Genomic DNA, 245134 nt, shown 5'->3' with positions numbered 1-245134 from the left:
CCCATTTTAGTGCTTTTTACCTGTTGTAACAAACCCAGGTTCAAGAAAGAGCTGCTAATTTACTGATTGCTTGGATCAGATGTGTTAGAGCAGATAAAACACCAAAATATGCAGGACAGGAAAGGTCCAATTTTGGGAACGACTGGCATAGGAAAGTTTGTGCTATTCTTCTGTTTTCATTCGACTTCTGGTCTAAAATAAAATGCTAAGTCTTGAAAACAAGACATGTGAGAAACAGCAAATCAGTCAAGGTGCTGAACTAAAGTACAAATACTAAAAATGATTACTTAAGTACATATAATTGATAACTTTATCAGATATCCTGACATTTCACCATACACAAGACATATTTCAGAACTGCACCAAGGGCTATTGTATGTAGTAATAATAATAATAATAATAATAACAAAAATGTTAAACTTGCAATGATGTATTCCTAGAGGAAATTAGCTATCTTAAATAGCTATAAAGGCCAGAAGAGGAGCAGAAAAGGGAAGAGAAGCTTCTGGAGAAGATCGTGATTATGAGAGGAGAAAATAAAGACTCAGAGCAAACCTTTGGAATAAAAGAACCAGAATGTATGAGTTTCAGAAACATCAATAAACACTCAAGTTTTCTCTTGAACTTTCTATAACATCAGTAGTGCCTTGGACCCCTTCCCCAAGTGGATAAATCTGATGATTGCATGCGCATTGAAACAGTATTGAAAGAGAACTCTTAATCCTTAACGAAGGATGTGTCTTCTGAGCATGTAGGTGAATTGTCTAATATTGCCATCATATATCTTCATCAGTATAATGCTGATTTTGCTTTCGAGCCCTAAACATCGAACCAGACCTTCTTTTTCAGCCTGTGCGCGTGTTAATATGTAAAGATGTATAACTTTGTCCATGAAATTCCCATGAAATCTGATATAACCTCTTACGTATTGTTTCAGTGTTTACAGGGTGCACGCATGTACACTATATAATATTTTTTTCCCTCCTAACTTTCTAGTAATGCTACTCCTTTCAATTAAAAATCGTACATAGTACAGCTTTAAAGTGAAAATAAATATTTATGTCTGAAATGTTGATTTTTGACTTTTTATTTTAATGTGAGTTGAATGTGACTGAGAACAATTGGATGTAATATAGGAGCAGTGGTGCTGAGCCTTTGACTGTACACAAGTAAATTTGACCATTATTATAACAGTCTTAGAAACTGTTACCTACACACTTAAAAATGTTTTTTTAGCCATCGTTTTTAAAAGTGTCTGGAGAGGCTCAGTCCAGGGAATCCCTAGTGAAGAGAACCAGAAAGGATGTGATCTTTGGAAGAACTGCCACTTGGTAATGTCTTCCAGGTTGATTGGCCACAAGAGGGCACTCATTAGAGAGTCCAAAACGAATGGGAAGCCTATGGAATGCCACACAGCAATTTGAAAATTGTTAAAGTGTGTTTGGTGCTATTATTTTTAGGTGTAGTCTTAGTCTAAAATAAAATGGTAACTCTTCAGAGATAGTCAGAGGTGTGACCAATTGCAAGGAAGTAGACATGAACTAAAACAGGAATTGGAAAGGAATTAGTAACTAAATGTAACTGAGTAAAAGGTAGATTACTTTTCTCAAAAACATACTTGATTAGAAATAAAGGTATTATTGATTTAAAATCCTTAGGAGAGTGCATATCCATGAAAATATTACTTAAGGATCTTATACACATTTATGAAATCAGTGATGGTGAACTGCTGTACTGCTGCCAATGAGCCGATCAGCTCGACAACCAATCAGTATCCAGTAGCTGTAGCGCAAAATTTTGGGACCAACATGGTGGGGCTGGACAAAAACCACTGAAATGTCATTTCAAACCGATACTAAGTTGTACTGACGTTAATATCCAGACACCAATTTTGATACTTTTAAAAGTCTTCTTATGCACACAAAAGATGGGAAATGAACCTTTTTTTTAGCCAACTGTGTCTGAACACATCAGAATTAGACCTCTGCATTTAACCCATCCATGCAGTGAAATACCACATACACACTAGTGAACACACACACACTAGGGGGCAGTGCGCACACTTGCCCGGAGCGGTGGGCAGCCCTATCCATGGCGCCCAGGGAGCAGTTGGGGGTTAGGTGCCTTGCTCAAGGGCACTTCGGTCATGTACTGTCAGCTGAGGGGATCAAACTGGCAACCTTCCGGTCACAAGGCTGGTTCCCTAACCTCCAGCCAACGACTGCCCCTACTTTTTGTGTACAAATGTGTAAATGTTAACTGGTGTGACCGGTCAGTCATTCACAGTCCTTCACGCAAAGCAAAACCATTTGAAAAACGGAAGGTACTGATGCAAGATATACTTGTTCACCAGAGTTGGTAATGAAATGTAATGAAATTTTAATTTTAATTTAATGTTTATAAACATTTTAAATGTTTTAAACATTTAAAAAAAAAAAGTTGAGCACCCGATTGAGCACTGAAGAGGAGCCTTTGTTTACAGTGCCAGGAAGGTGTCTCCTACCTCGGCTGCAGCCTTCACTATTCTGTGTGTGTGAAGTAGAGGGAGAGGGCAGAGGCAAAAGTAGTTCCTATTCTGTACCTTTATTTGCTATGATCTTTTTTCAGTTTGTGAGCATAACGAAGTCTAGATATTGAGTTTACTGCTTGATGAAAACACTTAGTGTCGAAAACACTTAGTATCATAAACACTTATCATCTGCCCACCTCTAAAATGTGGGCAAAGCTCAAAATGGTATTGGTGCCAAGGCTTTGCACTGATATAAATTCATAGCTGCTAGATAAAATTAGAACAGATAATTTAGAAATGGATAGCTAGGGTTCTACATTCTGCTGAACCACATTTGAAGCTGTTGTAAAGAACTCCATAGGCCTAACAACGTAGAGCCAAACCACTTTCACTGAAGCCATACTTTGACCACATTGAAGCTGGTATGTGTCAGCGAGCATCTGTATCTCAGGGCATTTGGCTGCCTTTGAAGCATTGATCTGTTCCTGCATCTAAATGGCACAACGTTAATGCAGTCCTGAATGATTTAGCAGCCATTTTTCTTTATTACAGGAAATTAGTCCAGTAATGTGATTCATGTGCTGTAGCTACACAATTACCTTTTATCATGCTGAGTGCTTACAGTCACTTTCTGAGCTCTAGCGTGTTCTGCATAATTCAGGGTTATTTAGGAAGGAAAACGTAATTTAATATACTGAGATTAACTGATGAATTATAGGTGGAAGTAAACATGTGAGAACACGTTTTGTGTGAAAATACTGCTACAGCTTGATGATTTTTTTTTTACATTCATGGATCCATTTTGTGCTGCATTTATAAGGGCTACAGTTTATCAGATGAGAAAACAGACTTAACATATTTGTAAACACATATTTTTTCTTGTACATGAGCAGAAAGATGCTACCAGGGTTTAAGCTCTAGGCATTAAGCCCATCCCTTAAGGATGCCATGTATCGAAAGATTTCAGTAGAGTCAGTGTGCTTATCAAAGCCTGCTCTGTGTGTGTGTCTGCTTCGTAGGCTGTGCAAACTGCTGTGGTGTCAGCATGTGATCTTTCTAACTGCTCCACTTTGTCACTGCCAAAAGAGGGAGGGGAAGGGATCCTTTGAGAAAGTGTTCCCTCTTCTTGCTGTGTTCTTCATTTATACTCTGCCTGAGGTGCATGTCAGCCTCCAGGGACTGCTGTTATATTTAAGCACCATCTAGGTCACCGTCTCATGGGCCGGTCATGCAGTGGTGGCCTTTTTAAAGAAACTCTGTATTAACTTTATTCATTTTCTGCAAGAAAGATGTCCTTAGTTGGCTCTATTACAAATCAGCAAGTATATCAGAAAAAGGAGAGCAGAGGCTTAGGGGATTTAAGTATCAGGTTCCTCATTGTGGGAAATCATTACTAAATTGATTCTTTTGTGCAAAAGGGGATGCTTCCACAATATCACTTAGTTGGGACCAAAAACAATTGACCTTCCAGGCTCCGCCCACAAATGTATCTATTGATAAGCTTTAAAAAGCATTTGGCAGTAATCTCATTCAATTTATGAGAATTGTAGCACACATAATGTTGAGTTTCCAGTTCAAAAACTACACTAAGTTAGTGTGTCTGATCTCCGAACAGCGTGACCTCTCACATGCTTGCAAAATAAACATTGTTTTAAATTAACACTCATTTTGTTCATTTTACAAAAACTGGGCCAATTCCTCATTTTGTGAACATTCTGAATAGCTTGTCCAACGTAGCAACAGTTGCTACAAAAGATACTTCATTATGTTACTTGAAGGAATTCACAGCTAACAGCATCGAGTTCACTTGAAACATTTCTTTATTTAAGTTTGGTCAGTGGACAGTATTGTCAACAACAAATACAGTGTAATAAAGAAGCTGTTATTGCACAGTAAAGGGAACTACTGTTTTTGAACTGGCACTAATGGTTAATATGAAGGTTAAACTACCAGTGAGAGAGAGATTAGATTGAGATACTTTAGCCAGCAGCACACTTGTTTGGGCTGTAGAGCAGTTGGTGTATATGGGGGTGGATTTTGCTACTTCTGAAAGGTTTCTTCACTTTTGGACCTGGGCCTCTGACTCCTCATCATCATCCTCATACATTTCTCCCTCTTCCTCAGCTGTGGCATCCTGGTACTGCTGGTACTCAGACACCAGGTCGTTCATGTTGCTCTCAGCCTCTGTGAACTCCATCTCGTCCATGCCTTCGCCAGTGTACCAGTGCAGGAAAGCCTTACGCCTGAACATGGCAGTGAACTGCTCGGAGATGCGCTTGAACAGTTCCTGTATGGCAGTGCTGTTGCCAATGAAGGTGGAGGACATCTTGAGCCCCCTTGGAGGAATGTCGCACACGGCCACCTTTACATTGTTGGGGATCCATTCGACAAAGTAGCTGCTGTTCTTGCTCTGGATGGCCAGCATCTGCTCATCCACTTCCTTCATGGACATGCGGCCTCGGAACACTGTCGCCACAGTGAGGTAGCGGCCATGGCGTGGGTCGCAGGCAGCCATCATGTTTTTGGCATCGAACATCTGCTGGGTGAGCTCGGGCACTGTGAGGGCGCGGTACTGCTGACTGCCTCGTGCTGTTAGAGGAGCAAAACCAGGCATGAAGAAGTGCAGGCGAGGAAAGGGGACCATATTGACAGCTAGCTTACGGAGGTCAGCGTTCAGCTGCCCTGGGAAACGCAGGGAGGTTGTGACCCCGCTCATGGTGGCCGAAACCAGGTGGTTGAGGTCGCCATAGGTGGGTGTGGCCAGTTTGAGGGTGCGGAAGCAGATATCGTAGAGAGCTTCATTGTCGATGCAGTAGGTTTCATCAGTGTTCTCCACAAGCTGATGGATGGACAGGGTGGCGTTGTAGGGCTCCACCACTGTGTCAGATACTTTAGGGGAAGGCACTACACTGAAGGTGTTCATGATGCGGTCTGGGTACTCCTCCCTCACTTTGCTGATGAGCAGGGTGCCCATGCCGGACCCTGTGCCTCCTCCGAGGGAGTGGGTGAGCTGGAAGCCCTGAAGGCAATCACAGTTCTCACACTCTTTCCTCACCACATCCAACACTGAGTCCACTAGCTCTGCTCCCTCTGTATAATGGCCTTTAGCCCAGTTGTTACCTGCTCCACTCTGACCTGAAGACAAACCAGCAGAAAAACACCTGTTTTAACCTGTCTAATAGTTTCTTGTCAGATTCTGCTACTACAAATATATCAAATTAGTTTATTTATAATAAATAATAGTTTACTATTATTTAACTATTATTTCACATTAACCTCTTAAACCTTTTTATTACATCCTAAGGATTTTTATTCAGTAATTACATGGAGTTATTCTTTATAGGAGTGTGCTAAAAGTTTAACTTTCATTTAGTAGACCAAATGAGGCCGTTTATGTCTGTATCTTAACCACTAGAGGGCACTAAATCTCAGATAAGCCTTCTAGATGTGTTCACTTGAGTAGGCTGGAATGGAGGTCTACATTCTGTACTGACCAAAAATGAAGTTATCAGGTCTGAAGAGATGACCAAACGCCCCAGATCGAACACTATCCATGGTGCCTGGCTCCAGATCCACTAGGATGGCTCTGGGAACATACTTAGAAGCTGGAAAGTATCAAATACATAGCAATTAGCAAAATACAAATTTGGTCCTTTAACAAGCCAGCAGTGCAGCATTGTCTAATGTAATGTTACTCTCTATGACTCTAAAAGACCAACATATTTACAGATCCATCCTTTAGCTTTGTTCCAAAGAATCACCACATTTACTGCAGAGAAATCACACAGTGGTCCTGTGTGATTTGTCTGAACAGTTAATTCACATATTCCCCAGGTCATTAACAAGAAAAAATCATCTGTTCTAATTAAGTGGATCTTTGCATGTTTTCACTGTGTAATCAAGGGCTCATTCTGACTCACAGGAAGCCTCATTGTAATAGACACTGATCCTCTCCAGCTGCAGGTCTGAGTCACCCACGTAGTTTCCAGTTGGGTCGATGCCATGCTCATCACTGATCACCTCCCAGAACTGCACAAGAACACAGTACACAACACATCAGTAGAGCTTATACAACCTTTTATGCATATGATGAATGCTGATGATGTTGATGAAACAGCTCTCTGAAGCACAGATAATAAAAGAAAAGGCTCCCATCACAGCTAGGCATATTTTATATATTAGTATATTAGTAACAGCGTTGTAAGTATATAAGCTACAGTATTGTCTCCACTACTCTGGGCTAATTAAATATTCCTGCTGCAGCAGTTTGAGCTAGAAACTGATTGATCTTCAGGCAACAGATGAGAGAGGAGAGGCTGTCAGACTGCTGCTGAGAGAGACACAGCAGTCCTCAGGGGACAACAGAGGGGGGTATGGCACCAGGCCAGCAGAGAGAGAAGAGAAAGAAATGCAATAGTAGAGAGGGAGAGAGACAAAAAAGCAGCAGAAGGGAAAAAGAGGCTTCAGTCAAAATGAAAGAGTGAGAAATGAAGCAAGGCAGCTCATCAAAGAAGTAATACGGCAACAAGATGGACAGATTTGACGTCTCTGCCCAGTGTGCCGCTGATTTTATACAGTGTCACAACTTAGGTACTTTACTAAAAGAGGCGAATAGAATAATGTATGTATATATTATATATATTGTTGCTTTTAGACATTTCATGAGAAATGGAGCAAAAAAGGACCAAAATGAACAAAATAATGGAAAAATGTTGTTAGATAGATGTGTATATATTTAGAATTTCTGTTTAAGCCTGTTTTAACCCCCCTATGAGTGGGCAAAGTGCTGTCAGCCTCTTTTAGAAAAGCATATAATTACAAGGGCATGACTTGGCAGCTGATAGAAGATATAGACAATGTACTTCCTCATTACAGCTTTGTGGGATCATGTGACTAGACTCAAGATTTAATACTGACCGCTGCACAGAAGCAGACTTCTGGTTTACACCAGTGGGTAAACTAATGAATGGTGCAGTAAATGACCTGTTTCCCAGACTGGGGCTTGGATTTGGGCTCTGACCTGGATATTGGGATATGCTATTTGGGTTATGGTAATTTGTCTTAAACCCGATAGTCAATCTGATGTAACTGTGCCTATTGGGTGAGAGCTACAGACCATGACTGGAAAACAGCACAATGATCCCGATCAACAGGCTCGTCTCACTGCGGGAATCCTCTGATAGAAGGCCTTCCAGCTGGGGTTTAGTTAAAAAAAAAAACACACACATTTGTTCAGAACATGAGCTGCCAGCCAAAGCGTGCCAAGGACAATGAGGACACACTATGGTAATGCTGTCCCCCTTTACTCACTCTCTCTTTGTGCGTGTGTTTGTATGTGACAGAGAGAGAGATTGGAAGAGAGTGAGAAAAAAAGCACAGATCACTTGTCAGGCTGCAAAGGAAAAAAGAAATCTCACTTCAAGAACAGGCAAAATCCCCTCATTACACAGTTATTGAAACTAATTTGCACTCTTTTAATCAGTTAGCCTACCATTGTTAAAGAAAGATGCTTATTTGTGCTATTAATAAAAATGCTAATTTTCTGCTTTCAGGAAGACAACCACAGTCAAGCATTTTATAATATGGCAATACTTCAAACAATAAAGGCCTTTTTGAGGTATTTAAAATTTTACAAAAACGTTCTATGGTTGCTGTAAGACTTTTTGCGTGCTGCACATAGGCATCATGAGATTCTGTCCTCTGCAGAACTGTGGCCAGCATAGAGGTCTAACATCTCTGCTCCACCCACTGCTCCAGACACTTCCTCTCTTATCCCTAGCCTCTTTCTCTCATTATCTGTTCAACAAAGATGTCACCTGCCATCTAAATGGGTAATTAGGGAACCCAAAATCACTGGGCTTGGTTTCTTAAAAGCGGCATGTACTAATTTGTTACAGAGAGAGAGAGAGAGAGAGAGAGAGAGAGCAGTTGCCATTAATAACATAGGTAAAGAAAAAAGTAATTCCATTGCTGTGATGTGAAAACCTTTTTTTTGGTAGGGGGATTAATTTGAAAACAATAGTTTGTTTTGTAGAACACTTCATGATGGACACCAAAATGGTCCAAAATTAGTTGGAATAGAATAAAATCTCATTATTTTAACATGCATCAAAGTTAAGAATGTTTTTTCTTTTTGCCATTTCTGAAATTTTCTGAAAATTCTGAAATATCTGTTGCAAAACAGGACAATAGGGATGCAATTATGTCAACAGCAAAAACAGCCAGGATTCTTACTGCGTTGTCCGTCTAAAAACACTAACAAAAGCCAGCTTGTGGCGACCACTTAAATACTCAAATACAAATCAGAGCATGTATGTGGGTGTGGGAAAAGTACTGTGGTTCTAATAATGGTAAATTAATGAAGGGGCAGATGTGCGTATAGTTAAGTGATCTTCCTCCGCCCTCCTACAGACAGCATGAGATCACTGCATTATGTCAGCCCCCCTCCTCACAAACCCCAGCCCACCGCCCCATCCACCCCCCACCCCATCCACCCCCCCACCCCCACCCCGGTCTCTCCGGCAGAAGGTGCTCACATATGCCTATGATACAGGATATTCCCCTCTGTCTCTGTTTTGAATTACATGACGGAGCACTGTGGCGATGGTGATGTAATGGAAGTTGTGGTGATTTAGGGTGCAGAAAACTGATGATCTGCAGCATCATTACGTTCTGCACTCAGAATGAGCTGCTGGATAATAATTCTGGATAATGTGCACAGTAATAAAAAGCCACTAAATCTACTCAGTATGTTCCTCTTTAATCTGGGGCCCAGAAGCTTAAAGACATCTCAAATCGTACGGTATCGGCAAACAGTTACCTGCAGAGGAGAATGACTTTGCAGTTTACAGTGCAGTGCAGATAAAATGGGAATTCGGAAAAGAGTAAGGTCATGTATCAGCAACCAACTAATGTATCGAATTATTTCTGCATAATATGACTCAACAGGAAGACAATGACAGAGCATGTGGCCAGCACAGCATCTGCTACAGTATTTCAGAGCTATGACAAAGCAGCTGGGACCGCATACAGGCCTCTAACCAGAGCTCATTATTCATTGCTGATCTAGAATAAGCTGATACACAAATATGAACCCTAGGGGGATAAACTCTACACACTGTAACAAATCAGAGGTAAATCAATACCCTCTCAGCTTGTTTACCGTGATTGAAAGGAAGGCCTAAAAAGACCCTAGTTTTACATGAAAATGCTCTCCATTAACCCAACCAAACGACTCCAACTTCTCACACAGCCCATTGTTCTGGTTCATTTCATTGCAATATTCGTTGTAAGTGATTCGTTTAGGCTAAAATGGAGACCTGCTTGATAAATGACTGAAGAGAGGAGGTGTAAGATTAGCAATCTTCGACGACATCTGGTTGCGCAGCACGGAATGAAACTGTGTCTTTGTTTCAGCCACTTCAGCAGCCTCCTCACAGGACTTTTTCCCACCCGTTTTCCGGAAAGCCACACCTCCCTGCGCTCGGATTGGCTAGTACATCAGACTCCGATAGGTGGACTGTTTGTGAGTGAGAACTATTGTCCAATCCAAGCGCAGACAGGAGACGCAACACCGCCTAGATTGCCGGAGTACGGGTGGAGGAGAAAAGACGACAGAGCGGAGTGACTCCGCAGCTTCACGTTCAGCTCAACTTTGCTCTCTCGGGAATAATTCATTTTTCATTAGCGCTTCCGCCAGCTGTTGCTCCTGGACAAACTTTGCTGATTTCAGTCATCGAGAAGAAAATGCTAATTCTTGCATTCAGTATGAGTGGAAGGGAATGGGCGTTGCCACGTCTTTCACGTCTGCTGCTGCCACTTCAGCACATTGGTGAGACTAAATCAAAGAGCAAGAACAGTCTTCCTATGTTGGGTCCATAACGGTCAAAAGAAGGGGCTTTTTAAGGAATTCCAATTAGCCTTCATTATAAACTAATATCGAGATCTTATCGACGCATTTTGGGTGCAGTTCCCCTGCAGAGTTTTCCACGAGTCATTTCAGCAGAACTATGCGGCAATTTTAAAGTAAATCAAGTGTGAGGGCAACATTACCTTGGCTCCAATCTGATTGCCACACTGGCCAGCTTGAATGTGAACAATCTCGCGCATCCTGTCCTGCTTCGTCCAGCGAGTGTCCGTGAAAGGGCAAGTGTGTGTGTCCTCCTCCGAATCGCCGGCAGAAGGCTCGGCCGGTCCAGACGAGGCTTTTTATACCGCGCACCAAGAGACTTTACCGCACCGTCTGCCAGAGAGAGAGAGAGGGATGCGGTGACGTCACCCGATACCTGCCAATCCGAGAGAGCGGAGAAAACGGCCGTCTGGGTCCTGTGGTACCAGACAGAGCAGCAACATCAGCACCACTGCGTTATGAGCAATCTATCAGCAGCATACAGATATGTGGTGTTTAGGATTAGAATCAGACTCCAAGTGGCTCATATTTGAAGATAAACGTGCATTTCGTTCACCTAAATGGCTCTTGTCCCTGGAAATAAAGCAAGTTAGTTTTTCATTGTTCTATCAGAAAGGGTTGCCTGTCACTATGGTGATCAAAGCTCTGTCATCAGGTACTATTTTCAATTCATTTCTACCTGCAATATGTAATAAAGCATGTCTGTCTTTGCTGGTGAGCAGCATGTAGAAAATACAGAGGCTACATTTTGCAGCAGTGTTTAATGAAGTGGCAAAACAACGGATATATTAGTCCTTTATAAAGACTTGGCTCTTAGCAACTTCTTTACAATATACTGTTTTACATTATTCAGTGCCATCTCCATTAGGCTGTGCTAGTTGTTCTTGTAAATCCCCATTTTCTCTGCCTCAACATCCTCCTCTCTCTACATACTGCTGAGTGAACAAGCCCTTATTTCAGCATTTCTTACTCTTCCAGTCGCAGCCCTCTTAGTCACATTGTTGTCTGATCTCACAGCAGCTCTCTGAATGGAGGTAAGTGTGACTCAGGACAGTAGGTACAAGTTCTGTAATACACACTGCAGAGGCAGCATGGCGGTGGTGGGACAACAAAAGAGAAAAATCCCTGACTCACTGTGACCCCACCCACAGCAAAGAGCTTACTGGGGTTTGAGTGGGATCTGATATCAGATTCTTTAAATGCTAGAAGAAAGATAGGGATAGAGAAAGAGGAGAAAAACAGACAAATAAATGGTATCTTTTCAGGACATAACTATTTCAGTACAGAATCAAAAAACAGAAAAAAATCAACATTCAAAACAGTGTGTTGAATTTTAAAACTCTATCACTGATCAAAACTAGGCTTCTGGAGCATCTTTTCTATTTTTGTACTGTTTATAGATTTTTTTTTGTACAAAGACATGCTACTTTACAATCTTTTTGTTCTGAAATAAACCAAAATAATTATGATTAACCACTGTTTGTTGTCATTCAAGCTCTGCACAATCACAATTTTGACATATCAAAAATTGAATCAAATCTTGACTTCAAAATCATCAGGAAATAATATAAAATCTGAAAATTTGTGCATCGTTACATTCCTATCTGTTGAACTTTTCCTTAAAGAAACCACTGGTTTTGCACACTCATAAGCACACTCCTGCCCTGAGCATGATGTATTGATCTCTGGCCTGGAGGACAGATGCAGTTGAGTGCTTAATTGTGCAGACCTTTCAAAGGCTCAACAGACACAGATGGTGCCGCCCAAGGACACCAGTCACCAGCAACATCAGGGTGAGGACCCAGCCATTTAGAGAGTAATTGAATGTACTCTGTGTACATTAAGAAGCTATGTTCACAAAGCAAGATCTAATTTTCCTTTAGAAATCATTCTCTTGCATTACACATGCAAAGACTAAGGACTGCAACCTTTAGATCAAGCCCCCTCTAATGCGCTTGTTCATCTTAATTGCATCTAAATAATAGAGTAGAGCTCTTATGAGTTTGATGATCGTATTGCTGTTGTATCTGTTGTCCTTGTCTTTTTAGGTGGGAAGCTCCTCATGAAACTGGCTTGTAACTCACTCATGTTTAGTAGATCAAAAATTCCCCACAATGTGGTGCCATTAGCAGTCAAATAGCTCTGATTCTTCATAAGAGCAGTGCTTTATATCAGTGAGACTGTCCTTGTCATGTTGTTGTTGTTTACTGTCATGAATTAGTATGTTATTAAATACTGAATCCTGACTTCATAAATGTGTTTAAAACCAGTTCTGCTTAAACTTTCATTTATGCACAAAAGGCATACTATTACTTTGTGAAGTAGCACCACTGTATTCCTTCATAACACTTAAAATAAGAAGAGATAGTACAAACAAGCAAGAGATATTACAGTAATTACTGCCATGATTGTACTGAATTGCAGTCAAGCACGAAAACGTAATGATTAATGATTCTGAAACCTGCAGAGAGGTGGCCAGGCCTGCGGCACAGCTAGAGCCAAATGCAAATGACCACCACTGACAGAGATGGAAGTGTAAGAGTCATGAAAAAAGGCCCTTAGAATGGAATGGAAAAGACCTCCTCCTTCACCATTACATTGCCACATTGCTGCTAAACAGAACTTTTGGCATGTACTGGTGTGCGCAGGCCCACCGGTCATTTTTGGAAGAAAGGAACTGCACACCAGTCTCACAAGCAGTACATATCAATGCACTGTATGCATTTGGGTGTTTTAACGAAATGAGTTTGACATGACATGAAATTATATCACGATTGCTGTACAGTTACAGAGTTCTGCACTCAGTTCACTATCATGAATCTACTGGACTGGAATATTTGTTGTTTTTTTATTACTGTGCAGCCTTTGCACTCTGTATGTGTGATCCTGGTGTAATGTAGGAAAATTGATAATAGTGAACAGTTTTGCTAATGCAAAGTCACCATGCATGTTAAAATAGTGGTTAGGAAGGCAGAATATGGCGTAAGCACCACAGCGCCCCCTGCTGAGATAGTGGTCTAATACAGCAATCTTTGGTGCATTTTTTAATAACGTGAACTACAGTACCCTCTAGTGGCCAAATCGCACTAGAATCCCCCAAACCCGGGGGTTTTCAACGTGGAATCTAAAAAAACACGCTTTTAACCATTCAACAATGTGTTAATCCATCTGAAAAACAATATCTTATTTTTAAAAGGTTTACAGTCTAACAATAGCTTAAATGAGTAAAAAGGTTGAAGGTAAGAGAGTTGAGTTTTTTGCATTGAATTAGAAAATACACAAAATGAGGTTAACTAGCATCCATGCAAGATTATTAAGGACATCCCACTGTACTTTTTTAAATGAATAATTTTCATTCGATCTGTAATCTGAGTACCAAGGTTGTACTTACAAAGTGATCTTATCAGTCAGTATCTTATAATAGTTGAAACAGGAAAGGAAAAAGAATGAGAGAACATAATTTTCTTCCTCCCAAATTTTTCAGGAAATTAGATGATGTTGCTTCCTATTGATCATGTGAGGTGAATGTGTTCAGGTTGGGTGAATGTTGAGGCACACAACTAAAATGTACATTTTTTATAACCTGTAATGAATAATTCATGGAAAAAAAGATGTTCAAGCATGTCAAATAGATTTACACATTAATGCAAAAATAATAGAAATTTTGAAGTACTTTAATCATTATATTTCAAGGTAAAGTGTGGTTACAGTCTGCTGGGACTAACCTAGGTGTTATTAATGTTTTAAGTTATTTATGTGCACACAGATTATTTACTAATGTTTAAAATGTCTTTTACCTTTACATACATATTAGTACAACACCATTTTCAAAAAAGTTGGTGCAACATGTAAATAAAAACAATGCAATGATGTGCACATTATTTAAACCCTATATTTAAATGACAATACTACAAAGACAACATATCAAATATTTAAACTGAGAAATGTTAATGTTTTTGAAAAATATATGCCCATTTTTAATTGGATGCTAACATGTTTCAAAAAAGTTGGGACGGGGGCATGTTTACCACTGTGTTGCATCACCTCTTCTTTTAAAAACACTCTGTAAGCGTTTGGGAACTGAGGAGACCGACTGCTGTAGTTTTGAAAGTGAAATGTTTTCCTATTCTTTTTTGATTTAGCTACTCAACAGTTCAGGGTCTCCTGTGTCATATTTTTTCTTTCATTATGCGCCAAATGTTTTCAGTTGGTGACAGATCTGGTCTGCAGGCAGGTCAGTTTAGCACTGAGACTCTGTAACTAAGTAGTCATGCTGTTGTACAGTCAGCCAATATTGATTTTCAGCCTTGTCCCTTACATAGAGATTTCTCCGGATTCTCTGAATCTTTTAATGATATTATGCACCATAGATGATGAAATCTCCAGGTTTTTTGCTATTCTACATTGATATATGTTGTTCCTGAATTCTTGTACTATTTGCCTGCACATTTCTTTCACAGAGTGAACCCCTCATCATCTTCTGAAAAACTTCTGAAAGACTTAGCCTCTCTGTGATGCTCTTTTTATACCCTGTCATCTCACAGACCTGTTGCCAATTAACCTAATTAGTTGTGAGATGTTCCACAGTCTTTTGTTACTCCTCCCAACTTTTTTTACATTTATTGCTGGCATCAAATTCAAAATGGGCATATATTTTTCAAAAAACATTTAAATAAAATTTCTGTTTCAACATTCAAAATGTTGTCTTTGTACTTTTGTCAAGGTTTAAGTGATTTGCGCTCATTGCATTCTGTTTTTATTTACATTTTGCACAGTGTCCCAACAATGTTTTTGGAAACAGGGGTGAACACGTAGGAGACCAGTAGCGCCCCAAACGTGGAATCACCCATATATTTATTGCTTTTCTTTGAAACATTTCTATAACTTAAAAGATTTTAAAGACGGGTGTATGCACTACTTGAAGCGCTGATTTTGTAGGTTTTGGTAATGCCATTAGGACATATGGCCTACATCACCACAGTTACAGTATGCTATTGTCTCAAGTGACAAGTTAATGCAATAGAAAAACAAATGTCAGCCTTCCAAAGGAAACAGGAGAAGACAATAGGTGTTGAAAAGCTTAAAGTGGAGCTTATTAAATTGTCCACTCAACCCAGGATCACCATAAGCAGTCTGATTATATTAAATTAGGTTTTTGTACAGGACTAACAACTGAAGTTTATTGGAGTTACTGAAAGATAAACTGCATAAATGCCAGAAGTAGCTTTGTGTTAAACTGAGTTGAGTCTGAGTTCATTAACTGCCAAGAGACATTTTGAAGACACTAAAAAAAACACATTGCAAGAACCAAAATGTTTGTTTTATTATTTGCCCAATAATAGTCCAGAAAGCCGCAAAGCACGAGAGCGCAAGTACAAGATTAGGGTCTGGATTATAAAGTACATTTTGTTCTCAATCTGCAAATCGCTATATGTATATGGCCTACATATAATATCAATATATTTAAGGGAAGTTCAGAAATTGAGATTATACTCTCTGTACAGTAAGTTTTGGGGTGACCCTAAAAATGCTTCTACAACCCATGCAGCAAAGCAAATCCACCTAGATCTAATTTTAGCCACCCTCTGAATGCAGTGCACACATAGTAATGGATTTAATGTGCATCCTGGAGGTAATTAAAGCTACAATAATCACAGCATTCCACTGGCAGTGGGGTCATATGACTGTCTGGCCACTCTGCTTACAGTAGGGTTCAATGAACAAAGCCATATGGTAACTAAGTAGGACATGGAGGACAGATATTTTGTTCTGTAACTTTGTCCTTACAAGTTCTACGTAACCGCGTTACCCTGATAACATAGATCTCAAAGAGATCACATGAAATTCAAATAATGTGGTTGGAGCATTTTCCTGGCTCTGAGCTACAGTAATTTGCAAGAAGCTTCTGTGTGACGCTTATGAATAATCAAAACAAAACCTTAGTTGTTAAAATTAAAGCGCTTATTTATCGAGTGACATTCCAGCTAACAAATCTTCCCAAAATACCCGGCAGCCCAGAGGACTTTCTCCACTCTGCTCAGCCAGAGGGTGTGCTAAAGAAAGGCCTGAATGACAACATTTACCCCACAAGTGAATTCACTGTGTAATGCTTAAAATAAATATATTTCTAAATCATTTTACAACAATATTTTATACTGTTTACTGTTATAAAGAGATCTAAATATTTTCCTGTACAATACAAAGTGCATTTAAAGGCTATTAAGCCATCCAAAAGCTATTTGTTATTAACACCCCCTCAAACTATGGGGAAACGTCTGATGTCCTGTCATGCGTCAGTCCAAAACTATCAGCTTATACGCTGTATCCATGGAGTGTCGCAATGAGCCACTAGCTAATGGATGAAAGAGACTGTAAAGGAATGAAATGAACTTTGAGCACACCACTGCTTTGAAAATCATGTTTCATAAGACCTTTTGATTTGAAGAATAAGCCTTTCTTTGTTTGACTAAATCCTTTGCCCTGCCTCCATCTATGATGGTGTTACACTGCCTTGGGCATCCCACATTTGAACTGAATTATTACAAGCTATGACAGACAGTCATAACTCTTAATAGACATATGCATATGTATATAGCTAATATCAAAACCAGGCTGGAAACATCAGTACATCAATCCAGTGCTTATCACAAAAACAACTTGGGTTAAAATTCCACTTACCAACCATTACAGAAGGGATGTTTTATTGGATTTTACATAATGGCGGGTCATTCAGATCCCCTTGCTAAGTGGGATAAATTTAATCCATTCCGAGCAGTATTTCAAATGTGTTGATAAGGCCTGGTCTAAAGTATTTTTGATAAACGCTGTTTTTATGAGAAACTAATAAAAACATCCATTCCAAAGGCCACAAGTGTGATCATTACAACCCCATGACAAATGAAATATAACCATGTGTCATGCAAGATATTACTGCATAATTCTAAATAATTCAATCGTTGAGTTTCATTCAGAGAGATTTGATGTGAAATGGTTCTCTGTAGACTTACCGATTCTGATTTCTTTACAGTGGTGGTGATAGAAATCAGTGGTTGTGATGTCTACAACACAAATATAGCTATTATATTCACTATCCAAAATGATCAGTGAACCTACATGTCTTCTGACTTTTTAATGTAATGTTAATGATGGTAAATTAGTGCTAAATCTGAAAAAATGTTTTTTCTTGTTTTTTTTTAATGCTATTTTGCCTTACAATGCCCTGAACATAACTATGCATCATGAAAGTATTTAAAATTTATGTTTTAGGCCAGTATTTGTTTTAGGTCACGTATTTGTAAGCAGCAACTTCTTGTGATGTAGCTTTTATACGTACTAAACTCTTTAAGCGTCTGGTTCTGATCCCCACCACTGTGAACAATTGTAACTCTTAAGGTTTCTCTAGAATGGAGCATTTTACATCAAACCACTACCTACATCGTGATTTCAATATGCTGATTATTTTATTTATTTATTTTTGATCCATTTGCTTCTTCTCACAAAAAAAAAATCTTAAGATGACTTCTTAAAATCACCATAAACTACAGGCAGAAGTAGCCACTGCCTTTTCAAAAATTATGTAAATGGTCAACTTTCACACATCAGCTGTTCTTATTATATTAGGCCTACTTCTAGTGTGCTTTAAAACACTTACTCAGGTGGTCCTTTTTTTCTAAAGCAGATGTATGCATATGTCCTTCACACAGCATAGGATGGATATTCATTTATTCAGTTAATAATGTAGCCCACAGCATCATCTTGTGATGGGGTACAATCTGCCTAACAGAGGACAATTCATATTTAGGACAGTATCAAATGGATTAGCACACGCCTTAATTAAAGGCAGAACATAAAATGTACATTCAAAGGCAAATGCCAAAGTAACACAGCTAATTTGATACCAAATATAGATTTCAAGTTTCCAGGGCAAAACTGTTTCCTCACCACATGACTGCATGCCTCAGCTATCTAAACCAGCCATGGATATAAGGAGAACTATTATTTACTGAGAGTGAAGTCTTCGCCAGTTTTATAGTTGCGAAATGACAGCAGCTATGATGATTTTGAAACATTAGCTCTGAAGGAAAGTAAACACGTATTTCCTTCAGAAACATCTTAAAGGGATGATTAACTGACTCTTCTTTAGCTTTATACTGCAGCTGCAACTCTAATGTAGCTAATAAGTAATACAAGTCTTTTTGGGTGACACAGACTTCTTTTACTAGTTTACCTTATTAATACATTATTACATTAGCAGAGAAAGCAATCTAGGGACTCCAAAAATGTCTTAATTCAATGTCTTCGTTTCAGTGAAGCATTCTTTAAGACCTGTGTTTGCTTTACCTCACAAAGATCTGCAGAACATTCACCAACATGTTTATCTCTCAGCAAAATGACAAGTTGTAACATCCTCTTAGATTTACAAAATATCTTTTTGTTTCCTGGTACAAAAACATGATTTTACACTGAAAAATGTGCATTGAATTTACTTGATTTAAATGTGCACATCACTTCCATATGGATAAAATATATTGCATCACAATTATTGCCAAAAGTAAGTAATTTCAATGCTTCACTTTTTTAGTGTGTGAACGATCAGCTCAAAGTTATCAAAAAGTAATATGACAAGTACCATGGCAGATATTAGACTGACTGAGCATTTACATATAGCATTTACAGTTAATGTTTAGTTGTAGGCACAAATTCAGAAATAAATAATTTGCCAAAATCACTCAAATCGTTGAGATGACAGGAAGATGATGATAGAAATGACGATGATGATTCTCAAACATATGAAGTTCTTATGACTCTGTGGTCCTAAAACTCATCACAGTTTGTCAGGTCTCTGCATAATCGTCACTGCTTGTTTTGTAACAGAATAGAAAATACATAGGAAGGCCAAAAGCTGTATGAATGTGAATACTCCATTCAGCATTGTGTAGTATCCATTTGAAGATCCAAGGTCCACAGCAGTCTAACAGGCCTCTGTGCTGCATTACAGGCACTTTTCTCCGGTCCTTGAGGGGGAGTTCCGGCTGGTGTTGTGTAAGAAAGGCTGTGACTAAATTTAGACGTCAAAATATATTTAAAGACGTGGACAGAGTTAGCATTTGTAGGCTTTAATAAACCATCATGCGCAAAGTGAATGCGCAAAATGAATGCGTAAAGTGAGTGCGCAACGTGCGCAAACAGCCCAGTGCTTTCTAATGTCTTTAAGTCTTTTTTAGTCTTGATTGTATCTTACTTTAAAGTTAGTTCACATAACGAAGCACCAGGAGCAGAGCACGAGCTCCTTGAGCGTTTTCCTCAGCTCCTGACTCCGGTAGGCGTAAATGAGGGGGTCTATGAGCGAGTTGCAGATGATGAGGATGAGGAAGAGGTTGAAGTGGCTGAAGTAGCACTTGCAGTACGGGTTGGTGGGGCACGTGAGGATGAGGATGAGGTGGAGGAAAAAGGGCCCCCAGCACACGACGAACACCCCGAGCAGGATGGTCAGCGTGACGGCGCCCTTCATGCTCGTCGCCGCCGCGCGCCGGCTCTTGTGGAGCGCGCGGATGCGGCGCGAGTGTACGCGCGCCAGCACGAACATGTGCAGGTAGAGCGCGGCGGTGAAGACGAGCGCGAGGCCGAAGAAGGTGACGAGGCACGCGACCACGGCGTCGTCCGTGTGGTAGACGATGAAGAGTGAGCTCGACGTGATGCTCGCGAGCCACACGAGCGCGATGACGGCCACCGCGCGCCGCGTGGTCATGATGCTGTGGTAGCGCAGCGCGTAGAAGATGGTGATGTAGCGGTCGGCGGCGATCGTGCACAGGAAGGAGAGCGAGGACACCACGGAGCTGCAGATCATCACGTCGATGACGTTGTCCAGGTGACGCAGCATGCCCGCGGTGACCGCGAGCACGCCGTGCTCGGTCAGCAGCATGAACATGGTCTCCACCACGTTGCTCACGCTCACCAGCATGTCGGACACGGCCAGGCAGCAGATGAAGTAGTACATGGGCGAGTGCAGGTTTCTGTTCTTCACGATGGCCGCCACCACCAGGATGTTCTCCACCAGGCTGATGAGGCCCAGCATGAGGAAGAGCTCCTGCGGGATCATGATCTGCGCGATGCCCGTGGCGTTCCCGTCACCCAGAGACCCGTTCAGCGTGCCGTTGTCGAGGGTCAAGGGGCCCTGCTCCGGGAGCCTGGGGGTGAAGTGGTGGTGCAGCGTCTCGTTCATGGTCCTGATGGGGAGCCTGACCGGGTCTCTTTGGTGCCAAAGGAGGGGCCTGGGGTCTCTCTAGCAATGAAACATATAAGAAATGTTTTTTTGGTTTCACATGAAATATAAAGGCCTGTACTCTTAAAAACAAAGGTGTCAAAAGAATTCGTTGTGCAATGCCACAGAAGAACCATTTTGATTCCATAAAGAACCTTTCGATGGAAAGTTTTTAGAGAACCATTTTTGAAAACGTGTGAAGAATACTTTCAAAGTTTGCTAACACTAACCTCCACATATTGTAAAGGTTCTGGGAATGTTAGGTTTTCGTTAAAAAGGTCTTCACACTCTCTCTTCATAAATCTCTTTCTCAAACTTTCTCAAAAATTGTTGTTCTCCAGCAGGGGTGCCTAATCCTGGTCCTGGAGATCTACGACCCTGGAAACTTCAGACCCAGCATACTTGGCTCCGATAGGGTGGTAGATCACCACTACCAGGACTGGGCACACCTGTTTTATAGCATCGCTCAAAAAAGCCTGTGTGTGTGTGTGTGTGTGTGTGTGTGTGTGTACATACATCATTTAATTTTACATTAACACATTTATGATTATGAATGAATACATATATATGCGCTTAAATAACATGATATAATAAATAATATAGCATCATATTTACTTAACCACAGTTTCAACTAATTTTAATTCTACAAATTTCTACAGAAATTGAGAATCCACTTTAGCACATCCCACAGTGTCATGTCTGTATGTTTCTTTTCCACATATATATACATATTTGTGGAAGTGTATATTTATATATATATATATATATATATATATATATATATATATATATACATACATACACATACATATATGTGGAAGTGTGTGTATATATATATATATATATATATATATATACATACACACACAGCCAATTAAAAAAATCAGTTTAAAATAGCACGTAACAACATTCTCAAATAATATTCTATTAGTTTTGGTAAATTAGGAGATAGCTAGTCATTTACACATACAAACAGGACCTAAGTGGACCAAACCAGCATCACTCATCATCAAACGCTTTATGTATATTAATAGACACTGTGTATTTCAAAAAGAAAAACGACAGAAAAGTAAAGAAAAGCACAGTGCATGTTTTTCTTACCTCTATATTGAAGTTAATAACAGCAGCGAGTCACGGGTTATTGGGCACTAACAGCGAGTGTGTCTTCCCAAACGCAGTCCACTGCAGTCCAGCACTCTCCCCTAGAACACTCCTGCTTCTGTCTAATATAATTTGTTGGTTTGGTAACCACATAAATGACTTTATTGCATAATCTAACCCACATCTACAATGATAAATAACCCTATTCTAAAGCGAGTGTCTTTCCAAAGGCTCCATATGAAAATACGACCATATTAAATGATCCTGCAAGAGTTCAGTCCCTAAAAGCGCTTTTTTCCAAAAATCATATAAATTGCTAAGAGGCTGCCTCGCCGGAGGAAGTAAACGCCAGCCAAGTCGCCTTCTAGCCTGAGTGTTGTTCTTCTTAAGAGCAAGATAACCAAACTCCTCCTTTCTCACAAACCATCCGCATGACTGTGAAGGAGAATCCGTCGTCCTCATGTCAGCATTGAAACTAGGCTCTCCTCATCCTGCACCTCTCTCAAAACACGTTAATGAAACCTTCATTCAACCGCGTTCCTAAATTAGCATGACTGGCACGAGGACGCCGTGCAGAAATGAAATTCATTGCGCGGGGTGTTTTACGGCTGAATTTGTTTAACGCAGAAAAATGGAATTTAGTTAATATGGGTCGCTATTCACGTTATATTTTTTCCCACCCGTATTCCAACAAGCCCCGCCCCCGCGCTAGGATTGGCTAACAGAATCGCACCTCCTGCTCTGTGATTGGCTGGAAGTTTATATTCACATCAGGAGGAAAATAGTGGGAAAACAGCTTCTTTCCATTACTTTTAGAGCCAACGTCTCTTAAACAGCACTGCAACCTGACCCGAACATACTTTAATGCATTACTTTCGAGACGTTTGTTCACGATTTACTATGTCATTCCAGTATATTAGAGCTGAAATGGGGGGCGCTAGTTAATCATCTGTCACGGGTGGTCGTCCACCAAAATAGGATTTAGGATTACAATTAGCGAGCAACAGTAAATGTAGACAAACAGGTAGGTAGCTAGGTAACAGGTAGATAGCTAATAACAAGTAAGTAAACAGATAATTAAATTATATATATATATATATATATATATATATATATATATATATATATATATATATACACACACACACACACACACACACACACGGACAAAATTATTGGTACCCTTCCGTTAAAGAAAGAAAAACCCACAATGGTCACTGAAATAACTTGAAACTGACAAAAGTAAAATAATAATTAAAAAAAAAATAATGCAACAATGATGGTACCCCTAGAAAAGAGTGAAAATAATTTGACCATATGGACATGCTAAACTAAGGTGTGTCCTGTAATTAACATCACAGGTGTCTTCAAACTTGTAATCATTCAGTCTGCCTATTTGAAGGGTGAAAAGTAGTCACTGCGCTGTTTGGTATCATGGTGTGTACCACACTGAACATGGACCACAGAAAGCTAAGGAGAGAGTTGTCTCAGGAGATTAGAAAGAAAATTATAGACAAACATGTTAAAGGTAAAGGCTATAAGAGCATCTTCAAGCAGCTTGATGTTCCTGTTACTACAGTGGCTAATATTATTCAGAAGTTTAAGGTCAAGGTCAGGACTGTAGCCAACCTCCCTGGATGTGGCCGCAAGAGGAAAATTGATGACAAATTGAAGAGACGGAAAATACGAATGGTAACCAAAGAGCCCAGGACAACTTCCAAAGATGTCCGAGATTAGAGGTGAACTCCAAGGTCAAGGTGCATCAGTCTCAGTTCGCACCATCCGTCGCTGTTTTAGCCAAAGTGGACTTGATGGAAGACGACCGAGGAGGAAACCACTGTTGAAAGCAAATCATAAAAAAGCGAGACTGGAATTTGCCAAAATGCATATTGACAAGCCATAAAGCTTCTGGGAGAATGTTCTTTGGACAGATGAGACAAAACTGGAGCTTTTTGGCAAGTCACATCAGCTCTATGTTCACAGACGCAAAAATGAAGCATACAAAGAAAAGAACATACCTACTGTGAAACATAGAGGAGGCTCTGTTATGTTTTGGGGCTGCTTTGCTGCATCTGGCATAGGGTGTTCTGAATCTGTGCAGGGTACAATGAAATCTCAAGAATATCAATTCATTCTGGAGCAAAATGTGATGCCCAGTGTCAGAAAGCTTGGTCTCAGTCACAGGTCATGGGTCCTACAACAGGATAATGACCCAAAACACACAGCTGAAAACATCCAAGAATGGCTAAGAGCAAAGCACTAGACTATTCTGAAGTGTCCTTCTATGAGCCCTAATCTAAATCCTATTGAACATCCGTGAAAGGAGCTGAAACATGCAGTCTGTAGAAGGCACCCTTCAAACCTGAGACAGCTGGAGCAGTTTGCTCATGAAGAGTGGGCCAATATACCTGTGGACAGGTGCAGAAGTCTCATTGAGAGTTACAGAAATCACTTGATTGCAGTGACTGCCTCAAAAGATTGTGCAACAAAATATTAAGTCAAGGGTACCATAATTTTTGTCCAGGCCAGTTTCATTAGTTTGTTTTTTTAAAATTATTCTGTTAAACCACAATTCAAAAGAAATGTCTGATTTTCATTAGTTGATTTTCAGTAAATTTTTATTTATTGTTACTTTTATCAGTTTCAAGTTATTTCAGTGACCACTGTGGGTTTTTCCTTTCTTTAACGGAAGGGTACCAACAATTTTGTCCATGTGTGTATATATATTCAACTCCATTTCCAAAAAGGCTGTGACGCTGTGCAAAATGTAAATAAAAACAAAACTCAATGATGTGCAAATCATTTAAACCCTATATTTCATTAAAAATAGTACAAAGACAACAAATCAAAAGTTGAAACTGAGAAATTTTATTGCTTTTTAAAAAATATATGCCCATTTTGAATTTGATGCCAACAGCACGTTCCAAAAAAGTTGGGACGGAGGCATGTTTACCACTGTGTTTCATCACCTTTTATCAACACTGTAAGCGTTTGGGAACTGATGAGACCAACTGCTGTAATTTTGAAAGTGAAAGGTTTTCCCATTTTTCCTTAACATAGGATTTCAGCTGCACAACAGTTCAGGGTCTCCTTTGTCGTATTTTTCATTTTATAATGTGCCAAATGTTATTAGTGGTGACAGGTCTGGACTGCAGGCAGGCCAGTTTAGTGCCCGGACTCTTTTAATACGGAGCCATGCTGTTGTAATACATGCAGAATGTGGTTTGACATTGTCTTGCTGAAATAATCAAGGCCTTCTCTGAAAAAGATGCCATCTGGATGGCAGCATATGTTGCCAAAATGTATATATCATTTAGCATTAATGCTACCTTCATAGATGTGCCAGTCACCCATACCCTGTGTACTAATGCCCCCCTATACCATCATGATTATTGGCTTTTGAACTGTGCACTGATAACAAGCTGAGTAGTCTTTGGCCCGGAGGACAGTGTCCATGGTTTCCAAAAAAAATTTAAATGTTGATTCGTCGGACCAAAGAACACTTTTCCACTTCCATTTTAAATGAGCTCAGGGCCAGAGAAGGTGGCAGCGTTCCTGGATCCTGTTTTTATATGGTTTCTTCTTTACGTTTAAGAGTTTTAATTAGCATTTGTGGTTGCAGCGCCAAACTGTTTCACGTAGACTTTTTTCAGAAGTTTTTCTGAGCCCATGCAGTGATTTCCACAACAGAATCATGTCTGTTTTTAATGCAGTGCTGTCTGAGGGCCCAAAATCATGACCAGCAAATACTGAGCAGTGAACTCCTCCTCATCTTTACTTCTGAAAGATTCACCCTCTGCTGGGATGCTCATTTTATACCCCATCATGTTACTGGGTTGCCAATTAACCACCAGGTGTTTTTTTAAGCTTTACTTTAACAGCCTTTTGTTGCCCCCGTCCCAACTTTTTTGGAAATTACATATATATAATTATATTAATTTCTATTATATACTTATTTATATTTTTATATTCTTGCTATAAACTGCAATCCACAGTAATCTATTCAGGCCATTCTGTTATTTGACTAAATAATTAATTAATTCAGTTTAGTTAAATACAGAGAATGGAAGTAGTAGTTGTGACCAACTGTGGGGCACTTTGTGTTAGTAAAGTCGACTCTAAGCTACAGGCCACATGACTTTCACATTAGTTATACTGCACTAGTCAGGCCCAGTCATACAGCACATGTATTTCCCTAATGACCAAGGCCGAACGACCTCTGAGACAGGTCTTATAATTCCAAACCATGTGTAGGACACGATGTGTTAAACTGATTTAGTTAAAATATTAATACCAAAAATGCTAATGTGGTTAACAATAAATGATAGCTAGCAGGGGTTGTTTGGCAAAAGGCAGATAATTCATTGTAAGCCACATTACCTGTCTTGAGTGTACACTTAGTTCTGCTTGAGCTGCGTATCTGAAAGCTACCTCTAAAATCTTTACTACCTGAACATTTAAAAGAACACAATATGGTCCATGTCTTTGACATTTCCCACAATTATGGAATTTGTAATAGCATCTGGATTCAAAATGTCCATGCAGAACTGAGTCTACTGAATGAAGAATGGGGCAGCTGTTCCACTTTCTCTAACAAGTTGTGATCTGATCGCGGCTGCAGCAAACATTCCTTGATGTGTTTCAATTTTAACTGAAACTGCCTTTCTCCAATTTAAACCTTCAGTTAGTCTTGGCTTCTTGGATAACCTCTGATTTGCATTTAGCAGTGAAGCAGATTTTTAAAGACAAGGGTCATCACACTCTCGGATTATATTTAAATCATGACATTTGAATATAGAATTTTTTTAAAGAAATTACTGATGTCAGAAACATCACCATTTTTCCTAGAGAGAAAGAAAAACTTGTTTTCTACAATGACCATGATATTAAAGAAACCTCATTTAGCCTTACCCTCGCCATAACTGTTTATTTATTCATTAGAAAACTGATAACTCAAAAGTCAGCTTTCAGCTTTTTAAAAAATAGAGAAAGGAGCTTCTTCTTTACATAAGCAAAGACTACTGTTCATTAATCTAGTTTTAAAACTGTAATTTAGTCAAGGACTATGCTTGAAATGTCTGGAAAATTACCTCTACTGGACTCAAAAATTATGCCTAAAATTTGAATAGGAAAAGCATAAAAAGCAAAGAAAACACATTACAACTCCACGATTCCATTGATGGTTTAAGTCAACTCTACATTAAGCCACTTGAAATGAGGAATTTGATTTACTGTTTGAATCACATGTCTGTCTGCACCACATTAGATCAGCATATGAAACACTTGAGCACGTCCACCTCCTTATAAAGAGCATCTCTCTTAAACTATAAGCTAGGACTAGATGTAAATAAGGGAATTTGAGGCCTTACGAGCATGCAGAGAAGCCTGAAGGTGCACTTGTTCTGAGCCCCAGAGTGGCAACACCTCACATGAATACTCCTCATGACACAGCCTTTAGCTCCAGGTGAACTGGCAAACAAAGCCGGCAGTTCACAGCTATTTTCCCTCCAAACGTCTGCAACGCCCTTAAAAAATCATGTGGTTTCTTAAACATGAGGGAAAAAAAATGCAATGGACTATGAGATCGCATGCTGCCTATTTTCACGGCTCTATTTACTGGGATCCCCCAGTGCAGAGTTAGCAGTATTGATATCATGAAAGTATGATTAAAAATAATAACCCATATCTTTTTGTCTTAATGGCTTATTTATGCCAATTAATTTGTTTCATGTTGTAAGTATTCCTTGTTTGTCAATTTTAGCATCAAAATGATAAAGAAATTTTCTGATTATGAAAAAGATGAAAGTCAGTCTTCAGCCTTTAAACTAGCAAAATTAACTGTTCCAAATAATGATGCCTCCTATCTGACATCAAGAGCCCTTGCTGTTCCTTTAACTTTATACATGCAGCAGCACTTTCTGTTTATAAGAGACTGTTAGTAGAGACACTACAGTTTATCCAGAAAACTTGTGAAATGGTTAATCTCTTAGTACTCTACTAGCAAGTGTTGCTTCTCAGACCACTAAAATCCCTAATGTAACACAAGTAATCAGTTTAACTCTGGTTAGCAAGCAATATTAAACTACATACACTGTAAGCTAGCAAGTTACGTTACATTTAGCAACAATCAGTTGGTAAAACAGTAGGCTAAACATCATAGTTATGCAAGGCTGTAAAAATTGTAAAAACTATTTTCGTGGAACAGGCCTACCTCATGAATAAATGTGTCATTTAGCCACCTAGGTGGTGATAACTGCAGCTGGCTATGCAAACTCGGCTAAACATCTGACAATGTTTTAGAATTACTTTGGATTTAACAGCATGAAAAACAGAAAATAATTTAGCATACTTCTTGCAGTATTATGAATTTAAACAGACCTATTAAGTAATTTAAACAAATGAAACATCAGTACGTCTAAGAACTTATAATGTGAAAATCAGCAGAACGATACGAAGAGGACGTCTCAAACTTGCAGCAGCAAAAAAAAGAAAAAAAGAAACTTAAGGGTGGGGATGACAGAATGTGTAACTATGTAGACGTTACTTCTCAGTGCAGTTTATCACACTGAATACTCAAATGGACTTCACAGGCTGTATTGGAAATACTTAATAAATAGTTTGCTGTTCACATGAACCAAAGGTCATGTTAGTCACGGTTTAAACTGGCCAAACTCCTGGCTGTAACATCAGAAATGTTCATTCAGTGCTGATTTAATATACTTTACAAATCACCAACAGCTGCCTTTACAAACCAAACAAGCACTGATCTAGCTAATAAAAATATCATTTTATAAAGTCAACAAATAATTTTGATTTCAGAGAAAACCAACATTATACTCATTTTTACTCGTGATGCAACAGGATTACAAATTACTGGGTGCTTTATTTACAAATTTTATATATATATTCAATGTACTGGATGGTAATGTGCATTTTTTGTCTTAAAACTGTATTGTTTCCTCATACATACAGTACTAGACTGTACTCTAATGTGAATAAGTTTACACAATTAGGTCACAGGCAATGTATAAATGCATGAATGTGTCTGTAATCATAAAAGCAATGTGGGAAAGAAGAGCTGGGTAAAGTATTTTAGACATGATCTGTTCACAATAAATTAGACTCGTTTCTCTATCCACATGCTCTCACCACACAACTGCAGACCTTCTGACTACAATTCAACCACAAAAGTCATTTTCCCTTTGAAGATGGAACTTTCGTTCACGTCTGAAACAGGACTGAAGATGAAAGGTCTGCTGTTATATTTGCAATCAGTAAGCAGCACCATCGCATGCTATTATGTCACGATCTTATCTGTCTCTGATCAGTCAGCAGAAGTAAGAAATCTCTATTCAGTTTGAACACTGACCTTCTGATGCATTCTCTGAGGTTGCAAAGACAAAAATGTCATTGGAACACCAAGCCAAAATAATGCTTCTATTCAAAGTGCTTGTGAAATGAGTAAGATTTTATGGCTTGATGAATGCCTTCCTTTAGATTCAGATGACCAGAGGGTCAGACAAAGAGCATGATATAAACATGGGGAGTTCTCTTAAGGTCTTAAGTACTCAGGGCATAGGCAATTTTGGATTGTTACGAGAACATAAGGTTTAATCTTTGCAGGGGACAAAAGATGGAAATATACAGCCTGCAAAAGTACAGTTCCTCCATTAACTTAATTCCTCTTTATCTCTATCCACCTCCAATCTAAGACCTCTCTCTAACAAACTAATATATACCTCAACCTCTCGCCATAGCATTTTTCCCTCTTCTACTCTTAGGGCCTTTCTCAATCCCACTCCTCTTCATCCCTATCTGGGTTGTCCTCCCTCTGTGGCTCCTGGAACTGGATATTAGCCAGCATGTCCCTCATGGCCACCATCAGTCGATTCACTTCTTGGTTCAGCTCTCGTCCAGCCCGCGCCACTTCCAGGTCATCCTCAGGCCTCTGTCCACCCTAAGACATAAACAATTTTACAGTCTAACTTCAGTGAGGTGAAAAACACAAACATTAAAATGCTCTGTCATCCTTGTTGTGTTAAATATTATTATATTTCACATTTCTTATTGCTTGTGGACCATTTAGATAGTCTAGTGACAGAAGTGATAAAGAGGCATTTCAAGTCTCAATTGGATTTTCTGAGATAACCGTGCAACATAACACTCTGCAAATACACACACACCATTCTTCAGCAGTAGACATGTGAAAAACACTCCCATTTTCATTTCTAAGGATGGAACTTCATTACAGACTTGAAGGGCCCAAGGTGTATAATGGCTCCATTATTCTGACCTTCTGGTCTGTTTTTGGGTGTCAAATCTCATGGATTTAATTTTAAGCTCCGATGTCTTTAGTAATCTACACTGATTTTATTTTCCACACTTAAAATGTGTTTTCTCGCATAGGCTTCTTGAACAATGGTGAGTGTCCTCATTGAGAGAATAATTACGTTTTTAGATGTGGTGCTGTCCAAGGAAACGAAATGGCATTCAGTTGTGGTTTTTGGCCTTTTCTTTCTGATTCCTCTGCATTTTCTGATACTTTTAATGTTATTATGCACTGTACAGGATCAAAACTAAAACTGTTGCAATCTCTGGCTGAGGAACATTACTTTTAAACTTTTTGATTTTTGTCTGATACATTTTTGGCAAAGTGATGAGGTTACAGATGTATAAATCACAGCTTTCTGTTTTTTATCTGCATTTTTCCTACTATCCCAACATTTCTGGAATTGGGTTTGTATAAGAAGGATACTTACTATGGCATGGTAACATTAAATCAGTTGTGATTTCCATTTATTTCAAGGAACATTATACAGAAACCTATGTATTGTTCCTTAGATTTTTATAGACTGCTGCAGAATCAGCATGCTTTTGTCAGCCTGTTCTGAATAAAATATGAGTCAAATCTGTGGCAAAGAGCAGCAAAAGGATGAAAAAGATCAAGACACAGACACAGCCATAATCATATTTTGACTAAAAAAGTCCCAAGGTACTATTTTAATATTAAGACAGTGAAGTAAAATGTGTTAATTTGTTGCATAGTTATGAAATTTGTAATTCAAAACAAAAGATGCATATAAGCCCTTAAGTACTGAAAGTGATCTTTTATTTCTGGATATTGTTTCACAAAGGTAATATCTGCATTTATTTAAGTCTTGATACTCTAAAATGCACTGCCAACTTAACTGCATCCTTTTTCAGTTGATGCTTGTTTGAGAGGGTCAGGGTAGGGGGGTGTTCTGACTTCAATTTCCTCTTCAACAATGTTCCACTTTTTCTGTCTGATGAACTATCAGTAATATGTATTATGTAGAATGATTTTTTTTAATTACTGTGTTGCTGTATTATGAACGTCAGGAAGATTTGGAGGCATTTTTGTGGACATGGAAGATGGTTTTGTAACCTTCAGAATTCATTCTGCTGCTACCATTCATCAATAAAGATGGGTGAGCCAGTACCAGAGGAAGCCATGTGCGCATGTCAAGACACAGCCTCGTGGGCTTACGGTCATTTACAGTCCCTCTCTTTTGCCATACTCTGACTTTTCCATCACACTGGTAAAGGTTAATCTGTATCTTATCAGCAAATTTTATTCTACAACACTACTGTTATTTTGGAGCTTTTTGTCATAGCTCTGCCATGAGCTGCTGTGGCTGTCCTTGAAAGACTTCATCACTGCAAATAAACAGGAGCTTCTTTCTTTTCAATGTATTTCATTTTGTTAATATTGAAAATTGTACAAATCTCAACTGCAATGGTTCTAACTAAGATTTGCCAACCTATTAACCTGTAAGGTTATGATTCAACTATTATGATAGTTTTCATCTAAAGAAAAGCCATTAGAAACCCCTCTGAAATACAGTGCCAATATTTATGCTAAGGCAAACTGGAGGCGGGGGACTAAACACATAAAACAACATTGTTCCAACCTGATCTAACCACTACGAAAACCTTATCCATAAATAAAAGCTGATATTTTGTACTTGGGTGATATTCATCTTTTGATCTGAAATACGAAGTAAAAAAAAAAAAGTAACTTCACAGGAGAAGAAAAAATGTTTTAAACTTACAGATTAAAGCAGCAAGATATTATACTGTTCATTAAGAAATTCTGACACAGTACAAAGAGTAGCTTTTAAATTGTGTTAAAAAAGGCAAAAATGGAGATACAAGGTTTTGTTCAGACAGCACCGATAACCAATTTTAGTTCACAGGAGTATATTTTTATCTTTATTGTCGCTGTCAGGACAAAACCTTTTTGTATCATTTGGAAATACAAGCTGCTTTTTATACTTTTTATACTTTCATGAGTTGTTATTAAGCATGTGTCTGCATCTCTGCTCCTCTCTTCTTCAAAGGCAAATCAGGGGTCATAAGACATTCACCAATGCAAGCCCCTTCAAGTCCACTCACCTGCAAGTTGAAGTTTGGCAGCAGAGAGCGGAACAACAGAGACAAGGTGCTCTCATTTGAGGCTCGTGCATTCTGCCTAGAAGGATATACAGAAAATAAAATTACCCTAATGTGACATTATGTTCATGTGTAGGTGTGCGGGAAAAACTCGATTCTTAGATGCATCGCGATGCGGACATGAACGATTCTGAATCGATTCATAAATGTCAAAAATCAATTTTCTAAATATTTATAACATAATGTTGACGGAACGCAAAAAGCAGATTTACTTCGCTCTGCTTTAAGCTTTAGCTATAGCCGCTTTTCTTCCATCTCCGCCAGAAAACATTTTCTTCAAAACTAGAAGAGTTTCTTGTAAAATGTCTCAGCATCTGGCTGTTTTACAAGGCTGAAGTCGCTTCTCATTCGCCAGCTTCTCATTCTAATTTTCCCGTTCCATCTTAAATTCTGCCTTAGGCGCCGAATGTAACTGCTGCAAGATTTAAGGTGGAACGGGAAAATTCGAAAGAGAAGCGACTTCATTTTCGCAACTTTTTAGAGAAAGACAGTCTCTCATTGCAGATTTAACCAACTGCGCTGCTTATAAATGCGAATAAGTCCTCCAAATGTTCGTCTTAATCTCTGTTTTTTCGTTCGCTACTGGCGAGGCCAGACCTCGGTGCTATGTGACCTGCTGTCTGCTGTCTGTTCTCAGTCATTGAGAACCAGGGCTTTCGCGCTATGCTGCACACTTTGGAGCCGAGATTAAGCGTCCAGTCTCGAAAATCGAATCGAATCGTGAGGTGCCTAAAAATTCCCACCCCTATTCATGTGTATTCGACTTTTGTTCTGTACCGCATGTTTCAATTATCAAACATCAACAAAGCTTTACACCAACTGGATACAGAAAAAATAAATAAAACAAATGTAAAATAAATGGGTCAGACAATCATGAAACCCACTTAAAGTAAATTATGCTACGTCTCTTCAGTCAAGTTAGTCTCATTTGCGGCCACTGTCATGTACCTACGGAATAGCCATCTAACTCTCAAATCTCTTATTTAGCTCATTAACAAACATCACAAGACCTGTTCTCTCTCTTTCTCTCTCTCTCTCTGTCAAACACTGACACACACGAAAATAGAGAAAAAGAGAGCGAGAGCTCCAAACTAGCCTAATAATCATGGCATGACTGCTGTTTAACACAAGCAAAGAGATCAACAGAACATGGAAAAGTAGTGACTGCGTGTGTGAGTGTTTGTAATCCTAACAGTAAGGTCTAGTGTATTTCAGTGTGTCCTTATACAGTGACAATAACAATAATAATAATAATAATAATAATAGTAATAATACTTCATTATACAAGAGGAAAAACAAGTAATCAGATTCTTTTGTTTTTGTTATTTGATAGATAGATAGATAGATAGATAGATAGATAGAACTTGCAGTCCTTCAGTACCAAGACATATAATTGCACATAAACTGACATATGCTATGCAGAAAAGTAGAAAATAGAAATAAATCTAGACAGAAGTTGAAGTACAAGAGAAATAAAAGTAAAAATAAAAATAAGCAAAAATAAAATAGGTCTATTTACATATTCACATGGCATATGAGACAGATTTGTTGCAATTACAAGACAGCAGGCACTGAGTGGTATGAGGTAAACTAAAAGCACATATTATAGACAACTACTTCTGAGATGCATCAATATTACAGTGTAAAGTGCATAGTGAAAGTGTCATTACAGTAATAGTTGTGATATATTGCACAGTGTGTATTAATCAGAGAGGAGATACAGTGATGTGGTTCAGCTCAGTTCAGACAGCAAGAGATCGGTACTGTCTCTGCAGTAAGGAGACTCGTTGTAGAGCCTTATAGCAGTATGTAAGAAAGATCTCACATGGCGCTGTATATTCACTTCAGATTTACAGATTTACACAAATATGTCTTTGAACACCCCAGCTTAAATTACTTGTTTTATTGATTTTGTAAGTGAAAACAAACTACCACATCCTCTGAAAAGAATAAACTTAAAAATGGCCTTTTCCTGCAAATTCTAGTGCACAGGTTTTATTTATTTATATATATATATATATATATATATATATATATATATATATATAAAATGTGACACTGTTTTTCCCATAATATGTTAAATACAGCAAATGAACAGTAATTGTGCAGTAAAATTTGCAGAAGTGTGTTCTCCGTAGAGGATGTTTTGTTTCCTTTGGATTTTCCACTTGGAAAATCAACAAAATGTATAATTTGCCCAGAGGGCACCCAAAAAATTGCATAGAGTTGTATGAACGAATAGTATTCATAAGCATAAACAATAATATGTTTGAAAAATGAAACTGAAATAGGTATTCGGACACCACAAATTAATAACATTAGCACTTTGTGGCAAAGCCGTTTTTGCCAATTACAGCTTTGAGATTTCTATGGTAAAAGTAATTAGCTTTCTACAGCACTGTGGTTCAATTTTCACCCATTCTTCTTGGAAAACTGTCTTCAGTTCCCGAAGGTGGATTCTGATGGGCTTGCAATTTCAAAATCCATAAACTTTCAATGGGATTGAAAGAGACTGGCTAAGCCATGTAAGCACATTTTTTTCTTTTTTAAAAAGCAGCCTAGAGTTATTTTGGTTTTATGTCTGGGGTTCTTGTCTTGTTGAAACTTCCTTCTTCTCCCCAGTTAGAGTTTCTTGACCAATGAGAGATAATTCTCATCTAATATATCCTGGTAAATTGCTCCATTTATGTTTTCTTCAATGATGTGCAATGCCCCAGCACTGTTTGCAGAGAAGCAACAGTGCTCACATTGGTCTAAATGACCCCAAAAAGTTCTATTTCTGTTTCATCTAACACAAGTACATTGCCCTAAAAATTGCTCTGATTTGTCTACACGCTTGTGTGCAAATTTCAGATGTGCATGCTTCTTTTCTAGCATTGGATTTTTGTATAGGGGAACAGAGTACTGTGATGCAGTTCATTGCTTATTGTTCTCTGTGTAATTGTTGTTCCTGCTGCTTTCAGGTCATCCTGCAACTCTTTTCAAGTGACTGCTGGCTTCTCTCTTACCCTTCTTATCATTAGTCTGAGAGCACATTGTATAATGTTGCATGTCGCATCTGTCCAGGGACAATTACTTGTGGTTCCATGAACATTCTACTTCTACATTATCGAACAAGCTGCACTGACAGGGATGTTTAAGCTCCTTCCTATGGCTCTGTAGCTCTTTCGATTGGAGTGTTGTTTAATAATGTTGTCCCTGAGAACTTTAGAACGCTCCTTCACATTGATTATGACTGCTACTAGTTGTGTGAAATCTTCTACACTAATGGCAGCATCTTTTATAATGACAAGTTTGTACCAGAACTGCACCATTAATATCTAGAACTTAAATGCATATAAAGATATATGGTCTCTGAATTGTTTTTTGGTCACATTTATTAGTATTAGACATCATGTGTGCAAATTCTGTAGTGTATATATGCACTGGAGGTATACTGAAAAACAAATACAAAAGTGACTACTTGTCTCCCCCCACTGTAAACTATGAAACCAAAAAGAACACAACAGCATTGTCCAGAAAGACGAGAGTTAGTTGGAGAGTACAGTACCTTTCTGGTCTTGTGTAGGACACTACAGAATCCAGAGGGGGGAGAGGGTCATAACTCATCACTGGCTGTGTGGTCACTTCCTGAAAAGAAAATAAACTACATGGTACTTTCAAAGCACTGGGTACAACAATATTCACACAAACTATGTATTTCCAAAGCAGTGTATTTATACTAACCATCAACATGCTAAGTATGCCAAGAATTTATTTTAACAAACACATCATTGCTAACCAACAAATCAAAGCATATGCTTACTTCTTTAACAACAATGGTCAAACTTCTGTAGGAACAAGGCATGCCAATTGGTTACATGAATTTTAAATGAAAATGATGCTTCTTCATGAAGTTCATGGGTCAGCTAGGTTCAACTGTGAGTGGAGTTTGAGTGAATTCGAGTTCAAAAAGACTACAGTGCCGTCTCCCTTACCAGAGGCAGTGTAGATGTGGCCTCTTTAATCTCAGACAGAAGCACATGCCTGTGGATGTTCCTGGGAGCACTCTGGTACCGCTGCTTCCTCCTGACCATGAGGGGGGAAAAAAACACACACACACTAATATGCATCTATATATACACACAGCATTAAGAATCAGGGCACTTCTAAAAAACCTTTTTCCGAAGAACTCTGTCACTAGCCTTAAGCACCATATGGCCTCGATGCCCGCTGTATGAACGTCACGCATTAAAAAATTGGTTTGCACTGATTCCAAGAACTTATGTGAAAGTTTATGTGAATGTCTGAGCTGTCTAAAATTATTAGTCTGCCCCCACTGTAGTGTTAAAGTGAGAAATATAAATCAGTTCTAGAAGCACAAGCATAACTACTTATAACATCAGAGATGTTAACTAACATGACTAGTGACTAACATGTTCCCTTAAAGACGAGTGAATATCAACCCTCTTACTGTGCAAAAGTCTTAGGCAGCTGAGAAAATGAGACATAAAGAGACTGATGTGGGTAAGCATGCACAATCCTTTTTTACTTGATTTTGTCTTCTTTGCAGTGTGCAAGCAACATTTCTTAGGTTAATCTTCAACAAAAATGTGTGTGAATGTGTCTTCTTAACCATTTCCAGAGCACTCCTTGAAGCTGCTCAGAATTTAGTTACTATTCAATACCTACCTCAGCTAATCAATCCCTCAATAAATTAAATCAGGTGTGCTGCTGATAAAAATCTAACAAATCCATGCAATAACTGGGATGCACTGAGAGATCCTGACTGTATTCTTCTAATCAAGACAATAAGACATTAAATTATAAGATGTATTATAACATTTTTAAAAACAAAACTTTTGTTTTATTGTATTTATTTATTTGTATGTATTCTAATGTTATAAAGTGTTTTACTGGCATCAACATGCTTACTGCCAAGATAAATAGTTTTAAATCATTTTCTTTTGTACGTCTGTAGAACTCTCTTATCAGCAGCCCCTTAAACACTGCAGTGATCATGTCAGCTGGTATGAATGGCTCTCGCCCGGCTTCCACCCGTCTCTTTCTTTTGATTGATAACCATTTTCAGCAGCTCTTTGTCACAACCTGTATCCTCATAGTAAAACCTTTATTGTAAGAAAAGAACACTATATCTGCTGGTAATAAACACATGGACATCATTAACAACCAACATTGTGTTAATATGTTTAGGAGCAACTGCTGTTAGGGGTGGGTAATATGACTATGTTTAATCACACACACACGCACGCACACACACACACATTTTCTAAACCGCTTATCCTTCTGGGTCACGGGGGGTGCTGGAGTCTATCCCAGCTATCATTGGGCGGAAGGCAGGATACACCCTGGACAGGTCGCCAGTCCATCGCAAGGCAGACAGACAGGCATATACATCACTATGTTTAATCATAGAGTGACAAATTACATCACAATAAAGGTTTCTAAGTATATTGTGGATATCACCAGTACTTACTGAACATCTGCATGTTTCACTACAAAAAGAGCATAATTAGGCCTGTTGAACTGGATTGACTGCAGTACAGGCTCATAAACAGTACCACTTAGTGTTGTAGCATTTAACATGTAAAAATCACCTGTCATTGGCTGCACTCAAGTCTGAGCTCCAAATTATCTCTGGAAGCAAAACCAGCACCATGCCAAATTCTGAGTGGAGCTGCTGTGGACTCTGGAGCAGTAGAAACAAGTTCTCTGGAGTGATGAATCATGCTTCATTAGCTGGCAGTGTGATGTACGACTGGATGTAAGGAGAACACTACCTGTCTGAATGCATAGTGGCAACTGAAAGTTCACTCAAGGAAGATTTATGGTCTAGGGCTTTTTTACATGGTTTGGGGAGGTCCCTTTACTCAGGGGAAAGGAATTGTAATGCTACATTTTAGAGAAATGTGCACTTCCAACTTTTGTCCTTTCCTGTTTCAGCATGAGAATGCCCTATGTACAAAGCAAGGTCCTTAAGGTTTTTATGGAAGTTTCGTGTGGAAGAACTTTGTTACCCGACCTTATAATGCTCTTGTGGCTGAATTCCATCCCAAATACTAGTGGAAAGCCTTCCGAGAATTTTAGAGATTTACATAGCAGCAAATAGGGCACCAATCCCATACTAATGCCCTTGGTTTCAGAATAGCCATATAGAGTAATTAATACCCAATGCCCTATAAGTTTTACATTAACCATTTAAATGTGCATGGTTTTATAATGACACACATTGGATCCGAATACTCTTGATGTGTCTAAAAGTAAGCTGGGTCCATGAAAAGTATACATAAAAAGCAGAGCAAAAAGCTGGATAGGCACAGCAGAGTGTCCTCTCGCCTGTCAGATGACTCTCGTTTAGCTACGATGAAAACTGGAGACACACTTATCAGTGCCTGCCTTGTAGAAATGTTTCAGTCTGACGCAATGTGAGTCAATGATAGACAAAACTAAACAGACTGATGAAGGTGCATAGAAGCTTGTCCCAAATGCTGAAACTTGTCCAAAATGCTGCAATCAGAGCACTCTAAAGTTACCCCACATGACATCTATTTTAGGATCACTATATTGGCTAGTCAGCTAGTTTGTTTTGTCTTCTTCTTAATCAGCGTTGATCTGCTCCATTGCATGTGTTATTTATCATCATTTTTGGTCACATTTTTATTTCTTTAGTTGCAATTTACTTTGCTCACATGATACTGAGCTCTGCCTTTGTGTTTATTGCTGTTTTCTTCCTTGTATCGTTCAATAGTTTACTGTTAACTTTTGAATAAAAAGAGCTTTTTAACTCAGGTACTATTATTACTATTATTTAGCCCCATTGCAATGAATCAAGTAATCAAGTATCGAGTAATTTGGTTAACTCATAAGGCCAAATATGTATTATCATTATTCAAACAGCTATTAATAATTGCCAATTCACAGAAATTGTCAATTGTAGTATTTACATTTCAATTAAGTGACCATGTTCTATTATCATTGTAGTAGCCGTTGTAGTAAGTGTGTAGTGTGGTAACAGAAGTCCTCAAGGAGAGTCCTATACATAAATGTGTTCTTACTTGTTCTGGCAGTCATCCACCAAGGGATCCTTTGAATCAACCCTTTTCAGCACCTCTTGAACATTGCCCTCCATCCAAAGCATCACCCCTGCCTCCTTCCAGAGGCTGTGACAGCGGCCCACATACAGCCCTTCCAGCTCCGTCAGTGCAGGGGGCTGCCTGAGAGAGAAGGAGGGGCCAATATGATTACATTTTTTTGTTTAAAACAGTAATAATCTTCATACCAATAGCTGAAAATTGTAATCCAGTTTAATTTAAATGCACCTGAGGCATTTCTCATAAAAAATGTGAAACATACAGACAGCAGACATCAATAGTTACCCCAAACGGCTTTTAGGTCCAAAGAATGCATGGGAAGAGACAGCTGCATCAGGCTGGACTGTGCACAGGTCCAACAAAGGCATCAACACTGTAACACACAGACACATTGTGACAGCCACAGTTTTGTAACCATCAAAGATCAGTGGAGTCCAAAATCACAATTAACACTTTTTATACAACAGTGAGTTCCGGCCACGCAAGCTGATTGGTTGAGAAGCATTCTAACCGTGCTGTTATTTCGCCATAACATCTCGGTTTTTTCACAAACACTGTATCGACTCTGACAGCTGTAGGAGACGCTCAAGCCATTTGAACGTTTTTACGTCTTACTTTGCACACAGAAAAAGTATACTTTTAAGATTACATTTGACCAACTGCCAATTTGTTCAGACTTTGAAGATGAGACTACACTAAATTCCCAAACTGTCAGTTGGTCTGTGTAAAGAGCTGGAGAACGAACTGCCGGCTGTGCAGCGAGTGAGCGGAGCTTGTTACTCTGACGTAGCAACAAGCTGCTTGTTAAGGAACTATAATTTGACAGAAGGAATTGTTAACATTAAAACATATTAAATGACATGTTCACAGCCCAATTTATTTATTTACTCACCTTCGGCTCGTCCCGGCGACCAAATCATAGCCGTGATGTTATTTCGTGATAACATACTTCTTCTCGTGTTCTATTGCTTAAATAACATAAAAACCCTAAATAACAACGTTAAAATGATGATTTCCCCATTGCCCATATGAATATCTATAAACCTATGACACACTGTTTTGTCAAACACTGAGACTAGGCCTGTTCTCAGTGTACAGTGTACAGTTAACAGAGTTACCATGGTAACAGTCCCCAGTGATGGTAAAAACTGGTTTACCACCAGTTTAAAATAAAAGTTAATTTACTGATTTACTTTATGCAAACTACAGCAAGACACTATTTCCATATGTAAACATGAAAATGAATTTTTCAATGTTGGGTGATGTGATATCCTACTTTATTATCACACTTATTGAACCTAATATAGATGAGACATTTCTAGAAATGCAGCTGTGCTGGATAAATGTGCTCAGTGCTGCAGACAGATATCATGCCTGTACAAAAAGCCGCATATGTTAAGGCATATGTTTCAGGACATCCTCAGACCACAATGTAAGGTTTCACACATCAAAAAGACTTGATGTCTTGGAAAAAAACATGGTAAAATGGGGTAGTTTCGGCTCTGCTCATCAAGTGAAACAAGCTTTCTTAAAAGGCCTCAGGAAAAATGGCTGCGGGCATCAGGGTCAGGAACCACAAACTTTCAGATGATAAAATTCCTTTGACCTTCACAACTCCTCTTTAGTTCTTTCTTACTAGGTTAAAACAGCACTATATTTTTTCTTAAAATTTAAAGAAGTAGTGTTACTGAGTCAGGAAAAATAAAAACATGCTAAAATATGTTATGTTCTGCTGCAAGTCGCCCAATAAAGCCCGAAATAATAATTTCAAAGTCAGAGGTATCGAGGCGGATTTCGTGAGAGTTTTTCGGACCACGTCATACATCTTGTACGTATTAATGTCACGCACAAGTCAAAAGGAAGGAAATCCACAAATCAACATTATACTGATGAAGATAAGATGACAATAGTAGATAATTCAACTACATCTTTGGAAGACATGTCATTTACCAAGTTTTGACGGAGTTCTTTTTCAATACTCTATCAGTGCTCTTGCAATACATCAGATTCATCCGCTCATGGGGTTAGAATTGTAATCGACATTACCAGAATGTTCTTCCGCATGTTGTGTACAATTACACATTTCCCCCAGAGAGGTCTCCAAATTTCCAAATCTTATATAGTATTGCTTTAATTACAGTTCTGTGGCCAAATCAGACATACTTCAACCACAACCTTTATTGATCCATCTGCTTCAGCATAAGGGGCCATCACAAAATTACTGGACGAAAAGGTAAAAAGAAGAAAGCCCCCTCCTTCCAACCCAGTTTAACTGTTTACCATGGTTACTTTCTGTCAGGCTTGGCTGAGACATTTATTTGTAGGGATTTTAATCTATGATTTTTAGATCTCTCATAAATGCAAATGTGACTAGTTTTACACACTTTTAAAAATAATTATACAGTTTTTAAAGACTTCTGTGCAACAGGACCAGCCTTAGACAACAGTAACTGGATATACATATTAATGCAAAAGTTGTGATTTATTCTTTGTGTGAAACCTCTTATGAAACATCTAAATAACTTTCTGTCAGAATCCATGCTTTGTAATTCCTCTGATCTTTTGACATAAACACAGCTAAGGCTAGTCCACATTTAGACACAATCAGACACAGTCAGACATAGTTAATGCAAATATCTCTTAAGCGGCTGAAAGATCTGCGCCAGCTTAAATCAAAACCTCGTTTCTTATTTGGCTTGGAATTGCCTATTAAAGAGACCATGAAAGATCCTGCACAGCACAAAAAAGGTCACAACCCTCTCTTTCTCTTTCTCATATAATGTGCACACGCACACACACACACACACACAAGAAAGGTATGTGAGTAAACATCTGTAATTTAGGAACAAAGTCTCTAAGAATGAGAACATTCAATCAAATGTGGTTCTATCTATGGAAACACAGTGCTAAACTCAGTCACAGCTAACAAGCTAATGAGAGACAACACAGCCAGGCATTTACACCTAGGATTTACTTTCCCGAATTAACATTTCACGGCATCGCTACTGAAAGCTGAAAACATATTTTTATGTTTTATTAATACATATTTTTATGTTTTATTAATACATTTTCAAAACCTGTTGTAGCCATGCACTGTTAAAATAATTCTGAATTTTCATTAAAGCGAGCCAAATCACTTCCCTCAACAACTGTTGGCCACTTTGAAGACTCGTCGCTAAAACACACACAGGTTGAGGTGCAAAGAAGGAAAGAGCATGCAGAGTTTTCCTGTGTCTCAAAGCAGCTTAATATTGTTTTTTCCACACTTAAAAAATATCCAACATTTACTATATTCACATAAAGTTGGACCAGAATGAGAGAACAGAGTGAGCAGGGTGTTAATCAGAAGTTTGAGGTGTCATATGTGTATATTGTTGTCTCTCACCAGATTATTGCATTTTATGACATCTTATGACACTAAGATGTTAATGATGTTATTTAAAAAAATCTAATAAAAAAGGCAAATCACTTTGCATGATGTCACTGTTCACTCTGCGTATATGCTGCTTAAAATTTCAGCACCCCCAACTTAAAACACCCTCCCTGGTGTAACTTTATTTCTCTGACAACGTAACATGTTGGCTAATGGTCCACTGAGGAGACCTTGTACAAGACGACCTCACAAAGTCCTCATCAGCGCCCAGCATTGTACAAGTCAGCCGTAGTTTAAACCAGAGTTTTAGCTCACTTTTTTTTCAATTGTATTCCTCTGCTTGCTGCTAATTCTTTTGTGCTACTAATTTTTTACTCTCTTAACACTAGTTCTATCACTTTTACGAGTAAGCCTCCAGCTCCAGCCCTACATTAATGTCAGCTGAAGGACCTTTTTTGGCTGTTCCACATTTATCTTCCACATGGATAACTGGACGTCAGTTCATCAACTTTTGCCATCATCAATATGAGTCAGACTACACAGCCTCATGTGTGCATGTGATTCTCACCTCCTGGGAACATGATAAGAGATTCCTGCAGCATTATGTCTGATTTAACCTTCATGCGCTGGCTCTCGTCGGGTGTAGTCTCCTCCTGCTGACTCAGGTGGTAGCAAGCCAGCGCTACTGAGAAGGCAAAGTTAGGCAGCTGGGAGAGGTTACGATGGACCTAAACCAACACAGCAGATCACAAGGCATTCACTAATCACACACTTAAATACATCTAATCACAAACTTAAATACATCTGGCTAAATTTTCAATAAACCATTCTTGTTTTCATAAGGCCGCCTAATATGGACAAAACACAGTTTTCTTGACCAAACTGTAATTTGATAAAATATGAAGAAATATAACGGCATGATGAAATGAAAGGCATAAAGTTATGTAACCTTAAGAAAAAAATAACCTGTTCATATGAAATTGATATAAATTTGAGTTATTGTGATTGTGTTTGGTCACTTGCATTACACTGGACCCAAAATGTTTTTGTATATGTGTCGTATTTAAGTTAACTGTATTCGGTAAGTAAACGTCACATTAAGTTGTATTTATTTTAAACAAACTATTCTAAGTGCTTTCAAAAGGTGACTGGTGTGTCAGATCATTGTCCTACTTAAAGATCCACTTCTATCAATTGAGCATTTTTTGTTTGCACCCAGAAGCTCTGATACACTTCATGATCCCATCAATAAACAAAAGCAACCAATTCCTTATAATTTAGCTTTAAGTCTTGAAATGTTAATAATTTTTTATCTCTCTGAAGAGCGCTAGCATACTAAAAGATGTAGGAGCAGTCAGTTCAAAAAAGATGGGGTCTGGACAAGGCTTCTCACCTCCCACTCCTCATAAAGTCGGATGAGGGAAGCATACTCCCGACAGCGCAGACACAGGAAATCAATCAGCAGCAGCATACACAGAGGATCATTATCTGGGTCCAAACTATGCACATACACAAATACATATAAAGACTTTGTGTTAAAAAGGTTAAATAGTTCACAGACTTTTTGCTCAGTCTACGTCATCTATTAAAATAACCATACAAAACATCTCTGGGGATTAGACACATAAAGAAAAGAAGTGCTTATTCTGCTTTGCACAGACAGACAGTACATGCGATTTGCAGGTGAGCAGTCAGAAGGTTGCAGTGCTGTCTACCTCAGAATAAGTTTGCAGTACTCCAGAGCTGTGCGGGGACAGCCTCTCTTCTCCAGGAACATCATATGCTTATAAACTGCCAGATAAAAGGCTCTGCACAGTACAAAGGGAGAGGAGGCAAAATAGTGAACACTGACACATTTACTTCTCCTCAAATATCTGGCATGTGAAATTCAGAATTTGGATTTATAAACGGATAATTAAACACAGGTATGGTGTTGCAAATCCATGTAAACATTTGACCATGATAGAAAGTTAATCATGTGTTACATTGAGCAAATGGCCAGTGTGATTTTGGATAAGTAGTTAAATGCACTTCTTCTGCAATAACAAAAGAACATCAGACATATAAATGCACAGAAAAAAAAACAGATTAATAAAACAGCACATTACAATTAACTTTATGAATATAATTAATTACAATTAAAGTTTACTCATTAATTTACAACTAACTTTAAGCTTATTAATGAATTTAATTGAAATTCATTAATAACTGAATTGTGGATATGGTGATTACTGCAATATTTATACACTGTGAAGGAGTAATTCTTTGGTTTAAAATAAATAATGTACATTTTAAAATAAACATTTTTAATGACACCTTATTTGAAATGATAAAGAATTTTCCTGGATGATCTCCATTGTTAACTCTATGGAAAATGATAGTTTAAAATAGTTATTCAGTGTAAACTCAATCTAGACTCAATATAAAATGGTTAACAGACCACTCTTCCTAGAGAACAGAATGAAGATAAGTGTACTGAGTTTTGAGGAAGGAAGAAGAGAAGCACTAACCTGTTCTCTGGTCTGCGGTAGTCCAACCTGCTGGTACCTGAGGTCAAGCTGAATACAGGGTGGAATGCACACTCAAAGCTGTACAAAGCCCTCTCTGAAAAGAGTAAACATGCACACAGACACATACACAAACATAAGTTAAGGGAAAGCATAAAAAAAGCACAACAGGTAAATAAAATAATAAATACACAAGATCAATTGCTTATCATTAAAAAATAGAAAATGATCAAAGGATCACTGCTAAATCACTTAGAGATTTGACAAGCAAGAAATACATTTGTCAGTCAACTCTGCACACATTCAGTAACTGATTTACACATAACACACAACAGATGCAACAGGCTAGTTTTTGTTTTGTTTGTTAATAGGGTATTTAATGACCGCAATGCTTGTGTATTAGAGGTATATGGAAAGAAAAACAAAATAACTACTGTTTCTTAGGACATAATCAGACTGTCAGCAAGAGCAGTCCGTTAACAGCTACATAGAAAGGAATATTATACTAGGGTTACAAGCATAAACCCTTTATTACAAGACGAATGCACACTTGAGAGTTCAATGATTTAAAAATCATCAGCACTGATCTAGAGACATGTGGAAAATCTGTGCTAAATTCATTGAAGCTATTCTGATGGCTCAGGTTGGTCCATAAGACACTTTATCTGGGTTTTAGTCAGGAGACAGGAGAGAAGAATGATGAACGTTCTGTATTTGAGAGCACGCTGTAACATCAGCCTGCAATGGCCCAGTCTGACTGAAGCTTCACAGTGCCTGTTTAAACAACACTGTTGATTAGTAGCACACTTGTTCACTTGGCATTTAATGGCGGGAGCTACGTGTAACATACAGCTATACCTTGAAAGGTCTGGAAACTGGTAGTCTATTACAGTCTTAAAAAAAAAAGTGCAGCATGCGCATGTTAGACTGGTGCGAGCTTAGAAACATAGATATGACAACATTCATTCTGTAACTTCAGTCATTTAAGCTTGAGCCAACTGACAATAGTATTGACAATTACCAATATTTTCCATCAATCGCGACTGTCACGCTATCCACAGCTTTACGACACACACAAAAAGTTTTCTCCTGAATCAGGCCTGATAGATTGTCTGCTTTAGAACATCACGTATATTTTTGTCCACACCCCTTGCTGTGTTTGTTAAACTGTTAAAGCCATGCAGGAACCTTCAATGCACCAAACTCCTTCCCTCACCAAACATGAACAGGGGCTTAAAAAATTATTTTTATGTTATGATTACACAAGATATTAAAAACAAGAAAGAAAATGCATGGCTACACTAACAGTAGCCTTTAGGCTACTTCACATGGTTGAGCTTAAACTGTTTTATTATTTTAACAAGAAGCAATCTATAGCCTGTTAACACGAGATATAGCAAAAACTACTAAATCATACCAAATATACCAAACCACAGCAAAAACAAAGTTAGCTGCTAACAAAATTTTCTGAGATGTAAGCATGTTTGTGTCAGCGGTTATGGCATGTATTTCTGTGGCCACAACCTGCCATGTTCGAACAGGTTAGTGGAGAAAGATGCTGCAATGTTATATAAATGTCACCACAAAGATCACAAGCAACTCCCAGTCTAGGTTCTGATAAAAATGAGCAGCACTTTCACTTTAAAAGAGACTCCTGTGGTCTCTTACAGTACACCAAGCTAAAATAGCAACACCTAATAAGAAATGTCCACAAGAATGTAAGTGTATATAAAGATGAATGAAACAAGAGTAACATTACACTCTATACAGAGAATTACACTCTGAATGTCTCCATCTAGTGGCTAAAACAAAAGCCATATATTACACTATCATCTCTTTCTTCAACAGATTCCTGTGAAGTGATGTCAGTTTAACCCAGTGTTCATAAAGAAAAACTCATATAATTTAAATTCATTTATGAACATTTAAGGTCTTAAAAAAATTAAAATCACATTATACAGGTGTTAATTCAATAACCTGACTGGAATCTCCATTCAATTATGAGAAGCTCTAACGCTAACGCAAAGAAGCCAAACAGGTTTTAAAGACACTCTAAAGCAATCTTCTCAAAATCACTGAGTTCACTGAATGATTCATTAAAAAAAGGTCATGGAAATATCCCTGGTAAGAGAGACATACACCCTCTCTTTCTCTCAACAAGGTTTCCCTGAAAAAGACAGCAGCAGTCATAAGCTTAATCTCATTTGATGCTACTTATCTCCAGCATCTGCAGCTGCACTGTTGATAAATCATAAATTATAGCTGAAGGAATTTCAGACACGGTTAAAAAAAGTGAGCAACTGATCTGAATCTGATATTTATTCTGTACAATGCTGCGCAATAACACTTAAAAATACTCTCCATGATGCATGCAAAAAAGAAGCAGTTAACTTCCTACATTAATTCTACTGCCTTTGCCCTTATCAGTTTGATCCAGGAAAGCTGATTTGATTAGATAATCATATCATCAGTGGGCCTACGAAACCACATGCAACAAATCCACATATTACAGAAGTGCATAGAGAGGATTGAGAGAGTCTATCACAACAAGCTGAACGATCCTTGATACAGGCTAAACCCTCAGACATCTACAGTTATTACTGTTGCTGTGCTATATTGTTTAAATGTAATTACATAGATACCTCATTAAAGTTAGTTAAATAACAACATTAGATTCTGTACTGACAGGTTTAAATCTGTAAGTTAGACTTTTCCTTTTGTTTTGATGTCAAATAATGACAAAAACACTGTAAAATGTATAGGATGCTTTTCTTTTCACAAAAGAAGACAGCACACTAACTTTTCAGCAAACTGAAATCATGATAAAACATCTCTTACACTTACAAACACTAATGAGGTACGGACTGAAGGTTTACAACCTACATTTCTAACAACATTTCTCCACTAATGTCTGTATATCCCTCTAGTCAAGACCTGGCATTGGGCAGGCTCACGTGTTGTTACTACAGAGTGTCCCATTCTATTGGCAATGCTTTCCTATGGAGATTACACAGGGCTATCTGGGAACCCATGGGATGATCTAGGCCTGAGAACGAATGTCTGTATACTTTTGGACATTTAGCATAAAATTACAACGTTTTTGTTGCTAACAACCACAACTGCAACTTCTAAAGTTTCTGGCACTTTATATCAAAGCAAACATGTTGGGAAGACGAAAAGGAACAATTAAAAGGGCACAGCTTTTTGAATGGACTTTCTCACCAATCAAATCCCTGGCAGTCTCTTGGTCCTCTTGGATGCGACAGACATCAGAAAGTTGCAGTAATGAGTCAACATGGTAGGGGTTGAGCTGCAGCAGAACCTGCTCAGAGACAGGGATTTATAACTGTCAATTTATTATGTGAACCTTGTATTGTCTAGATTAAAGAACAAACCTCAATAAAATGCAAAATGCACATAAATGAAAATGAAAACAATGCAGTGATTTGTAAATCCACTTTGACCTGCATTTAAACAAAAACAGAACAAAAACAAGGTATTTATTGTTTTAATATTAAATAAATGCTCATTCTGAAATTGATGTTGCATGGAGCATTATGAAGCATAAAATACGACAAGAATAGCCCAGCACAGCTGCACAGCTGAAGACTTACGTAAAAGAATGGCAAAAAAAATTGGATCAACTGGTGTCTTCAGTACCCAAAAGATTACACGTTATTAAAAGGAAAATGGTAAACATGCACATGTCCCAAGTTTTAGGGACGTGTTGCAAGCATCAAACTTGAAATTTCATATATCCATAAAAAAACATTTTTTATTTAAATTAAACAGCAAATATTGTGTTTTTGTGCTGTTTTCAGTTTAATACATGTGAAATCTACTTATCACCACTTTCTGTTTTATTAGTATTTCACCGACAGTCCCAGCTTTTTGGGAATTGAGTTTAGTAGTAAACATCAACTGTATAATCTGACATACACAAACACTCTGTATATTAACAAAGCTGTTATTTATTTACCACAATGTTATTAGGATCCATGGACTCCACAGCATCAAAGAACTTGAACTGGACCTGCTGGTAATCACGACTGTGTTCAAACGCAAAGAACTGGAGGCCATCTTTGGACTCCAGCAGACTCATAGAGATACCTCAGGGAGAAAATGACAGGAAACAAGACGGTAAGGAAATTTAGTTTTGTGCATTTGTTGTTAACATTATACCATTTCATCGTTTCTTTTTTTTAAATGACAATCATGTCACAAAATATTTATTTTTCAAATGACAAATTTCCATTTACAAATGAACTGACTGAGTATTCATTCATGCAGATAAGCTTTAAGGAAACCCACCTACAGTAATGAACAGGGTCTCAAAGGTAATGCTACTTAGTTTTATATTTTCTATAGACAATGGACTCTCTAGAGAAAATAAACAATATAAATCTTTGGTATGGTTCCATTCTTCCTAGGAACTATGAGGTCATAACCACAGGACCCACCTCAACGAAGTTAAACAAACACCTCACAGAGTCCTGCAGGCCCTGGGAAACTACTCAGTGGCTTAGCAGTGTGAAATGACCCTGAAAGGGTATCTTTCAAAAGCGCATAAGACTTATTTCAAAGTCAACACTGAACTAGGAGCTCTAAGAGGATAAGGGTATATTTGGTAAGGGTTTCTGTGAGCAGTCACGTTATCAGAAGTCAAAAGAAGGAGTAACTGTGTACCTTTCCCTAAAGGTTCCTTAGTATTAAAAACACTAATGAAAGTGTTGGTGCTTTAGGGCAAAAAAACAGAGAGGCCGCAGAACACAACACTATCAATATGTTATGCAATATCAAGGTGCCAGTGGATTTTACTCAGTAGCCAGACAGCTATTTTAGATCACTTGTATCTCTGTATCAGTGATACCACACAGGAACTCAAATGACCTCTACAAAGACTTGAGAATATTTGGTTCGGTGTCAGAGAGTGTATTGGGCATACCTGGTCGGCTAAAGCGAGGCCAAGTGTCTTTGGGTGTGGTCATCCATGTGCTGCGGTGAAACTGTCTCTGTCTTTGTCTTGGCCTTAATAAAATACAGTGAATGCATCAGGAACATACACATACAAATAAGTCACAATACAGTGACTAGCTGAAAATACATATACATTTTCATAGTAAATTAAAAAACCAAACCAACTTTTGGTCTCCCAGAACAGCCCGAGCTCCAAAATACCTCTTCAGTTCATTCTCTGGATTCAGATTCCTAAGACAAAAAGTGGAACATATAAAACAGATGAAAGTGGAGGATGATGTACTTTGTGCCTTTTACATACAGAACAACAATCAAATCTTTAACAGCAACATTTAAACTAAATAGGTAGAGTTTTAAGCAAAAACAACTTTTACCTGTGTTCCACATAAAGCACAGGTCTATGGCCTGGAGCTCCACTGTCCTCACTCTGATGTGACAGGCCATTAGTCTTCTTTATGGTTTCCAACAATGCATCTATGTCGTCCCCTGCACCCAATTCCTCCTGTGAAAACATGTTACATATTGAAGACACTACGAGAACAGAAACACACAGATAACCACTGGTTCAAAGCCCCGTGTTTAAATGTCCACGATGTGAAAAGAGTTCAAACGTGATAGGCTGGTCATACCTGCACATCCCCAGCTGAAGCCTTTTTTTTCTTCCGCTTCTTTTTTTTCTTATTATTCAGTTTCCCACCACCATCAGACTAAGAAAGATAAGCAAGGATTAAGATTAGGATGTTTTCTAATGAAACACTAGGATCTCTTCCCTGAAAAACAAGTTCCTCACTTTACATCATCATTCACTTTTTATTAGGGGTGCAAAATTATACCACATCGGCAGATAATTGTTTTAAAAACTTTTATCTGCACTGGACCAATGTTTAGATTTGACCGATAATTCAAACTGATATTTAATTATGCATTTAAGGTACTCTTGCAATGCTGTGTTACCACACAAATATTTAAACTTTTTATTAATTTTTCTGTATTTGTCCCCTTCTGTAAATAAGCTGTATTTCTCCTTAATGCCAATCCAGGTGAATCTAGTCACAGTTTCTACATTTTGTACTGGCATCTGTAGGTATGTATACAAATACATATGTTGGTATCGGCTGAGAATTCCCATATAAGTGCATTGCTAAATAGGGCGGGTCAATATGAAAATAATTATCACCTCACAAATGCATGTTTGATTACAAAGAAAGCATAATTAATCCTGTTAAATTGAATTTTGTGTAGCAAAGTGTATTATCAATTAATATTGAATAAAAATCACTTTACATATAGTTTTTGATAGTATTTTTTTTTGAAGTGGCACTACTTTGTTCCAACTTCTCAAATAACTTTACACACACATCGTCGCTGTCCAAAGAAAAACAAGTATCTCCAAAATAGCAACTTTACAGGAGAGGGCAAAAACTTTCTTTACTTTCAATGTAAGTTAATGTGAAACGATTTTACTCTAAGCAATTTTTTTCATAATAATAATATATTAATAATTTTTTCATACAATGTAAAGGACAGCTGCTGAGCTCAAATGATGCAGAAAAGTAAAAATCGCAAAAAATGGAGATACATGTTTTTCATTGGACAGCGACGATATATACATACATATACACGTACAAGTGACATATCATGTAACGCTAGCTATCACCAAAACTAGCACTGTGATTACATTTTTGCCTTGCCCCCCAGCTCTACAACTACATTTAATAAAGTCAACACATGCTGTAATGTTATTTTACGCTTTGGCTACTAAATATACACATTTACTTATTCTTTAACCAAACTCTAAAGGCCTTTCATTAAGTAATCTAACATACAGGCATACCATTGTTTGTGGGGTAAAACACTATTTAGTCACTCTTTATCATGTTAAATGTCAACCTTTGGAGTCTCTGTCTCTTGCTTCTGTAGTTCATGGCTGACACGACTCTCCGGGCTTCTCGCTGTCAAAACACTCTCCTCGTCGGTGGGACTTTTGTCCACGTCGTTGTCAGCTTCGCCGATCTGTAACAGGACAAAACAAACAAAACAGCTGGTGACTTATCAGCTCCATGAAAAGGCTGCCATAGTATGAACTAGCGGACTAGACCTCCGTATGACAGCTGATTAAGCTCCTGTCTGACCAGTTCGTAAATATTGCTGATGTTCTTCTGAGATTTGCTCTTCTTGGCTGTTCGGCTGCTGCTGGCTTTGGCCGGCTGTAACACCTCGTCCTGCTCTTCCTCCTCCTCCTCCTCCAACTCCGCTCCCTCTGCTTCTTCACTGTTCAGCTTTAGGTCTCCGATGTCGATGGCCTCCTGTCCCCTCTGCTTGCCTTTCAGTCTTCGCAGGGCACGGCTCGACATGTTTAGAGAAACAGCAGGTCCGCGGAAGAGCTGGGCCGAAGGAGAAGACCACCATAAACAGCTGAAACACACAGCGCAGCAACACGGCTCCTGATTGGACAATTAGACGGAACCGCTTTCACTTTTACTGGAAGTGACGCAGGCGAAGAGACCGATAAACAAACATTTTCAGAAGTTAAAAAAACCTTTAAAAATAGCTATATTCCACAAATCACTTCAGAATGCATACATTTCAGAGCTTATTTCATGCTCTTAAAACATTCCTTAATTGTTTTTTTTTGTTTTTTTTTATGTTCTATAATGATGTAACTCTTTCTCAGAATCCGTTGTATAGATCTCACATTAAACAGAAAATTCACCAAAAGTGTCCGACTTTTTACCCCTATCATTTATTCCAGCAGGAGAGTGAATGTTAATGTTTATTGAAGAGGCAAAGGAAAGGCATAGCTATTATAGGTAAACAAAACAAAAGTGTGGTAAAACTTTACGGAAAACTTTAAAATTTTATTTAGTTTAATAAAATATAGATATATTTATTTGATAAACTGCTGTTTGTTAAAGTGTTTAATTTTTATAGGCACAAGTGAGGACTCTTAATGTGAAAAAAATGTAAGTGTGCTAAGGGTGATTCACTGCCGCGCACTGAGGATTAGCCAGAGAAGATTCATTCAACTCTTTGAAGGTTTCCAGTTTTCTTCATCTAAGCGTCTCCTTCCCTTTCTGTGATGAAAGAGGTGCATTACAAAACTTCACTGAATATCTGTCCTTTTGATGTTCTTCTGCAATGAAAGCAGCTTTTCCTTTTCAGTGTGGGTAGCTACCAATATTGGATACATGTGCATAACTGAATATCGTATCAAAATGAGTAACGGATCTCTTTGTTTTTGTTAATATTATAATTTGGTGATGTATACGCATTTGTAAATGAAACAAAAATGCGAACCTGTTCATTTTTTTTGTTTATTTTTTTCATTGTTAAAAAGATGAAAAAGATTAACAGAAATAACTCTTCAGAAATAACTGTTCAGCTGAAAAGTGTTCATTTAAAAACTTCCCAGATCCTTTTTATTTTCATTTTGCATGCCTGGCAGGCTGCTATTAGTTAGTTCGGTCAGCCTTGCTTTTCATCGTTTCTTTTTAATCAACACTTCACCTGATCACCTGTTCTGTTTGTAGTTGGTTCGTGAGATATTGTTCCATTATTAGGCGAAATGTCAGATTTTGACCACTGGATGTCACTGTTTTACTGCCTGAGAAATCTGTCAGCCAAACGTGACATGAAAAATTGAACATGATATTACTTTTCATATTGAGGTTTAGGAGAATTACACCAAGTAAGACGAACCCTTCTACTAGCTCATGTATCATAGGAGCGAATGAAGTTTTGAGGCACTGAGTTAAAAGTGCTTTGTCAGAATGATGAAGTCCTGTGCAAACCTCTCACAAAAGGAAGTTAGCTATCAAAATATTGTTTGTCTCTGGGGAGTGGTTGCTCTCATTGAATGTTACTTTTAGTGTGTGACTAAAACTAGTATTGTAGGTTATTAATAAAGCAGTTAACGTGCTGTATGAAATACCTTTGTTGCTTTGGTTGTTGAGGCCTCTGTGTAATTTCCTGTTAAATAATTTCTGTATTTTTTCCTGACACTGAAAAATGAATAGCTTGTAATTAATGGCTGTTTTGCATGGAAATCAAATAAATGAAGGGTGGTCTCTGACTTCTGCACAGCACCGTATGTCCTCCAAAACTTTCCAGAAAACAAATTTCTAGACTGTATCTGAACTTTTTGACAGATCTAACTTGGAAGAGGTTGAGCACCTGAGTGAAATGAGGAAACCACGTTTATTTCCATCTTCAGTCAGAAAAGTCAACTGACTCATAAAACATAAAGCTGTAGTCTATCTGTACTTGAAACTCTTGAGATAAACCTCTGAATGTGAAAGGGCCTTCTGTGTGAACCTGTTAGAGGAAGTGTCCATTTTTCCTTCTTGTATGGAAGTAAAAGGTGTGTCCATGTTCTTGCCAAATTTACAGCACGTCACAGAATAACCTCCTCAGTGTTCCACTTACACAAGCAGCACATTCCTGATGTAAAAGTCATCCAGGTAACAAAAGAAAACAATCAGGGATTTTTTCTTACCTCAGGAAAGTAGCCACGAGAAGATGACCTTTCTTTTTTGAGATTCTGTTTGTGACACAGAAGGTCAGTGAAATACAACTTCCCTTTTGTTACATATTTGAAGATGAAACATGCATTTCACCATCATTGTCCATCACCTTCTATGTTTGTGTCATTTAATTTACTGCTGCAAGAATAGGAACGAAGAATTTCCCCACGTTTTGCAACTGAGCAGGCGAAAGAAGGAAAGCATAGAAAAAGCAGAACTTGAAATGTGCTACACTGCTCAAGGAGCAGTATTATCCTAACTGAAATTAGTATTTAAGTTGTTGACCTGATCTTTGTGAACTTGTGAAGAAGATATTGTAATTTTGCATTCAACAAACCATCATATATCATTTCCTGAGTTTATTAGTATAGTATAAAAGCATGAACATACACACCATGAGGTAAATAATCATTATCAAAGACAACAGTAACTGTTTACAATAAGTTTATCCACTGACACTGTTAGAACATTCACAAATTGAAGCTGTATTGCCAGATTTATGCTTAGTCTAAACATTTGTTGTCCTATATTCAGCATATATAGACAGTTTGTTCTCTGTAACTGGGTAGATACTACACACAATCAGAGTTAAGTGCAACTAAAATGCTTTTGTTTATACAAACTGACAGAGTAAATACACATACATAATACATATGGATAAGCAACTGGCAAATAATCGAAAATCTATGAAATTGGGTTTCTGCCTTCATTTCCTCAGTCTAAACCAGTTTTCCAGTGACTCACAGATTCATGGGTGGACAGTCATACTTGGTAAATAACATGCATGTCCTACCGAGTGCAAAGAAAGAAGAAGAATGCTCAGAAGAACCAGGCAATGCGTGACCAACTACTATTACAGAACATTTTACAAACATCATTACAATATATACAGAAACATAAAAATGTTACAATTCAGAGCAAACTTTTCCATCTCAATCCCAATCACTTTAAAGAAACTCAGCAGTGTTATTCAAACTCATCTCCATCTTCTACATGCATATCATATAGCTGGTTTTCATAGACGTGTTTCCTTGTACTTAGTAAAAGAACAGGAAAACTGCTCTTTTACTCAGTACAAGGAAACACTGATACACTAATGATAGAAGCCAAAGGGCAGGTGCTAAAGCAACGTTTTCTTCTCTAGGTACAGGAAAACATCTCAAAACCATTTTCTGTGGAAATCAACCATACAACACAGATGCAGCAGATACAGACAAGGCTAAAAAAACACTGAAGTATTCCTTTAACAGAGTAAACAGAGCAATCCTGCAAGTATCCTTATATGCTATGATCGCCTTTGTACAGTAGTTGTCAGGATTAGCAGATCAGCATTCGTTGGCAGTCACAGGTATGGGGTTAGTGTAGGCTGCAGACTCAAGGTCGTCTGTTCTCTTTCTGCGCAGTTCTGGGGGTGGACGTGGTGGGGGGTTCTGAGGAGGATGCTTGATGCTCTGTGTGGCGTGTTTTATGGGCTCCTTCTTGGGCAGAATCGGCTCCCAGTGCTCCCCATGAATGGCTGCCTGGGTAGAAAGAGTGAAAAAAGATTTTAGAGAAGTTGTAGTTCCCCACAGAAACCATCACTCCACACAGTTGAAGCCTGGACAAGCACAGATGTTGCAACCAAAAAAAAAAAGACTGTTGAATAGTTTAGTAACATTCAGCTATTGCAAGATATCACAACAAACTCAGCCAAGATACCCAGCAATCACTGTGGATGGTGCATTTTATTACAGGACATATAGCTTGCATTTAAGATGTGTCTTACTACCAACTAATTTCTAGAATCTTTTGCAGAGGGTTGATGACAATGTAGTATCTGTTGTTCTCATATTAATTATTTAATTGTCAAAAGAATACATGTCCAAGATGGTCAGGACAGGGGAGAAGGCAAAAAGGTTCTAAGCTTCTAATGTAAGTTAATGTAAACAGATTTTATTCCAAGTAATTTTGTAACATTAGTCTATTCATCATGAAATGTTCAGACAATGTAAAAGGACAGCTGATATGTTTGAATGATGTGGAAAAAAAAAAAAATAATAGAGATACATGTTTTTGTTTGTTTTGTTTGTTTTGTTTGTTTGACAGAGGCAGTATGGGTGAAGGCACTTACAAAATAAATAAACCATGAGTCAGGATGATGAGGAAAAGGACTTCTAGCAAAACTAATGCAGACAGCAGACAAGCTTAAATTACAGAGAGGTGTGTGTGTATGAACAGAAATTCCTGACAGACAACAAGAACTTCTTTATTTCAGTTTCCTTATTTCACAGTGAGCTGCATTCAGTTACCTTTCTTTAGCTATGATCACATGCTCCTTCAGTCCTGAAGCATAATGGAAAGAAATTCAAATACAATACTTACTGACAGGTAGATGAGGCTGGCCATTCCAAGACAAACACAGCCTAAAACTGTGGCGAGCATAAAACCCCCTGGGACACACAGCCTGTAGGTTAAACAAAAAGAAACAGCACAACTTACTGACTAACTTAAGACACTTTTTGAAGGCAAAATTCCCAGCTGCACAGAAACACTGCAATAACAGCTGTTATGTGACACTGTAATAACAGGCAATACAAAAAGTATAAAGTAACCTGTCTGTCTGCTTAGATACTGATCTTTTTAAGAGACAAAGGCAAAAAATGTAGTCTAAGGAGAAGGTACAGGCACGAGTGTGAATTTACTCACGCAGCATGCAGGAACGCTCGAACATAGTAATTCCTAGTCAGGGGCCCAAATGCCTTTACACATACAGTGAAGCAGTACTGACCGCTGAGAGGAAAAAAAAAAGCAGAAATCACAACTGAAATTAAGGTGCAACAGGACATGCACTGCAGTTACAATCAGAATAGCAGTCCATATCCTGAAACTAAGAAAAAAAACAGACACAATCTAAAAAAAAAGATCAGAGGCAGTCTTGCAGAAAGATTTGACTATAAAGGAGTACTTACGTTCTCTCAACACTTGTGCCTTTGGCTCTCTTGCTCCTTGGGTACTCAAGCAAACACACAAACACACCTGCAGCTCTGTGCAAGTCAAGGGCACCAAACTATGTGGAAAGACCTGCCACTTAAATAGCTGGGCAACATGTACTTTTCAATGGCACACTGGTGTTGAAATCATTTTAATGAAAATTACATAAACTAACTAATTTTTGTACTTTTACTTTAGAACAACAGACAATCCTTAGATTGTAGAACGATCTACAGCAGGAGAGCTCAAACTTTTTTACTGGGTGCTAAAGTGCAATGTTCGTGGTGGACTAAGGGCCAAAAAAGACAAAATAAAATACAAATATGAAAAATAGATAGGTTCAATTTTTTGAATGTTGCATACTACATTTTGTTACTAGTATATTGCAAAAACACAAATTTGAAGCAAAATAACAATTTATAGTTATACATAACTATAAAAATTATGTTCATACTTGACAGGGAGGGGTTAGGGTAACTTTGGAAGGACAAATCATATGTTCTTACAGCCCACACTTTGGGCAGCCCTGATATACAGTAGTACAGGAATTCTTATGGGGTGAATTCAGACAATTGCTATTGTTTACTGCAGGATAGTACACAAACATTATAGATTACTGTAAGACAGGAATATTACAAGGGGAGAAATTATTATGGAACTGTCATAGATCACTATAAAACAGTACCACATGAATATTGTAAGAGGTGAAATTATTATAGAAGTATCATAAATCCCTATAAAACAGTACCATAGGAATATTATAAGAGGTGAAATTATAATAGAAGTGTCATAGATCACTATAAAACAGTACCCTAGGAATATTATAAGAGGTCATAATATTATAGATTATTGTAGAAGTATTATACGCACTATAGATATCTTAGTGTCTTACAGAGAAGATGTGACTAGTGCTTCAAACAGTTCATATGATCCACAGGCTGGTTGTGGAGACAAATGCCTTTGCTCACAGATGATGGCTCAAAACTAAATCATTGCATATTAGCTCATTTGAAAGGATACATCCCAAAAGCGGCGAATTCCCAGCCTTTCAGCTGTCCAGCCACCCCTACAATGCCACCGGTCAGATAAACTGAAACAGGGAAGTGGAATAAAAATAGTTTACATGAATCACTGCTGTGTTTCATCATAAGATTAGAGAACCAGACCTAACTTTAACTTAAAACATAGTTCTCTGAAACTTTCACTCAGCATAATATCATACACATAGCTCACTTTCCTGCGTGTGTTGAAGTGTATGTTTGTTTGTTTGTTTGTTTTCTCTCTCTCTCTCTCTCTCTCTCTGTCTCTCTCTCGTGTCAGACTTTAGTGTACATACTTATCAGCCGCCAGATTTGTTCTAGCGTAAATAAATCGTAACGTATTTCGCCATATTATCTTTTTCGCTAGCTAGTCGATTTAGACGTTCAAACAAATGTTAGCGGAGTTGTGCTGAAGTAAATGTCGTTTTGACTACTTACTGAGTCCAGACGCCAGGGCTTGTTCATTTGCCCACATCGCCCATTCAATCTTCCCCATTGTCGCAGAGGTAGTTTAGGAGCACCGCAGATCAGTGAAGGTGAGCTGCTGCTGCTGCTTCTATTGAGCGCATTCAGTAATCACTCTCAACTTTATTTGAGGAACAAAGGTGGGAGGAACAAAACTTCACAAAACCCAACCCAGTTCAGCTCGTCACTTCCTTCAGTCAGGATTCCTGCAATGCCCCGGTGTCTTACTCGTCTTACTGAACAGAAAGCAGCGTGGACTGACCCACATATACCCTATCTATAACTGTGTAATTACCATCAATCAGCCATGTAGTGCACAGGGTGTTCAGATAAACAAAAGGGAATTAAAAAAAGCAGAATTAAAATAAATAAATAACTAAAATAATTAACATCAAAATAAACAAAGAAGGAAGGAAGCCGCTTGAATAGAAAGAGTCATAAAGAAAGACACATTCATGCCATCAATAAACATGTAAGCTATATTTTAATACAATTAATTTTCAAAAAGCTAGAAAAATATCATCAAAAAAATCTACACAAAATTAATATACATTCATATGTAAATAGACATTATGGTACAAAATCTGAAAAAAACTGTCCAGACCATTCACGTAGCCTATTGTTTATAACTTCAACATTTAAAGGAAATTCTCTCTCTTAAAATAAGCCTTTAATCAAAATCATCATTTCTTTGTCCATTTTCACTGCAGGGCAGGTTTTAGTGCTGTGTTAATTCTATTAATATTCAGGTGCTTTTCTTGGGAAGTCCATCTGGGTTTAACAAATGAAGGTTTGGGTCCTCCACCACACAAGGACCAGGGCCAACCTGAAAGCAAATGCAAATTACTCTCTTCTCCACTTTACACTTCCTCTTTATGAGAATCGTGAATTACAATTATCTGTAATCTTCTGTGAGTTAATGATTATACAGGATTTACCCCATTCCTTTGGAAGCTTGTTTACCATTATGGAAATAAACATAGTTTCCTTGCATTTACGGCAAGCCTGAGTCACGTACCTTAGTGCTGATGACGTAGCTGATGCCCCTTGGAACAGGCTCCAGCCCAATTGCTGTCTTCAGGTCTTCGGACAAGGAGGCGGGGCCCACAGGAAGGCCCTTCACAAAACTGAAGAGACAACAGGCTCAACACAAAATTCCATGACATGTTATGATAACTAACAAACCATAACTTTTTTTCTTTTGTTTTTTTTCTTCAACTTACAATTTCAAAATAGAAAAACAGGTGAATGTCTGGTCAAAATTGCATTAACAAGACAACTTGAATATACGTTCTGCTTCTGCATAATTTGAGAAGTTTTTAAGCCTTGCTGGCAAAGCAGAAATGAAAAACTTACTCTCCGCCATTGGTTTCTGGGGGGAAGAAATAACGAACCGTCTGTATGAATTCAGGCACGTGGTCTTCTAAGGTGTAGATCACAGCATTAGGACCTGCATCGAAAGTGTATGCTACCTGAAAAATGTGAAAACAAGATACATTTTAAATGTGTTTATCTTTATAGAGGATGTTCACTGATTTACCAGAGCAAAGAAAGCAGAAAACCACATCATGGGTCTTATGAAAATACGTTATCATCTCAATGGGGGCTAGAACACATTTATAGGCCAGGGTTGAGTAATGTCTGTTTATTTGAGCTCGAGATGTGTCTATTGTCAGTTTGGAGCTACTATGTGTTGACAGCTAGGAAGCAAGATAGCACTGCAGTGAGAACATTGACACATGTTTTAAGTGTGTATATATTGTAGCTTGTGAGACGCATTTCAGGTATTAATTTAAACTGATCCAATACCTACTAAAATATACATAGAAATATTAATATCCAATTTTAGTTTATTATACTTTAGTTGACAATAAAACTAAGAATTACATCTCAGCTTGTTTGCCAAGGACAACACAATAAAGTCCGAGACTTATTTCCATCGTGGTCCTTAATATACAGCTATATTCAAAAGTTTGAACACTTTTGGTGAAATTACATGTTTTGTTGATCTTCTATGTGAAAATAAGTTAATACATCCTCTACAGAGAACACACTTATATATAGTATTTTCTGCAAATTAAAGTACATAATTTCTATTGATGTGCTGAGTTTAACATATTGGAAAAAATAAAATATAAAATGTGCCATAACTTTCGAACAGGCCACATTTTATCCCTCCCATCAGATCCGCAGTATATCGTCTTGTAGTGTAAATGTGTCTTTCACTGACACGAAAAAATAGTTTTCTAAGTACTATTGTTTTTAATTCTATGCACTAGCTAGCTGACCTGCTCTATGTTCCACAGTTAAGTTCTTGAAATTGACTTTTACCTACATGATCCCAGGAATACAACCTCAGAAATCTATTTATTTTGTGATATTTGTCATTTCTGTAATTGACACAGACAAAATGCATAAAAATCCATACAAGTAGACCCTATTAATGAGATTATCATCAAATAGCTATTCGACTTGGTTCTACAATACGGGCTTATATGTGAGAGGCGTATTTTACACAATGTTCATTGATAACATTTGTTTTGAAAAATCATTTTCTTATTCAACTTACTAGCACTTTCTTCATTTATGTTATCCCACTCAGCAACAGAAAGCATTAGGACACCACAAATAAGAGGGTGGTAACTGGTAAAATATGTTTTGCTTCTTTAGAAGGGGCACAGTAATTATAACAGGCAATGACATTTTATTTTTAGGTCTGTAAAAGGTAACTGAGATCAAAAAAACTTGTCAGTTCTCAGTGCATAAGAGAAACAATTTTTACTCATGTTTGCTTTGCAATCAGGAACTTTATCAGTTCCTGATTGCAAAAACTTTTGCAGTTCCTAATTAACATGGAAATATGGAATAGAAAAAAATGTTCACTGAGGAATACCATTGCAGATGTGCACTAGAATGATGACCTTGAAAACAAAGGCCTTTTTGACAAATTACTAAAAATTTAATTAAGCAAGAAAGAAATTAAATGTCTTTTTACAGTGTAGTGAAAAGTCTCTGAGCGCTTCCTTGTTAAAAGCTAAAAAAAGAAAATAAATGTCTTTTTGGAGTGTAGTGAAAATGTATGACATCTCTTTAGGCTTGCTTGCTAACTGGTCAAAGGACACGGGTTGTAATAAGAAGAGCAGCCCCCACCCTCCAGTTAAAACCTGTTTTGACACCGAAAGGCCAGGGTCAAGCCTGAACATGAAGAGTCCCTGACTTGAAAAAGTTCAATTCAAGGAGGCCCTCTAGTGTTCAGCAGAGAAATTTAAGAAAACTAAACAAAACACAGGTGCTACATGTGCTACATGTTCTTTAACAATGTATTAAAAACAAAACACTGTCAAAAGTATATGCTGTTCTGCTGGCTAAGCAGAACAAAAATCTAGGACCAATTTGGGGATCCTGAGCCACTGTACATATGACCAGTACTACTATCCAATATAATCGTGGATGGAAAAGTGAAGTGTACACATCTAGCTTTTAGTCTTCCCAGAAGAGTAGATCACTGCAGCAAAAGGGGATTTAATTGTGAGGGGAGTAAATGCTAGATGATCAGTCATTTCAGAAATTAAGTAAATAGAAACAAACTTGTGTCAGTGTAAAATGATAAAGATTGCTGAACTCACTCTGGTGTCTTGGTAATGTTGGTTGTAGCGATGCACCAGGCTGATGACTTTTCGTGATATATCATTGAGGTAGAATATAGGTTGGTAAGTGTCCAGGCAGGTGGCATGGAACTGGTTACTGTCCTTCATAGTCAGCTCACCAAACACTGTAAAGTCCCGTCTCTGGATAGCACTGACCATCTCATCCATACGACCAGGGACTACACAGTCTGCACGGTGCTAAGGGGAAAATGTACAAAACATCTTACCAACTGTTCAGCAGGGAAAGTTTTTGTATGTGTGTTTTTGTATATATAGGCAAATAAATCATTAAAATAAATCTGTTCATAAAGCCTTTTTTTAAGTACATTTTGATAGTGAAAAACACAACGTGCTTAAATTGCAATAACAACTTGAATCCAAGCAAGAAAATAGTGCATGCAGTCAATGTACCTTCAACAGTTTGCTTGTCTTTACACTGGTCTGCATGCCAGAGGTACTTCCAACAGGCTTCCGCTCTGCACTGACCTGAAAGTACACAAGGACAGTCCATTTCATTATACATATATAAATCTCTTCATCAGGTTTCAATGCATGTTTTAATGAAAAGGTGAAATCATTATTAAAGAGCTTTTAGTTATGCAACATTTTTGTCTATTTTTATAGAATACAGTATGTCATACAGCATCAAACAAGCATTAGCAAGTCTATTGACAATTACATGACAACTCAGGTTACTGTGATGATTCAGACATGCAGTTTGCAGGATGCTATGTAGTGGGCTATATTCTTCCATTACTTGTTAGCTACATTATCTTTGTAGCTTCATTGCAAAACTGCAGAAATAAACTTAGCTTGTGTTGGGATTTGGAATTTTGTGTAAATCTGATTTTGTCTAAAACATTGCTTTAAATATAAAGCTACATGAAAAGTCACAATCATCAAGTGACACTCACCACCAGGACCAGCACTCTGAGCTCTGGCCAGTGACTCTCGGGTTCCACCTGTTCTGCTAGACTGTCTTTCCCATCTTGTCTCTCACCCATCTTCCACTGGACAAAACCCCCATACATACTCCTACAGGCACTCCCTGAACCCTGCCGCGCCACCACGGACAGCTCTCCGTCCACCCCAAACAAACGTGACAGGGAGTACACTGACAGACAGACATGGATAAACAACAAGTTATAACTGTTGAACAAGCAAGCAATAAGTAAGCAGCATAAATGGTGACAGGAAGATTTTCAAACTCACCAAGGCAGGCATAGCCAGCTGCAGAGGATGCCAGTCCAGCGGCAGTTGGGAAGTTGTTGACAGAGCAGATGTGAACTCGGTGAGACAAACTGATGTCATTACTGGGGTCTTCATCACTTCGCCTCTTCCGTGCCAACCTTCGGACTAGTCAAGAAAAAACAGAGGGGAATGCAACCCAATAAGACACTGGTTCAGTGAACTCATTTTCATAACAACATTTCCCGTTTCCCCACTACAGTCCTCTACCCAGCACTACACTCTTAATCATAAATTCATGAAATGTCTCAAAAGAACATTACAAAACATATCTATAGTAACAGTATAAGACTTCTAGAGTGCTGCATAGTACATGTTTATTAAGCTATAATGTCTGAGTACTATGCACGTAATGATTATCATGAGAAGCACCAACACTTCTAAGCAGGCACCTACTTTCTCTAAGGCAAGACTGAATTCTCGGCTGGTTTATATCTTCCTCTTTGCCATTCAGCCAGATGCGGTCCTCCTGGAAATGTCTGCTGCATGCAACTGTTGTAGTTGTTTTAAGCTGAGGAAGCAAGAGTGTGAAAGGCAGGATGACCACACTGCGAGTCAGACAGAATTCCTTTCATAATGATGAAGCTCAGACAAATTATAAGCATCCTAGAGCTCAAAGCGACCTCATTTTACCTGATCCTGGTGCAGGGTGACACTGAGGGAGGAGTTTATGGGCAGAATCAGCTCTTCGTCCCGTTTACCCCCTAAAGAAAGACAGATCGAGGAACTCGCTGCATTTAAGCAATTAACTAAAGCAAACCAAACTGACTTTGTGCTGATAATTTAAATACAAATCACAAAACTCAACCTCCACGAGTGTAAGAGTCACAAATCTAACTTTACCACAATACAGACTAGCTCCCACACAGCGCACACTTACAGTATTTGATGACCGCGATGTTTACTGGCGCCGTGCATGTGATCATCGTGACATTTTGGCTGCTGGTTTCCTGCATGTTGTCAGCTGCTGCTTTTGTGTAAAATGAATGTACAGCGCTGGAGAATCACAAAAACCTGCACAGTACGAGCTGCAAGCAAAAATACTACACGCCGCAATTTAGGAAGCCATGGTATGACAAAGATGAGTATGATTGGTTTGTGTAAGACCATGAGGCTCAGCTCTCCACCAATCCGAGAGCTGTTTGTCCGGCCCCTCACTAAATCAACCAATGGCTGAGGTCGGACCATTCTCACACCAAAGCGAGGATTAGCTGACCTGGCTCCGCCCTCTGTACGCTCAGAGCCCGCGCAGGCTCAGTTAACCGGACAGAAAGGTCATAATTGAGAGGTTGTCAGACGTAAAAAAGTAGCGAATTAAGTATCCAATTTCAGGTAAATTGATTTTTTTGGAAGTTCTCTTCCATACAGGGGAAAGCGAAGCCCGGTTAAACCCTAATTCGTTCCTAAATCAGATGTCTGAAGTAGTAAGATGTGGTGCTCACAACAGGCTAAGCTTTTACACTCCTTTTTGGCATGTACCAAATTCATCGATGTTACACTTCATGAGATTGACACGTAGCTATGTCACTGCTGTCATTTGTAAACCCAGGTTTCAAACTAAAATTGTATTAAAAGGAAATACCACCGATGTTTCGATAATGTAGCCGTTGAGACGGAAGTCATTCAGTGTAATTTCATGAGATGAGATTGAGAGAAACTTGCTCGGATTTCTTCACAGTGGTGGGGGGGGGGTCACACTGTTTACATCTCAAATATAGGCATTTGATTTACCATCCATAACCTACATGTAAAAAAAGTTTTCTTTGAAGACTGGTTTTCCTACCAAAGCACTGCACATAACTCTCCACCATGAATGTGTTTCAAATATATATATATATATATATATATATATATATATATATATATATATATATATAACAACGACTCAGGCATCAGGCAACATATTCCTAATTATTTCACGTGATAACATTCTGTGAAGAAGCTTTCAGAGGCTTTAACTGCTTTGGACATCTGGTTCCTATCACCAGCATTGTGGAAAAATTCTGACCACTGTGACTTTGTTTACATCTTAACCCTTTAATAACAAAGAAAATTTAAAAAATCAGTGGAATTCCCCTTTGCTTCAGTTAACTGCTGTGCAGGTAAGGCTTGTATTACTGGCAGGGTGTATGACTGCTTGATATGATCGTTATTACTGATCGCAGTGACTAAAGAGAAAACTGGTCAACCATTCTTAACATTTACACACTTGCAGACAACACAACACAGACAACAGATATACTCATCGTAATGAACCCTTCATATTAAAAATGTTATGTAATCGTGGTGTTTAAGGCTTTTTTTATTATGTAAACAGCTGCACATACATGTCAGAAAAAGGAGGGAATCTACAAGTAGAGATATGATAATGAGGCGTGTTTAATTTTAACACTAATTAAGAAATGACTAAAGTATTCCCAAAGCAGTCTCTAGCAAAATGCAACTGCAGCAATACTCCTTTACTGCAATTTGTTGGCTTGTGGCAAAAAACATCCAGTGAACCGTAGTGAAACTTGATATAACAGAGACAACATGAGTGAGAAGTTTGCGTTTCCCCAAAGGTCTAGAGTCTTTATCGCAGGAGGTTCTCCTTAGACAGGGCCTTTGGTTGGTCACAGTTACTCATCCTGGTTGTTTCTTTAAAACCAGAGTATCTCAAACATGCTTTTCCAGCAAACTGATTGTTGTCAGCCCTCATTTCAATCATCGTCCTCTTCATCAGAGTCCATCACTCGCCGTCTGTTAAACTGAAATAGCAAAAGTAGCCACAAAAACAATATTTGTGCTTTTGAAATATGAGCAGCTTCACATTTTGGAATCTGTTGCTACTGAAACTGACTGAAATATTGGAATTTATGATAAGAAGGTTTTACCTTGACAGTTGTCTTTTTCTCTGTTTGTTGGTTGACTTTCTCAAGGATCTCTATCAAACCGTTCTCTGTGATCTGAGAAGTGAGAGAGGATGAGCCTTAAATATTGTACATGCAAACACATACACCTACAGAGCATTGTTTTTGTATCTTCCTCACCTTTCCACCAAGCTGGCCAAATCGTGCCATTTGTATCAGGTAATTTTCAACTGCTTTTGCTTTGTCTGGCTTTACCAGTGCCAGGTTACTCACTGAAAGAAAAAAAAAAAGAAAGAATTTTGATGATTATTTTCAGAAGCACACCGCCACCTACTGGAGGATGGCTACATCAAGACTGTGAAGCAAAAGTTGACAATTCATGAATAATTTTAGATAGACACCAACCCTGATCCTGGAGTAGCTCTGCCCTGCATATGTAAATATTTTTCTGCTCCAACACACCCAGGAAGGGCTTGTGAAAGTCCTTATAAGAAAGTGTGTCCACTCTTGACAATGCCCCAGTCCAGTTATTTCAAGTCATACAAGACTGGGATCCTACCTCTTTAAATGGAGAGAGACTTACAAACCCAAAACTGGAACGTATATGAAATCCCTGGTAAAATCTGACAAAAATAGCATGAGCAGTTTGTAGTGTCTACCTATACTTACAAGGCTATCGGCTCTTTCCTTAATACAGCCGCTGCATTGAGCGTTAACAAGCCATCCCGTTCATTTTTCAATCAGTAAACTGTCTCCTAATGTTATATTGTTTCTGTTTTTAATTAATTAAATCTGATGTGTTAGACCAGAGAAACTTCAAAATACACAGGGGAACTCCATGACCAGACTTGGAATCAGTGGCATATAGATGTAGTGATGAAAATTAAATCAATTGGACTTACATCTGGCACGGGCCGACTGATCCAGGACTTGAGCCAATATAGAGTTCCTCATTTCTGTTTCTCTGTCAAAAGAAAATAACATTAATTCAATACAGAATAAAAATCATCTGTATAGCTGTGCTGATTGCCTATGACTGTTCTGACTGGCTGTACCTCTGCTTAGCTTCCTGTTGGCCTTGCTGATCACTGGAGTCCTAAAAAAGACAAATGCACTGCATTATAAAAAAAAATTAGTTACTTAAGAAACTCTAGTGAATTTCAGACAAACATTTCAATATTTTGATTCTAGTTAGCCCCTTTTCAGGTTTGTATTGTTCACAGTGTCATGCCTAAAAGCAAAGCTAATATGCTGTATATATTTTACATTTCGCAACACAATTGGCTTGCAACAAGAATAAGTGTTTGACCCAATAGGTCAAGGTGAGTGATAATAACTGAATGTCAGTATGTTCAAGCCTCTGGACAGCAATTTCCTGATGGAAAGTTACTCTTGAGTAACACATTGGCATATTTTTGAACATGGGTAATCTGTTACAATGATCTACAGTGAAACTGTTCATATCCAATAGAGAGTTGTACAGGTGTGCACACCTCATCCATATCCCATCTCTGACAATATGACAAACTTACATCAGCCTCATTCAGGGCAAAAATTCTCATTTGCACTGTGCTCCACAAGCCAGGGGGGTAACATGGAGGTCAGTATAACAGAGTGCAGAGTTCTGGTTCACATTGCCTAAAGCAGTGAAAACAATCACTGAGACTAGTGAGTAGTATAACTACACTATGCTGTTAGGGTAGTTGGTAAAGCTCTTGGCTAACATGCACCAGGTTTCAGTCCCTGCTTGGGATCAGACCTGCTATACATGCCAAAGCTGTAGCACCTTTACACTGCTGAAGCCACTGAAACCTTTTTAATCTTACAAATGTCTGCTGCATTAAACACAACAGAGCTTACCAGGTCCATTTGATTCCACATTAAACCCTGAGGGGAAAAGCTGACATTCATTCAGTGCACTTTTAATACTTTACGTGTGCCATAACTGCAGATTCTGTTTATTAATGAAAAAATATGTTTTGTCTTTTAATATTCTTTTATCACAAAAAACAGTGTGAATACAATGACAATGGGTATTTAACGTGTAACTGTATTTTTTATTGACTTGCTTACTACTCTGTGGTACATATGCTCTGAAGTACGCCAAACTGTATTTTAAAACGTGTGGACACTGAAACACATACATAGATTAGAGAAGACTGTGAGCTGCACATTGCCATGACATGTGGGGAACTGTCCATCCCTGAACAAGACTACTTGACTGGTACCATAACACACAAGAGGCTCAAAGCTTGGACATTTGGAGAGGGAGGCCTACTGGCTTGCCTTTCAGCCAAGGGAGTATTTAACAAAGCAGTTTCTCAGTGAATCTGGATAACTAAAAGGGGCATTCTGACCTATAACTAAGATTTTAATGTATTTGTCTTATTATCTAACACTCTGCAGTACAACAGAACCTCAGAAAGCCTCATTAGGTTGACAGAAATTGTTTTTTTTATCCTTTTTGTGTTTCCTCCACCAACGTTCTCCCACTACAATACCCAGCATGCATTATGCAAGCATGTCATACAACCATTGAGAATCCCCCCACAGAATTCTGACTGCTTGCATAAGCACTGAGCAGTGGTCACCAAGCCTGGACCTGGAGATCTACCTTCCTCTAGACTGTGTTTCGAACCACAATCTGCCACAGCTGTTCCAGCTAATGAACTTCTTCAGAAGTCCTTGATTGGCTGGATGTGATGTATTAGTGTAGGTATGTGGAGGGAGCAGCATGGTAGATGCAGGCTGGAGCTTAACACTTCAGGAAAGCAAATCTCCAGGAGGAGGATTGGTGACCACTGCTACAGAGACTGCTATGGCACCACTGGAGCGGTCGGGGAGCCCCAGTGTGAGGGCTGTCCAGAGACCTCTCCTCCTATAGAACACCTAAATAAGCGTCAGTCATGATTTTGATCCTTCACTGTTAGGTAGACGGTGAGCTAGCTAGTTACTTCAGTGCTGAAAGCTGGAGTCCTCCTGCGCTGCATATTTAGTGTCTCCCTGAACACACCCATTTTACACTCAAGAATGGCTTTGGCAATGTGCTGATGAGTTGGGCTAGGTTTTTGAGCAGAGTGTAAAACGCCTTACAATTGTAAAATACTGAAGTAACGTTACATGAAGCAATTTAGCTTATATCGTTTACGAGGCGCCTTTGTGCTGCGAACCACGCCAAATCATGGCATGTAAAGTTAGCCAACTTAGCTAGCTGGCTAGCTAGGTTAGCTAGCTACTTTACTCGCCTGACACAGGCGAACGAGGCTGAAGTTGGCCTCCTTTTCGCCAGCTTCTTACTCGAGTTTTCCCGTTCCACGTTAAATGGTGCAGCAGTTGCATTCTAGAGCCTGCACCTTTTAAGGTGGAACGGGAAAACTCGGATAAGAAGCTGACTCTAGCTTCGTCAGAGGCGAAGCCTACACTACATTACACAGCTAGCTAGCTGTGCGGATTTGTACAAGGAAAAATACGTGTTAGAATGAACAGAAAAAGATATCTGGGTAAAATGTACAGCTAGAAAGTTCTTTGTGCGTAACGTTACGCTCTGGCCTAAAATGTGCTTTTCCATATATGGTCGGAAACGTCAGCCAAGCTGGCTCGCATTTGAGCTGCTGTATCTCACTTACCCCATGTTTTGCCTGTAGTTCCGCCATACGTTGCCGTCTAATCGCTTCCAGTTCTTCATCAGCCATTTTCTAAGAAAGTGTAATCAGTTTTTGATGCCGAAATATAAGCAAAGCCACACGGCCCAAGATGCGCTCAAATAAATTTTACAGCAGCTAGCAAGTCTCTATTAATCAACGCAAGAGCAATCGAGCAGCCCCGTGTAGCTCTTGAGCACAGAGTGAACTTCAGAGAGGAACTCGGCGCCTCTGCTGCCTTCTGTTCACTCAGGCTTAAATCTCAGTGTTGCTGTGTTAAGTTTAATTTTCATGGATTTTAATTACAAGTTTTTTGTGACACTATCGCAGTGTCACTACCGACCCCATCCACCGTTACAAACTGATGGGATGCTGGCCGACTGTACTGTGGAGGACCTTAAAGGGCCCATATCATAGACTTTTTGTTAAATTGGTTAAAGTACATGTTCTGTTGATTTTTTCAGTGAAAAAAATAAGTACATTTATCCTCTACAAAGAACACACCTCTGCACATTTTAATGCACAATTTCCATTTAATTGCATTTTAGGGGAAAGGGGGTGTGTTAACTTATGCATGCCACTGTATATGCATACATGTACATGTTTTGGTTTTTGTGACTTCACTAAGACAATTAATTCAAAACACTGTTTTTGCACTTTATTTTCATATGAACTGTAAGTATTAGAGAGTGAATTGTACAATTTGAAATATACTCAGAAAGGCATATTGTGATGTTATACCCTATATTTAATTGGAAATAGTACAAAGACAAAATATCAAATGTTGAAACCGAGACATTTTATTGTTTTTGAAAAACATATGCACATTTTGAATTTGATGCCAACAACACAATTAAAATTTTTTTGACAACACTATTTTTTGAAAACACAAGTGTTTGGGAACTGAGGAGACCAGTTGCTGTAGTTTTGAAAGTGAAATGTTCTCCCATTCTTGTTTAATATAGGATTTCACCTGCTCAGCAGTTCAGTGCCCCTTTATCAGATTTTTTATTCCGTAATGCGGCAGATGTTTTCAATGGGTGACAGGCCTGGACTACAGGCAGGCCGATTTAGCACCCAGACTCTTTTTGTCTTGCGGAAATAAGCAAGGCCTTACCTGAAGAAGACAGGTGTTCCCAAACCTGTATATATCATTCAGCATTAATGGTGCCTTTACAGATGTGCAGTCACCCATACCATGTGCACTAATGCACCCCCATACCATCACAGATGCTGATAACTAGCCGGATCAGACCAGAGGACACTTTTCCACATTACCTCAGTGCATCTTAAATGAGGTTGGGCCCAGAAAAAGTGGCAGCGTTTCTGGATCCTGTTTATTTTTGGTTTCTTCTTTGTGTGGCATTGTTTAAACTTATATTTGTGGATGCAACAGAAACAAAAGTTTTCAGAAGTGTTCCTGAACCCTGCAGTGATTTCCACTACAGAATCAGGTCTGTTTTCAATGCAGTGCCCAAAGATCCTGACCAGCTAATATTGTTTTTTTGTTCTTGTCTTGAGATTTCTACAGATTCTCTGAATCTTTTAATAATATTATGTACCATAGGTGAAATCTGTAAGTTCTTTGCTATTTTATGTTTAGAAACTTTATTCTTGAATTATTACACTATATGCCCAGAGAGTCTTTCATGGAGTGGTGAACTCCTACCCATCTTTAATTCTGACTCAGCCTCTCTGAGCTGCTCTTTGTATACCCAGTCATGTTACTGACCTGTTGCCAACTAACCTAATTAGTTATGAGATGTTCCACCAGGTGTTTTTTTTTTTAATTACACAACTGTACCAGTCTTTTTTTGTCCTGTCCCAACTTTTTTGAAATGTGTTTAGTTACCACATTTGTTTTATTTAATTGTTCAAACACGTTTACATCTCCAGTAACAAAGTACAGTAGAGTATACAGAGATAGATGTTTGTGTAATCTTTTAGCACCGGAAAGTTCAGATTCATTCTGTCTTAAACAGCTCAGCTGAGGTGGTAGAGATGAATTGTTGCTGTTTTACTTTCCACCACCTCCCGGAATATTTACTTATATTTCCAAATGTCATTTTTAACAGTTCTGTCACAAGTTTGAGTACAAACCATTTTTCTGATAAGCCTGATCAGAATACATTTTTTTCACTTTGGTTACTTGTTCCATATTGGTAATAGAGAATACAAACATTCCTGAAAGAGTAGAAAATAATATAGAAAAATTTTGTGCTTAATAGACCAACAAGCTAGAATTGTCTGGTCAGAGAGATAGAAGATAGCATCAACATCAAAGCACAAGTATTGAGCTAGAGTGAAGATTTTGGCCATCTTTGTAGATCTGATTTGTCTATATGCACTAATCATCATATGTTTAAGAAAATGAAACATCATATTCCAAATGTTTCATTAGTAGGTGAGCAGATAGTGGATTATTTAACTTCCTCTGTAGGTACTGTAAGAGAACCGACTCAGGAGAAGTGGTACATGAAACTTCTGAGATGCATCAGTGATGGTGAAGACAATCTGTGGGGCAACAAATTAATGTCACATTTGCTTCTCAGCAAAGTTTTTTCAGCACTAATTCGTTTGGCTTATCAAACAGAAGTTCATAAAATATTTTTTATTAACCTACCTCAACATATGGGTAGAAACAAGTCTCTCCTAATGCTTCCCAGTACTGTCCAGTCTCAAAACGCATCTTATAAACACCAGGAATAAATGCTTCTTTACTGATGAGGCCTGGGCTGCGTCCATCATCATTGGTAGCTCTAGAAGGAACAGCTTTGCCAGTGTAAGAGATATGATCTGCTTGGTCCATGTGCTAAACTTACACAGTCCAAAAGTATTCAGCTACTCTAAGGTGCACCCATTGCTGACACAATCATTGCACGCACACAGTTTGCATAAACTTAATAGAAAAGCACTGCTTATAGAATGAGATGCTCTGGAGCAGCTGCACACGTCAGCTAAAGGGGTATAAAGCTCCTCAGCATTGGATTGTGGAGCAGTGGAAATGCGTTTTCTGGAGTGATGTAACTGCATCCAATACTTTTGGGATGAGCTGAAGGGGAATTTATGATCCGGAACTATTCACCCAACATCAGTAACTGACCTTACTAATGATCTTGTAGCTGAATGCACTCACAGCAATGTGTAATACATCTAGTGTAAAACCTTCTCAAAATAGTAGAGGTTCTTACTGCAGCAAAGACAAACTCACTTTCAGAAGAAATGTTAATGAGCCGGCATCTACAAACCTTTGGACATACAGTGCAGTTTTGTATTGCTTCTGTAGTGCATGGCTTTGTTGTAGTATTTTACCCTGTTCTTAGTAGGTTCCAAGATGATGAGGTGGCATCCAGAAGGTAAAGGCTGAGGTTCATGTTGGCTGCTGGTATACCTCGACCCGTGTTCAGCACGTGAGTGGTAAGGGGGCTCAGTAGTGGAGCGGTCATTTCTGCACACTATGACAAAGATATTCTAAATTTTGTATACTGTCAGCTTACAGTGTAAAGTTTGTACACTGACAATGTATTCAGTCAAGTTAAATGTTATCTTTCACAAAATATGCAACTTAATATCAAAATCATTTTAAAAGTCATTTTGGACAAAAGTAGGTAATAACTTGCTACAGTCGTATGCAAAAGTATCCCTGCTTTGTTGATTTTCAGGTTATATGAATAAGCTACAAGTTATAATAAGGTAACATCTTCTACAGAGAACACACTACTTCACATTTTAGTGCTCAATTACTGTTAATTTGCTGAAAATGGGGGGAAAACATAAAATGAGGCCTGTGCAAAAGTTCATACATTTTATACATATTTTTTCCAATATGTCAAAGTTTTCAAAAAAATATAAATTGTGATAAACATAAATTTAAGTATGTTCTCTGTAGAGGTTAACTTAATTTTCATTTAAAAAATCAATAAAACATAATTTGACAAGGGGTATTCAAACTTTTGCATATAGCTTTATATGAAGCATGCTGTTAATATTACTTGATTTGCTGCAAAAATATGGTGTTTGATGTGTTGCAGCCGGACACTCATTGGTAGTGCTTGTCTTTGCTAGCTCACAGCTGGTTTCAGGACCTACAAAAAATGATGAAATTGAGCTGCTGCATATAATATTAGAGGAGTAAGTAGATGTTTATATAATGTTTACATCAGAACGCTGCCAATAGACATAATACTGACAATGTGTGAGAAAACAGCCACTTACTGTCATGTTGGACAAAGCTGGACTGAGTGTATAATGATATGCAGATTACAGCTTGCAAATCAGTGCAGTTTCTGAGTATACTGTTTAGCAAGAAACTGTTATTGTTTATTGTTTTATTAACAGTGCTAATCTGATACTTAATATATTTGGTACTTACCATGAAGAGGTAGAATGTCTGAATCCACTAAAAAGCTGCTTCAGTAAAAGGCACTGACCTCAGGGTTTTTCACCTGCTATTGATACATCAGTACAAAGTGCAGATATGCATTCATACTGAAACTCACAAATACTGCAAATGTAAAATATTTGTTTTTATAATACACCGACAATGAAAGTCCGACTTCTGCTTTCTGTCCCAGCCAGGACACTAAATATATTTTGGAGGAGCAATATGTGATCTCTTATCCTTGGAGGATATTAAACATTCATCAGGCCCTCTGTATCTGCAATAAAAATGTGATGTATTAAATGTACTTGACTCAAATGTTTACATCATGTCCACATTCATAAAATATGTTACGTCCATTGTTTTTCAGTTAAGATTTGGATATGATGGACACATATGGAATAGGAATAGCCAGAGTGGTGATATACTTTAAGATTCTCCTTGATGTCAGCAAGGCTTTGTGAAGTGCCTTTTTTAATCAAGCATAAATATGAAGGCCAGATCATACAGACATTATCAGCAAGCAAGTGACCATGTGCCATGTTGGCTGGAAATATATTATGAAATTGTAGACTGTAGTAACACTGAGCAAACTGCAGATGGTGATACAAGACTTCTCACTTAATTCTAAATTTACAGGACAAATTTATATAGAACTGAGTTTTTAAAAAGCATGTTTGGCACACACAGCATATTTTGGTTCACTCTCAGCCGTACACGTCAGCAAAAGTGACTGAAATCTAGCATCTTGTGTTGTGTACAGATGTGACTGGTAGCTATTTGCATTTGGTCAGTTGCATGTACTTAAAGGGACATTCTGACCTAAAACAAGAGTTTAAGAAGTTATTTGTCATGTTATGTAGTGTTCTGTAGTACAGTATTGTATCACTTAGCCACATCGATTTGTCAGAATTCACAATTTTATACATTATTATTGTTTTCATATTTTTGTTCTGTCACTACAATACCCAGCATTCATTATGCAAATACATCATGCAACCAGTGGTGCTCAATCAATCCTGAGTGTTAGTCTAGCCATTGATTTCTAGGATAATAAATACAACCAAGATTGCATTAGTGTAACTCTTACACTGATATTAACAGTACAGTGCATTCTCTGTGCATTGTGGTTTTCCCTGTGACTGTACAGGATAAATGGTAACCCTTTGTCTTTGTCAAATCTCACACAGTGGAATTATCTCAGCTTGAGATGTGTCTGTTCTCTTCATTGTAATGATGATGAAGGCTGTCACTACAGTTATATGGCTGCAATAAGATATTGGCTTCCTTGCAGTAATGATAGATATCCAGCTTCCTTCTGCATTCGCCAGCTAGAGAACAACTCAAAACTTAACAAACAGCTCTTCCTCAAAAACCAACCCATAGCTGTTATAGTTTTCAAAAGTTCAGATGTAGCAGTGGCTAAACTGATGCATTTGTACCTTTCTGAGTATTTTCAAGTGATAATACTACTCAAGTTTATCTGTAAGGAAAGGAATCAACCTTTTACTCAGTCACATTTTAGACTTAATTCAAAACTTTATGATCAGTATTATCATTTATTTTAGACAATGAATACACCCAAAGAGTAGAACTGAAAACCCCAGTTCCTGTGCTGATAGATGCGGTATCTACTGAGAAGTTCCACTCTAGTTCTCAGTGCTTCTATTGTACTTCTACTCAATTTCTGTTCAGGAATTTTGACTTCTACTTGAGTCATTATTTTACAGACGTAACAATGCTTTTACTTGAGTATGAGTGTAAGCTGATCTACCTACCTCTGCTTGTGTAACACAGTGGTGAACACATGGTAACCCAATAAAAATACATTAAAACTATTTGAAAAGCATAAAAAAGAAATCGTCTTTTACATCATTATGTTACACCTCACTACCATCTCATACGAAATGAAGAACTTTGGATGTGATTCTCCTTTGTCAGCCTTCTTGCTTTGTTTGTTATAGCAGTGATTTTCTATCAAAACTCCTCTGGATCTGATTTTGAACCCCAACTGCTGTAATTAACTCTAAATGTAACTTGTAACTTTTGAGCGAGCTCCAAGTTGTTGACAATAGCTTCTTTGCCAGCTACAGAGAGGTTAAACATTTTGGCATCTGTGAGCAGAGCATGAGGCCATGGATCATCCATTCACCTCCCCACCCTGCAGGGTATTGTGCTGAAAAGAGCAAGCTGTGTCCGAGCTTTCTGTTCAATCACGGTCTGGGCCAAATCAGTCAGCTTCTGACTCACACTGCACTTAGGGCCTCAATGCTCACGGTTGGTCTTATTTGTCCCGAATGTGGCGATTATTCATGGTGCTGGTGCTGGAACGGTTTTGGTGCATCTACTGAGCTCTTTCCAATGCCTGTGCTCGGAGCTGAAATTGTGCACTGTATTGACTTAACATCATGGAGCGGCGGGCATGCCTGCAGCGCTAATGAGCTTTTTTGTGTTGGACGCAGAGGTATATCCGGTTCTGCTCAGTCACGGACAAAGACTAAACTACTTCAATTGTCCATTTTTTCCCCAGCCCTCTAAATAATAATAGGGTCAAAATAGTACACTGTCATATAAATGGCCTTGAACAAAAGGAAAACATAAAGACAGAACACCCAGAGGCATTTTTAATCAATATGAAAATACCTTTACTACTGTGACAATGTACGGTCTCCACTCAGCTTGATGTGAATGCAAAAGAAGAAAAAAAGAGAAAGCAGTTTTTTTTTGTCTAACAAATAGCACTAGAATTCTATTGAAACAGTCTCAGATATTTCTTTTATTTCTTCTCTTTTTCAAAAATAAAAACCAGTTAAACAAACTGCAAGATAAAATCAGACAGCAAGAAACACATAAAACAAAGTTTTACAATATTACACAATATTACACATTGACCCAGACCTTTTCTTTCAGGCTGAAGCGCCATATACACAGAAGAGGATCCATTATTATGCCTCATTCAGAGAGATATTTCTCTGGTAAAAGGATGAAAACAGTCTGCAGTCCTGCCTCTGCAAAGGTAAGCATGGAGCAATATATTCTTTGGGGGATAAAAACACAGGAAATCTATACCTTTCACAGTGAAGCATAATGGCCTTTTTGATATTATCTTAGTATTGAGGTGAGGTTAATGTTTATGGCTAAGGTACTTTCAAGATATTGCATGTTGAGATCAATTATGGCTAATGGCAAATGTGACATCTAGAATTGAGCAACCTGACAGACAAATAAAACTCATGAATAGCACTGGTTATTATAAGAGGACTTTAAAACATCTTTGACTGACAGGCTTAAATCACCATTTAAAATGACAAAGATCTGCACAAAAGCTGGGTTAGGGGAATGACATTATCTCCAAAGTTAGCACATATATCTAAGGACTAGAAAAGAAAAAAATCATTGTAGTTTAAATGTGGCCCTCATTCAGTGCTTTGTGACAGCAGATATACAGGTATTACGCTGCCTGTGGACACTATTTCCTGTCCAAATCTAGCGGCTCAATTTAATTACTGTTCCTCAACAGAATGATAAGGCCTTTAACCAACCTTTAAAATGTGATTTAGTCATACTCAAAAAAGCTCATTTGTCTTTATGATTACACTTATATATTATATATTATGTATGTATATATTTTTGCACTCTGAAATGTATACATGAATGCCATGATGTTGTTTAGACCTGCAACATGTGAATAACTGTTACGGGTATTACATAAAAGTTTAACACTTTAAATGATTAGACTAATATAAAGCTTATTTATTAAGATGTACTCTAATTGGTAGAACCTTTTTGATGGTTTGCCTATACATAGTACCATATACGTGTAAAAAAAGACCGAAAGCATTCAAATTTAAATGACATTACTGCATATAGGCATACTGTGATGACACCTGACCCAAAATGACCCAAAATAGGGGACTGTAACATACCCTTTGGACTACTAGGGGGCAAATAAACATAAACTCTCAAAACTTCCAACAAGTTGCTTAGTGGGAGGCACTGGCTTTTTAAACTATGTTGCAGGGGACATCCTGGGAATTCTTGGTCTGGATATAAATGTGCTCTTCTGTGTGCTCGTCTTCTGCGTTTGGCGCTCTTTCACCTTGCTACATCACTCAGCAATCCAGTCTGGAGAACAACATGAGCATTACAATCCTTACCGAGCACACACTTCACAGTCACTGCATATTGATATCTTTGCTGTCCCTGTAACTCCATTCTCACACCATTTGAAAAATGCCAGCTGTCTTTTCCATTGTGAGAACATTTCATGATGAATGGACCAATAAAAATGTCTAATCTAGTATTACTGTGAATGTAACATTAACAGATGTTAAGTACATTATTTCTCCCACAAAGTTCCCATTTTAAAGATACTAGTTTTCATACAAGAGCAACGATATGTGAAGATAAACAGACAGCAGCAGGTAGAGCCACATCTTAGCAGCCTTCTTTATAAGGTGGTCATTTTACTTCTGATCTTTTTATTTTATACCATTTATAAAATAAATATATACCATTTACCCTTTACACTGTGTGTTACATTTCAATATAAATATAATGAAACAGAATTATTTGGAATAAAACCGTGACAATAAATGTACACTAGTGTTCAAAAGTTTGAAATCACTTGTCATATTCATAATTGCTGTTATTTTATTAAATTTTAACTTGTACAGTGTAGATGAAATACTATAAGCTACACACTGAAAGGTATTTCAGGATGTTTTATTTAATATTTCTACATGCTGTGGGGGAAGACAACTCTGCAGTTTCCATTGATTTGCAGTGCACACTTTTCTTCATTGCTTGACAAATAACTCTTAGTGTTGGGTAAGTTGAAAAGTTAATTACTTCTCTATCTGAGAATTTGTTGTTAAAAATTGTATACCAGATGCATTTGTTTAGCTAGACAGTTAAGCTATTTAGATTCTAGCTACATTAGCTTGCTGTGGGTTGGCTCGCTAGCTAGATAATAACGAAGGTAATGGTAATAGAAGCATGGATAAAATGTAATAGTACAGCTATACTTGAGCATTTTGCTCTTAGATGACAATAGCAAGATGACAAGTTCATTTTGATCACAACGTTAGCTAATGTTAGTTAAACAGATGACAATATTGACTAGTTTAGCCTACCTGGTGATTCGTCAGGTAATGTTGCAAATCAAAATAAGTGATGGCTAGCTACTCTGTGGGGTCATTTTTCCACACTGATTTTGAGATAGAAAAGAGACACTGGGGGAGTTGAATCAGATTTAATTTCTCTATATATCTGGCCCTTTCGTCGTGAAGTTGGCTGCTGTTGACATTTTATGTTAAAGCTCAAAAATTAAATTCAAGATGCACAGTCCTGTAATTTTTCATTAACTCCCTTTTAAACTTCACGAAATGTTTCCCCCACGAGGGGTGTGGTTTTCCCTCCGATGACGTGATGCACTCTGTCTCTATAGAATACATTTGTGGAGTATAGAGGTGCAATTATTGTTCTACCTTCCCAGTTGTTTTGCTTGACCAATGGGATGACAATATTTTTAAAAATGGGTCTCTGGGAATTCTTTTTCAGTATCTAGAGGGATTCATCTACACACCTTCAGCTTTGCTACCTTAAAAGGTTACTGCTTTCTAAAGTGTTAATAATGTGTGTTGGTCCCAGTGATCGTTTAATGTTGGCCTAGCTATAACACAGACAGGGAGAAAGAGTAATGCTAGTGTAAATGTGTGGGTTGTGATGTGAATGTGGGGGCTGACGGGACTTTGAACGATTCCTTTAAAGAATAATCAGTGTTCATCATTCTGGGCGCTTCTAAAATTTCTTCTGCTTTTTACAGCTTCCTAGTAATTATTTGAAATCTGTGAAGTTGTAGAGTAGTAGCATCACAACAGCATTATTATCTGCAACATTTGTTTTTTATTTTATTTAAAACACTGATCTCAAACTTTTCAATTGTAATTATTAACTACTGAATGCTAATGTGCATCAGAGTTAAGAATGCTTTTTCTTAAAGTGACCATTTTGTGAATATGAGGTTTTGTTTGCTCCAGTGACGATATGTGTATGTGTCTGTGTTTGTGTGTTCAGTACCTGAGCAGTGCCTCTTTACATTTCATCCTCCAAGTCAGAGTTGTGATGATTCATCTAAAGCAGACAGAAACACAGATCCTCATTAGAATGGTTTCCAGTGCTCCAACATGTAGCTACAATATGTTCATAGCCATTACAGAGAAAGCACTGTGGGCAACCTGGAGCTTCTAGCTTGGAATTAATGACATATGAGTCAGTATGCTGGAGCTCATTTCAGTGGGTTGGGCTGCAGAGATGAGCTGCTGATTTCCCAGCAGCACTGGCTAATGGGTGGGAATGGAGGCACACTGAGATGACAGAGAGAGACCAGTCGGCTCTCGCTGAGACACTCTCCTCTAACATATGGGCTCTCACTAAGAGCGAGGGAACTCTCATCAGTTATGGAACAACGCAACCACACGGGAAAACAACAGCTTGTGGAAAGCACTGTTAGGTAGAGAAAGTGAGAAATGTAGCCTTAATAGCAAACTGGTCTATCAAACTGCTGAACCAAGCCAATGTTCTTTTCCAGAGGTGGTGACATGCCCCATTTCTTTATCTTAAAGTACATAACAAGCTAACAAACAATGTGGTGGAACCAAACCCACTGGACAAACAAAATAGATTGTTCTCCATTATTTTTATGTCAGAAACCAGGCGAAGAGCAGACCGTGCAGAGAAAGCTAGTGTTTTTCCTTCCCTGACTTTTTGGAAATTGTGTGTAAATGTTGCTACTATAGCTGTAGTTAGCCACATTGAATGCTAGTTCGTGAATGCGCATGAATGGGTTCTTCATTTGTTGTTTTCTTGCTGTGCTTCATTGTTGGATATTATTTTTACAATTGGCCTATCCATTCTCTGCCTACAAATGTGTTTTTTTATAGCTACTGCTGCTAGGCTGGACAAGCATTCAGAACAATATTGCATTTAACCTAATGAGAAATTATAGCAAACAACTGTTAAAGTATAGAAATGTACCTTATTATATTAATTTCAAGTGATATTTGTTTTGTACGCATGAGAAAGTTCACACTAGCTAGATTTCCATGTATACTGGCATTTTTTAAAACAGACTTGATGAAGGCATCAAATATTAAATAAAACTGCTTGCATGTACGTTTGTACGCTTGCTTGGGGTGAATATATTTTTTTGCTTTTAAAAAAGAAATTAAGATGTAAACTCATTAATAAATACTGAATAAATACCATAAATGCAAATAAAAAAGTACATCTGCTCATATGTTTCCATTTTTTGATCTGCCATAACAACAAAACATGACAGAAGACAGCAGGTTCTAGTGGACTACTGAAGAAATCAGGGCCGCCAGAACCTCAGAGGTGAGCAGGCATTTGACCCACCACTTTTCAAAGTACTAGGGCAATGATCCACTACTATTTGATTGCATCCAGCATGCTATAGACATGAAACAAAAAAATAATGAGCAGAAATCTCCATTTCAGCTGGAGATAAAGTAAAGTAAAGCCATTGTGAATTTGTGTTCAGTGAGAGGAGCTGCAGCTCTCTATTTCAGTAACTAACTAATACACTTTTTTGTTACTAACAAAAAAGTGTATTCGTTTTTTGTTACAGTTTATGTTACTACACTGTAAATTTACTGAAAAATCTGTTTACATATTTCTTAACAGAGGATGCTTTCACATCTACCTTGTTTGGTGCAGACAAACTGAACTTTAACTTTAGTTCAGTTCATTTTAATGTTTGAACACCTGGTCCACACCAATCAACTGAACCAGTCCAGCAAAGATCACGGGTTTCTGTCCACATCTAGTAAACCCTGCTTCAGTTCACTGCTGGTGGCAATGATTTTTTAAGATGGTCCTAATCAAGTCAGAGAATTCAACACCAGAACATGCTTTACTCAGGGCACTTCAGCACTGTACTGTCTGCGTAATCTGCCTGTTTAACATTTTACTCTTTACAGACGCTTGTGTTGTTCCTGCTGCAAAAGCTGCTGTTAATAACAGCAAATCAATAAAAATAAATAACAGCAAAGAAATGATTTGAATGTTTGATTTCTGCACATGGAACGCAGAGCGTATTTTTGACCAAGCAACAGTGACCTGCTGCCTTGATTGTGATAAACATAGACAGTGTCTCTGTGTTGTGCTTTTCTGTTTTCATGGTGGTAAATGTCAGAGAAACACGTCTGACGACCAATAAACGAACAACCTTGTGTGTAATTTGGTGCACTTCAACAAAAAAAGACAAACAACCAAACTCTGGTATGCACATTAGGTTTGAACCAAGTATGAAAACACCCGGATGTTCTTCAGAGGTTTTAGCTAGCAAAGGTTTTTTTTTTTTCTTTTTTTTTTTGGAAACCATAGGTTTTGCTCCACCACTTTTGGAGGTGTGGCGCCACACCTGAGAAATGTGATTTTAGTTCATTAAAGGAAAAAAACATTATGGTGATATTATTCAGCTGAATTAATTTTTGCCAGCATTCTGTAAAGTTCGTGCAACCTGGGACCCTCAGCTACTATAGAACTCATTTGTGGGTGGAATAAATGGGTGCAATCATTGTTCTACCTTCCCATTTGTTTTGCTTCATCAATGAGGCAATACATTAAGAAAGGGGTCTAATTCTTCTTCAGTATCTAGAGGATATTGCCTACACACCTCCAGCTTCTCTAGCTTGAAGTTATTGCTTTCCAAAGTGTTTATAATGTATTTTGGCCCAAATGAGCATTTCATGTTGGCCTAGCCATAACACACAGAGAGAAACAGCAAAGCTAGTGTAAACGTGTGAGTTGTGATGTGAATGTGGGGGCTGATGGTGCAGTTCTGCAGTGTTTTGTAGTCAAGGCAGTGCGGGGGGAAGCCCTTGGTGACATGAGCACTGCAGCAGAGTAATTGAGGCCTTGCTATTGTGTGCAGGAGACATAGAAAGGGGCTAAAAGTACTTAATGTGTCACTGTCACCAGGTGGGGGATACTCTCCACGGTAATTACACATAATTGTAATGTGCTTTCTGAGGGATAATAGTTGTCTATATATATAGGGCACAGAAAAGCTGACAGTGAAAGTGTTCTCTGTAGTGGCTCCATTGTCCTTCCACTGTCTCTTTGCTCGCTAAACTGTTTCTCCAATAGCTTTGTTTTCACTTATCGTCCTCTTTGCGTCCCAGTAAATGCCTTGACTTTATGTGTGTGTGTTTGCCAGAAGTTGCTTGCTTAAGGACTGCTGTAGGTGGATGCAGTGTAAGAACGAAAGTAGAAAAATGGCCTCGCTCAGTGTAATTTTATGCTGCAGTGAGCAAATCTGTCTCATAATAAAGCTGTGATGTGTCAAAGTAATGACAGCGTGATTAGATTTGTTTTTCTCTGTTTGTTTGCGCTCTTTAGCAGGCGTGAGTGAGATGGAGGTAGGGGAATGTGTTTAGTGAGGGTAAAAAACAAGGCTTTTTTTGTGTGTGCATATGTGTTGTTCTCTGCTTGTGGTTCCATGTTTTGGCTATTTTATGTGGAGAATGGGTAAAAGTCTGTGGGAGTAGTTGTTGCTTGTCTGCAGGAACCAGGCATAGTTTTATATTTGCAACATTTGAGAGGCACTTATCAGCTGACAGACTGATTTGCCATGCAGCAGTATTCTGTATTGTGCTTATCTCTTTTCTCCCACATTCACACACACTCTGCACAATGACACAATTTGAAAAGACGTGCAACATGCACACACACACAGTCTCCTTTTTAAATCCCTTGTGTGTACAGGGGGATGAAGGCTGTGCTGCTTACTGTTTGGTTATCTAAAGAGACACAGCTCAGGGCATGCATGCTACAGTGGCCTGCAGAGTGGACTTGACTTGCATTAGTTTTTTTATCAGCTTGATGAACATCAAAACACATCACATATATTTACCATGTGTGAATCATCGTCACTGGCCTCCCCCAGCTCAGGACTGTCTCTCTGGCCCCGGCGAGGACGGGGACTGGGGCTTCTAGGTGAGCCCTCTCGACTGCTGACTGATGGGTGGTATGGTGACCCTCCCAAACTTCCACCCTGAGAAAAGGGTGAACCTGTAGTACACCCAAAATATAGAAACTATAAGACTTTCACTAAATGTAAATACATTATGTCCAATTAGTCGCTGTGCATCATGCCTAACAAAACAATGGTAAAATTATAACACACAGGCATCTCATGGCTTATTGCCTTTATAATCAGTGACAAAATGCAAGAAACATAAGTCAAAGATTATTCCATGAACAGCACAACTTTTTAATACCATGGCATGTTTATACAGAATCCAATTTATATGTGCAAAAATCAGAGACCACCCTTCATTTGTTTAGTTTCCAGTAAAAAACAGAAATTAATTACAAATTATTTATATTTCAGGAGATATTTCTGAAGAGATTAGATATACAATTGTCCATTTGCATAAGGGGAAAGGCAAAGGAAAATAAGGGGAAAATATGAGTTTCTTAAACCGCAGTTCAAAAAATCATTAAAAGTTACAGAGAAAATAGGGCTCCTAATAGCCATGTAACCATCAGATAAACAGTACTTAAAGGTTTTATCTTTGAGAGACAGAAGGACATCAAGCTCCACTTTTGCTTTAGATCTGAGAAAGTTCACAGGTGCTTCTGTCCATCCTTCCACTGTGAGAACTCAACACTATGGGTCTGAAAGGATGTGCACCCTTTGAGAAGCCATTACTGAGAAAAGCGAGTAGACAAAGCAGGACAAACAAAGAGGCTGCTGGTGTTCTCAGACCAATGAACTGGCCATTCCACAGTTCAGATTTCATCATCACTAAACATGTTTGGGATTACTTGGATCAAGAGAAGCAGAAATTGCTATTTTTGAGACTGAACTCCCTGCAGAGTTCTTTTAAAAACTGTAAGCAAGCCTCTTGAAAAGAATAGAAACTGTAATAAAAGCAAAGGCTGGAAACACTAAATACTAAAACAAGCATACTATATTAAACTGTTGAGTTTTTTGTGTCAAGTTTAAGTGCTCTGCTTTTCCCTGATACTGAAAAATGAAAATAAATGAATAACAAATTAATGGCTGTTCTGCCCAGAAATTAAACAAAGAGTGGTCTCTGACTTTTGCACACTGTTTGTATGTCTATATAAACTATTCTGCAATGGATTCGAATGTGGTTCAGCCAATCTGATTTTAGTCTGTTTTAAAGTTTTGCCTAATAAGCAAGACAATTTAGTAATCTGGCATTTCAGCTGTCTTAAATTTACTCATGAGTTCATAAAAGCTAGACGGCACTCGCTGTAGTAAACATTCATAAAGCATTCTGTAAAAAAGCTGACACTCAGAGAAGATATTGCTTTTTCATTTACTAAGACAAGCCTAAAAAAAAAACAAAATGTTGTAGATGATTATATTTAAGCCATAGAGATTTGGAGTGCATTCGGTGAAATCTCAGGCAAATTGACTGAGAAAGCTCTCTGCTCTCGTCAACTTGCTAGTATTACTGACTCAGACACATTGATCGCTCATCATTGGCAGCACTGTAATTAAAGAAGGGCTGGATAAGAATTGAAAAAGATGCTGAAAAAGGGTGGAGTGCCTTGAAGAAAGACCATAGATTTCAGAGACTGGAAAAAGGAATTAATTTATGGTTATTCATATAAATGAACATAAACATTCATGTAATACCCAGTCCAGCTGATATAAAGACTAATTTGTATTTGAAATCAAGCACTTGTGTATATCCAGTTTAACATCTCTCTTGGCCTCATAGAAGTGATTATGGCAATGATTCACCATAGCAGTTTGCTTAAATGCAGTTTGACAAGCATAGCATGTCAATTTGAATGAAAGGCTAAAGGGACTGTCCATAATTCCAAGATTTGTTTACAAACTTTAACTCAGCCCGCAGAGTAAAGCTCAACAGTTCTTTATGAGGAGGAGAAGAGATTACCACTAGGTGGCAACATAAGCTCAAATGAGGCAATTCTCACCTCAGCCAGCCAAAGTTAAGCTCATGTGAGTCCTTATTTAAACCATAATGTGCAAAGTTTGAATCTTGTTAAAGGATCAGAGGAGGTCAAGATGTACAAACAGTGACTCATGCATCTTTAGAAGACTGACCTGTGTGCTCCTGCCTTTGTCTGTCCATCCTGTCCAGACTGTCCAACAGCCCATCGATCTGAACCTTTATCAGTGTCAACTCTCGCTTTATAGTCTGCAGCTCCTCCATTTTCACTGCAGAGAGACAAATAGGGGGAGAGGGAGGGAAGTGCCACAGTATACAAGAGGTTAAACTAAAAGTAAAAGAAGACAATAAAACAACTCTGAAAGCAGCTCTTCTTAAGAAATATTGTCTGGGTCGAGAAAAGCTATTATCTCTTCATCTGTACTCTTCAAATAACTGCGTACAAACCATTCTATAGTTCTGGCTAGCCTCTTTTGTTCCTCTTCTCGTTTTTACACATTCTTTGTCACCCGTTTAGGCACGGTGCCATCCCTAAGCCTGTCTCTATAGTGAACTCTGGAGGAGGCCATTTGTCCCCAAGCAGCACCTCAGCACCCTGCCTGGCCACCTCAGAGTACGGCAGCGCAGGGTTGGGGACAAAGTTCTCCACAGTGGAACACAGCAGAAAGAGAAGAAATGGAAGTACAGAGAGATGGATTAATAGTCCAGAGAGAAATACTGCAAATAATATGCAGAATTACCCAGATACAGACAAAATTACAGACAGAACAAGGAAGATAAATGAGGAGACACGATGATAGATGGAGACACAGAGGTTTAATTGAAAAAGACAACATTCTGACCCCCGAGTACCGGGGCTCTGAGATGACCTCGCGGTGAGAACTGGTAATAAGGTTCGAAGCTCTTTTTTATTCGTCGTGCTCTATTAATTTGGTGTAACTGCATGTTCTGATAGAGCTGTCTCTATTACAGAAGAAGATGCTACAGAGAAGAGGCTTTTAATGAAAAGCCATCTGGAGTCTCTGCCCTTCTGAGCCTAGCGAATTACTCAACCAAACTCAAATATGCTTAAATAAGATTTAGAAATACATTAAAATGGACATAAATATGGAAAAAATTCAGGATACTACAACATTGTTTAGCTATGCGGTGTACACTATATGTCAAAAACTTTGTAGACATCTGCTCATCCAATGTTTCTTCTTCTGAAATCAAGGGTATCAATACAGAGTTGGTCCCCCTTCTCTGTAGTAAATGCCTCTTTTTACCAAATCTAGAAAATGAAAACTAGTTTCAAGGTCTGGATTTACAGACCTCTGTTGATGTTTTAACATTGCTGTGAAGATTTGATTGCATTCAGCCACAAGAGCAATAGTGGGGTCAGGTACTGAGGTTAAATGATTTGTTCTTGATCACAAACGCCTCCCACAGGTGTTGGATGGAGCTCCATCATACCACAGTATGCAGTTCCACTGCCGCACAGTCCAGTGCTGGGGGGCTTTACATACCTCTAGCCAAGGCTGGGCATCGAGCATGGTGACCTTAGATTCATGTACGGTTTCTCCAGAGCATCCCATTCTATTGGCAATGCTTGTCTCTTGTGATTAAAAACGCTGTTTGTGCAGTTGAACGCCTGTGTCAACAATGGATGTGCCTTAAAGTAGCTGAATTCACAAATCAGAAGGGGTGTCTGGTTACTTTTGGATAAATAGTGTACTCTGGTCTTTCTAGAATATGTCATATAGTGTGATATAGTATATAGTATGATATAGTGTGATATCCTGTGATATAGTCATATAAGTACAGCCATATGAGCAATTCTATTTTAGATTATTTACCAAGCCAACATGGTTTAAGGCAAGTGTGTGATGATGTAGGCATCCACTCTGCGCAATGCTAATGGGTAGTGACGAGCTTCCATTAGTTGTCAGCTACATTAGTCTCATAGCTCAATAGTGCAAAAATGGAAATTTTACACACGAAACATGTCTTGGTTGATTGACTACATTTGCGGTTAGAAGTAAATTGTGAAAATTAGATTACTGAACCACATTTTTGAACCATACATATGTGTGTGGGTGAGTGTTTTTACTTACACTTGGCTCTGCTGGATGAGTGGGGTCTGGAGCTCTTGGAGGACGAGTGCTCTCGGCTACGTCTCTGCCTGGAGGAGGACGAGCGGGCTCTCTTGGCCAGGCTGGAGCTGTGAGCCAGCGGGGGTGCCGCCGATGGGACACGCTGATAGTCATACACCCTGAAGACACAGTACACACTACCATTACCGCAACACACAGTAGCAGTATCCACAAACACAGAACAACCTCCACAGATCTACACACTACACCAGTGAAGGAAATACAGACTAATGCAATGTAACATCTTGAAGACATTTTTGTTACTCATAAATATAACAGATATTTACTCATGTTTTCAAACCTTGAGTGGTAACATACTGTGGCAGTGTGGTCAGGTTTTTACCATAAAGATATGTTCTAATTACACAATGTGTGCCAGTGACTGTTTTTTATGGACTAACAAAATGTGTTAAAGCTCTGATAACACAAAATGCTTTTAATTAACATATCAGTTTTTAAGAGTGCAGGAAACTGAAACGACTCTTTTTGGCTCTTTAACCAGTGAAAAGAAGTTTCACATGTTTCAGGGAGTTTTCTTGCAAGTAACCGCCAGTGAGTGAGTTATGTTCAGTAATGCATTCAGTTTGCATAATATTCTGCATAATGTACTGTGTGTGCATGCTATCAGTGCATTTCAGCACTGCTCTGAGTGTTTGCATTTGAGCAGTGAGGAGCAGAGAGAGCCAGGTGGAGAAACATCTGACAGGCGTGGGAGCTGGGAGGGTTACCAGCATTCACCATACCTCACATAAACAGCCAGGGATTCGATTTCTCTACTGCAGCCATTGCTGTTCTGACATAGTTATTTAACACTAATAGTTACTGCAGTGTGATACATATCATACTCTTAAATATACAGGTAACACAAAGGGTTCTTTGGAACACTGCCATAGAAGAATCGCTTTTGATTCCTTGAAGAATCTTTTACTAATGATTCTTTCAAAAAAGTTTTAGGAACCTCCATATAACGACAAGTTTCTATGCATATTTTTTCCTGCAAATTTTCTCGAAGTGAAGAACCATTAGGAACGTTTATTTTTAGTGTTTAGAGTATATGGACCATTCTTCTTAATTAGTTCACACTGCTGTCCCACATTTTAAAAAGGCATTAACCGTGATAGTATTAAGCTAAATATTTACAAAAGCATAATTTATAGGGTACTTTCTACCTTAACCCCTAAATTTCATATTTTTTTCAATGATGTTTTTAAAAGATCTTTTTGATGATCATCAAAAAATGCTGTCCCATGTTTTCATGTCACTACTGAAAAACAATCCATAGGCGAAGTCTTATTTTATCCAAATCCCTGCATTTTAGGGCAGGAAGTGAACTGCATCCCTGTCCCTCATGGCCACATAGTGAGCATTTAGATCCCACTGTTTTGAAGTAAATGTGTCCCAAAGTCTGAAAATCAGTGTTTAACATTAAGAACTGAAACACATATTTTCTGCAATTAAGTAAACCTTTTTGTGTTTTAATGAAAAATATTATGATTTTTTGGGTGTACAACTGTTCGAACCTGTCATGCACTGGCTAGATTTTTAATGAAATTAGCTAAAATCAACACTACCGGAACAGTCAATACTGAAACATATGGTAAAGTTTTGGTAGTGACAAAATGGAATATTTATTTATTATAATAGAATAAACATAATTAAGGTATAGGGTCATTCAGAGCAAGGGGATTTTAGTCTGAAGTCCAAGTTAGTTGAAGGTCCAAAATGTGTTTTGAACTCATACATTAAGCCAATTCAATAGAATGATCCATATACTCAGAGCTCAATTTGAGGGAGGGTCCAAGAGGATGTCATTCACAGTGCTGTGGAAGCTTCTCTTTGGTGTAATTTTGTGTAAAACTGTGCAATCAGAACAAGCTCAGGACTGTAAGACATTCTTTTAGCACTTATAGCTTTTGAGTCCCAGTTCTTAGTAAGAGATGGTTCATTCACTTTATTAATGCAAACTTACATATCATCTGAACGTGTGACTCCGTGATATGTTCAGATTACCAAAGCCTCAGATAGTCTCCCCTCACTGTTTCTTTTTTACTTCATTATTCATTATTATATTTTCATTACTCATCCCCTTATTCACTCTTACATAACTCACATTGTTTTGTTGTGTTATTGTTTTGCTATCTGGTGTTGACCAGAGGATGGATTCCTATTTGAATCTTGCTTCCTTTCAAGGTTTCTTCCTCTTGTTTTCAGGGAGTTTTTTCTTTCCACTGTCACCCTCGGCTTTCTCACTAGGGGTCTGGACCCAGATTTCTGTATAGCTGCTTTGGGACAACAGCTGTTGTAAACGTGCTATGCAAATACATTTTAAAATTGAACAGAACTGAATGGAGACTTTTTAAATTGTGATATTGAATTCTAATACCTCTCAGCACTGCTAACACTACTCTGTTAATGATTTAAAACGGTCCATTTTCCCCACCAACCCACCCCTTAGATCTTTTTCCTTCTCTCTCTAGCCTCTCGAGGCATTCTCTCCTCCTTATGAACAGTGGTAAGCTGTTCTTATCTCCCACAAAAATCAAATTGGTACTGTCAGAGCCAATCAAAAGCTCTGTGGCAAAGCACTGCAGAAGCTGACAGAAGAGTTTAGGAGCATGTGTCACACAGGATACAGATACCAGCCATGATAAATCAGAGGAGAAAAGAGAGAGAGGAAAAATGAGAGAGAAGGCAGAGGGGTATCTGGGGAGGCACATTAAACATGGCTTGCTCTAACTTTGATCAGATCAGAAAATCATGTGCGTGTAAAATAAGAGACATGTGACAAAATAACATCAGTTGCTACTGGTTATGAATACATATCTGCAAATGTGCAAAAATACAGCTGTTTTGTACCCCTTTGGGTTCTGTAAAGTCTATGATGTGAATGTATTATATTTTCTCTACACAGCATGTTCTGTATTGCGCTTACCACACCATATGAACCCTACACTGTTAAAAATGAGGGCTCCTGAATTGTTCTTGGTTTGGACGTATGGTTCTAGGACACACCTTCAACTGATAGAGAACCTCTACACTATGTAGAGGTTCTTTAAACCTTTACAAGGTTCTTCACACTCTCGCATTTCATTTATATAAATGATTGTTTAAAGTGACGTTCCAGCCAAAGTGAAAAGTTATAAACATGCCTACTCACATCATACAGCAGTGATGCAATGAGTGAGATTTTCTGGTTTAATGAACAGAAAAAATAACCATTCTGATGATGTATCTTCAATGTGGAAGGAACACTGAAAAACTCCAAGCAATTTGGGGGCGGGATGTTTGACTGAAGCCAAAGATTTGTATGTACTTTGTGTATGTGCTTTTTGATTTCTTTTAAAGTGAATTTGAACAATTTAGATTTATCATAATTTATTTCTAAAATAAAAGTCGTCAAAAATGTTGTCCCATGTTTTCATGTCACTTCTGAAACACAGAGTTTTAGTCCATAGGTGGAGCCTTATTTTAGCCACACCCCTGAATTTTAGAGCAGGAAGTGAGACTGCATCCCTGTCCCTCATGGCCATATGGTGGATTTTAGATCCCATTGTTTTGAAGTAAATGTGTCCCAAAGCCTGAAAATCAGTGTGTAACATTAAGGAACTATCAGTACCGAAACACATTTCCAATTAAACTTCTTGTGTTTTAATAAAAAAATATGATTTTATGGGTGTACAACTGTTCAAAGCTGCCATGTACTGGATAGTTTTTATTAAATTAGCTAAAATTGTCACTACCGAAACAGTCAGTACTGAAACATCTGGTAAAGTTTTGGTAGTGTTACGTGCACGTAAAGTAAGAGACACAGATAAAATAACATCAGTTGCTACTAGTTATTAGTACATATCTAGAAATGTGTAAAAAAAATAGTTTTGAATACTGAAAAAACTACAGGCTTTTTACATCAGTGGCTATGCTCGCAGTTAGGATCTCTTTATTGCTGGGGAGGGATTCCCAATGATTTTACAACATATTTGTGTAAAGTGTGCTGGGTATTATAGTGAAGGTTCACTGATGAGCAAAACCACAACAAGATTCAAAATCATAAATTCTGTCAAAACGATGATTCTCATGTATGCAACGCTGCACTACAGAATACTGAATTTATGTGATACGCTTTTCTTAATGTTATTCACTCTAACATCCCAGCAGTGTTTCAGCGGTAAACTGGTGGTGAACTGGCAAACTTCAGGTCTTTGATTTGTCTTCTACAGTCTTCAGTGTGCAGGACACTCAAACATAAATTTGCAAGTACATCAGGTCCTTCTCTCGTACTTTTCTTCAAGAAATACTTTCTGATACAACTTCCTGCTACTACTGTTTTCAGCTATGCACTGTGCTTTTGTCAATGAAATGCCATAAATTGTTATAAATTGCTACTAAATAAGGAAGTCTATTTGATATTACTTGACAAATCGATACAATTTTAGACAAATGTGTGATGATTTAGGTGTGCAATTTGTGCAGCACTAACTGGTGATGTATTAGCTTCCTTAACTTGTTAGCTACATTAGCCTTATAGCTCTATGGTAAAAATAAAGAAGTATCATCAGGGAGGCCAAATTTAATATTACTATTAACCTGTGATTAATGCTGTTTTACAATGGTGATCCGCAGAGTTTGTAGAGAAACTTGTTTTACAGTTATCTTTAGGACTGTGCGCTAAATAGCCACAGTGACCAGGTCAGCCTTTGTCTTATTGTTGACTGACAGCTGAAATAGTGTGCTGATTACGAGTGTATCAAGAAGACAGGATTAAGATGAGAGAAAGCCTTAAAGCCCCTAATCCACAACTGAGCAGATAAGACAGAGTAAACAATTACACAGATACTCCTTTGGCAGCTGCTGTTCAGAGCGCTGAGAGTTCATTTGCAAATTGGATGGTGTTTATTTAGTTGTCCAGTGTCACCCTCTGAAGCCTTTACACTACTCCTTCTTAAAAAAAAATAGCTCTCGCTCTCAGTGCGAGCAGATTGCTTGAGGCTTTGGCTTTTTATTAAACAAGCTTTGAAGTGACTGCAGTTAATTGGTGTGGGGAGATGGCAGCCATGTTGTTTTGTCATTTTGGCGTAGGTGTAGTAATTGCAGCGGGTGCCACTCAAACCTTGGATAAAGCTGAGGAAAAGCCTCTTCTCTTAAATAAAATCTAAATCTCCAGCCCTCTTCTCCCTCACACAGAAGGCTCCCCAAATGAGCAGCTTATGGTAGAGAGAGAGAGAGAGAGAGAGAGAGAGAGAAGACTAGCACTGCACAGGGACATGAATACACAGTGAAATATATCTACAGGCCACCACCACAGCTGCGTGGTAATACCTCTCTCACTACGCTCTGTATAGCGAGGGGCTTTAGATTCTTACACTCTCTTTAGGTGGTAAAGTCCTTTAACTGAGTTGTATTATGTAAAGAACAGCAGGCACAAGCGCTTTGATGTGCAGCTGGAAAGAAAGCAATCTCTGACTGAGACAATGAGACAGCTCTCTCCTTCTCTCTCTCTCTCTCTCTTTCTTTCTTTCTCCTCAGGATGACGGAGGTGGAGACTGGTGGCAGCAGAGCAGAGCTTGGTGTGTATATGAGAAGAGAGATACAGCAAGAAAGAAAGAGGGAGAGAGAGTGGTGAGGGAAGGAAGGATACAAGAGAAAGTGAGTGAGAGAGAAGGAAAGAGAGGAGGGGGAGAAGAGGGGGACAGAGAAGAGGGGGACAGAGAGAGGGGGGGGAGAAGCAGTCAAGCGCTTATCGCCCATCAGTGTGGAGTAGCTGAATTAGCTTCTCATGCGGCGCAGGCCTCCAGAGTGACGGACTCGTTTTTCATACTGTCAGCCTCTCCACCCCTCCCTCCCTCTATCTTTCTCCCTCTCTCTCTCACTCTTCACACATTTCATTCTGCTACTTTTTAGCTACTTCCTTTCTTTCCTCCTTCCCTTTTCTGCCCTCCCCCTTCATTTCTATTTTATTTCTTTGCTTCCTTGGTTTATTTCCCTTTCATTCCTTTTTTCTTCTTTCTTTCCCTCCTTTCTTTAATTATGTTTTCTGTCGTTTGTTCCATTATTTGTCTCTCCTTCCTTCCCTTTTTTTGTTTTTTCCTTTCTCCTTTACATAGTTTTCTTTGCTTCTTGTGTCATTTTCTTTCATTCATACCAGTATTTAACCCCTTAAATGGCCGGCGGGCCCCAAGTTTTATTACACACTTCTGTAAGCTAAGAACAGCTCAATCAGTTTGCAATGAAGTCCCTGTAGTTACTGAATAATAAGCCTGGGATTTTAAGAGACATGAACACACACATACACACACACAAACTGCACTGTCTTCCACAACTATAGAAGTTATTAGCCATTAGCCTCATTACCATTGTGAGAAAAATATTATATAGTATTGACTACTGAATCTCTCTCTCTGTAGTGTGACTATATGCATTAGTGTGTGTGTGTGTGTGTGTGTGTGTGTGTGTGTGTGTGTGTCCAAATCCTCAATTCCAATCCAGTCTCACCCCCATAATCTATTCTGACTTAATGTTGGCCTCAACTTGAATGCTGGTGCCTCAGCATTCAAGCACTCAGATGCTATGCACACTTTCCTGTGACAGACGCTCCAGTGTTCGTATCTGTCACAGGAAGGTGCATATAGGTTTATTGCTATTCACACACCCAAACACCTCAGACACACACTCTCAGCCTGCTCCTCAGTGAGCTGGCAGTAAAGGGCATAGTCAGTCTGGCCACAGGACAGTCCCACTGATGGCTCTGACAGAGGACGCTCTAGACATACCCTTACTGCTGTTTATTTACAGCTGCTGAAAGCCTGTCCAAACTTCAGTGCTTCTCAAAAGCCAGGGTCAGTGGAAGCTCTGTTCTGGCCTGTTCTGAAAAAACAAGATGTTTTCCATGTACTTGATTTAAACATGTGCATCATTTACACATGTATAAAATACATTACAGCACAGTTATGTAATTAATTATAATGAATTATATTGATGTAATATATTATATTGTTATTGTTTTTATGTAAGATTATGTATGCAAGATTATTATATCAAATTAAAAATGTAAGATTTTATTCCAAGTAATTTGGAACCATGTCTATTGGTCCAGCTGGCATTTTCAAATGACAGTGACAAAATTTTATTAATATGGAAATGAGGAAATGATGCACACATTGAAGTTTAGTGTATCACTTTTTCTCATTTTATTTAACGAACTAGATTCCTGTCTTCTCCAATGAAACACAGTATCAGGGAGGGTCTCTGAGCTAGCTGAACATTTTTCACGTGATCATAGGTTGGAACACAATATTATAGGGATGCGCTGAACATTTGGCCACTGAAAATGGACTATTTTCAGCTAAAAATTGTGGGTGGCCTAAATTTTAAAAGATTAATGATTCAGATATTACAAATAATTGTGATGGCAATAAAAATGAGAAATAGTATTACAAACCACCATTTGCTTTCTTCACTCTCCTGCATTGTTCAGCACGGATACGTTCAAACAGTCTGAATAGCAGCAAATCAACAGTGAAAATGTCACCTGTGTGGAACTATTTCACAGTTTCTGTGAGCGACATTAGACAAGTAATTTGTAATCACTGTTCATGTCAAGCATCAGGGGGGGTGTATAACGCCTAAGGACTTGTCCATTCTCCAGTTTTTCAAATAACAATAACAATCAATTTAACTGACAGGTCCAAACTATAACTAAAGAATAACAGAATTCTTTGCCTTGGATGAGCATTCTCTGTTGTTAAGGACTCTGTAATCATTTTTGAAAGCTTTTTTATGTAAACTGTTTTTATTAATTGAACTTTACTGAACACAGGATGTCCTGAATTTTGGTTTTGGTCGAGAATTTTTGTTTTAGTGCATCACTAGTTATTTCCTGCCCTCTGCGCAGAGTGATCTAATCAGACGGACAAATGTCGTTACAATCTGATGGGCAATTATGGAAAACAACAATTTTGAATTTCTAATCATCTGATGCAGTGAATCAAGCTTAATATGACCATGGACATGAACTAACAAGATTAAAAAGTAAAATATGATTTTAGGTTGACACAGTATTTAATAATACCTACTGTGTTACTGTGTAAGAATGATGCTCTAATCAAGTACCTCAGTACTACTACTGCAAATACAATGAGTGACAGCTGATTTGTGTTTTCATGATTGTGCATGCATTGAGAAGCAGGCTGTTCTCTAGGTAATCATGTTTGTTTGTTTATTTGTTTGTTTGTTTGTTTGGGTGTGTGGGTCTGCAGTTCCCTGCAAGTCAAATTTAAATGTGCTGACTTTCCGGTTTATGAATGACCTGTGTGCCCTTCATGCTGCATGAGGGAGGCAGTTAACTCCCAGAGCAATTATGAGTACGAATGAACAAAACACACACACACACACACACACACACACATTCACACGTACACATACAAATACAGACCAAAAGCAAATATGCACTTGAATTGCACTTTTGCATATTTGCATAATTTGACATTCGCACAGACCCAAAACACAGTGCAAACCTAAGTCATTTATCACACTCTAAATAATGTCTGCACACACAGTTCAGGTCGCTCTCTTTTCCCTCATTCAGAGCATGCTTCGTCAGCAGCTCTCACACTGCTGCCCATCTTTATATGAGTGCTGAGCAAAACTGGATAAAATTGTGAATTTGGCCTCTGCCAAGACTTCTAAAGGTGGCCTAATAATGAGCCCTAACTGTGCCTGACTATTAAATGGGAGAACCCTATATAAATGGAGATTTAACAGGAAGCAGATATCTGACCAGTTCAGGGTTTTGTTATTTTTGTAAAAGAGGTTTTGATTTAAAGGAGCTACATTTAATACTAAACAATTAATGTGGAGAAATTATTTGATAATGAATAGGGAAGCAATGACATGGGAATTGAAGGCCAATGCTGATATGCTTCATGTAAATATCTGCTAATGCTGATAGATAAACATTTATAAAAGTGCAGTAATTTTACTACTTTTACATTGCAGAAAAATGTAACACTCTTTGTAGCCCACCGGCGCTGAAATATTCTGCTAATCCGTAGTACAGTAAATGCATCACCAAGTCTATACTTGATCTAAACATCTGGCCAATGTTGATCACTTTTTCAAAGCAAAATATATTCAGATAATATTATGCATCCCTAATAATTAATAATCCTATACAAGCTAAACTTACTGTTACTTTTTACAGCGTACTGCTAGTCGTCCTGCTACTTACTTTTCCTTACTAGACCTCTGTGCAAAAATTGAGTGCCCCAGTCCAATTACAGGTTTTGATGGGTTTTCTATGTGAAAATAATTTTACACATCCCCTACAGAGAACATACGTCTGTACATTGTAATGCACAAATATTTTTACTGAATTAAAAAAAACAAAAAACATAGAACGTGGCCTGTGGCACATTTATTTTTGTATTTTTTTTTCTGAACTCAAATAGAAATTGTGCACTAAAATGTGCAGTCAGAAAATCAACAAAACGTCATTTGTCCGTGGGTGTACAAACTTTTGCATACATATTTGTAGGTCCAAGGGTAAGCTCACTTTTTTCCATCTTGAAAGAAGTAGTGTGAGATGAAGTGACAAATTGAAAATGATCTTTTAATGCACTGTATTTACAGTAGGCTAGCAAATAACAGAGATATAAGGTCTTTTCAGAGATGTGGGGTACTTCAGGTTTAAAAAAGAATTTAGGAGAGCCTAAACATTTTTCCCCTTACCCCAATACCCAATCATCCAAGATATGTTTGGCATCTGAAGTTTGCTTCTCTAGTTTTTCATTGTAACAACAAGGCTAATGTAGCTAAAAAGTAATATAAGCTTAACCCTTTAAATGACCTGAAAAAAATCTCAACCAGTTTGCATTAAAGTCCCAATAGTTACTGAATAACAAGCTTTAGCATGTAATAAGCCCTATGCACAAAATTGAGACATGCTGTCAAGCTAAAAACACATTAGCAGTCATCTGCCTGTGCAATGCCTGTACTCTTGTCCTTTTATCTATGTATTTATACATAACAGTATGATATGATAGGGCAATTTAAATTTGATTTTTCACCAAACCATTCCTTTAAAGGCCTTGCTGAAGGCTGTGTCGGCAGTACTGAATGGAAGGGCATAAACATCACACCCTGCAGCCCTGCAACCATCTCATTTCTAATGTGGACCTCTTTCCCACCGCCTTATTTCATTTCATCATTCACTTCATTTCATCATTACATAAATTTTTAACACAAACTTCTTACACACAACTCCTTTAAAGTCAGATGAAAAGATAAATGTGAAGGACAACAGTCGTCCCAAACCGCCGTGTACTAGCACACACAAACAGGCAAGCTTAGGGGCCCACCAGGGGACCGTGTGTGAAAGGACAGTGACAGTGCAGCAGAATCAGGGGCAGAGCGGCTGGGTGGCTTTGAGTTTCGTGTCCTGTCTGACAGACACTACTCAGAGTGAAAGGCCGGCCGTGAGCAGAAGACAGCACTGACAGTACCTGTCATACAGATCCTCCTGATAGCAGTCGTAGTCCAGCTCATGCTCCGATCTGCGAAGAGAGGGGCAGAGAGGGAGAGAAAGAGAATGAGTGAAAAGGACAAAGCATCTGTCATCTCAGCTGACAGACACATAAGCTCACAACACTGTCCGTCCGCACCGTCCATCTTCACACCTGACAGAGACATCTCAGACCAAAGACTCTCTCTCTCTTCCTCTTTAACCCTCTCTGTCTCTCACTTGCTCTCACACACAGTGGAGGTAATAAGCCTTGAAATTTGCATTTAGACAATTTGCATATTTGGGTGTGTGTCTGTAAGCACAGGTAAAACTACATTAAAAACATCATTAACTAATCTGGTACACAAAAGTTTGCAGACTGGAGAAATCTGTGAAAGGCAGATTTCCTTGAATGAAATCCAGCTTATTAAAGTAAATAGTTTGTGTGGCAATGCTAGAACATAATGGGTAAAAATATTACATAATAATGTAAACAGATTAGTGATTATATGTTAGTTGAAGGCACGGCCACTGAAGCTGCCTCTAAGGATGGCACCGTTATTAGTTTTTATGATAAATCTAATGATATTTTAAATTTTAATAATTCCAATAGACATGTAAGATTATCATATTTTAAAATGTTACAGTGGAAGTGAATAGTGAAAAAAAACAAAGAAATCTGTAAATGAAACTGTAAAAAGCCCAGCAGCAAGGGTGCTGGACAAAACCTGTTAAATAACAGTAAAAGGATTTTTTTTCAATGATGGTAAAAATTTGTCAAATTACAGTCATTTAATTTCTTAGAAATCCTGGCATACAGTATTTTACCACAATAATAACAATAACAACCATTAAAATAAATGCAAATGTCCGTAAAATAAAGGTGCCATTTTTTGTGAGTTTACATTCTATTTCTGGAAATTAACAACAACAGTGTTAAAATACAGTATATGCCCCAATTATAACAATTGTAGCTGCAATTGTTCCAATTATAACAGTGTTATGAAGCATCACTTCCAAGTGCTTAGAAGGCAGAGACCTAGTTAAGACTATCACATATCAGTTCTACGGACGATTCTGACGCCCTCAAACTTAAAGTGATAATTTTCATAAAAATTATGTACAATATGTCTTTACACATTGCCAAATAAATTTGAGTGACATTAGAGATAGCAGAGTATCAAAATTAGAAGTACTTTGAGCTATTATAGATCATTATTGGAATACCTTCCAATCTCTAGCCACTTCAGTGTACAGTGTACCATAATGTAATTTGTAAGTCAAGTTTGACTTCCACTGAATGAAAATGACCAAGAATGGCAGGGACCCTCTGTCCATTATTGCTGTGCAAACTAGCAGCCAACCAGACATCTGTGTGGTCATGTGGCAGAGTGAAGAGCTTAAAGCAGGGTTGGACTTCTCAAGCTGGGGAATGACTGAACTCAAATAATAAGCACAAATGATTCAGAATTCACACTTTACTCTGACTGACACGATGAGTAAAGCAGCAGGTCTTTCTGCTCCCAAAAAATAGGTGACCACATGCTACGTTTATTAATAGCAGGTATACCACTTACAGTTCAAGTGTGGTAGTTGTAATAAGGACCCATGTCTCCTTTGATTTTCATGGTTTAATAGCAAGTAATAAGTTTACCACCATCCAGTTGACTAGACAGTAATGACAGTATAATACATGTTTTGTTCATACCACTTTAAATGAGGTGAATACATGATGCATATGATGCAAAGGAACTGCATTTTTATTACCAATCTCAAAATGAATCAAACAAAAAGAGGTCCATTAAACAAATCATGCTCTTGTCATTGTTCGTAGGAAATAGAAACTGAATCAAAGTGCAATATTTAGACAGTCTTCATAAATCAAGCCCTTACTCTTTGTGAAAGAGGAAAAGATTTCAGCATAGAAAATTATTGCACACTCAAAGCAAATGTTCCTTCTCCAAGGCTATTCCCAGAACTGCTCAAGATCGCACACACATGTAGAAACAGAGGTTCAGACATGAAAGCTTTAATTAGTGGAACATCTTCATTTCATCAGAATTCAATATTACATGTGAGCAGTGCTAAAAGAAATGGTGTGTGATGTGTGTGTGTGTGAGTGTTTCCAGCTCAAGAGGGAATTTGCTATTCATAGTCTCAGGCCAGCTGGAAAAAGACATCTGATTTTTTTTGTTACTGCTCTGATAGTGGAAAGTTCCCAATATTTGTGCCACACTTTGCACTGGTAAATGTCAGACCTGAATGTTTGGAGGGACGCTGCAGGCAGGTTTAGTCATGCTAATGAAAGTAAATGAGATAATAAACACCTGTCACTGGTGCATATGTGATATGCACAAACATAAGCACAGAGCTTCATAGACGTACATACAGAGGTGGCTAGTGAAATGTACTGAAGTCAAATTCTGATGGATTTGTGAGGAAAGATTTAAAACCCTGATGCTTGCCTACAAAGCCAAAAATCTCCTCCCTACCTGATGACAATGGTCAAAGCTCCATTCATCCCACATGCACTTCAAGCTTAAAGTATGGCTCAGCTTCACCCGCCATCCATTAAGACGCATGAAAGATAAGCATCAAGACTCTTCTCTGTCCTGGCACCCAGGTGGTGGAACACTGACTGAAGACCCATCTCTTTGTGAAACATTTAAATCTAGCACTTACTGAAGTGTCTTGCATGTATGCTATGCCTTAACTGTTTATTTTGTATCTAATCTTTTAGGTTTCTGGCAATGTTTTAGCTCTAGGGTAGTTTGAACTGTATCGTAGCTAGTAACCAGTATTTGTACTAGCTATGATACAATCAACAACAAAGCAGTTACTTAAGAGCATCTGCTAAATGTCGCAAATGTAAATAAAAGGAATTTACTCAGTTATATTTTAGTCATTAATATTTAGTCACCTTTTTTGTTTCATTTCATTATATAACACTGGTGACAGCATCTGGACTGTTTGCTGTTCTCTCCTCTCATTTTTATGCTTCAGGATTTTATTTTAGACCAAATGGATCCCAAAAAGAGAAGAATAGCATGTAATAAACTTCAGTTCCTATGGTGACAGACGCTGGATATACTGAGAAGATATGTAGTACATGATATGTATCAGTAAAAATCAAATTTACATAATTTTCTTTACATATTTTCCGCAAAAAATCCTCAACACTTTTCTCAAACTGTTTCCAGGTCTTCATTCAGGTTGCAATGACTGTTGTGGTTTAGAGCAGAATATGGCTTACTGTAGCCTATAAAAATGAACAAGACTTCACTGTGTTGCTGAACGCTGCAGGCAGCCATATAGCCCTAAATCTCCTGCTGCTCAGGTGTTTCTGACACCAGTAATCTGATATGTCTCCTCTTGAGCAAAGTTCTCATTAAAGTCACATATTGTGCCACGACAATAATTCTAATGTTTATCTGCAACTAAACTAAAGGCAGTAATCTCAATACGATACTCTGAATATACACCTGTTGCCTAAAATGGTTGCTTACAATGCTTATCTACGCAGTGAAATTGTGTGCCTTTTTAAAGCTAACAGTAAGTCAAATGGTGTTCTAAACCACAATGACAAGTCAAGTGTAACCCTAATGAAGACATGGCTGCAGTTTGAGTGGGTTGAGAAAAACGTGTAAGGTATTTACAAAAAAGATTTGGGTGACTATTGACTTCTAGTGGTAGCAATGTCAGCTTCATAGGTCCAGCGCCAAACTAGTCAAACTTCTTATACACAATTTTAATAAAACAATATTTCACAGAAGTAACAATACTTTTACTTGAGTATAGATTTGACTACCCATGTCAGGGTACATACATAAACAAACACATGTACACCTATGTGTACCTATGCTTTGATTGTTTTTTCAATATATCTGCTGAACGTACGCACTATGCAATGTGTACTTCACTGCATGGCCAAGAAGAAAAAAAGAAGCTGAACAACCTGAAATGCCTTTTTTAATATACCACACTGTGGTAAACAGCCATGCTATTAGAGGAAGATACCTAATGAGGACAAGCATTCACAGACAGACCACACACACACACACACACAAATGAAGAAACACTACCCCACTCTAGCTGTCTGCAAGCTCCTGGAGATTCTCCAAGTTCCTGTTGCTTTCAGCGAACTGATGTATCTGTAAACACTTCAAGCACTGTAATAGAAGACAGAACCTGCTGCTGGTACACACAAACACACACACACACAGACACACACACACACACACACACACACACAGCACACACACAGACTCCTGCTGTAGTCATTCTGCTCATTCCTCTTCCTCACTCCCTTCTGTTCTCATCTTTATTCTTCTGGTCAAAACTCTCCACTCTGCATGTCCCTGAAGGCAGCGGGCTACAAATAATCACTAATAAGTGTCAACATTTATGCCCCTTACAAGCCTGCCAAATGCAGTTTATGATGGTGCCTGAGCTGTAGGTGATTAATGAGACAGGCTCTGTTTTCCTGAATAGATCTGTAATCAGAGATGGCACACATCTACATTCTCCAGCAGTCAGTCTGGGGCAGGAGACAGCAGTCCATACCACTCTGAATCACCCCCACTAACACCGCTGTCAGACTTTTACTGTCACCTAAGACTAAAAGCTTTCTCTCCACCAATCACTGTCAGCACACTCAGCAACAAACGACAAACTCCGAACTTCAAACTGAGACAACTAAACAAAGACATTAAGACAAATAACAACACAAAATAAAATAATATTAGAGCGGAGATTTATATATATATTCCGATAAGGCCAATAGAGGTCTGGCAGAATGAAAGTCAGGCTGCACTACAACAGCATTTTGTTTTGTTGTCGGCACAATACCTCATATATTTGAAATGGTAACTTTATTTCAAATCATTTTGGGCCAAGGACCTCTTAACTCTTAACTCTTTCTGTAGTCGGTTAGATGCCCTAATTAAAACTCTGGGTCTCGATGGGAAAAATGAATTTACTCCTTGAATCTCACTGGATCCTCTGAATTACGAGGTTGTTAAAGAGTATATGAATATGAATACTACTTCATGCAAAGGAACCCTGCCGCACGTTGAACTGACATAGTAAGACTGGTAAGCTCACCAAAATCCCCTAAGTAAATCAGCAAGCTTTGTCAAATGTGGTTAAGTTGTTTTGGTGGTACTAGGCTACAGCTTGGGAAGCTACACACACACACACACACACACACACACACACACACTATCTAAGCCACTTATCCTTCTGGGTCACAGGGGGTGCTGGAGCCTATTCCAGAGGCCACTGGGCGTAAGGCAGGTAACACCCTTGGCAAGTCACCAGTCCATCACAGGCCAAGGACACTCACGCAGAAACAGGGAGAACATACACACAGAAAGGACCGTGGTTACCCGGCTGGAGAATTGAACCCAGGCCCTTCTTGCTGTGAAGTGACAGCACTGCCCATTTTCACATGATATAAAAAATAAAAAGATGGGAGAAAAATGGAGTCAGGAGTTATAACCTTCACTTTTACTTTTTTTCATTATTACTACGTATTTTCTATGTATTGCATTTTACTATGCTTCTACACTAAAAAGTGATACATTAACTGTACTGGAACTCAAATATATACACTTTTTCCACATTAATAAAATGTATTACCTTGACACAATTATATATATCTTCAAAGAAATGACTGCCATATACATCTCTCTCTCTCTCTCTCTCTCTTTCTTTCTGTACATTATAGTATCGTTCTGCTAGGCAATATAAAGCACTCAGTCACCACAAGAGATGAGAGATATGGGGTGGCAGCAATCTCAGCAGAGTACCTTCTGATAACGGCTTCCGATTTAATTAGAATGGGTAATTCTAATTTCACAGTTTTTCCCAGTCCCTATGTGATTAATGAGCAGAAAGAGCCCTGAATGTTAATTGTATTGCTACTTTGAATCTGATATAACCTAAAATATATTGTAAAGACTAGTTATTTTCAGCAAGAATGTAAAGATTTGAATGCTGGTAGTCTAGCAATGTAACTCAAAGACAGTCTGAAAGTGGTGCTATCTAAGCATCCTGGGGCCATTTCAGCTGAGGGAGGACAGCAGTGATTTTCTCCTGTTTTTGACCCATAAGTGCTATTAGAAATGATGGGGTTTTCAAGTTGCTGCAAATTGTAATAGTTCCACTCAGGAAAGAGCTGACAGGATCGCTGAACTTAACCTCCAGCAGCAGATCCTGCAGTCCCTCTGCATTCATTGAAAGTGCAGCAAAACAGTCACATTAGCGTGTGTATGCTAGTATCAGAACCTGAATAATATATTGGTTGGTGATTAAAATCAGTCAATATTGAGGTTACATACTCATTGGTTTCAAGGAAAAATCTATCAATAAAGCACAAATTTTACTTTGAAGTTGCTTGTTCTACATGATAATGACTACACAGGTCTAACCCCATAAAACATAAATTAGCCAGGCAATGAATTAAACATAAATTTCCTCTATATAATTAATAATAATTGTGTTTATTGTGATTGGCTATTTTTTCTATGTACTATATTAGTTCTCTCTTTTATAGTTGGTGCAGAAATGTTTGGGTTTTACAGTGTAATGTAAAGTACTATTTTCAAGAAGTATTGAGTAAAGTAACCCCATTACAGAAAGAAGGAATCAGTAATTTGTAATGAATTACTTTTTTGAGAAACTACCCTTTATCAGTATTTTAGTTCCATAATCGATGTTGGTATCGGTGGCAAAATGTTAATATCAGTCAGGCCCTAGTCAGCATACATGTGGTTTTTGTGCCAGTGTGTGTGTGTGTGTGTGTGTAAGAGAGGGAGAGAGAGAGTGTGTGAGTAATAGGCCGGTCAGATCTTTGGCATGACAGGAGCAGCCTATTTAAATTCTAATTACCTTCAGCGCAGGCGGCCCAGTGTCAGAGGCTAAAAGAGGCACACTCTTCATCCCGTCTCTTCTCCTCTCCCTCTTCCCAACTCCCTAACACCCTTCCAACACCACCCCCACAGAGCACTGTGTTTGAGGGGGGGATTGAATGTGGGGGGGCATGAGTGAGACAGAAACAGACAGCAGGGTCACTAAAGGCTAATTAATTTCTTTTCATAATTTCTCATGCAGCAGGGCAATCCATTAGATATGGCTGGTTATAAATCATTCTTGTTCCACAATCCAGGCGTGTGGCAGTCTGTGTGTGTGCTTTGGGGGGGACTGTAAAAGGATTAGAGAGTGTGTGAGTACATGTGTGTCTACAGCCCTGCACTTGTCTGGCATGTGCAGAAGTCTTTCCCCATGGTGCCTGACAGACTGACAGACAGACAGACAAAACATGTGCTACACACAAATGCAAACACCATAACATACTTATACACAGTTGTAAAAAAAGGTGCCAAAAGGTGTAGAAGTGCAGCTGTAGAACCAGTTTGATACGCTAAAGAGGGTTTCAATGGATGTTCAGAGACAGTTTTGTAAATGAGATGTGCAAATGTAAAGATCCTTTTTAAAGATTAAAGAACCTCCACATGAATCTAGGAGGGTAATGCGGTACAGCGTAATGCGTGACAGTAATTCGATTACTTTTTCCTGTGACAAAGTAGTGTAATGTATTACAGTTTATATTCCTGTAATCACATTACAGTTACTGACTTAATAAGAATTTTGTCACTTCTTTTACTCATATGTCTCCAACAGAGCAATACTAATCACATGCAATGCATTGCGATGCAAATGAAGATTATCAGTGTCTGTCCTTGTCCATAATTTACAGTACACATGCTACTTGAGTCAGCTGTCTGTGCAACTCTTTTTTTGCAGAAAGTAATGAGTAAAGTAGTCCCATTACAATTTGAGAAAAGTAATTTGCATTTTGTAATACGTTTCTTTTTTTTTTTTGAGTACTACCCCAACACTGCCCAGAAATGACCCTATAACTGACACAGAAAATTTAGCATTATCTAGAAGTTCTTTAAACTTTAAAAAGCTTTTACAAAAATGGCACTTTAAAGTACCAAAGTGGTTCTCCTTATATCTTGGGGATCAGTCAGTACTTTTGCTGAACAACTGCATGAATCACAAAAAAGGCAGACTCAAGAGAGCATAAACAACATAGTAAGCATTTTAAATGCAGTCAATGCCATAGTAAGCATTTGAAGAGCCCAACAAAAAAAATGACCAATCAGGAATTTCTTCCGTGGTTTCTAGTAGATACAGGCAAATAAGCTCTGCTATTGGGTACGACTTCAGAAGGTGAACTGGCCTCATGTGTCAGATTAACCACCAACATAATTAGGAAGTGACAATGAAATCCACCCATCACCATCATTGATTTCCCACAGGTGGGACCAATTTCGTGAGGGAAAAAAAACATCACTTTAAGCCTTCTGGAAGTCGCAGATGTGGCATTGACTGCAAAAAGGCACAGTAGCATCACTATATGTTTCAGTTAGTTTTCTGAAATGGAAACGGCAGCGGCAGCTCTATGACAGCTCTTTACTGAAAGAGTCCTTGTAAAACTGCTACAAGGTCAAACAAATGTTACTATGTCTGCTACCAGCTTCAAATGTTTTTGTTTCTGGAATGGCCAAAAAAAAGTCCATGTGAATTGCCATCAGCTTTTTGATATTCTTGTGATTTAATATTTATGGTCCAAACTGAAGAACTAGTGCAACCTCTGAATTTTTTTTTGTTTAGTTAACATATTTACATACATGGGCCAACATATTTTAAGTTGGGTGTTTTTACAGTGTGTGTAGCTTTTTTGCACATGCTGAAAAGAAATTATAGCTTTTTCAAGTGTAACGTTACTCTTTTGGTACATTTTATCCATTCCAACTTATTCACAAACATCAGAAAAAGTAAACATCATAACACATATACTATATTGTGAAAATGCCAAGTACTGTGATGTTATATTGTTGCCATGTTGCCCAAGCTTACTTGCACACATATTGTAACCTGGCCTCACAACTGAACAGGGGTTATCAGAGATACTGCGCTACTCCTGCATCTTGTAGATGAACTGCAGTAGCTGGTGCACACTTCAACTCAAAAGCCAGAACACTTATTCCAACCATTTTTGCTTTTTGTGTGGGTGTGTGTGTGTGTGTGTGTGTGTGTGTCTTGGAGTCATCAGCAGTAGTGGATAATGATGCCTCCTGTAGAGCCACTCCTTTCTTATCAGTGCACGCCCTTCACCCTTCACAAGTGTATTTTCATTTAATGCAAGCAGGCGCTCTAAATGTACTGTAATTACATACACACACACACACACACACACACACACACACACAGAGACACACACACACAGACACAGACACACACACACATATATCACATACACACACACCATCTGCTGCAGCATTTCCTGTGAAGGGACATCAGGCATAAAACAAGCTGAAAGCAGACAACAGCTATTCATCCCGGCTATTGTCTGAGAGCACTTTCAACTCTCCAAATCAGACATGAAGAGGGCTATTCCTCTTTTGCTTTCTCTCCTGCCTTTTCTCTCTCTCTCCTTCCTATCTCTGTCACTCTGCCCACCCCTCTTGCCTGCTCTACTGCTCTCCGTATCACTTTCTCTCCATCTCGTACTCTTTCATTTTTGCAGTGATGGTCCATTTCTCACCGTAGCAGAGCAGAGGTGCAGGAGGGCAGGCAGAGTAGTTGTTAGTAGAGCCATTACACTAAGCCCTCAGGCCCCACAGAGAGGAACAGAAAATGAGAGAGAGAGACAGAAAAAGGTGGGTAAGGAGGAGGTCATGGCAGTCACAGTGATTATCCTTATGATTGATATAGATATATATATATATATATATATATATATATTGCTGTTGTTGGAAGAAAACCTCGTAAGAAATGACCCAAAATTCCTTGGAAAAAAATCTGATTCCATTGACTTACAAATAAAAGCAAAGTAGGTTGTTTTCTTCTCCTGTAAAGTTACCACTTTGGAGATATAAGGTTTTCTTCCAACAACAGCAATATATGTCAAGGCTGTTAAGAGATTTAAAATGTAATTGTAAAATGGAAAAATTTTGGAACTTTACGTAGTTAATCGTGAGTAATCATAAATGCATATTATTTTTTTATCTGTGTGCTCAGTGTGCTTCATACAAGTTCATGAAACTGGAACAAATTTTTATCTTCAATTGTGAGGGAGTTTTATTCACTCAGCAGTAGGTGTGACCATTGCTGTTAGCTCCAACTCCTTAGCTAATTTTGCCCTCTCTGTTTAATGCAGCTCATGCATCCTAGTGACGTCTGTGGCTCTCAAGGGCAGCTCATAAGTTGAATAAAGTTGTGTAAATTGATGTGCATGCTATGGCTATCCAGTTAGCAATTGCTACCTTTTAATTTGCTGGAGGTTGACACGTCCATTGTTTTCCACCAACCACTGTTTGGTGTGGTCTGTCGAATATTACCAGGGCCAACGCTGTTAGTGTTAGATGTGTAATTGGCTTGCATGTGATATCGTAGGCTGGATGTACTCCAGTGATAACTAAACTCAGCCTGACAGTAACTACACACAGCCGTCTGGCAAAGTTTCAAGAGGCCTTATTTCATCATTCACCAAATCTAAGAGTATAGAGCGGCTTTCAACTCAAACTGATTCACCTGAAGCATAGAGTGGCGCACATTCAATTTGCAACTTGAACTACGAGTTCTTAGGGTCAAAAAAAAGACGTCAATACCATTTTTAACTGCGTTAAATTGAGATATATTGTGTTCAATGAATAAAATGCTGCTCTATGACTTCGCACAGTACTGTATGTAATTATATATATATATATATATATATGTATATATAGTACGGTACTATATATAGTACTGTGCAAAGTCAGAGAGATCAGCATTTCATTTGTTTTAATTTCTAGTCAAATCTGTGATTGAGAAGCCTAAACAATTAAACGTATAATATAATTAATAATATTTTTATAATATACTATATAATAATATAATAGAAATCAGTCCTTAGTCTATGCAACATTTGCATTTATTACAGCTTCCTTTATTTTTTTTCAGCTTTTGAAAGAAATCTGCAGGGATATTTTCCACACAGTCAGTCTTAGAAGTGGTTACGTTTTCTGCATCTCACAATCGGAGTCATCTGAGACACATTTAAAGATGTTGAAGTCTGGACTCTGGGGTGGACAGTCCATTGTTCTGAGAACACTAGCAGCTTCTTTGTATGGCAAATTTTCTTCTTTCTTGTCTATTTCATTTCCTTTCTTGTCAGCTACACATCCTTTCAGACTTCAATCCACCTGTGGATTTTCTCAGAGTGGAGCTTTATTTTCTCCTATTTCTCAAAGATCAACGATTTAAGTTCTGTTTATCTGATGATGACAGTTTTGGTGGTCTGCCAGGTCTTGCACAGTTGTCACGGGTCCCACTTTTCTATATATTTATAACTACAGTTTTGGAAACTCCTGTTTTTTCTTTATTTCCCTTTGCTTTTCCCCTTCCTTATCCAAGTAGATTATCTTATATCTAATCTCTTCAGAAAGGTCTCCTGGAAAATTAATAACTTGTACTGAATAGTTGTTTTGACTGGAAATTAAATAAATGAAAGCTTGGCTCTGAATTTTGCACAATACTGGATTCACACCAGCACACATGTATTTTTGCTCAGTAGGTAAATGTATACACACTGAATATCTGTACGGTGTGTATGTCCAGGTCATTTGAAACACACACACACACTCAGAGACCTTGACCGTTCAGGTCTTTTGTGTTCTGTAAGCTCTCTTTCTAGCAGTGTTTTCAGGGGCAGACTGATTTATTCTCAGATAATGTTCACACTCAGAAATGCCCCCACAGTAATAAATCAGCCACTGCTACAGCGTGCCTAATGGCCTGGAAACTTGATTTCCTGCCACTTCAGCTGTTCTACAGTCCAACCCGGCGAGATTAGTGCTGAATTACGAGAGTCACAGTGAACCACACACACACACATACACACACACACACATACACAATTGCATATTCAAAGAATACACAGGATTGACTGTGCATTCACAGGAAAGGCAGAAGACCTAAACATAAGTAAGGAACAGTTTGGTGAAAAATCAAAATTACACAATTTTCCACTTATACTAGATGTAGTTGATTAGCATGTCTGGTGTCCAGATTATGCTTCTTTAGTTCAGCATTGGAGCGACAGGGCCAGTGTTGCTAACAAGCACTAAAGTCAATAGTCACCCAAATCTTTTTCATAGATACATCCCCAAAACTTCTCTCAACCTGCTCAAACTACATCCAGCTCTTCATTAAGGTCATGCAGACTTATCAATCTGGTTAAGGGCACAGTTTAACTTACTCTGAACTATAAAAATGAACAAAAACACATAGTGTAGATGAACCTCCAATTAGACATTTTCGTCAACAGATTTTGTGACAAATTCCGATCCTCTTTCACATGCATGCATGTCATGCAGGCATATGGACGCTACAGATTATGTTTGTAATTTCTGTTGTTTCTTTTAACAAATGACGTTCAATCTTGGATTTGAGACTGAAAATAGAAACAACAGGGAATGCAATCTAGAGTCTATATCCCTGCATGATGCACATGCATGTTTATTGTGTGGGAGAACTGGAATTTGTCACTACACCTGTTGTCTAAAATGGCTATACCCAAAGTTCAGCTACATGGTGAATATACAGTAAACGCATTTTGCACATTATATACACACATATAAATATACAGTACACATATTACAGCACAGGTGAGCAGTGTGCAATATACTGGTTCATCAATTTCATCATAGTTGAAATACTTACTTCTAAAGGTATTAGTTCTGTCATTATCATTACACTGGTATGCCATAAATAAGCACAGACAATTTAACATACAGTGTAAAACACACTAATTCCCTCACTTCATGTTTAGCAAGTTGCAGTCTGTAAGGTAATCTAGTCTGTTGCCAAATGAGCAGACTTCAGAATATAATGAGTTAATAAGTTAAAGGGGTAAAAGAGGGAGGAAAGAAAAGCTGGTCTCTTGGGGTTAGCCATTAGCCTAGCAAAGAGACCAGTCGGCTTTCCACACGCACCATTTACGTCACCCTTATGTCAGCTGCTTGGGGCACTGCATTTGGCACCCTATGGTCAGCTGCTCAAGGCCTAGTCTTTGCTACAAGCAGAGACACTTTGCAGCTCCTCAGCTAATACTGATAGTGTGAATAGCTTGTAATATTTCCCAAATGCCAGCAGAGTCTGACCCTCATAGATGAAAGCTTGAGTGTAAGAGACACAAGTGAGACAAATGACTTAAGAAATTTGGACATAAAACACTTTTGCCGAACTCACAGAAGCCAAGGTGCACTGACCTTTATCTTGTTAGGGTTACAAAGCAATGCTGATATCTGTCTACGTATAGTTCATTTTTTATATTTTGCCCACTACAAATATTTTAGATTTACTAAATATGGTTCTTATTAAAAGTGAAAGGACATCCCAGAATAGACTTTGTTCAATTGTTAAAGGAACAAAACTGAAACATTTCCATGCAATTTATTTAGGTTTTGTTGAAATAGAATTTTCTCTGGATCAAAATATTTTCATTCATTTAATTTATTGAAATGTACTTTCTTTTTTTTCCATTTATTTTTGGCCCTTTTACGTAAACCAATTACATAAAAACAACCCAGTTAATGCATTTAAAATCAACACATTTTCAGCTTCTAAGTCAAACAACCCTCTTGCTTCATTTTTTTGAGTGTACACTATAATGTGATATATATACTGAACGGGTCAGAAATCTAAATTATACTGTGATATACATTTTTGGCCCTACTCCACACTACTACCACAGGTGAATTATTCTAGTACTCCACTACTCTTCACACTAGCTGTCTGTTCCACTACATTTTTATGCATGTTTATGTGTAAAAGAGAGACAGAGAAAGGAGTGAAGGTAGAAAGAGAAAAAGGCAGAAAAAAGCTGTGTGTGTGTGTAAGAACCAATGAGGAGTGTGTACGCGTGTGTGCGTGTGTGTAGAAGAAGCAGTGAGGTGTGTGGGGTTGTGTGTATGTGCTTGCTTTCTTTGCTTTACTGCTCACTCCACACTTTTTCCTCTGTGATGTAAGTGAGCATTTCCTGCTAGGCATGCAGGAAATTTTTGCTTATTGCTCCCTTAAACACGACCACACCAGCTTCCAGCATCAATCCACTTGTCTGTGTGCTGGCCTGCAGTCAGGGCCTGAGCGTGGCCTGCCTCAGCTCCACTGCGCCCGGCAGGATGCAGGAGGTTAAATGCTGCTTGGTCCCAGCGCCTCTGATATTACAATGCTATTACTGAAAAGTGCTGAGAGTCTCTTAACTGCTAAATGCTCGCCTTAGGAAAGCTGCTCTCAGGGGCTGAGGTATAATCGCACCATGACCCCCTGTGAGAATTTAGCACTCACTTAATGTTTGTGAGAACTGAGAGTGGACTAGTGACATTACGCTAACGCTGCAGTTTGTTAAAGTGTGTCAGCTTCTACACACTCTGGTAGAAATCCCTGTTTACAGGTGCTCTACTTATGGTAGTTTTTGTGGGTATTTGTGCTTCACTTGTAGTTCATTATTACTCTTTTAAGAAATAATGCAGTTGCCCAATTCCTAATGTGAAAAATTGTAGGCTTGTATCTTTATTCATTTCTGAGATGTAGAAGTTTTAAAAAGTTAATGTGGCCTTTTCTTAAAATTAAAGCTACAGAAAAAGGTGCCTACTTTGATAAGCCATTGCTTTTGAACTATTGGTACAATATGGATGCCATTTTCAGGAAGATACAAAGATACACATTTGCAATTTTATGGCTTACTGAAAATCCAGGGGAAACATGTATCTGTATCTCAGTATTTTTGGTATTTATTACTATTCTAGTAGTCTTTTGCCAATAAGTTATAGTCTTAAGATGATAAAGGTTCCTGACATGCGTTACAAGAAAACAATCATGTTGTGCTTACATTTCAAATGTATCTTGCTTATGTCTGACAATGTCTACTATAAAATAATGCATATCACTGGAAAGAGCCAAATATCAATACAGCAATATACTGTGGATAAGCTTGTAGTGACATGCATATCGATACAGCAATGGCTGTACTATTATTTATAAATGTACCTTTACACAACATTTAAATGTGTGAGTGAAACAGATACCGCATCCAATCTGAAAGTGCAAAACTGTACCAGTGTAACAGTGTCCAGCATGTTCTATGACCAGCACCTCAGTGAACAACACCTACAGTGTAGTCCTTAAAATACTCCACCAGCATTTTTTTAAGTAAGCTAAAAATGTCACTATTATTCTACCCAACATTTTTACTGTAGTATATTTTAGAATAAATTCTAAATACAATATCCAGCACTAGGCACAATGAATTATTCCCTGAAAATAATAAGTAAATCTGAGATCTCAGGTGAGAACTTTTTCTGAAATCTGATGATTTGACATTTTTATTTAAAGTTGTCACCAAGTGTTATCTATTGCCAGGTCCCATCCATCTGTATAATTCCTACTTCCACAAAACATGCTTCTCACATAATATGTGAAGCCAGTCATTTCTTATTTTGGAACTCTGAGCCAGTGTGAGTGTGTGGTCAGTATGAGTGTGAGTATGGGTCAGCGTAATGATGTATACTGGGTGGATGTGTTTGGGAGATTCGGGCTGGGCAGCTGCTCTCTCTAGACACACTAATAGACTCCGGCTGGATTATCAAAGTGGTTCAAACTATTTCTCACTGACTAATCTCTTCATTATAGATGGCGGCTGAAGCACAGACAGCTGCCTGCTGTGGGGCTGAAACTGGGGCCCTATGGAGTCCCGGGAATCAGGAGAGATCAAACAAAACAGCATGAAAACAAGGACATAACACTACCAAATTAAATTTCACATTCAACTTTAGAAGTTCAGAACTTAGTTTCAGTTTGCTAGACTATTCAAATGTATATAAGTAACTGCATGTTTAATTACATCATGTGCTGCACAATGAATTACATTTACATTCGATTTACATTCTGTATCTAACCAACTTTTTTGGTTTGTTTTGATGTGAATTAACAGCAAAAAGATCTTATCACAAAGAATGGTCATATGTACAAAAAAAACCTTCAAATTGAAATCATAATAATTCAAATCAAAACAAAAATGGCATCAGACTCCACCATGACAGAATGTGTGTACTTAATGTATTTTATTTTCCTTATCCTTGTAATACAGCCATCACCAAAAATGTTGTGTATTTCATTTGTGTATTTGACCAAATCAAGCTTCATTTTAGCTGTTAGTTTTTTATCAGGTCACAAAAAAAATAATAATTAAATGCTGTTTTCTATTAAATAGTTTTGCATTAATGTGATGTGGGTTTGAACAGGACTATTACTGAGGGAGATAATCATTATTTAGCAAACTTGAAAAAAACTATGGTCATTGCATTCATACTGGATTCAAATCATGTCTCAAATTACAACACCTCCCCAGGTTAAACTTAGCCAGCTCAAACAGGGCTTGCAGTGACCTAACCTGGCAGTTGACCATGACAGGCTTTATATAGGTAAAACTTCATTAGGTATCAGTGACTGAATGAGAGTATCATTACATATCCACATAGATATTGTACATCAAAAAGCACTTACTGACTTCCCACAGAGGGAAAGAGCTGGCTGGCCTCATGACCCTGCTATTGTGTGCATTGAGCTGATAAGTCATCTCTGGCTCCCCTCAGGACCAGAGCCTGCACACGCCATGCAGTTACACTCTACTGCCTGCCAGAGTGGACTACATGAAGTCCAGGCTGAAGTCCCTCGCTTTTACTGGTCATAGACATACTGTTGATTCACTGCCCGGACACACACAAACAAACACAGACCCATCCAGGGCCGCTGGAACCATGGGGCTGAGTGGGCTTTTGACCCACCACATTTCAAAGTACTACAGCAATGCCCTAAAAAGTTTTGACCAAGTTCAGTATGCTTACATTGAAAAAATTGGGTGGGACAATTTCCAATCAATTTCATGTTTAGTTACAGGAGCTGAAGCTCACTAATCCAGTAAAAATGTCTGTTACTGTGATACACAAACTAATGCACTGGGTCACAGTTTATCACAGAAAGGTTTACGTGGATACGCTATTATATTATAACAAAGACAAATGCTATATGTAGTGCTGGAAGTTGGTTTTAATTAGTCAGTGATTGGTTTAACCCTTTAAAATCCCAGGCTTAGAACATAGTAGGTATTATTATCTTGTAGCTACAGGGACTCCAATGCAAACTGATTAAACTACTAAGTGTGTCATAAAACTTTGGGCCAGCTGGCCCTGGCCTTTTAAGGGCTTAAATGCCTTTTGTCAGTCACTCAGCGGTGGCTCCACTAACACACTTTAATTTTCATTTTTATTTCTTCATACATTCATTAATTCATTTATTTTATAAACAATGAGGTCAACTAACTGGAGGTGTGGCACCACCCCTGGATTCATCCACCATTTATTTTCTTAAGCACACACAGAAGTAGGCTTTCTCTTTCTCCCACATTTTTCATTTTCATGTCTGAGGCTGATAGGAGACCATGCATCCATACAAAGGCTCTTTATCACAGTGTTTCTGATTTAGATAGTACATCTGCACTGTAGCTCCACTTCCTCTGATATCACCCTCTCGTATCTATCTCTCCATTTGCCTTTATCTCACTGCTGCCATACATCAAACAGAGCAGAAACACCATGGTAATGAAGCCAGTGACCGAGAACCTTCCGGCAAAACACTGAATCACAGAAAGAAGAGGTGAAAGAGACACAAAAGCAGGAAATGAAAAAGAGTCGCAGCTCACAAGCCTGCTCCAGCAAAAGCGAGGTAAATCCACATGAGCTGCTCAGGAACACAGGATGACCCTAGATTACCTGCGTAGCCTCAGCCTCAACAGCTGTGTCGCAGTCCGAGTGTGAGGTGCAGAGACACGGCATGCTAGGAAGCATGCTGAGAAATTCACGTTTTGCAGAAAGAAGAGAAAAATGTAATGTTAAAGAACTGGTCTGGGCAAAAGTCAAATTTACACAATTTTCCCTCTAACCCAAATGTAGCTAAAACATGTCTGGTGTTCAAGCTTTGCTTCTTTAGTTTTGCACTGGACCTTTAAGGCTAATGTGACTAACAAATAATGGAATTTTTGAATCTTAAACACCACTGAACAGCATTGTGCAAACTGCATGTTCAAATCATCACACTTGCCTCAAACCAGTAGCAACAACAACACTGCCATTTTGGATGGGCACCACAAATTTGCAGGTGGGGTAAATTTCACTCCCACAGACAGTGGGATATAGGCTACAAAAAAAAAGTATAAACCAAAACTGAAAAGGTAAATCAAACACTGCAGTAAGAAGACACTGCAATAGACACTAGCCTGCTAGTCGACCAGAACACATTAACACAAAGCTCATAACAGAAAAAAAACTAAACTTTTATTTCCTGCTTTTCACACAGGAGCATCACCAACATGACTTTAATTTGCTGATGTCTGGGATTTAGGTCTTCGCTGTTAGCTGGCTGATGACTGCATCGCATTTAGATTGAATAACTTTGCAGTTACTGTATTTCTCTATTGCTATACAGTGTGCTCAGCTACTTTTGGGATTAGAATGAGCCATGTTCATACACTACCAATCCATAAATACATATAACTGTTGTATCTCTAAAATGTTGAAAGTATCGCTTCTGACAGCATTTATAAACTCATAATTTTCATACCAGAGGAATGAGAAGTACATAGATTTAGTTCTGAAAATTGTAGCTTGGTGTTTGAGAGTGTTATGGAGACACTCTCCATAACACTCTCAAACACCAAGCTACAATTTTACTGACAAAGGATTGTCAAAGTATTCCTGTGTAATATGCATCACAGAAACATGCATCTGAGGGGCTGAAGGTCTCAGGCATTCATTTGTGGTTTCAGCCTTGTCCTTTATACACACAGAAATTTTTCTGGATTCCCTGAATCTTTTGTTATTATTATGCACTACAGTGCATGAAATACCTAAAGTCCTTGCAATCCCTGGCTAAGGAATGTTATTTTTTGAACTGTTGGATTGGTTGCCGATTCATTTTTGGCAAAGTGGCAAGCCTCAACTGTCCTTGCTCATAAATGTCTAGGGCTTTCCTGGATGCTCTTTTTATATCCAAGCATGATTGCATCACCTGCTCATGTTTTTCGGAAATTTCACAGCGTTCCTAGTCTTACATTGCCCGGTCTCAACTTTTGGAATGTGCTGCAGGCCTATATTTACAAAAAAATAATGAAATTTTAAAAAGTATGACATAAAATATCTTATATTTCTAGTGTTTTTGTTCAAATACAGGTCAAAGTAGATTTATAAATCACTGTTTTCTATTTTTATTTGCATTTTACCTACTGCCCTAACAATTTTGGAATTGGTTTTAAACATTGAAAGTTAAGAATGTTTTATGCTTCTCCTGTAAAACTACTTCTTTGGAGATTTTGTTCTGACAGCAACAATATGACATAAACTGGAAATTAGCAGTACGATCAGTGAGGAAAATATTATTCTAGTATAACAAGGCAGAGAAATGTCTACAAGACATGTACAAGAGCACTGTCTTGTTTGGATGTTGAAGGTGCATGGCTATGTGCGTAAGAAAGTGTCGCTGTAAGTATTACTGCCACGCTGAATCTAAATCATTTCATTATTGTGCAGGTTGGAAAACATAGCAGGGAGAGAAGGGGGCAGAGCTTTAAAGGTGCTAAGAGGCTTTTATGAAGACAAAAGAGTCCATCAATATGCAGTGGCTAGCTTGGGTTCCGTGGTCATCACTGCCTGTTTGCTTGTGTCCTATTGATCTGTGTTGCTACACAAAGGGGAGCGCCTCATTGATTAATGTCTTCAACCACGCTAAAGCTATTACACGCTCAACCACACTAAGTACCCCACATACACACATCAGCTAATTATCGTTCAGTGGCTTTACACACGCGCATACACAATCACAAAGGAACACAGGTCGGCAGCAGTTGCGCTCTGATGCATGAAGGGACAGAGAAAATGATCAGGCCGAAAGCACATGTTCCACTACAAACAGGCAAACAGATGGCTAAAACCTCTGACTGACAAGGGATTTGTAAGGGGAGTTATACGGTATGCACACCGCAGTGTCACAAACATGTCGGTCCATGCTTGATGTTTTATACACGCCAGTTCATGATTTACTGGAGGTGACAGGAGGCAGCTGTATCGATCTAAACACACCCTCTGATCTGGAGCAAACAAACTCCAGCAGGCCTCAGGAGAACTGCAGAAGTTACAGTCTATCTATCCTTCTTTCTCTGCCTCGGTCTGTCTCTCGCGCTCGCTCTCACTCTCTGACTCCACCATCATCCAAGATGAAAAAGTGTTTCTCGACTAAACCAACAGCTGACAAGGACTACAGCCATCATAACCACTTATTCATGTCTGACAGGGTTTCCAGAAGCACACACTGTAAAAAGTATTTAGTTGATTCAAATGTGTACATAATTTCCACATGAATAAAATATTACATCAATACAATCCTTACTATATGTAAGTAAACCAAAATATAAAATTGTGTTCATATAATTTATTCATGTGAAACGTTTGGCCGTTTTTCAGTGCAGATTATATGACGATCCTGAAATGATCGAATGTACCTTTCCCATCCCGAACACCATACACAGACTTACCAGGAAATTTAGTCAATGTAATTTCACAAATTCAATTTCATTTCAAGTCAGCTTCACAGAAATCCATTAAGGACAAAGTTTTAACATGAAATGTAAATCCTCCAGGTGAGCAAGCCAGTGGCAACAGTGGCAAGGAAAAACTCCCTCAGAGCTGGGGAAGAAACCTTGGGAGGAACCAAGGCTCACAAGGGGGGACCCATCCTCCTCTGGTCAAACTACCTACAAAATTATTATACTACTAATATTAATAGTAGTAGTAGTAATAATAGTTAGGAGTCCACTTCAGTGTCGGGTGGGCAGCTAGTCCAAGGCAGGTGGCGGTGACTGGGGCGTGGGCAACTGGTCTGAAGCGGGTAGCAGGAGAGCTTGACAGACAATCGTCCATCAGTGTCCGGCCGGACAGGTGGGCAGTCGTTTATTCAGAAAAAAGGTAGGGAGATGGAGTTAGTTTAGTTCTGTATGGGTGTATGTATAATAATAAGTAAATCATTTCCAGTGTGTGGCTAATGACTCCGGCAGATCTGACTATAACAGCTTAACTAAAAGGAGAGAACCAAAAGGGCACACAGATACAGGAGCACGCTGAAACATTTTGGCATCCCTCCACTCCACCATCCACAAACCTGAGTGATTGCGTGCGAGTGGCGGGACGACAGCACCAGCGTCTCAGTTTACTATAATTTCCTGCGTCCATGGACCCCTGGATCTGCTGCCTTTATCTAAGGGGAAACATTAACTACCAAAAGCTAAACTAAACAAGTGAGAACATTTTCTGGAAGACCATTCCAGAGTTTGGGGGCTTTATAAGAAAAGGCTCTTCCCCCAGATGAAACCTTCTGAATTCTGGGAACTATTAAAAAGCCAGCACTCTGTGATCTGAGTAATCGTGGTGGTTCGTAATGGGAAATAAGGTCTTGTAGGTACTCAGGAGCGAGCCCATGTAATTTTTTTTGTAATTCTGGAAATCACACTAAACAGTACTCTAGGATTATATTTATTATTCTCGATCAGCGAGGTCAGATATGCTGAGCGAGCTTTAGTGAGAGCATTTCTATACTCTATAAGGCTGTCCTTCCAGGCCAAGTGGAACACTTCCAGCTTGGTTGATCGCCATTTCCGCTCTAGTTTCTAGTTTGTTTTAAGGTACGGTTTTATCATTGTACCACGGGGCGAGCTTTTTCTGTCTTATCCTTTTGAATTTAAGTGGCACCACATTTTCTAAAGTAGATCGAAAGGTATTTTCTAAATAGTCGGTTAATACATCCAGCTCCATTGGGTCTGATGGAGTGGAGATTAGGCTTGTTAGTTCTGGGAGGTTTTCTACGAATTGTAGGGCGGTAAATGGTTTTATTGCACGCTTTGTAGAATAGCGAGGGGACGTACATGTATTATGGCTGTCTATGTTAATTCCGAGTGTCAGAACTAAGTCTAAAGTGTGACTACAGCAGTGTGTAGGCCCTGTTACATTTTGGGTAATACCAACAGAGTCTAGGATTGAAGTAAATGCCTTTTTTAGTGGGTCATCTGCCTTCTCAAAATGGATATTAAAATCTCCTACAATCATTTCAATTGTAGTTGATCACCCACGACAAATGTGGGGTCCAAAGTGTGCGTCTTTAGTTTTGCACTGAAGCTATGAGGCTAATGCAGCTAAAAAGCAATAGAAATTTGTACACCACCAATTTGCATCATGCAAACTGCACACTTACATCATCACACACTTGCCTCAAACCATGCTGAGCTGTTAAAGGAGAATTCCACTGTTTCTACATAATTCATTTGTTCAGACACAAATGAAATCTTTCTAAGTAGTTTGATGTAAAATTGAACATTGTAGAGAAACGTTCAGACTCAGATTTCTTTACAATGCTGATGACAGGGACCAGGGGCATGGGTGAGTAACTCAGGTCCAGAAAGTAAAACTCCTCCCCAGGATTTTGTTCCAAGTGCCTGGAAAATTCTACTGCTTGTCAGAGCCAACCAAACAAGCCTAGGGAATCCTGGGGAGTAACTTTACTTTTTTGACCTGAACAATCCACGTTTGACCAGGGGCTACAATGCAAATATAGCCATTTTATTTAATATTTAAAATGATCACTAAACCTATGTGTGTCTTCTGAGTTTTTTATGTATTATGTTGAGGATGGTAAAATAGTGGTAAATTTGAAGAAATAAGTTTTCTTTGGGTACTACTTTTCCTTACAACACCCTGCCTGTACCGCTCTGCCATGAATAGATGAAAAAAAAAACATGTTTTAGGCAAAAACAATACTAGCAGGTAACTCTTAAAACATCCTTCTGACACTGCTATGAACAATCCTGACTGCCCAGAACTGTAGAATGATCAGCAGTATAAGTAAGCCAAGTGTAATTCTAGTATGTCCAAGCAATAATGGACATGCTATGTGTGGACTGAACATTACTCTATGAGAAGATTAGTTCACTTACTTCACTCACTTATTTCAGTACATTGACTGTAACAGTGTACTATGGGCTAGGACAGTGCTACTGCATTAGGATGTTAACTTGAAGCCCACCAAGAGGGCTCTAGGACTGTTGGAATGTTACAGTCGTAAAAGAAGCCATTCAAAGAAATAGGCTTCATTTAATGACATAATCAATAACAATTTTTTTTCAGATAAGCAGATCAATACAGTGATGTAGCACGATGCTGTTTTTGACGTATAGCCTAGACTGCATTTCACACTTGCTAACTAAAAAAAGTGACATTCTCATATAACAGAGTGCTTATTCAGCCAGCTGACCAACTGAAAAGCTATTTGACTTCTCTCACTGCTGCCTGGGTCATTTACTGCTCAGTACTTCAGCAACCGTCAGAACAGAAAGGAGTGAACAGCAGAGTTCATTCAAAATGCACTAGCCTATTTCTTCAGCTTTTATATTGCACAGTTCCATGCTTAGTTTTATTATTAAAGTGTGTCCAATTAACACGGATAACATAATGGACAAAATGCAGAAGCAGCTATGTCCTCTGGCTATGAAACTAATCTAAAGATGTGGAATGGAGGGTACCCAACAAATGCAAAAATATCTGAGCAGTAAGAAAGCATTACATTAGCGAAGGTGATAAAGTATTAAAGGAAACCTCATAAGGCCTGGCTTATATAAACTGGGTAAAAGTCGTTTAGGGTCTGAATGCCCCGTAAATCGTTTTCTGCAGCTTTTGAAAATGGCACTAATGAAAGGGAGTTAAAGTGTTCCACAGTGATAAGAGCAGGGCTAGCGAGTGTTTCTGTATCACTGCAACAGCACTGCACCGTCAGCACAAAACATGCTCTGAAAAACAGTACAAAAGACGAGAGACAGAGAAAAAAGTAACTGAACATAGTGAAGCCGATGGGCTCTGCAGTAGTTTAGAGTATAGGATTTATTGAGTTTGAGTCTAGTTTATGATTATATTGATGCTGCAGACACACACACACACACACACATATATATGTGTGTATAAATATTTTTTCAACAGCCTCACAACCTCATTATCTCTGAAATGGAGAAGAAAAAACATTCTTAGTTTTGTATATTAATGTAACAAGATTTATTTGAAGTTATTTTTGGCCATTTCTATTGGTCCACACATTATAAAACGTTGTAAAGGACAAATAAAAAAAGATATGATAGACAAGTGCACAAATAGACCCAGAAGGGACCTTGAGCCCCCACCCTTTTGCCCTCAGACAGTACAAGTGCCCTCTTGGTTAACATGTACAATGATTGTGCTTAATACTGCCATTCTTCAAGATCCATTGTAGCAAGGTTAATCACAGTTCTGGCCTGGCTAGTAGGCCAACTCAGGTTCCACAGGTTTAACTGGGCACCACACCGACCACCTGTGGAGATTTCACCTGAGTAACTCCAACCTCAAAAGTGATAATGTCTTTAAGAAAATGTCACTTTCCATAATGTAATTTTAAACAACGAAACATAATAGCACAGTAAAAGGTGCTAATAACTCACTAAGTCAAGTTTGTGTTACTATAAAAAAAAACAAGGCATTTTTGCAAGGCACTGTTGAACTCTTAAAAAGAGTTCTAACTCACTGTTCTGCAGCAATTAGAAAACATGCTGGGTAACATTACAGCCTTGTAGGCTGGTGGTTTTTAGGTATTAAAGTATATTGGTTGCCTTGGAAAAATTTCTGCATAATTAAATGGTTAAGATACAAACAAAGTCAGAGTGGTTTGATGTGAAATGCTCTGTTCTAGAGAAACAGAATTATTCACAGTGGTTGTGATAGGAACCAGACATCAAAAGAGTTTAATACCTCTAAAAGCTATCTCTCAAAAAGTTGAGAGGACATGAAGACATGGTTATGACTGCACTGCCTGATGGCTGAGATATTGTTTTCTGATAGTTTTGATGAGGTTTTGGCTTAAACATTTTAAAAATGCTTTCATAACGGCGCATAGATGCAGGGCACTGTAAGAAAGAAAACATTTTTTACTAATGTTTAACCCCAACATTACAAATAAAAAACATGTGTAGGTTTACTAGTGGTTTTGGACAGTAAATAGAACGGCTATATTGGAGATGTAGACATTGTGATCCCTGGTTCTTAACACCACCACTGTAACGAAATCTGAGTCAGTACGTTTCTCTACAATTCACCATTTCACATCAAACCACTCTGAATGACTTTGTTTACATCTCAGCAAGTGAATACCCAGAATAAGTCTCATTACCTTCATTTACATTAATGTTAGGAATATTTTCCTTTTTTGTAAAGTTACCATTTTGAAGACTGTTATGTCATTTGCCAATATATAGAGTCTTTGCCTGACACATGCCCAGTAACAGACGGACAGAAGGGAAGGCCTTTTGAATAAATGAAGTCACCATGTTAAACTGTGGCTTTGTGGAGTGATCACTGACTGCAGGAGAATAAAGGATGACTCAAACTCTCCGGCAGCTGTCACAGGGTGTGGCCCACTGGCATTCCACTGCATGGACATCAGGCCTTAATACTATGGGTGTTACGATACACATATTAATATTTATTTTTTGACACGGGGGCTGCAACACAATACATGCTGTGAATTGAATACAGTTTGATGTCATAAAAACATGTGTTATATCAAACTTGAAATTTCCCTGTTTCTGTTTCTGCACCACCGCAACCATTTTTACTTTGCGTGTATTTAAGTCTTGTTTTAGTCTTGTGTTTATTTAAGTCCTGTTTTGGCAAACTGACAAAAGAAATAAAAACAGAGAAATAAAAGCAAATTTGACTTTTCTTTTTTACCTCTGTACATCTTGGTGCAAACCTGCAATACAAATCATATTAAGAAAAAATTACATAACATAATAACCCTACCTAATACTGCCGGACATGGCCACAACCACCTCAGAAATTCCTAATGTGCATGCTGTACTCATTGAGAAGCACAAGGCAAAATAATGATGAAAAAATCACAGCTTCAACATGGGAAAACAAATTTGGCTTGTAAATATAGCATGTAAATCTAGCAAGCTTTTGTTGAGTACTCACTGTTCAGTGCGCTAAAGCCAGATGATGACCTTTGCGGTGGTTGAAGTGGACAGACTGACAAAGAGCTCCATAAAAGCGCGTGAAAGCCTCCCTACGGAGAGAGTAATGGAGCAGTATGGAGAGATCTCGCGGGTGATAACTGCCTAGCACCCACACTGCATACTAAACCTACAGAATAGACCCACCAGTGCAACTGCATACACCAATTTACTATGACCTTGAGAATACTATTGCTGTTTGGGGGGGGTGTGGGCAAGAGTCACGCTTTGACTAATAAAAAAAAACATGCCAAAAAAATTAAATAATTATAGGGCCCATGTTTTCCTTTTTTTATATCTCTTATTTTCTAAAAGATATTTTTCCCCAGAGGTCCACTTATAATTTTTATACCATATTGTCTTAATTATTTTTTACAAGCCTGTTTCCAGTCTCTCCTCATATCTTAGAATTAAATAAAATTACATAGTTGTTTGTTTTATCTGTGCCTTTAAGACGTAAGATGTAAAATGATGTAAATGATCCTGATTGGACCGCGACCCAGAAGGATAAGCAGTTTAGATGATGGATGGATGGATGGATGGATGATCCTGATTGGCTACATATAGCCTTGAATGTGCCTCATTCCTAAAGCAGTCCGTGCTGAACCACTCCTTAGAACTTCAACATAAATGGGTGGGCTGCACTGCTGTGGGCTGAATAGGTAGATTTACTGTATGTACATGTATATGCAAAGAATTCTAAATGAGCTGTTTTTTCCAGATTAGTTTCCAACTCTTTTATTTCAAAAAGCAAGGATAATTCAGTTTTCCATGATATGAGCCCTTTAAAACATAATAACTGTAGGTAAGTGTTGAAGTACAACAGTCTCAGCCTGAAACCAGTCCAATATGGACATATTTCCAAACCTCCAGAGATATTTCTCACATCAAACATGATGAGAAAACATTTCTGAAAACCACCCTACGTACACAGTCCTATCTCAAACAGTACAGACCTGCTATAACTGTAACCTTGCAATGTTTGAGGTAAAGATTAACATAATCTGACTTTCAAATCATGTCCAGGTTACAGGTGTGCATGGAGATTAAAGCACTAAAGGAGTATTACTGTAATTAAACCTTTCCATGCTGGCCAGATGTGAATAAGTGGATAACGTTCATACATTCATGGAAGGATTCTGGCCAGCTAATCTGATTAGATGATAGATGAGTAAATCTTGCAGTTAAATATGGAAGGACAACATAAGGTCAAAAGCAAAGTAAAAAATAGCCCGCCTTTCTGCATGCTCCCCAATATGCGATGAAAAGAACATGAATGTTGCTGTAAGGGCTGGGGAAACGTTTGGAGTGGGAGGAGCCTGTGCAAAACGCATCACTAGAGACCATCTGTAGAGCACGTGCTCTGGATGCTGCTGTATACATCCTTCAGCTGACTTTCAGGGAGAAGTTTCCTCTAAACTATGTTAAAACAACTTTCTTGAGTGCACAATGTATACGTGAGTGGGTAATGTTCAAAACTGATTTGAATATAGTTCACTAAATTGAATACAGTTGTGACAGACAGTGACTGTAATTGGCCTGGCAGCTCTGTGGAAACAGCAGAGGTAGCAACTGCTGTTTTTACTTCTTTCAGCCTATGAGTTATTAGAAGCTGTCAAAGCTGAAAGATTAAAGCACTCGGTAGAAAGGCTCTTTATTGGACATTCTGTAATGTCCGATAAATCTGTTGTTGTTTCCTAGAATGTGGAATATACACATAAACTTTATTCCTGACCAAAAAAAAATGCCGTAATCTTACAAACCCAATTCCAAAAAAGTTATGACAGTAGGTAAAGTGCAAACAAATACAGAAAGCAGTGAGTTATAATTTTACTGATACTTGCACTTGAACAAAAACAAAAGATATTCAATGTTTTATCTTTCAATTTCATTGTCTTTTTTTCTTTGTAATATACAAATATGATGCCTGCAACACATTCCAAAAAAGTTGGGACAGGGCCAAAAGACTAGGAACATTTTGAAATGTTCAAAAAACATCCTGAAGCGCTGATGCAAAAATGTCTAGGCCTTGGATATAAAAGAATCCAGAAAAGGAGTAGACCTTTATGAGCAAGAATGGGTTGAGGCTTGCCACTTTGCCAAAAATACATCAGCAAAAATCCAGCAGTTTAAAAATAACGTTCCTCATCCACGGATTACAAGGATTTTAGGTATTTCGCCCTCTACTGTGCATAATATCATTAAAACATTTAGGGAAATCTCTTTGTGTAAAGAAAAGGCTGAAAACCACAAAAGAATACTTGTGATCTTCAATCCCTCAGACAGCACTGCATTATACACTGACATGTTTCTGTGACGGATATCACTACATGAGCTCGAGAATACTTTGACAAACCACTGTCAATAAAAGTCTGTCGCTGCATCCACAAATGCAAGTTAAGACTGTACTATGCACAGTGGAAGCCATATATCAACAGCATCCAGAAATACTGCTGACTTCTCTGGGCTCAAGCTCATCTATAATAGAGTGCTGCACAGTCGAAACGTGTTTTGTGGTCTGACAAGTCAAGCTTTCTGATTATTTATGGAAATAAATCGTTGTAATCGTCGTATCCTCTGGGCCACAGCAAAAAAGGAGCATCCAGATTGTTAACAGCGTAAAGTTCAAAAGCTAGGGTCTGTCATGGTGGTATTAGTGGGTAAGTTACACATCTGTAAATGCACTGTTAACACATTTTGGAGCAACATATGCTGCCTTCTAGATGATATCTGTTTCAGGGGTGTCAATACTTATTTCAACTTGACATCACCAAGCCACATTCAATGTTAGAACAGCCTGGCTATGTAATCAGGCAGTGTGGGTGCTAACTGTCTCCTATTAAAAACCTGTGTCTTATTAAGCTCAAAATAAGGGCCCATATGGTTGCGCAGCTCAAGACTATGAAAAGTTATGCTTTCAAAACTGGATCAGTTTGTATCTTCAAACCTAAAAAATGATTAAGCGTTATTTAAAGGTAAGATGATATAACACAGTGATAAACAAGCCCCTGTCCCAACTTTTTTGGAATGTGTTGCAGGTATCTATTTTGGAATGAGCATAAGTACAAAAGGTTTAACACAAGTCAAACAGAATTTACTAATTATTGCTTTCTGTTCTTATTGGCATTCACATAGCATCTCAGCTTTTTTTCTATTTTTTTTAAATTTGCAAATTTTTAGTAAATTTCAGATATGTTTATCATGTTTTCATGTACTGAAGTGCCAAAACTGACAATGCATTTTGGAAGCAACACTGCTGTGTTAGTAGTTGTAGATTGTGTATTTGAGTAAACCTTGTCAGAAAGATTTAGACTTAGATTTAGTCTTAATAGGGCTACAACTATTTGAACAGTGATATATTTTTAATAAGGTATGTTCTCCATATAGCTGTATTAAGTCCATAAGTGCTTTAGACTTCAAAATATGTTTAATAATTAGGTGTATTACAAATGTTCTTGATTTATGCTTGGACTAATAAAAGGAGAACACCTCTGAGCCAAAGTAATTAAAACCAAATGAATGGGCAAGATCTGGAGCTATGCTATTTCAAAATGAGGCATTGCAGGTGTGCTGCTTCTTTGGCTGCCCTGGATCTAAGTGGATCTCTTTTTGGCAGCCTCCCTCAGTGCCCCCTGTCTCACATACACTCTGGCTCCTTCAGTCATAGAGAAAACAAACATATCACCATGGTCTCCAAAAAAGGTAATGAACGTTAATGGAGAAATTATTTATTCCAAGTTGGACCATTTCTTTTGGTCCATTCATCATTATATTCTTACTGTACTTTAAATTTTGTAGTAGTAGTTTTGTAGTATTTTAGTAACAAAATATAGTGTGATGTTATACAATACATTTCATAAGATTTGAATCTGCCTACATTCTTTATCTGTATATTGTTCTGTCTTTTTGGCCCTCAGCCCACTATAAATATTACATTTTGGCCCCAAGACAAAAACTTTGGGTACCCTTGTTTTAGGGCCTGCATTTGATTATTTTCAGTGTGTTATCTTAGATAAATGATTGCTAGGAAATCTTTCCACAAAATGTAAAGTTAGCCAACAGTTAGCCTCCAAGCAACAAATTTTACAGTAGACTGGGTAATGCTAGTTTTAAGGACGATGTATTGGAGACATTAAACAGGATACTCAGCTGTGAAGCCAATATTATCTATGTGAAGTGACCATATTAAAATGCTGACATTTTTCTGAATAAGGCTGCTTAAATGTGAGGCCACATGCAGGTTAGTTTTGCACCAATATTTTGTCGGTGGGAAACAGGGGGCACTTCAAACTATGAGGACAATCGGGTCTAGCCCCTCAGCACAACCCTGTGCCAGGTGATTTTCATGTTATGTTCATGTTATGTTATCAAGATTATATTATAACTGCAACATTAGGTATTAGTGAAATATTTGCTACTAGTGAGGTCTGAATCAGTTGTCTTAAGTGTGAGCTAAAAAAAAATGGAAAGACAAAGATAGAATGCAGATGAGAGAGAGAAGGTCAAACCTGAGAGAAAGCAAGGGAAAAAACTCTCCTAATTCAGAGACAGAAAAGATGGTGGAAAACAAATGAGAAATCAGAGAAAACTACTGCACACTGCACAGAACCCCAAATTCCATTTGTTCTTATCAGAACTTTCAAAAATGGAAATGCAAGGTGCTGCTATATGGTCTGCTGAATGCCACACATAAAACAAACTCAAATCAAATCACTTATGCAAAGGCACTCACTCACACATGCTTGTGATAAGAAAGACTCTAACAGATGTGGTGGAGCGTTCCCACTCTGTTGGGTGCTGAAGCAGCACCCGGGTCTATTTGGGGTCTGTTTCAGCTCCATTCAGCACTGCTCCGTGATTGGGCTTTGGGGCGGATGTGATGGATTTGAGCACAGTGTGGCAGTGACATCACACTGTAAATCACGGCATTGTACGCAAAGGCACTGCTCTGTAATTATGCGTTATTTGGCTGGCTTCAACTGAGAATATATTAGCGGCTGTCCAACACACGCTTATATATTACAGTACAACACATATGCATATGCGCACACACGCACACACATACACACTTATCTACTTACACACTTGTTTTTATACAATGTGAGGACATGGGCCACTCTGCGTAGCACGCTAGACATTTTTTCTTATTTTTCGATTTTTATTTTTCTTCATCATTTGAACACACCAGCCATGTTGTGTTTAATTTTCTGATAAGTGGACCAATAGAAATGCTTCAAAATGTCTTTGAATTAAATCTTTTTACATACACTGCCATTAAAAAGTAAGAATATTTTTGCTTTCTCCTTGAATTCGCCATTTTGGAGATACTTGTTTTCTGATTGTTTGGTCCAATTTTCCCCCCGGGCTAATCCAATTAAGTCTGCTAGTTAAGTCTCACTCTATTCCAATATGTCATTGGACAGTTCAACATGAATCAATGGTCAGATCATCCACACTGTCAAGCTCCCACCATTTGTAAAACTTAGTCAGAATGGGCCAATAGGGGTTAAAATCAAGATAAAAATTGTGTAGTGTAGGCCCAGCTTCAACTAGCTTCACCCTGAGTGAGGGAGGAGACTTTGTGGCCTGCTCTTTGCTGACTGTCAGCTGCTCTGTGATAAAGGTAAGTCTCACAGCCCCAACAGTGCTGCTGTGTCTCCCCCTCAGAGAGCGACTCCTTTAAAGCACACACCTTTTAATCCACCACACCCCCTCCACAATGACTCACAGCAGCTCCATCCCAAATCACAGGGATTAAAAAGCATTCCCTTTACTTCCCCTCGGATGAGCCTACAGTGAATTATGATTATGCCTGCAGAGGACCGCTTGAGTGTGCTTGATAAAACTATTCCGCTTAACTTCAGACAATGAGACTTAAGAATGCAAAAGCATCTCTGAAATAGGTGCACCTCGACCCAAGCACAACATCACCATGGTGAGGATCACTGCGGAAGTAAACCCCCTAACCACTTCACGTGGGATTAACCAGGCAACAGTTTAAAAAGGGTTTGAATGGGCTGGGACGGATTGGGTGACACTCTAATAGGAAACTTCACAAAGATCAAACAGAGCAATTAACTGTATTGTTATATACAGAGTTAAGTTCGTGTGATGAGTGCACACTAAATTAAAGTGAAGTGTTTTGCATGGATTATGCACTTGACCTACAGAGAGGCATGTTGGGTTAAAGAGGTAGTCACCACCCTGCAGCATCAGCACATGTCGGATTTAAAAGTAAAAGAGGAATACGTTGCAGCTATTAAATGAGCGTATATATGTTGGTGGGAGGTCAATTCACTCATGCATACTCCACCCAGCACCTGTTCTTACAGAGCAACTGTTGCAAGGTTGAACAAGCTTTACAGAACACTGTAACACACATACTATGCTAACTGTTTGAAATGCTACACTACTTAGCTTGACTATGTTATTGTAGCTAATCGAACTAGGCAGAATGGAAACAACACTTTGCCACCATGCTAATGCTGCTTGAAGTATGTCCTAACTCTGTGACCACACACTTTAAATGTGCAGATGGGTGATAAATTAAAAGAAAGGCCAACACAGAGTATCATGGTAAGATGCTGGGCCACCACAAGCCACCAGAACAGCTTCAGTACACTTATGTTTAGATTCTACAAGTCTCTGGATGGGAGGGATGTAAGACCATTATTCCAAAATATATTCCCTTAGTTGGCATTTTGGTGATAGTGGAGAGCACTGTCTAACATGTTGGTCCAAACTGTCCTGCTGGTGCCCAACTGGGTAGGGGTCTGGTGATTGGGCATGGCATATGCCATAGCATAATTTACAACATTTCTTTACTAATTAAACTTGAGAAACTCAGGTTGCTCTACTGTTTTTCCTTATATACGTATGACCATCACGGTCACTGAATGTAAGCGTTCAACAACAATTTTTACTTTCTCACAGATTTAAATGCAGATGTCACTTTAGTCACTGGTCCTATTGAAACACTAGCTAGTTGAGCAGTCTTTGTGGCTGAGGCTCCTGGCATGAACTCTCTTTCAAAGTCTCTTAGCACTTTTTCTTTTGCTATCTTGAGCCAAAATCAAGATCAAATGGAGCTGTTCAGCATTTTCATACATTCCACAGAGCATAGTGCGTTAATAACATATTAATTGTATCATGTAGTACACCTGTCTGGAAGCATTTCAAGCTGTATGCTACAATTTACATGTGATTTTTCCCAATGTTTTATTAAACTAGTGCATCTTTGTGCGTTGAGCATTAAAAGGTCAGTTGTAGGTCATTTAAAACTAAAGGAGAATACAATACAGTTATTGTAAGACTATGTGTGAGGGTGCAGTGGGAATGAGGGGTGGGGGTATAGGCGGGGTCTGTATGAGATGCCCTTTATGAATTTGAGAAAGAAGGACCGAGTAGAAAGAAGAGGGAAAAAAAGGGTTCTGGAGGAATAATGACCTGCCAATCAGGAATGCCTCAGGAGAGCTGGCTGGGGTTTAGCTGTTGATTGACAGTTCTGACATTTGCCCACTCAACCTCAGAGTGGGGTCTGCAGTCCTGGTGGGAGTCAAAGCCGACCTGCGCACAGGAGCGCTCCCAAAACACATCCATAACCCTCCCCATCACACGCACACACTTTGCCAGCTGTACGACCATAATCACTCTCTCTCTGCCCTCTCACTATCCCCAGACTCATGCATATAATGCAGCCTCATCGGCGGCTATTAGTGATGCACACCGCGTCCAAAGGTCTAGAACTCAACATGGCTGCGCTCTGATCGTTTTAGATAGAGCTGACGAGGGCTCAGTCAAGGCCCCGCAGTCGAAACGCGAGGTTCAGGAAAAGTCCAATGTGAATTGAAGCACACAACACAGTTAATAACAGCTATTAAACTCAGATAAATGAAGTGAACTTCATGCTGCTCCAGAGAGCAGCGTAACAGAGGAAAAATCACGCTGATGACTGACCTGTCTGTCTGCCTCTGTCTCTGTGATATGGAAATGCAGGCTAAACAGTAGTGAGTTGTGGGAATGAGACATTTGTATGGCTGCTGGGTACGTGCAGAAATAAATGAATGCTGTGCTTTTGCTGTGAGTAAAGCACACGGCTGTATGAGCATTCATACATACATACTGTTTTGCTCAAGGGAGGGCTTGACATGGGTTTTGTGGCAATTAGGACAGATTATAGACAAAATACTGGCATTGTGATTATATTGCTACAGTTGTGACTGCAGTTTGCCTTGCAGTATATCAAAAGCACAAAAATTAATCCATGCTGTGACATGGTTAAAAACTGCCCTGCATTATCTTGACTACAATTATTTAGTTTCGTTAGATTAAGTCAGTACCATAGCTGCGACCAAAACAGATCCTTACTCTCACCGTTTAGTTCTCTGAACCATTTAGTTTACTACACAGCAGTAAAAATGTGTGAATCAATGTGAATGCGGACATTTCATCATCATTAGCTTGCATCAGTATTCACCAGTCACATCAACAAGCCAACATGAGCTGCTTAAAGAGGTTGGCTTCTTGATGTTGGCTTTGTATTCATAGCCACAGACATGCACGTAACATTTTGAAAAACTGCAAGGAACAAGGACAAAACTTGACTAGGCTAAACATTCAATTTACCTAATGTTACATAATGTATGTAATAGTGCCCTAAAAAGCAAACAAGGATTTATTTTCATCACAACCCTGCATTCATCATCCTCAGATCCACTATCTGGAACTGTGATTTGTCAAAATGCCCACAGCACAAAGTAAAAACAAGTGGATTTATTTGCATATCACAGCCTTTTTGCGATATCACTATTGCAAACGCCTATTTTATAAGTTCAGACCATGCTTTCAAAAAATGGTTGTAGAATGAGAAGAGACTGTGTAGCTGAAAGAGGGGCAGGAACTGGGCTGGAGTTCTGGGTGGCTTTTGCCTGAGCTACAAGACTGGACCCCTCTTTTTAATTAACAGTAGTAGAACTGACAAACAGAACTGAGAAACAAGGAAGACATGTTTGAAATGTGGGGTTTGAAAACTTCATCAGAGAAGAGAAGGTAGAGAGGGAAAATTTATAAGATGTTACATTGGGAGGCATGGTGGCACAGTGGGTAGCGCTGTTACCTCACAGCAAGAAGGGCCTGGGTTCGATTCCCAGCCGGGTGACCAGGGTCATTTCTGCGTGGAGTTTGCATGTTCTCCCCGTGTCTGCGTGGGTTTCCTCCCACAGTCCAAAAACATGCAGTCAGGCCAATTGGACGTGCTAAATTGCCCCTAGGTGTGAGTGAATGTGTATGTCTGTCTGTCTGCCCTGCGATGGACTGGCGACCTGTCCAGGGTGTATCCTGCCTTCCGCCCAATGACAGCTGGGATAGGCTCCAGCACCCCACCGCGACCCAGAAGGATAAGCGGTTTAGATGATGGATGGATGGAAGGTTGGATACATTGGGAGGAGGATGAGCATGGTCCTCCCTAAAAATTTTAGATATCCTATAACTCCATATCACGATAATGATCAGCAAACAGTCAGTAGTCCTAGTAGCAACCCTTTCAGAACACCTTGCAAGTGAATATAATTCATTTTCTTTTAACTGAAATGAGTGTCTTATCCTGCACAGTGTTACCTTTCATATAGTTATTGTTGCAGAGCTTTTGCATTACATCATTTGTTCGGGCCTTGTGTACGCATCAGGAGAGTTTCCTAGTAGTTGTGTGTTTTGGCAGCCTGTGAAATAAAGCTACATGCTTATTTAACCTTCTACACTGGGTGTCCTGTCATGGACCTGCAGTTTAGCACAATGTTCTGCATTGTTCATACAGCAGCAGAAGACTATGGTGATTGTGTTAGACAACAGACGTGAATGTGTGTAGTGTATACTGTTCGCCTGTATGCTGAGGGTGTGTAGTTGCAGGTGTGTACAGAACCTGTCGGATAAAGCGGCAGGAGAGCAGCTGAACTGCTGCTGGGGAGCCAAAGCCTCTGTCAGAGGTGGATGAATGGGCAGAATGGGGGCAATCAGGGTTCAAGGGTCAAATGGAGTCATGCTTGATTGGCCTACACTTTGCATTAATTACCATAACCTTGCTGTCAGTAAAGAAATCCAGCCAAATGAGGGGACAAGGTCAGTCACTGCTAATTCACCCTTCATTTGAGCCCTGCATATTCAAACAACACATCCACACAAACGTACACCTATGCATTTTTGACACCAATGAAAAGGAATCTGATACTGTTATAAAAAAAGCATTTGCACTGTACTTGATTCAAAGCCTCTTTCTTTGCTTTGTTTCTCTTTTTAGTGTGTGACTCTCAAACTCACCTATGCTATTTAATTTTAACCATGACTCATATTTCCATCCTTCTCTTCTTGTTTTACTGCCATCTCTACTAACCACCATATCCTCCAGCAGATGCCTCTCAAAGAATGCCTGCTGCATTAGCACAGGCTGTGAACTCTGAGTCATGTTCAGCCTCATGGGCTGAGGAATGTGGCATGGCAGACTTCAACTTCAGAGCTATGGGCTTTAATATGATGAACATAGAGCTAGATTTAGCCTTTTTATGATAACTATGAACCTGGCTCCCAACTCACCCAGATCCCAAATATCTGTTATAGTCCTGACCAAACAGAATCATCGTTTATTCAATCTATCAGGCACTTGGGTGAAGGATGGTGCATGTAATTGGTCTGTTTGATATGGACAAAATATAAAGTAACTAAAAAATAATCAAATAAAATTTACATTCTTAATGTATTTGTAAAGAGTAGCTGGCAATTTGCACAGTGATAAAATTTTATTCTCTTACTGTTCTCTCTTACGGTAGGAAACAGAGGCCATTGTCATTACGTACAAGTTATTTATTTTTCAGCTTATTAGATATAAAATAGTCCATAGGAGATTTTCAAAACATATAGAGAAAATTAGACTCCTAACAGCCCTGAAAGACCTGGTAGCAGGGGCACCACAGGGCGGTGGAAGATTCCACATGCCCTGTGTGACTTTCAGCCTTACTGACATATTTGTAATTAATGATTTATTAAATAATAGTTAAAGACTAGTTTAGATACAGTGCCAGTAGCAATGCACCTTCCATTCTATCTCCTGTGACCCTGATAAATCAACTGGGCAGCATACTGGCTGTTTTTGTATTGAAATATTATGTTCTCTCAACCACTGATGTGTAACTTGAAAGTGAAGGAAAAGTAGACTTCCATCTTTCAGCCTGGGTTAAACACAAATTAAAATCAGAATATGTTCATTATTTCACCACTAAATATATTGATCTATAGCTGGATAAATGAGTATGTTTGTGGAGATTTTGGTGGCTGTTGAATAATATTAGTCAAAAACAGTTAATTACGGGAATTTTACTTTGACAGCTATGATGCAATGCCTTGAGAGGCAATTCTAAATTTTGGCCAGTTGTATACAGTATATTTATACACAGACAGGTTCTGCTATGGAAATAAGGTAAGGCACAGGGCCCATATGTACATTTTTGAGGAGTCAAAAATTCCTGCTTAGCAGACCACCAAACCAGTCACCACAAGCTGCTGTTGTTAGAAGAGTGGACTGAGCACCTCAGAGTTCAGACCTTAGTATCACTGAATGTGTTTGGGATTACTTGGATCGTGAGAAGCAGAAAATGTAACCATCGTCTAAGACTGAACTTTGGAGATTTGGAAAAACAACCAGAAGATTTCTGAAAGCAAAGAATGTTTTAATAAAGGCGAAGGGTTGGCTCATTAAGTACTGACATTATATTTAGTTGTTGAGGCTTCAGTGTGATTTGCTGTTAAATATATGTTTTCTGCTCCACGAGCTGAAAAATGAATAATGTGTACTTAATGCCCATTTTGACTGGAAATTAAAGGAATGAAGTGTGTTCTCTGAATTTGCACAATACAGGACATATTTTTATGAGGTCTTTTGTAGCTTCCTAATCTGTCCTTTTTCTAATAACATATTTCTAATTTATAAAGTTTTTCTAATCTGGTGATTGCTCAATGATGACAGACATAATTACAGTCTACAGTATTGTAACACACTAAGATTGTGATTACCTGGTGAAATATCTGTGTGACATGGTCAAAGCTGGATGGTTTTGACAAAAAATCCTGAAAAATCCATTCAATCTGCTCAGTTGCCTGTATTTTGTCAGAATGCTAACAGAACATAATGGGTGCAGCAGGTTCATCTGCTCTCAGTGCACTCAGTAAAAGTCAAGAGTAGTTCTAAGTAGTAATGCTTGACTTTGAGGCACCAGGTATACAACTAAGTGGAATGCAATTAGTGCAGCAATTATGACAGCTATTCACACATAACAGTAGTTCTGCACGCTTAATGTGCCCAAACAAATGAGCTACACTGTAGAAAAATTGAGACTAAAGGGGTCAATACTTCTTAAGTTGTGTCCTGTGAAAGCTGCAATGGTCAGATTTAGTGGTTTCGACAGACCTTTCTAAAGGACTAATTCATACATTTACTTTGCCTCTGTATTTCAAATACACACATACACCCACTCACCTGCAGGCTGGGGGCTGATTTATCCCTGTAGCTCTCTACTGTAGTCCTGTGCCCAGAGCACTGATAAGGGCGACTGATAGCGGCAGCCTGAGGGCTGCAGTGCACTGCCTGACTCTGTGGCCTGTGGCAGCAGCGTCACTGTCCAATAACAGAGTCTTTAAACCCATGCTAACCTCTATTACAGCCTCCGTGCTGAAGGGGAGCTTTCACAAGCAAGACCAATGCACACTCACACACACAACAGATCAGATGCTACTGAAACACAGAGACAAATTCCACAATCTTCTGCTCTATACTGTTATAAGGTGAGGGTCAGCTACTGTACAGTGACCCACAGTATGACTCACTAGAGATATGAACTATACCTTTCACAATGTTTTACAGTCAACTGTCAGTCAAAGGGCCTGTCTACTCCTTGCATTAACATGCATTTTTAGTGAACGGATCATAGTCATCGCATTTCACTTGACTGCATGATAAGCCAGGTGTAAACACCTAATTGTGATCCGACTGCGATCAGATCACTCAAACCACGCTCAGAGGTGGTCAGAGACAGATCTTGACCACATTGAACACAAGTATAAGCGGAATGTATTTTCACTTCACCTTTAAAGGCACTTACATATAACATGATACCCATCTTAGTCACTACTTTTTCAAAACCGCTGCAGTAACTTCAGCAGCTGTAAACTCTTTGCAGGCCATCTCACACGTGTCTCCAATGTCGACTGAACGAAGAATGAAAGGTTTCCTGCATGATGGGTCAGTCTGTAGTGATTTCCTGAATGCCTGAATCGGTCAGTTTCACACTACATGTAGACGGACACACAAATCCACTGATTACACACGGTGAGAGGCAGATGACATGTTTCTCAGCCCCTCTTCACAGTCTCATAACTCTGGAAGTGAGTCACATACAATCTCACAATAAAATGGATTGGAAAGGGCGACTCTACCGATTCAGGAAATGTTTGAACCATATTTCTATGCTGTACTATCGCCAAGATAAAGAAACAAATACAGAAACATAGAGAGACACCAGCGAGTTTGTGGTCCCTAGAGGGTGAAAAGGTCTTGATCCATTTTTCAGCACGCTAAATAAACATTCAGAAGAAAAATGATGACATTTTGCAGTGTAGTTCTAGAGATATTGATTGTTTTATTCCAGAACCAATAAAGCTTGATTCCTACATCTCCTAGAGATCATCTGCACTGCTTTAGCTTAGTAGATGCCTGGCCGTATCGGTAATGGCCACAACTTTTCATCAACCATGAATTTCGCCAAAGCATTGCTGCTTTCTGTACAGAGCTGTGTTTACTGCGTAATTAATAAATATATTTACTTTGAGTTAGTCAGTATGCCTTTGTTGATGAGTGTGCAGGAATAGAAGTCTGTCTTTATCATAAACTGTGGAAAGACTGTGAAAGAGGTAATGAGTGGTTGGCTGCTGTAAATAACCTCAACTCTGACAAAAACACACCATTATATGTAATGGAATCAAGAGTGTCCAAAACACCGGAAGATTTCAAGAAGGAAGAAGAAAGAAACCTGAGCTGAAGGGAGGCTGTCTGTAACTGTTAATGACTAATAATTGAGTTAGCATTGCTGACAAATACACTTTAACAACCACAAATATGCTTTACTAACCGCTTCAAGCCTCTTCATTACGGCTGTCACAATTAATCGATTGAACTTGATTACTGAATTAAAAAATAGTACATTGGAATGTACTATCTTGGTGTATCTGCAGTGATTAGTGGTCACTATCTTTGACCATAATGCATTCAAATTCTCCTATGGATCTCTTCTGGAGTACTCCTACTGATGTCTTTAATACATAGTTCAATGGACAAACCCATTTTGTACACTTTTTGCCGCATGATGTATTTTTAAAATAAAATCTTTTTAAGAGCTTCATGTTTTATTTTTTTGTAGTTAAGCATTTTAGAATATTATTTTATGGTTATGCATGGTTTGTTATAGTTCAGGTAAGTACATTTTATTGCTTGACCTTTAAAAAAAACCCTGATTACTTGATTATTGATCCAAATGACTGATAGATTATTAAAAGACTGTGAAATATAGACTGATTAATTACTCAATATAATCAATAGCAACAACCCTACTCTTCAAATGTAAATATGCATCTGCACACATTTGGAAACCTATAGTGCTGTTTAAGTCTTTTTTTTGTAATTTGTGTAAATTTCTAAGGCTTCTCCCATTATATGTACAATATATAAACAATTCATTTTTATTGCTGCTGTAACTCTTCAATTTCCTCTGCTAATAAAGCATATATCTAAATTACTACAAATAATTTGCAACATATTAACCTCCACTCAAACCTCATATCTTTAATGAGAGTGCTGCCTAGTCTTTATTTAGATACAATTGCACAGAATCTGATATTTATAAAGAAAGAACATGGATTTATTTCTGAGTCAAAAGAACACTGCTTCATTTTGATCAACCATTCCACTACACTGACTGCATTAATGATCCATTCCCCCGGCACTTTGTATTCCGAGCAGAGGTGAAACGCTTTTATTTGTTTATTTGTGCATGGGTTTGTTTTCCCCAGGGAGAAATCCAGTAGAAAAGCTCTTAATGTATGGCTGCATCGATCAGAGCCTCTCCAGGGCTCACAAACACTGATGCTTTAAACAGATTAAATGACTTATTATCTCCCTGTCAACAGCCTGTCTGCCACAGGCCTGTGTGTGTTTGTGGCTGGGAATAGGAAAAAAACAGAAGAGGCGGTGACGGAGGGACTGTGAGTAGGCTGCTTGCTTGAAGTGTGTGTATCTGTGTGTGTGTGTGGGGGGGGGAATGTCTAAACAACTGTGTTTGTATGTGTGCATGTGTGTTTGGGGGTGTAAACACCAGTATGTGTGTTTTTGTGCTTCAGGAATATCTAAGCAAGCATGTGTGTTTTATATAAAACTACTCCAAAGTCAAAGACCATCCTTCATTTATGTAATTTCCAGCTATTAAGAGAAAACAGCCATTGAGTACAAGTTATTCATTTTTCATTATTCATTTTATTTCTGAGGAGATTAGATATAAGACAACCACATCTTGCATAAGGAAGAGGAAAGGGGACAAAGGGGAATCCAAAAAATGATTAAAATACATAGAAAAAAATGTGACTGCTAACAACTGTTATTTTTACACCTACCCCTTGTTTTTGTGTCACCTTGCCCCTTGAAACCGAGTTACAAGAGATAGTGGTTGAAATCTTCCCCTACAAAATGCGACAACTCTAAAATACAAAAGAACACTGCTTCATTAACAGACTACTAGTGGTGCTTGGTGCTTTGTAGGTGACCCAGCCAGTCTGCAGACAGCAGAGGAGGGTAAAGTTCAGCAACCTCACTGCTGGTCTTTAGTTAAATTTAGGTAAATATATGCCTTCAAAGAGGGGGGATGTGACAATTATGTATTATCGCCCACCCCTAATTTTTTGTGATATGAAGCTGAAGTCAGCTATTCGCCAGCTTCTTGTTCATTTTCCCATTCCACCTTCTGGGAGAATGTAACTGCTGTACCATTTAATGTGGAACAGGAAGTTTTGCAAGCTAGCTACCAAGACATCAGCATACTACTAACAATACTTTATGCTTGTTATAAAGAACAGGACCATAACACATCGAAACGACATTAAATCAAGATAATACAATGGTTCATCATAATTTTAACAGAAAATACTCACACTTGTGGGTTTCTTTGGTTGCTCGTGCAGCCATCTTGCTGGTTTTTCTTTTTTTCTCATAACACTCTGTCTGGAGTGTGCCTCTGAAAAACCTCAGTTTGGACAGCCATGTAGCCCTAACACTTCACCCTACCCCGCTTTGTCAACAAAAATTGGGACACCCTACCCTTAGATGTGAATGCGCAAAACAGAAGGGCAGAGCTAAGCGGTAGGGGCAAGGAGTGAAATGCCCTTGCTGCAAAAAGTAAGCCACTGAAGTAAGCTGTTACTTCAGGAAAGAAGAAAAATTGCAAATCGAACAAAGAACCTGCTGATGTTCTCAGAACAATGGACTGGCCTTCCCAGAGTCCACACCCACACCTCAGCATCACTGAATGCGTTTGGGATTACTTGGATCATACGAAAGCAGACGATATAACCAACTTCTATGACTGAACTTTGGAAGTGTGGAAAAATATCACTGCAGATTTCTTTGAAAACGAAAAGCAAATCTCTCAAAAAGAATGGAGGCATGAACACACTTTTTGTACTAACTTTTTCATATATTTTTCAGTTAAATATAACTTTCCTGCTTTTACTTAATGTCTGTTTTGACTACCAATTAAACAAGTGAAGGTGGTCTTTTGCACAACGCTGAATGCCTCAGCTGGCAAGGGGCGTATTGTGTGTGTGTGTGTGTGGTTCAGAAATGTCTAAGCAACTGTGTGTGTTTATATGTCTCAGCTGGCAGGCGTGAACTGGGGTGCATCGTGTGTTTGTGTGTTGCACAGCAGCAGGGGGCTGTCCTGTCTCAGTGCCTGAGGGTCTCCGAGCCCATTTCCTTTGCTCCTCTGTGATAAGTTTGCCTGTCAGATTTGCCCAACACCACAATATTTTTGATAAGGTTCGCTGCTAGTTTTCTCCACCTCTGGCACTGAGATCAATTTGAGATTGATTCGGAGTGCCCCGCTGCAGCCAGTTGTGAGATCAATTTGAGATGGATTGTTCACGCCGGGGGGCAAACGGCATGCAGTTCAGTTCCCCCCGTTCTAACCCCCCCCACACACATACACACACCCACGCTTACTTGCTCTCTCGCTCTGCATTGCTAGAAATGACTCCATTAGCCTAGACCTCTGCCCATGCACTGCGATAACCTGGAGGAACAGATGAATGATCTGATTGGTAATATACACCATGAAGAGAAAAGTGAGGGATTTTGGATAGATGGATTCTGTTCTCTATCTACTAGATGCAGGGGGTTGCGATGGAGGCCCTCTCTGGCCCGTTCATATCCATGCCACACCGTTCCACTGTGGATTATGACCTTATCTACACTGCAGAAAAAGCACACCAGCTAAAAAGCACAGTCAGCATTACACTGTCCCTGATCTCTCCATACCTGTGTCTGTAGAGAACACAACAGATCAACTGCTTTCTAATGTGAGTCTGCTTGTTTCAGTAGATAAAATGCATGAGGAACAAAAAGTTCCTTTTATGTATGAGTAATCACAAAGAGTTGAACCAAGGTCAGTAAAGAAGAAGAAAAAAAAAGAACACTACACCTTTCAAAAACAAGATTTAAACTGGTAAGTAACAAAATACAAAGGAAAAAAACTACTAGATACAATAGATAAGGCACACAAATAATAAGGCAATACAAATGGGATAAATAACAATAAGAAATGATAGAGATACAAATTATAAAATACAGTAACATAACTTGTGGACAACATAACATATAACTGTTAAAAATGCACTTTTAGATTCGTTTTAAGAGTCAACTGCTCTCTGGCGTTTAGGCTGAGAATTTGAGAAACTCAAATGTTAGCAGGCCAAACTGTTAGAATAAACAGTATTTTGTCATGTCATCAAGCTAACATTAATATATTCCCAGCCTGCCTAGTTTCAATTAGCTACATCAGCATAGTCCAACAACTTAGTTCTTCTTAAAGTATAGCATTGTAGTTATAGTCTTTTTGCAAACACCCTACACACACACACACACACACACCCCACAGTCTCATATATGTCTAATTAATATATTCAAATAAAATAATTTTCCTGTAACTCTGTTATAAGGACCCTGGTGAAAATGTTGTGAATTGTTGAGCTGCTAGTGAGCAATGATGAGTGAAAGGTGAGGGGGGAGAACTCCCTGCTGTGAAAACAATTCACACCTCACCTTGAGATATTCATGCTGAAACAAAATAGATAACACAACTGCAGATGTCTTGACATCAAAACATTGTGTACAACTGCTAGAATAAAAAGACAGCATTTAAGCACTATAAAATCACTTAAATTACATAAAAATTGACTTGCTCGCACACCTCTGAAGGCACAAATCCAGTTTGCCTCTGTTTTTACAAATTATACACATTTCCAGCATACAAATATATTCCATCAATGCTATTAAAAACAAAAATACCAAGAGGGACATCCAAAATTCCAAGTATTTCTACTCTGAAATTTGAAGATTTCGAAGATTCATCATTATGTAGTGACTCTAAATACAGTGAAATACATTTTCTCATTATGTTGAATGTATGTCTGCCAATGTTAATGCTTGTCCAACTTTGCAACAATTGCTAAGAAAAGACACATTAAAGGGTGGAGCATGGATTTCAATTAATGTTAACATATTTTCAATATGTAAGTCACACAACCTTCTCAGTTCAGTGTGATTTCAGGTAAGTCAACAGTTCTGTATACCCCAGTATCTGTGTGTCGTAAAACTCAGGCAGCTCTACAGGCCTGCCTACATGGCTCTGGTTGGGATCACATGAAGATTCAGACCCCTAAAGTGGCTGAGGTTCTGCTAATGTGAGCACAATGCAGCATCTCTCCTCACCCTATTAATCAGCCAGTGGCATGAGCAGTACAACCAAGTATGGCATGGTAACAGGACCTCTCCCACTGCGCCACCTCATTAACAATAAAGGTTTTTCAGACATGTGACCCCAATACTGCAATGCCCACTGTGGCTCTCAACAAACTGACCCACTGTTGATCGATCTCGCTCCCCTCCCCTCCCTCCTCAGGCTCTCCAAGCTTGCGACAGATGGAGTGGGCCTATTATTCTAGCCTCGCAGCCTGTCCTGCCTGACCAGACTGTTGTCTCTACTGGCGGTAATGAAAACAGATGACAGCATGCTGGAAGAATGAGGCAGAGGGACTGAAAGACCCCTCACGACATACACAGGACACTATTATCTAACAATAATCAGAACATATCAAATCAGGATGTATAGAAGAGCACTGTTATTACAGGCCAAATATCTGAAGTGCCCTCTGTAGGGACTGTGAGTTAAACTGTACTTCAGGGGCAGCTGTAATAGCCCATGATGGATTGTGCAGTCAGACTACTTCAACAGTCTGCACAACAGCAGCGTCACAGCACTGATTTTAGGCTTGACTCGGAGACCTCTGCGGAATTCCACTACACATCATCTCAAATCCCCACACAGACGGGCGCAGATATTTATAAGACACACACATGTCCTGTCTGTGTTCACTAGTGCAAATCTGTTTGTCTAAGCTGACCTTACTGAAGGCAACCATGTCCCTCAGCATGTTCAATCAAACAGCACAAATGCCTGCATGTATTTGCCTGGTTGATTCTGCAAATGAGGAAAAATGAGTAAACCATTTGTATTTCAACACATAGAAAAATAATACGACTTGCTAAGAATTTTAAAAATAATTACACTTCACTTGCTAATGCTCATATCTGCTGAATAATCTCATATTTTATAACTTAGTAAGCACTATGCACATGTAGTCCTGTGAGTGCGCGTGAGAGAATTTTTGTTTTTGTACATTTTTAGTTCCTGACTATGTAGGAAAACCTGAGAAAACAGAGCTAACCAAATCATTAAAATGGTCCTGACCAGGGACAGTATGGACTTTGGTCACCAGCATCTTTGGATACTCCATGAACTCTCACAATTACACTAAATAAATACATAAATAAATTACCTGATAGAGTAAGATTAAACATAAGTTCACTTCCGTGTTCATCGGTAATGCAAATTTTCACATTTTTTGCTTTGAGAATACACAAAAATAGCCTTATTAATGATGTGCAATTTTCTACTGTGTTACACAGTATGACAGTTTATGCTTTTACGTAAGGTTTTATGTATGTAAAGATCAAGATTTCGTCTCTTTTTCCTCTAAGCCAAAATGAGTCATAATGCAGAAACATGCAGAAAAAAGGGTAAAACATCCCACTCCCATCCTAACTAAATTAAAGATAATATAAAACCTGAGAACATATTCAATGACTATTTGTTTATCTAATACAAGTATCTGCATTGGTTTTCCCCAAGCATTTGAGCCCCTTCTGGCCTTGTGGTCTGAGGCTCCCCAAGGCCCCAAGTAGACAGAGGCCCCTGGGCACTGGCCCGGTCAGTAATCCATCCCTGGTCCTGACATTGCAAAGTGCTTTTTTTTTTTTTTAAACAAAAGCTGCATTTCACTTTTTAAACCTGACAGAGCAAACCCATTTCTTAGAATTAAATTAAGCTTCTAAAATTCTTATGACATATATACAACATAAACACATAAACAACATTATTGGGACTCCAAAGTTGAGTCCTAGTAATCCTGTAATCCCAAATACAAATTTAGACTCATCAGTCCATCAAACCTTCTTTGTTCTAGTGAAAAAAGTCTTTTTTTAGTCAATAATGACTTTGTGACAACTACGCAAAGTTTCAGCCCCATAGATTAGCCTGCATGGCTCCGGTTAGGATCATATGAAGATTCAGACCCCTAGAGTAGCTGAGTTTTCGCTAATGTGAGCAGCACAACTGAGTATGGGATGGTAATATTACATGGGATCCTTCCAGACCCATAGCGTTGGGTTGTTTTCTCACAGTTGAAGGATGGACAGAAATACCTGTGGATTTTTTTCAGATCTGAAGCAACAGTGGGACTTGATTTTCTCCTCTCTCTCAAAGATGAAAGCTCTATTTTATCTGATAGTGACAATTTTGGTGGTCCACCAGGTCTTGTATGGCTATTACGAGTCCCATTTTCTATAACTTTTAATATTTTTTTGAACTTCAGTTTTGGAAACTGTTTTTTTTCACTTATTCTCTTATTATTATCTTACATCCAGTCTCCTCAGAAATATACCCTGAATATTTGGGTTTTGACAGGAAATTGAATAAATGGAAGGTGGTCTCTGCCTTTTGCACAGTACTATATGTATTATTTCAAGTAGGTTCTTATATATACACATCATACATATAAAACATTATTTTTATTATGATTATTATGATTATGATTATGATTATTATTATTATATATTTTTATTATTATTATTTTATTACTGGGGCATACTAACATCACCAAAATGGTGACAGTGAAGATATATAACATGTATGAGACATAAGTATGACCCCATGTCCTGACATACATAAAAACAAACCTCTATGCATAAGTACGTGTGTGTGCGTGTGTATGTGTCCTCTGGCTGTGCTGTGTTGAAGCACCTGGGTCTGTGTTTCTCTTTTGTGGCAGTGTGCTGGAGCGGAATAAAAGCAGCAGCATCTGCTCCCTCACACCATTACAGCTTTAATCACACAGCTGGCGCAACACACACTCTCACTGAGCACATCTCCAGCACACAACACACACACACACACACAGTGAACTGATCACCTCCACATGAGCCGCAAGACATGCAGACTGCCTTACTGCTCTTTAACACTCTTCTCACAGTCAGCTACCGTTTCCCTCTCTCCCTCCTTCTGCATCCGTCTATGTCTGCCTTTGTCCTTTCTGCATTTCTTTGGTGTGAAAAACATGCCACAGAAGTGATATGACTGATGAAGTAGAGCATGAGTTCATGGGCTTGGCCTCTAAATCTCTCTTGTGTGTGTAAAAAATGATGGTGATCCCAGGAGAAGTGCTGCTATATGTGTGTGTGTGTGTCTGGAGCAGGGTAATCCCCTCAGGAGCTGCAGTCTCTGGGGCGTCCCAGTCAGGCATGTCTGCCCCACCATTCTCACTATAGGTGACTCCACAGCTGAGCCACAGGCTCTTTCAGCTACAGATATTACACTACAGCACAACACACACTTCCCCTGTGCATACACACTTGAGATCAAATATTTGGAATCATTTGGGATCTTTAAAACTTGGAATTAATGGCTTCAAATAAATAAAACCATTTTTTTACATATACAGCACTGTGCAAAAATCAGAGACCATTTAAATTTAACATTAAGTTGTTTTTTTTCAGTGTAAGAAAAAAACATTTAACAGGAAATTACAAAAAATATCAAATATCAAATATCAAATTACAGAAAAATAATCAACAACTAAATATAACATTCAATTTTCAGTTTTTAGCGTGTCAACCCATTGACTTTATCAGTTTCCATTCTTTTCGAGAGACTTTGAGTTTTTCTAAAAAATCTGCAGGGATATTTTTCCACACCTCCAAAGTTCAGTCTTAGACGTTGGTTGCATTTTCCGTTTTTCACATTCCAAGTAATCACAAACACATTCAGGGATGCTGAGGTCTGAACTCTGGAGTGGCCAGTCAACTGTTCTGAGAACTCCAGCTGCTTCTTTATTTGATTTCTATCTTTTTGTATATTTTCTTTTCTCAATATCATAATAATCTCTTTCCCAGTGGAAGGATTTTCAGATTTCTTTTCAGAGGTCTTGCACTGTTACTAGGAGTCCTATTATCTCTATATATTTTAGTAATTTGTTGAACTCCAATTTCAGATTTTCATTTTCCTTTGACTTTATGCATGCTTCTTTAAGCAAGAAGATTATCTTATCAGACTATCTAATCTCCTCAGAAATATCTCATGAAAATAAATAACTTGCTGTTTTGACTGGAAAATATATAAATGAAGGGCAGTCTCTGATTTCTGCGCAGTATTGTGCTACACTCTTAAAAAAGGGTAGCTAAAATGTTCTTTGAAGCAACGTCACAGAACGTCCAAGCCAAGAACCGATGCAGAACCTTTATTATTGAGAGTGTTTGAAAGCTGTAATAGGAATAAAGAAATTTTAGACATGTCCAGAATGATGAACAGAGCTGTAGACGGTTCTAAAATGATCAAGAAAGCTGTCTCGCATCAATAATGTCAAATTATAATGAAATCTCTTACCTGAATACCCTGTATACTCAAAAGTACAGCCATGGTTTTGAGGTAAATCTGTGTACCTTAAATATGTTTATCTCAGGAAAAAGTGTGTGTGGAGTCAATACAACTTAAAAATCAAGGTAATATGGTACAATTATGCTCCCTAACTAGAGGTATTGAAGATGTACTGTTGAGATTACCACCCCAGTGACAAGAAGGGTACCAAAAAATTCTTGTAATTAGATAATCAAAGCTTAATATTTACTTAAAATATTTAAGAAAACGTTTGTTGTCTTGTTTATAATATTGAAATCATTTAAATCCTTATTTTGTCATTAGTATATACAAAATGATACTTATTATTGTGACAAGTGATCAGTTGTTTAAGCCCATGCGTAAGTAATAAGACAGGGACCGAGGCTACCACTCATATACATCACAGCAACACAGTGCAGATGATGCTCAAGATGTACTTTCCTACCATTGTTGCATCAATACATGACTGATTGATTACAGCGAAAGAGGCAGAGTCGGGTAAGCGAGTAGGATCAATTTGAGCAAAAAATAGATATAACGTGCAGTAAATTAGAGACGCCATTGCTGAGCGAGACCAGAGCAGCAAACTACAGTGCATAATAGGTACAGAGCAGGAGGGCAAGTGCATGTGTGTCACTTATCGCATAAACAGATTGTGTTGTGCCATTTGAGCCCCCTGACTGGGTTTTCAGTGGGGGTCCTAGAGGAGATAAATCCAATCTTCTTTTGCGCTCTGATTTATTCCTCTGTTCCTCCGAATCCCGCTCTATACAAGACACGGTATGCCAACTGAGACTATCAGCATAGCAACAGAAGCACAGAACAGGCCAGGCTCAGAGAAAACAGGCCCTCGCAGCACATACTCACAGTAAGACACTCAGGAACACACACGAAGATGGCCAAAAATGAAAAATGGACTACTGTAAGTGTATTCTGAGATTATGTGCCAGTGATAACTTTATTTTACACTGCTGAAAATAATGATTTGAATTTACATGATTCAATGTGTCAGATACACATGAATAAAATCTGTTCTTTAGAGGTGTACGATCAGAGTTGTCCAGAAACGAATAAGAAAACATTCAGATTTTTGCTGTGTAGCAATTTTGTGACTTATGTTGTCACTGTCTGAAAAATCTTGCATCTTATATGAAAAACTATCCTGTGTGAATGTTTCATGATGAATGGACCAATATTTCTATTGGTCCATTCATCATGAAACATTCACACAGGACAACTGTCATTAAAATGTAAAAAAAAAATGTTCTACATATATATATTCCCCTGAGGTCCACATATAAGGTTTGTCTGATTTTATGCATCAAAAACTGTCATAATAATTATTTATATGACAACTTCTCAACCTCTCTTTATCCCTTAGAATTAAAAAGGCCTTTTTCTGTTACTGTGCTTTTATGACTGATACATGTAAATAATCTCTGCTCTGATTAGCTGCCCTGTATTGTGCTCTGTTCTAGAAAGCAGTATGGGCTGAAACACTTCTTATAACTTCAACATGAATGGATAGGAATGAACACTCAATTCAAAATGGGCTGCGTTTGCAGCTTAGTCTGAATATATGGACTGCACGAGCTGGGGAGAAAACTGTGCAATTTGAAACTTTGACGCCATTGAGATACTACATCAAAACATTCAGTTTTCCCAGATATGGACCTTTTAAAATGGTGAAACAAGATTTTGTTCTGATAGCAAAGATAAAATGTGAGCCAGGTAAGTGCATTTGTGCTTTATTTGAATGCTGCTGCTACACCTATGCCAAAATGTATGTATAACTCATTGTGCTGAACAGCCAGTTGTCTCTCAATTTCAGTGTAGTGCTTTACTTGATTCATGCTATTTCAAAAGGCAACTGATTTTTTGTCATTTTGGCCTGTCAAACTATAAATAATATAATTTATATTGTGACTTTGGCTAACAGAAAGTGTGGAAAATTGTGTTTATTTAGTCCACACAGTATGAGCTTTGGGTTAAAAAAAGGCTAATCCAAAAAATCAGGCAATATGGCTGTAAAGAACAAAGCATATTGTATTCATGTGCAACTGACACATTTGAATAAATGGCACTATTTTTCAGTGTTCTTTATTTTTTTTAACAGAGACAATATACACTAATCAGCAACATCATTTCATGATGTAAATGTGCCAGCTTTAGCCAAATAGCTCATTCTCATTTGCTGTCGCTGGGTATGTTGATGTAAAAAATAAGAACTATATCTGTGCATCAGCTATGATGATAATGATGAAGTTTAAATTGTTGATATGTTTTCTAGAGTCAAAAGTGTATGAGTTCATAGGTCGACTCCAAATTCTTGTAGTTGTGAAGGATTTCTGTACTTAAAAAAAATTCTAAAATAAACGCTCCAGGCATTTTAAACTCACCCGTACACAGCGCTGCTCGGCCTCTTGGCTCCCCCCATCTTTGAGCGGCTCGATTTCAGCTCCCCGGTCATGCTCATATCTGCGGGAGAACAACAAAGAGGCAGTCAGGTAGGCCCAAAAGCCCCAGCTTGGGGGTCACCTCTGTACTCTGACAGGTTCAGAGAGGCCGAGGCACAGAGAGGATTCTTCAGAAGTCTGGCCAAAACTATGGCCAACAGCAGGCAGGCAGCCGGCAGGTAGTTTTAAACACTGTAGAGGCGGCTCACTCACCCGCATTTTCTCTCTCTCTAACACAGCAAAACAAGGCCTCCCTGCGGAGTGTGCCCACCACACAGCCAGCTTGTCAAAATTCATCGAAGGAAACATGAAACAAGAGACATCTAATTTCAGGGCTGTGTTCCATGACACTGGGAGATTGATTCTTCTGGGCTACATTATACAGAATTACCGAGAGGCTGGTTAGCATGGCATGCCATCAGCGCTGCAATCTCCACGCACTGGCAGAAAGGGCCACACTGTGTGCTCTCAAAACAGCACCACTGCGCGCGCACACACACACACACACACACACACACACACACACACACACACACACACTTACACTAATACACAGATGGGGAAAGAGGAGCACAGCATGACATGGATGCCAGCCGCCATTTTGTGCAACTGCGTGTAAAACAGACTATTAATTGTGGTTCTTCTGAAAATTAGTCATTTAGTGGGAGAGTGTTAGTGGGCCTAAGTAATTGATTGGTTCATTTTGGGTATCTTCATTTGGATTTGCTTTTATTTGACAAATAAAAACCTACTATACAAATCCACTATGGAGTTCATAAAAGAGAAAAGAAATAGCTCTACAGTTGGGTCTATCATCATCAGTGCCCTTTGTCCAACGGCTCTATGCCAGGCACTCCACTGGGCTGGTGGAGTTGGTACAGAGGGGGCAGAGTGGAACCTGCTGGCACTGAAAGCCCAGCTCAAACCTGCCCCCTGCCCCAATCCTGCACTCAGACAATCAAGTGCTCTGGCGGAAAATTACCTTCCATCTGCCAAAGGGACATGAACTGCCTCTTTAAGAGTTCATTTCATATCATCATAAAACTGAATTTTCCTCACTTTTTTGCAATGAAAGAATTTGGTATAGTAAACATTAAAATAAGTAACGTATTAAGCACTGTTATAGTTTTAAAACGGAACTTTCACTCCTCAATGCCAACAGTTCACAGATGAAAATTAAGCGACAAAAAAGCCTGTTTTTTTAATTGCTTTAGTGATGTCACAAAATGTATTTACATATATCCATTTATTCAACCAACAGAAGAATGAATTAAGAATGAATGACTTTAGACTGTTACACCATGAAAAATCACATTAAAATATAACATGCAAAAAACGAAAATCCTCAGGTAAAATCGTCAAGTACTGACTAACGTAGCACATCCAGCATCTATCACCATAGCAACTTAAGTTTATTAGGCGATACTCTTCTCTTTGTAGGATTCTCTGGGTGTGAAATAAGATGACAAATCTTCAAATTGAGAGTTGTTGTGTGAGCAACAGCAAAGCAGTATAGATGCTGAACCTACAAAACAAAACAAATAAATAAATAAATAAACGGAATTACTAAGTGTATTTGGTTCAGAGGAAATGTAACTAGTTACCAGGCAATTCTGTCACACACATTAAAGCATGAACAAAAACTAAAACTATAACTGCTCAATGCTCAAACTACTAAAGTACTAGTGTAGGCAAGACCACAATGATCTAACAGAAAAGGTCCTAATGCAGCCCAGCCACAGACACACGCAATGTTTAGGAAAAAACAACTTGGCCCAGACCATGCAAAGTTCCTCAGCCTCCCACTAGCACATCAAAGCGAGAGACGAAAACACTGGAGAAAAGCAACTTTTAAAGAAAATATACCTGAAGACCTCGGCTTCACAGCACATATAAAGCAAGTAAACAAACTGCTGCTTGGGAAAACAGCGATGGTCAAGTGAGGACATGTACCCTTCCACCTCTCGAGGCTCAGTTATGTTTCAGCCACTTTAAGGACAGCTGCACTCCACAATTTCCCTCTCCCTCTCTCTTTCCCTCTCTCTCTCTCTCTCTCTCTCTCTCTCTCACCTTACTGACAAACAACCTAGAAGACAATGGAAGCTGACACCACTTGACCACCACACAGGCCCAGCGGCAGAACTTAATCATGAGTAGGACATCCAAAAATCTCTGTGGGGCAGGCTGGGGACAATGAAACTGGGTGAAAATTAAACTTTACTGAAACTTATCTGGACACAAATATTCTTTTGATGCTTAAATAACAGTATATAAGAGAATAATACTATCATTTTGATATATTCACAGAACAACAGGTGCAAGCAATGAGCTACACTGCTAATAGATAAGCTGGAATTGCCAAACGGTATTTTGAAAGCTAGTTGGTTAACGATGTTTGGCACAAGTCTGGCACAGCTAGTGAACTATCATATGGATTTTTCGTGATAATATGGATCCGTGACCCCTTCAAGTTGAAAGCTTTCAGCCCAGTGTGCCATACTGAAAGAGACACAAAGAAAGCGTAAAACATTTTTATCATAATGTTCTAGACATATTTCAAATGATTTCAAATCAAACAGTAAACATTTTAAATACTTAGTTTTTATTGAGACTTTCACTGAGACTTCAGTTTTTCCCCATCTATTTAGTGGGGCATGATGATTGGTTGGTAATGCATTGCTCCACTAAAATGATCCCCTGACACAGGGCCTGCCATCACATCTGTTATTACAGTGCTGAGTATGAAAGCCTCAGAGGGACCCATGAGCTGTAGATTGTTTACACTTGGCCTTTAGGTCAATCACTGCCCAACAAATACACAGATTTGCTACTAGGCAAAGACGGGTGATTTTTTTATCTTTATTCCTGTACAGAGAGCTACTGCTAAACTTTAAAGTTTCTTTTTTCTCCCCGTCCCCAATCCCCCAACCTACCATCACAGATCCAAACATGCGCACTCAAAGCCTCAGGGGCCCTTTCAGCTTTTCACCTTTGAAAATCTCTGAAAAGTACAAAAAATAAAAAATTCACACTCAATCAAACTGGCCAAAGCCGTGTTCTGACTCATATTCATTCACTTCCAAATCTACTTTTCTCCTGCCGGTTAAAAGGAGGAGCAGAGGCAGCAGCACGTCGCCCATATTAAAGCCCTGCAGGTCAGCGCCACTAACAAAGGCACTGAGCGGCTGAATGGGGTCAAGGCACGGGGACTGTGTAGAGCTAGCAGTGCTAATCCACAGCATGATAAAGCCATTACACTGCAAAAGGCTTCAGGACCCCTGGAATCACGCAAAAACAGTGTGCACCGCCTCAAGCAAGCAATTTGCTCATGTTTAGTGAACACAATGCAACACAATGCAATTAGCTTTCCCGCTGTGATCTCCATGAAAATACGGCACACCAGAGTGCCTTTGAGCTAGAGTATGATGGAAATAAACAGCCGAAAAGCTTTTAATATACACTAGAGGATAGAATTACGGGGATAAATTAATATACTTTCCATTTTTTGAGGGGTGAGGGGTGGAGGGAATCATGCTTTTTTTCCCTTGTCTCTTTCAAAGGCTTAATTACATTAGTGTCATTATTTTCAGTGTTTTCTGCAAGCAGCCTCTCTTGAAATCTCCTTGTAATGGCTCTGACAGCAATAGTAAACATTTTGAAAAGCCTGAATGTGCTGAGAAACCAGGAAAGGGTGACAGTTATGACTAAATACACAGAGCATTTGGCATCAGTAAAAAGCAGCATTATGAAGTGGACAGCTGTGAAGATGAAAACGAATTTATTCCATCAATTAAACAACCAGGGATTTACGCATCCCAGTTACAGAGCCAGGAATAGTTCACATATTGTGTGCTGTCTGGCCCAGGAATACAGAGCAGGCTATAAAATATTCCTGTTTTGATTCAAAAGCAATACATCAGCAGGCCTAACACTAAGGCCAAGGTTTACAAGATTTACATAAGGTTTTCCTCAGCACATGATTTGCTGACTCCTAAGACTATGAAAAATTGAATGTTGAATTTTTTTTCTTTTCTTTTTTCTTTTTCTTTTCATCAGCAAGCAACTGCAGACAAGAACTGAGCCATACAGTGTAGTTTGAGCTGGATAAGTTATTTAATTCACCACAAATTTTGTATACCCTTATTTAGATCCCAACATAATTCTAAAACATTCTTGCGAATTCCTGACATTTTTTAGATTCAGAAGCTTATCAATCACAATTTAAATAAAACATATCCTAAAACAAGAGAAAAATGACAGGGAAGTTCATTTTAAAGGTGTGTCCCCCCTCTTAAATATAAAAGCAAAACCAAATTAACAGAAATCAACACAGAAGGTGAAAAGGGCACTAAAACTGTAAAAGGTACTGAATGTAAAATATTTAAAATACACAACAAAAATTAGAATTCCTAGGAATAAAGAACAGGGACATGAAACAAACTGAATACAACAACTAAAATTCTTCATCTTTATTTCCTAGTGACAGAAAAATCACTATGTCATACCCATATAGCTACACTTAAGAACTCTTTCCAGATATAATTTCACTAAGCCTATCTGTTTCTTTAAACTGAACTGAACTCAACTGACGAATGAAGTAAGATATTAAGTAGTAGGTAAGAGACAACCATCAATTACACAAAGAGAAATAACCAACTACACACCTGCTGAAATACACCCAGTGTGCCTCCCTGCTGAAAAAATAGCACAGACCAGCATGTATTCCATGCTGGTACTGGTTTAACTAGTTACAAAGAATGGTCATACTGGTTGACCAGCATACCAGCATCCAAATCACAACGTGTGGTGCTTTTTTCAAGCAAGGTCATTTGGTCAGTGTAGCTGAGGTACTGAGACTAACTAGAAAGTGGGCAAACACAGAGATATCAGGCTAGCTCACTAGTTCAGCTTACTCATACACGCAATTAAATGTCTCTATGAATTGATGCATATTGATATCAAATACTGAAATAACAAGCAAAATCATAGAGACTGAATGAGGTTTATGTTTGCCTACTGTTACTACACAAAGTTGACTATGTGTTCAGTAAGAAAACTATAAAATAAGTATGAAAACACATTGCTAAACAAAGATTTGAAAAGATTTGCATCTTCAACTGTATTATCACTGTCGTCTAGCTCAGTTGAAATACTCTCAGACTCCGTCTTCATATCTGATGAACAGAATACTTTTGAACACTGTAATGCTAGCTAGCTAAGTCTCGTCCTTGTTAAGGGATTCCTTGTAAAAAAGGATGTATAAACACGTAAATGTTTTTGTTGTGGATCGAAGAGTCTAATATCTTAAATTAAAAAACTACATATCGAATGATCTAAAATGGAATTTGTAAAAAAGATCATTGTAATTATCATATTTTCTGCTGGAAACCACGGCTGATACAGTGAAATGCAGAGCAGCCGGTAGAGCGCCCTGTGGAGTCTAGAGGATTAAATGCATTAATCTATAGTTATAATAAAAATTATCTGAAGTAGTGTTTGGGATTTCATGCTAATTTAAGTAAAAATAAGTTTACATGCCCTCTACAAATTTAAATATGGCATTTTTATACAAGCTTTATTATTTGGACTTTACTGAACATGCTACATAATTTTAAGACATTTTGATCTTAAGATCTTAAGTTGAGCCATTAAAATGTAAATTTATGTTCAAAAAAGGAAAATATACATATATATTTATGTTAATTCCCCACAACAATTTAGCAAGAACAAGGTGTAAGCATATCATTGGTGTCCAAAGAAAAGCAAATATCTCCAAAATACCAACTCACAGGAGAAGGCAAAAACATTGTTTCTACTTTTAATGTTAGTTAATGTAAAGAGGTTTTATTTCAAGCAGTTTTGGAGCATTTCAATTGATTCATTAAGCATAAAAATTCACACCATGTAAAGGTTGCTGATTTTCTCAAATTACGTAAAAAAGAAAACAACAAAAACAGAGGTTTTTTTGGACAGATGAGACGATATGTATATTCTTCACTCCTGTTGAAAAAGTGCCTCGTGTGACTCTTCATGAAGCTGCTTAAGGCAATGATGAAGAATGTGTAAAGCTGCATCAGGGCAAAAGGGGCTAATTGCTAAAACAATACAAAAGACTGACAACTTTTTTTCAGTCTGTGTTATTTCATGGTTTTAATGTCTTCACTGTTATTCTCAAATGAAGGAAAAGTGAAAAAGAGTGTAAGTATGTGTGTGGTTGTTGTAGCACAGTGGCTAACACCACTGTCCTCCTTACAACTGGGGTTTAATTCCCAGCCCGGGCAAGTACACACAGAGATGTGAACTCCAGTCATATGACTTGGACTCAACTTGACAAAATCAACAGGGACTTTCGACTTGATTTGAACACCAATGACTCCAACTTGGACTTGAGCCTTATTACTCAGAAATACTTGAAACCCAAAGTGGAAGAAAGGTGGAGAGGCGTCTAGCTGCAGACAGGATGGAACTCCTGATACAGGCATGCCAGAACTGCATCAAATGTAAATTTCATATATAGTGAAGTCAACAAATGTCTTCTGTTTAACTTATTTTATGTCAGAAGACGAAGAGAAGTGAAGCGTTATAAGTTCAACCCTATAAGCTAGTAACAAACGACGCATCAATAGCATCAACAAGCCCTCACTCAGCACTTAAACTTACCATTTTCCTCATGGTAGTTATACAGAAGAAATAGATCACTCTCTGTTTATGTGATTTTAATGGCTTTTCCCAGTTTCATTTTCCAATTTTCCATTCCACAACAGTGCAGCAGTTACATTCTGATGCCTAACAATATTATCATTACCACCATTTTTGGTGGTCAGTGTTAAAATGGCATTTAACTTGCTAGAGAATGCATACTGACTAATTTTGGACTCAAAGTTGTGAACTCTGAACTTGCGACTTGCTTGTATTGACTTGGGACTTGATTCAAGACTTCACTGTCTTGACCTGGGATTGGAGTATAAAGACTTGCAACTTTATGACTTGATCCCACTTCTGCCAATATGAGTCCTTAGAAAAGGCTCCTAATGGTATTCAGTTACCTCTGCTGCATTAAATTGTAAGTCACTCTGGAGAGTCTGCCAAATATGTGTCCAAACTTTTGTCTGGTATTGTAGCTGTCCGACAGTCTAATACCCCAAAGCTGAGCATTTTTCCAGTGCACATCTCTTGTTTTATGAAAAACAAAATGGATGAAATCCGAATGGCCTAAGATGATTTCTGGAAATATGAAAATGTGTGACATTGTGAGGATATTAAGCTGGTCCCTACAAGATCATTTTTTAATGTTTTTTGTCAATAATGCAGATTTTATTTGATTTTAAAATTAAAATATCCCACAAAGACAGGAATATAAACCAGCCCGTGTGTGTCTGTGAGTGTGTGCGCGTATGTGTGTCTACATATGAGTGAATGGTGTGTGAAGTAAAGAGGGCAGCTCTCACACCTGAGGCCAAAGAACATTTCATATTTCATTGCACTTCAGAGAGGTCAGCACAGACAGCACTACGCCAAGAGCCACTTACTCAGCTCATTTTTGGCACCGGACATGCACCCATGCCTATGGCCTTCATTATGCTAACAAACCTTATAATTAAAGCAAGCAACCTCCACGTTCACACACTGCAGCTTTCACTCTCCTGTCCTTGATATTTCGGAACTGTCTCTGAGACATGACTAGCCACTGATGCTTACAAACTCAGTCCAAGCACTTCCACTGTATTAGCACTACTAACTTCACTTCAGTATTATGCTAGTCATCACATCAGGCAACAACAAGCAACATAACAGAGCCTTCATTAGCCAGGCGTCACAGCTACATAGCTAAGATCAGGCCTATGTGTACCTAGCAGATGAGAAGCTTCACAGGCACAAAAACATGTACATCATCTCCTGTGTAACTAGTTCCTTGAGTCATTTTTGCATTCAGTATATTTTAAAAAATAATTCTGAATCATACCAAAATAATCAAACCGAATTCTGGTGAAATCAGATATTTCATGATGCACTGAACTGTCTCCTAAGGATTCATAACTATACTGAATCATTCTGAAGTTAGAGATCTACACACCTACCAGGAGGTTAATGGCACATAACAATATGAATAGGAAACTGGTCATCAAGAAAAGTGGAATCCACCAGAGGTCGCATAAATGTGGAAGTAATAATTCAGGGATTATAACCTAAAACGCTGCCAGGCAAAGCTCTGTTTATACCCATGTCTGCAATAACATCTCAATGTCAGACTTTAATTCTACACTTAAGAAACCTCGGATATATTGCAAAATGGTACATTTTCAATAATCCAGGGTTACCTTGGATTAATTTTCTGCTGATGCAACCTATCCTGGCATATAAATCCAGGCAGTAAAAGTAATAGTTAGAATTAAAAGGTATGCGATTTCCAAGCTGAGTTGTGTTGGGCACTGCGTGCGTCAGAAGTTAATGGGCAGTTAAGTTCAGCTTTCCCCAGGAAAAGATTAATTGTGTAGATTCTGCCTAGCTTGAAAGTGTGTGTGTGGTTTGTCAGCACACTTGGCACACTTGGCAACACGCTTGGCATCTTGCAGCTATTTTATTTTATTTCACTAGCAGCAAAGGTTGTCACAGTATATTACACTATAATTTCAACATGGTCTTTTATCTCTGCACTTTTTTATATTATTGGCTTTGAGCCATGTTTTAAATCTAGGGGTGTAACAAAACAGGTATTTTCAGGTTTCACATGATTTTTGATTCTGAGGTCAAAATCTAATATGATTTTCGAAAACAAAATAACCCTAACCTCTAAAATAGCCAGGGCCTGCCGGCAGGCCCAAGGTTTTATTATACACCTCTATAACCTGAGAATAGCTCATCCAGTTTGCACTGAAGTTCCTGCAGTTACTGAATAATAAGCCTTAGTATGTCATAGGCCAGGAATTTTAAGGATTTAAAAATGGTCACCCTTAGATTTTGTTAGTTACCCTGAGACTTTATAAGGTATTTATAGATAAGTTACATAAGGCCTCTCCCCATCCACTTCATTCTGATAGGATGACCCCAGATTATTGACAGAGATCAACTCTTTTTAAAGTCAATACAGTTCTGAACTTTTATAACATTTATTTTTAGTTTAATAGTATGGTATTGAAATTGTTCCACACTTGCCTAAACCAAAACTGTCTTATTCTCATTTCCTCTGGTTTTGTTGTATATTTTGCTTTACTAGCTTGTCGCATGGCGAACATGCCAAAGGGCCAGCGCGCTGTTTTGGCGCAGCGTGTAGGAGAAGGAAATTGAGAAAATCTCACAGATATATATCTTTCTCTAAAAGGCTTATTTTTTGTTACAATGTCCAATTCGGGCAGAAGTTCACTATCGCTGATTAGAATTTAGCTGGAAAAAGAAAACTTTGTTTCCTGTCTTAATTCTGGACAGAAGCATGTCTCGATAGTTGTGGCCAGCTTTGTGTGCAAAAGATATTAGACGTTTCATTTGTGTGTGGGTGGAGCATCTTAAGCTAAGGCTAGGGGCACTAAAGCAACAGCCGAGACTGGCCAAGCTGTTTTGTACTGTCAGCGTGCTTTCATCCTGTCTGCAGTTATGGCAGACAAGCAGTTTGATCATTCTCTCAAAGGTGGTTCACACATGTAAACATATTTATAACACACCATTGCATCTTCATTCCAATAGAGCAAGTGAAATAGCACACACACCTCTAACATGTTTAGTTGTTGTGGCTACTGTAATAAGTGTAGATGCTGTATACAGAGCTCAGTTTGCTCTTCTACCCCCACCTTGAGTGTTTTAACCATGCAGGATGGTGTGCTTGTAATATACTGGCCAGGCGTTATCATCTGTGTTTGTGTTGAGCATTGGCATTTCTCCACCAAGCAGTGTGGTACAGCTTGGTATTTTACATAAAAACAAATGGCCAAATGACTTGAACACAACCTCCAGAGAACCACACCCACTTTTACAGCTCTGTGTGATGAAAAATGGACATGGGTACAAAAGCAGGACACGGACGGTTCTGGATTTGAATTAATAAACGTATTGTGCCGTACTGCCCTGCCTGGTCAAAAAAGGCACTACGTTTTTGGCCTTAGGTTTGGCAACAAAGTGAGGATTAAGTTCAGGTGAAGGGAATTAACAGATATTTAATTGAATGCAAGGTATGTTATAAAGGCAGTTCATAAATTCACTATTCCTTAATAGTTAAAAAAAAGACATTTCAAGGACCCAGCAAATACCTCAACACTAAGTTTACAGTTCTAGCAGTTCTATTTAACTGATTGTTTGAAGGGAGAAAAAAGATGCTTTGATTTACCTGCTCCCATTCAGTGTTTTACATCAGTACAGCCCGCTCTCAGAGATAGACTCCCCGCACCACTCATCCGGCTGCAGTGGAAGTGGTAACAGACAGAGCCCATGAATAAATGATCAATGACAGGCATGAATAATGAAGCAGATTGGAAAGTAATCAGTTGATGCCAGAGATTGGGCCGGTCACTGAGAGGAATTCCCTGGGGCTTCACATCCGGAGCCTTTTAACAGCAGATGTGACTGAGGGGCTAAGAGCATCTGGAAGATGGTCCCCGATCCAACTCTCTATCTGTCTCTCTATCTTCTTCTCTCCCTGGTTTACTCTCCTAGTCTCTCTTCTGATCTTGTGTTGAACTGTAAGTAATTGCAAATGCAAACATCTCACTCAAACTATTAGGTACCTCTATCCACCTCCTTATAGACTATAGTCTCTTTGCTTAATGGTGTAGAGTCTACATAGCCTGAAGGCATGTATGACCGGTTTGTCAGTACACTTGGCCTATTTGGTAAGTTGTGTGGCATCTTGCAGCTAATTTTATACATTTATTTTATTTCAGTGACAGGAAACATTGCTACGGTATGTTGCACTATAATTATAACACACGTTGATTTTGCCCCTGTCTACTGTCTGCATTTTTCTATTACTTATTTTTATTCTGAACCATGTCCTAAATCAAAAGTTGACATCAGATAAATGTGACCTTAAACAAATGTGGGCCTGCCTTCCACGCTTCAAAAATTGATCTTGACAAAAAAAAACCTCACATTTAGTTAAATGTCTAATAATTCTCTTTATCAGATTTACAGTTAAAACTTTTGCTGTAAAATTACAGCAAATTAACAGCAATCTTGAAATAACAGTAACAATTGAAAATAACAGTATTAACAGTAAATAACAGTAAAATAGCAACTGTATAATTTGACTCCACAGTCACCTGGACCACAAGATTACTGTGATGTAGCTGTATTCTGCTGTACACAGTAGTAAGCGTTAATCAAAATACAGTAATCTCCTCCTGCATTTTACTTTTAATTTTACCAGATCTATAAACATGCATTTTGTTTTCATTTAATGAACACATTTATTTACTGCATTTTGCATTGCATATGTGCAGAATATCAAGCTTGCATGTTTAACATTTTTCATACAGTTCAATGTTGCTTATAAGCTCTTAAGTGAAATACTACATATTATCAACATGATTTCCATACCATGGGATAAATCCATGGGATTCATCTGATATATTCAGCTAATTGATCTCTGATCTCTGAACTCATCTGATCTTATCTTACACAACTGTAATACTTCCATATTACAGAATGCAACAGAGTGAGTGTTCACACTTGTTTGGCAGGAACACGACCCCTTTCTGCAGTGGTTCATGTACACATTACGCACAACAGCCACTAGCTTTCTCTTCTGCTCTTCTGGGACTGATGCACTCCCAGGCTGAGCAAGAAAAGAAAGTACACAACTTGTCACAATTATTACCACTTCTGTGAGTTAATCTTCTGAAAGTTGCTGGAGTTTGTGTTCATGTAATATAAGACTCCTTATAATATAAGCACCTTAAAATGTAAGAGACTGTAATCAGGACATTACTTGAACTCAATACAATTCAAAACAATACAAAACTGAAAATGTGCATTGTGGAGAATGAACATTCTTTAATCTGATCTAGTCCACCTAATGCAACTGCATTGTTTAAACACCTATGTTTGCAAGCGACCAAACAACAACTCACTTCAGCACTCTTCTTGCATCCCAGCTCTGGTGTATTTAAAACAATGGGCAACAAAATTATAATGAGCTATTTTCTTCAATTGAATTTTGCTAAAAACTCAGTGCCATGAACGAAATCAATTCATGGATTGATTGTTTGGTTACCCTAGAAACCATTTTTAACTTAGTTGGACTATTTCTGTTGGTCCACATAATATGAAATGTTCACACCATATGAAGGGCAGCTAGCATTTTCTAATTATTTTAAAGGAAATTAAAAATGAGATACAGGATTATTAGAGATACAGCAGCAATTTTAGTTTTATAGCACTTACTGAATAATAAGCCATTAATAACTGAATAATAAGCTTGCAGTTTAAGAGCTTATGTTTTCTCCCACAAAGTAATAGATGGAATGGGTCAGGTTTGATGTTACACTTTTGGTCAGATACCCCTGAGAACTGTGTGCACCTGCACCGTCAGCTTGAGATGCAGAATGAAAGCAAGTGAGAAGGATGGACAGGTGAGCTTGAGCCCACCAGCCCTTGCAGAGAAAGAGTCCTTCTGCACTCAGAGACACACTCAGTATTTGACAGTGTCCCTAATTCCCCTTTTCTCACTCTCTCTTTCTCTACCTCTGTTTCTCCATGTCAATCTCTTTCACAATTGCTTTCAGATATCACGGGCATCCTTTGGAGTGACAAATGGAAATTAGCTAATATATTTCAAAAACTTACACATATACACAAATACATGCAGTATGCCTGGGGCATCACATTCACACAGAGTCAAACACAGCCGCATTCTGAGCCATGTCCATAACTGGACACTAAAGTTCACTCTGTTCTTATGACGCACTGGAAGCCTCTACTTCAGTATGTCACCTTTAACAGTATGTCCACATCTTTCCCACTCTCAAAAAGCACTGTCAATGCTCCAGGAAAACACAACACAAACCAAAGCACCATCCTATACATCATGCCGTTACACAGCAAATTGAGAGCAGGAGTGGAGGACACAGCAGAGGAGAAGTGAGCTAGAGAAATGAAAGAAAGGCAAGACAGAGAAGCGGAAGAGAAAGATTAAGTCCAGTGGCATACTCACATTGTGGGCTGTGATGTTCACTCTTAAAAAGGGTCATATCAGGAATGGCCAAACAAAGAGGGCTCACTTGCGGCAGCAAGCTGTAGATACAGACGACCACCTGCTTTCCCCCTTCTTTTCCTTCTTATCTTAATCTACTCTCACTCCTACTTTAGCTCATATAGTCGCTACTCTCTTGCTTTCTCTCTCTAGTGCTTCTACAGCTTCTCCTCTCAGCAGCCTGCTCTGTTACTACTGAATCAATGACAACACTGCCAGAGCTTTGCCGGTGGGTTGTACCAACTCAGTCACTGCAGCAGGGGGGCAACAGGAGCGACGGGTTATACCACCTACTGCTAAGGAAGGGGAGCAGACTGGGGGGAGGGGGGGAAAGAAGGGACAGAGAAAAATAAATAAATAGAGAAAGATAGAAAGAAAGAAAGAAAGAAAGAAAGAAAGAAAGAAAAAGAAGAACAAGTGAGAAAATGAGAGAGACAGAGAGAGAGCAGAGAAAGGAATAAAGGGAGAGTAAGTCAGAAAAAAGAAAGGTGTGACAGAGAAGGGGTGTGTGAGAGAGAAATACAAAGAGAGAGATAAAGGTAGAAGGAGTACAGAGAGATATCAGGAAAGAAAAGAGAAAGAGAGACAGACAGAAACAAAGAGAGAGAGTAATACAGAGAGAGATAAACATAGAAGGAGGACAGAGATAAAAGGAAAGAAAAGGGAAAGAGTCAGAGAGAGACAGTGAAGGACAGAGAGAGAGCAAGAGAGGGAGTGAGAAAAAAAGAGCAAGAGAGAGAAATACAGAGAAAGAGAGAGACAAAGGTAGAAAGAGAACAGAGAACAGAGAACAAAAAAGAGAGACAGCCAGAGAGAAACACGGAGAGAGAAATACAGACAGAAAAATACAGGGAGAGATGAAGCAAGAAGGAGAACAGAGAAAAAAGGAAAAAAAGAGAAAGACAGCCAGAGAGAAACAGAGAGAGAGAAATACAGAGAGAGAAATATAGAGAGATGAAGGTAGAAAGAGGACAGAGATAAAACAAAAGAAACAAGAAAAAAGAGTCAGAGAGAGACAGAGAGGGAGAGAGAGATATGGCCTTCTCAAAGCTTGTGCACATTTGCTGAATCTTGAGTCTTAGGCATTCAGTCAGGAGATGCATAAGAGTGTCTGATGCACAAGGAGAAGAGGTTAGCGAAACTCTATCTCTGAACCGTGTGTGTGTTGAGATGGAACCTATGAGGCAAAAGTGTAAGAGCAAAGCCACAGCCAGAGCCCTCAGCGTGTCTGCATAGCAACACTGGCAAAGACAAGATAGGGAGACAGGGAGAGATAGAGAGAGAGAGAGCGCGCGCGAGAGAGAGAGAGAGAGAGAGAGAGAGAGGCAGACCCAGACAGAGAGAGAAAGAAGTAGAAGAACACCACAGTAATTTACTAATGTAGTATAAACACAAACAGTTCAGGTAAAAATATTGAGTTCCAATGTATATTAAGTAAAGAAAGTACAATAAATGAGTTCAAAAAAGAGGACAAATACAAGTACCTTTGGAGCAATGCCACAGAAGCACCACCATAAGGAAACTTTCAATTACGTAAATCGTGGATATCATCAGTACTTTCAGAACACTGACCAACTGCATGTTTCATTATAAAGATCATGATTAGCCCTGTTTCACTGAATTCAGTGCAGCACAAAAGATAAAACACTGTATAACAATCAGTACATACATAGTTTTAGCTCTAACTAAACTAAATATCATGCATCTTATGTATCATGAAAATGTCCTTAAGTGTTGTGATGTTACCTTTTCCACATCACCCCTAGTATTTGCACACAAATAACGTATATGACATTAGCACATGTAATGTCACATTACACATTAACACATGCATATTACATCATGTTTTTTGTTCTTTTGCTCTTTTGTTCTTTTTGTTCTTCTCAGAAAAAATAGAAATACTGTGATGTATATTGTGTACTGTAAAAATGTCCTTAAGTATCGTATTTTGCCCTGTCTTGACCTTGTCGTTGTCTGTTTTCCCAGAGCCGGTTTAAGAGGAGCCTGGCTGCTTCCGATTTCCCCCAGTATACAAAAAACATGAATGCAAAACACAAGAAGGCACCCACGAGCAAGTCCTAAATGAATGGAGGCTAAAAAAAAACAAAAAGTTTAAATAGTTTCTAACCACTTGTCCAGGACTTTCCTTCAATTTTGTAAAGTAGAAATATGTATTTCACTAATAAAGCAAAGAAAACATAACTGTATATTTCCTTTTTTTCTACAGCAAACAGGTTTTGGGCAGTAAAATGCTAGCATTACTGCTACTGTGTGCAGCTTATTGGTTGTTCGCGCTCACTGACGTCATGAACACACGAGGTGCCATTTTAAACTCCTTTAACTGGAGTTCAAAAGTGTTAACAGTATAACAGCAGTGTAAAAATGTTTTATGCTATTCAGTGTTCAGGAAATCACTGTTGTTGGAACAAAATCTTGTATCTTTAAAATGATAACTTTACAGGAGAAGAAAATAACATACTTTACTTTTAATGTAAATGAATGGAAACACACTTTTTACCAAGTCATTTTGGGCCTTTTTTTGGTCTAGTGATCATGAAATTTAAGCAAAATGTAAAGGGCAACAAGTATTTTCAAATTATGCCAAAAACTGAAATGAAAAAATGGAGATATGAGGTTTTGTTCCCAACAGCAGCGAAATTAATGTATTTTTTATATTAAACATGTTTATCCATTTATAAACTATGGTTTTGCTTCAACGCTCCACATTAACCCATTCATTTTGGACTTGCTCAGGAGCGCCCTCTAGTGTTTGAGAAACCTGAGAGACATCAGAGTGGTACTTCTCTCTACACGTTCTCTCGTTTCCCTCCTTTGTTTACGTACTTCCTCAGTTTTTTCCTCTTCCTCTGTTTTTATTTTGTTTTTCCTGTCTCCACCCACTTGTATCTCCCTAGCTCTGTCCCTTCATCATGTCCTGCACCTGCATCTTGTCTGTTGCCATGCTGTTTGAGTATTTCCAGGTGCCGCATTTGTTTTCTCCAGTATTTGTACCCCTTCTGTTTGTCCTGTGCTTTGCGTGACTTTGTATGTGTATGTTCACTGTTGATTCCTAGCCATAGTTTCTTGTTACCTGTTCATGTGTCTTCAGTTTTTTGTTATTTTTGCTAGTTACCTTATGTGTCCTCTTCTAGTTGTTTTGGTTCTGTGAATTCCCTTGTTCTGCATGGGTTCTGAAGAGGCTTTTTAAGGTTTAAAGAACCTCCATATAAGCTAAAGATTATATATGAATGAAAAGTTTTTTTCTAAAAAAGCATCCAAGCCAAGAACTATTTCGGAGCCTTTGGTTTTAGGATCATGTTAAAAACCTATTAATGAAAATTTACAAAACCAGTCGTGAACTCACAACCTTTCACTGACGGTTCTGATAACATTATAACAGTTTTACAAAAACTGGTTATACAATAATCTGAAGAAGCGAATGAGAGTTTAAAAGGCCATCTTACAGCTCCACTATCCGCCTAGTCACCAAATCTCTCTTGATCAGAACGACTAAAGAGATAAAAACCTTCACAGCTGCATATAACCGTCTGTACATGAGTCAGTATGAGAGAGACACAGAGAAAGAAAGAGAGAAAGACAGGCTCTTCTTTGTGAGGAAAAGCATTAATGAAGTCTTATCTCTGGCTAGAGAAACATTCCAGAGAGATTCTAATGAAAACATTGGGCCCACAACATTAGATCTGGCCTCCACACTGATACTGCTGCCACGTAGAGCCAACAGGTGTGCAAATTCACGACCAAACAGCCTGCTTGATTAAAGTGTTAGAAATCATCATTGTTTTGAAGAATAAGCTCCAAAACTAACTTTGAGCGGAATGATCACTAGCATATGTGAGTGAAATCCACAGGCTTATGCATGCTCAAAGCACAATGTTCAAAGAGAGAGCATTCACCAAAACACATAATTCACACTCAGAAAAACCCATTTGGGAAAAAGGCAAAGCACTAAGACAGAGAGAATGCAATCAATCGTTCTCCCACAGGGCCAGTGTAATTAGTTTTGGAGAGAGATTCTGTACAGGTGTGGCACAGCTCATGCAGATTTGTAGAGGTTAATTAACTATGAATTTATCAAATGATAGAAAAGTTCACTCACGTAGAGTGTCCCGCTAGAGCAGGCCTCAAGTGAGTAGCTCAAAACAAAACACAGCTCTAGTCTGTAAGCAACCACAGCAATGATAATCACCTCTGAGTACTTATAGATCAGCACATCAATATAAATCAAAAGCATGAAGTTTATAAATTTATCCTCATTACCTCCTGTTCATCGCAGTCAATAACGTAAACATGCTCGAAGCCCTGTTGAGTTATGGGTTTGTTATCAGTAGTCCCTGTGGATAGTCATTAATCTGTTTGATTATGTTGTTTAATAGCAAAGCAGACAGGGCAGACTTCTCTGTTGCAGAGGCGGTTGGTTTGAAGGAGCTTGCTCCACTTCATCGAATTGCAGAATGACAGGTAATCATAGGAGAAAACTGCAAACAGAAATTCCAGCTGGAAGCAAACTGTGCAATTTACAGAATAACTGAAATCCACTGAACTACATTTCAGTAAGTCTGGCATTCACCTTCAGTGAAGGGATTACTTTGGGTGTATTGAAATGACTCACTAAATTGCGAATGATGGAAGGGTTCGAAATTCATATTTGAACGTAGAGGTCCTTTAAAAGGCACAGCCATATTTTTAGGGGAACAAATTATTTTGGGGGGCTTGGCAGGTTCATACACGTATTACATTATTCATAGTTTTGAGAAGGATTTCATTTTCTTTACTTGTCCTTACTAATTTTGTCATATGGAATTCTCAATGCAGTGCATCTTCTTAATGTAAGGTAAAGACCTTCACGGTCTAGTTTGAGTAGGCTTTTCATTGCATCTCTTTTTAGGGGGAGAGTGGGGCTGGTTGGCACAGGTTTCCCTCTCTGCAGTATACACTAGGCATACCATACATGAGACACATCAAAGGGCAACTACAAGCAAATAAAAGTTGTACCTCTTAGTTATAAACAAATTTTTAAAGTCAGAAAATATTTTAATTAGTGCATTCATGCATTTATGTTGTGTACTTGGGATTAGCTGGCACAATGTTAAAAGGCTATGGTTTTAATGAATGTACCAACAAACAGAAATATTCAGAACTTTTAACTGAAACCAAACCACAAATATAAACTAATATGAATGTTACTTTCATCCTGAGATAGACTCATATATCATCAAATAGCACAGAGGTAAGGACAGCTTGTTACAAGTTTAAAGTAAATTTAACATAAAACATGATATAGTATACTATATTCTACAGCGCTAAATTCAGCATTCTAATTCTGTGATTTAGTATGGTTTTTAGTATGTGTGCAGTGTATAATATCAAATAAATGTTTTTGACATGTCTAAACTTTAGCGGGCTGACACAAAATCAATGAGCCAACCAACCGCATTCACATCAGGACACAACTCTTTATTTACCTCATGTTAACTAGCTAGCATTATTCATCCTTGGCTTCAAAGTACACCTGACTGAAATTAATTTCAATATCTCTCGTTTTTCTCAATATCTCTACATTTCTGTAAAGTATTTGTTTGTGCTAAAAAAAAAAAGTAATCACCATCTTAGCTGAATGGAATATTCAGAGCTCTTAAATGGATTAAGCTTGCTCAAAAGGGGAAATGATTTTGTTATATTTATATTTTTAAGTAAGCTTCCCCTAGTGACCCGGGAGTTGACCCTGTGCCAACCAACCCCGCTCTCCACACCTCAAAGACCCTGATAAACAACTGAGACTAGAACATCAGTTCTTGTCACAGGTCACACCTGTTCACTGATATGCAGTGTGCTTTGAGAGAACATTTTAGGAAATGCTAGTGCTGCAGTATTTGAACTTACCCTGAGAGGTGAGAACATACGTTTGGATCACAAAAGTTTATTAATTTTGCAGCTAAATGCAGTTTAGTTCTGACTTCTGACAACACGAACAAGGCCTGGGCTTTGCTTTCACGACTGCTTATGATGGAGCGTGCGGCTATGAAATCAATGATCTGAATGAAAGTGTAAGTAAAACCCCATCTTTGACTCGGAAAGCGCTATCTCACGCTATGTAATTACCCAGCATGAACTAGAGTGGCCCCTTCAAGTGGAGAGCTTCAACAAACCAACAGGCAATAATCAACAGGCAAGTGTTCACATCAGCCAAAGCATTGCTCATCATCCATTTTCAAATATGGTAAAACAGGCAGCCTTTATTAAGTGGAATAATGCCAGCGTCAGAGATGAATAAAGAATAATGTGGAATTCTAATCAGGCCGTACACCTGCGAGAACACACTCGGCAGCCAAACAAACACACACAGGGGCCTGCTATGACTTCTACACATCTGTTTGGCATCTTAATCAAGCAGAAAACAAATTGTGTAGCATACGAACTGTGCTGGCGAGCAGGAGAGCTGAACAGCCAAAAACTCATTAGGGCTCAACCAGCGAGAGAGAAGAGCTATCACCAACACAACCGTCACAACCATCCTTCATCAAGCAATCAGTCGGCTGTTCAACTGACATGGAGCTATAAATATTCTCCTGTCCAACTATAATCAATAAACAACTTCACTGATTCTGTCTACCCCTCCCCCCCATTTCACAGCCATGTTGGACTAACTGCAAATTCAGTGCAGAGTTGAAGCCAAGCTGTCTTCCCCAGCAGCCCTGCAGCAGAGATGGTAATTACTGCTCTAAGACCTTGGAATGAGTACCTCCCGGTCCATGACATTCGCTTGGAACATCGTTACGCGCATTTCCCAACTTCTGACAATGATCCTAATGCACCTGACAGCGGAATTAAATGGGAGGGGAGCAAGGGCACTCAGCTGGAACTTTTCCTAATAAATCTGCCTGCTCTGACCCCTCTTGTTATTAAGGGGAGAGAGAGCAGTGAAGGGCTGGAGAGGAGAAAAAGAAAGTAATTTGGCTTGAGGCTACGGTAGAAGGAAGACTGGGCCCAGAAGCAAGAATGGACTCAGAAGTGCTTGGACTGTGAACGGTCAGAGAGAGTGGACTACATGGATGGTCAGGATGGAGAAAGGCCATAAAGGAAGAGCAAAGTAGATAGCAAGGTCGAGAAAATCAAGTGACAGGCCTAAGAATAATTGAGAGAAATGTCGAAATGCAACAGAGAGCACCCTTACCAAAAATGTTCCTATGTGACTCTTGATGTAGACATCGAATTCCTTTAATTGGCATAAAACCTTACAGAATCTAGAACTTTATATGGTTCTATAAGCTTTCAAAAGGTGCTTTACACTCGCACATCTCATTTCCAAAATATGGCTCTTTGAAGAACCATCTATTGAAAAGTAACTTCAGGAAACAAAAGTGGTTCTTCTAGGACATCACCCCACAGAACCCTTTTCTCTAGTTTTTAGACACAGAAGTCAAGATCTCTGTAGTTTTGGAAAGGTTTTATTAACATAATCATAAAATTCAATGTGGTAACAGCAACGTCCTGACAATGCATTAGCCCACTATGCAGGTAAGCCTAGGGCCTATGACCAGGCCATAATATGTCATGGCAGATGTCATATGCAGATGTCATGGTGGATTTTGTCCAGTAATATTACAGCCATGTTTGTCATGACAGCTTATTTCATATGCTAATGTTTGCTGAGTGTACACTTGTTAACTGTCATGACATCAAACATTATGGCATCTGTCATAACAATTATCAGTAATGGAAACATCACACTGACATATTACTAAACAAAATCTGTCATGACACCTCATGACAGCATGCACTCAGTAAAAATGTACTGAACTATCATTAGGGTTGTACCCCTCTTGTCACTGTATTGATACCCCTAAGGGTACATCTTCAGTACCTTTGGAAATGGAACATGATTGTACAATATTCTGAAGCAACTCATTTTTAAGTTGCATTGACTCAATACTCGCTGTCTTGTCTCCAGTTCTTGTACTTTGTTGCTCTGTTTTAAAACATACAAAGTACAAATATGTACTTTTCCCCTGGGAAAAACATACTGAAGGTACAGAATCAGACCTTAAACCAGTGTTATACCTTTCAAGGTATATTTACATTGTATGTACCTTGATGAATGAAAAACCTTTTTCTGACATTGTGGTTATGTCAATTTATAAAGCCTACCCAATAAGCAGTGACCGGGTCTCAGCTGACCTCAGAATAGCTGTGGTTGACCATGGTCCATGGTATGTTTAGTTTTGAACAAGCTGCCCTGAGATGTACAGGTATGCAACACATACTAGAGGCTAACATATGACATAAGTCATAACTCATAAATGTGTGATGTGATTTGAGCTTAACAGATTGCACTTTTATTTAGTGGTCTAAATAAAAAACAAATGATGAAGTTTGCATTCTGTTAAGCTCAAATCACATCACACATTTATGAGTTATGACTTATGTCATATGTTAGCCTATAGTATGTGTTGCATACCTGTACATCTCAGGGCAGCTTGTTCAAAACTTGTCAGAAGAAAACCTTGCATCTCCATTTTTGTTGTTTTTCATTTTTTGCTATAATTTGAAAATACCTGTTGCCCTTTACATTGCGTGTAAATTTCATGAAGAAAGGACCAAAAGAAACAGTCCAAAATGACTTGGAAAAGATTCTGGTTCCATCGACTAACATTAAAAGTGAAGTAGGTTTTTTCCTTCTCCTGAAAAGTTACCATTTTGGAGATATGAGGTTTTCTTCTGACAACAGTGATAAGTATGCTGTTACATAGTTACAGTTCAGGCTGTACAGTTTAAGAAACTGCAAATGAGAGCTTATGGGTAATTCACGTTCAATTTCCTGTATTGGGTCTCATAACATACTACAGTGAAGCAAGAGAGAGAGCGAGAGAAGGAGAGGTCTAGCTAAATCATGTTTAATTAGCACAAATTAAAATAAGGAAATTAACATCAAAACCAACATGAAACTATCCACTGATTTAGTATGGAAGTTTCAACATATGTTTTCAGCTGAAAATAAATGGGTTAATTAATAATTATACAATTAACGCTTTTCCTCAGCAGCCACAAAATGCCAGTTTCTGTTCCCTCAGATGGATTATGCATTTTTTCTTCTTTTATTAAAAGTGATGGAATATATTTAAATGGAAAACACAGGTGAACAGGATTTTTTTTAGCTCATGGTTTAGCAAGCAAGTCTTTCTTATATTGTGTTTAGATGTTTATATTTTTTATTGCGGCAGTTATACATTATTTTTTGATATGAGAAAAGCTGCACTTATGCTGCTCATTTAATCTTGGCACACCGTTCTTTGTGGAGAGGTGTGAATTGTTATAGCAGCTGGTTCTTATTCTTCCCCTTTCATCCCTCATTGCTCTTCAGCAGCTCAACACAGAGTCACATTTCACACCCACAGACCCAACAGCATCCTAGCTAATGTGATAACAGAATTACAAGGAAAATATTTTATTGGATTATATTGATTAAACATATAGTCAGCTGATATGGCCACTATAGGGCATGAAGAAAGAGGTTAACTAAGTCAAAATAATATTTAATTAGACTCACATCAGTTTAAGGAACAGTAATTGCAATAAACAAATAAAAGGAAAACGTACATAAAAATTGTGGACAGATAAAAAGGGAGCAATTAGAAATGGGGGATTAGAAATTGTATTATACATATTCAGCAGTTAAGTTTATTAAATATGCAAAATGGACCTCCTACTCACAGCCCTGCTTTTTGGCACCTTTATTTTTCAGCATGAAGATCTGGAGTGAACTGATGTGGCACTGTAAAGAAAAAGAACAAAGGAAGGGAGGGGAAAAAGGATGGGAAGTGAGGGGGAGGACAGGCACTTCAGTGAGTTTGAAAAGATGAAAATAGCAGTATATCATGGAGAGAAGTGGAAGTACGGCAAAAAGGTAGAGAGAGAAGAGATGAGAGAAGAAAGAGGAGACAAGGCTAGAGGAGACAAACAGGGTTAAGAGAAGCCAGCATGGACTGCCCAGTCTGGAAACGTCCATCCTCATCTAGAGGGAAATCAGCTTGAATCTGGGAGGCTGTCAAGCGTTAGCCAGCAGGCCCTGCTCCGAGCCACATGGAGGAGCCATTCTAAGCCAACACACACAGCGAAGCACACTACACACACCCACACACAAATCTATTACCCAATCCTGACATATTAATCTCCCCTTTTAAATGCACCACTGCACTCCAAACATGCAGCATGCTTTGGATGAAAAACGCAGCCCATATATTATCATTGACTGCCTTTCTCTTTAATTTCATTTTCTGTCAATTTCTGCACTTCTGCTTTCCTCTCGCGTGCTACCTCTTCCCTCTTTCTCTCTTGGCTGGCTTGCTCCGGCCCAAAAAAGAGCCCAATTACGTCCTGAGCAGCACTGCAAATTCAAGTGAACACCGAATCAGTAGCTGGGGCAGAGCCACAAACATCCATCTGTCTGAGCTGGCGTGGATGAAAGGGACGTTGCTTGGTCAAAAGGACCCAGCGTCCAGATGGAGAGGTTTTTCTACTACCTGAACATCAGCTAACTGTGGCTCTGCAGGGACACCACTGCAGTCCAGCCAGGGCAGCAGCAGCAGTTAAAAATGGGCGGGCAGCAAGGCCACCACATATCTCTGAATCACGAGCAAAACGGGCCCACGTCCACCTCACAGGGCCATACATCAGCCGAACAGTCATACGCACTTACACTTGAGGGTATGTGAACTGTAACTTATGTCGCAGATGATCGGCCATTTAGATCAAAAGTTTGATTAACCTTACAGCAGACCTCTAACTGGGTGCTGAGTTTCAGCTCTAAATTCCCAGAATAACCAGACAGAAATGTCCATGTTGTATAAAGGCCAAGAGACTGCTTTTTTTCATAACTCAGGTGTAACAAGGTGTCATTGTAGTACATCAAATATATAAGACCCTGTTTCCCCATGTATCTCAGACAAGTTCAGAGAGCTGACTTCTGCTCAAAATGAGCCACATTAAACACTTGCAAATGCTAATCTGTTCTCTGTTTATATCTTTTGAATAGTACTGATCAGGATTACATGCACTGATAATCTTAGATCAGTGTTCTTACACTGCAAAGTCTATAGACCATTCTACCGAACTAGTTCAAAGTCAGAGTTCAAAACAGATTTTGGATTTTTAACTGACTTGGACTTTAAACTAAAATCATTTTACTTTGAGTGACCTTACGCCCTAATTATTAGTATTTTTTTTTTTTTTGGATCACACAATACCACCAGCGCTAAGAGGGTCAAAGCTAGCACAGGTTTTCTCTGAGACCTGTGAAGTGCCACTGTATCTTTTCAAACTGCCGCTAACACAACATCATTGGACAGCTGAACGCACTCATAGGAAAGTGTCAACCGCCAGTTCTGTTACATCAGCTAACAGACACCTGTGCTGGCTAGCATCGTGCAGAGTGATGGGGGAGACAGGGCGCCATCCTACCCACCCAGAGAGGGCAAGGCCAACTCTGATCTCTTTTAGACAGTTGTGCCACTTGGGAGCCTGCCTTAATTATGTTTATTTTATTAAAATAAATTATTGAACATTCAATCGTGTCATTACACTACCAAAACTTTACCAAATGTTTTGGTACTGTTTCAGTAGAAACAACTCCAGCTAATTTTGATTATAACTCAAAAACACTAGCCAGTACATAATTAGCAAACACAGTACACATAAATCATGATACTTTTTATAGTAAAAAAACAGTAACATTTAAAAAAATTAATATTTTATTTTTTTGAAAACTAAACCTGGCAAAAAACAAGAATAAAAAGCAAATCACCAAACTGTGCTGACCTCTTAACCCCCTGCTTCCCTCCCCATGTATTCACAATGACATCAGAGTCATATAAATCGTTGCAAAATTATGGGCATTGGACAGATGTTTAACCCAATACTTGATGACATATTTACTGTGCTCTGGAAGAGCAGAATGTTTAAGCAATCCGGGGCTACCTTGCTAAAATATCTGTATTTTATTAATTACACTGCATATGTAGCACTACATGAATAAGTGTTACAGTTGTGTGCAAAACTTTAAACACCCCTTGTCAAATTACATGTTTTTTATTTTCTCTACTAAATTAAGTATGGCATTTGACCAGGGGTGCCCAAACTTCATACACCATATACCAAAATCTTACACCAGCTGTACGTAGGCAATGTTTATCTTTATGTGTCAGTATTAGCATGAGCACTGAAAGATACATGAAAAATGACACATATTGGCATTGGCCCCCAGTTCTCATGTCTCATATCGTTTTGAGCAATTTTATCTAGGGAAATTATTTTTTTATTCTCACTGTCAGATTAATTTTAGAAGCATTAACTAGATTTTGCATGACTTCACTTTCTAAAACACACTTCTTTTCGCTTTCACTTTGAGATGGGCCAGCTGATAAATACAGGCCAATGTGTGTGTGAATAAAAACTGATTCACTGTGGAAGTGTGGTGGCACACCGTTCAAAAACAGCCATTAATCATCTGATTCACTCCCACCTTGCCCAAAGGCCCAGTTCCTCCTCTGGGTCAGAACAACAATAACATCGACATCTTCTGTCCATTTTTCAAGCCTGAGATATTACGAGAGCACAGGCTGTCCAAACACGCAATACAGGTAAACAAGGGTAAACAATTAAGGATGAAATGCAATTAACAAACAGTCATCACGGAGTGTGGGAGATCACCCTGTCATTATTTGGTCATTAAAAATAAAATCACGGGATTGAACGTGGAACACAAGTTCAGACGCACTTCAGGCAGAGCACAAGGGCTTTGGAAAGCAGAAATATTTTAATCTGTGCAAAAGACATAATTATCTGATTATTTCTGTGCAGATTGTTCTTCCTCTCTGCAGGGCAGAAACTGGATAATGGATGAAGGCACATCGTAGCAGACTAATATAATAAGCAGAGAAATTGTTTGCCATTTTTTTTCCTAGGTGGGTGGAAGTTTGGTGCTTGTATGTCCAATTTGCTCTCACCATTATGAACTAATTATCATGACGCTTGACAATAAAAGCACCATCTGCTTTTATGTCCCTATAGACATTACTGACTGGATGCATGTCGGTTTATCCATGGTCTACAAAAGAAAAGTCAAAATTTAAGTCTCAGGCAGGCCTTTTCCACACCTGACGCAGGTGTGGACAGGCCTGTAAATTGAATTTAGAGTTGAGCAGAATGTTAGTAATAATGCTAATTGTCACCGTTGTATCTAAACATTATAACATTTTCTTTTTTTTCATCCACCTGCAACTGCAACAATTCTGCCAGTAGAGTGAGAGTAGACTGGTCTTCTCACAAACAGCAAACATAAAACTTTGGGGACAGAAGGCGAACAAAGCCTCTCTCTTCTTGGAATCCATGACGGTGTAACAGATTTGTGAAAATCACTGATTTTACACATACCTGTTGACAGTGAAGATCTGAATAGAAGACATTTGATTGGATAAAGATTACATCATTCAAGTGTGAAGGCAAAATACAATTTAAACGCTAACATTACTTGCGAGTTGCTACTGAGCAAAACATTTTCACATTTTAACTTTCACTTTTATTCCCACTGCAAGCTTCTGTGTTATATTAAAATAAATATGAAACTGCCTCTAATATGTTCAATATGGTTCCTTCATTTTCATACCAAAAATGACATAGAGATACCCACCAGTTGCGAGCAGAAGGACTAAGCACAGAGGAACGCTGCTAGAAAAAGTGTATATAAGAGGATACATACCGTAACATAAATTCAAGTTAAGATGTTTTTTCCTTCCTCTATAAAGTTACCATTTTAGAGATATAGATGTTTATCATATATAATTATTTAGACATATATCAGAAATTGGAGGAAAAAATAGTTATTTATTATTTTCTGTTTTGAAACTCATTAATTTTCCGCTGGTGGGATGAGCTGAACTTGAGTTCTGTGCTGAGTGTATTTGAAAGCCATGCAATATTATAAAATCCTTGTTTAATTTCATTCAGCGCATACTGGCTGTTTGAGATTTCGTGCACAACCTTTTTGCTACATGCACTGCATTAAAACACCGTTTTTAAAACTATTTGGTTTTAATTTTTTTTTAATGTGTAAAATAAAATATATGTAAGAAAAAATCTTTTTTCTATGTCTCTGAGTAACAGCCTTAACACGTCTGGGAAGGCTTTACTCTAGATGCTGGAACACTGCGGTGAGTATTTGACTGCATTCAGCCCCAAAAGCAGCCCCAAAAGTCAGGTACTGTTGCTGGGAGATCCCAAAGGTATTGGATAGAGGTGTATCACTCCAGAGCAGTTCCATGGCTGTACAGCACAATGCTTGGGAGCTTCACACCCCTCTAGCTAATACTTGCCATTGATCATGGAGACCTGATCATGGAGACTGCCTATTCTATTGGCAGTGCCTTTCTACCTTTCTATGGAGATTATACAAGCCGTGTATGCACAATTGAATGCCTATGTTAGCAATGGGTGGGCAGCAATTAGTCAATTAGAAAGATATTTTTGGACATACAGGTTATAAACACTGTATGACAGTTATACAGTGCGTGGTTATGACAGTACAATATGCAGCTTAGCAATATTCATGCTGTATATTATGGCTCCTGTGTTGGCCTCAGCCTCATGACATGATATATACATCCACATTATAGTGTATTTCATGACCCCCCGCCAACAGCCACTCTCACATATGCCTGTGTCTCATTAATAAAAAGCACAGCTGTTACTGACACCTATACAATAAAGGGTCTCCAATTTGGTTCCATTTCCAATTACTTCCAACTTATTAACCTCTCCCATAGTTAATAAGTGGATATAGTTTCTGAACAAGTCAATGAAAAACATAAGTGAGAGATATAACCTTTTAAGGCAGAGGAGAGGCAGCGTTCTCTTTGTGAAACGCTCCCTGAAGGTCAGTGTAATGCAGGGGAGCCGAGGCTTTCCACTCGCCTGGTTTTATAGAAAAGGTTCATTTTTATACAGCCTCCCCGTTTTTAATGCAACACTCGTCACAGGCTAACGATCCGCTCACTTTGCCCTACTGAGCCTGGCACAGTCAAGGTCGGACGCTGCGTGTCTCTGCTACGACTGGCAGATTCTAAGAGAGAGAGAGAGAGAGAGAGAGAGTGAAAGAGGGAGAGAAAGAGAGAGAGAGAGAGAGTGAAAGAGGGAGAGAAAGAGAGAGAGAGAGAGAGAGAGAACAAAAGAGAGACATACGCAGACACAAAAAGACAGAATGAGAGAGACATATACAGATATAAAGAGAGATACATAGATACAGAGAGAGAGACAACAGATGAAAGAGAGATAAACAGATACAGAGAAATACATGGATACAAAGAAAGAGGATGAGCAAAAGAAAGACATACACAGAGGGAGAGAGAGAGACAATACAGATACAAAAAGAGAAACATGGAGAGATACACAGAGAGAGAAACAGATACACAGAGAAAATGAGAGAAAGAGAGACAAACACAGATACAAAGAAAGATACATAGATACAGACAGAGAGAGTGAGAGAAAACAAATGAAAGAGAGACACATACAGAGAGATACACAGATACAGAGAGAAGAAATAAAGGAGAGACATACAGATACAAAGAGAGAGGTACAAAGACAATGAGAGAGAATGAGCAGAAGAAAAACATACAAAGAAACAGATATACATAGATACAAGGAAAGAAAAAGAGAGAGAGAGAGAGAGAGAGAGAGAGAGAGAGAGAGAGAGACTATACAGAATCAGAAAGTGATCCACATATTCAAAGAGAGAGATGGAGAGATACAGAGAGAGAGAAACACAGATATAAAAAGAAAGACAGGGAGAGATACACAGAGAGAGAAACAGACACACAGAGAAAACGAGAGAGAGACATACACAGATACAAAGTAAGATATACATAGATACAGACAGAGAGAGATACATAGATACAGACAGAGAGAGAGAGAGAAAGAGAGAGAGAGAGAGACAATACAGATAGAGAAAGAGATCCACATGGAGAGGTACAAACAGAGAGAAACACACAGATACAAAAAGAGAGACAGCGAGAGATACAGAGAGAGTGATACAGACACACAGAGAAAACGAGAGAAAGAGAGACATACGCAAATATATATTAAATAAAGGTCTATATAAAGTCTATATATTACAGGGATAGAAAAGGAGTGGGGAGAATACAGATTCCAGTTAGGAAAAATTAACCCATGGAACAACAACACATCTGTATCGTCTACAGACACCAATTCTCCATAAACACACCATTTCTTCTCAAACACAGAATCATTCTGAGTGCTCTAACAGAACACAAATTCCACTCTTATGCGTGATTTCACTAACGCCTGAAGCAGTTTCACAACATCTGTGTCGTGCCCTTTAGACACCAGCCTAAAAGACTTCCATATTGCTAATTTTGCTCATCCCACTAAGAAATTTGCCAAAATTTGGAACTCTGTGGCTGTGTGTACTTAAAAAAAAACCAACTCTCTGAGATCTCAGCCCAGGGGCCCCGCCTGGTGCAATCAGAGAAAACATGAAAAACTGTATCAGGGTTATGACAGAAAATGAAACATGGTGATACAGAGTTAAATTTTGACACAATGTAGGTACAATGTAGGATCTTCCATCACAGGTCTCCAGAGGGCTTGGGCTCTTGTACAGGAGCCTCTATGCACACCATATTTCCTCAGGGACAGAGATATGGGCTCTCCATTTAGAGCCAACACTTTCTTCTAGCTCATTGAAGCCAGGGTACAAGGCCCTCTTACCAGCTTTTAAAAAAGTCATGGTCTGCAAATCTCTACCAGAGCTAAGTTGCCCTGTCCCATTCCTGTCCTCAAGAGCACTTGGAGTAATGCACAACTCTGGAAATGGTACACAAGTCCGTCCACCAGATAAGGCACAGGTGACAAAATCCATTAAAGATTGTGAGGAGGCTCTCAGTGCACTAATTCAGTTACATGTCACTCTCTCAGACCTTAAGCCAACCTAGTTATTTGTCTCTGTACCTAATCGCCATTGCACCATCCTTAAGTCAATCAGATCCCAAGTTGTTATTATGCCTGCTTTGGTAAAACCAGCCACAGTAGTGTTAAAACAATAAAACTGTTGAAGGAAAAATGGGTCTGAGAGCAAAGGGTCATGTAACACATATCTCCCTTGACATCTTAAACAGCCCCCAAGCATCTAGCACAGACCCATAAAACCCAGACATAATTATTTGCTTTACAGTATTCCGTGACATCAAAAAAAAAGCTGTTTATCGTAGCCCAATCCACCAAATGTCCTAACCCAAACCAAACCCAAAGGGCCAATGCCCTCAAGGAACAGCAGCTTTTGAGCAGCCTGCAGCCTCATAGTCCTCATTCTAGCTGCAACGTAAATTAGCCTTTGACCCCCTTCTTCCAGGGGCAAATACAACACACCAGATGAGAGCCAACGGTTCCCACCCCAAAAACAGCTACAAAGGCCTCCTGAATATAGTGTACCAGATCCACTGGGGGGGGTGTAGCACAGTCAAGCGATGCCACAACATAGACAGGTTATTTACCATAAGCACTCTTACCCGGCATGATAACTGAGGAAGAATCCATCTCCGCCTCTGGCGTCTTTAAGCAGCCATGGTCACCTTTCTTTGGCAATAATGTCAGCACTGCCTTTCAGCAGCTAAGTAGAAGGCAGCCGTGCATTCTACAGAAACAGAGTGTACATCAGGCGCAATTATGGGCCAAAAAATTCTTCACTCAGTCCATCCAACCCACAAGATTTGCTCTCAGCAATCACAAGTTCACTAAGTGTCAATGAGCATTCCTGTTCAGCAATCCCTTACTGTCTGATCACAGGGTTCAGCATTAAAAAGGACTTAATAGTATAACTGTGACGGTGCATTTTCTGATATCTCGCTTATCCTAAGTCTCTTTTCCATCAGGAAGTCTCAAGCAGCTGAGAGCCTTTTCTCTTCAGTCTTTTTCTCTAGGTCAAAGAAGAAAGATGTGTGTGCGTCCATATCATTGACCTTTGTGAACCATGTCCGCACCAGTGCTCCACGGCCTCTCTCCTCTAAGAGAGAGAGAGAAAGAAAGAGAGAGAAAAAGAGCGAGAGGGAGAGAGAGGGAGAGAAAGGGAGAGGAGAGAGGGAAAAAGAAATGCACAGATACAAACAGAGAGAGACACATAAAAGGAGAGAGATACATAGAAACAAAGAGAGAGAAAGATATGGGGAAAGAGAGAGTGACATAAATACAAAGACAGAGATACAGAGAGAGATATATATACAAAGATAGAGAGACAGAGAGAAATAAAGATACAGAGAAAGTGAGAGAGAGAGAGAGAGAGAGACAGAGAGAGAGAGATGCGCCAGTAGAGAGATCCATGGAGAGGACGGGTCGTGAAGGAAGAGTGAAGGAGAGTGGGTAGATGATTGAAGGATAAAAGAAGGGGCTGTTGAATGATCAGGGAGTAGAGTGTGTGTCTTGTCTCACGCCCCCTCCATCCTCTAAGGTGTCTCTGCCTCACCAAGTTTGGACTGTGTGTATGTGTGTGTGTGTGTGTATGTGTGTGTGTGTGTGTGTGTGTGTGTGTGTGTCGCTTGAAAGCAGAGTGGAGATGTCACCCTTAAAGTCCTCTAATCAGGCCTAAATCCCACTTCAATAATCCTGTTTGTGGCCCATTGATTTTGGCTCTTCGATTGAAAACATGCTATACTCACAGCAGAATGGTAGAGAGTGAATGTGAGGATGCAGCTGTTTGTGCATTTCTGTGAGTGTGTGTGTGTGTGTGTGTGTGTGTGTGTGGATGTGTGCATGTGTGTGCGTTTATGCATTCTAAAATGTGACCATATATATGCAGCTTTAAAAAACATCACTCCATTCACTGGGTGGGTCTATATAATAATGAATAATGTATTAACCCTTAGCAATTACACGTATAAAAGAATGCTGTAATTTGATAATAATCCTGTATCACTCCCATAACTGCAGTTGTATGCAAAAGTTTGGGAACCCCTGGTAAAATTACATTTTTCAAATTTAAAATAAGCTAACTGTTTAAATATTATTGCAATAAATTTGCTAATTTGTAGATGAAGTGTTAACTTATTTTCATTTAGAAAATCAGCAAAACATGTAATGTGACCAATTTATTTTACCATTTATTTTAAACAGATCATTCCTGATAAATGGCATTTCTGATAAGTGGCATTTAGTTTAACCCCTTACTTGGCCAAAGTTTTATTACACAAGTTTTAGTACACACTTCTATAATCTAAGAAGAGCTCATACATAGATATGTAATAGGTCCTGGATTTTAAGGGCTTAAACAGACTGTAATTTTGTTTTTCGGTGGTGTGTTTCAGATAGGTATTGTGAGAGCAGTTTCTTTGCAGACGTCTGCATGTTTGCATCCACAATACCACAGAAAACGTTCATTAGTTCATGATCCCATCAAAGAACATGAGCTCACCAACACCACTGTTAGAAAAACATCCCCAGAGTTTGACATTTGCTTTACAGCACCCTTAATGCAGTCTGACTGGAATTCTTCTACTGGCTTTCTCCGCACAAAGAGCCTACAATCAGCTGACGATGTGTGTTTCTCTGAAACAAATTGAAAATAGCATTATTTCAGGCATGCCACAAAGTCAAGCTCAAGCCCCAATCCCAAATCTCCACCTGAACAGCTCAGCTGATCACCTGTTACTCATACAATTGGCTACATTTCTGAGCACATGGAAGGTCAGGCAGGTCCCAGAACAGAGCCATACCACCAAATATATCTACTGCAAATGAATATTAAATGAGTAATAGGCCCCGCTTGTCGGGTATTTACAGTAGGTATGCTATTTCAGTATGTTTGTGTTGAGCCTGCGCAGCTGACTCAGCAGAATAGCTACGCCGTGATGATGCTAAAGAAACTAAGTAAAAGTTTTATTTCTTTCGGTTGTGAAATTAGTATGTTTTGTGAACTGTGTCCCCAGAGACGTGTAAGGTGAAGTTGGCTGTGTTTTTAAGCCTAGAAAGTGTCTGTAGATTGAGGGAAATGCATGTGTGCAAGTCGGTGTTTTACTAGAGGGGTGCCGTGGTAGAATTGGAGTGTGGCGTGTTTGGCATCCAGTGATGCAGGCTTGTGTTCACTGTTTATGGGAAGGGGCTTATGTAACTGTTTTACTGCTCTAACAAATCCTTTAATATTAAACTTGAAGTCAAAGTTGTTGATAGAATGATTTGCATCAGTGTTGTTGCCCAGTCAGTTCTGTGATTCTGTAAAGTTAAATTTGTGGTTTAATAAATTAAAAGCTATTGTTCTTCATGCCTCTCCAGGGAAATCTGCATTTCATTGTTTAAACCATTATACATACATTGTGTAAATTCATCAGCACATTTATTTAAGCTGGTTTGGCCTGCTTGTTCTCGCCACTTCCTCTGTAAGCCTCTTCACAACCTCCTGCTGGCCGGAGGTTTGCCGGGTATGGTTGCTTTTTGAAACAAAATATTTTCTTTGACAAAATGGTCCTGGCTGAAATATTACTTTGTTAAACATTTTTTGATGTAGCCTAAAGAACTTCATTAAAGTTTACCAATGGTTCAATGGTGAGTGCCCATATACTTTTTGCAGCCACTGTATTATAAGAATTAGAATACATTTGTACAGCCTTGTTTTGCAGTAGGAAAATGACCCTTTGCATTTTTAGTATGTTAATGTAATTTCTTGACATCAAAACTGGAAATGAAAAAAAGTGCAGACTCAAACCTGTCGATACAGAATGTAAATTAATTGCAAACATGAATCTTCATGTCACTATGTAATTACATTTTAATAGTATAGCAAAATAAAATAATAACTTTTGACTTCTAGGGGCTAATGTATATACAAACAAAACTACTTCTATCACACAATATAAGCACAAACCAAATTCCCCATGCAAGACACATCTGCTGATATCTGCACAGGATTTGTCTCAAATACTCAAGAGACTGAGCATGATGCTATTTTATGGCCAAGTAAGTACTAGGAAGTCTCTGACTTCTCAAGTGGGAAAAAGCTTTTTAAAAAGTTCCTTCAACTAGTTATTCCTACTTGGGAAATCAGAGTTTCTTAAGAGCATGACATCATTTTAGACCATCATGACCATCATTCATGGTATAGAACATAAAACAAGAAGTAACGGAGTATTTTACACATTTTAACTTTTGAGTTTCTGCTTATCATATCATCACTGTCCAGTTTTTTTATTTTTCCACATCATTTGAGGATAGCAGCTGCCCTTTACTCTGTGTGATTTTTTTGTGCATTTTGACCAACAGAAATGCTCTAAAAGTGCTTGGAATATTTTTACATTAACTTATATCAAAATATAAGAATATTTTTGTCATTTTTGGCACTATATTAATAGGGAATTACCATATCTTACATCCACAAACAGCTCTTTAATTCAAATGTAAATGCTTTGTAAGAACTTTTTATATGCACACAGCAGCCAAACAAATTAGCTTACATTTTTTCCAACCTCAGCCAAAGTTGCATGAATGTTATTAGGTGGGAAGTGGAAGATTCTGAGTTGGAGAATTCCAAACTCCCACTTGTCATGAAAGCAGCATGAGCGTGAAGAATAGTAGCCCTCTAAGATGCATGACTGAAAGAGATCCTTGCAGCTCCTAGAACAAGAACTTTGAAAATCACCAGCTAACCTTGGGTGATGAAGGAAAAAGAATAATTCACATACAGAAAGTAAACACTCGTTGAAGTTACCCTTCCACCTTGTGATGTGCAGAGAAACAGTGCCGTCCCCGACTGGTAACAGTTCAACAAACTCTGATGCAGACAAATTATATTTTTACTGAGTGTTACTGAAAGCAGCCTAAATATCTGCACTGCGTATACAGATACAAACATAAAATTCATAAAATCATAGCGGCTGATTAAGTAGGACATAGATATAATGGATTAAGTAGTTCCTTTTGGTTTTTCTAGCCTACTGTTATTCTCCTCATAGCTGAGATCCGAGACCCTTTTTTTAGGACTCTAAACCCATTCATCTCAGCATTCATTCATTTCTACGCATACGGGCAAGTATACGAGTCCTAACAGGGGCCTAGCACAGGCCCTTGCATTTCAATATCAATAGAGAATCTTTTAATCTTGCCTACATTTTTAGAGCATGTGGAGAGACGTTCTTTAAGAAAAGTGCCAAACAAAGCCTCTCCTGTCACCCTCCGGACTCTGCTGACGTGATGGGGCGGCAGCACTGTAATTACTCCACAGAGAGCAGAGCTGCTTTTGTCTTTGCTTTAGCAGGAAGCTGCTGACAGTGAGGGAGGAAATGGAAATCCACAGAGCTCCAATTTCGTACACTGTGATTATACGCAAACTATTATAACTGTGGAGTGCACACAAATATTCAGTCTTTCAAGTTTACAGTCAACACCAGGGAACACGCATTTTGACATTTTGCATTGTGTTTTGTTTTTTGTCTGATGCAGAGCAAATGGAAGCTTTGTAATGAGGGAGTCCATATGCTTGCAGTGATTGTACTATAGCACTCTTTAGGAAAATGCAATATGCTGCAATATTTTGTCAATTCACAGTACTGTGCAAAAGTCTTAGGCATCTGATAAAATGATATGTAAAGCCATTTATCTGGTGGTAAGCATTTATTTGTTGGACAAAAATAAACAGCCTACCCTCCTCATGAAAAGGCTCAGAAGGTCCTGAAACCAGTAGAAAAAGATTGCACATGCCAAGCTTAATAAACACTCAGCAAAAAATGTATTTGTTCAGAAAAAAAAACATTGGAATATCTAGAGAAGTGTATTTGCTAAAGAAAATACAAAGTGATTGTGCAGCTTAAGCAGTTCCCAAGTGTTTGCTATGGTGGTCCAGGTGGTTGCCATAGTGTTGCTAACTGGTTGCTATGGTATCCATGGTGGTTGCTTCGGTGTGGTAAGGTGGTTGCTATGATATTACAGGTGATTGATAGACTGTTACTAGGTCACCTGCTATGGTATCTCTGGTGGTTGCTAGAATTTTGCTAGGTGGTTGCTGTGGTATTTCATTTGGTTGCTAAGGAGTTGACAAGTGGTCGCCATGGCATCCAAGGTGGTTGCTATTTTGTCTCAAGTGGTTGCTAAGGTGGTGCTAGGTGGTTGCTATGGTGCTCCAAATGGTTGCTATGGTGGTGCTAAGTGGTTACTTTCCCTTAAAGAAAAGTCACATATATTTCACATGTGAAGTGTGTTCACAAGTAATCACGTTTTTCACATGTAAACTTATTTTCACGTGATCATATTTTTTCACACATATAGTTTTTAACATGTGAAGTGTGTTTATTCACATGTGACTTTTCTACAAAGGATGGTATTCCAGGTGGTTACAAGGGTGTTACTTGTGTACGTCTATCATCATGACATAAAAGTGGTTCACAAACTTAAACTGGGAGTGTGTGCATGACACTGCAGTAGGTTGAGATTGTGTCAATGTGTTAGTTAACTCCTTTAATGGCCAGGGCCTGCCAGTGGGCCCAGAGTTTAATTATACACTTCTATAACCTAAGAATAGCTTAACCGGTTTATATTGAAGTCCCTGTTGTTGTGGAATAATAAGCCTTAGTGTAATAAGCCTGGGATTTTAAGGGGTTATTTTCCAGACCTCTCCTCAAGGAAGATCAGTATTTACAGTTACCATCCCAAACCCAGTCAAGCTAATCAATCTTATGTTTATTTATACAACCATATCTTATATCACATCAATGTTTACTGTAAATAATGGAAATTATCAAACTTCTTCTATTGACTGGATTGGATACTATGCAACAGCAAGCTGAAATTTATTACAAGATACTCTAAAGCTAGTGTCACTCAACCATTTTGAATTTCTAATCTCTTACCACCTCCACTCACCTGCAACTGTTAACAATAGTTGGTTTTGGTTCATTTTTATGTATGGTTATTTGCAAATGTTTGAACACCCCTGGTCAAATTACATAACCTACACTGTTTTCAAGACTATATATCACTACACTGACTCTTATGGAAACTGAAAAGAGACTTCAGTTGTCTTGACTGCAAATTCCCATGTGCAGTTAGGAATTACTGTTCTTGTTCAATCAAGCCACTAGATTTCTCTTTGATTTCTGATGTTCAAATCTGCTGTAATATCACCATGAATTTGGATGAGTTGCTATTACTAGCTTGTAAAAGGCTTACAGGGCTGTGCTTCATTTCTGACTGATTTAAGTTCTTAAAGCCAGTCTTTCTGAATTGGGCCCAGTCTTTTTTTTACTTACATCAGCATAGCCCAGATGTTTTTAATGGTTCTAGGGTTAGGAGCAGTTAAAAAAAAAAACATAAATATCAGGAAACAGAAGAATGAAAAAGAAGGGTTAGAATGGGAGAATCAGTGGAAAAAGCAACAGTAGGCTATATAGCACAAAGCTACAGCAGAGGACAGTAGAGGATGACTACAGTAAGAAAAGAGAATTAGAGTGGGATAGCAATACATAAAGCACCGGTAACATTCCCTATGTACTTGCTGTGGCTTTTAACCCTCTCCAGAATTGTGAAATAAGTTTCTATCACATTTCTGAAGATCAAAAGTGGATCAGAGGAACAGAAAATGGATAAAATGACTGCTAGACTAAGCCTCTTTGTAATGAGTTCAAATGCTGTTCAAAGCATTCAACTGAGGGATCCTCTTATGACAGGAAAGTAGTGTGCTTGGACAGACCTTTTACACTACTGACAATGATGATTAATCTGAGGGGATGTAGCACATGGGCCTGCAGAGTCAGAGCACTCAAGCCCTGCACATCAATTACGCTGCATAGAGGAGTCTGATGACAGGATGAAGGCAGGTGTTGTGCTCAGTACCTCACCATCCATAGACTCTCTGTAACCCACACACTTTGAGAGAGCACATCAGTCAGATGTTTCCTGGCTCTTCTGGGGTGTGATCGCCTTTTCTTTCTTCCTCATACCCCATTCAGCTAAGTGAATCACAGCATGGAACGAAAAAAAGAAAAGAAAAGCCTAGCCAGCCATCGCACTGCAGTGCTCTTTGAAGTTAATGAGACAAAACTATCAGCCGCCCCCATTTTAATTAGAAAACGGGCAAAATGATTACATTTTTAATTGAAGCTGTCACTTTCAATTAAGATATGACGTCCTTGAGAGGCCCTCCGTTCTCCTCTTCCTTCTCTCTGGTTCATTCATTCGTCATCCTCTCCCCAGTATCTTCTTTGATTCTGTCTTTGTCCCATCTCACACTGGATTTCAAACCGATACACTGTTGCTGTCCAAAAAAAATCTTTTTAAAATGATAACTGATCAGATGCAAAAACATTCTAAAAGGAACGGTTTGGCATAAAAACAAATGTACACAATTTTTGATATGACAACACCACCATGCAAGCTCCATTATCCACTGGATCCAGCCATCGACGTGAAGCATCAGCAAAAATTTGCCCTTTCCTGTCTCTCAGAGTCTTCCTGCCTCACCTGCACTCTTTTGTAAGCAGTTCCAATCAAAGCCCATGCCTGATCTGCAATCTAGGTTTGAAAAGCTCCCCTGATGCCGTCTGAAGAGACGTCGTTGTACATAAATGCACGTTAAATTCACAGCACTCATTAAGCTGCACTCTGGATCTCATATAGGTGTAATTAGTGTCTTGTTCACAGAGGCTATCAGGCTTGCATACTCAGGTATGTTCCTGAGCCTGAGTGGGAGGTGAATATTCATCAGAGGAGATAAGCTTGTTCATTTTGCACATTCTCTTCTCTCCTCTTTCCTCTGAAATATCTCTTTGCTTTGTCTTGCTTGTCGCCTCTCCTCATCCATCCCCTTGACTTCCTTCTCCTCTGCCCCCTCTTCTCTCTTTCACATTTCCTGGAGAGGAAGCTCTAGTGTTTGGCTGGCAAGCCAGAACCATTCTCTCGCTCTCTCCATTCTCTCTTGCCACAATAGCGTTTTCTCATTAACTCTTATCAAAGTTCATCTTGCATCCAAATATGTTCAGCACAGAGTGGAGAGAGGGGGGAGAGAGGAGATGGGGGGGGTAGAGAAAGCGAGCGAGGGCCAGCAGACCATAATGCAGTGAGGGCACAGAGAGACTGATATAAAGGTAGAAGCATATTCTGTCTATTCACAACCTCCACTGAATGCACCCGCTTATTGGTTTTGGCAAATATTCCCTACATTTAATTTTGGAGATGTGGGTCTGATGAATTATAGGTCCTAGTGAAATCATGAGGCCCGAATGTGAGGGTTTATACCAGAGCTCCAAAACAAGCTCAACAAAAAAATGAAAAGAACAGTATTTTGCAAGGGACAAAAATGAAACCAAAAAGGTAATCATCCTTAACTGTTCCAGAACAGACATACTAATCCAAAATCTCTGCTACTGGTTAATAATGTTATTTTTTTATTCTGTGTATCCCAAAAATTAACAAGAATTTGAAGTAGCTTCTTAGTTATTAGATGTCTTTCCCCTAAACTCTCAAGCGTCTTTGGATCAACAGCATGCCTTTAATTCAATGTAGGCCATTGTAAAAAATACTGTAAAATTACAGTAATTTACTGGAAGCAATTTGTCCAGTAATTTACCATTTACTTATGGCACTCATACTGTATTATACGTTTACAATTATTTACCATATTTCTAAGTACACTTTGCTGTGTTTATACAGTTTTCCCCGCACCCCCTGAATTTCTAATGTACAGCTCATAATGTGCTCTAATGTGCACCCACGGCTGTGTGAGGAACTTTAGTTCTGCTACTTTACGCAGTAAAACATTCAAAAATTTAGGCAAACATGACAAATCCATCAAGCTATTTCTCACAGCAAATGCTTTGAGATAACTAGGTTCCATAGTTAATAAAATTATCATGCTATTTTAGATGAAGTTAGATGAAAAACAAAACACCATTATGGTTGGAATACTAAAGCATATAAAATGCATTCAAATGTGTATTTGGAGTAGAAATAAAAAGAACCCTCCAAAATGCTTTGCTAATAACTGCTAATTACTGTCAGATCAAACATGTGAAACTCGTTGACAAGAACTTTGAACTTTGTCATGAATACTTTATTTTTTTCCAAGAATTTGCTGTATTTATATGCTCTTTCCACTGTAAATTTGCATAATTAGTGTATCAATTGTTTTATGCATATTTTACACAGAATTATAATGTAGCTTTAGTTACATTATAGTATCTCCAGCCTTTCTGTCTACTGTCACAACACAGGTCAAGGATGAACCAGGGTAAATTAAGCTTACTGTAAAAGTTTATTAAAAGTATACTTATTGTTTGCTGGTGGTTATGATGCATACATGGCCTTCTTATGGTATCATTACTCTAGTAAATCATAACATGCATTAGTATAATAAATGCATTAGTTTTATATTTTTTGGTAACTTTCCAAACTATTTGATTACATCAATAATAAGCCAGTTTTAAATATTTTTGTTCTAAACCGTTTTGGAACATTATGGTCATTTTGTAAAGTAAGATCCCATTTCTGAGCTGTACACTCTGGACATTGTCACATAAGGAAATAAATGAATTTCTATGAATTGTGGAGTTTTACAATTAATCAAAATCCAACCTTGTCCCACCTTTAAGCCTCTCCACATGCTTTAATTTTTTTAGAGTTACAGTCAGGGGCCCTGAACGCTCAGAACACACAAAGAATAAAGACAAGACACACATCACAAAGGTACAAGCAAAATTTATGATGCAATGACATCAGTTAAAGTTGTAGGGAGATGAAAAGCACCCCAAATGGATCTTTCAGTTTTGGGACATTCATTGTTTTCAGTTGAACATAAAGAACTTAGCAAGAGACAGTCTACACAGTTAATGCAAATATTTAGGTCTTAAGCATTTTAAATTTCAGACTTATTAGATCAGAAGGCTAATCATACAGTAATTACACAGACTGCAAACTAAGTTATTTAATTTTAGTTTATAGGTGTGTGTAATAAAAGTATAAGTAGAGGTATCTTTGACATCAGAAAGGCTGGCTAGCTACCTCCATCAGACTTTGACAGGCATCTCGCAGGATGTTGTGTGTAAAATAACTGATAGCTAGTGTTAAATGAAAGTAGGGGAGAATGGGGTTGATTAGCACAGGGGTAGGCTGTCATGGTGTTTACTTCTGGATCCAGTGATGTGCGCAGACTTTGGAGCGGGCAGGGGCACTTTCGGGAAGATTCATTTAGATACCATAATAGACAAAGTTATTGTAATATGATACTATTCTGTATGCAGATCTAATTTAATTATACAATTGCAATGTATCCTCAAGTCCATTTTTCTTGTTGTAAGAACCTATAACAGACCAAAACTTATTAAATGTCCCATAAGTGACAACAGAATATTATTCAAGCACTTTATTCAATTAATGATAATCATATTTAGCTCATCAGAAATATTTTATTTACTTCTCTATTCTTGGTGTCTATCTGTTTATATTCAGAAACAGAAAACTATGTATTCTATTAATGTTATGAAATATTTACTATCAAATAAGAGTGATGCATCTACGGCCTCACACACTATGAAAAGTAATCTAACATTACTGTGTGTTTTGAAGTACATTAAGCACATTAAGTATTTAGAGCTTATCGAAAATTCCATTCCTTTTGAGACAAAAGGGGCTCATGTACTTGAGGTTGTGGGCCAGTAAGATGAACTGTCACAACAATGTCTCTTGACCTAACATCCTTAATTTTGTCAAGACCTCTGAATGCCAGTCTGGCACGTGTCAGCCTGACCAAGTGTTGGGCTATCATGACAAACTGCCCTCGCTGTTGTCGGAAGAAAACCTTGTATCTCCAAAAAGGTAACTTTACAGGAATAGTAAAAACCTACTTTACGTTTAATGTAAGTCAATGGAACCAGACTTTTTTCCAAGCCATTTTGGGTTGTTTCTTTTGGTCCATTCATCATGTATGTAACACACAATGTAAAGGGCAACAGGTATTTTCAAACTACGTCAAAAACCAAAAAAGGAACAAAAATGGAGATATGAGGTTTTCTTCCGACAGCAGCGATATATTATTCTACATTATACTCAGCACAAACAGCACACTAAATAACACAACTAGAATATAGTTCTGTACCATCAACTTTTAACTGTGCCACAATTTTTAAGTACTCTTACATTATATAAACAAATGTTGAAGTTTTAAAAATCAGTGTTAATTTATTGCTCCTGTCCAATTCCCCAGAGAACATCTCAACTGACGTTTAAAATGTGTTAAGGAAAAGTGTTTAAAACCTAAACGTTTGGATTTATTGTGTAGACAAGGGACATTTCAAAAGCTTCCATAACACAGCAGCCAGCTTTGTGGTGATAAATGTCAGTCAGTGACTCACGTTACAGTTCCACCTGATTTATTACGATCTCTTAATGCTTTCTGAACACAAATGTTCCACCCCTACTACTTTAACTAGGGGAGAATAGACTCGTTGATATTCAAATCTCGGTAAATATAATGTGTTTCATTGCTTTGTTCCTCTATAAGCAAACATAAATAACACTCTATCCAATTTCTCCTCTTTGAGATCATTATAATCACCTCTGTAATCCTGTGCTCTCTGTCTTCTTCTCTGCTATTTTCTTCCTTATCTTCTACCTCCTTCTCTATTTTTTATTTCACAATTGCAAACGCATTGCCTGGTATCCTCATTACCACTGAAATGTAAAACACTCTAATTAAGTACTGATTGCAGCCTTTCGTGTGCTCTTCCCCAAGTATGGAGAAAGAGCAGCTCCTGAATATATGAACCATTACTGAGGAAAATCTTCGTCTCAAGGAGCCCATACTTATCTCCCATTCCTTGAGTAATTGCCTCTATTGTTGTCGGTCATTATCTACTGCTAGTTTTACCAAACCAATCTGAGACCCTCTCCACTCTCCAGCTCCAAATATTCCATTCTGCATGATTTTTTTTACCCCTTGTCTCTCTGAGAAATTGTACTGCAGTATAGTGGGACATTTTTTCCTTTCTATTTAAATTCAAACAAGCTCCAAACAGATACATTCTATTAGAGGAAGAAAAAAAACAGACAGGAAAGTTATCTAAAGCTTGTCTGTGAGCATAAACCTGTCTTCAGCCTTTAATCAAGACAGATTACACAATGCGGAAATAATCCCTGCTTCTTTATCAAGTTTCCAAACTCTGTGCCAGTGGGGCTCTCTGCGGATACACACTTCATTAATCCACTGGCGACACCAGAACCACCATGAACTCAGGTCAGTTCAAATTAGTCAATACAGGATGATTAAGAGCAGTAATTGGGCATATGAGTAGTCACACAGTAAAATATGTTTTAAAAAGAGTTTAAAAGTGATTGACATATTTCTCAAATGTGCATTTTGGAGGCATAGCTATTTTGGGGAGGGGGGGCATTTTTATTTTAATTTCTGACCATTAAAATAAAAATGTAAAGTTGTCAGAGTTGAGTTTCCTGCCTATGGCAAGCACACTATCCTGTAGCAATTGGCAAGACTCCTTGGGCAAGACTCCTAATGTAAGATTCACCTACTTTTGTAATGTAATTGAAGTAATTAAATTATCAACAACTGTCATCGTATCTTCCTAATCATAATTTTGATTTTGCCTATGAGACCTGAACATTGAGCCAGACCTTCTTTTTAACTCTGTGAGTGTGACATTAATGCATAAAAACCGTATGACATGGTCCAAAACACTCTTGCAAAACACAGTTTGCACCACTGACTTTTAAAATGTTATTTAGGCTTTACAGCAGCACACAAACAAACACGGCATATTTTAGAGTGTTTTCTCTACTCAGTAATACTACTTCTTTTGTTTTAATAAAAAAAAGATTACATACGGTCGCTTTAAAAAGAGTTGCATATCTTCACTATAAACAAGTAGCTTTTTTCTATCTATGTATTTTTGTACATTTTATTTTTTCACATCATTTGAACAGAGCAGCTGTCCTTCACATTGTGAGAGAATTTTACGATCAATGGACCAATACAAATGCTCCAAAACTGTTTAGAATAAAATCTCTTCACATTAACTTTCTTTAAAAGTAAGGATTGTTTTTGCCCTCTCCTGTAAAGTTATTATTTTGGAGATACTTGTTTTGCTTAAGACAGTGATGATATGTAGACACTTTGTAATGTGCATAGATAATAATCATCCCTTGCTGATACAAATGAAAGGTAGTGAAGTTAGCTAGCTACCTGCTTCTCTAAGCGCTGCTGCACACTGACAGAGACTCTTTTTGGCACAGCTCTGTGTGTTTTCACCTACGCAGTCGCCCCTCCGTTTCAGCTTGTAATGACAGTGCAATTATGATTGTGTTGGCTATGTTTTTTGCACAATGTTGAAAAGTGGGGAAACATGTCCCCTCTGTCCTCCTTTGAATTTGCACCAAAACAATTAAAACATTCTTTTTATCACTGCATTTTTTTTTCGGTGGACACTATCACCATGCCAACATTGACACACCAACACAGTTGCATGCCACCATCAGCGACTTTTTTATGTAAGGATGCTTTTTTATTTAACATGTAAACACAGGATTAGTTTGGCCCACTGTTTCTCCTGATGGTGAAAATGTAGCTGAGCTGTGCCTAGTTCCCTTAGGCTACGAACTAGCTTGTGAAAAGTATTACTTGACTGTGGTAAAAGATACTAGGTTCAGTACTTTCAAAATGAGACATGAACATCACCATATTCAACCACTGGCTCGAAACAACATCACTGTCCAGTACTGTAAAATGTAGGCTTTTGGTTAATTAGCCGTTACTAGCCTTTGTATACGAGGCTAAGATGGCTTCTCATTCGTCAGCTTCTTATTAAAAGTTTCCATTCCACCTTAAATGGTGCAGCAGTCACTAGGCACTAAAATAGAACTGCTGTACCATTTAAGGTGGAGTATAAAATTCAGCTTGCAAATAAGAAGCCAACTTCAGCTTTGTCTATGGTATGCTGTCTATTGTCATAGCAAGTAATGTTAGTTAATCCCTTAAATTCCCAGGCTTATTACATATTAAAGCTTATTATTCAGTAACTGCAGGGACTTCAATGTAAACTCACTGAGCTATTCTTAGGTTATAGAGGGATGGAATAAAACTTTGGGCCCGCCATGAGGCCCTAGCCATTAAAGGGGCTAATGTTAAAGGAGAAGTAAGCAATCATGTGTTGCATTTAATATTCAAAAATGTTTCCATGTGATTACGGTAATAGATTGGGTAAATTTTTATGACTTTGCTACAAAGTATTCTAGTTGGTGACTGTCATCTTCACAATAATGATGTCTCTCAGATGCCTGTTAGCTGGCCCCCCCAACCTGTAACTAGGCTGCCCTACAATGAAATTCTGGCTATGCCACTGATGCATCCCCTCATGAAATTCCTCAGCATGCATAAAAATAAGACACAGTAGTAGAACTGAACTATAGAGAGAATAAAAGCAAAGAAAGAGACTGAGTATGCTATAAGTGTTCACAACTAGACAAATTCCTTGGTTTGAACTTATTTTACTTGTGTGTGTGCGTGTGTGTGATCATGAGTGTGAGAATATTCCTTATGTGGGTTAAATAACAGCACGGGGTCATTGGGATGCGGTACTTTCCCTGGAGCTACACACACACTTTAATTGGTTCGCAGCCCTTTCGCCTCGCCTGAATGAAAAGTCATTTAGAGACTTTTTTTCTCAAAGAGGATTGTAATTGTCATTCCCTTTTTCTGATCGCTGCTGGCTGAGAAATTGCATTCCTGTTTGCCACACAATGCCGGGTCCATGTCTGTTGGAGGTGAAAAATATCACTGTCATTACCATGACAATGGCAGCTAATTCCACTGTCCCTGCCTCCAGTGCCTTTCATTCTCAATCCGTCTTTTCCCGCACCTTATCAGGAGGCCAGCACAGCCCCGGCAGCCGGCCACTGTGACATTGGCCCTCCGCTAGGGCTGCTGCCTAGAGCTCCTTATGCATGGAGGCTGCACACACTGTCTGTACGCACTACAGCAAAAGCCATTCCACACACATGTATGAATGGGCATGCACAGTCAAGCGGCAATGTACCTCAGTCTATGTGCATTTACACACATACAAGCAGAGTTACAGACAGCATAGTGTTTGTACTTACTTATTAGTAACTTTGGGAAACTAAAGGCTTTCTGAATGACATGGTACTCTTTTATCTGATCCCTTCCACACAATACATGGCATGACCAGTCCTCTAAAAGTATTATTCAACATTTACACACTGCAATTTCAGGAAAAAGAAATGTAAAAAAACACAATATGTGCGAGTTTACAATATACATTTCTTAATAAAACCAGTTCAGATTTTATGGGTTTTAAACAAAACAATAAAACATAATTGTTGCCATATGACAACATCAAGCGCCATTGGAACTAGAATCTGCAGTAGTTACAATGGGAGTAAATGAATACACTGGACCCTGCTATTTTCAATTATTTTACATTGAGTGGTTTCATGAAATATATACTTAGTTTCATATTTCTTTCCGTATTTCTAAAACATTTATGCATGTTTTTCTCTTATGCTCATATTTTCTTCATGTACTGATGACAAATGTGGCATGTGTCCTATAGCAGTGCATTCACTTACTCCTGTTGTATGCACTGCAGATTACAGATCCAGTGTCGCACGCTGTTGCCATGTGGCAATAAGATGCGATGTACCGCCCAATAAAAAAAAACATGTATTTCTATTGTTTACCACATTTTAATAAGAAAATAATTTTTAAAAAATGTGCATATATATTTCATAATTTATGCAGTGTGGATTAATAATAATTTCTGAATAATAAGCCTGGGCTTAAAACTCAGTTTTTCATGCTTATACCTACACACACAAAAATACAGAACCAGGTATCAGTGTATAAGCCCAGATATGTGGTTTAATAAATTTAAGGCAATCCCACTGTTTAACTAGCAATGCAGTGAACCACTGGCACGTCTCATGATCTGCAGCATTTTTAACACTTATTAAATTTGTTACACCTTTCTCAGACAGACGCTCAGCGGGTAAAATGTGTAGTACGTCCATAACGCAGTAGAAAATGGGCAGCGGTGGACCATAAAAAAGAACACGTAATTCATTACTGTACCTAGTACTAAGTACTAGTATCTGTATGTTATTAATGTATTTTTATTTTTAGAGACTTTCCACTACAGTTCAAGGTAAAATAAGTTACTGTTCACTTCATTACTCCCTGCAGCATGTGCCTATACTGTGCTGTTACTCTAAAGTGGGAGATCTCTGTCTCGACTGTCTTCCCTACAACACTAATAGTAACTACAGAACTACTTCCATTTTTATTTTTGAATATTAAACTCAGCATGAATCGGAAATCATAACTCATTGTCCTTCTTTGACATATTTCTGAGTGAAACACAGTATCCTGGTCTCTGAGTGAGCTCAGCAGGGACATCACAAGAGATTTATGGATGGGGCTATGCCTTTACTAAGGGGGTCTGGGGTCAAGGTCCTCTAGCAGGATGTTTTTTTAACGGCCCCAAAATGTCTGTTCATCATGAACGTTTAGAGTAGCAATCAAAAAATAGCTATTTGGTCAAGTTGGCACACAGAAGATCTGTCTCTTCATAATGTATTAAGCATAGATCTTATACATGACTTAAATACTATATCTGTCCACCTACACCAATCACAGAACAAACAAAGGTATCGACATCGAGCAATGATATCCCTTCTCTCTTAGATAAACTAATGGTCCTACATAACTATGTTATTCAAATACACAGATTATAGATTTGTTCAGTCTCAGTTTGTGCCACCAGACAGACTGTTAGTTTGTTCTGTGGTTGCACTTATATGTTCAGTAGACTAGGTGACACTGTTATACTGACATCTGACACCATTACAAATTAGATTTTTTCAATTATTTTTTGATTAGGCTCACAAACGACAACAGTATGTACACAAATTCAGTATGAATTTTAGCTGAAAGCCTAAACAACACTCACTTGCTTTCTTGGTCACTAACTTCTACCAGACCTGCTTCTTCAGCTCTGGCAGTCTCCTTCAGCTTCTTTTTCTCCCTCTCCGTACCTGTTTGGTAATACGTTATTTTTATTAAAGTCATATTTACAATAACTCTAGGGCCAATTAGTTCATTTTTTGATTGAACTGGCAAAAGTCTTCTCACCTGACTGGTTTCCACGAAGCTCTTTCCTCTTTCCTCTTAATTTCCATCTTCAGACTGAGGAATTCAGTATAATCTTTATTAGTAAAAACATAGTTAATACTGGTGTGATTGTTTTGAAATACTTAACAGAAATATAAAAACGTAATGTGTGAAGTTTCTTAAAATTCTTAAAATAGCTGCTTCCGCTCGCTATCTCTCGCGCTTTAGGTCCTGTACATTTCTTTACCTCCCGTAAACTTAGTTAGCTAGCTAACCTAGCTAGCTAACAAACAACTGTCTAAAACCATCAGAAACCGGCTCTGCTAAAATAGCCAGCTGTATTGACCACAATTTGGATGAATCCATACTGTAGGTAGATATCTTCACTCGGTAACTTACTGATTCAGACTGTATATTACATATTTTAAATAATGCCTAATCTTTATTTTAGTTCGTTATAGTTAAAATCCTGCCACTACTTCAGCGGTTGCCAGCTGACGTTACTTCACAGGGTGAGAAGCGCCAGAGTCCCTCCTCCAGTTCTGATATGATTGGCTTACCACTTCAGAAGTCTGCTATGATTGGTTTATATCTTACGAGGTCTGATATGATTGGCTGAGTTAGGTAGAGACTTGCCGTCTCCTGATATGTTAGAAAATCTCTGGTGGCACCGCCGAGGCAGCGGTCGGTTAGAGCGTAGACTGTATCTATGGGTTAGAGCAGCAGCAGCGCCTCCCCCAGTTCGCGCCCTGCTATTACAGTATATTGTGAATTTGGTGAAAGAGTGGCCCAGTTGATGACTTTAGCTAATAACGAACATTAATTTGGGAGGGGGTAGGGGGGCTAAATAATAGTGAAGGGGGTATATTGGTAAATATTATTTTTTTCCACCCCTTGGTGCATGATGATGTAATAAAAAAATCAGATGTTTTAGAGGCGGGTAAAATTCGCTACATTTTGAGAAAACAAGAATTTTGTCTATAAATGATATTATGAATCAGGCATTATATCACCAGGCACATGAATCAACAAGGTTAGAAAAGGCATATTTTGATATCAGGCTGACTTTAAGAACATTTGTTTTGCACTTAACTTCAAACAGAATGTGAATAAAATTGCTAAGTAATTCTTTTTTTATAAGTAAAATTATTTCTACTTTACCAAGGGTATCTCTCAGTAACTCAAGTACAGGAATTGTGTAGTTTGCCCATCACCAGGATGGGCAGCTGATCCTTTATCTGTCAGTCAAATATAAAAGCCGTGGTAAAGTACAATATGTCACTGCATAAATTTTCTTTAGATAAGAGAACACCAAAGAAGTGAGCACATTAATGGAATAGCGAGAATGAGCTGGTTAGAGCTGAAGATGCACAGAGTTGTGTGTGTGTGTGTGTGTGAGAGAGAGAGAGAGAGAGAGAGAGAGAGAGAGAGAGAGACAGCACCAAAATTCCACTCACAACACAGCTGCCGGTCCAACACAGAAAGAAGCAGCAAGCAGTACGAGCAGCCTCTGAATTATCTGCAGTAATTTGTTATTTTCTATCTGGCATTGAGAGGAAGATAAGGGTTCACTGGGGGGAGGCACTAGATTATTGGTCTGTGGAGTGTAATTGATTTTGGACTGGGGTAGGAGAGAGAGAGTCTGCAGAGAGACAGAGAGAGGGGTACACTCATGTCAAGTGAATTTGTTTTTATTATCTGTGCTGCACAGAATCAGCATAGAAGACAAAAATGTTCTCAGAAATAAAATAACTAGTGTGCATAAATTATGGAGGTGATTTTTGTGGCATGAGGGCATGCCGCTGTCTCGTTAAGCCCTATACAGAGCACATGCACACACATTAGACAAGCCAATATTCAGTAAAAAGGAATATTGTGATATTCAATACACAAGATATTATTATATACACACTTTATATAGAATATAGTCACTACATTTTAGTCAAACAAGTCAGAGTTTCATCAGAGATTTTTTTAGATAACTCTGGTCTTCCTGTGATATCATGTTTTATTAGATGTGTCAATGTTTTAGTGTGTTATTGGTCTGAGCACCATCACTGCTTACAGGAATGAACATAGTGCTTTCCTTTCATACTCCTTGTGGTGGCTAGAGTACCAAGAGTGCACCACACAGCCTGCAAAAATCTAATGGAAACCAAAGACATGATGCTCATTTAAAAAGGTCAAAAGAAACTACTGTTTCATTACACAAAAAGCAATTAGCCAAGATTTTTTCAAAGACAGAAATCCCTAAAATGGGTAACCACCAACACACTGCTATAAAAAGAAAAAAAAAAAGACAGAACACTACATGTATGTACAGGTATTATCTTATATATGCAGTTTTTCCTTGATACACTGTCCAACATTTGTTCATTTTTAGCACAGAATTTCAGTTTATGTGCCTAGCTCAACATACTGGAAACATATAAAATCTGTCATAACCTTTGCACGGCCACATTTTGTTTTATTTTTTCCCCAGTATGCTCAGTTCAGCAAATAAACAGTAATTGTGCATTAAACTGTGCTGAGCTGTGTTTTCTGTAGAGGATGTTTTAACATAATGGAGTTCTGGAATAAATGAAATTTGAGAGGAGGACCATGCCTGAAACTCCTCCTTCCAATCTAACACCCTAGAAACCCACATGCCTACCTTCCATTTCCCATGATGAAGTTTTCATTTCATTTTCACTTCAATTCCTCCCTGTTCCTCTGTTCTGTCAGTCCTACCACCATCCAAAGGGCCCCAAGCAGAAACCACACAGAAGTCCAGCTCAAGTTCTCAGAGTTCTCTCCCCTTCCAACATCACAGCCTCCCCTCATACTACCACCATAAGTTGAAGGCTCTTAGAAAATCCAGGGACGCACAATGTACACACACACACACACACACACACACACACACACACTCATTTTTCTGGGTCGCGGGGGGGTGCTGGAGCGTATCCCAGCGGTCATGGAGGTAATTATATATACAGGTTGTATATATAATTACACAAACACACACACACACACACACACACATATACATATATATATATATATATATATATATATATATATATATGTGTGTGTGTGTGTGTGTGTGTGTGTGTAAGTCACACATATAATCACCAAACAAGCATATCCAGGTTCAGATCTTCAGAAGTTTAACCACAGTGCTGATGTTCCTGCAGATACATGCTCAGAGCTGGTGTGTGTGTGTGATTGACAGCAGGATTACAGTGGTAGTTTAAGCCCATATGGAAGGCCCCCAGTAATGAGAGTGGTGATTTATGAGCGCTCACTCACCACCCGCCCAGACGATTAAGCCTTTCAGCATTTGCTCAGTGGGGCTGTGGACAGACACTAACACACACATGCAGAAGAATCAAGAATCACACATGCAAATACCAGTGAACACTTCTAAGTACATTTTTATCTGTCTTTTATGTGATTGAACAAACATACATCCACAGTGACTCATTCACACTACTGTTCTGTATCTGGAGCTGCTGTTGTGTTTCTATTTCTGCTGCTTTTTCTGTCTCAGCAGTAGGTGTGTATTATCCTCCCAGAGCCCTGTGCAGGTCACCTCAACATAGCCCCTGTAAACAATGCAGGACACAGCCTGATATGGAACTCTTAAGACTACATCGCAAAATCAAAACACACACAAACACATGCATGTGTACAATTCCAAGGACACAAAACATTTCAGACACAGAAAAGGTGTCCAGATAGACATAAAAGTAGCCTATCTATTACTTTATTATCAGGGAACTGCAAGTTTGATCTCTGGCCATGCCACAGCCGTCCGTGGCTGGGAGTTCAAAAGAGCATATTTGTCCTTACTCTGTTGGTGGCCCTTCCTCCACCCCAATAACTCAGTGTGATTCTAGTCAATGTGGGTGTCTGTTAGCTGTTATAACAGAATTGGCAGTTAGTGTTCTCCTATTAGCATGTTGAACTGTGATGCACTAGGAGCATTTTGAAAAGATGCAGTTCCACTTCATATGATTTGGGGGAAGCGTGTGTATAGGTGTCAAACTTTAGAGACAGCAAACCTTATATTCACCTCCTGCAAGCTGTATATCAACAGCAAAGTGAGTCACTGATTCCCGCATAATTCTAGCATTAAAATATTTTCATTTGCAACAACAGCATTTTATTGAGTTTTGATTTTCTTTACTGTGATATATTTCTCTGATAAGCATACTAATGATTTCATGCAGAATCAGAAAATTTATTTTTGCTTTATTTCACAGCTGAACTGCTAAACAGTCTCTCTCACTGTTAAATAGACATACAAACATAATCAAATGGAGACTGAGAACAAATGCAGCTTTGCTAATGCATTTTTAAGTAAGTTACAGTCCAGACACAGCAGCTTTAATGTTTTTTTTTTCTACAATCTGATCGAGTGATGACATTATTATAGCACAACACTTTAAATTCAGGTGAGTGATACTCTGATGTGTTGCCCCATTTCGCACATCAAGCAATATTTTTTTTTTTTATCCAGGTCCAGCGAATCACACATACAGTTTATGCACAAAAGTATTGGGACACCTACACATTACACCTACAGGAGCTTTTATGACATCCCATTCTAAATCCATTGGCATTAATATGGAGTTGGTCCCCCTTTGCAGCTACAACAGCTGCCACTCTTCTGGTAAGGCTTTCTACAATATTTTGGAGTGTCTGTGGGAATTTTTGCCCATTTATGCAGAAGAGCATTGGTGAGGTCAGACACCGATGTTGGACGAGAGGGCCTGGCTCGCAATCTCTGTTCTAGTTCATCCCAAAGGTGTTTGAGGGTTGAGGTCAGGGCTCTTCGTGGGCCAGTCAAGTTCTTCCACACCAAACTCACCCAGCCAGGCCTTTATGGACCTTGCTTTGCACACTGGGGCTCAGTCATTCTGGAACAGAAAAGGGCCTTCCCCAAACTGTTCCCACAAAGTTGGAAGCATACAATTGCCCAAAATGTCTTGGTGTGCTGAAGCATTAAGATTATCCTTGACTGGAACTTGGGGGTCTTGGCCAACCCCTGAAATACAACCCCATAGGATTATCCCTCCTCCACCAAACTTTCCAGTTGGCACAATGCAGTCAGGCAGGTAACATTCTCCTGGCATTCACCAAACCCAGACTCATCCATCAGAATGCCAGACAGAAAAGCGCGATTCATCACTCTACAGAATACATTTCCCCTGCTACAGAGTCCAGTGGCAACATGCTTTACACCACTCCATCCGACGCTTGGCATTCAGGCGTTTTATTCAGTGCCATTGCCACAGGTGAATAAAATTAAGCACCTAGCCTTGCAGTCTGCCTTTATAAACATCTGTGAAAGAATGGGTCCTTCTAAAGAGCTCACTGAATTGGATGCCACCGTTGCAACATATAGCATACATACCAGTCACCCACAGTCTGATCAGATGACTTTTTAGGCTACACTCAGAAAAAACACAGGCACTCAAAAAACTGGCACTTGTACATATTAAAAAACAACCTAAGCTGATATTAATTGAGCTGACCATTTTTATGATGTACTTAAATTTATTAAAAAATAAATTATCCCTGTGTTAAATCAGCCATTGTCAATCAAGTCAAATAAAAGAGGATGAATTCAGTTTTTCCAAGTTTCATGGGATTTTCAACTGATATTATGAGATGCATATACAAATAAATTATGTCTGTTATACTTTACTTATTTGCATATTGGGTGTGTCTTTCACCTTGTTCTATTTATCGTGTATGTGTTGTCTTTCCTTCAAGCATATCTTCTTCTTCTGGTATATTTGCATTGTATATTTTTGGTTAATCGTCTAGCCTTCTTATTGTTAGTGTGGTTCCAAACTGTCTGGACTCTATACTTACAGCCAATTTAAGTAAATTATCTTGGATCAACAAAACTGGCTAATTTTGAAAGAAAGCCATTTAACTATGTGGAAATATTTTCAATAACTAATTAAGGTTCAGATAAAGAATGATTTTTCAATGTGGTAAATTAAAAAAAAAGTGAAAAACCAATCAGCATGACAGAATCATTGAACTAGATTTTCTGTATCGCAGTCTCATACATTGTATGGTTTGACTATGTGTGGGCTAGTTTTCACCCTTTCAGTGTATCACAGGGGGAGCCCTAGCTAGCAGGCAGAAATTGGCCATGACTAATTTGGGAAGAAAACTGGAACTGGGTAGCACTCACCACACATACACCCCCCACTTCCATTAAAAAAGCAGTCTATCTAGTGCCAAACACAAAAACACCAACAGAAAGATAAAAACATCTCTTTTTATTAGACCGGCTTCACTTGTCATTCAACACAGTACAAAAGGTAGTAGTCATTTTACAGCTTTACAGTGTGCTGCAATACACAAAAACAAATCAAAATGACTTCAATAAAAATATATGGGTTACAGAGACAATAATAAATCACTAATACACAACTTTAATAAAGACACAGCATATGGTAAACATAATCCACTCTCCTTTACCTGTGAGCAAGTGACAAACAGGTGATCGGCTCTGTCAGTCAGTCTGTCTGCAGCAGCAGTGGGCTGCAGCTCAGAAAGTGAAACAGAAAGCATTAGCTCAATCCAATCACAACAAGTGAGCAGGAGCAGAAATCAAGGGATCAATCAAGCACCTTTTAATGAAATATCTGAGAGGCTATGCTCTTGAGGGGACTGTGATAGTAACATACACAATTACACACATCAAATCACTGAGAACTGTTTATTTCTCGGAGGCACAAGGCTGGTAAGATTAGCAACAGTTTGGGGTGTAAACCTGACCTCACAGCAATTTTATAAAAAGAAACAATACAATGCATCATACAATGTCACATTTGACCACCATTTGATTTGATCATTTTGGTATGATTCAGAATTCTTTTGAACAATACACTGAATACATAAATGTGACTACACAAGAGTGGAATATAGAATACAAAATATAGACTATAACAATAATATTTTCAAATTTGAAAATTTAGAAAATGTCTTAAATCAACGCAATTAAATCACTTTCAGATCGATGCATCACAATGCATATTTACACTCCTAGCTTCACTGAGATACATGTAATGTTAAAGAGACAAAGTCTATGTAATACTGTGGGAACATATATGTGCATATGGGGCAGACAGAGAAGACAAGGAAGAGTAACAGGCGAGGAAGAAGGTGGAGAGAGAAAGAGTAAGAGTGGGAGAGGGAGAGAGAGCTGATCAGCCATGTGTTTATCAGTGCATTAATATGTATGGAGGTGCAGAGTAGCTGATGAAGGTACTGCAGAGCAGAGCCACTGTGTGCTGAGCTAGACAACTAACACACATGCAGACGAGCAGGAGATATACTCAACTCAGAGACTGTCTACAGAAACTGCAGCTGCTCTGAAAAACTGGATTAGGCTTTAGAAAGGTTTTATTGTTGAGAATCAATATTTGTGCCCCAGTGCCTTGCCTCGGAACAAGCTCCTCATCTCCAGCTTGAAGTCTCTGAATTACACCCATTCATTAGAACACTGGGAGGTGGGGACAGGGTAGAAATCCTACAGTAGGGCTGCACGATATGAACAAAATACCATATTTCCATAATATTTACAATATTATATTGATATGGATTGCAATTGTGGTTACTCTTGCAATATATTAAAGGGCCCACATAATGGAATACTGTTTTATTTTGTTTTGTTTTTTTTAGAGTTTTGTATTATGTGCGTATCACTAGTTTCAAAACATACCATTCACTCCTATACATGGAAATCAAGCTGCAATTAACAACCCATTTAGAATTCACCATTTTTGTGAAGTCACAAAACATATTTACATGTACCTACCTCTTTAACCTACAGCAGTTTTGCTTCCCCCATTCATGTTGAAGTCATTAGAAGTGGACTGCCTGGATTATATATATGGCGAACATTAAGTGTAACATATTTAAAGATTGGGTTGCATTATTTTGACTCAAATTATTTATCAAATTACCCACAGAGACTTATCTGGAACATCCAGGTTGTGAGGATTCATAACTGTTACAGGGTTCTTTGCATATTGCAGTCCTCTCAGATATTGATATGGCAAAGACCATAATGACTAGGAAATAATATACTGTGCATGTACAGTACTGTGCAAAAGACCACTCGTCAAATATTTAATTTCCAGCAAAACTGTCATTATGTACAAGTTATTCATTTTTCAGAATCAAGAAAAAAGCAGGGTACATATATTTAAAGAGCTAAATATTAAATTAAGTTTTCAGTATTGAGTGTGTCCACACTTTGTCTTTATTACAGCTTCCATTCTTTTTGGGAGGCTCACTTTAAGCATTTTAAACAAATCTGTTTCAAACAAATCTGTATTTCAAACTCAGTAAAGATCTCTTTCCGCCTCCAAAGTTGAGTCTTCTGAGTTGGTTCAGTTTTTTGTTTCTCATGATCAAAGTCCTCCAAAACACATTCTATGATGCTGAGGCCTGGACTCTGGGGTGGCCAGTCCATTGTTCTAAGAACACTAGCTTCTTTGTTTGATTTCCTTTTTCCAGTTTTTCAAAGTGGAAAAACAGGCAGAAACACCTGTGTATTTTTTTTTTCAGATTTGAAGGAGGAATGGGGCTTGATTTTCCTCTGAAAGATGAAAGCTTTAAATACTGTTCTGGTCTACCAGATCTTGCACGGTTGTTAGGAGTCCCATTTTCTCTCTATCTGTTAATCATTTTTTGAACATTCGTTTCCTGTTCTAGAAATAAATGTTTTTTCCCTTTTTAATTTTCCCCCTCCTTATAGAAGTGGATTATCTTACATCTAATCACCTCAGAAATATTGGCAAAAAAATGAAAAACTTGCACATAACTTGTACATTTTGACTAGAAATTAAACAAACCAAGGGTGATCTCTGACTTGGCTGCAGCAACCTACACTTGTGCTCGAAACACCAAACCAAGCACAGTTCAAACTAGATAGCAGCCCTGGATCAGTAGACTTCTGTCGTAGTCATGTAGTGCTCACAGCTCTCATCGGCCAAACTGCCACAGGGCAACATGCTCTGGACCTGCATGTAGACACATACATTCAAACATGTGCAAACACACACCCACACGAAGAAAGACTTAATCTTCAAACAGAAGATCACTCAGTGATACAAAGAACATAAGTAAAAGGAACTATGTGATGATTTACTTGAGAAATAAACTGTGTCACAAATCCTCTTTAATCCACAGAGTGCTACCGTGTGTGAATTAAAGGAAATGAATTTTTGGAAGAAAATGAAAGCACAAAATAACAGATGTCCTCTAAAAAATAACATAACATTAGGGCTTTCTCACACTTCAGTGCATGCTGCTGTTCTTAGCAACACTCTGTTCTGTAATTGGCATCTCAACAGCTCTATAAAAGCAACTGACTTATCAGTGTAGTGATAGTCAGTGGCCTTCAAAGAGCAGGGAAGAGCAGTATGGTACACATGATTCTCTGAAGCACTCCTGTCTAGACTCAGCTGCTCTATATGACCGCGAGTGCCCTCTTCTAGGCTCCTTGTTTACCACTTATCACTTTAATGCCAATTAACAGCGTGTGTAAATGCAGCTCCTCCGTCAGCCTGGCAGGGGGTGGATACAGACAGACCGAAAGCAATTAATCCCAGTCAGACTTTTTTCTTCCCACAATTTGTTGCTCCATTGAATTCACTCGAAGAAAGTTTGATTCTCAGTATGTGTGTCCCTGTGTGCATTTTCCAGGTGCGTGTGCCCTCAACGCTCCACTCGCCCCAGACGATCGTTTTCTGTCGATCAGGTCTTTTAAGATTAAGAGCTTTCAAACAACATGTTGTTAAAGTGTCACCGTGGCAACAATGACTGCATTAAGTCACCCTCATTAATCAATAAGCACTGCACAAAAACAAAGCAAAACAAAACAGATCAAAACCAAACAAGATAAAAGCCACTTTGGTTCTAATCGCAGCACACTCAAAGTTCCTGCACCCCTGGGAGGCTATTCAAACAATGGCCAGCAGCACCAAGGGAGGGGCATGTATTGATCTCAAAAAAGCCCTTTATGATGAATGCCACAGAGTCCTGCTGAGCATCATTAAGATGCTACAGTGGTTCAGTTGATGTTTTCACTCATAAACCCGAGGACTCATAAAGGGGAGAGCAGAAGAGCAGCTAAAACGCTGCCTGAGTTTATGTGCTGTCTTTGGTTTTATACCCTCCACTTCGGCACCTCTGAACAAGCCACTAAGGACTGTCTGGAGCATCTGCCTCAGGGCTAGCACTGCATTTACCCCTCTAGTTGTCGGAAGCAATGTGCTGCTATCCTCTTCAGCATCATTTGGTTGTCATAGTGAAGTTATCTATGCGGTTCTGATCTATTGACGTGAGAGGGATTGAACAGTCAGATCCTTCCAGGCTGATATTTGTTAAAGCCTGGGATCATTTTCAATGTGATCAGAATAGTAATGCAATTCACTTGTAGCTGCCTCTAAAATGGACATTGCACTAAAGAAACGTTAATGAATGATGGACTATGAATCAATGTTATGCATTAAAAAATTAGCTACCGAATTCACTATAATGATTTAGTTTAGTGATGGACAACAAATTAATGTTATGAATCACTATTATGCCCTAAAAAAACTAGCTACCAAATACTACTAATAAATAGTGACAAAGGTATTTATTATCAGTGAAGCTCACTGATGACATTGTTGTTACTCACCAAACTGGCAGATGTATCTGTTGCGAGTCTTACAGCGTTGGTCATTCCAGTTGAAGGCACTGGCTGCTTGCAGTTCTACACAGTTCCCAAAGCTAAAGTCAGAGAGTGAAAAGAGGGACACCCAATGGTCAAACACAAACACTACAGTTCCCTGCCATCATCAGCCTGTGAACAAATAGTCCAGTTCTGATATTCAGTTTAGTTGCTTCTACACATTTTATAGTACTGCACTTTCTCACCCCTGATTGTCTGGCTGTCCAAAAGCAAAGCTGGTAAAAGATGGGATCTCCCCTGTGTCCCAGCGAAATAAGTCTTTCAGTGGTTTATTTGTCAAACCTGTTTTCATAAAAATAGAAAAAGGTTTATTCATTTTGTGCTTTGAGCTCAACTTTAGATGAGGAAATATTAAAGGATGTTTTACAGAGCCTGCAAAAGGTTGTGGCAAAAAGGGGAAATGCTTTTGTATTCAGTCACCATACTTGAATGTTTGTGTATATCAATTTTCTCAAAGATATACTTTATCAGGTCAACGTCTGTCTGAGAAGTCAACCCAAAATCAAAATAGCCTTTCTTTACCTTATTAGTTCATGTGGCTGATCATATAAGCCACTCATCACACCATACTATTTAAAAGATGAAATTTTGTCTTCCTGTAATCTTCTATTAAAATGTAAAGTTTTTTGCCGACCTCTAAAAAGTCTTCAATAACACTTCACTGTACAGTAGTGTTTATAAGCCTTCATATAGACATTACATACATATACATGTAGACATTAAGACATAATATAAATAATATAGACATAATTAGAACATTCTTACTGAGGTGAAATGACATAAAAATGGACCAAAGTAGCCTTTGTGACAATATATGCTTGTTGGAAAAAGCCTTTATAAATGTTTATGTAGGTTTATTGTGAAAAGTTTATGTAGGTGTTGTGCAGCCTTAAGAATGCTGTCCTTCAGTAGACTGTTACCAGGTCTTCTGGTTTTAGGCTATGTCACCATGCACCAATAGACAGGGGAAACAATGTTAACCATCAAAAAAATAATAATCATATCATAATAGTAACAGAATGTTTCTCCTCCCTGTAGCCCCATCATTGAGCGAGACCCTCCCTGATGTCGTGTTTCTCTCTGAAACACATTATGGTATCGAAAGAAAATGCATAATGATTTCTGATTTATGTTGACTATATTGTTAGTGAAGGAAAGTAAACAGTTTTTGCAAGACAATAAAAAAGATTTCTTGTAAATGCTAAAGTTTTGCAAGGGAACGCAAGAGTGTTTCGCTCAATTTTTGCTAAATTTTTTCTTTCAGGCTCCATGACATCAAGAAGATCAACAGCTACACAAACAGAGATGACAACGACAATAAATGCTTGATATGGATATCACACAGTATTAAAATGCACTTTGCCACATTGTTAGAATGAAGCGTCCTCACCTATCCAGAAATTGCGGGTTTCAAAGTCAGGGTCAGTCACCTCGTTGGTGTTCTCCAGCTGGCTGAGGTAAAAGGCCATGATGTCCTGGACCTTCTGATTGGTCACCTGAGCTAGAATGCCCCCTCTTTCCTGCCAGCATAAACATAAAACTAGAACTTGTGTCTATGGGAGAGCACTCGAGGCCTGTTTTTAGAGACCTGATGTAGACTAATTGAACTGATACACACACAGATGGACTGTAAGTGTAGAGTCACAGGTGTATGAATGGTAAGATCCATCTGTGTGTAATCTTTCTCACCTGACAGCGCAGCTTGGCTGTGTAGTATGTCTCAGCTTCAGAGGACACCATGAAGCATTTGCCATCTATCTGCATGTCACAGCTATGGTAGGGAAAGCTCAGCTTCTCTACAGAACAGCAGCAGAGGATGAGTAAGCAAGCAGTCTTCAAAGCCGAGGATTTATTTTGGCTCAGACTTAAACTGGGAGAGATTTTGTTTGGCACAGTAGGGATCAGTGAAGGGGGGTCATATTAAAAACAGTCTCAGCTGAGGGAAGAGTCAATGGCTTAGCAAATGAGCAAAGCTGCCACAGATAAATCATGCCAAGACCATCCTAATGCTCACCCACTCACCTGCACACTCCGCTCCCCCGTAACCTACATCACACAGACAGGAACACTCCTCCTCCTTGTACCGCCCATGTACACACTGTACACTGCAGCGCACTGAAACATGTCAACAGACCACACGCATCAGAACAAATCTGTTCAGACAAAAAGGAGAGGCAAAGAGAGAATGGCACAAGGCATGCATTTAAAGCAGACACAAAGGAGTAGAGATGTCACATTTCGCATATGAGTGTTACACGTGTATGCAAAAGTTCGGGCTCCCCTGTCAAAATTACAGGTTTGTTGTAGTCTTCTAAGAAAAACAAGTGAACACATCCTTTACAAAGAACACATTTCTGCACATTTTAATGCACAGTTACTATTTTTATGCTAAATTTAACATAATGGAGAAAAAATAATAAATAAAACATATTGTACATTGTATTTTTTCCAATATGTTAAACTCTAATAAATGCAAATAAATAAGAACTATGCATTAAAAGTTTTAGAAAAATGCAATATTAAAATGTATTCTCTGTAGAGGATGTGTTAATTCATTTTTACCTAGAAAGTTAATAAAACATGTAATGTCACTGAGGTCGTTTAACCTTTTGCATACAACTGTATAGTAAGGGATGCACAATGACACTGGAATGACATATCAGTGTTGGCAGTATCAGCATTGGACCGATGTTTAGATTTGACCAATATTTCAAACCGATATGTGATGATTTATTGAACATACTCTGCAAGAGCAGAATGTTTAGATGATGTTGGGCTGCTACTGTGAAATATGAAATTGCATTTGTAACCCTCTACAAGAAGTGTCACATTCTTCTACACTGACTGTAATAATGATCTAGCCCCAATTTCTACATTATATTAATGGCATCACCATGTATATGTGTATGAAAAATCTAGGTTCATCTTTAGTGATAGTGTATACAAAACACTAAAAAATCCTTTTTTGAAAACAAATAATCACAACACTGCAAAAACAAAGTCTAAAATGTATCGCACTAATGTACATACTAAAAATAAAGTCATTTTTTATCACATTTTGAAGTGATTTATAGCCTAGCATTTTGCCACTGTTGCAACAAACCTTGTTTCTCCAAAACAGTACATTTATAGAATGGAAAGTTCTTTAGCAAATATGTTTCTAACTTTAATTTAAATTAACGTAACAAGATTTTCATTCCAATTTATTTTGGAGCATTTCTACTGGTCTACTTGACATGAAACACTTACATGATGTTTAGGGCAGTTGGCATTATCAAATGGTGAAAAATGAAAAGAATAAAAAAAATAAAGAATGGTTGATGATATCTTACCTAAATTTGGATTGGTTTTATTAACTTTAACATTCTTCAAGTGTGCAGTATGTGACTGCATCTACAAAAATATAAATGTCGGATCAGTACTTGGTTTTGGCAGATTTTGCTATTACATGATTCGAATCAAGATAAGGATCGTGGAGCAAAAAAACTTGATAAGAACATCCCTAGGTGGCACTGAAAGGTCAGTCTGTCAGCCTGAAACACCAGTGATGACTCCACAGGGCCCCATGCCGACATTATACAATGCTGAGAGAAAGGACAGTTACCCTGGCAGAAGCGGCCAGTGAACCCCAGGGGCACAGTGACACTGGCATGAAGAGACATTCAGCTGTCCATGCTGCCCACAACTCATACGACATGGGTTTCGGGGGGTCTCTGAAACAAGACACACATGCACGCACAAGACACAGGTTACAGCAAACACCTAAAGTCAAGAGGAGACAAAATGGACACAAAAAAGCATGGCACATTCTTCTTAAGCACGCTGATGTAGTTTATCCTTGAAATGAGTGGGGTCAGAGAAAAGCATTTGTCCATTAAATCTCTTAAAATAAGGCATGGGTGAGCTTTATTAACTAAAATACCACGGCATAAACACTGTTGAAGCCAGGCACTTTTACCCACGACGTCCTTATCTCAGAATGAATAACTGCAACAAAGGAGTAGTGTGTACACTTTGCCTACAAAAATAACTTTTATCATGCCACTTAAACACAGCTTGTCTAATGAAAGGCACACGGAAAACATTTTAAGTGAAGATTCCCTTGATCTAGCAAACTCTTCTAAAGACCAGCACTGCACAAGCATAAAACATGGCATAAAATGTAAATCAGCATGGCTTCTTTTTTGTGAGATATCTAAAGGTATACTGCTGTACTTGAGTTTCATAGCTATTTTGGCTAATGTTTTAAAGGTCGACCAAAAATTATCACTCAGTGGCCTGCTGTGGGTGTTCTCACCACACAAACCGCCAACATGGTCCCAAAGCCGGAAGCAGCCAGACATAGAAGATGTACAGAGAGAGCAGTAAACTCCTGATTTATAGGGCACCACCTGCCTGCCGTTCACCTCCCAGTTTCCCCTGCACACACACAGTGAGAGGGCTTACATGTCATGTCATCAGAAAACAAAATGTGTTAGGCCGTGCACCGCTCCCCCCTACATTAGTAAACAGACACCAGTAAACAGAATTATGTTACCAAAACCTCAATATGTTTTTCTTTCTTAATTGAAAAGTAACGGTGAAGGTCAAATATTAGGGCCTTTCAAAAGAAGGCAGAAGAAGGTGCAGTCTTGCCAATCTTTTGATTTGCAGCATATGTGTGAAAAGGCAGCAGCCTGCCACAGAAACATGAATACATGGCTACACTTGAATAAATACCATGACAAACATCCAAACAGCAGGCTCTCTTACCCCGGGGAATATGCACAGACAAACAGGTCCAAGTGCACTGCTCCGCTTCTACACACATGCACGGCACAGCCCACCTGACTGGATGTGGCCCACACCAGCTGACACACAGAAGCACACAGAACACACTGGATAATGTTGTAACAGCTGTCATCATTCCCAGAAAGGAGCACTGCCATAAAACTTTCAACATCCTGAAAGCATAAATTAACCGATTTGTTAAATGTTATGAGTGTCTAGTATTGGTCTTGGGAGGCCAGAGTCCAGCACAGTTTAGTGATGTCCCTAATCTAACAGATCTGATTCAACTTATCTATTAGTGACCAGGTTTACTGGGTGTAATTGAGCACGAATCACCAAACTCTACTCGACTCTAACCCTTCAGGACCAGAGGTGGACACCGTCCAAAAAATCACCTGTGTGTAATGCTGGCAGGTGCCATTGTTCCTGCACTGACCACTTTGGTAGATGTAGTCCTGGCCCTCCTGGAACCAGAAATTGATGACCTCAGGAAAGGAGGCCTCACCATGAGGGGACTGATGGATATTCCACCCAGTGTGCTCCATGTGTCCTTCTAATCGAGTACTGTCCTTTGAGCAGGACTCAGCCCTTTCTTGAGCCAGTCCAGCTAGCATCTCACTCCACTCCTGGAAAGAAATGAATGGTTCTCCATGAATCAGAAAGATACAGCTCAAAGTCCAAAAAGAGCATTTTCGTTCCTAGTCCTGGAGTACCACTGCCCTGCATTATTTAAGATTTGAGCTACTCTAATACATCAACTTCAACTCAAAAAAGGCTTATTAATAAACTGATGAGTAGAAATAGCTGTACTGGGAGCAAAAGAAACACTCAAAGGCAAGGCAAAGATCAAGAAACACTGCTTTGAAAGAAAGAGAAAGATCTAACTTTGGCATACTTTTTTATAGACAAGATGTCAAACAAGCACTGGGTAGCATGAACCAAGTAACGGACAGCAACTGAACTGAAAGGTGTTATCTAAATACAGGTAAGTTATTAAAAGTCTCCTAACTCTTGCAGACAGTTGCTCCTTGGGATAGCCCAAACAGTTAGTGCGCAAGCAAGAACAGACAGACGCCTTGAGGGGCAAGGGGATAAGACAATGTCACACTACAGTCTTAATTTAGACAAGTAGAGTCTTAAATAAGATTGCAGATAGCTGATCATTTTCTTCAAGAATGCACCGCCAATCTTGGTTTTCCAAGCCAGATCTGCATCTTAAGGAAAGTGGTAAAAAAATAAGATGGAAGTGTACATTGTCAGCATATTTATTTTGTTACTATAGTCCAGAAATTATTGTAATATAATATATATTACAATGTATTGCAATACATTTGCGGTGTATAACATGATAAATAGGATGAAGGAATGATGGGATATATGTAAGTGTGTGTGTGTGTGTGTGTGTGTGTGTGTGTGTGTGTGTGTGTGTGTTTGCAAGCGTTTAAAACATCTCCCCTTTCCAACATTGCTCAGGGCTTTAGTAAGTTTCCCTTAGACAAATGAAACACTCAGTGCATCTCCAATGAAGGATCTCAGATAATGATCTATGTTCCATGAACAGCAGCAGTGAACTGTAAATGGGGGAGCTGAAGAGCAAGGGATGAGAGATTCCTCTTCCTGAGCTGAGGGGATCAGAGGAAGGGAGGTGGTGAAACTGGATAAGCCTGTGGTAGTAACAGGTAAGGCTGACTTGTCAAGAATAACAGAGGTCAGCACAAACCTATTGGGAATTATGTCACAAGTGGAAATTTAAGATTAATCAATCAAGCCACCCAAACAGGTCAGAAAGAAAAGTTCAGAAAACAAGTTCAGTATGATTTGGAGAATAGCACTCTTGGTCCAGAATTGCACTCAGTTGTACTGGCCACTCACTGGCCATTGTCTTTGAATAAGTGTAAGACATATGGCCTTATATTCTCAAAAAATGTTTGAGAAAAATATTATTTACACACTGCTATTTGCATATCATGCTGTTTTAGTACGTGCTGTGACCCAATTTATCTGTTTGTTTTAAAGGCCCATATCCTACATTTTCCTTTTACCTTATTTTATCCCTTCTGTCAATTTATGGCACCAACAGTGCCACTGATGGGGGGCACTAAAAAAGTGCCAACTGATTTCCACCAGAGAGGCCTCCAAATCCCCAAATGTTACATAGTGTAGCTTTTATACATCATGAAAAGCATGAAAAAAAAATTATATATATATATATATGCTAAGCATAACATTTGATTTGATTTTTCCCAATATCTTCAATTCAGCAAATAAACATTCATTAAAATTTAATTTAAATAAAATGTGCAGAAGTGTGTTCTCTGTAGAGGATGTGTGCTTATGTTTGCTTAAAAAATCAACAAAACATGTAATTTGACCAGGGACACTCAAACTTTTGCATATGACTGTACATGTAAATCTGATATGCCTTATGTGACATCACAAAAAACAAATTCAAAACGGGCTGTTTAATAGGAAGCTTAATTTCCATATATGGACTGGGTAGACTGGGCTGGAGAGTGAACAATACACTTTGAAACAACAATGCTGTGTTTACATGTTGGAGTTAAAAAAAAATGCTGTTCCACACCTCATAGCAACTGTCAGTGGCATGAAGCCACACAAACATTGTCACTGTGACAGCATTACCAGTAAAAATGGATGATGATCAGAGGAAGACTTCAGCAGTGCTGAGTGTTTATTTAAGGTGGAAAAAGGCAGGAGGATGCTCTTTACTCTTTTAATTTTTGTTGTATAATACAGTTTGTCTGGACATTTGGCATCTATAGCTCCCAAAAAAACTAACATCTGGTTTATTTCACCACTGTAGTTGATGGCAAAAGTTGGGAAAATTGAACCCTCCACTTACTGTGTAGCAAACAGAGCAATGCCACTAGTAGTGGCAGCTCCGTTGCAGCTCCATTGAAAACAATGGAATATCCGGTTTGCCATCAGCCATCTACCAACATGTAAACTCAGCATAATAATGTTTAGAGTCTACATTAAACTCTTAAAAAAGGGAGGAAGAATCACTTTTCCATGATATGGGATCTTCAGTGTTTTAGACATAGCCATTGGCCTTCCTGGCCAGGGCTCACTCAGGAGAAGAAAGTATAGAAGGCTGACACCAAACTGAATCAGGAGAGAGAAGTGACTCATTGCTGGGCTTTAGCCAAACTACAGATGAGATGACAAATTGCCAGTGAAAGGCCCCACACAAGCACACCCATTTTGCCTGAGTCCAAAGGCTGTGACATTATTGTGAATGCTCAGACTCTAGGTATGACTGACTTCCTGTGTCATACACCCTCTTCTCTTGTTTCTTTACTCTCCCACTGTGCTTTAGAAATAAAGCCACTGTATGTGTCATTCTCTAGATAATCTGCTTGACCTGGTCTTCTCCTCTGACCTCCAAATAGCAGCAGAGTGTCTATGTGGCCACCAGCATGACACGCCTGGGCAGTGGCAGCATGTTCCCATGGAAACGGCTGTCACCACTCCAAAACCTAGCGTGAAATCAAGGAAGGGGGGGCGCAGTTTCCGCAGATGTGGTTTCACAGCGGGCCCCCCCAGGAACGGGTCCTGTTTCAGGCAGCCTGAGACCCAGGCTGAGGAGGGGAGGGAGAACACAGCCAGCGTTCGCTGGCACAAATCAACGACCAAGTCATCCGAGCCATCCCATTCCCACCCACGCTATAGACAGAGATGAAACTCAGACAGGCCATCAGCAGGTCTCCTTTAGCCACAGCCCTCCCCATCCTGCCCTATCTTTCCACACTCGCTCTCTGTAAAGCCTCAGAGATGCTGCCAGCTCTCTGTCACCCCACGGCCTCCTCTCTAGAGGCAGAGCTCCTTACGGACTGACAGCGTGCATTTAGCTCTGCTCACAGTGGAAGACTGCAAATGCTTGTGTGCTAAAAAACAACAATTCTCTTCCTACTCTAAAGCAATGAAACCAGCCAAACACATCCCAGTGATTTTCTCTTGAGTGATTTAAGATGGACAGGCAGATGGATGGTTTTCTAAAAAAAGAGCATCTAAATGGAATTCCATATAACTCTTTATTTATTATATTTAACAATAAATATTATTCTGACTTACTTTAAATATACAATCTGTATGATTAATGGTATGATCCATCACTATTCTGCCTAGTCTTTGAAGTCCATTAGAGATTACAGTAAACAGCATGTCAGACAATTATGCCATCCACTGCAGATGGACTAGTGACCGGTTTTAATGATATGCTGTGATATAAAACTTAATAAAATTAAAATTGTAATAATTCCTATGACCACGTATGTGACAGGACAACATAGGCTTGTGAAAACCATGCTGGAGGGAGCTTAGATTGTTTTATAGTTGAACAGCTTTGGTGAAATGTTTTTAATGCATTTTTTAAAAAAAAATCTGTGTATTTTAACAATATTGTAAACCATGATCATTTTAATCACTCATCTTTCATCCTGTCTCATCTCTACCATCCATCCACTTCAAACTACATTAACTATTTATGCCTCATTTCAGAATATATCAGTTGAAAGAGAAAGCTATTACAACATTATTGGAATAAAAACAGAGTAAAACTGCATTTTGCCGAGTTTAATGTGTTATTTGTCAAGTTATGCAGTATTCTGTAGCACAGCACTGCATCTCTCTGCCTCACTGTTTTGACAGAATTCAACATTTTTAATTGATTTTATGTTTTTGCACATCAATGACCTCTCACTATAATGCCCGACATGCATTCCACAAATACATTATCTATGTAATTTCTGTCATATAAGTAATCCATTCTCTCCACTGTAACGATGATTTGAAGACAGTTATATGGTTGCAATGAGATATCCTTAGTAGTAATGTTAACTGTCTGGTTTTCTACTACATTCGCCAGCTAACAAAAACATGAAAAAAAAAATTCAAAACAGTTCACCCCAAAAATTCACCCCAAAGCTGCTGGAGTTTTGCCAAAGTTCTTTATCCATTTATAATTTCTGTGATATGATATACCCCTAAAACTAAAAAGAGAAGACCACACATTGAATTTGAAAAGTTAAACGGATTATAACATTTAATTAAAAAAATGTTACTTTTTTTGTCAGAATTACAGGAACATGAAGAAGGAAACATAATTAAAAGACTGGAGAAAAATAGAGAAAAACAATCTCAAAAGGTCAACACGTTCACACAAACACATATAATCTCACATCACATGCAAAAGCTTAACTAAGACAAAAGCTTAAAGAAAATACTCTAAGTCAAAAGAGAAAGACAGACAGCAGAAAGACAGACAGAGAGAGAGAGAGAGAGAGAGAGAGAGAGAGAGAGGGGTGGGTGAGTGCACCCACAGGTGTCTTCTCCCCCAACACAGACTTGGTCAAAGCAGTTATAGCTGTATGCAAATTATATGCAGAATAGACAATCTACATATACAACTGCTGATTCATCATGGCAAATCTAAACTACTATGAGGCAGACTTATATAGGCTCAGAAACAAAACTGAACACAGTATCATTGGTGAGATTCATTCAACAAAGACAGTGCTCCTCATGTGCATCTTAATGACATCAGCAAGAGTCACTCTCAGCCAGGCACAAGGCCTTGAAGGTTCCCAACTGGTCACCAAGTTCCAGCTCCTGAACCACAGGGCTCTGCCATGTCTGGTAGGCTAGACTGGAGGCATAAAATCCTTATCTCGTTTCACAGCGTCCTTCTCGAAGAATATGTCACAAGCTTTACAGAAACACAAAGAACTATATTTCCTAGGTATAAGAAATATATCCATAAGAAAAATACTCTATATTAAAAAGATTTAAATTTGATCACGGGAGATAATCTACATCCCTTCAGTAGCATGCAAATAAGCATGTTTACCACAGTTGTAGCGATGGTTAGATTTTTCCCTTGCAGATGTTTCATTTAATTTGAACATACACAGTTTACATATAGAGATATGCTATACAGACATACAAGCTGTGTCAGTATGCATAAATTCTGCAGAAGTTTTGATTTGTGCAGACAGGCACACACAGCAGAGACCCTTGCTTCTCTCCATATTCCATTTCACACTCCACACAGATCTGAAGAAATGACCTCGCTTTCATTATTGTGCTGCTGAAGTTTGAAAGAGCGGTACTTCCCACAACACACACACACACACACACACACACACACACACACACACACGCACACACACACACACACTTCCCCCAACTCTTCTTTTTCAGTTACACACTCCATCATTCCAAATGCTCTCAGTCTCCATTCACTTCAAGAACCATAAGAGGGGTCACCAGGAGAAAAAAAGGACCATCATTTGAGAAACTTTATGAAATTAGGGAATCTTATCTCCCTCTGAAAGGAAGGCTTAGAGCTCCAGTGTGAGACTCTAATCTCTTTACAGCCACAGACAATCAGACTGCTCTTATGGATTCCTGCGCAAATATTCCCGAACGATAATCACAAAGCTGCCTCAGCCCAAAGCCTTTTCAAATTTATCACTAAAGCACTTTAATATCCCTCTTCAACTCCCCAGGAACTCCACTGTGAGGCTTTGAAGAAATTACCTGAAATACTGCAGACTTGAATGCAAAATGGAGAGTGATGACAACACATCCTCCATCTTATTTATGTGCTATAAGCCGTGCAAAGGCTGCAACATGAAATACTGAGTGAAATATAGAGTGCTTGTGATTTTATCATTATATATAGTGTGTGAAGTATTTGAACATGTGGCTTTTCTGAAGTTTTTTTTTCTGGGTAAAATGCTATGACATTAAAGAAGAAAATATCAAGTGAACAGAATGGATCATATCTTTATGTGATCTACTAAATATCTACCATGTACAGTACTGTTCAAAAGTCAAAGACCACCCCTTGTTTATTCAAGTTCCTACACTTTTCAACAACTTGCCTTCTGATTTTCAAAGGAATATTTTCTGCAGGAATATTTTTAAACATCTCAAGTTCAGTCTTAGAAGTTGGTTGCATTTTCTGCTTCTCGTGATACAAGCAATATAAAACACATTCAACAATGTTGAGGACTAGATTCTGGGGCAGGTGGTCCATTATTTTGAAAAAAAAAAACAGCAGTTTCCTCGTTTGTAAAATTTCTTCTTTTTTCTATTTACTTTTCTCAGTAAGGGCTTCTTGACTGCTATACATCCTTTCATACTCATAGTGTTGAGTTGTCTTCTCACAGTGGAAGGATGGACAGAAAAACGTGAATTGTTTTCAGATCTGAGTGGAGCTTGATTTTCTCCTCTCTCTTAAAGATGAAAGTTTTAAGTTCTGTTTATCTGATGATGACAGTTTTGGTGGTCTACCAGGTCTTGCACAATTGTTAGAAGTCCTAATTTCTCTGTCTCTTTAAATAATTTTTTAACTCCAATTTTGGAAACACCAGTTTTTTCACTTATTTTTCTTTGACTTTACCCTTCTTTGTGCAAGTGGATTATCTTATATGTAACCTTCTCAGAAATAATAAGTAACTCAATGGCCATGTTGACTGGAAATGAAAGAAATAAAGGGGAGTCTCTGACTTTTGCACAGTACTGTGTGTGTGTGTGTGTGTGTGTGTGTGTGTGTATATATACATATAGCTATTAACATTTCAGCACCACAGCATGTTACAAATTAATGGTTCGATGGGTCTTATACAAAGCATGATTAAGCACATAGGATGCCAAAATAAAATTGCACCAGCCTTTGTTACTGAATGTAGTAGCAGATGTGGCTCGTATACTGTAGCTCAACCTCTGACATGAGCTGTCTACAATGACTCAATTATGTGGGCTGGTCGTTTGTATTCTGTCTGGCAAGCCCTCTAAACCCGAGGAGGCCCATAAGGGCAGATCCACTCCAAACAGAGCGCATGGACATCAGGATTAGCGCCCCAGTGCGCCCTCATACAACAGCTGTGCTTACGATGCCACTGTGCCTGTGCACATTGATACCCAACTGTGTGAAATACCACTGTTTGGGATATCACTGTTTCGAGATAGGATATCCTTCAGAGAAAGAGGACTTCTGTTTGGATTAACTGCATTTTGAAATAAGAATAGCCTCCAAAAAGGCTCCAACTGTCTTTGGGAGTCACATTTCAAATGCCTGATAGGTGTTTTCATAACTATGTGCTTCTATCAGGAGAAACTGTGGGAAGTTTGTAAAGAGGATAAGTGTTCAAGGCCAATGGTTTCTGTCTGTTTGGGTTGATTCAACAGACAATTCCTTTACACACCACATCTGTCTTTCAAAAGTAGGGGGATTAAGCCATTTTGGGGGTGGGGGCTGATGGTACTCTGATTTTTTCTTGAGGTTTCTGATGATCCATTAACCCACTGCTCTAATAAAGAGCTCTGGCACTAGCCCAAAGTTGGATGCCGAGAGAAGGATCCTGAGAAACAGCAGAGAGTATTTCAGGCTGAGCTCTAGTTCAGGAAATGAACTATGCTAGGAAGTGCAGCATCACAGTTTTGTGATAATGTGTAGTTTTAGCAACTGAAGTTATATATGTACAGTACTGTGCAAAAGTCAGAGACCACCCTTCATTTATATAATTTCCAGTCAAAACATCTCTAAACAAGATTGAGAGAAAACAGACTGCTAACAACCATAAGACGCAAGACCTGGTAGACCACCACAACTGTCACCATCAGATAAACAGTACTTTAAGCTTTTATTTTTGAGAGAGAGGAGAAAATCAAGCTCCACTCTTGCTTCAGATATGAAAAAATCCACAGGTGTTTCTGTCCATCCTTCCACTGTGAGAAGGCAACTCAACGCTATGAGTATGAAAGGATGTGTAGCTGCCGTTAGTGAGAACAGGAAATAAAAAAAAAAATCTGTAAATAAAACAAAGGAGCTGCTGGTGTTCTCAGAACAATGGACTGACCACCCCAGACTCCAGACCTTAGCATCACTAACGCTGTTTGGGTTTACTTGGATTGTGAGAAGCAGAAAATGCAACCAACTTCTAAGACTGAACTTGACAGGTGTGGAAAAAAAATCCTACAAACTTCCTTGAAAAACTTGCTGAAATTTCATTGTTGAGGCTTCAACAGGGTCTCTGACCTTTGCTAAATACTGTCTGTTAAAGCTAGTCCTCACCTTTCAATTGTAAAGTATATAGCAAGAGCATGTTGGGATTGCTGTTCAGCTTTGAGAAGGATATTAACATTTTTGATAACTGAAAAAAAATAACAAAGTTTAAAACAAATGAAAAGAAAATCAGAAAGTAATACTCACAATACTAGCTGAATAACTGATTTGCATATTGTTCAACCCTAAAATTCATAGAGGTTCAAGGCAGTATTTTCTCTAGACATTTGACCAAAACAGTCCTTATAGATCTACAAAAATGTGCTTTAGATTCAAAGAACAATTCTGGAAGAAAAGGTACCCTCTTCATTCAGTGGGACCTCCTTGAATTCTTTCCTGATGGTAAGTGGGGGATTAAGACTCAGTGGCTAGTAAGAGGCTGGCAAGCTATGCTGATGCACCAGCAGACCTACATTAACGAGACATGAGCAAACAAAGGCAAACTCACCATTTTCTGCATATTTGCAGCCATGGGGCTGACCCGACTGCGCAGTCTATTGTGCTGTGTAACAATTTGAAAATGCTCCTTCACCCCGAGCCCTAGAATAAAAGAGAGGCCTGTAATGACTCTACTGCTAGAACGGATCCCCATAGCAACCAAATACAGGCGCGAGGTGCACAGGGTCAGGGTCAAACAGTGTGATGAAACAGTGCACAAAGGGCTCATATTTATTAACCACACCACTGCATTAATTACACTGAAATAGTCTCATATTACAGAGGTGAGCCTAAAACCAAGTTAAGTAAAAGAATTCTTACTTTAATTAGGTAATGAGTCAAGATGAAGTAAAAGTACACAAAGAAGTAAACAAAAAATATCAGGTGAAAACACTTCTCACATTCTCAGTTCTCAGTATATCCAGCATCAATCACTTAGGAACTGGGGTTTCTTACGTGCTATTCTTCTCTTTTTGGGATAGTTTTGGTGTAATTAAAATGCTAAAGCTCTAAGGTGACAGGCTAACAGTTTGACAGATATTGAATTTAAACACGGAAAGGAATTCCTGACTAAATGTGAAATACTAAAATAGAATTGGGTAAAATGTATTTCCTTTTCTCATATATATCTTTATATATAGGTTGTAAAAGGTAACACATTTGTACCTGAAGAAGCTTAAGTCTCATCTAAGGCAAAGAAAAAGCCCAGAATTGAATTAGAGAGTGAAAAGGGCACTGCAAACCCACTAGACTTAACTAAAATAGATCACATAACGAGAGCTTTTACAGACTTATCATTCAAATGTTAAGAGTGAAATGGTAGGAGTTGTCCAGCACTGTACCTTCCTTTAACATGAGAAAAAGTCAAATTAAAATGATTGGACAAAGGTCACATTGACTGTAAGCCTGACCTCTGGTGGAGACATGGACAATATTTCACTTAATAAGTAGACTAATTCAGTGGTTGGCCTTTGAAAGAAAACGAATCATCATTCTTAATTTGCCTGCTGATTACTGGGTAATTTATTTTTTATCTGTATCAGAACAGTGTAACCTAAACCCTGAAATTTATCTCCCCAACCATTTTAGATCCATAAAAGAAATAGGATTACAAATCTTATCTACACTAAAAACATCAATCAGCTTAAATCTCACATACACACTACTTCAAAAGTGTTCTCCTACTTCATAAACTTCTAACACACATTGATTTGGGCCATGCTATGCTAAAATATGCTGATAAAGGTTGGCTTACCCTTCACAGGTGACACGGTCCGGCTGGTGCATGTGCTCAAAACGGAGAGAATAACTGTTAGAAATGGAGCTAAACGATGGGGGCCTGTGGAAGACCTCATGGCTGTGGAGCTGCACCGTGCCAGAGAAGCAGCACTTAGACATGAAGTGTGACTGTGGCTGTGTCCCACCCAGATCTCCCTCCCTCCACAGCCCCCCTTCTCTCTCTCTCTTTCAGCGTCAATAGCAGCACTTTCACAGAGAGCTTCTTCATTCTGTTGGCACAGTGCTCACATGAGGTAACCTGTAAACACACTTCAGGCATGTCTAGCCTCCTCTGTTAAAGTCGTAAGCTACTCTGTGATTTTGATACAAAACAGTGGTGACTCTTATGTGCAAAAACTGGTGGAAAGTGTTATCAAATGTTAATTTAGAAAGAAAAGCCAAGTACCAAGTAGCTAGTAAGCTGATGAAACACTTTTTGAAGCTCTATTGGAGTGATTTCACTGTGTTCGTGAAATCAATATAATTCAAAGCACATTAATCATTTCAGTGAAGTTTGTAAAGTACAGAAAAAAAAAGATTTTTCTTTCAAATTCTGACAGCTGTTATATCATCTGCTCAAAAGGTATATATTATATCTATGAATTTCTGTCATTATATAAGGAGAATACTATGAGAATAAAAATACATCTGTCTGCTTTGACTGAAAACTACATAGCAGTAGCAGAACTGTCTGGAGAACAGTGATATTTGTGTGTAATTACAGACTGGCACAATCAAACTAACAGTTTTTTTGTAACTGTTGAGGTAGATACCTCAGAATCCATAAGAATGATTATCTACAGTGACTGCCCTTAGTGTCTGGCCTATTAGTTCTCTTTGTGCTATCATGGCTCATCATGTTCTCTCTGTAGTGTCCTTAATTCCTGTATGAGCCTCATAAAGGCCTAATTACTTAAATGTGGGATTATGTGCTTCACTCTTATATCAGACAAGTTCAGAGTCATGCACAATTGTCATAGCCTGAAGCCATAAGCTGAATGATGGCAATGCTTCTAGACAAGTGACAAAAGGAGTTTCTGGGATAGGCACTTCAAACCCACTCTGAAATGCTGTCAACAAGAGCAAGTAGCTATGGTTGTCTGAGCATCTGGATAGAATATTCTAGAGTTAGCCTGATTTGCACAGTGCAGGGAAAGCCAATGCTCCACTTCTGAAATCATGTCATGCAAAGCAGCTCTTCATCACAACCATCCTTCATCTTCATTAGAAGTCTAAATGATGTTTTTAAATGTAATCTAACATGACTGTTCCCGATAAATCATCTGGATAAGGCCTCTTCTCGGGGGTCTATGGTTTTGTATGAAGGGACAATCGCATTGCTGTGTTTCATGGTTTCCAGTGTGGGTCTGGCTCCTGAAGTGTAATCTAAACACTCAGACGAGGGGATCCAGTAGAAGCTCCTGCTAACAATCCTGCTCTGGTTCTCATTAAAGCAGTAACTAAATCTTCTGTTTTATTACGGTTTTATTTTTTATAATGCATTTCTTGATGACTATGGTAGTGCTGTTAATGATGTTAAATGTAGTACTCGACATGTTCAGTGACAATGGGTCATCCATGGTACAATCATCCATGGTCAAATTTTGTTTTGTTGATTTTCTAAGTAAAAAATAAGTTATCACATCCTCTACAGAGAATAAATGTAAATGTGGCATTTAGTGCACAATTTACACAATTGTTTAACATATTGGGAAAAATATGTTCCACAACTTTTGCACAGGACACAATTTTATGTTTATCACCTTTAATTTGACCGATATTTCAAATCTATATTTGATATAGGTTTAACATGGATCCTTCCATACTCAATATTTTTAGACCAATTTCTAACCTTCCTTTTTTAAGTAAAGTCTTACAAAAAGTTGCTTTTTAAACAATTAAATGTGTGTCTAATATCAAATAAGTTATTTGAGAAGTCTAAAACAGGTTTTGGTTCTCACCATAATACTGAGACACAACTTTCGCGTTGTCAGTGGCTTCAGGCTTAGCACTGATGCACAAAATTCTTCTGTTTTGGTCTTATCGGCTCTTAATGCAGCTTTTGATATGATGAATCACAAGAGTCCCACAAGGTTCAGTTGTAGGGCCTTTGCTTTTCTCTTTGTACATGTTATCTCTAGATGTCATTAGGAAACATAATATCAATTGTCATAGTTATGCTGATGACATGCAATTATACTTTTCCATTGCTATAGGAAATCAACACAACAAAACAACAACAACAAGAACAACAACAACAATAATAATAATAATAATAATAATAATAATAATAATAATGATGATGATGATGATTTGTTGTTTTGTTGTTGTGGTTGCTGTTGTTGTTTTGTTATTATTATCATTATTATTATTATTATTATTATTATTATTATTATTATCATTATTATTATTACATAGTTATCATAGAATGTTTAGACAACACTGGGCTACTATGCAAAATCAGCATCAGCATTTTATTCACTTTACTGCAATTGTAATCCTACAGAAATAAATCTAACGTTTCTTGGTAATCCAGGTGAATTTAGTCTCAGCGTGGACTTCTACATGAAAATATTGAATATCTGCATTGGTCCACATTCCCATATTGGTGCATCCCTACAATTTAGATCCTTCATTTAAAATTCTAAATGGACACATACAGGAGGATTATTCTGGCCTTCTGTCCGACACATCCTCTGATTCTGAGGTGTTCTCTGTTAAGTGGCCAAAGCCCTGTTAAATAGTTCTCATATTTTTCAGCATCAAATCAGTGATGCACCATGGCTGTAAAAGGCCTCCCTGCAGAGGGCAGACTGTTTCTACACTGTGGCTTAACTAGACCACTCAGCCAGTCCCATTCACATTCTTGTTCTCTGAGGGCCAAAGTCCAGTGAAGTGGCTCAGTGAATGTGGAAAACATACCAAGTAAGCCAGACCAGACCCTCCATTATCACATTGTTTTAGACAGACATCATCATTTTTGCCTACCCAGCTCTATCAAAGATGCATACATAGAGGCAAGCAATACAAATCAGCATTCCAAAAGCATTCCAAAAGCAACAAAATGCTGATTGCACACAGTAGGACTGCCTTTATGTCTCTACCACGGCAGTTGTCAGATGAGCCAGGCCTACTCAAAGCAGACACGTTCCCCATTTAGCAGGGGAGTTTCTCCCATTACCACTGTCTGCTTATCTCTCACAGTGCCGCAAGGGTGACAACTTACTTTCACCCATTAAAAGACGTATTGTGCTGCTCCACGCTGAGGTGTTGTTGACCAGCGGATTTTATATTCCTGTTCCTCCAAGTTAACAAATAGGCGACCAGAACTGAGCGGCTTTTATAAGGGGAGAATTTGGCATGTGGAGCCCAAAAAAAGGAAAAGAAGAAAAACATTAGCCTACGGGTTATAAAAATGTAGGCTACTCTCCACGCGGTGCTAGTTTGACTTTGATGGCTCCTAAAACTAGCCCAATTTCTCCTCACTGCGCTACAGTTTATGGGGTTTCTCCGCTTTCCAGCGAGTGATAAAGCAGCTTTAGAGACATCTGGTCGTGGAAACAGGTACTTCTGGTTCACTAGACTACGACTTCAGAGGACAGTTCTGAGGAAAATGAGTGGAGTTTACCTCAGTCTCGTCGCGCTGCTGCTCGTGTTTATCTGTCAGATTCCCGCCATCCGTGGGCAGGTGAGTGGAGCACGAGATCCAGTTTTGGACTGTTGTTTTTATCAAAAACTGCTTATCTACAGTCACCTGTGTGAGTCTGAATGACCAACTTTAACTGCATTCACAGCATTTAGTCCAATACTGGATCATATCTGATACTTTTCTGTATAAAACTAATGAAGCAGTGTTTAATGTCAGTTTCGACACTGAAACTGTATGATTTTGATTTTTTTCCACGAAATGTACAATCGCTAGTATAAAGCCACTTTGTCCTTGATAACATTCCAATATTCCAAAAATAGTAGCCTATTAAGCTGCAAGTTAAGCTTTCAAAGCAGCATTTGCTCGCAGAAGGGTGTTACATGACTGTTAGCAGCCAAAATGTGTAAAGAAAAAGGGTAAAAAGTAATGAAATAAAAAGGCCATACGCCTAAATTAATAGTTAGAGAAAGAGAGAGAGAGAGAGAGAGAGAGAGAGAGAGAGAGCGAGCGAGAGAGCGCTGTGGTCAGCTAATTACTGTCATTTGTACAGAAAGCCAACACATGTTGAATACATCATTCTCATTATGACATTACATGACTTCATTTTTTGGAACATCTACTGGGTTAGAAAGCCTTAGTTGGAAAAAAAAAACTGTTTTTCTTCCTTTAGTTTGTTTCCTTGGTTTATATGAGTCATATGTAGAAGATCCATTGTAAGGAATGGTCATATTTCCCTCATATGCTCATATGGGGTTGGATCTAATGATGTTCATTGTTTAAATATATTAATTTTACGCCGCTGTGTAATTCGCACAACTACTAAAAGCTTGACTGAAGGTTCAGTAACTCGTCCGGCCCATTTATTGTGCAGTGATGCAAGTGCATCAGAGCCAAATGAGGGTAAACAGGATGAAATGTTTTTGCAGAAGCCCTGAAAAAGAGAACATGGTCACTCTCTCACACTACTACCCTCATCTCCCTACCCTCATAATCAGCTACCCAGGTGTTTTCACAGGATGTGCAAATATTGATTGTACTTATACAAGTCTTGCAAGATGAAAACACTCATTGGTTTTTTAAAAAACATGAAAGAAAATGAGAAAACAGAGCGCACAAAAAACACAGTGCCCTTCCCCTTGATGGCAGCCAACGAGAGGCTAGGAACCTCTCATGTTCTGATTGGTTTGAATATTTCATGAAAGGGTCAAGGCTTACCTGAGCTGTCTGAAATCACAGAGCATCAGCAAAATAAACCACATTCACTGTTAAACTACTGTGACGCAACATTTTGATGAAGTATGTAAATTCCAAGAGTTCCAAGAAACATTTATTATTAAAGCTGCTCTCCCCAGCAGTATACCAGATTTTGAAAAAAAAAATCATCCCTGAATTTCCTGCCTCAAAATACACATAATGTTTCTTACATGACATTATAATCATGTTTCTTATGTAACATTAAGTGATGTAGAAATATCTAAGACAGCCTGAAGGTTTTGTGGTTGTTTGTGAGAAAAATGGATCTATGACTGAATGGCAGTTTAACACAGTCCTAATTGCTTTCAGCATTCCAACAGATCATTTATAGTCTCTCAATACATCTTCATTACACTCAAAAGTGATGTGTTAATTAAAAACATGCTTTTTGTGTAAAAACACCAAAATGCTTGTTCTTAACTGAGTGAATTAATGCAGGCTGTATGAAAGTATTAAATCAGTATAAAACTTGTCCAGTTAGGGACACTGTGTACTGTGTACTGTTTGTAACATCTCTTTTAGGAGCATACACTCTGACAGTTACACTGGCCAAACATAATCCTGAGAGGCATTACTGTGTTTCAAGTACTGTGAAACAAAGAAAGCCTTCCAAGATTCAGACTGCCCACATTTCTGTAAGCTTTGCGATTTTTCTCGTTTTCTCAGAGCATGTTAAACCCTGCGTACACTCTGTTCATTCACCCTGCACGTACAATCCAGCCTTTCACAGCTTTGAGCCCCTACCTTCATGTCCAGAGTGGCACCTCTTATAGATGACGTCATGCACGTCACGAAACACTGAATCTTTCACAACTGGACAACTTCCACAGAATAAAACCACAAGCTTGCCTCATTTATGTGCTTGGCAGTCCCAAAGACAGGGCTAAGTGGAACTAGTCAAGCTGGCCTGTTTACAAAAATGTCTAGGATTTATCATTGGTATGTAGTTTTTTTTTTTATTCAACCTGACAAGAACATGACTACTATTAAAAATGTATATAATAATAGCAAAAATAACATAATGCAGCTGTTTTTCATATAATTCACCAGACAGATTCTCTGTTGATATATCTATGGTATGGAAATCTGAGTGTGATAAACTGAGACCCACTCCACTTCCAGGAATGTCCAGGGACACAGGAGCTGCAGAATTCCCTACGTCAGGCTCACAAGCTACTCTCAACACATGAAGCCTCGTACCTGCAGAGTCTCCGCACCTTGAGGAAGAAGCTCAGTCTACTGCAGAACAGTGCCGCTCGCCTGCCCACCAAAGCCAATAATGGTAAGGGCTTGCAGTAGTTAGTATGAGTAGGAGCAGACAGGACAGTGGGGTGAGCATTTAAATTAACACCAATAGTGCACTTAGCAAAAGGCAAACAAACAATCAAACCTCTTGTAAATAGAGGTAGGCAATATGTAATATTGCAATATTTCAAGACATCATAAAACACAATATCATTTTATATTTAACACTGCCCTGGTGAAGCCTCTGCTAAAAAGTGTAGCGTGGATCCTTCCGTAGTGAATAATTTTAGACCAATTTCAAACATTTATTTTATAGTAAAGTCTTAGAAAAAGTTATGTGTAATTTGACCAGGGCTGCCCAAACTTTTGCATATGACTGTATAATTTAGGAGGAATGCAAGATGACATCAGAATCATATCAGTATTGGCATATAATTGCTTAAAAAAGTTATCACTTTAGATTTGACTGATATTTCAAAGCTATATTTGACATAGGTTTAACATGGATCGTTTTGTACTCAATATTTTTAGAATTTAGAATTTATAACCTTCCTTTTTTAAGTACAGTCTTACAAAAAGTTGTTTTCAAACAAATATATATGTAATACCAAACAAGTTATATGAGTTTCAAACAGGTTTTTGTTCTAACCATAGTACTGTGTGAGAATTGGTTTATGTTGTCAGTGACCCCAGGTTCAGCGCTGATGCACAAAATCCTTCTTTTCTGGTCTTATCGGCTCTTAGTGCAGCTTTTGACACAGCTGATCACAAGATTCTAATCCACCGTCTTGTAAACTGAGTAGGCCTCTCAGGCACAGTATTAGAATGGTTTAAATCATATTTAGTTAATAGACAGTTCATGGTTTCACTGGGAAATGCATCATTTCTTGTGGAGACCCACAGGGTTCAGTTTTAGGGCCTTTGCTTTTCTTTTTGTACATGTTACCTCTAGGTGATGTCATTAGTACACAAAATATCAGTTTTCATAGCTGTGCTGATGACACACAATTATACATTTCCATTCCTTCTAATAATCAAGAGTCTGTAGACAGGCTTACCGGTTGTGTGTCAGATATTTCTCAGTGGATGTCAAAAAATTTCCTGCAACTAAATCCCAAGAAAACTGAAATACTGATCTTTGATACTAAAACAAAGAAAGAAAGCCACTGGTACTAAAAGAAAGCCACTTTATGAGAACTTCGATTCTCATAAAGCCAAAATTTATGAGCCAAACCTGAAGTATGAAACCTTCGTGTGATCTTAGACTCTGAGCTCTGTTTTATCCCACATGTGAACGCAGTCACTAAAGTAGCTTTTCATCATTTGAGAAATGTTGCTACAGTTTGGCCTTTTCTATGTGAGAGCAATTTTCTTATATGATTTTAAATTAGTACGCATAATTTCTTGTTTTACTGTTAAGCATTATCACCTGTCTGTAAAGCACTTTGAGTGGCCACTGGCAAGAAAAGTGCTATATAAATAAAGATTTTTATTATTATTGTTATTATCATTAATATTATTATTATATTGTTGAGGTTTGCTAACACATTAGAACAGACACAATGCAGTAAGATAGCAGTGCTAAAGAAATAGCAAAATAAGCTAATATCCTATACATACATACATACATATTTTTAGTATTGTGCTCAATTAGGAGACCACCCTGACCAAATGGGACATGGAAGCACAAATTATTCATTTTTCAGCCTCAGGAAAAAAAAACAGGACACATACTGTATTTAACAGAAAATTGCACAGAGGTCCGACAGGTTAGACAGATACTTGATTCATTTATTAACTTATAAAAATAGAAAAAAAATAATAATTGTGGCATGTGCAAAAATGTGGACACTCTACAAAGTTAATACTAAGTAATGCCCCTTTAAGCAGATATCACAGCTTGATAGCTTTGTGTAGCTATTTAGAAGTTTTTACCCATTCTTTTTTATGATGTTCATATCAGGACACTGTGAAGTCCATTTTAAAAGCTTCAGCTTTCGTTTTTGGTTTTGATGTATGCTTTGGATCATTGTCCTGTTGTAGAAGCCAGCCTGTTTTCAGCTTCAGAAGCAATATTGTGTGGAATCCATTCTTCCATATACCTGTGCAATGTTTCCTGTGCCACTTGTAACACATGTAATTTGGCCAGGGGTACCCAAACGTTTGCATACAACTATTTGTAATTTAGCCATTTTAGATGCATGTGAGAAAGAAATTTGCAAGGCAGTTAAGGTGTGTTTGGGTAGTTGTTTGTGTGAATGTTGGTGTCTTTTTGAAGGGGAATGTAATGTCAATGACACCTTTGTGAAAAACTTTTGTTGGAAGGCAACAGCTGTAACTTATTGGTTTTAGGATTGGAAGGATAGAAGAGTTAAAGTGGCAGTAGGGTGAATGCAAGTTAGAGCGGACAAATTAAATAGTGACACTGATTTGATAATATACTTAGCATTTGAGGCTGTTGTGTAATTTTCCATTAAATATGTGTTTTCTCTTTTTTCTGACACTGAAAAAACAAAAACACTGAAACTAAAGCACAACTGTAAATCTATCTGGAGAAGAGCATCTGCTCAGTGCTGTAAGTGTAAATATCGTGTTGCAGTGGAGAACTTTACTCTGACAGACACAGACAAAAGTGTCAAAAACACATTGGACATAACAATGCACTGTATTAACGCTTAATCTACACAAATATGATTTCTGCTCAGTTACCTGTCCAAAACTGGAGGCTCCTCTCAATGGCAGGAAGTTGGGGAAGATTCTGTTGCCAGGACATGAGGTTCACTTCCTGTGTGACTTGGGATATGAGCTTGTAGGGTCCGAGACTCGCCAGTGTAAGGAGTCACTCACTTGGAGTGGTCAGCAGCCAGTCTGCAAAGGTGAGTAATAATGATCCTCACATAGGGTCAAGGCATGTTAAAGCAATAGTTCTGCAAAAAAAATAATTTTCCCATTAGCACAAATGTAGTTGATTAGCCAAGACGTTTGGTGTCTGAGGTTTTGCACTGGGGATATGCAATAGCGTCTGATGTAGATGGGTATGTGCACCAGTTGGCTTTGTGCCAACTGGATGCCTAAATCATCACTCATTTGTCTCAAACCACATGAAGTTGTTAAGTAATCTTAAATAGACATTCTGGGTGGTTTCTTACTCTGAATCACATACTGTTCTTTATAAAACTGAAAAAAAGACTTCAGGATGGTTGCTACTACTGGTTTTAGCTATGCAATGCAATGCACTTCCATTTTATATGCATAGGAGTATGTAATGTTATTAATGTAATTGCTAAACTTTTGCTTTTAATATTCAACTATGAAAAATCAGACTGCATCAAAGTAGAAACAGTATAAATCAGAATGTAACTTAAGGCACAGTATTGAGCCTGGGCTTGACTGAGATTGGGGCTCTGTTGCCCACCACCCCTCCTTTCTCACTTCTTCCACTCCTCTACCCTCATCACTCACCTTTTATCTACTCTGCCCATCACCCTCACTTCCCTGTCTGCATGATCATTGTTTTTCTTTTCTGCCCGTCTCTGAACTGCTGTTTTACGCAGCACTCATGTATTACCCCCATTTTTTCCCCAGGAAAAGAAGTTTTCAATTTCATATGCATCTCAGCATGATTAAGTTTCGTTTGGCTTTTGTATTTCAGTGCCCATCTCCACAGAATGTTTCAGTTTGGCCCCATGCATTGTTTTACAGACCATTTAATTCCAGACAGCAGGCCAACGTTTTGATTGTGCTTGACAAACGCTCCATCAGCACCAGAGAAAGCTCTCTCTGAAACCGCAGAGCGCTGTGCATACTTTGCTTAATCTTTGCATCAGTAGTATAATGTTACTTGGACCTTTTCATTTTCCAGTTCACAGATGCTGTTTTTTTAAACAGCGCATGGTATGCCTGTATGCATCTGGTCGGTCTTAGACCTGGATTAGAGGCTGAAATCCCTCTCTTTCTTCAGAAATAAATGAGTGTGCCTCCTCGCCATGTGCCAATGGGGGTACATGCACAGATGAAGTAAATGGATTCGCATGTGAATGTGCCAAAGGGTGGGCAGGGTCTACTTGCCAATCCCCCACACCTACATGTAAGTATATTCACATTTCTTTAAGATTCTTTGGTTCATTAGCAGTAAATCTGTACACATCTCCAAGAGGGTTCAAGCGGCAACTTACTGTAAGCTTTGACAGCTTGTAGTCAAGGGAATGCAAGTCAAAACCAATGCAGGATACATTTTGTTTTTGAAACCAACTGCAGCACTCGGAAGAACACAGCCCCCCCACACTCATACACATGGGCTAATGGACTTCTAAATGCATCTTGACCTCCACACACTGCTGCAACTGTCCATAGATCTCATATTTGCTCTCTCTAGCAAGCTGGAGTCCATGAGGCTGCCATAAACACTGAACACTGCACAGATAGAGCTGCTCACGTCAGCTCAGAATCTTGATGACGCTGAGATATTTGCAGATCTGCACACAGTAACCCCCACTGTGTTGAATTAAGTCTTCATGAAGCCTGAATTTACATCAGCCGATAATATCTGTAATCAGCCTTTCACTACTACTTTGGCTTGTCTACATAAGCATTAAGCACATTTATAGCAATAGGTTGGTGAAAATTCAAATTTACACAGCTTTCACTTTAATGTAGTCAACCTGCCAAGACGCATTTTGTGTCTGAAGTTTGCTTCCTTAGTTTCTGCACTGGAGCTACAAGGTTAATGTAATTTGAAGTCAGTGAAAGCTTATAATTAATGAGTTTGCTCATGCGGCCACCCTAAAACCTGAATTTTGTCCAGACATTTGTTCATTTTTAAAGAGAACATTATGTCAGACCAAGTGAATATAAATGAGTGCTTAACTTGTGCACCTTACCTTATAAATGCATCCCTCTCTTCAGTTTTTGTCACCATAACCAACATGTCTGCTGCCACTGCTGGAGCTGCAGCTGCCACCTCCTTTCCCTTAGCAACCCCATCTCTGCTTGTGCGACCGTCCAAGTGCAGCCAGGTACAGGGCACCACCTACTGCACCTGTGAAGCAGGATACACCATTTCAGGCCGGGACACCAGCATCTGCACGGGTGAGTGCTGCATGGTGGATAACCAGAAGCCTCAAAAAATCCTGACCATCAATTCATACATTTAAAAATATATTTAACAGGTTTTTTATTTTACCTCACGTATTAGACATCTGAAAGAAATCTCTCCCCACCCTTATTGTAATTTTTATTGTTTAAAAATTCCTGAAACTCTAGGGCACATGCTATGGGACTGTCCTGAATGATTTTGGGGCTGAGTAGTAGAGGTAACTTCTAATCTAACCAAAGTGTAGTTTCCCTTGGACCCTGCTTTTGTGTTATAAATAGCGCAAATATCTAAATTACAGTGAAAGTCTTTGAAATTTGTTTAGCTAGTATGGCTGCAGCTAAAAAACTTAGATGTTCAGCGCTGGCTTCTGCCTCCCAAACTTTCAGTCAGGCAATGGTTACAATCTCTTCTTGATATCACATATCTAGAACTGTCTACAGCTAAGGCCAACCAAGGAAAACCTGCTACTTTGCAGATATGGAGAGAGGCAATGCCTGCAATTAAAAAAACTCCTCAGTTAAACAATTACCTCTTTTTTCTTATTTCTTCTTATTTTTTATGTAATCCTTCATCCTGTGTTCAATTTCATATGTATCTCAGCATATACAGGCACAAGATGGAACATTAAATGCATTAATTACATTCTATTGCACTGTTCAATTACAAAAAAAAGAAAGGATCAGAAAGTTCAGTGTTCTTGTTCAGAATGATAATATCACATACTCTGGATAATTTGGGGAAAGTGGTGTCCAGTCATTGCCCAGAAGCACTCCTGTCTTGCATATTCTGGTTTTCTCTGATCCAGTCAGTCATATTGAGTCAAGGGCCCATATCCTATCATTTTTCTTGTATTTTTTATGCTCTGAGATCCACTTATGACATTTTCCAGACTCTGTTTATCCCTAAAAATTTAACAGGTTGTTTAAATCAGGTTGGCGATGTGTTAGCTGAACAGCAGTATGTTATGATAGTGCTCATGCAGTACTTGTGAATCTGTGCAATTGTTTTATTGTCTTTTTCAGATATTGATGAGTGTGAACTGTTCCATAATGGGCAGGCAGGTCGTTTATGTTTACATGCTTGTGTTAACACCCCTGGTGGCTACCGCTGTACATGCCCTGTGGGATACAACGTGACACAAGATGGCCGCAGCTGCAGAGGTGAGTCACACATTTATTGAAAACCACTCTGAAAGGAATGCTTAAACCCCTGCGTTGCTGTTGTTTTCATACTTCAGCTGTAGGAGAACAAGCCAGAGACCTCTCTTCTTTATGCGTACACAGACTTGTCCTCTTCTTACTTGTAGATATTGACGAGTGCGCCACGAGGCAGAACAACTGCACCCGTGATCAGCTATGTGTTAACACTTATGGAGGTTTTCAGTGCGTTAAGGTGGAGTGCCCACGCATCCGAAATGCAACCTATGTCAAAACCTCCCCCACGTAAGTATATGTTGTCGCATACTTGACAAGGCTGTAAACAAAAGGCTGCTTAAAAAGGCAGCTTTAAAATTTGTTAGTTTGCAATATACAGAATGCTGCACTGATTATCAAAGGTTTTAAAAATGGTTTTTAGTAAATGATAAACATGAATAATGTTTAATTTGTTTCACACACAATATATGAGCCAAACCCCATGCTTCTTATTTAGTTGTTAATCTTAAGACCTACTATTTAGTAATTATAATAACACTAACATGTAAGTTATGTATTTATACGTGTGGGGAGTTCAATTGTAAAGCCACATACAGATCCAGACTGTCAATATGTTCTACTAAATTAAACAGAGAGTGCTGCTGGTAAGGAAATAAATGTTTAGTATTGATGGTGCTCTCTGGCCAGGGATTTATAATCTAGAGAAAAAAGTGAAAAGCCATGGCACTCATTACTGAAAGCCTTTATTATAACATGGCTATAGACGAAAAAAAAATCTCTCAATGTTTTGGCTTTTTTTTTTTCATCAGGGAGAGTCACCACATATGTTTTATTGACAGTTTAGAGAGTGTAACAACAGCTTGGAAAAGAAAATTGCCTAATCATTATTAAGGCAAAACAAACTCCTCATTGCAAGAAAAACACTTTAATGAAGATGAGTAATGTTACAAGATATACCCAAAGTATTGATAGCAGTTCACTGTTAATATTACCTTTGCAGGCACAGTACTGCGCAAAAGTCAAAGACCCCCCCATGTATTTAATTTCCAGTCAAAACAGCCATTAAGTACAAGTTATTGATTATTGTCAGGGAAAAAGTAGAAAACGTATATTTAACAGATTAAAAAAAAATAATTACACAGAAGCCTCAACAACTGAACATAATATAATTTTTTTCTGTATAGTGTGTCCATCCTGTGCTTTTCCCCCTGGTTTTCATGTCTACCCTCTACCTTAGTCTCCCCCAGTCACAGGTTAGTATTAGCGGTAGGAGGGTGAGTCATGTAAAGCCAGCCACCACCCTTTCAAACTGCCTCTAACGCAACGTCTTTGGACACCTAAACGCACTTTAAGAGAACTAAATGCCAGTTCTGTTACGTCAGCTATCAGACATCTGTGCTGGCTACCATCACACTAAGTGGTGTGGGGAGAGGGAGGGCCATCCTACAGTTTCTATTTTTTTGTGAGAGTTACTTTCAGGTTTTCAAAGAAATCTTCAGGATATTTTTCCACCTCTCCAAAGTTCAGTCTGACACTGGTTGCATTTTCTGCTTCTCACAATCTAAGTAATCATAAATACATTTAATTATGTTCAGATCTGGACTCTGGGGTGGTCCGTCCAATGTTCTGAGAACACCAGCAGCTTTTTGTTTGATTTGCAAATTTTCTTCTTTTTTGTCTATTTCTTTTCTTTTTTATTATTTTAGTTTTTTCCATTCTTTTTCTCATTTTTTCTATTTCTAGCTTCTTGACAGCTGTGGATACCTGTGGATTTTCAAAGATAAAAGCTTTAGGAACTGTAGGTACAGTTTATCTGATGGTGACAGTTTTGGTGGTCTATCAGGTCTTGCGTGGTTGTTAGGAGTTGCACATTTCTCTGTACCTTTTAATAATTTTTTGAAGTCCAGTTTTGGAATTCTTTTTTTTTTCACTTATTTTTCTTTGCTTTTCCCCTTCCTTACACAAGTGGACAATCTTATATCTAACCCTCTCAGCAATATGAAAACCAAATAACTTGTTCTTACTTCCCCTTTTGACTGGAGATTATATAAATCAAGGATGGTCTTTGACTTTTGTACAATGCTGTATTTTTTTAACAATAACAGTGAAAATCTAGGAGAATTTTAAAGAAAGAAAAAACAAAATGGATAGTTTGTACTGTTACGAAACTTTTGCTCCTGTTGATCCAGGCGCTGTGAGAGGAACCCCTGTCCTGTGGACAATAAAGCTTGTTCACAGGCTCCCAACTCCGTGTCCCATCACTACATGTCTGTGGTATCTAACCTGTCTGCCCCGCGGGTCATGTTCCGGGTCTCGGCCGTGCGGGTGCTGGGAGACACACTCCGCTTCGCTTTGCTGGGGGGCCGCGGTCGCCGCCACTTCACCGTGCAGCGCTCTGACCGGCAGACGGGTCAGCTGATGCTGGTCAGCCCCATCCAGGGTCCGGCCACATTGGAGGTGGAGGTGGAGATGAGTGAGCTGGAGAGGAGAGTGCAAATTGGCTGCTACATCACCAAAATCACACTCTTCGTGTCGCAGTACGAGTTCTAGAGCCTGAAGTTTCTGGAGTTCTGAGGGGTTTAGGAGGAGTTTGGAAGGATGTGTCTTGTATGTGGGATTAAAACCCTAAAGACCCGGTCAGTGGGTCCAGACTCTTCACTCTGATAACCTTACACATCCGTTTCATAGTAGTTACTGGATAATGAGCCTTAAGACTATGAAGGCTTTTATACACTAAGTAACAGTACATTGTTGCAAACTAAGATAATATTTTGGAAAATCTTCTTTGGTTAGGCTAGATGCCATGTAAACACGTGTTGGTTGCTGGCACATTGACTTGATATATTTTAGAAACTTCAAAAAATTTTTTGGCCTGCAGCGTACGTGTGAACGCAAATCTGTCAAGCGCCTCAGTGCACTCCAAGGCAAACAGGACATTCCTGGTTGTGTAGTTGCATTCATCTGTTGGTGTTTTCTGACAATGGAGAGAAAAATTCCAGAGAGAATTTAAGCAATTCCCCCAGCTATGGACAGCTCTTAGCACAGCTGGGCCTCAGACATGAATCCCAGCAGAGTAGCACATGAGCTACTTGTGGGGCATGTCATATGTGTATGAGCAGTATTTACATTTCTAGACATTTCTACATTCCTGGACGTGTCAAAAAGGTTTGGCTAGGCAGTTACGATGAAGGCTGTAGCTATCAGGACTGTAGTTACTGCTGCCTGCAGTGCAATCAAAAGACAAAAGGCTCTGTGCAAACATACTTAAAGCTAGATTACAAACTTGTTCTTTTTGGGACCAACATAAGGAGGGTGAAAGTAGTTTCAGGGCTTATGGTGGTAATTTCACTTGCCATCAGAAATAAACTGAACATTTGATTGCTCAGTCTGTGGGCAGTGTGAGTCACTGTTGTACTTTATAACCTTTTCAGTGTTAAGATATTTATTTTAAAGCATTGATTTCTCCTGTTTCTTAAAGTATAATGCTTCAAATACACAAAACTATCACTCCAATAAAGATTCTATCTACATAACATGTCTGTGACTTTAAGTTGCTGATGAAATTTACTTACACTCTTAAGAATATGTGCCAAAAGGGTGATGGCATGGAAGAAACAATTTGGGAGAACCTTTCAATGGATGGCACTTTAAAAAAACGTTTTTGTGAATGAGATTTGTGAGATGGTCTCCACATGAAGCAAAGGTTTTTCATAAAACTATACTTAAGACAAGAACAATGCACCCTCTAAAACGCTGTGAATATACTGTGGAAACCCTGCAGTAATTTAGGGGTTTCCTAAAACACAGCAGAAGATAAACAAAATATATTTTCCTGAAACTCTTGCCAACAAAGGTATCTAAGGGAGTCTACTATAAATATGAAATAGATGCTGCCTATAAACAATACCTTACTGTAACAAGGACACACAGTGTTGTTGATGGACGTACTGTGCTTATGAAGCATCAAAAACTATTTGACTGCTAGTGGTGCCCCCTTGTGGAGGATTTTCAGCCTGCTAAACATGAGGGAGTGAGTGAGTCACAAGCCAGTTCAGTGAAGAGCTTTGCATCTGAAAACAGTTAACAGTTAACTTTAGTGAATTAAAAATGCAATAACAACCCGTGTATTTTTATTACAGCAATGTGCTGTGATTTTGAATGGCAGTACCAATAAACAACATTATTGCCTACTGGCTGCCAGTTCATTACTGCATTTTTCAAAAAAATGTTTTCCTGTGCAGAGTGTATAGGGAAAGAGGGTGCAAGAGGGTTCTTTCAATTTTTTGTTTTTGTAACGGGAAAGATAGTAACTTGGCATCTGAACATTAGGCAACATCCTGAGCTTAGAAATAGAAGCTAGAGTGTGAGAGAACTTGAGGAAGTTCTGGAAGACATTAGGCCTGTGACACAAAGCTGTGCTTTTCAGCAATGAGGCAGCGAGCAGAGGTTTCAGTCAAAGAGCCACTGTGTTCATGCACTCCACCGATTAATGTGTATTTATGCAGGGGACAGTAAAAACAGCAGAGTTCTCTGGTATATTTAGACAGTCGGCGAGATGTGATAAATCTGAGCCGTGTGTGGTATCCCTCCACTGCCCCTCTTGCCGTAAATGCTGACATGTGTATGTGAAAGTGTGTGTGTATTTACATGAATAAGAGTTTTTACTTTTGACCCAAAATAGCTGAGCGATGTCTGTGGATGAAAGCAAAAAATGTTTCACCCACATGTCACACAACATCCCATAAAACAGCCATTTGCCAAAGCATCTACTTTCTGACACACAGCAGCTAAGCTCAGTTGGGAATGGAGAAAACATATAAAAGTGATGTAAATGGATAATAGCTAAACAAATCAAGATGTACTGTCTAAACTACATATCTCTGTAAAGAGAGCCTTATGGGGGTGTCATCTGACAGTCTGTGAATTTGCAAAGCACTGGATGGTAACTGCAGAGAAACCAATGAAAAGGACGGCAGAGTGTGAGAATAACTGATGGCTGAATGCTTGTGACTGACTGCGAATAGGTTGAATAGAGAGAGATGCACACCATCCCTCTCTCATCATTTTTTTGTTTCTACAGAGGGCCTCCTATTTTTCAGCTGTCAGAGCCGTCTCTCTATGCTGAAAGGGCTTCTCCCCCCTCGATCACTCCAACTATCTCACAATCTGACTGCATCTCTACCACCAATCCTGATATGTAGGAGAGAGAAAAAGGCAGAGAGAAGAAGCAGCAAGAGGTCTAAAGTGCAAAGTGAATCCCATGTTCTCTGTCTCTGAGATGTCAATCAAAAGAAATTGAAGTCATGGTGTTTGTAGAGTAAGCCTAAAATTTACATAGTGTTCTCACTTCATATTGCCTTGAGATAACTTTAACACAGAACTACTACAACTGTTTTAGAACTATATATTTTTTTGCAAAATAAATTAGTAATTGTAAGTGACTGATATATACATTTCAGACTGTTCAGGTGACGAACCAAACACCACAGAAGATGCAATAGTATCATCTAAAATGTACCTTTCTTACCTTGTTAGTTCATGTCCCTGGTTATATATTCAGCACAATTCAACTTATTAAAAATACAAAATCCACATTTTCCCATAATCTCCTATCAGAGTGTAATGACTTTGCCTATGGAGTAGGCCTGTAAAAAAAAACTGAGTGCATATAATTCGCACATTCAGAAACAAGGTGTGGGATAGAAAAGCTTGATTTTGATCAGGCAGCACTAACAGAAAACAAATCGAACTTCATTTTCTAAAATAAGCAGCTTAATAAATGTCTTTAATAAATAATTCTGTTGATTGGGTAAGCCTACCCAAAGGCTATGTGCTTGCTTTGGCCTCTAAAACATTTTCAGATTTTTGATTATGTCACCGTGCACCATTGGCCAGGATTAACCACCTTCCTCTCCCACCACCCCCACCTAACATTCAGCAAAAATGCTCAGCTACCTCAAAGGCTCTCCCTAATGTGATGTTTCACTCAGCAATACATTACAGTGCAGAAGGAAATTGCATTATGATTTCCAATTTACCTTGACTTTAGTAGATCAATCTATGCTCTGCCTGCAAATGTGTTTCGTGATTGTTAAGTTGGACAAGATTTACAGAGAGTTATCAACATACACATTCAAACTGATGAGAAATTGCAGTAGTATTTCTTAACATTGACTTTTCAGGTTTAAATACTGCAATACTTAGCTGGACTGCTGTTGTAGCTAATCAAAACTGTGCAGTCTGGAAACGACAATGAGAAATTTGTCACATAAAGAAAAAAAATACAACCATCTATCCCAACAGTGTGATTCTATACACATATACAGAATGAACATCATTATAAATGAATCATGCACTCTAAACATAGGTATTCTGACAAAAATTAGGTTGACTTCTTCC

At 38.6% G+C, this 245134-nt stretch overlaps 9 protein-coding genes across 14 annotated transcripts; 1 reads left to right on the top strand and 8 right to left on the bottom strand.

Moving 5' to 3' along the window:
- Positions 1 to 4311: 4311 nt before the first annotated feature.
- On the bottom strand, positions 4312 to 22435 carry mc1r (melanocortin 1 receptor). Its single transcript, XM_036584786.1, has 7 exons — positions 21781 to 22435; positions 19692 to 20700; positions 19349 to 19519; positions 10562 to 10713; positions 6430 to 6538; positions 6004 to 6114; positions 4312 to 5644 (listed from the first exon to the last, which is right to left on the bottom strand). The coding sequence occupies exons 2-7, from the start codon at positions 20638 to 20640 to the stop codon at positions 4569 to 4571; spliced, it is 2568 nt and encodes an 855-aa protein (XP_036440679.1). The 5' UTR covers positions 20641 to 20700; positions 21781 to 22435; the 3' UTR covers positions 4312 to 4568.
- Positions 22436 to 26695: 4260 nt separating this feature from the next.
- Positions 26696 to 52655, bottom strand: tcf25 (transcription factor 25 (basic helix-loop-helix)). 2 transcript variants are annotated; one of them, XM_036584646.1, is made up of 18 exons: positions 52334 to 52655; positions 52092 to 52214; positions 50831 to 50908; positions 50576 to 50703; positions 50367 to 50432; positions 50170 to 50252; positions 49204 to 49334; positions 48447 to 48546; positions 45228 to 45321; positions 44433 to 44525; positions 44111 to 44216; positions 43286 to 43445; positions 39630 to 39717; positions 39309 to 39467; positions 36231 to 36318; positions 35804 to 35883; positions 32197 to 32272; positions 26696 to 29737 (listed from the first exon to the last, which is right to left on the bottom strand). In XM_036584646.1, exons 1-18 carry the CDS (start codon positions 52553 to 52555, stop codon positions 29570 to 29572), a joined length of 2043 nt encoding a protein of 680 aa, XP_036440539.1. In that variant the 5' UTR covers positions 52556 to 52655; the 3' UTR covers positions 26696 to 29569. The 2 variants fall into 2 exon arrangements, with proteins under 2 accessions (XP_036440539.1, XP_036440538.1); XM_036584645.1 differs by having other exon boundaries at positions 36231 to 36321; positions 52334 to 52654.
- Positions 52656 to 55068: 2413 nt separating this feature from the next.
- LOC118818357 (cytochrome b-245 light chain) lies at positions 55069 to 59369 on the bottom strand. Its single transcript, XM_036585595.1, has 6 exons — positions 59173 to 59369; positions 58715 to 58784; positions 57673 to 57747; positions 57410 to 57493; positions 57086 to 57167; positions 55069 to 56244 (listed from the first exon to the last, which is right to left on the bottom strand). Exons 1-6 carry the CDS (start codon positions 59228 to 59230, stop codon positions 56050 to 56052), a joined length of 564 nt encoding a protein of 187 aa, XP_036441488.1. The 5' UTR covers positions 59231 to 59369; the 3' UTR covers positions 55069 to 56049.
- A 295-nt stretch (positions 59370 to 59664) lies between these two features.
- mvda (mevalonate (diphospho) decarboxylase a) lies at positions 59665 to 65169 on the bottom strand. The gene is made up of 10 exons (XM_036585057.1): positions 64975 to 65169; positions 64728 to 64798; positions 64491 to 64605; positions 64059 to 64202; positions 63761 to 63960; positions 63258 to 63332; positions 62826 to 63044; positions 60556 to 60671; positions 60218 to 60326; positions 59665 to 60025 (listed from the first exon to the last, which is right to left on the bottom strand). Exons 1-10 carry the CDS (start codon positions 65048 to 65050, stop codon positions 59945 to 59947), a joined length of 1206 nt encoding a protein of 401 aa, XP_036440950.1. The 5' UTR covers positions 65051 to 65169; the 3' UTR covers positions 59665 to 59944.
- A 1209-nt stretch (positions 65170 to 66378) lies between these two features.
- On the bottom strand, positions 66379 to 70944 carry pdcd5 (programmed cell death 5). Of its 2 annotated transcripts, XM_036584887.1 has the most exons (7): positions 70570 to 70944; positions 68804 to 68830; positions 67999 to 68039; positions 67846 to 67907; positions 67124 to 67215; positions 66968 to 67039; positions 66379 to 66841 (listed from the first exon to the last, which is right to left on the bottom strand). In XM_036584887.1, exons 1-7 carry the CDS (start codon positions 70633 to 70635, stop codon positions 66794 to 66796), a joined length of 408 nt encoding a protein of 135 aa, XP_036440780.1. In that variant the 5' UTR covers positions 70636 to 70944; the 3' UTR covers positions 66379 to 66793. The 2 variants fall into 2 exon arrangements, with proteins under 2 accessions (XP_036440780.1, XP_036440781.1); XM_036584888.1 differs by lacking the exon at positions 68804 to 68830 and having other exon boundaries at positions 70570 to 70935.
- Positions 70945 to 71361: 417 nt separating this feature from the next.
- uraha (urate (5-hydroxyiso-) hydrolase a) lies at positions 71362 to 75044 on the bottom strand. 4 transcript variants are annotated; one of them, XM_036584884.1, is made up of 6 exons: positions 74957 to 74975; positions 74800 to 74879; positions 74577 to 74669; positions 73897 to 74039; positions 73208 to 73343; positions 71362 to 73098 (listed from the first exon to the last, which is right to left on the bottom strand). In XM_036584884.1, the coding sequence occupies exons 3-6, from the start codon at positions 74625 to 74627 to the stop codon at positions 73009 to 73011; spliced, it is 420 nt and encodes a 139-aa protein (XP_036440777.1). In that variant the 5' UTR covers positions 74628 to 74669; positions 74800 to 74879; positions 74957 to 74975; the 3' UTR covers positions 71362 to 73008. The 4 variants fall into 4 exon arrangements, with proteins under 4 accessions (XP_036440777.1, XP_036440778.1, XP_036440776.1 ...); XM_036584885.1 differs by having other exon boundaries at positions 74800 to 74821; positions 74957 to 74971; XM_036584883.1 differs by lacking the exon at positions 74800 to 74879 and having other exon boundaries at positions 74957 to 75044.
- A 2646-nt stretch (positions 75045 to 77690) lies between these two features.
- On the bottom strand, positions 77691 to 164999 carry LOC118818377 (heterogeneous nuclear ribonucleoprotein C-like). The gene is made up of 8 exons (XM_036585625.1): positions 164779 to 164999; positions 151584 to 151662; positions 99578 to 99628; positions 89043 to 89200; positions 87102 to 87215; positions 84906 to 85063; positions 81047 to 81100; positions 77691 to 79090 (listed from the first exon to the last, which is right to left on the bottom strand). Exons 1-7 carry the CDS (start codon positions 164813 to 164815, stop codon positions 81062 to 81064), a joined length of 636 nt encoding a protein of 211 aa, XP_036441518.1. The 5' UTR covers positions 164816 to 164999; the 3' UTR covers positions 77691 to 79090; positions 81047 to 81061.
- Positions 165000 to 208815: 43816 nt separating this feature from the next.
- LOC118817697 (C-type lectin domain family 18 member A-like) lies at positions 208816 to 226462 on the bottom strand. The gene is given in 13 exon segments (XM_036584549.1): positions 208816 to 209040; positions 210705 to 210796; positions 210944 to 211040; positions 212149 to 212278; positions 212448 to 212554; positions 212781 to 212873; positions 214363 to 214387; positions 214389 to 214471; positions 215056 to 215177; positions 215511 to 215608; positions 215924 to 216154; positions 225071 to 225162; positions 226316 to 226462. Coding segments are annotated over 13 exon segments (1308 nt in total). The 5' UTR covers positions 226416 to 226462; the 3' UTR covers positions 208816 to 209002.
- Positions 226463 to 229731: 3269 nt separating this feature from the next.
- Positions 229732 to 242266, top strand: LOC118817696 (fibulin-7). Its single transcript, XM_036584548.1, has 8 exons — positions 229732 to 230026; positions 232364 to 232523; positions 235192 to 235362; positions 236448 to 236573; positions 237392 to 237574; positions 238604 to 238741; positions 238888 to 239023; positions 240925 to 242266. The coding sequence occupies exons 1-8, from the start codon at positions 229838 to 229840 to the stop codon at positions 241283 to 241285; spliced, it is 1464 nt and encodes a 487-aa protein (XP_036440441.1). The 5' UTR covers positions 229732 to 229837; the 3' UTR covers positions 241286 to 242266.
- The last annotated feature ends 2868 nt before the right edge of the window (positions 242267 to 245134 follow it).

Source organism: Colossoma macropomum, unplaced genomic scaffold, assembly GCF_904425465.1.
Source record: "Colossoma macropomum unplaced genomic scaffold, Colossoma_macropomum, whole genome shotgun sequence".
NCBI lineage: Eukaryota > Metazoa > Chordata > Actinopteri > Characiformes > Serrasalmidae > Colossoma > Colossoma macropomum.
This window is presented reverse-complemented; position numbering and strand designations above follow the sequence as displayed.

Bases quoted from the DNA above. Each gene is read 5' to 3' on its own strand.
- LOC118818377 (XM_036585625.1), bottom strand. From the start codon at position 164,815: ATGACCCTTTTTAAGAGTGAACATCACAGCCCACAAT. The intron at 89,201-99,577 runs GTACTGTCAGTG...CTGTGTCTTCAG, and splicing joins CAGGAGGATCTGTATGACAG to GGTGTATGACTATCAGCGTG. The intron at 85,064-87,101 runs GTCAGTCTTCTA...GGTGTACTACAG, and splicing joins ACAAAGGCAGGAGCACACAG to GTTCACCCTTTTCTCAGGGT.
- mc1r (XM_036584786.1), bottom strand. From the start codon at position 20,640: ATGAACGAGACGCTGCACCACCACTTCACCCCCAGGCTCCCGGAGCAG. The intron at 10,714-19,348 runs GCTGAATGGAGT...CGGTATAAAAAG, and splicing joins TCAAATGGATACTACACAAT to CCTCGTCTGGACCGGCCGAG. The intron at 5,645-6,003 runs GTCAGTACAGAA...GTTTGTCTTCAG, and splicing joins ACCTGATAACTTCATTTTTG to GTCAGAGTGGAGCAGGTAAC.
- tcf25 (XM_036584645.1), bottom strand. From the start codon at position 52,555: ATGTCGAGCCGTGCCCTGCGAAGACTGAAAGGCAAGCAGAGGGGACAG. The intron at 52,215-52,333 runs GTCAGACAGGAG...GTCCTGTTACAG, and splicing joins TCAGCAATATTTACGAACTG to ATCGGCGAAGCTGACAACGA. The intron at 48,547-49,203 runs GTAAATAAATAA...GTCTCTGAGCAG, and splicing joins TGGATCCTAATAACATTGTG to GTTCTGCTGCAGCTCAACCC.
- LOC118817696 (XM_036584548.1), top strand. From the start codon at position 229,838: ATGGGGTTTCTCCGCTTTCCAGCGAGTGATAAAGCAGCTTTAGAGACA. The intron at 232,524-235,191 runs GTAAGGGCTTGC...ATTTCTGCTCAG, and splicing joins GCCCACCAAAGCCAATAATG to TTACCTGTCCAAAACTGGAG. The intron at 235,363-236,447 runs GTGAGTAATAAT...CTCTTTCTTCAG, and splicing joins TCAGCAGCCAGTCTGCAAAG to AAATAAATGAGTGTGCCTCC.
- mvda (XM_036585057.1), bottom strand. From the start codon at position 65,050: ATGCAGGAAACCAGCAGCCAAAATGTCACGATGATCACATGCACGGCG. The intron at 64,799-64,974 runs GTAAGTGTGCGC...GTCTTTCTTTAG, and splicing joins CATCGCGGTCATCAAATACT to GGGGTAAACGGGACGAAGAG. The intron at 60,672-62,825 runs GTGAGTTCAGCA...CACATTTTTCAG, and splicing joins AACATTACCAAGACACCAGA to GTAGCATACACTTTCGATGC.
- uraha (XM_036584883.1), bottom strand. From the start codon at position 74,627: ATGAGTGTCCGGCTGCAACACATCAAACACCATATTTTTGCAGCAAAT. The intron at 74,040-74,576 runs GTAATATTAACA...TCTTTGTCATAG, and splicing joins ATATTTTTGCAGCAAATCAA to TGTGCAGAAATGACCGCTCC. The intron at 73,099-73,207 runs GTAGGTTAATAA...GTTGCCCCACAG, and splicing joins GTTTCTACCCATATGTTGAG to ATTGTCTTCACCATCACTGA.
- pdcd5 (XM_036584887.1), bottom strand. From the start codon at position 70,635: ATGGCTGATGAAGAACTGGAAGCGATTAGACGGCAACGTATGGCGGAA. The intron at 67,908-67,998 runs GTACAGCCAGTC...TTCTTTTGACAG, and splicing joins CAACAGGAAGCTAAGCAGAG to AGAAACAGAAATGAGGAACT. The intron at 67,216-67,845 runs GTAAGTCCAATT...TTTTTCTTTCAG, and splicing joins TCAGTCGGCCCGTGCCAGAT to TGAGTAACCTGGCACTGGTA.
- LOC118818357 (XM_036585595.1), bottom strand. From the start codon at position 59,230: ATGGGGAAGATTGAATGGGCGATGTGGGCAAATGAACAAGCCCTGGCG. The intron at 58,785-59,172 runs GTAAGTAGTCAA...TCCCTGTTTCAG, and splicing joins AGCCCTGGCGTCTGGACTCA to TTTATCTGACCGGTGGCATT. The intron at 56,245-57,085 runs GTAAGTATTGTA...CTTTCTACCCAG, and splicing joins CCAGCCTCATCTACCTGTCA to GCAGCCATTCATGGGGAGCA.